The 278,050-nt window shown below is 50.1% G+C and overlaps 10 protein-coding genes and 2 long non-coding RNA genes across 36 annotated transcripts; 5 read left to right on the top strand and 7 right to left on the bottom strand.

The window, feature by feature from the left end:
* Positions 1-4,457: 4,457 nt before the first annotated feature.
* On the bottom strand, positions 4,458-12,630 carry LOC135447741 (uncharacterized). Its single transcript, XR_010440285.1, has 4 exons — positions 12,384-12,630; positions 12,111-12,195; positions 11,683-11,750; positions 4,458-5,866 (listed from the first exon to the last, which is right to left on the bottom strand). It is a non-coding gene; the product is annotated as an uncharacterized LOC135447741 (long non-coding RNA).
* A 30,657-nt stretch (positions 12,631-43,287) lies between these two features.
* On the bottom strand, positions 43,288-44,955 carry LOC135447949 (uncharacterized). The gene is made up of 3 exons (XR_010440352.1): positions 44,860-44,955; positions 44,155-44,243; positions 43,288-43,426 (listed from the first exon to the last, which is right to left on the bottom strand). It is a non-coding gene; the product is annotated as an uncharacterized LOC135447949 (long non-coding RNA).
* GDPD2 (glycerophosphodiester phosphodiesterase domain containing 2) lies at positions 43,415-62,710 on the top strand. 6 transcript variants are annotated; one of them, XM_064713217.1, is made up of 16 exons: positions 45,006-45,094; positions 53,874-54,022; positions 55,078-55,181; positions 55,254-55,347; positions 55,889-55,948; positions 56,288-56,386; positions 56,747-56,840; positions 57,247-57,392; positions 57,873-57,955; positions 58,465-58,615; positions 59,142-59,357; positions 60,181-60,332; positions 60,661-60,808; positions 61,025-61,107; positions 61,535-61,563; positions 61,867-62,710. In XM_064713217.1, the coding sequence occupies exons 2-16, from the start codon at positions 53,909-53,911 to the stop codon at positions 61,917-61,919; spliced, it is 1,626 nt and encodes a 541-aa protein (XP_064569287.1). In that variant the 5' UTR covers positions 45,006-45,094; positions 53,874-53,908; the 3' UTR covers positions 61,920-62,710. The 6 variants fall into 6 exon arrangements, with proteins under 6 accessions (XP_064569284.1, XP_064569287.1, XP_064569283.1 ...); XM_064713215.1 differs by lacking the exon at positions 45,006-45,094 and adding an exon at positions 51,250-51,451 and having other exon boundaries at positions 61,535-61,633; XM_064713216.1 differs by lacking the exon at positions 45,006-45,094 and adding an exon at positions 51,252-51,451.
* On the top strand, positions 62,352-139,385 carry DLG3 (discs large MAGUK scaffold protein 3). 11 transcript variants are annotated; one of them, XM_064713201.1, is made up of 24 exons: positions 62,352-63,186; positions 65,274-65,405; positions 72,842-72,990; positions 74,521-74,670; positions 101,983-102,036; positions 109,911-109,961; positions 113,335-113,459; positions 113,922-114,091; positions 114,570-114,706; positions 114,987-115,131; positions 115,385-115,544; positions 119,379-119,535; positions 119,867-119,969; positions 125,125-125,239; positions 129,253-129,429; positions 130,059-130,134; positions 132,462-132,507; positions 133,471-133,512; positions 134,136-134,186; positions 134,974-135,075; positions 135,242-135,414; positions 135,956-136,065; positions 136,615-136,706; positions 138,319-139,385. In XM_064713201.1, the coding sequence occupies exons 1-24, from the start codon at positions 62,352-62,354 to the stop codon at positions 138,423-138,425; spliced, it is 3,459 nt and encodes a 1,152-aa protein (XP_064569271.1). In that variant the 3' UTR covers positions 138,426-139,385. The 11 variants fall into 11 exon arrangements, with proteins under 11 accessions (XP_064569271.1, XP_064569270.1, XP_064569272.1 ...); XM_064713200.1 differs by lacking the exon at positions 132,462-132,507 and adding an exon at positions 130,721-130,820; XM_064713202.1 differs by lacking the exon at positions 133,471-133,512.
* Positions 139,386-145,155: 5,770 nt separating this feature from the next.
* TEX11 (testis expressed 11) lies at positions 145,156-172,287 on the bottom strand. 4 transcript variants are annotated; one of them, XM_064713194.1, is made up of 29 exons: positions 172,133-172,287; positions 171,855-172,042; positions 169,740-169,824; positions 168,480-168,559; positions 167,568-167,648; positions 167,366-167,485; positions 166,349-166,429; positions 164,079-164,164; positions 162,703-162,760; positions 161,886-161,981; positions 160,397-160,478; positions 158,663-158,741; positions 157,833-157,984; positions 157,048-157,133; positions 156,010-156,147; positions 155,620-155,722; positions 154,435-154,559; positions 153,595-153,680; positions 153,412-153,465; positions 152,916-152,956; positions 152,253-152,339; positions 151,104-151,174; positions 150,434-150,550; positions 149,552-149,624; positions 149,026-149,175; positions 147,922-148,030; positions 146,909-147,029; positions 146,391-146,555; positions 145,156-145,345 (listed from the first exon to the last, which is right to left on the bottom strand). In XM_064713194.1, the coding sequence occupies exons 1-29, from the start codon at positions 172,161-172,163 to the stop codon at positions 145,274-145,276; spliced, it is 2,817 nt and encodes a 938-aa protein (XP_064569264.1). In that variant the 5' UTR covers positions 172,164-172,287; the 3' UTR covers positions 145,156-145,273. The 4 variants fall into 4 exon arrangements, with proteins under 4 accessions (XP_064569264.1, XP_064569265.1, XP_064569268.1 ...); XM_064713195.1 differs by lacking the exon at positions 149,026-149,175; XM_064713198.1 differs by lacking the exons at positions 168,480-168,559; positions 169,740-169,824; positions 171,855-172,042; positions 172,133-172,287 and adding an exon at positions 167,957-168,010.
* Positions 172,288-172,329: 42 nt separating this feature from the next.
* LOC135447945 (nuclear cap-binding protein subunit 2) lies at positions 172,330-175,489 on the top strand. Its single transcript, XM_064713199.1, has 4 exons — positions 172,330-172,516; positions 172,657-172,838; positions 173,585-173,723; positions 174,357-175,489. Exons 1-4 carry the CDS (start codon positions 172,430-172,432, stop codon positions 174,453-174,455), a joined length of 507 nt encoding a protein of 168 aa, XP_064569269.1. The 5' UTR covers positions 172,330-172,429; the 3' UTR covers positions 174,456-175,489.
* Positions 175,490-177,135: 1,646 nt separating this feature from the next.
* Positions 177,136-191,987, bottom strand: SLC7A3 (solute carrier family 7 member 3). 4 transcript variants are annotated; one of them, XR_010440351.1, is made up of 14 exons: positions 190,533-190,909; positions 189,095-189,503; positions 188,776-188,934; positions 188,511-188,688; positions 188,307-188,419; positions 187,229-187,451; positions 186,911-187,050; positions 186,313-186,415; positions 185,816-186,027; positions 185,009-185,175; positions 184,635-184,743; positions 184,280-184,529; positions 177,752-177,975; positions 177,136-177,326 (listed from the first exon to the last, which is right to left on the bottom strand). XR_010440351.1 is itself a non-coding variant. In XM_064713192.1 (13 exons), exons 3-13 carry the CDS (start codon positions 189,462-189,464, stop codon positions 184,396-184,398), a joined length of 1,908 nt encoding a protein of 635 aa, XP_064569262.1. In that variant the 5' UTR covers positions 189,465-189,503; positions 190,533-190,749; positions 190,927-191,987; the 3' UTR covers positions 181,393-184,395. The 4 variants fall into 4 exon arrangements, 3 of the variants coding, with proteins under 3 accessions (XP_064569262.1, XP_064569263.1, XP_064569261.1); XM_064713192.1 differs by lacking the exons at positions 177,136-177,326; positions 177,752-177,975 and adding an exon at positions 190,927-191,987 and having other exon boundaries at positions 181,393-184,529; positions 190,533-190,749; XM_064713193.1 differs by lacking the exons at positions 177,136-177,326; positions 177,752-177,975; positions 190,533-190,909 and adding an exon at positions 190,927-191,987 and having other exon boundaries at positions 181,393-184,529.
* Positions 191,988-197,298: 5,311 nt separating this feature from the next.
* Positions 197,299-202,190, bottom strand: SNX12 (sorting nexin 12). The gene is made up of 4 exons (XM_064713190.1): positions 201,984-202,190; positions 200,484-200,579; positions 199,500-199,624; positions 197,299-199,042 (listed from the first exon to the last, which is right to left on the bottom strand). The coding sequence occupies exons 1-4, from the start codon at positions 202,146-202,148 to the stop codon at positions 198,940-198,942; spliced, it is 489 nt and encodes a 162-aa protein (XP_064569260.1). The 5' UTR covers positions 202,149-202,190; the 3' UTR covers positions 197,299-198,939.
* Positions 202,191-203,171: 981 nt separating this feature from the next.
* FOXO4 (forkhead box O4) lies at positions 203,172-220,517 on the top strand. Its single transcript, XM_064713188.1, has 3 exons — positions 203,172-203,628; positions 213,851-215,083; positions 219,262-220,517. Exons 1-2 carry the CDS (start codon positions 203,245-203,247, stop codon positions 215,063-215,065), a joined length of 1,599 nt encoding a protein of 532 aa, XP_064569258.1. The 5' UTR covers positions 203,172-203,244; the 3' UTR covers positions 215,066-215,083; positions 219,262-220,517.
* A 7,144-nt stretch (positions 220,518-227,661) lies between these two features.
* Positions 227,662-234,925, bottom strand: LOC135447937 (sestrin-3-like). Of its 2 annotated transcripts, none has more exons than XM_064713185.1 (9): positions 234,722-234,925; positions 231,864-232,067; positions 231,475-231,657; positions 231,123-231,359; positions 230,929-231,040; positions 230,595-230,731; positions 230,064-230,254; positions 229,612-229,756; positions 227,662-229,069 (listed from the first exon to the last, which is right to left on the bottom strand). In XM_064713185.1, the coding sequence occupies exons 1-9, from the start codon at positions 234,785-234,787 to the stop codon at positions 228,980-228,982; spliced, it is 1,365 nt and encodes a 454-aa protein (XP_064569255.1). In that variant the 5' UTR covers positions 234,788-234,925; the 3' UTR covers positions 227,662-228,979. The 2 variants fall into 2 exon arrangements, with proteins under 2 accessions (XP_064569255.1, XP_064569256.1); XM_064713186.1 differs by having other exon boundaries at positions 230,595-230,713.
* Positions 234,926-236,307: 1,382 nt separating this feature from the next.
* Positions 236,308-240,002, bottom strand: IL2RG (interleukin 2 receptor subunit gamma). Its single transcript, XM_064713187.1, has 8 exons — positions 239,849-240,002; positions 238,925-239,015; positions 238,502-238,689; positions 238,240-238,382; positions 237,973-238,135; positions 237,430-237,535; positions 237,277-237,361; positions 236,308-237,176 (listed from the first exon to the last, which is right to left on the bottom strand). The coding sequence occupies exons 1-8, from the start codon at positions 239,937-239,939 to the stop codon at positions 236,973-236,975; spliced, it is 1,071 nt and encodes a 356-aa protein (XP_064569257.1). The 5' UTR covers positions 239,940-240,002; the 3' UTR covers positions 236,308-236,972.
* A 1,511-nt stretch (positions 240,003-241,513) lies between these two features.
* MED12 (mediator complex subunit 12) lies at positions 241,514-276,391 on the top strand. 3 transcript variants are annotated; one of them, XM_064713183.1, is made up of 44 exons: positions 241,514-241,653; positions 241,992-242,096; positions 242,921-243,112; positions 244,764-244,923; positions 245,481-245,656; positions 245,935-246,045; positions 246,612-246,866; positions 248,758-248,904; positions 249,190-249,289; positions 251,222-251,358; positions 252,097-252,228; positions 252,620-252,746; positions 253,373-253,602; positions 253,997-254,077; positions 254,932-255,105; positions 255,335-255,479; positions 256,406-256,524; positions 256,648-256,791; positions 257,551-257,714; positions 257,851-257,982; positions 258,523-258,750; positions 258,951-259,095; positions 259,376-259,496; positions 260,176-260,277; positions 260,990-261,103; positions 261,365-261,528; positions 264,252-264,431; positions 264,595-264,666; positions 264,943-265,103; positions 265,195-265,356; positions 265,438-265,549; positions 265,769-265,858; positions 266,281-266,390; positions 266,879-267,014; positions 267,287-267,448; positions 267,991-268,368; positions 268,700-268,850; positions 269,040-269,245; positions 269,660-269,740; positions 269,943-270,160; positions 270,754-270,910; positions 273,553-273,726; positions 273,886-273,967; positions 275,961-276,391. In XM_064713183.1, the coding sequence occupies exons 1-44, from the start codon at positions 241,555-241,557 to the stop codon at positions 276,002-276,004; spliced, it is 6,480 nt and encodes a 2,159-aa protein (XP_064569253.1). In that variant the 5' UTR covers positions 241,514-241,554; the 3' UTR covers positions 276,005-276,391. The 3 variants fall into 3 exon arrangements, with proteins under 3 accessions (XP_064569253.1, XP_064569252.1, XP_064569254.1); XM_064713182.1 differs by having other exon boundaries at positions 273,550-273,726; XM_064713184.1 differs by lacking the exon at positions 273,553-273,726.
* Positions 276,392-278,050: the final 1,659 nt, after the last annotated feature.

The following is a 278,050-nucleotide window of genomic DNA, read 5'->3' as shown; positions in this document are numbered from 1 at the left end:
CAAATCTCCCTGAACTCAGTGCTGGGGAATTTGTGCAACACCTCCTGTGGTGCTGCTGTACACTGGCACAGGGGAGCAGAGGGAGGCAAACTCTGAATTAACGAGCACAGGCTGCTTTTCCTGGTCTCTGACACAGCTTTACCCCTGCATGCTCAGGCCACTGACCCCAGCATGAGACCTCTTGCCACTGGAGGCGCTGCAGAAAAAAGCATTAACCAGACCAATCAATCCACCCATACAGACTTTAAAACAGGAGAGGGGAAACTGTCAAGTGATTTCAAAGACTAGAGTGAGTTTTGATTTGGTTTTTGTCAACAATTCAGCTTGGAAACAGTTACCAAGGAAGGAAACGTTTGTGAGAACAAGGAACTGCATTTTCTGCATTTAGGGTTTTTCCTTTTAAAAAGCAAATCAGAGAAAATTTTCAGGACAGAGCCCCTCTTGTGCTTCCATCACCCCTTATAACCTTTCTCAAGGATTTTAAGTCAGATTGAGCCATTCCTTTATTGCACTGATTCTCCCACAAACCATGCCCTGACCAGCCTACATCTGCAAGGCCAAAACAGTGGGAAGGTGCTTTTTAGGGCAACATAAGTTTGCACAAAGCTGTTACCCTGTGACAAGCACAAAGCCAACAAAGTGCTGATTGGAAAGAACTACTGCAAAGTTATCCATTTTAAAGGCAATATTTTATGTAATAGTAAGATTAAAAATCAAGTCATATATCCAGCTCAAAGCTATGCCAAATGCAGAGAGATAAAGCATGCAGACAAATATCACTGGCTTCCAGACAAAGCTGGTAACTTTTTTCTGAGAGCAATTCTGATTATTTGAAAATGTTTCTGAATCAGAATTAAGCCTTAAGGATGCCTTATTTCCTGAAGGAGCAAAATAGTGAGTAATAATCTTCTGGAAACTGTAGGCGCTTTTTTAAATAAATAAAGCACTTTGCTCTCCCAGGAACAGGGACATCCTTCATCTCCCAGTTCTGCTGTGTTGTACATCCAGAACTCTGACTGCATTTCACTGCATCAGGATCTGCACCTTGACCACAGTGGTGTCAACAGTGACCCACAGCCCCAGCAGAAAATCTGAAGTAATTCTGCCAGGGTTTCATGGGAAGCTTGCGTAAGCAAAAGATTTTTTTCTGCTGAAGACCTTTAGAGATGAAAAAACCTTAAATAAAAATAATAATTTGGAAAAAAAAAAGCTTTAAAGCATTTTCTTGAGAAATATAAAGTTCTTGGATCTTCTGAAATACTGAAGCAGAACCAAAACTGTTCTAAAAGAAGCCACCAATCAAGCATATATCCCAATTTTTCCAAATACTAATCACTGAAATCTGTTTGCTACAGTCCTGACAAGGAATGTCAGAGCCTTTTTGCACAAAATGCTCTAAGGTTTGTCCAGAGACACTTTCATCTATCAGTGTCCATTTAGAAGAAGGAAGATTAGTCAATCAATCCCTTCTGTAATAGAATCTAACATTAAATGCTTCTTAATTTTAATGGGTTTCTCCCCTCACTTTCTTCCCCTTCTTGCCCAGAAAAAGAAGCACAGCCAGATATTTCTTTTTACTGTTACTAAGCCCATTTCTTCATCCCTGTGGTTTTCTTTTCCTCGTTCCCTTTCCACTTTGTTTCAAAGCTTGAATACCTCTCTATTTACCCTGTGTGTGCACAGTGCTCCTCAGCAGGGCTGTATTTGTGTCCTTTACCTTGTTATTGCAAGAGTGACACTTCTTGCTTGCACTCACCACAACAAAACTGCACTTTAATCAATAAGGTTGTTCCTTTTGCAGCCCTCGCACATTACCAAGACAGACCCCTGTGAACAGCAGAAAATATTCCTCATTTGTCCCTGAGTTGAGGTGTTCTCAGGGCTCAACTGCCTTATATTTAAAAGCTCTTTTCTCACATCTCAGCTTTCCCTCACTGTTAACTGAAGAAACTAATAGATAATCTTTCTCAGGTAAGAGACATTTGTTTGGATTTATGAAGATATAAATATCTGCATAGGACACTGCTACCCCCAGTACAAACATTTTGTATGGATTTTTGTCTTTTGCTGTAGCTCATTTCAAGTCCTTCCTTCTCTTCCTTTCTGATTCAATCCAAGATCCAGCTCTAGATTCCTTCCACCAAAACAGTAACTGCTGTTTCCAGATTGGAAAAAATTACAAGGAATAGCGTGATGAAGTCAAGGAAATAATTTTGGCTAAAATCTCTTCCACACTGAGGAATCATGTGCCTCTAACAGGAGAAAGTGAATGCAGGGATACTGCACAAGTAATTCATAGTTCAGAGCCCACCCTGCAACTTTATTTTGCAAAGGGGTCTCCAAACAAGATTTTCCAAGCACACAGAGTAGAAGTACAGCAAAGTTCCAAAAATTTTATAGCAGTCCTGTGGGCAAAACTAGTTCTGCTTGTCCTTTGTGTTGCCCATCAGGAAAGTTATCAAATGGTGGGAAAAGGCTTTAATGTTCATGTAATAGCTGAAGGCATCACACAAATCTAGTAAGTGTGACTGCAGAAGTGAGAACAAAGAGTGCTAGCACATTCTGCAGTCAGGTCACTCCACTACTCCAGATAATCACACTTCTTTCAGGTCCAGGTTTCTTACAACTGAAATACAGTCAGAGGTGTGATCTGCAGTGACAATTTACTGCCAGACACAAAAGCATCAAGAACGAAACAAAATAAAACAATGGGGAAAAAAAATCTCATTTTTCTTTTTCTTATTTTAGAGGTAGCCAGGATTATTATTGCTTTATCAATTTATTACTGCTTCTTCCTTTCTTATCACTGCTGCCAATGAATCACAAATTGCAATTTGTTTGCTCTAAGACACATATTCAGCAGAAGAGTTGTCAAACACTGGCACTGGCTGCCCAGAGAAATGGTTGAGTCACCATTCCTGGAGGGCTTTAAAAGAGATGTAGATGTGGCCCTCAGGCTCATGGTTTACTGGTGGGCTTGGCCCCTCCAGGTTAATGGTGGGACTTGATAAGCTGGGAGGTTTTTTCCTCATAAATGACTCTATATTCTTATATCCACAACTTTAAAAATGGACTGTCCTCAACTCCAGGTTACTAGGAAGGATTTGTGGCTGGATCTGCTCTCAAATATGACACAATGTAGGTCTCAAAGGACTGCATCAAAGGCAGGAACAGGGGAGCAGGAGTGGTATTCACATTCTCTGAACAGAGAGAGACAGAATTTCTCTCCCTGGATTTTTCCTGAGGAAGGCAGAGAGAGGCTCAGAGAAGAAAACAATTCTTATCTCTATTCACTGCTCCTGCTGTTTTGCACATGTGGAATGTGCTATGGAGATTGTTCACCCAAAGTGATTTAGTTATTGGACACCAGTGAAGGTTGCTTTGTTTCCTTGGCCAGCTGGGTCAGAGCTGTGTCCTGGCTGTCTCAGTCACTCATGGGTTTTTCTTCAGTATTCCTTAGTATGTAATTTACTATAGTATTAGTGTAATATAGAATAGCTTAATAAAGCAATTGTTCAGCCTTCTGAATCATGGAGTCAGAGCACATTATTCCCTGCTTGGGGGGCAGGCACAAAAGCAGTCCCTAGGGAAGGGATGAGAGCATCCCTACAAACAGCAGAGAGCTCTGCACAGCTGGCACAGGGGAGAGCTGCATTCTGCAGGGGCTGGGGACAAGTTTCCCATCACAGCCTCATCTCATGGCAGGAGCAGCACTCAGTTCCTCACTGCAGTGTACACAGAGCAGAACGTGGCTTGTCATCCTCCTGCAACCTCCAGGCTGGGAGATTTTAGGCTCTACAACTCTCCCACTCTTTGTTGTGCTGGCCAGTTCTCTGAAGCCCAGTCTGCAGCTCAGAAATCAGCTCCCCAAAAGAGTCCCCAGATTTTTCTCAGCTGCCCAAAAGAGTCCCCAGGTTTTTCTCAGAACTCTTACAGACAGAACTCTTTCCAATAGGCTCAGGTTATTGCAAGGTGCCAACATGATCTCAGGAATAAGGATGGGCTCCTGGCAGTGACAACTCCACAAGCTTCTATAGCCTACCACAGAGCTATCACAGCTCTCCAACACTCTTCACTTCCTCTGTATTTGCATATCTTGCATATATTTTCATATCCTTATTTCCATTTTTAAGGTAGGAGAAGCCTTTAAACCAATATTTGGGTTATAGTGATATAACAATAAAACAGGCAATAAAGCTCCTAGTATGTGTTTGGTAGTAAAAATACAGAGATCATTTTCATATGCAGGACAGCAATCTAAGAAAGGAATCCATAAAATAAAAGCAATTTTCTAAACATTAATCCCATATCACATTAAATTCAAAATTTAATGTAAAGTAACAAATGCTGTGTCTGAAGAGTAACATTTTTTCCATGGAAGCACTTGTTTCAGAGTTTAACATTTCGTAAAAGTAATACAACAAATTTAAAAGTCTTAATTAGCTAGTCATGAGATATTGAATTTAACACTATATTTTCCTTTCAGCTCTTTCTAGGCAAGGTCCTGGGTGAGATTTGCTCATACAGCAGAGCAGAACTGAATTATTGGATTACAAATTCTAAAGAGGAAATAGACTTTTAAGGGGAATCCTGAGGCTGGACAAGAAAAGCAGAGCAAATTGCTTTGGGAAGATAACCTGGAAGACTTCAAATGTGATCAGACTGGTTCAGCCTTGCATTCTGTAATTGGTAAACAAACCCACAGTTACTAAGGGGACTAAGAGAAGTCCCTGCAATGGGAATATAAATTATGGATCCACGTAGAAGAAAAACCCTTGGGAAAATTAAACTATGATCTCTCTTCCCTTGTAATTTCCCAAGCCTATAACATTCCTGACAGGCATTATCTAGTTTCTACTTTAGGAAAAAGTTGTGTTGACAGATTCTTTTTGATATCCTTTTTACAGAGATGGGATCAGTACAAGGCACAGTATTCAGGATGCAGGTACACCAAGACCACAGGGCTTTTATTTTCTCTCTCCTTATAAATCCTAGAATTCCTTTTGCCTCTTTTTGAGAGCTGCTGACACTTTCATATTTCTATTCATTATAAATCAATCATAAATAATATCAAACTTTATCATTAATAGCTAATTCATCCATGCTACCAACAGAACCAAACACTCTCTGTTTTAAAGCCAAATAGCAAAACAATGAGAAAAAGTATTTTTTCTTTATGTGCTTTTTCAACAATGCTTCAAGACTATTTAAATTTTCTGTGCAAACTTGAGAGGTGGGCACTGGAAGCTGCTCTCATCCCTTCTTATTAATTTGAAAGAGGAGAGATTTACTAATCCTAATTGTTGTCTGCTCCCAATTGCTTCAGTAAGAGGGAAAAGCTGAACAAACTCATGTGCTGGAATGAAGCCCTGTCCCTCTCAAGTTTAAATTCACAAGTTCTTGACACCAGCTCTCACACATATGCATAGCATCTATCATCTCCTCTCACATACTGGGAATCTGTATGGTGAATATTAATTTTACTACTTTTTCCTCTCTCCTTCTGTGAAAATAATGTACTTTGACCCCACAGCACTCAGGAACAGAAAACAGAAAATATAAATTAACCAGGAGTCTCAATTCCCAAAGTTTGAAGCACTCTGGCACCTTGTATTAACTGGAAGACTTTCAGGAGCCCAATTACTGGGGTGGCAGATTGCTGCAGATGATTCCTCTGCCTTAAACAGATTCTGTCTGCAAGAATTGATGAAACCCCACTTGATCTCACCTCTCCCTCCTCCCTCCAACATGTCAGGACCTCCCAAAATCTCCAGCTACATGAATATTGGTTCCTCTTCATTTGGTTTTATTTGGTCCATCTTCATCCCTGAGGCATCTCTGTCTGACAAAGGCATTTGCATGGCTGCTGAACAGAAAGGAAGAAATGTTTTAAATTCCAAATAGAGTCTGCTTTTGTAGCAATGAATAGCCATGACTTTCTTCTGCACCCCAAAATATGGCTTTGCCCTGCCACACCATCTGCTGACATGTTTCACATCTTCACCTGCCTTTAAGTTCACGCTTATCTCCTGACCACAACAAATCTGCAATCAGATTTCTTGATAGCAAATGGAAACTGAAGTTATTTGAGGCCACATCCATCTTCTGAGCCAGCAAGACAAGAGCCTGCCCCAAGCTAGAAGATGTTTTGTCCCTCTAACCCAAGCTCACCTGCCTGGTGACACCCAGTAAAAAAAATTAAAAATAAAATTAAATTTAAAAAATAAATAGATAAAAGTAGAAGTAAAAATTAAAATAAATAAAAATTAAAAAAATAAAAATAAACAGTATTTCCTGTGGCAGATCACCACGTTCACACAGTTTTCTGGCACAAGGAATTCCATGTGGGGATCTGGGGCCATGCTTTGTTGGACCATTCTCAGCAAAACCACAGAACACAAGCAAACATTCAGAGACTTATGAAAAACCATTGCTTTTCCAATAATTAACAGCACAAAACACTAAGAAGGACTGTTAAACACACTCTGGGAATTGGGTTTTTTTAAATAAAGATAATAAATAAATGGGAAAAAACAAGATTTGGAAGAACAATGCAAGCATGCATTAAAGACAGACATTAAGTTTCTGTTTCCAAGGACAAATCCATTGGTGCCAGCAAGCCACAGGTGACGTGTACCAGGCAGTGCTGGACATTTCCACTGCTGCCCAAAGTCCTGGAGCATCCCTGAGTGCCTGGGATGCACCAAAGCCGTGATGAGGAGAGCAGAACCAGAGCAGCTGGCAGGGCTGCATTCACAGGTGTTGGAAAAAGAAATGAAATTTAGCAAAATGTTTAATTACAGTTTAGTTATGAGTTGTGTGTGAATTGGTTTGTTAAAACAGTTTTGTAGCCGTTGATAGGATGTGTTGGGTTTTGTGTGTTTCTTAGCAGGTAGTCTTAGGAACTTAAATAAATATTTAAACCAGTGTAGGAAAGGAAGAATGCTAACCTGTCTGGTGGCAGCATACAATAAGATAAGCATAAGATTTACAATTTTGTTTGTGAACTAAGGAATGTATTACAAGGCTCTGTCGCTTGGCAAGGGGACTGTTTCTTGGAGACTTTGTTGTGAATTGCATGTATATAAAAGGAAAGCACCTGTACGTGAAATTGGGGCTCTGATTTGGGACGTGAGTCCACAGGCTCCCGGGCCCTAATAAAGCACTGCACAAAACTTATCCGAGTTTTGTGTCCTTTATCTATCGGGCAACACAGGGAGCTGTTTGGGATGCACAGGATCCCCAGGGCAGAGGGATTTCAGGGTACACTGCAGATGGAGCTGCTCCACCAGTCGTGCTCTAAAAGATCTTATCCAATTTGTTAAAACTAAGAGTGCTGGAACATACAAAAAAAACCCCGAGGCATATTGTAGCAATTGGCACAGAAGTTTCAAACACTTGATCAATTCTAGTCCTGACCTCCACACTCAGGAGTGAAAATAACATTCCCAGGTTTTGTTTTTTTTTTGTCCAGCGTCACTACAACAAAAATTAAAATATTAAACCATGTAAATATTATGAAGTGAATGTCTTCCTCTGATGACAAGAGGAAAAAACATCTTCAGGCAATGGTTACAAATGTGACATTGACCCAGCAATCATCTGTTAAATTAGAAAAATACTGCAATTGATTGAGAACACTTGGACTGCACTTACACAGAAAAAATCTCATAGGATAAAATATCTTCTCATCAGAAAGGACAGGCTTTTGGAAAGATGGTTTATTCTTAACAGAAACTTAGTGAATGATCAGGCTTTTGAGAAGATGATTTATTCTAAACAGAAACTTTGTGAATTTTTTCACTTCATCGATCAAATGTATCAGGAACAAAAATCCAGTTATTATTGATTTATTGGCAGGTCCTGGAGACCAGTAAATGTATTATTTTTGTATCTTCCAGACCAGGAAGATTCACAGCTTGAAAAATCAACTTTCTGTCACAGAGCAAGTAATAGATTAAAAATGAGAAGAGCAATATGTTTTTGTCATCAGAACTTGCTGCAATGCTATATTCAGGCATCTGAAGCATTTTTCAGCACTGCAGAGCATATTAAGAGATTAATTCATGTCACTGCACAGTGTATGACATTCCAGGGTAAGTAATTGGCAGTAGACACCAAGTTTCCTACTTTTTTTGCACAAAGTTAGCAAACTGAGCTTGTAGTAGGGACTACAGTGAGTCAGAAATGTTCTGGGTTTTGGAAGAAAATGTGAATCCAGTGAAATGGAAGTTTAAAGGGCCATTTGTTGTTGAAGGAAGGGGACCAGGACACCAGTTGGTTCATCACAGGCCCTTCGGGTCCGGTCTGGTCCCAGTCCCTCAGGTCCTTCTGGTCCAGTTTATTGAAAAAGTATCACACACTTATACAGCAAATAATAAGCTTATGAATATTCTGTAAGCCAAGCAATCTATTGGTTAAACTATACCCTGAACTCTTCCTCATTCCTTAGGGGTTACATCTCTCTTTTCTCATGCCTCTTTCACTGTTTGTTATCACACTACAGCTAGGCCTCAAGGACATGCTATCAACACAGGTGCAGGACTTGGAATTAGCCATGGTTTTGTACTTTTCCATTTTCTAGCAGCTAAATTCCCAAGAATTTGTTCCTCCCCAAATTTGGGGTCATGCCCCCTCCCCAGTGTGTTTCAGGCCAAAGGAGGCAGTGCAGGTGTTCCTCTGGCTCCAGGAGCTCCCTGCACTGGAGGAACAAGAATTCCTGGATCCCTGTGCGCTGCTGTCATGGTTTAACCCCATCCTGAAACTCAGCCCCACACTGCCACTCACTCAATCCCACACCAGAGAATGAGAAAAATGAGAAAACAAATCAGAAAACCAAACCTGCCATTCTACAGGGTCCATCATGCCATACCTGTAAATTTACCAGGAGCTGCATCAAAGCTCTGGGGCAAATTCAGTGGATGGAGAACTCACACTTCAGAGGGTTTTATCTCTGCTAAATACAGTGTACATTTGCCTGGAAGGGGATATATTTCTCCTTGATTTACCCATGTTAGTTAAATGTCACTGATATCATTGGCTGCCAGAAGTGGTAAATAAGTGTGATAAAAAACATGTACAGCCCAGTCAAATGTAGCCTCATTGCAATGAATCAAGGAAAATATTATGAAAAATGTTTGAAATCAAGCCAAGGATATCAACCCATTACATTTTAATAAATACTGTCATTTTACATATTGGCAACATTTTACCCATATTATAGCATTTTACTGATGATTTTTGTCACAACAGGTTTTCCTTCATGTAAAATTACACATTTCCCAGTGATTTGATCTCTGACATGTTTTGTATTTGAAAATTTCCATTTTTGTTTGGATAACAGAAGTAGAGCAAAATTAACCTGGGCAAAAACTTGGCAAAAGGCAGAAACTATTATTGTCAAGTCCAGGTAATCCACATCTGAAGGCTGCTAATCAAAATTGCACAAGCACAGCAAAAATATTGACTATTCTTCCTATTACCTTGCAAAAATAAACAGATTTGCAGCTTTGCTGAGACCTTTGCTCATTAATTCCCTGTGAGAGTTAAATTTGATAACTGAATGTTCTAGTCATACATTATTTTACCATGTTATAAAATTCTCAAGTGAGTTAATCTAATAATGAAAAAAGTCCTGACCAATAGAGGTTGAAAGGAAAAGCCATGTTTCACAATCCTGTAGAAAACCTAGTAAATAATTTTTTTTTTTAAATCTGCTTGTGAAAAGGTTGTAAGCTGAATATTTGTCCCGAAAAAGGGGAAAAAAGAAAAAGGGGAAAAAAGAAAAAGGGGAAAAAAGAAAAAGGGGAAAAAAGAAAAAGGGGAAAAAAGAAAAAGGGGAAAAAAGAAAAAGGGGAAAAAAGAAAAAGGGGAAAAAAGAAAAAGGGGAAAAAAGAAAAAGGGGAAAAAAGAAAAAAAAAAAAAAAGGGGAAAAAAGAAAAAGGGGAAAAAAGAAAAAGGGGAAAAAAGAAAAAGGGGAAAAAAGAAAAAGGGGAAAAAAGAAAAGGGGAAAAAATAAAAGAGGAAAAAAGAAAAGGGGAAAAAAGAAAAGGGGAAAAAAGAAAAGAGAAAAAAAGAAAAAGGGGAAAAAAGAAAAAGGGGAAAAAAGAAAAAGGGGAAAAAAGAAAAAGGGGAAAAAAGAAAAAGGGGAAAAAAGAAAAAGGGGAAAAAAGAAAAAGGGGAAAAAAGAAAAAGGGGAAAAAAGAAAAAGGGGAAAAAAGAAAAAGGGGAAAAAAGAAAAAGGGGAAAAAAGAAAAAGGGGAAAAAAGAAAAAGGGGAAAAAAGAAAAAGGGGAAAAAAGAAAAAGGGGAAAAAAGAAAAAGGGGAAAACATATCACAGAGATGTAGAAAATACTACAAGCTGCATACCATGGGCAAAAAATTGGAATCAGAAGACAAGAGAAACAACTGTGCCACTGACTTCTTTCTCATCTTAAAAGAAAAAACTTCTTCTGCAGAGTTAATGAATAGAGAATCAACTGACAATTGTTCTGCATAAGGCTCTACAACATGACCTTTCTGAAGCCATGCAGCTCCAAGACAATCTTTTAATTGAACAAAAAAAGAGTGTTCCTGATTAAGAAGAAAAAGTCAAGAGGTTGTTAAATTCTGTGTCCAAATGTGAAAAAAAAGTCAAAACATGATCAGAGCATCGTTTTGTGTCTTGTAACAGCACTGTCTGTTCAACAGACTTTTCTGATCAACTTTTTCTCCTTTAGAAAAGTCCATGCTCTTTTAATTGCATGGCATGTAAGATAAAAGAAAGTAATGATGTATGTGTTCTGAACAAGCTGAAAACCATGAGTCGAGGTTTCTCTGAGACAGAAATCAATTTTTTGTAAGTCAGGCCATCACACCTGGTTTGATCAGACAGGGTCTTCCTTTGATGGTAGGAAACAGCAGAGCCAGAATATTAATGTACACACAATCAGTCTCAATGATGAGGTTCCTGTTAAGCACAATCCTTGAACTTCTGTGAGTGGCACCTCACCAAATTCCCCACCAATTAAACAGAAATAGTCCATCCATTAAGGTGCCACAAATCTCTGGGGACAGGGAAGGCATCTTTGAGGATGTCCCATTAGACCATTGCCCTGTTTTTAGACACTTTCCCAAGCATCCTTTTTTGCCTGCCATCAAATAAACATGGGATATTGTGCTAGACCAACCTTCAGCTCAATTTTGTGTGGTCAATTCTTATATGATTAAATAAAACCTATTTTTTAACTCTTAATCCATACACTATTTAATTTACATGAAACCAAAAACCCTCCTCTTTGATGTGCATTAGAGACATTTGAAGATCCCTTCCAACCCAAACTATTCCATGGCTCTGTGACACTGCAGGTGCAGAGTGGAACCCACACAGAATATGGAACAGGCTGCAGTAATGTGCAAACTGGCCCATCCCCAGGCAGCTGGGAGCACAGGCAGCCAGTGCCACACAGGAGGGCTCTGCAGACAGCAGGAGGGGAACAGAGATGATCAGCACATTCCCATGGCTTGAGCATCTCCCAGGAGATGGTCTGTGCAAAGAGGAGCAGCATCCTGGAGCTCCTATTGAACACCACAGTGGCCAGAGCACTGAGTTATGCACTGTTTACTTCTTCTCACTTCCACTACTGGGTTCCCATCAGCATCCTCTAAGGCATAAAAATCACCAAAAACAAGTCTGAATCATACCTTGGTCAGCTTTGATTGGATTTATCAGTGAAACTGAGCCTTCACACCCACAGGGGATTCAGTTCACCCTGGGAATACAAAGCAGCACACAATTATATTTTCCTTGGAGGACACTAACTCCATAGTTATGCCCAAGAAGAAGAGCTATTGCACTGCACACAGGCTGAGCTGCAAGCTGTCCCTAGCTTGTGACAATGCCCCATGTGGTGTTCTCAAGCAGAGCCACGTGGAAAACAAGGGCAGGAATTTTTGTTCTGATGTTCTAGATTGAGCCCCACAAGATAAAGGAAGAACTTCGACTTCCATATATCAAGAGCCACCACTAAACCAACAGCATAGTGCAAGTATCTTAGAAACCAGACAACCTATAAAAAGTATATATAAACCCCATTTATATATAGATTTAAGAGCCCAGCTTTATCACCCACCTTTAAAGTGCTGGCTTCTCATCAAATCAGTAGCTGTTCTTCAGCAGAAGCAGATTGCATGAAACATGTTGTGATTTGCTATGCTCTGTAAATATAAACTAAAAAGGTATAAAAAATATGCTTATGAAAAATACATAGCAAAAAAAAAGAGGAAGAAAAGTATACATAAACAAAACAAGTGAGATATAAATGCAAATGATGCTGCAGAATTTAGGACATTATGTATAATAAATAGATTTAACCATTTATATGGGATACTGAGAAAAACCTTACGTTCTATTGTTGACAGATGAAGAGGATTTAACTAACAGCAGGGGAAGTGGAGGGCAAATTATCACCAGTTCAACAAGAAAAAATTCTTTTTAGTCAAAAGAGTTAAAACTTTGAAGAGTGTAAACTGTCCTGCTTCAAGTCTTCATTCAGCTTCTCACAGATGGAAGGAGGAAACCAAATCCTCTGGGGGAAGCTCTTCTTTTCTTGCTCCAGCAATGCTTCTCATGTCCTTCCTGCAAAAACTGGTCCTGACTGTTACCAGAGACAGAGCACACAGATAGGGGAACCTTGCTTTTATCTCATGTAACAACTCCTATATCAAAAAATAAAAAAAAAATATGAAATCCTGAGGCCTACAAAATCTTTGTATCCTCAAGTGTAGGAATCCAAATGCAACAGGAAGAATTAACAGAAGTCTTTTTTTATGGATTTCTGTGGACATTACCTGGGACCCCTGAGACCACAGCACAAATGAGAACTGTAAAATATATTCACAGTCTTGTCAAAACCTGAAGACTAATGACCTAATATGAAGTCGTTAAGTTGGTGATACAAAGATATCCATCAAAATTTTATTCAGAGCTGTGAACACTTCAAGTGACATCAGGGTAATTTGAGCTTGTAAGGCAGTAAAAGGAGGTGTTTCCTTCTGCTTTTCAAGTCCACTTGAACACTGCCATCCTCTACAGGCAAGTTATGGTGGTGGGGAGGAAATTCAATTCACAACTGAGAAAAACGTGTAAATCCACTGGAAAGTGAAGCAGAGAGAAAATTCTGAATTTCTTCAGGAGCCTTAGGCACAGGTGCTGCCCCTGGTGCCACTGCTCTGCTCTCAATGTCCCACAGCAGGTCCAAAGGATGGGGTAAAACTGGTGACTGGGGGAAAATGTGTCTCTAAAATTTCAGATGGCATTAAAAAAAATAAAACATACAAGAGTGGCCTAAAACAGGCTTTAGAGTTAGTGGATTAAACCATTCATTCTACAAAATTACTTTGCTGTCCTTTGGTTTGGGGCATTTTTGTTAAAGCCACTTTGTAGCAAAGATCAGTAATCTCAGTTCAGTTTTGACTTTCTGCCCTAAGGTAAAACCACCAACCAACAATTTACAGTTATAACAAAATTCCCCTTATTATGTTGCTTTAACATAGGATTTGAGCTCCAACCTTGTTTTTATAGCATGATTCATTAACTCTCATGAAGTTCCTGGGGAAAAATATATTTTCCATCCTTGAATTTTCCAGAACAGATTTAAAAAACTTGAACTTACCACCTCAGAACCAAAACCAGAATGATTACACTAAGATATACACAGAAACCTCCGCAGATATTCAGATTTCTCTGTACCTGCTCATCTGCCAATGCAGAGATCTACACGTCTGATCCAGACATCATTTTAACTCCGATTGCATTGTGGTGATTTCATGGTGTTATGCTGACACCTGACCTTAAATTACACCAGAGAAACACTCAAACTCAGATGCACTTAAAGAAAAAAAAAAAATCACAAGTCATTCATTTTAAGTCATTCAGGGTGTTTTTCTTCAAAAAATTGCACTGTAGCATGACTAAGATAGCTGACAGGTTTGGGTACATTCTGTAATGATTCCTGCTCTCTTACCCTCCACCATGGGATGTTTGTTACAAGAAGAGTTTGCCTTAGCAGAGCTTCATGTGAAGAAGCAAGGAGGAAAAAATCAGGTTCAAGTTAAACCAGTCCTTAACAATTAATTTTTAAAGACTAATGCCAGGATCATAATTTAAAAAAAAAAACCTTTCTGAGGTTGATTTAAAACTCTGAAACAGGAACAAAGAAGATCTGTTGCCAGATTTTAAGGGACTTTTTATGATCAAGAAAAATTTGGCAGTAGTGTGAGAAAAGATGAAACTGGCACAGAATTGCAGTGTGAGTATCTAAGAACCTCAGTTTGCAAGGGATCATCAGGCAAGGTTTCAGAAACAAAATCATCATATGTTGCTCATAATTCTTAAAAGGTAATGAAAAACCCAGAATATCTTGCATTTATGGCTTTTGAGAGGATCAGATATTCTCTACTGGTCAAAAACCTTTTCAAAATTTATTAGCAGAGGAGGCAAGATTTGGCTAAGTTACATGGGCTATCAATGTCCTTGGCTCATATTAATGCCAATTTTTAAATTCTATCTGTAGGGAAAAAGGCACAAGAATTAAACCTGGGGGCCAAACACTGAGACAGAGAAAAAATTAGAGGAAAATGTAATTTTGTCTGCAACACTGGGCCTCAAGCAGCAGTTCCAGAGTGTGAAGGCAACTCACAGAGGCTTTGAGATTGATTTTTAGCCCCATCAGGAGCAGAGTCAATAGCAAGGAATCCTCTCTCTGAACAGGGAACACAGGCAGGTTTTCAGAAACTGTTTTGGGCTCTTATGGAAACCAACAGAATATTTTCTTTTCAACCAAACTTCACACAGTGGGGACAGTTGGCAGTGCTCCCTTTTGTGAAACTGGATAAAGTTAAAAGCAGGATTTGCAGACACTGTTGTAGTTCTTCAACATTTAAGCTACTTCACATATAAAAGTCAGTGGAAGCTCTTGCTTTCCTGTGAAATATTGCTCCAGAGAACATGACTACATGTGCCAGTGGTTCCCTCCTGTTTCCAGGACTGAATAAACTATTAAAGTTTCAGTGCTGGCACAAAAGCTCTCTGAAAACATTTTTATCACTCAAAGTGTAGAACATCAATTCCCTTGAGGAGTCCAATTACAACTCACTAAGTAAAGCCAAAGCCCAGCAACAAGATGTTCACTTAAAATAGCAAAAATAAGTTTTGCTCAGTAAACAAAGTGCATTTGTGGACTGGTTCTGCTTTGTTTCCAAGTTACAGAAACAGGTTCGGCAGCAGCAGTTCTACCTCACAGTCAGTCACAGCACTCAGAAAGGCTTCTGACTCTCTGATGTGATTCAAGCAAGTTCAGTGACAACTGAAGCCTATGACAGGTCTTCTCCCAGATTAGGGTGAATGAATTTTGCAGCTGCTTTAATGGCTGGTTCTGCTTTCAGATTTTTCAATAGGCTCTCTCACAGATCCCAACACGCTCATTCTTACCCAGAGAAACAATGAGTTTTTATCTCAGCTGTAAAATAAACTGAGACCAAATCTACTCAATATTGTGTAAAAATGGATTAAGTGAGGTCAGAATTAAATGATTAACAGCTGCAAGACAGACAAAAAGCAAAAACAAAATAAATATTGTCTGTAAAAAAGAAAAACTTGATAATGAAAAAAGGAATTCTTTCCATTAAAAAAACTCAGCAGGAGATCAAAATGTATCATTTAGGCAGCTGTACTGTTCTGTAAAACAGATTCTCATGATGATAAGGAAAGCCTGACAATAATTCTCTATTTTAGACAAGAATAACAATTCTTTTGTTCCGGCTGCTCTTCAGCTGATGCCTTTTAAGTAGGGAACAGTAATTCCAGTTTTCAGGGAAGCCAAAAGAGATTTACCTGTATTTCATCTCCTAATCAAAGCTGGCCAGTTTGCAGTGCAATCTGTATTTGAATCTCATTTGCCTATGAGAAGATGCTTCACATGCATTCAGCTTCAGATACTGTGTATTACTCAAAACCAAACAAAGCAGAACTATATTCTGCTTCCTTGAAAGCAAATGCAATCTCTTGCTTTGATTTTGGAGATAAGAACATTGGTTCCTGAATGCAGACAGGAGGTATTAACAACAAAAAACTCACTTTGGCTGCCTAAGGCACAGGGAGACACCACACAGACTTTTAAAGCCATTGACTGCTCTGACAAACCTACAGAAAAGAGTTTCAGAAGTGAACAAAAAAACCCAACCCAAACCAGCCAAACATCAGTGCACCCACCTCTGCTGACTCCCATCGCAGAAGGAATGAACAAACATTTCTCTCCTGCACTTTGCCCAATATATGTAGGCAAATGTGATTTTCCTTGCACAAATTACAGCCTGCCACTTCTAGCAAATCTTCATCTCACCTGAACTCTCTGATGTAAAAGTGTAAGTGGTATCACTTACTTGCTTCTCAATCATCACAACATTTTTTAAGTAACCCATTCAGGATACTCACTACCATAACAAAGTATTTCCTTAAATATTTAACTTTCTTGCACATAATAGAAAAGAAAATCTGCTTGTTTACTCAACGTAGAGTATACAAAACACTTTAACAGTGTACAAACACTTTTGGATGATTATGCTTAAGGATTGTTTTGGGATAAACTAGACAAAAATGAGGCTGGAACACTGCTTGCTATAACTCCATGTTTGACCACACAGATCTTTTCCTCCATAACTATATAAATTCTTGCCCACCAAGAGGGATTACTCATTCAAACTCAGAAGCACCTACACTGGTTTTAGAAATATTTGAATTCAGCCCCAATTCTTTCTCTTGACTTCAAATTTTACTGACATAATTCAGCTGAAGATAAACAAGTAGTAAACATTATGTGGCAAAATACCATATATGTGCTATTCATTAAGCAAATATTTTTTAGTTTAGTGCTTTTGTCTACAGCACAGCAGATCAAATCTAAGCAGTTCTGGCAGTGATCTTCACTATTCCACAGAAGTTTGTCTATTACCACCAGCACCACAGTAATTTCAATTGCGAAAAAAGCCACGATAAGCAGGTGGCTAATCAGCAAATTTTATTAAATTATTTGGCCTTTGCTGTCTAGTCCTGGGTGGATAATCATGCTTATCAAAAAAGTTGCCAGTATGGCTGAGCATCCAGTTGGCAGGCTAGACCAATTAAGGAATAAATAGATGAAGACACAAGAGATATCTTAGATTGAATTCTGATTCCTGGCACATTTTATAGGAGATAACAGGAACACAAGGCACAAGAACCCACTCCTCAGAGGTTTTTACTCACACAGTAACTGTGCACTCACTTTGCTGCAGCAGCTTAAAACCTGGGGAAGAAAAAGAGTGGCCAGAGTCTCCCTTTCAGCAGAGCAGAGGCAGAGCCAGGAGCAGCTCTGCATCCTTCACTCACCTCCTGCTCAAACTCAAACTCCGGTTCAAACTCAGCTCTGCCTGCCTGGCTTTAAGTGTCAATCCCAACCAGCATTGAATGTGCCTTCCTTTTAACTAAGAAACAAAATACACAGGAAGAAAGAGGTGCTGGAAACAGAGCTGGACTTCAGTGTTGATATCTCTGCTGGGAACTTGGAAAATCACCTTGTGAGTAATGAATCAAGTGCAGTGCTGGCTGCTGTCAGCAAGAGGGGAAAGGATCATTTTGATATGATCACAAATATTCAACAAACAAATGGTTTTTTATTTTCTGCAGAGCACTCACTACACAGATCAACTTTTAGTCTGACTGCTCCAACCACTGTGCTTTTCCTCTTAGCAGAATTTATATCACAACACAAGCATTTTAGCAAGAAATTGTGCTACCTCCAAAAAGACAATGATTAAATATGCTAAAAAGCTTTCAGGAAGTATAGGTTGACTGAGTCATTCATTGCATTTACAACATTGTGCTACAAAGCAAACTTAAAATGAAAAATACAGTATGTCAAATAGAAGTAAACAATCTGTCATTTTATACATACTTAGGCAGAAGTTGAAATGCTTGCTCAAAATAAACTAACATCAAAAGTTCATTGCTTTCCAGTGAGTATTCCTTGTCTCATATTATGCTATTGCTTTGCAAAAGAATATTTTGAGAGGTATTTGGTTGTAGCATGAATTGCTTTTTGAATAACAGCTCCACATTATTTCAAGCAATTCTTGTGGCTTACACAAGCATGATTGAAAGGACTGGGTGCAAGATGAACACTGGGGTGCCTCTGTGCTGCTCTCTGAGAGTGCTCTGCCAGCTCAGTGAATCTGTCAATTTACAGATGATGCCTTAACACTTTAAGGAGGACTCTGTTTGCAGAAACAATCTCCTTTTTAGAAGGTATACTCGAATTACAAACATGTAGCCATGTAACACTCTTTGTGAGCCATTATCTCAGAAACTTAGACAATTCTGAAGGGAGATGTGTCAGAGTGTGACCAACATTTCTGTAATGGCATTTTTCATGACAGCATCATCTATTTGAAAGAGCAGAGCAGATGTTTTCCTGTTTGCCCCCTGCCAAGCACAGAACCTTCAACTCCTTTCCAAAGCCTTGGCAAGGCAGGAGTTACTCACAAAAGTAAGAGTCAGTAACCCACCAGCGGGTTATTCCTCACTTGCCCTGAGTTAATACACAGAGCAGAATACAGAAAAATGGGATAATGGGACATGGGAAACTTCCAGCAGCTTCTCACAGGAGCCACCCTGTAACCTCCCCACTACCAAAAACCTGGCCACAAAAACACAATACACAAATACATCAGCAGCTGAGGACAAGGAGCAGAGCTCTCAGTCTGGGCTGTTAATTTCCATCAGAGGACAAACCACACCACCATTATTTCCCCATTTCCATAGATTTTAGTTAACCACTTCTCTGAATCCCACTATCCCAGCACAAACCCCTGCTCTGCTGCTCAGGTTTCTGCCCAGCAGCTGGGTCTGCTCAGAATGTCAGATTTCCTGCTGAAGCTAAAAGGGAGCAGAGGAGAGACCTTGGCCCCACAGTCACTGCTGCCTGACCCTGGCCAGCACTGGGACAACAGAGGCTCAGCTCAGGATGAGAACACTTTGCACTGAGTCAGCCAAGAAGATACATATGATATTTTACTTTCATGTGTTTTGAAAAACTGAAGCCTTTCAAGACTTTTCCTACCTAAAAGTTGAATATTAACACAAGGCAGGACAAGGGGCAGCAGGGCACTGAAACACCTGCTTGTGAAAGGTGTTCATTGAAGTCACAACAATAGAAATTGTCAAAAAAAGCTTCTCTAAATATTTCTCCATACATTTTGCTAAGGCTTACAAGCAGGTACATGTTTAGATTTTTAAGAGTACTGGGCAGGTTTTTACTAAACCCAAAACACACATCTTGTTCACTGGCATCAGCTGTTCTGACCAAACTTGCCTTGCTCTTCAGTGGATTCATCTGTCCTACAGCCAGAGAATTGCTTTCCTAAAGAATGAGAATAAAATAAATCCAAATGTAACATCCTTCCTAACTCCAAAATTGGCCAAAATAATTATGCAAATTTGTAACTCTCACTGCCTTGAGTTACAACCATTGAGGTTTCTCTGGGAAATCTCCACATCTCAGATGTAACTAAGCCTTAGTTCTTAAAAGACCTGCAGCACCTTCCTTGGAGCACACAGTGAGTGACATCAGTTTGTGAGCTTTGTCACAAAGCCCCAGAGGCACAGGGACACTCAGCCTCTGCCTTGGATGCCTGGCTCAGCAGTTTTGCTCCCTATAACTGCAGGAACCCCTGCCTGGGGCCAGCAAAGGCACAGGGCAGCAGGACTGAGGGCAGCAGAGAGGGATGGATGTCTGGGGAATCACACATGTCCTGAGGCATAACCTGCACCAGGTCACCTCCAAAGCACACAAAGCTTGGATTTCACCTTCTCATGCAAAATGCAGAGTTCATCTGGGGGCAGAGCATTAACTTGAGGCAGCTTAAAAGGTACATCAGCATCACTAAAAGCAGCTTGCATTTAAAGTCTGTGATACTATTATTTTAAAGCAAATATTCTTCCAGGGTTTGCTTCAAAAAGGCTAAATGGAAAAATATCACAAGAAGTGATTATTATGCTAATAGTCATTCAAAATGCAACATGATTCTTTCCACACAAGGGAATTGGTTTGATTTCCCTTTCTAGCAGCAGAATTAATACATTGTTTTAAACATAGATATGCCTAATTTTAGAACATATGGACTCTGCCATGTGGTTGTTTATTTAGATGGGGTGCTTTAATTTGCTTGGCACTTTCTAATGTTTAGGGTGTCTTTCAGAGTAAGGAAGAGATGTCTGGACACATTGTGGGCTAAACCAGACTATAATTAGAAAGCAAAAGCTTTAGGGGATGCTTCTTTATTATATCCACAACACTCGAACACATTATCTAGCTCTGTGCTCTATAATAGACCACTCAGCATATACTAAGAGACAAACCAAGAATAAAAATAGCATCATCAACAGCCCTCCATATGTGTTTTCAGTGAGAAGAACCAGGAAAATGCAAAGAAGCTACAAAGAAACTGACTGCATATTTTTCATATATAAATCTGTCCTATCTGTTCAGAAAAAAACAGTTAACAGATCCCTTAGGAGCTACCAAGAGTTCATGAAAAAAATAAATATATGCCAAATATAGCATTTATAAAACTGTTTATTCACTTATATTGGTATCTAGACTATTTTACTCTAGGATTCCCCTAATAAAAGGTTTAGATTTAAGCATAATAGAGTAAAATCAGCCACAATCAAGGCCTGCAGAGTGCAGGTCATCTCTGTATACTCTGGGACTATGAATGCTGTGGAAGAATCCAGAACCACATTGGTCACCTGTTTAACTAGTATAGACACAGTCTAACTTAGAGAAAACAAGATTAAATCCCTGATGTTGCCAGACTAACAAGAAATTTGTTCAGATAACTTCTACACTATGGAATTTGTATCCAATTATAAGACATGAGTAGCAGAAGTCACATCTTCTGTGCAGAGAGGAGCTGGATGGAATTGTAATTGTAATTCAAAGTCCTTCCCAAAGAGGAAGGTAATAGTGTTAACAAAAATCAGCATATCAAAGTATGTTTGCATATCAAAAGATAACTCAGCCCCAGATAAACAATCTTCATTTGCATTCTTACAAATTCCCAGAATTAATCAAGGCACAATATAAAATTTCCCTAACTTAATTAGCATGAACAAAAGGGAAGTGAAAGTCCCTACATACTTCTTTGAAGACTCATTAGTGCTCACCAGCATCCTGATAACGTTCAAGTGCAATTAGAGAGGGGTACCAGAGCAGAATACATTTTAAAGAGCCCCAAAAGCAGAGCACTGAGATGCTGCCAGAAGGCACTGCAGAGAAACACAATGTGAGGTAACAGCCTAATGACAGGCATATTCTCTGCAGAACAGCTGCTTTTGTTTGATGCTTTTTGTCCCCTGTAAATTTATTCTACTTTTGTAACCACTTCGCTAAAATAAAATTTACCGCCCTGGTTTTTAAATAGTAAGCAAGGGGACCTCCTTCTTACTTTTTACTTCTTTGAAATTACTGATATAGAGAGGCAAGGACATCCTGTAGCAGCCTGAAACTTGAGACAAGGGTGGAAAGTTGAAGAGATCAAGTGCACGTCCCACTAAACCGAAGTGCTCAGTTTGAGAGCTGGGATTGCCCAGAGGGATCTCCAAGCCTTCACTGTGAGATATGTCATAACAGAAGTCAGAGCATAAAGAGCCTGTGACAGCTGTGAAAGCTGCACCATCAAAAACAGGACAAAAAGTTTAAACAGGGAAAATATTTATCAGTAAAATCTTTTCAGAAGTCCATGACTGAACAAGTCTGAAAGGCAAAAGAGCATCACTGATTCAGAGCCCTGTCCTCAGAAGATTCTCCTTTGCATCAAGGGTGCAGGAAGCACCAGTCATGTGCTCTGTTATTTATGGATGAACAGTTCTTCTTTGGACTTCATTCAAGCCCTTTAATTTACGGATAAGAAGTTTTCTATTCAATAAAGGATTTTGGATTTTTCATATTTGGGCTAGGATTATGCGATGTAGTCAATTTAAAACATTTGCAAACCGCTGAGAATATTGATAGTTTCAGCCTCCAATTCTTCAGTAAAAAATTCTGTATCTATCCCACCACTTCTCTCAGTGAAAAAGTAGAAATAACAATTGGTACTACAGTAACTGGTGAGTGACCTCCCTGTCTTTACCTTGACCCATGAGCTGCTCCATCCTCTTCCTCCCTGCCCTGTTGAGGAGGGCGGGGGAGAAAGGGCTGGGAGTGTCTGGCAGACCAGTTAAAGCTGATCCAGCACATGCCCAGAGCCCAGATCTCACAATTGCAGCAGGATGGCAGCTCTGATGCTGAACTACAAGCATGAGCCAGTCTTGGATTGAGAACTCTAAGGCCAATTTATTGCACTGTTACCACTGCCTGCCTCTTGCAGTTTTCACATATTTCTGAAGGCAAGAACTCATTTGCTACTGAAAAGGAAATAAGAAATAACATTTGTGTAAAGGATCCATTGAATCCTCAGTTATATACTCAGACAATTACTCTGCCCGTGAATAATGCATTCCTTGGTGCCATGGCTGGGAGCTAAGGTGTATTATAAAAGAATGGTGGATGTGATGCTGCATAGGAGTAGGCCTGAGGATAACATATATACAAAATATTTATGAAGCATATATGGTTTTAAGCAGATTAATTACTGTGAGTTTAGAATACAAACTGGGGTAACTTTCATCCAACAACCAGATATGTTATGTTCCTGCAATTTGGCTTCATGAACTCAAATAACAATAAAAATACAAAAAAATAAATGCAAACTCCAATTTAACTAGGACCTGACAGGAAAAGCTTCAGAGTAGTCTCAGTACTTCACAGTAATTGCCATGCAGAGGTACCAGAGATATCTACTGTAGCCTGAGGAATTGCTCCTGGTAATCATGCACACTGCAGCAGTGCCAAGGAACCTTACTGGGAACACCTTTGCACTTCATTGGACACAGGAGTGCACTTCTGCACTGAACCTCACCAGCACCCCTCTCCAGAGTGCTCTGATGCACACTGTAGCATGTCAGAGCATGGGAACTGAATCTCTTCCAGCTGCACGTGGCCTAGAAATTCCCTCCAGCTGCATCACAAACCCAGGCTGGAGCTAATCAGAAGTTGAAAAAAAATACAACCAAAAAACCCCACACAATCTGAAATGCACATAGCATGGGCATCAAGCCCTGAGCAGTTGTCATTCCACACTCTCTGTTCTGCAAACACAGTCTGGCCACGATGCCCAGTGCTCCCACGGGACTCTCCTGCCCAGTCCACACCCACTGGCTGCCACTCACGAGTCCACAGGGGCCCCCATCACCTTCCCACGTCTGTGCCAGGCATCTCCCTGCTGCAACGCCATGAATTTGCCCACTGATCCATGACACCACACACAGCCCACCCAGGGAAACCCACAGGGCCCTGGTGTGGGGTCCCAGCACGCTCACAGGTGCATTTCTGGACACAGCAAGCCCTGCAGGTGGGACTGCCCAGCTGGGACCTTGCTGCAGTCAGGAGAATTAAAGGAGTGACCCACTTCCCAAGGGAAAAGCTGCTCTGCAGTGGAGTGAGTGGCAAGCAGCTGGAGCAGAGGGCACCCCTGAGCAGCCAGCCTGGCAGAAGAAAAGGCAACAGAAATTTTAGCTTGTCAAGACAGAAAGAATCATATTCACAGTGTGAGAACAGAGCAAAAGGTTCACTACAAGACATTTAAGTCAGCAATTACTCAAAGTATCCTGTCTTGAGCCACAGGCCATGGGATGACCACTGTATCACAGAGAAGAGAGTGTTTTGTACCATATCAAATGTTGTACAAATGGTGCCAGCATTCAGCTGTAACTTGAAGCCACTAACTGGCTTTTCAGCAATAATGGCTCCAAGCTATTTATCTAGACTTGCTAACAAAAACAGTCAAGACAAAACCCTATGAGATAATTTAGTCTCTTTCTTTATCAAGTTTATCCATGCTGACAGCAACAAATCCTAATTACTTCAGCTAAGCCATTTTAATTGAAAGCACAAGCTAGCCTGCTGGATTAGTAAAAGAAAAAATAAATCATATGTCTGTGTGCTAGAGAAATTTTTTTGAGGACAGCTGAGTGGTTTTGTTGTGGATATCCAGTATTTTTCTGCAGTGCATTAATAGCCATTTGTTTACCATAAAAAGACACAACAAAAATAGCAAATGGGTTAGAAAGCCATGAACACAATAATGTAAAGAGAGAAACTGGCAACTCAGTCTTTCTGCCAGAGGATGTTAAAATGGCAAAGCAAACATAAAACCCATTAAGTATAATGGAACAGAAAAACTAGCAGTGCCAAACAAGAATTAAGAGCTCAAAGATGTGTGATCAATAGAAGGATTTAAAAGGAAGGAAATAAAAGCAAACCAATAAGATATCAATAGCCAATACGGTTAGAGAAAATAAAACTGGTGCATTTAAGGGAAATGAAGTATTTTAAAATATAGTGAAGAACAAACTTAAAGTAAGACAGATTATTGTCAAATAAATAAATGCAGTTGATAAAATCCTAAACAAGGATATAGACTAAGGAAAAATACAGAAGATAGTTGTGAATTCTTTTTTTAAGCAGACATGTGTGTCCTGCCTGTCACACACAATACAAAGATTACTGTCTGTGACAGAAGGAGGAACCCATTTAGACTCTGCATTTTCCAACTGGCACATCCAAAAGATTTGCATCCATGAATCTGCAAAGCACCACTCAGATAAACAGAGAAGGCTTCTAAATGGAATGTGAGTCAGCAGTGCCCTGGCAGCCGGGAGGGACATCCCTGTCCTGGGGTGCACAGGCACAGCCAAGGGGGGATTGTCCTGCTCTGCTCTCACCAGGGTGGCCTCACCTCGAGCGCTGGGGTGGTTTGGGGTGCCACAATGCAGAAAAGACATTAAGCCATCAGAGAGCATCCAAAGGAGACCACAAGGATGGGGAAGGGAGGCAGCTGAGGTCACTTGGTCTGTCCAGCCTGGAGAAGAGATTGAGCACAGACTCACTGCAGTTACAGCTTGCTGATGAGGAGGGCCAGAGCCTGATCCCCCTCTGTGCTGACCCATCACAGGTCCGAGGGAATGGCTGAAGTTGTGTCAGGGGAGGTTCAGTCCAGTTTATTAGGGACTGGTTCTTCCCCCAGAGGGTGCTGGGGCACTGGAACAGCTCCCAGGGCAGCGCTCACAGCAGCTCTGACAGAGCTCACGGAGCCTTTGGGCAGTGCTCTGGGGCACAGGGTGGGACTGTGGGGTGTCCTGGGCAGGGCCCGGAGCTGGCCTCGATGGTCTTTGAGAGTCCCTTCCAACCCAGCATATTCTGTGAAGTTCCAGTGTTTAATAAATCCAATAAACCACTGAATTTCACAAGGCTTGAAGGACTCCCTGGGTAGTTTTAAGATGTGAAACTGGCAAGGACACCCATGGAGTTACAGTCTGTATAACATATTAGGCTACAGAACAGTAACTGTGAATCGCATAACAAAAAAGAATTAGAAACTAAAATGTAATTAATGACAGTCAACATGGTTTCATAATCTTTCCACGCCTTTCTAAATCTTCTCAAACAAACCTGTAAAGCTGACAAGATCACTTATCTGCTAGATCAAGCTATCTCAACACATACTTGAATTTTTTCAAACCGTTAGATTTAATCCATATAATGTTGGCACCAGACACAGTCAGAGAGGTATCAAGAAGGATTACAGCGCTCTGGGAGCAGCAGTAAATGACTCTGGAGTGCAGGCAACCTTTTCATCACTCCTCCCAGTCAAAGGGAAGGGGTTTGAAAGGGCAGTCCAATCTGCCAAGTCAAAAAATGGTCACAGGACAGGAGCCAGGGCTTCAGCCTCTTCCTCACCCAGAGGATGGGTGGGCACTGGAACAGGCTTGACCAAGTTCCGCTGAATATTTTTATGAGCAATATAAAATCTTTGCTAATAAAGTTGGCAGCTAACACAAAGTTCAATACTGTAAAAATGAAGACAGGTAATAAAAGATACAGGACCACGTGAATTGCAAACAGACCAGTCAGAATCCATCTAAACCTGCTTTAACACAGCCAAGTTCCAGGTAGTGGTGGCAGGATTACAGCAGACAGACACAGTAACTTGCTCAGACTGACCTCAGGGCATGTCTGGAGCACCCTTCATAAAATGCAGAATAACTGTTAAAATCTGGGTAATGGCAGTAATTATATATATAACCCTTGTAAAACGTATCTGGAAAACCACATCCTTTCAGAAAATGAGTTGCACAGAGGGCAGAATAACACAGGAATGAATTCAAAGAACAGATATAAGAATAACCTGGAAAAGCCAACTTTACAATGAGGGCATAAAAGCTTAAGGCATATAAAAAAGATATGTGATTGCCCTATGGTAATTTCACAATGATGTAAATATGATGGTGGGGAATTTTTCCTTCTGATGCAAATAATAATAAAATCCAATGGCTTAACGTTTAAACTTGTAAAATTCAGCATGACCATTAAGATTTCATTTACCAATGTAGGTGAGCAGCGGCATACATAAATGGAAAATGCATTGAGGAAATTATATCAGTTCAGACCATTGAGGCAGTCTGTTTGCATTGATCTTTAGAGGTGTGAATAAATGAAGCGAACTGGTGTTTGAGCTGGACTCCTGAACACAGACTGTGAATGTAGGGGAGTACCCCAAGCAGCAGGAGACAGAATGGTCAGTAGATGAGTCCCTGCCGTGCTGCTTTATAAATTCCTCTCATTTTGTAAAATCCTGCACCTACTCATATCCAGAGCAGCATCATTAGGACTCACTATTACAGACAAGTAACTAATATTTGGTGAGTTTTACATTGCTGTAAAAAGGGTAATCACAGCTGAGAGGAACAAAGCACGTAACATCTGATCCAGCCAAATAAAAATCTTTGAGCAGCTCATTTAGATACAAATGAATTGCTGCAGAAATGCTGCCACCCAGCTGTAAAAATGCACTGGGAGAGACTCAGCTCCCAGAACAACTCAGCTAAGTGGAAAACTACTATAGTTCACTGAGTTTTTAGTTATTTGAGCCTTTTCTTTGCTAAGTTCAGTTAAAATCTATTTTACCACAAGAAGGTGACTATATGTATTTGTTTACAATATACAAGCTAGGTAAACTTACAGACTCTCTAAAAACTTCTGAGCACATGAAAAATTTACATCTGATGCATTTCCTATTTCTTTTTTGCACTAGAAGACTCTTTTAATCTAGCCATTATATTAAAAAATAATTATTAAATGCCAGTGTAATTTTGATGGTGGCAATGCACCTCACTTGAAAGAAATGGAAGGATCCTTTTAAAAGAAAGTTCAGGCCCAACTTTCAAATCTGTAATGATATTTAGCACACAGTAAAACCAATCTCATTAGCATTATTTTAAAAAGTTCTTTTGAGAAGGCAATTTCTAGATGAAATTAATAACTCACAGATGACTATGAATGCCTGAGCAGTGAATAGAGAGTCAGATGTTTTACTTCCATGTCTCTCCTACATAATGCAGAGAACAAATAACTAAGCCTCTAACACATTTGAATACTAACTCTGAATTACAGTATTCAAACCTGACATTTAAGACCAAGAAGATTTTTGGGGTTTGTGCTCTTGACTCATTTAAAATAAAGATCAGAAGTCAACAAATGAATAGTGAGACCTGAATTTTAATTTACTTCGCTCTGCTGAGTAAATCACAGAATCATAGAATGGTCTGGGTTGGAAGGGACCTGAAAAATCATCCAGTTCCACCTCCCCTGCCTTGGACAGGACACCTTCCACCAGACCAGGTTGCTCAAGCCTCACCCAACCTGGCCTCAACCTGATGGAAAAATGACAGGGGCACCAGTCCAGCCACAGCAAAATACTGAAATTCAGAAGATATTAAGACCATGACACAGAGATTGAAGGTGACCTTTGTACAGCTCTCCCACAAGAGCTTTACTGGAACTGCCAACATTACACTGTTCATTTTAGCAAATCTTGCCATGTAAATCCAATATACCTCCCCCTCTAAATTTATTAGGGAACAAGCACAAGGAAAGGAATTGTAGTGGTTAAGTGTTCTGATCATGTACAGCACAGAAGACAGCTGTATGAATACAAACTAACCAGATTTAACAGTGGCAGAGCTCCCCAGACAGGTAAGGGGGAATGGCCAAAGGACGAAAGAACTCCACCACATCCACACACATCTTCTACCAAGCAGTTTTGCAGAACAGTTGTGAACCACTGCAGAAGGTCTAAAACTCAGTAATCCAAGGGATCTCATCTAGTCTAGTGCTCCTGCAACACTTGAGCTTAATTTAATAAGGAATAACCTATTAGTGTACGAGTGCTTGCTCCTCTTCAGGCTCTTTAACAGGCTGCAGGCACCAAGGGGAAAGCACTGCAGATCACAGAGAATAAATGCAATTCCAGCAGTCATTCACACACTAACTCAAAGGGGTCAGGTTTCAGGCACAGTTCCCTCCATGTCATGCTCAATTCATGATATACTTATTTCACATGGTCACTGCAATTGTGTGCAACAAAGCTACGTTTCCTTCTGCTAGAAGGATTCCAATTGCAATGCTCATTAACTGGTAACCAATGAAGCAAGTTTTATCTCAAGTTTTGTCTCTTCCTAACAAATGGAGTGATTAGCAATAGGATAATAGACTAATGTCACTCAGGAACATAAAGGGCTGTTTGTAAATCCAAGCAGAGGTGATTACTCACAGTAGCAGAGGATTATTCAGGCTGTTAGTGCACCTACTCAATTGCTACCTTTTACAGGAGGCTTTAGGCACATGGCTGTATCCAGGCAGACTCACAGAATGGCTGAGGTACCTCTGGATCCTCTGCACAGAGCAGCGGCAGACAGAGTAGATGGATCACTTTGTTCAGGTGAATTTTGAATAGCTCCAAGAACGGTCATCCAACAGCCTCTTTGAGTCACCACCTCAAGTGTTCAATCACACTCAGAGGACAAAAAATCTTATGCTTAATATCCTATATTTCAATTTGTATTTGTTGCTTCTTGTTTCATTGCTTATTGCCTCACTGAACACCAGTGAGAAGAGTCTGCCTCCATCATCTTTATTTCTCCCACCACCAAGCATTCATTACACACACGGCTAAGAGCCTTCCAAGCCCCTCCTTTTGCTGGCAGAAGAGTCCCAGCTCTCTCAGTGTGTAAGATGCTTCAACCCTTCCCCTCCCTGGCTCTGCACTGCACTCACACCAGTGTGTCCCTTGTACTGGGGAGCCCAGCCCTGGGCACAATGCTCCAGATGCAAACTCACCAGGGCTGGGCAAACAGGAAGGGTCACCTGCCTTGCTGTGCTCTCAGTGCCCTTCCCAAAGCAGCCCAGGAGGCTGCTGCCCTTCTTTCCCACAACTGCTTGCTCACAGTCTGTTGTCATTATATTTCTATTGTCATTACATTGCAAGGGTTCCATATTGCTGGAGTTTTGTACCTTGATGTTTCTTGCAGTCAGCTCCTCCAGGCACTGACTCCAGTTCCCCTCAACCAACCAATCCACTCTTTTATAACATTCTTCTTATTGGCTACAGCTGTGGCCTGTTAAAATCAGGCCTGCTCCTAATTCTTACTAATTAATCCAGCTGCAACTCTTTAGGGGGTAAGATTACTTTCCACACCACCTTCATCTACCTATATTCCATCCCCCTACAACAGTCAGCTTGGTATCCACCAGGATGCTGCTTTTATCTGCAAAGCTGCTCTCCAGCTTTGGGGTTACTCCAAACGGGGTTACTCCCACCCAGGTGCAGGATTGTGCATTTTCCCCTGTTGAATTTCATGAGATTCCTGTCAGCCCATTTCTCAGCCTGTCCCAGTCCCTCTGAATGGCAGTGAAAGCCCCTGGTGCACCAGTCACTGCTCTCAGCTTTGCCTCCTTTGCAAACCTGCCCAGGGGTCACTGTGATGTTATCCAGGTGAGGAATGAAGAGCCCTCCTGGCCCCATCACTGACCCTGGGGGCACCACGAGTCACTGGCCTCCAGCTGCCCTTCCTGCTGTGCATCACCACTCTCCCAGACCAGATCAGACTGTGCTGTGAATCACCTTGCTTTTTGAAAGGCAGCACATTTTCAGCAAGGCAGATGACAAGCGAGTTTCACCTTTTTGTACTCTAACCTGACAAGTGGTGAGTCAAGGCAAAGCCATTATTTACAGTTGACATTTCCACTGCTTCCCACCATTTTAGAAGCAACCCGTAAGCATCACACACATCTCTAAGATCTTTGTATTGCATAAAAACTTGCATTATGTATTTCACCAAAACAGCAGGTATTTATGAGTGGTGACAGCTTCCATCCCATGAACATAATTGTCCACAACACAGCAATTCAGTGGGTATTAAAGACACAATGACACTCATACATAGCATTCAAAAGATGGACTCTTCCCCAAGAAACAGTGTGATTGTTCTGGACTCAACAGCACTCCAAAGAACAGGTGAAAATTTCACAGCAGCTTTTTATGGACAGGAAAGAGCACATCCAGAGGCAATGCAGCCTCTGCAGATGTGTCTGCGGGATTACACCATTTTGTCTTATACACTGTTTCCCCTGACTGAAAACCACAAGACTTCTCTTCAGGAAAAGACTTTTTTCTACTAGGTAAAACTGATTGGCAGAACTTACCCAGCTATTTAGGAGTTCAGAGCTAAGCAGTCTCTTTTGGAGTCTTAAATCATTAATAAAGCATCAGGGTTTGGAGTTTTCTTTTATGACAAGGATCACTTTGATAGAAAAATGGAATGAAGTAGGCTAAAAACTGAAAAGAAGCATTTTAGTTTCAAAAAAATATGCAACTTCTAAACCCAGGAAAGTCTGCCTATTTTTCTACTATTCTTACAGTTCAGGAGATAAGCCATAGCTCCATCACATTTCACACTTGTGGCTTTGGGCTGTCAGCAACTTGTATAATCAATTATGGAACTGTTGGAAGCTCTAGAACTTATGTTTGCACTACAGAATCCCATAATAGAAATATCTTGGATAATCTAAAACATGGATTTTAAACATAGGGTGCTGCTCAACCCCTTTGCCCACATAAAATTCAAGTTACTTAACAGAGTATTTCTTTATGCACCTATAACCTCGAATTTCCATGTATATGAAGAAGAAAAATGTAACCATATAAAAGAAGGTATTCCAAAATGCACAGATACTATTACAGAAATGCTTCAGAGATGAAACAAGAAACTTGTTGATTTTTTTTTTAACCAAAGCTGTGTTGCAATCTGATCTATTTTCTGAACTTGTTTTCATTAGTACTGATCCTATTTAGCCGGAGGAAATAAAGGTCAAGTGACATATGGTCCCACATGGCACAATCCAAATGAGCTAGAAGGAAAGACATCTTTTTCACTTCATTTGTTGATCCCATTTCCTTTGACACTAGCAATGATTTTAACCACCAGCAGCTATGTTGAAATAGCGCTCCCATGAAGACAGAGGGCCAGAGATCTGCAATTTATGCAAGCTTAGAGTCAAGGCAGAACTGCTGCTTTTAGCAGCCCTGTAGTACAGTATCTTAATCTGTTTAAGCAATAAAAACCCTCCAGTGCACTGATCAAAAACCACCACATTATGCTGCTATTGAAGCTGCTTTATTAAATCAGAAGATATCCAAAAGCAGTTGGAAAAAGCCCCATCCACTGCCCATGGGGTGAATCATTACTGGGAGCTATGACAGAGCACCACGGAACAGCAGGGCCTTCCACAGCTCACACCTGGCAGCCCAGAGCTTCAGGATCTATTTAACCAAATCAATCCAGCCCTTTGTTCTGCAGCTCAAAGCTTCTGAAACACCCTGTCTCACACTAACCCCATGAAAATATTCTTTTCACTCACATTTAAGCTATTTCCTTAGTCTGTCACAGCTTTCAGGCCAAAAAGCACACATCTTTCATTAACAGGTTTTTCAGATTTTCATTTACATTGGTGGCAACAGTCCAAAAGAATCCATCCATTTCTACCTACAGTTCTGTTCATAAATCCTGCAAATGTGGTGCATCATTTTTGTTCCTTGTTATTTCACAATTTTTTTTCCTAACAGATATTTGCACAACATCTGGAGAGTTACAACATTAGACTCCCACAGTCTGTGTGCCTGTTACAAGGTGATATTTAGACTGGAGTCTTCCCACTCTTCTCTGGTAGCAAAATTTTATTTATCAAGACATTAGCCCTATTCAGTCTGTGTTTGTTTGAACAGGTTTCATGATGGTGCTTTGGCTGTGAAATTTATAAGGTGCATGAATATATTTAATTTTTTTTAGCAATCTTGAAGATAAGACTGTAATCAGAGAACCTGCTTGTTTGCAGATCAAAACCATTTCACTAACAGAGTAGGACCTGCAACTAATGGCTGAGATGTACTTGAGCTATAAACCCCAGAAATGTCCCTACAAACATGCTCTTGATTGCTAGTTTTATAGAATTAAGTCATTGAATCAAAAATGCATCCATAAGTAAATTTAAAACATGACTAGTCTTTCATTAAAAAATAAATAACTCCTCTCCCAAAGTCAGCACAAGCAAGAGATGAAAGATGTTCTCTCTAAGACCATGCAGCACATTCTGTGTAGGCACATTCCTGGTGTCCTGCAGAAGTCACTGCTGGGACCATAGGAATGCTTTTTAACTTTTTACATTGATTACATCTCTTCCCACTGCAAAACCCCCACTTTTAAATTAGGAATCTAACCCAGCCAAGGTCTTTGCAGCTGTATTTTTATCACAGAGTCACCAGCAGCCACCTTAAGCACCATGTCCCAGTCAGCTTCTGCTGGGTAACTGAGGTGCTGTGCTGCATCCCACAGCCATCTCCCAGGGCTCCTGCACTCCTGCCAGCACACCTACAGACTAAACTGAACCTAAGCACAGCAAGTCACTTCAGGATGAAGCTGCCTCTCCACTTGAGACCATGGGATCAGGGCAAATGATTCTTGTCATCAGCAAGTAGAATCCTTTATAAGGTTTGCAAGCTCGTAGAGTAATGCTTCCCTTTCACTTTTAAATTACTTCCCACTTGACATCTTCAAGCACCTCTGTCCCTGCTTGATTTTTGTTGTATAAGGAAATTCAGAGATCTGGGCTAGGACTGAGAGCCTTTGTCTTCCAAAGAACAAGTCAGACAGCAGCAAATATGGCTAAAAGGTGACTCCTGTAGAAACAACCTGGAAATTCCTAATGAAGGATGTCCCCTGGAAGAGCTTATTTGCCTAAATGTCCCACACAGGTGGGTGGGTAGGGAGCACCCAAAAACCTCTCCTAAGGAAGTGCAGTTTCCTCATCCTGGCTGATGCAAGCTAAAATTTCCAATATTTCATCTCTCCCTGCAGAAAGCCATGTTCTTGGAGAGCACAGCCACACTGGTCAGAAGCCACTGAAGTTTTCACCCTCAACACACTGCCCTGAGAAAACATCAGCCACAGCCAGTCCAGAATCAGCCACTTCAATCCTGAGCTGTTGACACCTTGGCCTTGGTGCACATTGAGCTGATTTCTACGCAGCACCCATGAACACTCCAGGTCTTCCTTTCCTGCATGCACTAGGGCCAAAGCTTTATGGGATCATCTCAACACCCAGCCACTACATCTGGGGGACAGCCCCTCACTTAGAGGACATCTCCAGTATCAGATCCCACAAGCAATCAATCAAAGGCATCACAGTGGTGCCCAGGCTGCAATAAACACACCTGGCCAGGTCACTGCAATCCCCTTCCTTCACAGCCCCCATGGAGCTGGTGCTGGTCCTGGGGAGCATCCCAGGATCTGTGTCTCACACCAAGACTTTGGAAAGGGACACCACACAGCAAGACTTACTGTCCCCAAAGCAACTCCTCAGTTGGTTTCAGCTGTGCTTAAAGGGAAAGGAATTATGCTGGTTTATTGAGTAGTGTTATTCTGTGTTGGTATTTAAAAAAGATTACTGGCAATAGGACAGATATTAGCATCCCCCACAGTTGTTGTTGCCAGATGTGGCTGACAATCTTTTGCTGCCTGTTTTAATAGTAACTGAAGCATTTGCAAGGCACTTATATTATTTCACATTTTTCTCCCAGCCTCCACTGAAGAGTTTAATTCAGTTCCGATTCAAAGACCAAGAGAGAACATTTCAGCTTAAATATCTCCACCAGATACTGGCTGTCACAATAAAGAGCTGCAGAATTTCCCAGCCCTTGAGAATGAGCCCCCACCACTGCAGGCACCAAATCATACCCTCCTGTTCATGAATTGTCCAAACACCATCTCAGAGGCAGTTAACACTTGTGCCTCCTTGGCCTTTAGTAGAAGACTTTTACAGACTTTCTTGGGGCAATCTATTTTTAGGCTCATTTTTAACTGATTTAACTATTCCTGATTTATTTGTACCCACCTGTACTTGTGGAAATGCTGTCTTCCAATGTGACTTTTTCCTTTCTCTCTGGTACTTAACTCCTTGCTGTACCAAAGAAAGCAACTATACTCCTCACCTTTTTTGGTAAGTTTTACAGGCCAGGCTTTTCCAGTCATGAAATACCACTCATGAAACAGACAATTCATTCCCTTGGTCATCTTGCTCTGTACCTGTTAAAATTAAGGGTTCATTACCCCTGTGTACAGTGTAGAGGAAATACCTCACTTGAAGGACTGCAGCTGCAGCCACTTCACATTAAATAAAGAAACTTTGTTATTGATAAATGAACCCAGACCTCACTCTCCTGCTCAGGACATCACTCAGGGAATTTCCATAGGTGCAAGGAGCTGTTGAGCATCCTGTGCTCTCAGCTTTTGAAATGCTTCCCTCAGGCACATACCATTATTATTATTCACATGGCCAGCTCAAAGCACAGGCTCAATTTGAGGAATTCTTTGATTTGAGGAATAATCCATGTCGCCAGTTTTACAACAGGTTTCAATAAGAAAAAATCTGACTGTGAATAGCTCATTGTGAGGTCACATGGTTGCTACTATTAACTTAACAACTGAGCAGTTAAAAAATTAAAATTGACACCAGCCCTGTGCTTGAATAAAGAGCTGTCATGGTTTGACCAGGAAGGAGTGGGAATTCTGAGAAGCTGTGGTCAAACCAATGAAGGTTTTGGGTTTCATACTGACACCTGGTGTAGCCAGTGGGGTTTGGACACACCTCCGAGAATACACAGGGGTTAAAAGCAAGGCACTGCCCTGGCACTTCCTCTTTTGGACATCGTCGGGCGAAGAGGTCAGATCTCTTCCCCCCGCCCGGCCCGCTGCTGCTGGGCGGGGGGAGGGGCCGCCATGCCGTAGGCCTGGGGCCTGGACAGAGGTGGGGGTTGAGGGGGCTTCGGGGGGGGCTTCGAGGATGGAAGGGTGGGGGAGCCCCAAGACACATCGAGACATCGGGCAGCCAGCCCCCCCCCCGGAGAGCAGCCAGCGAGAAGGGGGAGGAAGACTGCCAGACTGCCCGGCCGGAGCGGCAGCGTGTGGGCAGCGTGCGTGGGAGTCGCTCCGGGACCGACAGCAGAGACTGAAAACTTTTAACCCTTTCTTGCATGATTGGGGCCTTACAAAATGCTAATCCTCCTCGAAGCTGAATAAGAAGGGAGATGAGAGATGAGATGACTTGGCCCGGAGATTGTGGAGATGATTGGATGGGGAGAGATGATTTGGAGTGGCCTTTTGGCTGGACTTTTTCTTGTAGCCATGGACTCAGTTGTTCCTGTGACACAGACTGCATTTAGGGGGAGGCAGTGCCTCAAAACCAGGAGGGTTCATTCGTGAGGACCCCCCGGCCCCAGGGGGTTGGAAAAATATGGGGGGAAAGCAGAGACTGTGCCTTTTTGGAGTGAGACAAGGCATCCTTGAAAGACCACCCTAAAAGCAGCTCTGATCCATGTCTCGGTGGTGAGAGCACTGGGCATGGAAGGAACATGTCACAAGCGGCAAAAGGACTTTTTTTTTTCCCCGGGCGGTGCCGAAGTGACAAGGAAGCATCCGGGATTTCAGTGTGTTTCCAGGAGAAGCCTATGGAACAAGAAGGACTCCTTTCCTCTTCATGAACTGCAGTTTGAGTATACTAACGTGTGGGGCCAAGGCTGGGCAGTTGTTTTGAGAGAATGTATTGGATTGGGAAAGTCAGGTGGTGGGGGAGGAGGAAAATGGTTTTTTTTGTAAGGTTTTCAATTCTTTTCTTTTTCTTTTCCTTATAGTCTCTCCCTATTTTCCTGTAGTTTAAGTAATAAAGTGGTCTTTATGTTTAAGTTAGAGCCTGTTTTGCTTATTCCTGGTCACATCTCACAGCAGACACCAGGGTGAGGCATTTTCATGGGGCACTGGCTCTGTGCCAGGCTCAAACCATGACAAGAGCCAAGAGTCTTGTCCTTCTCAGCTTCCCTAGGCAGGGAAAGAAGCAGACACAGCAAGGAGCTGCTACTTTTCATGAGACCAGATCCTCCAAGACAAAGTTCCTGCCAAGTTCACATCCAGATGGAGCTCTAAGCCCGAGGCAGAGAATTGCTTAATAGCCAATTGTTGGTAGTAACCTTGTGAGAGGCAGAGCTTGCTCAGCAGTGCCTGCAAGGCTTTCAGAAGGAGCGGCTCCAGCCTCCAGCACGGCTGTCCCCCAGTGTGACTGCCCAGCACGGCCTGGCACGGTGGATCCCAGGTGCCCTGAGGGTCAGAACCTGCCTGCTCACCCACTGGAGCCCAGCACTGGGACCAGCAGAGCACAGGCTAGCTGCTTACAGAAGATGCTGCACAGGCCACAGCTGCCCCTGCTCTGACCTCCTCATCCAGCCACTCTGCACTCCAGTTCTTCATTAAGTAGAATTTACACAAGTGGAAAGACCAGGATAAACAAGGGTAAGAATGTCTGCCTCCCCTGCACGGCCCAGGAAGTGCCATTTCCCTGCTGTGTCGTGTGAGCAGCTCCTGACTCAGCCTTTCCCTGAAGGACCTCTGGGTTTGTGGCATGAGAACACATCATGCTGCACGCCAGGCCATGCCACACTCCTCTGTTCCCAGCCTCAGACACTCACTTCAGAAACTCCATCCTTGCATGTGACAGTGAGGTGGGGAAGGTTTTCATTAGCAAGAATTTATTTAGAGGAAAAAAAAATTAATAGGACAGAATTTGTTTATCCTGAGAAGTATCTTGAACTGCCAGAAGATGCTTCCCAGTAACAACAAACTCTGAAGAGCAACATTCAAATACAAATAAAATGCACACTTGAAATCCCTCCTCATCCAGTGCAGCATCTCTTTCAGGGAAGGCACATTCCCTACCATTTCAGGCTTCTCAGTGCAGAGCTAAGATCAAAAATTATAATCCATCACTGTGTTCTCAGGCTAGCTACTCCAAGTTATAGATTTGCTCTAGGACTAAACCAAAAACCTGCACAACTTTCCAAACTTCCCTGGCAAGAAACTGTTAATTTTACATGCTACCCATCTTTGGAAGATTTAGTCTGAAATAAAAACAACAGCTGGCCTGATGCTGAAAACTGTCATACAGCTCAGTACCATGGGGACCACCCAGCCAGTGATAAAATATTTTATTATATCAGCTAGAGCTGAGAAATGTAAAAGGAGTTCTGTAAATTTAATCACTGGTTGTTGGAAGAGCTGAAGAAAACCTCTCCATTTGTCATCCATATGTTTCAAGAGGAAAAAAAAAAGGCTGGGTTATAAATGATGGGCTGCAAACACTGTAACGAGTTCTGTAAATTCAGCACCTTTCATGAAATTTCCATTTTAATTTCATGACTCAGAGCCACTCAGCATCTCAGGTGGGATTAGTCCAGTGCCTAATGCAATGACACTTCTAGCAAAAAGTAATACATTATGTTTTTACTCACTTTGGGATTTTTGAATTAGCACAGCATGGTGCAGCACAAACATACAATAAAGTACAAATAAGTAAATGCTCCCAAATCTCCTGCTAATACTAATAAAAAATATCAAAGCAGCACATAGTTATGTTGTTTTATTCAACAGTCCAATACCACAGTGTAAGAATGCAATTTATTCAGCGATTTACTCAAGAGACTCCTGAAAGAATAATACATTCAGAAACTCCCAAGATACACTCACCAGTGGTGTTTGAAGATTGTCTATTTATATTTTACAATGTCTTCACAGAAGAGAGGTTAAAATGCCTGGCTGTGTCTCCCCTGCCTTGCAAACAGGGAAAAACACATCAATACTGCTCTGAATCTGGCTCCCCACTGCAAGCCAGAGAGCAACTTGCCCTGATGAAAGCTAAGAAACAACACAGGAGCTGAGCTGAACAATTTCAACATAAAACATCTCGCACTTGGGGTAAATTGAACAGCAGTTTAGCAACTGTGCATAATGGCAGGTGTAATGTACAAGGTTAAGAGGCAAATCAAGTAAAAGACCAAAAATAAAGTAAAATAAAACAGTGGGGATCTCAGACAGGCCTGATATCTCTGACAAAACAGTTCCAACCCTGGTGCTTCATCACAAACCTGACAGCAAGTCCAAGGAGAGAAACAAGTAGGGCCTGCTCCTTTTACTTTTTATTACATTTCTGCTGCTGCCTCTTTATGAACTCCAGGATATTGCAGGTACTTTTGATCTTTACACTATCACATTAACACACAGTGGATTTCACCCCAATGCCCTGGGTTCATGGCTCAGCTCAGCTAGTTGCAAAGTAATTTATATCATTAATAATTCACATACATCCTTCTGTGAGCAGCAGGTAGAGCACATGCTCCAGGAATGGAGCTCATTGCAGGAAAACTCATACATGGGTGGTTTGCCTACTTTGTAGGCTCAAGGAATATACTGGGAACTTATGGACATGAGAGGTATTCTTAACCTCAACACTGTCATATTTATACAGAAAACAATGATACTTGTTGCATAACAGATGTATTTTCAGTATAAAAGCAGTGCTGGCAGTTATCTGCACTTTAGGGAACAATAAATGATCTTAAGGACCTCTGCTCACCCAAAGGCAAACAGCCAAGGTACAAAGCCCTGTTCCTGGGGATGTGCTGTTCCTACAGGAAGCAGGCAAGGGAAGAGACAGCTAAGGAGAGAAATGGAGCAAAACAGGAACACTCAGCCACCCTCAAGACAGCACACCTGCCAGCTTCCATTCCCAGCCCTGTGTCCTCACATTTCCCAGATTTTAGGGAAATTTTCCTGTGTGACCTTTCAGGTGCCACTCCTGGGGTCCCAGTGGCACCAGCCCAGACTGTCCGTGCTGGGACTGAAGCCCCTTGGCAGTGGCAGCTCCAGTGACCCAGTGGGGTCCCTGCACATCCCACACTCACACAGGATTCCCCACCGGCTCATGGCACAGTAACACAAATCCCGCTCGAGCTGGTGCTCCTAGGAAGGAAGCCTGAGCAGAGGAATCCCTTGGCTTTTATACTCTCACAGTTTTTGAGTGATCTGGGCTCCTCCTGCTGAAGCAGCAGCCCCTGCTGTGTCTGAGTACCCAGCAGCAGCACAGGTGCCTGTCCCAGCACATGCAGAAGAGGAGGCTGCACACTGCCCAGGGCTCAGCACGTGCAGAGCGCTGCAGCGCTCAGCTACACTGGCACTCTGCAACATTCAGCTGACACCTGGTTCTGCCTCATCTGGATTCTCATGCTCGCATCAATGCTGTGAGGGGAAAAAAATAATGACATCACCGGACAAGGAGAACAGAATCAAGAAGAGGCATGATAAAAGAGTGACCATGGGGAAGGAACACAGTACTGTGTGAGAAGCAGAGCCCAGTGATCAGACTAAGATACCAAAAGGTGCTGATCTCATTGCTTTCAGTGACTAAGAAATTCACACTGTTCTTAAGTGCATTTTCTCTGATCTTTAGGTGTTTAAGCAGATTCAAAGATCAGATGCTTGGTCATTTATTGGCACATAAATCCCAGATAATGCCTGCATCCTGAACAGTTACTTCTAGTGCTGAAGTGAATCACGACCATCTGCCCACTGCAGCAGGGCCCTTGGCTGCACCTGCCACTATCATTCTTCCCAAAAAGCCACCCCCTGGCCCTGCAGCTCCATATGGACACGCCACCAGCAGTAGCTTGTGCTCCCAGGCAGGTCCCTGTAGCCCCCAGAGACTGCCTGCACTCTTGTTTAATTACAGGTTGAGGCTTAGCTCACCTGAATTCTTTATCATAGAATGGTCTGGGTTATAGGAGACCTTAAAGATCATCTTGCTCCAACTCTCAGGAAGAACCACACACTGAATTGGCTTTAAGACACCAGACTCCAGAACAGAAAAATTGCCTGATCTTCAGGCAAAAATTGCCAGGTCTTCAACACAATATCTCCCTACCACAAAACCTATTTCCAGTTCAGAGATCCTTTCATTGAAACTCTTCAATCTTAAGGCACGGTGATTATTTTCAAGAATTATGAGAGTTAGATCCCCAGTGTGATGATGCTCCATGAATCAAAAGAGATTGCCTCTCTCAAAGCTGCACACAAATGCTCAGAGCACCCAGGAGCACACAATCAACTGGAGTCGGACTGCACAAGAATCCATCTAAGCCTGCAGCCAGTGCTGTCCTGGGCTCTGAGTTTGGCTCAGAGCTCCTTCTCTGCCTCCCCAGCCCATCTCATTCTTACCCTTTTCCCCAGGAGCCTTCTCTTTCCTGCATGAAGGCCACTCCAGCATTTTGGAGAACAGTTTCAGCCTTTTGTTTCTCCAGCAGCATCAGCTGAGGCACACAGATATCAGAGTTTAGCAGTGCCTCCCCCCAGGCCCAGCCTGCTGCTCCAGTGGCACAACACATCCACACACAGGGATGGCACAGGAAGGTAAAGGAACACTTTGAAACTTGTGTGAGAAAACTACCAAATACCTCTGCAATTACTCAGACATATTTCTTTCAAAAAAAGTTACACCAGCCTATCACAGATTGTGTGGGAAAAAATTAACTATATATAAGATCAATTTTTATTTTAAATACTGCATTTCTTAACAGATTAAAAACTGAGATGAGCAAATATACTGCTTAGTAAGATTTTAAATGGCTTCATCCTCATAATTTCCAGGCAAGTGCAATCAAGTAACAATACAAGCAATAATGCATGCTGCTCCTTGAAGTATAGGAGCTCTGGATAAGAAAAACTTCATTTCATCCTTAAGAGCAAATGCTTTCTCAAAGCCATCACTATGATCTGCCTTTTGATGCAGAATAAGTATCTCAGTCTGGTTTTTAAGACCCTGGCATCTTTCCAAGATTACTTATACTTCTTTCTAGTTACATATGTCTGAAATTTTGTACTCAGGCTTGTTTTGAGGGCTTCTATTCAAGTAGAGTGGTCTCAGGTTACAACTTTCTTCAAATAGGGGCTTGAGTCATTGATTTTATTGCTTAATGATGAATTGAAAAATTAAATAATCCAAGAAAAAAAGTTTTGTCAATACTTGAGATGCTGGCCCATCCCTCTGGTCATGACAGATTAGGCTGGAATCTACTATTTGTTCATGAATATCCTATTACTGTAAGAGAATGCATTATTTCCGTTCATTGTTGACTTTCATTGCAAGAAGTGTTATTCATTTTGCTAGAATCTATGAGAGTATCTCTTGTGCCATCTGGCAACCTCATTTGCATGTTTCACATTGATTATAGAAATACCATTAAGTATCTGTTTAAGTTTCCTCAACACAGTGCTTTATATTTATTATCAGAAACTGTTCTGATCACCAGCAGTAAATCCATATTCTTCCCAGCTAAACATCATTTCACATTCCATTTAATCTCAGATGAGTTCCTTCCTATACACTCAGAATACAATTTAGGAGGCAGATGTCAGGGATTTTTAGGGCCCTGGTTTTAAAGCACACACAGAGCTTCATTCACAAAAGTCAAAAACAACTACCTGACAGATGTGAGATGCCTGCTGCACAAGGGATGCACACAGGATCCACACCACACACTTCAAGAGGCAGCAAGGGAAGTTTATTGCATTCAGTGCCACCGCAGGTTGGCAAAAGCAGGAATGGCCTGTGCTCTTATACCAAAAAAATCCCACCTTTGTTCTCAACAACCCCACCTGCACTGCTCAAGGATTCCCCATGGTCTATAAAAGGGATAAGCAGGCACTTAACTAAAGGGAACAGCAAAGGACAGCCCTGGAACTCCATCAACATTGGGGTAGGAAATTAAAGAGCCAGAAAGAACCATCTGGGTTACCAGTCCCCTGCCATTTAGGGAGCTACTCCAAATGCTTCACTGTGAATACAGCCACATTCCTGAAGTGACAAAAATCACCTAATTTAGTATTTGCAGTCAGGCAAATACCTGCCACCTCTGCTTAAGCCACAACAGATTTAGAGTAAGTTTGGGGTTTCTGTGTTTGTGTTTCGGCATTTGGTGGGAGTGTTTGTTTTGTCATGTGTTTTACAGAAACAGAAAACACAACACTTATCCAGATTTCACACAACAGAAAAAAACCTTCAAAAAAAAGTAATTAGAATATTCACAGAAATATTAATGGTCACATAACCTAGCTCTGTTAACCAAGTGACTAACACCCAGGGAGGCTCATTCAGAATTTAACATAATATAAAACACCTACACCATGCACACAAAGTAGTGAAACACATTATTACTTAAGTAAATCCTTCTGAACTGCTGAATTTATGTTCATTAGCCAAGAGCCTGGATCTGAGAAGTTAAAACACCCTTGGCAAACACCCCTACACACCAGTGCCACACAGCTCCATGTGGTCACAAGTCCCCAACAACATCCATCTAAGCTTTGCAGTTTTATTCCTGATATCACCAATTAAACCTCCCAGCAAACCTTCAGTCACTGCTGCATCCCTGTTGGGGTCTGCTCGTTTCAGATTCATCCTGAATGCATTCCCTATGTTCTCCCTACCATTTTTTAATTTGTTTTGCCAACCAGCATGTTGCTTCCTTCCATGCCAGACTTCATATGTAAGGGCTGTCTCAAGTTCTTGCTCTACTTCTGTATAACCCTGCAGAAGCCACAAACAAAGCCTGACAGTGACAAAACAGCCCAAGTGCCAAGACAAGCCCTCCACGCTGAGCCAGGCATATTCTCAGCTCCTCACAGCCATCTGTCAGTAAGGGCACCTGACAAGGCAAGCAAGTGCAAGTACCTGAGGCAGCAATCACCCTCCTGCCATAGCTGCACATTTCCTACAGCTCCAATGCAATGAGGTACAAGCTGTGGTGGTACCTTCAGTGACAGCTGCAAGTTTATGAGGGGCACTTTTCATCTCAACAACCATTTCAGCCACTGAAGGTCCTCTCAGGGCTTGCTGTAGCACCTTCTTTCCCAGGTGTGCTGCTTCTGCTCACAGTGCTGGAGTTCAGGATTTCAGGCAACAAACCTTCCCATTTCAGCATCACCCTGCAGTGATCAAGAAGGGAGGTCACCCCCTGCATCAGCTTCACCAATTCCAAACCCATCACACCTTTGCAAGCCCAGTTCAGCCGAAGGGGAACAGAAATTCTGGGCACTCAAGCACCTTCTTCAGATAAGGTAAGCTCCAGAAACAGCCCTTAGATCTCTGTGTAAGCACCTAACCCAGAAAACGCTACAGGGATGCCTATAGGTGCTCAGAGAGTATTAATGCATGCATCCTGCAACACAGGAAACAACTACAAGTCTGGTTTTATTTCCCAATGCAAAATACATTATGTTCTGGACACAGGATCAAAAACTTCCTTGGGTTTTGGAGCAAAACCCAAAAACAACTTGGAAAAAAAGTATAAAAGGGTATTTTATCACAAGCTACATTGTGAGGGAAAGCAGTTGGCACATTTTTTAAGTGCACAAGCTGTAACTGCATGAATTTGAATTACAATGAAGCTGGGGAAAAAAAAGGACTAAAGAGCTATGCTGTTTTAAGTACACTACCTCTAAAGTTACTATTTAACTGGTCTTAATAACATCTGAATAGGCAGACATTTTTTTTGACTGACTCAAAAGCAAAACTTTTTTACTGACTCAAAAGCAAAACTATCTGGAAGCATGATATTATTATTATACCATTATTTCAAATCATTAATTAAAACTCTATAGGAACAAGCTGGTGGGATTCTAGCAAACCAGCTACCAAAAAAAAAAAAACAAACCAGCTTTCTTCTGTATTTTCTGGTGGCAACTCCTCATCAGAACAGCTCACACACAATGCCAAGCCTCTCCATGCTGTCAACCTTTACACCTGAAAAAGCACCAAGGATCTCTTGCAGTGCAGTTTTCAGAGGATACAAACCATAAAATGTTAAACTTGAAAATTGCTATCCACAAAACTGCACAAGCCCCTTCAGCAGACACCTTTGGCCCTCAAAATAAGTATTTTGACTATAAACACTGCATATTGGAAACCACAGGCAGCCAAAAGCTAAGCCCCAGAGATACTGATTACACAGTAGCTCTGAGAAAATATAAAGAAAAATAATACAAATGCAGACCACTAGCTAGAAATCCCCCGCAGAAACCCTTTGCACTAGTTAAAGGGTCAGAAGAAAATTCACAGGGTAGTAACTAAAAGAGAGCAATTACACAAACTCACAGTAGGCATCTATAACAGTTAAGTGGGAAAATACATGCAAGACAGTACTAAAGCCTCTCTTCTTTAAGAACTGTAATACTTTACCTATATTAAGCAAATCAGAAGAGCTTGTACCTAAAGATACTTACAGCTAGAAACAACCTTAAAGAGGTACAAGACAATAAATCATAAACAAAACCAGCAAGGAAATTATACTTAAAGTGGATAAATAACATTTAACTAAGTATTCTAGACCTAAAATATTAGCTTTATAAAGAAGAGCTACCTCTCTTTGAGCAACAGCACACATTAACTTCACTATGACACAGCTACACCACCAGCCACCTAAGGACATACAAACCCCACAACTCCACCACATTGCTGGCCACTCCCTAGCCAGGGCCCTTATATAAACCCACCCTTAGCACACTTCTGGAGGCTGCTCCTATAAATTTGGCAATGGCAAACAGCTGTTGCTTCCATACTGCAGAGAGTGTGAAACAAGGAGTTGCTTCTGCCTGGTAAGTGGAGCTGCTTTGGGCCTTTTCTTTATCAGAGGGCTTCTTTTTGTGCTTGTTTTTGGAGATTTTTTTCAGTTTTAGTTGTTTTTGTAGTTACTATAAAGCACCGAAGGTAGCTACATGTGTAAGGAATCGGCTTTTATGGAAGCATTTTATATAATTAATTGTTTTTCTAAAGGCTGCAGGACAGGCTCTAATAGCTCTGCAAAGCTGTCTAATAGCAACAGCTTATGGGTATTAGGAGGAAAAGCACAGTAGCACGGCAAGTACAGTGGGAGTATTAATGACTGCAGCACATTGTGACTCACAGAACTGCTGCTCACCCTCAAATGAGCTTGCTGAGAACAAGCAATGGTAAAATAAGTGTGCAAGAGGGCTTTGTGCTCTGTGTCTGGATTTTCAGGATGGAATTCCATGAGTGGTAAGGCTCCCAGGGGATCTGAAGGGACACTCCTTGGGCAAGGACTGACCTCAGCCAGGGTCTGTGCAATACTTTAATGCAAAGTAAATAACTAAGGTATTCTGCAGCTTGGGCTGTATCCTGACACGTCCTCCTTATAGCTGGAGAACTGAACTCCTTGTCAAGGACTTCAGCTTATTTTTGACACAAATGCTGCTGCAGGGTTTTATTCTGTCAGACAGCTGCTGGGACCCCACGAATGCTGTAACAAAGTTTGTGGCTTCACAGTAACATCAGTGAGTGGTAATGACTTCATGGGAGGCTTCTGAAGCCATAAGGAGAGAAAGGCAGCTCAAGCAACAAATCAATTTTGTGTTCCACAGCATGACCTAATGCAGTGATCTTGCAGCTGCTTTTACATGCTGAAAGGGGGGAAAATGCTGTTCCACAGTAACTATAACTCTGAGCAGAAATTAGATGTGTGGCAGGAGCAAACACTCCACAGTAAAGGCTGATCCCAGTGCAAAAATAATGGTATGTCTTAAAAGTAAGTAAGCAAGCATTAAAAACCCTAACTACAAATGTTTTTGTAGTAGAGCAACGACATTAAGTGGCACGTAAGCTGTTTTATTGACAGAGTAAATATTATATTTTTTTCCTGGAAAAAAACCCACAAATATTGATCAGAAAATAACATAGACCACTAGTCAAGTGCTTTTCCATGCAGAGCAGGTGAAACCAGATCTACAGAATATCAGTGCTGCCACATTCAGTAATTTATGCCTACAATTTAACTTCCAGTAAAGTTAATTATCTATATAAAGGAAATGGACTTACCAGAAAAAACACTTGTGCTATAATTAAATTAGTTCACTTCCTTTGTATAGATTACACAAAACACAAAGATATGCAGTTAAGATGCAAAATTGCATGTGAGTATAGCCTGTGAGCATACCTTCTGCTGCATCCTAAATTTAATACTTAAGATTTGCCAAGTTTGTTATTCTGTGACTTCAGTTAAGTATGCAATAAGGCAATTAGGAAATGACAAACGATAAACATCTTCAAATTCTAAACTAGTTTCAAGTTCCAAAAAAAAGCTGCATGTGAACCAAACCAAATATTTTGGTCCTTGAAATCATGAATGAAGCATGGCATGTGTTACAAGACATAACTATCAGAATCTGATAACTGATTTTTTTCTTTTAATTAAAGTGGGAGTTGCCTGTTTGAGTTATTTTTTTCTCTTTAGATGTGACATGGTGCTGCCTAAAAATTATTTCTGAATTATATTTAGTAGTGTAAAATTTATTGAATGTTTTAACTGTTGCTTATCCTGACAAGAAGGATGAGAGGCTGGACAGGACCCAGCCATGTGCACTCTCAGCCCAGAAAGCCAGGAGTGTCCTGGGCTGCCCAAACAGCAGCAGGACCAGCAGGTCAGGGGAGGGGATTCTGCCCCTCTGCTCCACTCTGGCCAGACCCCACCTGCAGGGCTGCCTCCAGCTCTGGGCTCCCCAGCACAGCAAGGACATGGAGCTGCTGGAGCGAGTCCAGAGGAGGCCACCAAGTTGATTAAAGGATGGAACACCTCTCCTAGGAGGAAAGGCTGAGAGAACTGGGATTGTTCAGCCTAGAGAAAAGAAGCCATCTGGGTGACTTTATTGTGGCTTTCCAGTGCCTGAAGGGAGCCCACAAGAAACATGGAGAGGGGCTTTTCACAAGATCCTGGAGTGCCTGGACCAGGGTGAATGGCTTCAGACTGAAGACAGCAGGTTTAGATTAGATGTCAGGAAGAATTTCTTCCCTGTGAGGGTGGCAAGGCACTGGCAGGTGGCCCAGAGAAGCTGTGGCTGCCCCATCTCTGGAAGAACTTGTCAGGTTAGGCAGGGCTCTGAGCAACCTGCTCTGGTTGAAGGTGTCCCTGCCCCTGGCAGGAGGGCTGGGACTGGATGGTCTTTAAGGTCACTTCCAACTCAGGCCATTCTATGATCTGCTGTGGTCTTGTGTTTACCTTAATAAATCTCCATAAACCCTTGAGAGGTGTTGGATTCCTACCAAAACAATGGGGCTAAACACAGCACTGGTGCAGTGCTCAAGCTGAGATCTGCTGTTACCCTGTGGCTTGAACTCTTAACACTCCTTAGCATTTGATCCTCAGGGCTCCTATCGCTCATCTCAATTACAACAGTTAGTGATTAGCACTCCTGAAAATCTGCTCCATGCTGTTTTCAAGCACACAGGAAATTAAACCTGTAAGGACCACCCATGAGAAGTTTGGGTCAAGTGATCTGCCTTGTATCATACAAACTCTGTGATAAGAGCTGAAATAAGTACAGTCATCCACAGAGGTTTTTTTCCTCAAGATGAAGAACACTCTCACAATCTGCATTCCTGAGCTCCTTAACTAAGCCCACTTCTGGAGGGGAAAAAAATCTGATTCAAAGCTTGCTCAGCACAGACTTTAATTCTTTATAAGCTTCTGGCCTTTCTGAAAAAAAATTGACACTACTAGCACGATCATACACCCTCCCCTTAAGCAGGCAGTTTGTGTGATTTGTTCTTTCCAACAATTTAATTTCTTAATGTGCCTATGCAGGGCAGTTTTAATATGCAGCAAAATCTATATTACTGCAGATTGACTTTAGATTAATGATGGAGATCATTGCTTTGGTCTATCAGTTTATGTAGGTCTGCTACTGGCTGAGGTGGAAGCACAGTCTGTGTCACTGGCTTTTTAAGTGTTAAAAGCAGAGAAATGGTGAAATGCTGAGGTTTTGTCGTCTATTACAAGCTGAAAGAGTGTGAAATAATGCTACACAAACCTGTGTTGCGTTCTCCTTTTATTCCTGGTCCTGAGTCCTATAGGAGATTATGTGAAGGGAACGCATTCCCTAAAACAGTCCATCTTAAAAGGAGTATTTATTGTAGGCTGTGTGCAGTATAGCGAAAAACAGAAGTAACTGAAATAATGGTTTACCTTTTATTCCTGAAAAAACTAGTTTGTGACAAGTTCAATGGACCAACAGGAACCTATTAAGTCTGTCACTGAAAATACCTGTTCTACCCACCAAGTTTAGAGTCTAGGGAGATGATAACTTCATCTACACTGTAATACACCAACATAACTTTCTCTGCTTTAGACCATTCCTCTCTGTTTTTATCAGTTTGCCATAATCTAAAAGAACACTCACAGATGAACTTTCTCAAGTGAAGGCAGGACACAAACTCTATTTACATCAATACAACACTTGATGTTGTACCTGAGCTCATCCAACTGTGTTGACAGGAACATAATTTTCTGTCTTTTTCCCAACTAATTCTGATGCCTCTGACTTTGTAGTGAGACAGGTAGAGCTAAACCAGCTTGATTATACACTCTGGTTGTTAGCTTTAACTGTTCATCTGCGACTTGGCTCCTGGAGATCAGTCTTAGCTGGCAGGGATGTTGATGATGCCTGTGTTTATGTTAGTCTGCTGGGTTTGGTGTCATGGCCCCGAGCTGAGCTCTGTCCTCTGAGTATCAAATCTGAGCTTGGCTCTGTGCTTTGGGTGGCATCCCTGGGCTCAACCCTGTCCTTATGGTCACACCCATAAGCTTGGCCTTGTCCTTTGGGTCACACCCATAAACTCAGTTCTGTCCATAGGATCACACCCCCGGTTCAGCCCTGTCCTTTGGGTGGCATCCCTGGGCTCAGCCTTGTCCTTTGGGTCACACCCATAAGCTTGGCCTTGTCCTTTGGGTCACACCCGTCACACCCCTGGGCACAGTTCTGTCCTGGGCTCAGCCCTGTCCTTTGGGTCACACCTGTGGGCTCAGCCCTGTCCTTTGGGTCACACCCATAAACTCAGTTCTATCCATAGGATCACACCCCCGGTTCAGCCCTGTCCTTTGCATGGTATCCCTGGGATCAGCCCTGTCCTTTGGGTCACACTCCTGGGCTCAGCCCTATCCTTTGGGTCACAGCCCTGTCCTTTGGGTCACAGCCCCGGCTCCGGTCTGCCCTTTTGCACAGGCCGATCCTCAGGCACTCCCGCAGCAGCAGCGCGGGCCGAGGTCGCCGTCTGGCGGCCAGGCAGCGGCAGTGCCCGCGCGGCTCCGGCAGTGGCCAGCATGGCTCCCGGCCCTCACAGGCAGCGCTGCGAGGCCGCTGCCCGGGCCCAGCAGGGCTGCGTCCCGTGGGGGATCAGGACACGGCTCCGCTCGGCCCCATCGCCGCTCCCGTCCCCTCAGCCCCATGCCCGGCGGGACGGGCCGCGCTGCCGCCCTCGTGTGGGCACCGGCGGCGCTGCAGGCGCGCCCGGCTCCCCCAGGGCTCCTTCGGCAGCCCTGGGTGGGAGCGGCTCGGCTCCCCCGAGAAACGCGCTCCCTCCTGACACGGTCACGCGGACGCCCCCGCCTGTCCCGCTGCTCTGTCTGCCCGTGGTGCCTCTTCCATAAACTTTGCTTCACTCCACTAAAATCCACAACTTTTTGATCTCCCGGAGCTCTGCATCAACCTCCCCTCCTCCAGTACTCCCTTGGTCTCGTTATTCACTCTTGGTTTTCCCCTAATGCTGCCTAAGGTGTTTCTTGGCTTGAGTGATCCTTGACCTCACTTCATTGCTCACTAATTCATGTCCTCAAAACCTGCAATCCAATCCCTGACAGTCAACCTTCTACCCCATAAAATGGGCTGTCTGCATCCCAGGGACTTTCCTGGGGCACAGGTCTGCTGGGACAGCTCATGCCCACAGCTTTGCTCTTCGTGTAGCAGTGTGGCTGATCTGTGTCAGAGTCAGCAGAACACATGGATGCAGGAGGTGAACCTCACTGCCAAACTGCTCACATCTGACAAAATCTGTGTGTGCAGGGCTGCTGGCTTGTCTGGGGGATATTCCTGGCCACTGCAATGCTTTCAGCTTAATCCTTTGGGTGCAGAGCAATGGGTGTTCCTACACAAGCCCTCCTGCGGTGCCCCAGACCCACCACTGATAAGGCCTTAATCAGCACATTCCATGGAGCTGCCCAAGGAGTTGTGCTGGAGCTGTTAACAGTAGTGTGGGACAGGATCAGCTGAGGGCTGAGCACTGAGGCTTCTGCCTAAATTGGCAGTTGCTATGTCACTGCAGAATGCCATCACCTCCCTGTAAATCAGCTTTCTCAGGTCCTCTGCAAGTGGCAGAAGATCAGAGGGGTCCCCTGAGATCACAGGCAGTGACGGATCAATTCAGTGACGCAGAGTGTGCCCATCGTGCGTCCTGGCTCACCAGGAGCAGAGAGCTGGAGCAGAGGGTGGGGGAGACACAGCTATGCTGTGCCACAGGGAGGGAGGGGGAAGATGGAAGGCATCAGCCCATCCATCTTCAGCTGGCATCAGGCCTGTCTGGAGCCTCTTTTCATCTGCTGCTTTAGCAAAGTTCAGATGCACTCATTCGGAAGCGTTTCTCTCGGCTCAAGGCAAGAAAAGCACTTTTACTTCTGTGCTTCTGCCTTCAAAGCATGCCCCGGTGTGTCCGCCGGGCCAGCCGCGGTGACCTGGGCTGTGTCTGTTCAGGCTTCCTCTGCCGGGAAGAGAAAAGTCCCCTTTTGTCCGAGGGGCTCCCGCAGCCCCTGTCTCAAAGGCGCGGCGATGCACGAAGCTCTGCCTCCATCTCCCGGGAGCTCTCCCTGGAGCCCGGCTCTGCCTGGACGTGGCCTGCCTGCAAACTCCTCCGCGCCGCGACGCGTGACGGCCCCGGGGCCCCTTCCCCCTCTGCTCGGGGCCCGCCCTGACCCCAGCCCGGCCCCCCGCTCCTCACGGCTCCGCTCGCAGTCTGCCCGCCTCTGCCGGCCTGTGCGGACCTGCCGGGCCGGGCACACCCTGCAGGGTGTGAGCGCAGCAGCGGAGCCGAGTGCTGGCACGCATGGGCCCGGCAGAGCCCAGCCCCGCGCTCACCTGGCCCGGCTGCGGCAGCGCGACATCCGCGGGGAGCAGGTACTTGGGGCTGCCCCGGCCCTGGGCGTGCTGCCCTGGGCTGGCAGGCGGCACGGGGAGGGGGTGATGGTCCCGGGAAGGTGAGGGGGAAGGAAGAGGGGTGCCCGTGTTGTTCCCACGCTCTGAAGAGCAGAAACGGGGAGCCCACGACTGGCTGCCCGGGTATGAGACTGAGAGTGGGGGATCTGGGCCAGGCTGTGCTGCTGTCGCTGTTTTGGGGTCACCCTGTGCCCCGTGCTGAGCCCGTGTTCTGTCCTCCGTCCTAGGAGGAAAGGGAGCCCAGGGTTAGGCACCAGCTCCCACTGATCTGCCCGATGGCACACAGCCTGGGCTGGCTCAGCTGGCTCCTCCAGGACAAGGGGATGTTGATCTGCGTATCGCCACCAGGTTGTCCTGTGCCAGCACAGAGGTGCTTGTGAGGCTACCAGCACTCAGTGCCGTGTCGGTGACTGTGGCAATGGGTTTGTCAGCCCTTCAGATTCCCTGTGCCTCGCACACAAGGGCTGTGTGTGCCACGGGGTTTGTTTGGTGGGAGTTGAAGGAAGGTCCTTCCAGCCATGATGGAGCCCCAGCTCCCACTGCTGCTCTCCCACTGGAGCCAGAGCAGAAGCTGAGCAGGGTCTGTTGTGTGCCTATCCCTGCTCTGTCTGGGATGTGTGCCCTGCCATAACCACTGATGCTGCTGCTGCTGCAGTTGCACTCTGAGCTGGAGAACAGGGTGGCATTCCCCCTCCAAACCCTCCCAACATCACCACTGGGGCAGATTTGTGACCAGTCCTGTGCCACTCTCTGCCAAGCTCCAATCTTGGCAGCAGCATTCCCTTGGAGCAGCTGAGCTGCAGCTGGTGCCCACAACCACTCCTCCTGTACTATGTACCCTGCGTGGGAGCCTGCCAGCAGCTGCTGACACCAGTGCCCTGCCCATGTGAGCAGTGACAGGGGACAGGGTGACTCCAAGGGAAGGCAGGCTGAGCCCACTGGTGGAAGTGGTGACTCTGCTTCTGGTGACAGCAGGAGTATGACCCACGGCATCCCTTGTGTTAAGGCTGACTCCCTCAGTGCCATCACTGAGCAGGTCACAGCTGCTGGTCTGGTGCCTGGAAGGTGGAGGAGGCAGCAGATGTGGGGCTCGGTTTTGCTGCTCATCATCCTCTGTGCCTTGGCTGGCTGGACCTGCTGATGGCAGCCCCCAGACTCCCCAGCCTGCAGAAGCTGCCTGGCCAGGGATGGGGTCCTGCTCTTGGGGTGCTGCCTGCCTGTGTGTGACCCTGTGCTCTGTGTGGGTGCTGGGGCAGGCTCTGCACCCTGGAGCCCCCCATGGGGTGGTATTTAGGAGCAAGGTGATGGGCAGGGCTGCTGCCCTGTTCCAGGGGCAGACCAGGCTGGGCATGGCAGAGCTCTGGTCTGGCTGGCTGGCCCAGGGGGGAGCTGGGCTAGCTCTGCTCCCTCTCTGCACAGCCCAGCCTGGAATGGGACACAGCTCTGAGAGGCACTCCAGCACTGGAGAGGATGTGGCTGGGAGGATGTGGTCAGCTGGCTCTCATGCCTGGCTCAGTGGTCACAATGAAATGAGAGCCAGGCTTAATGTGCAGGGTGATAGTGTTGCACAGTGAGCCTGGCCTGTTGGGGAGGTTGGGGTAAGGAGGAGCAGCTCCACAGCAGCACAAGCAATAGCAAAGATGGGATTTCTCTGGATGGATTGAGGAAGATCTTGTTTTGGGCTCCCTGCTTCTTCCAGCCAAGCACCAGGAATCTGGGGATCACAGCAAAGCATCCTGGCTCTGTTCCCTTGCCAGCCTTGGGAACTCAGTGGTGGCCCTGCCCTCAGCCTGGATCTCTGTGACTGTAGAAATGGGTTCCCCACAAGCACTTGGACCAAAGCCACCCAGTGCCTGCTCAGCTGCAGCTCCTCCAGCCACACTGGGGATTCCTTGGTGTGCAGGTTGAGCTCAGATGCTGCCAGGATGGTGCTGCAGCTACAAGGACCTGCACTTAGGGATCAGAACAGGAACTTCCCAGGCCATGGCATGTCACTGGACAGTCCTTGCAGGTGGGAAAGCCTGGGTGCAGTGGTGCTGTCACGCTGGCTGGCTAGGCTGCTTGCCCCTGGAGCCTGCACTGTGGTCCTGGCTCCCAGGCAGTGCTGAGCCCAAGCCCTGCTCCCTGCCAGCTCCAGGCTTGTTCCAGCTTGTTGAGTGAAGGGTCCCAGCACAGCCTGCTGAACAGGTTGGGCTGCACCTGAGCTGCTGCTTCCCCTGGCACCATGCCTTGTCTGGGGACACAACCAGCAGCCCCACTGTGTCCCAGCACTCTGGGCCACCTGCCAGGGTACCTGGACACAAAATGCCTCAGTGCTGCATCCCCACGGGGTGGGGACAGTGTGCTGGGAGCTCTGTGCCAACACACTGTGTATCCCCCACAGGACACCTGACCTTGGCTCTGGCACAGTCTGCTGCTATGGCAGACCCCCCTGGCTGCTGCTCCACCTGTGCCACGTGCCTGCTCTGCCCCTACAGCTGCCAGTGGATCACTGCCAAGAAGGAGAAGAGGAAGGGCTTGAGAACCACCAAGGTGATACCTGAGTGATGCTGAGATGGGGCTTGCCAGCCCCTTTGTGGGAGTCTCAGAGTGCTGGCTGGGGTGGGGAAGGGCTCTGGCTGGGGTGCTCAGCCCAGACACTGAGCTGCTGACCTCTTGCTGCTGCTCCTGCTTCCCAGGGCCCAGCCCCCGGAAAGCTGGGGTAGTACCTGGCACCCTCACTGTCCAGGAACTGCCCTGGCCTGGAGCAGGGAGGGTGAGCTGTGCTCCTGCTGGGTGACAAGAGGGGTAGAGCAGCCTTAGCAGTGGGGCTTGCACGTGCCTGGGGCAGAGCAGAGCCCTGGGGCTGGGCTGGCAAGCAGGTCCCGGGGCACCTGGCCAGGCACGTGGGAGACACAGCTCCTGGGCTGGGTGTGGCCCCACCGGGAGGGTGTCCCCAGCAATTTGTAACCTGGGAGTGGCGTGGCCCTGGGATCCTCTGAGGTCTCCGACTCCCATGGGTGTGGTTCTGCTGCGGCTTGCCCTGTCTTGCCTGGAATGTACAAATAAGTCCGGGTTGCTGGGTGTCCCTCTGGCACCTGTGGCACCCCTCACCTCCCGCACACACGTGGCACCTGTGGCTGTGGGCAGTGCAGCTGGACACAGCCTGCAGAGTCACTGCTACAAGCGCAGTTCTGAGGCCCCGCACTGCTCTCTGCCCAGCTCACAGGTCGTGCAGCTAGAAGGGAATGGAACATGGCTCCCCTCCCCTTCTTGTGTCCAAAGTCCCAGCCTGTTTCATGGAGTGCTGCATGGGAAAGGAGGCAGTCTTGTCACAGGGGCCATCGTCCCCACCCTGGCCAAGGCAGATTTTGTTTGTTGTAGGACATGCTGATCCATCTTTCTGTAGTGTGGGTGCAGCCAAAAGAGCCAGCCAGGGTAGCTCTGGTCCCTCTCCATGGCACAGCTCAGTGCCTGACCCCTGGGCCATTGCTGCTGTGACCCCCTGTGCTCCCTGCTGCTGGCTGGGTGATTCCCAGGTGTCTCAGCACAGCCTGGGGGCTAGGAGCCCTGAGGGTACATGTATAACTCTCATCTCTGGCTTTCAGTATGACTGCAGCTGGTTCCTTTTCCTCTTCTGCGTCTTCCTCTTCACCCTGGTGTGGCTCTACTTCGCTATCATCATCCTCAATGATTTCCACAACTTCAACGAGTGAGTAGGATCTACACAGAGCCTTGTTCCCCACGTCACCCCTGCCCCTCTGACCTTCCCCTTTGCTGGCAGATTCATCTTCAGGCAGAAGAAGCTGTGGCTAGACTGGTCCCTGGTGCTGCTCATAGCTACAGCTGTGCTGATCAGCTACTCATCTGTGCTGCTGGTGAGCCCTCCTGACCCTGCTGGGCTGGGGAATGGGGCTGTGCTGGGCACAGGCTGCACTGAAATGGGGGAATGGGGCTGTGCTGGGCACAGGCTGCCCTGAGCTGGGGGAATGGGGCTGTGCTGGCCACAGGCTGCCCTGAGCCAGGGGAATGGGGCTGTGCTGGCCACAGGCTGCACTGAGCCAGGGGAATGGGGCTGTGCTGGGCACAGGCTGCCCTGAGCCAGGGGAATGGGGCTGTGCTGAGCACAGGCTGCCCTGAGCCAGGGGAATGGGGCTGCCCTGAGCTAAAGAATGGGGCTGTGCTGAGCTGGGGGAATGGGGCTGTGCTGGGCACAGGCTGCCCTGAACCAGGGGAATGGGGCTGTGCTGGGCACAGCCCTGAGCTGGGAGGAGCTGCAGCATCTGGGGCCGGGTCAGTCTGAGCACGGGCAGAGCCCCTGCCTGTGCAGGGAGTCCGAGCTTCCTTGGCTGAGTCCTTGTGCCCTGTGAGGGCTGAGGTGTGGGCACAGCCCAGTCTGACAGCTCCTTGCCCTTGCAGGTCCTCGCTCTGTGCCTGCAGCTCTGTGGCCAGCCCTTGAAGCTACACTGGGTGCACAAGGTGAGGCACTGGAGGTGCAGGGAGATGGTGGCTGCCCTGGCTGCCTTTGCACCTTCAGAAGCTGGACCAGCCTGCTGGGGCTGTGCATGGCTGCTGTGACCACACGCAGTGGCTGTGTGTCCCTGCTGACGGGGCTGCAGCTGTCAGTTCCTCAGCCACATGTCTCTGGGATGGGAATATTCCCAGTGCTCAGAGCATGGAGCACAGAGCTCAGCTGCAACCCAGATGGGGAAATGGTGATCAGGCCTGGGAGGGGTTCATAAGGAAGGGATGAGGAGGATTCTACCTGGCCTGCAAGATGCTGTGTGCTGCCCTAACTGCCCTGTGCGTGTCCCACAGGTCCTGCTGATCCTGACTGCCCTGGTGGTGGCTGCAGCCTTCACAGGGCTGGGAATAAAATGGGCAGAGGAGTGGAAAAGTGCATGGATCTCCCTGCAGGTGAGTCACCTCCATAGCAGGAACTCCCCTGCTGTACCCAGAGCCTGACCTGTGGCCTTGAGCTCAAGGGTGCTGACTGAGGCCCCCAGAACAGCTGAGTGCACTGGGGGTGAATTCCCTGCCCTTGACTGCATTCCCTTCTGCCCCTGCAGTCTGGAGCAGCTGCCAGCAGACTGATGAATGGTGGCTGGGCAAGAGCAGGGAGTGTGTTCTGTACCCCAGGAGCCTGTCCCTCCCTCCCAGCACTGTGGGTCTTCCACCAGTACTGGCTGCAGGGGCAGATCCCTGGCATTGGGACATGTGTATTTTGGGGACAGGCACTGGTGCTGGCTGACACCCTGTGTTTTTTTGCCTCCCCAGGCAACAGGTCCCTTCCTGCACATCGGAGCTGTGGGGGGAATGACGCTCCTTGCCTGGCCCCTGGCCAGCTTCATCTACCGCACCCGCAGCACAGGTAACCCCTCTGAGCTCTCAATTGTCCCCTTGGCTGTGCCCTGGGTACTGCCAGCCAGCTGGGCAGCACTGGTGGCAGAGTGGTGCTCAGGGAGCAGTGCAGTAGTGGGAACAGGTCTCCAGGGTGGCAGTAATGCCTGCTCTTGGTGGTTTCTCATGAGCAGCCCTTGTTGCAGCTTCAGCCCTCCCTGCTTTGCAGCTGAAGGAGGGCTGCAGGTGGCAGAGTGCTGCAGAAGTGCTGAGTTGGGCAAGGGCCAGGAATAAATCCACAGTGTTCCTGAGGATGAGGGTGCAATGTTTGACCTAAGGCAATGACAGGTTAATGCCAGGTGAAGCAGCCTTGGCTTATTCCTAGTGACCTGCAAAATACTTCCTCTGTACCTCATAACTTCTGTCTGTGCCTGCAGGTCTCAGGGTGTTTGTGCTGCTTGTGTACTGTGCAGCAATGATTGCACTCTACCTGGCTCCCCTGGGAATCACCTCCCCTTGCATCATGGAGGAGAACCAGCTGCCCCCCAAGCCAGCCCTAGTTGGCCATCGAGGAGCACCCATGGTGAGTGACCAGCACCCTGGCAGAGGTCAGGGTGGATGGGCAGGCTGCTCCACTAGGAAAAGCCAGGCTGTCCCTAGCTGTGGGGCACAGATCCTGGTGGCCACAGCCTGGACAAGCTCTGGCCAGCCCAGAACAGTGGTATCCCCCCAGCAGCCAGGCTTGGAGTTTGGATGAACACGGGGTGAGGAGGGGATGCAGCCGCTGCAGGACAGAGCTGCTGCCTGAGCACTGCTGGAGCAGGAGCATGCAAGTCCCAGCAGAAAGTGTGGCTGTGTAGTGTGGGCTGGGGAGCAGGGATGAGGCAGGCTCTGCCTGTCTACCCCCAGTCCTTTTCCACCTCCACCATGCCCAGGTCACCCCAGGCTCATTGTGGCTGCCCTAGAGCCCAGCCAAGCTGCTGGGTGCATCCAGGCAGGATGAGTGCCTGCCCCTGGCCCATCCTGCCCATGCTCCCTGCACTAACACTGTTCCTTTTTCCAGCTGGCCCCTGAGAACACCCTCATGTCACTGCACAAGGCAGTGGACTGTGATGTGCAAGTCTTTGAGACAGACGTCATGGTGAGGTAAAGGGGCTCAGAGGGAGGAAGGGGGCTGTGTGTCCTGGGATGTCACCTCCCACAGGGGGCATTCTGGAAGACGCCTGGAGGACTGCTACAGCCTGCATTTGCAGGCAGCTCTGTTCAAAGGGCTCTGCCACTCCCACCTTCCCAGTATGGGACAGATCCAGCTTGGTGTCCCAATGATCTGGGAGAGGTACTGGGTTTCTGTCCTCCCCATGCAGATTGCCTTCTGGGGAGGGAGGCTCCATCAGGGGAGGGGTACTGCTTGGGAAACAGACCCTGGCTCCAGTTCATCTCATGCAATCCTGTAATTGGGACAGCTGTTTCAAAGAACAAGGAACTGCTGGGTTGGTGGCTTGGTCTCTAGGTGCAGACTTTTGTGTAAAGGGCCACAAGTAGAATAAGGGTGGGGGTTACTGTGGCAGGTGGCTGGGAGGGGGTAGAAATGCCAGGGCAGGGATAGGAGACAAACAGCTTACAACACATGGCTTTCCTCTGTGCTCCTTTGCCAGTGCTGACGGGGTCCCATTCCTCATGCACGACGAGGAGCTCACCAGGACCACCAACGTGCAGGCTGTGTTCCCTGAGAGGGCTGCCCTCAACAGCACTGCCTTCAACTGGACAGACCTCCAGCAGCTGAATGCTGGCAGCTGGTTTCTGGAGGTCAGGAATGTCCTTAGGGTGGCTGGTGAGGAATGGGTACATTCTTGGGTGAAGCATTACCCCTGCCCTGGGGCTCCAGAACCTTTCCTGGTCCTAGCAGGCACCTGGACAAGGTGCAGAAACATGCACAAATCCCTTGGGTGCAGTTATGCCCCAAGCTGGGGTTTGTTCTGACTCCTCAGCTGAGTCATGGAGGAGGCTGCTTTCAGAGGGGATGTCTCACATTTGCTCTGAGCTGCACAGCCTGCCTGGGCTTGAAGGCAGCTGTGGCCAGGCTCTTCCCAAAAGGTGACTAACTACTGCTGAGCAGCTTTGAATGCCCACAGGTGCTGGGGCTGCTTGAATTCTGTTGTTAGTGGGGAGAAGGGTACAGGTGCCCATGGATGGGGAGGTTCCCTGTGCCTGTCTGCACTGGAGAGCACATGGAGAGGCCAGTGTAGGAAACAGAGTCCCCCAGGCACCAGTTTGGGATGTGGAAGCCGGCAGGTGGTCTGCCTGTGGTGACTGCCCCCTCTCACCCTTGCAGCGGAAGCCATTCCCCACTGTGCAGAATCTTTCTCCTGATGATCGCCAGGAGGCAGCTGAACAGAGGATCCCGTCCCTGGAACAGGCTCTAGAGGCAGCCAAGCACAGCAACCTCTCCATCATGTTTGACCTTCGGCCTGAGAACCACAGTGACTACCAGAACTTTGTCAATGTCACCCTGGAAGTGATTTTACAGTCAGGCATCCCTCTGCAGCAGGTGAGCTGATCACCACCCCACCCGTGCCAGGCCCTGCCGCGGTGGGAGGGGCCCTGCCAGCCACACTGACCCTCCCTGACACCCCATACACCCCGTTTGTGATCCCTGCTGGGCAGCCCTGCCCACGTGTGGGAGAAGTTACCAATAATTAGGGTTTAATGCCTACAGCTTCAGACCCCTCCAAATACTTTGGTTTCCCAGCACTGGCCACCCTGGTGTGTAAACAATGACTCAGGCCAGGGAGGAGACCAACACTGCCAGCACGAAGAGGAGTACAATGCTAGGCTTTCACCTCCCCACACTCCACCACACCTCTCCCTGCAGCTCTGGGACTCCTGCTGCACCCTCCTGTGCTCCCTTTATGCTTCCTCCAACCGTTGCAGCACAGGATATGTGCTGCCCTCTGGGGACAAATCAGCACTCAAATCACGTTGCTTGGTCTTTTGGGAATGCAGATCAGGAGGGGACAGAGAAAAGACTTGTACTATAGTGGTGATCCGAGGTGCATTCTTGATGCAGAGCTGGGGAGAAATGGATTCACTTCTTGAGCCATTCAAAGACCCAGAAAGGACTTAACTGTTGCAGATTTCCTTGGCTGGAACTGCTTTCTCCCTTCAGTGGGACCTGTGCTTATTTCTTGGCTGGGGCAAGCTCTTAGGAGGCTGTCCTGGCTGAGATCCTCATGGCAGAGCTGAGGTGGAGATGGGGCAGGAAGCAGCTGTCTAAGCAGGCCATGTGAGCCTGGACCTGTGAGGAAATATTGGAAGAGAACAAACTCTCTGGAGCACCTCTCCTCTGCACGTGCTCTCTGGCTGTTTCCTAGGTCCTCTGGCTTCCAGATGGCTTCAGGGAAGATGTCAAACAGCAGGCCCCAGGTGTCCAGCACGTCTATGGCCGGAAGAGGGTCGAGAATGAGAAGGAGCCAGTGCTGCACGTCAATCTGCCCTACCAGGACATGACCTCTGAGGAGATCAGGTGAGAACGCTTTGTCCAAGTACCTGGGAGCTGTGGGGGTCTGGGGACTGTCCCAGGGGCCAACAGAGGTGAGGTGCTGAGTACTGGTGTGCTTCTGGGAAGAGCTGGGAGTGTGCCTTGTGAACAAGTGTCCCTCTCAGGCAGGGCTGGTGCAGAGGATGGAGCTGGCTGCAGTGCTCTGCCCTGCCAGCAAATCTGGATCTCCACACAGTTGCTCCATGTGGCTGCAAATGCTGGATCATATCCCAAATGTACAGCCCCCTCTGGCTGTGCAGAGTGTGGTGGCACCCTGCTGCCTGCTACTCTGACCACGGCTGTCCCCACACAGGCAGTACCGCCAGGACAACATCTCTGTCAACCTGTACGTGGTGAACCAGCCCTGGCTCTTCTCCGTGCTGTGGTGCTCAGGGGTGAGCTCTGTCACCACCAACGCCTGCCAGGTGCTAAAGGAGATGGAACACCCCATCTGGCTGCTGGTAAGCGACCCCTGAATCCTTCACCCTGCCCCACAGCCCTGTGTCCCAGACACTTGTGGGTCCTGTGCAGTTGCCTGGAGGGTGACTTTTGCTCACTGCTGTACTGGCATGGGAGCATGTGACCCTGTAGAAGGGACTGGTGGCACAGCAGGCAGGGCTGTGCCACAGCACACCACCCCTAGATGGTGTTCAATGGCTTGTCTCGTTGCCTTGCAGCCCAGCAGCACATACTTCATGATCTGGATCGTTGTGGACTGTGTTTCCTTACTTATCATCATCTGGGCCTTCGTCCTGATGAAGTAGGTTTGATCCCTTTCCCTCTCCCGAGGCAGCTTTGTTGGGGGAGGCTGTAGTGTGCCCTGGGTGGCTGGTGCAGACCCAAACCTGCTGCCACCCCTCTCTGGACTCAGATCCTGGGGTGGTGCTCTCCTGTCTGGCTAATTAAGACAGAAGCGTGTGGGGGCAACTTTCATCTCCATGCTGCAGCTAAAAGTGCCCTGGCCCTGCCTCAAGCTGCTGGATGCTTTAGTTCACACTTGTTAACCCACTGTGCACCCCAGGGCTCAGTGGGCTGAGGCTGGGGCTCCTGCTCCTGTCCTTTTCCTCAGTGCTGCAGGCACTGAGAGCAGCTCCCTCGGGGACTGCGGAGCCTCCAGCTGGCAGCTCGGGGGAGGGCACGGTGGGACCAGACTTGCATGCTAACATGGATCCTGTTCCATCTCCTAGGAAATGTTCCCGCAGGAGACGGCCAGCGGGTGAGTGCGCACGGAACGGGAGCTTCCCTCCCCTGGAGCCGAGCTCTGCCTCTGGGACTCTCCCTGACAGGCAGGCAGCTTTCCCCAGCCAAACGTGACGGAGTGGTTTGGGATGGCTGGGGGAGGGAAGGGAATCCCGGCCCAGGGAGTTCCTCCTGTCCTGCCCTTAACAAGCAGCACTGTGGGACAGCACTAGGGAATCCCACATTTCCCGAATATCCTCAAACCTGCTTTTCAGGCTGCTCCGCCTGTCGCTGCGGGATGGTGGCTGCCCAGAATAAATGCTTTTCTCTGTCTCCTCAGAGTCTGAGACGGATGTGCTGCTCACAAAGATCAACAGCCTGATGCAAGAGTGACGTCTGTGTCAGCTGTGGGGAAGGGCAGCCAGAGCCCTGCACGGCTCAGGCAGGAGCGCTCCTCAGGCCAGCTTCGAGGCTCCTTTCCTCCGAGCCTCCCTTCCACCGTGGCCTTCCTGGCTCCTTTCATGGTGCACAGCTGCCCTCAGCTGAAAAGACTTGGAACTGAGTTCTCATTGCCCACTGGCAGCGAGGAACTAAAGCTTTGCAGGGGTGGCCTAGGGGCAGAATATTTATCCAGCAGTGCTGGAGCTGAGACCTCTCCCTTATTGTTTGGACAGGAGCGGGGATTTGGGTGGCTGTTTGGTGCAGGGGAAGGGCTGTCTCTGCCTGTTGTCAGCACCTCTGCAGCCAGGGATGGGACACCTGGTTTAAGGGCTGTTCCCCTGGGGGCTGCCCTGTCCCATGGCTTGAGGAATTTCAGGAAGGAGGATGTGGAGTGGCTTTTCAAAAGACAAAGGGAAAGCCAAGCTCTTCACCCTCCCATCCTGGACACAAATCCCGTCCCTACTGCTGCTGGCTTCATCTTCACGGGACAGGGTCCTGGCACTCCGTGCAGCAGTTCATGCCTGTTGTTCGGGAAAGAGAAGGAGCAGGTCTGAGTGTTGTGGGTGTCAGGGGCTGGCAGGACCGCGCTCACGCTCCTGCTGCTGCTCCAAGGCAGCAGAGGGAGCGCTGGGACTCGGCATCGGTCCCGTTGCAGCAGGGCCTCGAACAGGGAGAGGGTACCGTGTCAGTTTCACTTGTTGCTGTCTATTTATGTCAATAAAGCAGAGGAGCGGCAGACAGAGCCCGAAGGGGTGCGGCGGGCACGCCTGCGTCCTCCCTTCCGCGCCTTCCCCTGCCGGCGGCGCTGCCGGCCCGGAGAAGGAGCCGGCGCAGCCCGGACGGTACCGGCCCGGGGCGGGTTCGCTCCGCGGCGCTCCGTGCCACGCACCGCCGGCGCGGGGAACCGGCCGGGCCCTCGGCAGCGGGCAGCGAGGGGAGGCCGGGCGGGGCGCGGCTCCCGGGGCGCAGGCCGAGCCTGGCCGCGGCCCGGCGGGCTCGGAGCGGCGGTGGGGGTGGCAGGGCGCTCCCGGAGGCGGTGCCCGGAGCTCGGAGCGCCGGTGGCGGGGCGCTCCCGGAGGCGGTGCCCGCGGTTGGGGGGCGGCTCCGGCCGGCCCGGGCGGGGCGGGGCAGGGCGGGGCGGGCGGCGGCTCGGCCGCTCGCGGGCTGGCACGGAGCGGAGCGGCCGTCGGCCACGGCGGAGCGATGATCCGCCGGGAAGGTAAGGAGCGCCCTGCCCGGCCCTGCCCGCCGCGCCGGGCACCGCGGCCCCGCGCTCAACAAGTGTCTGCCCCGCCGGGACCCGCGCTGGGACCGCGCCCGCTGCTCCGCGTCCTGCCGGGCACCTCCCGCCCTCGCTCCCCTCCACGGGCGGCCGTGCGAGCCTGGGGTTGACACCCCAGGACTGGGCGCTCTCGCTCCACGCCCTGCTCGGGCTGTGGACACGTTGTGCTGCCGTGGCTCAGAGTGGGTGGCCGTGGGATGCTCTGCTTGCAGATCCCTTGCGTGCTGCGGGGAGGAAGGAGAGCGGCCATGGGGGTTTGGGCTCTGCCAGAAGGGGCTTCCTGTACGTGGGACTTGCATGCGCCTTGAGGCACGTGGAGATGGGCTCTGGACACCAAGAAATGGGAGCTGTAGGAAGGGTCCTGTGGTCTCCCTGTCACGCTGGGTGCACAGCACTTGCCCAGATGGGGAGGCAGCAGTGCCCTGCTGTAGCTGGCTGTCACCCGGTACGGGTGGCCAGCAGTGCCCTGCTGCAGGTGGCTGTCACCCGCTATGGGTGGCTAGCAGTGTCCTGCTACAGCTGTCACCCTGCACGGGTTGCCAGCAGCACAGGGGTCAGCGCGGTGCCTGCCACTCTTGCTGCACAGCCTGGGCTGTGGTGGGAAGTTTACACCAGGTTCACAATCTTTGTATCCTGGTGTGGTGGCCCCAGCTCTCCATGAGCTTCTTTAGTTCTGCTGATAAGGTCAGGAATGACCAGGCAGTGACATCTCAGCCTTGCTTATGGTGTGCTGGGCAGTGTCTGAAGCCACTGTTTAATCTTGCAGAAAAGGAAGCTCTAAGTAATAGCACGGGGTTAGGATTGCCATAAAGCTCAGGGGAGTCCCTACTTTTCCTGGAGCAAGTCTGGAGCCCAGCTCTAAGTCAAAGCTGTTCACGCTTCCCCAGACTCCTTTCCCTGTTCTGCTCCCATGATGAGTCAGTGTGGGCTGGTGGCACAGGCACGAGGACCCCCTTTCCCTTTCAGTCGAGGAGAAGCTGGAAGGCTGGATGAGCTGGGACACCAGGTGGCACGTACCCGAGCAGACACAGGCCCCCTTGTCTGATGACCTGAATTCTCGAGAGCCCTGTGATGAGCAGGGTCATCCTTTCTGCATGAGTTCCTGGTTTAAAAGATGAGTTTCCAGCAGTGGCGGGACAGCTTCCCTGCCTTCCCACACAGACACTCTTTGTCTGCAGTCTGCCTGGGTGACAAAGGGAAACATCAACTGATGGGGCAGGGATGGTCTGAAGGTCCACAGGAGCTCACCACCTGCCTGAGACATGGGTCACATCTGAGGTCGAGGCTGCACTGGCAGCTCTGGCTGTCTGCCCAGAGAAGTGTGGAGGTGTCTAGGCAGGGAGATCACAGCTCCACTATTTTAGGTCCAGGCTTTTCTCATAGCTATGTCTAGCCCAGTCATTAACCAAAACGTTGCTTCATGGCAGCCTCCAGCTCCAGCTCCCTTCCTCACCAGCATCTCCTCTGACCCAAGGCATCGTGTTCCTGTCCCACTTGTCTCCTGCTGCCCCACGGCTGCTTGCTGCGTCTTGTGCTTCACCCTGTAGCAACCCAAGTTTTGCCACTCCTGTAGCTGAGCTGTTTGCACTACGTGAATGGGCCTACGCTCAGTTTTGCTGCAGCCATCTGGCCCTATGTGGGAGGCTGCAGCTCCTGCAGTAGTATTCATAGCCCTGTGCAACCAGAATGTGTCCAGCTCCTCAACAGCTTCTGTGCCTGGGAGGTGGCAGAGGTGTTCAGCCTGCCCAGTGCCACAGGGTTCAGAGTTAATCTGATTTTAGTCCCTGATTTTCAGGGTTGGTGGCAGAACTGCCTCTCCTCCTGTCCAGGTCTCTGCTGTGGGCCGTCAGTGGCTCTCAGCAGGGTTGGCTTTCCCAGGTGTGTGTAAGGAAGGCTGCTTTTGTGGCTGACTTTTTAAAATCCAGACTGGAAGGCAGCTTGAGGCATTATCCCAGGCTGCACTCGAGCCTTCCTATAGCATCCCAAAATGTTAATGCCTTGTTACTCCTGTGTCATCTCTGCAGACACTGAACGGGCAGTGGAAATTCTGACCAGATACCAAAGCACTCTGCGGTCCCCGGAGGAGCAGGAGTTAAAAGCCTCCATTGGAAAAGTTTCGCACATCTTCCAAAGTGAACTCTTCCAGGCTCTGCTGGGTAAGCCCCTGCCTTGCAGTCCCTTGCAGTCCTTGTGTTTAGTGGGGTTTCCTGGGAGCCTGATCCCATGCCAGTGCATTCTGTGGAAACACGTGGCATGCAGTGCTAGGGAGCTGGGCTGTCTTTCCCCTCCAGGGCTTAGGCAGGAGATAGCAGGGCTGCAATCACTGGGTGTTTGTAGAGAACAGCATTCCTCAGTCTACTGAGGACAAGGGGTAACACCTTCTCAATCAGGCCATGCCTGTTCTACCCAGCACCTGCTAAGGGATCCTGCCCTGTTGTAAGCGCTCTCTGTGCAGTGCAGCCCAGGTGTGTCCAGGAAGGAAAACTGGATTTTTCTCTCTTTAAGAGAGAACCTGCATGTACCCAAGCTCCATTGGGGCATTCTGTCCTTTCTTGTGCTTAGACCCACCAGCACTTGTGAGAAACACACTGTTCCAGCAGTTCCATTTCACACACGACTTAACAGCCAGGCTTATCTTGGGGCTGGACACCGGAAAATGGCATTTTGAGCACTGTATAAAGCCCTCCATGCGGATTGAGACAAATGCAGCTAAAGTTTTTCTGGACTAAGCAACTTCTCTGTGCAATACAGCTATCTTGCTATTCTCCTTAAGTTCTGGTCACTGTGAGTCTTGGGAAATGTATGCAGCCCTGGTGGTTTCTGTTCCTGGATCTCCTGGGAAAGAAGCTGAGTTTCCCTGGTGGGGTGGAAGAGAAAGCTCCCCAGAGGCTCTGCACTCTTAGAAGAAGGCCCAGGCCCCATGTGCTCTGTGGCTCACTCTCAGTGCATTTTGACCCAAGGCTGTCTCAGCCCTGGTGCTCCCCCTCGCTGTTCTCTTGGCAGCTCTCACCTTTTCTTCACACCTCTGTAGTCTGAGTTCCACTTCTGTGCCTGCAGAGATGAGTTGCCAGCAGCTCCTCTGTGCTTCAGGTTTTCCATTGAAAATGAAGTTGAATGCTGTGTCCTGAGTAATTTTATTCCATCCTTTTTTCTCAATTGCTGTTGGAGCATCACCTGGAGACTTCCAGTCAGTCCCAGCATGTCCTTTTAAAGGTCTTGTGCTGGAATGTCTGTGCCAGCAGCAGCACAGGCATGTGCCAAGGGTGCACTCCCCAGGACAGGTGGGCCCCATACTGATGGACCCAGTGTACATCTCGTTTCTTATCTCTCAACTTATACAACCTGCTCTCTAAATGATCCCCAGCCTGGAGGCAGGGATCCCCAGCAGGGCTGTGACCTTGACCAACCTGACATTAGCCCAACACCCCTGGCTGCTTTCATATGCTGGCCAGTCCTCCCTGGGGCTGTGTGAAGGCAGCAAAGCAGCTTTCCCAAGGCGCAGGGTGCTGCTGTTAGTGCAGGAGTGCTGTGGAGAGAGAGTGGCTGCAGAGAACACGAGCTGGCTGCAGCTGCAGGCTGGCAGGCGGATGCTGCAGCGTCCCTGCTCCCTGCTCTCAGCCGTTTGTCTTGGTGTCCTATCAGCCCTGGCACGAGGGAGTGTTGGGAGTGTCTCTTGTTTACTGGTGACCTTTTCAACTGGTTTAACAGGATATTAATTCCCCGTGCCAGAGCGAGCCTTTCTCTAGATGTGTTTACCTAAACTAGGAATTTGCATTAATTACTTCCGCCCCCCCCCCCTCAGCTCCCTCCCCCTGCTTCCCCTTGGAGTGTGGGTTTGAGAATGTCTCTGTCCCAGCATGGACATTGTGTCTGGCTGTGTGCTTGCTGTGGCCACTCACAGCTGGCTCACACTGGGTTGCCTCGTGTCCATGGTCTGAACCCACTGGAGCACAGTAACAGCACTGCAAGGATGATGGAACATTTCTATTTTCATTTTTATTTTCACCCCTCCTTTTCCCAGTGGGCCACTGTGTCTCTGTCTGAAGTCTGCTCCGAGTCACAGGGCTGGCTCGGTGTGGGAGGAGGATTTGCAGGAGAGACAGACACTGCTCAGTGCAGAGCTCCCATCTCACTGCCCCATGCCATGCCAGAAGCTTCTGGCTATGGAGAGGCTTTAGCTGCACAGCTCCCTCCTCTTGCAGCCTTTCAGCAGCACAGCCCTGCTGTTTTCAGCCCCTGGGGAAGATGAATGTGTGAGCATGGTCCATCCCTGTGCTCAGGCTGCCTGCTCCTGCAGGTAATGCTCTCCTGGAGCACACACTGACTGATTGGAGTTAGAACATCAACATGCATCAGGCCATAGTAGAGCTACCAGCAGTGCCAAACATCATGGAGTTTGCCAAGTTACTCCACGTGAAAAATGCCAGGTTTATGACTTTCTGTATGCTTTTTTTTTTTAAGAATAAGCTGGTTTGGGGTGTCCAGAAGTCCCAGTCTCTGTTGTGTCCTGGATGCATCAGTGTTGTGCCAGATTGGTCAGTCGCTGTGATCATACCCAGCACTGCTCTGCACATGCACCACGTTCTGCCAGACTCCTCTGATCACGGCCCAGCCCTTTAAATCCCTGTGGCCACCTCCCTGTCCCTGGCTCTGCCTGTGCCGGGGGCACACTGCCCGTGCCAGGACAGCTCCTGTCCCGGCGGTGCCACGGCTGGCTCGGCACGGCCCGCGCTGCGGGAGCTGCTCTGCTGGAATGTGCCAAACCCTGCTCAGCACAAAAGAAATTCCTTGGCTGTGCAGAGGGAAAACAGGCTGTGCTGGCTCCCTTCTGCTGGCCCCTCTCTCCGTGTCTGAGGCTGTGGAGCCAAGTGCGTGACTTGCAAGGAAACAGCCCAGCACAGGGGTGCTCCAGGAGCCTGGGCTGGGGCGATGGTGACCCCGCTTTCCCTTGGCTCCGTGGAGCCCCTCAGGGAGGTGCTTGGTCTCTTGTGTGGTGGGGAGGATGGGGCTTGCACACAAAAGCAGCTCCCTGACCTTTCCTTCCCAGAGGCTGAAAGGGGCTGTTGTGCCCTGTGCAGTGGGAGAAGCTGGACAGGCAGGGTTTGTGTGAGTCCAGCTGTCCCAGCTGCCAGCAGCTCCTCCCAAAAATCCTCTGGGACTCAGCTGCTCTCCTGTGCCTGAGCATTGGCCAGTGCAGATCTCTGTAGGTCCTGTCAGCTGCTTGGGCTCCCAATCCTCCCCTGCAGCTCTTTTCACCCCGCAAAAGTTTCCTCATGAGCATCCTGATGTGGTGAAGGCGGGAGGGGCAGGCAGTGCTTCCCTGGGTGCAAAACCCCAGCAAGACCTGCCTGCCAATAGCACAGCTGGGGATGGTGTAATGGCTTCACCGGGTGGCTGCAGGAGCCAGCGTGGAAAACTGGAGGAATCTGGAGGCTGCCCAGCCCTGAGGACTCCTCCTCTTGCAGATTGGCCCATAGCAAGGATGGAAACTTGCAGCTGGCTTGGAAAAGATCTGCTGTGGCAGCCATGGGTGTGAATGGCAATGGGTCTGCTGCAAGGCTGGGCTTTCTGCTTGGGGTAATCTGTGGTGCTGCAGCTGGTGACACTGCACACATTGGGGAAGAAATGGCATTTTCTAGAAGTGCATGTGCTGGCTGGCACAAGGGCAAGGCTTTAGTGCATAAATGCTGGTGCTGTAGAAATATTTAATGACATTTATTTGATGTGTTAACCCCAGGAAAAATTTGTTCCAAAAATTATAAACTCTGTAAATCTTGAGTTACATTTCCTTATTAGATCCAGAATGGATTTACATGTCATCAGACAGAAACTGGGCTGTGAGACAGAACATGCAGCTTCATCTTTTGCTACTACAACGTCCTCTTATGGAGGCTTTTCAGGTAGTGCTGCTCTTAAAGTGCACAGTGAGGCAGACTTATTTGTGATGCTCATAAGAAATGAGAGAAACCAGCATATATTTATATTATCTTAATGCTATGCATGTGTCCTAAAATGTACTTCTGTCCTTTGCTGCCTGAACCCTGTCCACCAATCCTGAAACTCCTCTAATCCCCGGTGCCAGCAACAATTCTCTCTTCTGGCAAGCGCCTAAACTGGGCTGAGGGTTTTGGAGGTGGAGAGTGGCTGCTTCAGGGGACAAGTTTCCTGCCCTTCAGGCTCCTTGCCAGCTGGGCTGCCCCAGGCTGTGTTCCTGCAGCAGATGGGTGACAAACAGGGGTGCCAGCAGCAGCACACCCCCACAATGGGGCTGTTCAAATCCTGTTTTCATTCTTGCAAAGTTTTGTGTGTTCCCAGTGTAATCCGTGCAGCCAGAAGCTGCTGCTATCCTGTTACGCAATTATTATTTTTATAACCAGAGGGAGAGATGTTTTAGCACGAAAACAAAGTCCAGTGTCTCTGGCTGTGAAGTGAGGGCTTGCTGCAGCCTCGTGTCTGGTTTGGGAGGGTTTCAGGGGCAGCCTGGGGGCTGTAGAAGGGGTGCCCCAGGTGTGGTGGGTACATCTGGGGACTCCCACTCCTCCCATCGTTGTCAGCTGTCTCCCAGGGCACAGGACAAAGCCTGGCAGCACAAAACAGCAGCTCCAAAGGTGGCACTGATGCCAGGCAGTGGCATGGGGCAGCCACAGAGCCTGGCTGGGCTGCCCTTGGGCACCCAGCTGCTCTGCCTGCAGCTGAGATTTATATCAGCTTTGCCCCTACAGCTGGGAGCTCACAGAACAGGCAGCCCCTGGGAGCTGCAAGATGGGGTTGAAGCTGCTCTTGTCCCACCTGTATCAGGGATGTGCTGCTGCAGTGCTTGGGCACATGGTTAAACACTGGGAGAGAGGATGGGGAGTTGTGCCTGGGTGTGCAGCCCTGCTCTGCTCTGCAGAGTGGTAGCTCCAGACAAAGTTTATTATAAAGCCCTCCTGTTGAGTCATGAGGTGAAGAAAGGACACCCTTCCTTTCTAAACTCATCCTCAGAGAGGAGCCTGGGCGCAGCTGGATCCAATTTAGCCCCAGACTTTGTCAATGATGTATGTCTAAAGGATTATACAGGTGTAATTGAACCTTTATACAACTTTGTCCCACAGGATTAAGGATGATAATCCTAATGTATTTAAATAAATATATCAAATTATTTGTTTAAATGTATTACTATAGTGATAAGGATTAGAGAAAAAAAAAGAACTTAATCAGAATTATTTACTAAACAACATTAATAGCTATAACTACTACTGTAGTGCACTGTTTTGAAGCAATATTAAAACAATTATATTTAAGCAAGCTAAACAACTACTAAGTAGAGATTGATGTCACTCACCCACACCAAAGACCAAGGGCAAATCTCTGACTCAGCCTCGAGGAGTGACCTCCAGGGGTGTCCCCACCCAAGGGAAGGATCTTCACACACCTCAGGGAGGTATGATGGAAGCTCTCACTGTGCAAAAGTGTGACTGGCCTTTTATAGCATAAAGTGATTGACTGTCAGTCATGTGCATTTTTTAGATTATTAGTCAGCAAAGTATGCTTTGTGCTAAAAAGGTGCGAGCAGCTCTTTCATTTCTTCTTCTCACCACTCCTGACTCTCACTTCCATATCAGAGGGCACATTCTGGCTGCTCCCTGCTCCATGTCCTGCCTGTCCTCGTGGTGGGGTCTGACAGTTTGGTCAAGCTGGTCTCAGTATTTTTCAGCACTAAGAACAGCAGACCCTTCTCACTTGATCTTATCCCTGCTCAGCAGACCCTCCACTCTCAGGCCTTCACTGATGAACCTGTGAGACAAATTTGCAGCTGTGTCCCTGCTTAGGGAGAGCATCCTGCTGCAGCCAGGGACCAGCCTCAGGCAGTGGCCAGCGTGTCCCTGCTTGCACTGCCAGTGCTCACCAGATTTCCTGTTGAAATCTCTGTGATGTGGGTGTTTAATACCTCGTGATGCCAGGCTGTGGCAAAGTTTCAGGTGAGAAATCACAGACTGGAGGGCAAGTGCAGGTGCTTCATCCCTGAGCTCCCAGGGAGTGCCATGGCAGTGGCCACATCCCCCTCAAGCTCAGAGCCACAGCTTGCCCCTGGAGTCACTCACAGAAGTGGGGCTCTCCAGCTTCCTCCACAGCAGATGCAGGTACAGAAAATAATCTCAGGTTCCTGCTGTGTCTTTTCCTGCTTCAAGTGCTCATTTATGCTGCCTTGACTTTTTGGCCCTGCAGGCTCTGCCAGGCTTCCTGTTTCCCAGGTGCTTGAAGGGATTTATGACTTTTTTTTATGGCTTTTGGAAGGCGTTTACCAAACTCTTTTGGCTGACCTCTTGGAGCTTTACCTTTAACCTGACAGCATTTACCATCCATTCTGGTTTTCTCATTTAGATGCAGCTTCAGCAGTTTAGATGAATGTCTTCTCATTTTCAATAGCCTCTTTTCCTCTGCAGTCAAGCCTTGCTTTCCTCCCTTTTGCCTTTACAGTATCCTCCAGCCAGACACTCCATGTCTGTTCTGATGTCCCAGTGGGTCTCTCTAAATAGGCTCAGAGCCTCCCACAAGTTTTTGTTACCCCTTTCAGTTTCTTCATAAAAACAGGTTCTCACTTTTGATGTAGTTTCCTTTTTGAAATTAAACACTTCTGCAGTGGATATGTTGACCACTGTGGAGGTGCTGGCTCTGGAGATAACTGGGAGCTGCCAGGGGCCAGCAGTGCCTGAGTGTGCAGCAGTGGGAGTTTCCTTAGGGAGGAGCAGAGCCCACTGCAGCCCTTCTGCTCCCTGGAATCCTCTGTGTGTGACCTGGAGAGGGTAAAATCCTCCTGGCTGGGCTAGGAGAGGGGCTGGGCTCCCATCTCTGGAGCTTTACCTGCTCTCAGGTCCCAGTCTCACCCCGTAAGTATCTCTGGAGCAGTGAGGGCTGGCTTACCCCATTTCATGCCTCTCTTTAGAGCTACTGTGGTTTACAGCAGCAGACTCAGGTCCTTGGAGCCCAGAATGAGAGTTGTGGGCTCATATCTGTTGTGGCAGTGTGCAGGTGGAAGAGGTAAGATACCAGGGAGGGAGCTGGGGCTAACAGAGCTGTACTCATCAGCTTTAGAGCTTGTACACTGAGTGCCCTGTGGCTTCTCTGCCTGTCCTCTGGGAAGGAGCCCCTCCACAGGCTGGGGGAGGGAATAGCCCATCAGAGTCAGGGCAGGCAGGGGCTGCCTGGTGCAGGCGGCGTGTCAGAGCAGCAGGGACAGGGACCATGCCTGGGGCTGGCACAGCCTGGAGGAGAGCAGGATGGGCTGGGTGTTGGATTGATGCTGCTGAGCAGGGTTTGCTCTTAGTCCCTGTGGACTGCTCCGTGGACATTCCTTATGCCTTCCAGAGCCATGGGCACTGCACAGTGAGCCAGGCACATCAGTACACCTCCTGCCTTGCACAGGGTGAGGGGTGAGCAACACAGCAAGCACAGGGGGCTAGCAGAGCCCTGTCCCAGGGTGCCAGCCTCTCCCAGAGGGCTCAGAGCCTGGGGGCAGAGTGGAGGTCATAGGTGCTGCACCCCACAGAGGCTGCTGTCAGGCATCAGGCTGCCCCCTGGTCCTGAGGCTGTTCCTCCTGCTGTTTTGCAGATATCCATGAATTCTACGATTTCACGCTGCGCTCTGCACCCGAGCAGTCTCCGAGCCTGGATTCACATCATGGCACAGCCAGGGAACAGCTTGGGGACAGCGAGCCCAGCTCCACAGTCACACCCAGAGAGCCCCAAACCCTGCCTGAGGTAAGAGCCACCCTCGAGGTGCTGCAGGGCCAGACCCTGCACACTCCTGTGCTGAGAGGGACTCAAGGGGCACAGGGGCTACTGGCCACCACCCCTGCCCAGCTCACATCCAGGCTGTTCCCACATTCTCTGTGATAGCTTGTCTCATTAATGAGGCAACCTCTCTGGTTCACAAGTGTTAATTGAATTACTCATAATGTGAACAGCTCCAGCTCTGGCTCCTGCTCGGCAGTTGCAGCTGGATTATTTGCTCCTGTCTGACACTGTCTCCCATGGAGGCGTTTCAGCTCTCTGATCCAGCCACTTTTGATAAGTGAAGTAGGTTGAGTCTTTCAAGTTTCCCTTTTCAGGATTTTTTCTCTAGCTTTCAGATAACTTGTGTCTCTCTTATTTGCATTCTCCTCAATTTTCAACAGCATTTTAAAAGATAGAGCACCAGGTGGAGAGGCAGGAATTGAGCAGTAGGGTCTCAGTTATCTCAAAGGCACCAAGGTAAATAAAATTGCCTCATGTCTTTGCAGGGCTTCTTTCCATCCCCCACTTACTGTCTCCATCCCCTACTCACTGATCCCCCTAATCTAGGGAAACACTTGTGCAGAAATGCAAAAATTCAGGGATTCCTCCTTTCAGTGAAATATCCTTATCAGATAAACACCATTTTCTGCCTCAGAGATTGAACTGGCTTCCCATCATATACCTGGGGTACTCCAAATTTAAGTGTCACACAGGGAAGATGGAGCTGAATGATATCATCTAAGGAAGAACACTTTAAAGAAGTTTGGGCATCAAGAACAAGGAGGACAAAACAGCCCACAATCACTGCAGGAGATATTTGAGTTCCTCTGACTCAGGAGCCACTTTAGTCCCATTATTTCTTGACCCCCTTCACATTGCCAGTCCCTCTAGTTAAAGTGAAACCTGCAACTCCAGTATGTGTTTAAGAACAAATTTTTAGTGCTGTTATGCCATAAGCAGTGGGATCCTACTTTGGTTTTTTTGGGTGTCCTGCAGCCTTGATCCACCCAACAGTGAACTCTGCTGTCAACAGCCACCAGTCTCTGTGGCCAGGCCAGTCTGTGAATCCCCAAGATTGAACAAGGGCATTGAAAAATCAATGTGGAAACAAGCAGGGAAGCAACTGTGGGCCTTGCACAGCTGGTGTGAGCAGTGCCCCTGCTCCTTCCACTGTGCTTTGTCTGTAAAGGGGGATGAAAAAAGCTTGCAGTCGCAGGGCTTCCTGGCACTGACACCATCCAATCCCTCCTTCTTTCCCTAAAAAAATGTGTTTGAGGTGTCTTGTGTTGCTGAAACGTGAAATGCAACCCAGCAATGGCACAGTCCCAGTGTCTGGGGCCAGCAAACCTCCACCGCTGCTTGCAGTGACCCAGCCAGGCAGGCTGACATGAGATGGGGATGCCCACCAAAGGCACCATGGGGAAAAGCTCCTTTTGGCCCTTCCAGCAGCAGAGCAGAGCCTGGAGGCAGCTGCTCTGCCCTACCCACGTGTTCCCCCACTTTGTCTCGTTTCAGGGCTGCTCCTGGGACCGTGAGCAGAGGCTCACTGCGGGGGACAGCGCTGCGGGGACAGCGCCACGGCTGGTCAGGGTGACAGCACGGCGGACAGAGGCACCAGCCAGTGTGTGCAGCCTGGTGCTCAGCTCTCACAGCACCCTGCCCCAGGTGAGCCTCCGTGCGCCCCACGCCGCCTCCCGCCCTGCCTGGCACTGAGGGCACAGCGCGAAGCCGCGCGCTCTCGGTCCCTCCCCTGGGGCTGCCAGGGTGTCCTCCTGGCTGTCCTGCTGATGCCCTCACCAGAAAATGGAGCAGTCACTTGTGCCAGGGGCTGGACAGCGCTGAAATCATCCCCTTGCCTTAGCCGTGGTGTGAGCCCTGAGGGCTGGGAGGGCAGGTGGATGTGGCGCAGGAATAACGAGGCTGCCGGAGCTGGAAATCCTCCCAGGCCCGTCCCTCTCGCCCCCGGCGCTGGCACGCTCCCACGTTGCAGATTTCCATATTTTCTTCTCCGAGCTCTTAAATGGCAGGTCCGTTCCTCAGCTTCCCGGGAGCTTTTCTCTGCTGTCTTATTTACTTGGAAACACCATTTGTTTGGATGTGCATCGTAAAGCTCAGCCTCCACCTGGTGCAAGAAAATCCTTTGGGCTACGCATTTGAGGGGAGTTTTAGGGATGAGTGAAGGGCAAAATGCACTTTTGGGAAGGATGAAGTGGCCAGGAAGAATGGAGCTCACCACAGATTTAAAATTATATGAAAATGTTGTTTTTCTTGGCAAAGTTTGAAATAATGCTTGTTTGCTAAGTCTAAGTATTCTTCCAAAGTATTTTAAATACAAAAATTGCACTGCCTCTCTTCTGTCCTTTTTTAAATGTTTCCCTTCTTTTTCTGGACTGCAATAAAATGGGTAACACCCCATTTTTTTCTCTTACTGTTTAATTTCTCCTTTTCTCTTGTTTCTCTCTGCATTTTCAATCATTCACCATATCTTTAGCAGTTTTTGAAGGGCGAGACAGTGGTTTTCTGGATATGACAAGAAGATGAGCTTGGCTGCTGATTTCCATTTGCCAGTGGGTGGGAAACACCACCACAGGGGAATCACAGGGCAAAACCCATGAGGGGGTGAGAGCCTAAGCAATTTGGAACAGATTCTGTTGTGATTTTAAGGGATTTTCCTAACTGTCCTAGGCCATGAAGTACAGCAGCTCTTGCATTCAGCCCCAAATGTCTGGCTGAGTTGCAATGTCTCCTTTAGCAGCAGACATGTAGTTTGGATTGTAAGGCTTCATGCAATGGGGAATCTGCTCTGTCCCTGGCCTGGCTGGCCTGATGATTATTTATCCTTCACATTAAAAATCTGTATTTTACTGTTAGCCTGTATTTCTCTTGGTTTAGCTCCCAGCAGCAAGGAAATTTTGCTGCCTTTGTTTGCTAGGATGAAGGACCTTGGCAATCAGAATGTTCCCAACATGTAGGTATTTATAGATGCATCTAAGTTCCCTCTTAACTTTCCCTTAGATAAACTAAACAGATTGGCTTCTTCACTCACTTGCTGTTGAGGCAGGTTGTTCCAGACCTGAAATAATTCCTGTCATTCTTTCCAGCCTCCTTCTTTCCTAGCCTGTGGCAGCATGGGGCCAGTCCTTGGTGCCAGGTGCTGGAGCTTTAGGGGTCACCCATGTGCAGGGGCTGCAGCTGCCAACCCTGAGCAGGGGGTCACTGCCCTGAGATGGAGGAACAGTGGGTGGGCAGACTGGGACTCTGGGAGCTCTGTGCTCTGGCAGGGCTCTCATCTGCAACCTCCTCCATCCCAGAGGATGGTCATTTCACAGCATGGCTGCAGGCAGAGCAGGGAGCTGGAGGTGAAAAGCTGAGTGGATGGTAGTGTTCAGTGCCAGGTATTGCCATGCCTGTAGTCCTGCCTGAAACTTGGCTTTCTGCAGAAACCCAGCAGCTTTCCTGCAAATTGGAGCCAAGCAGTGCTGGAGAGCTGCAGGCTCGAGCAGAGCTGCTCTGCAGCAGCCCCTGTGCTGGGATGCAGAGTTCTTCATCACAGTGGTGAGCCTTTCCCAGGATGTCACCTTCACTGCTGAATACAGGCCTGGCCCTGACAGAGGGAAGCATTTCCAGCAGTTCCCCAGGAGACTGGGGCAGGCTGTGCTGCTGGGCCACAGCACAGGCCCTGTTTCTCCTCCTTCACTCCTGCATGAAGGCTCTGAGGACACCTCAGCTCCTGCCAGCATCACATCCCGTATCGGTTCTCAACAGCAACAGCATGCAGGAGAGCACCAGGGCTGCACAACACCTACACAGCCAGCTCCTGCCCTGCTCCATGGGGACTTGCTGCTTTCCAGCCTTCAGTGTGTGCTTTTTATGCCACAGGCATTTCCAAAGCAGGTTTCACAAAAATACCTGAGCTGGCAACGTGCATTTGGAAGAGCCAGGGAAGCTTTTATAAGTTGATGATAGTTAATGTCAGGGCAGAGGGAGCACCAGCTGCCACCCTGGTGCCATCAGCCCAGGAATGAGAGCTCTAGTGGACTCCCTGCCACTGATGAAAGGCAACACAATGAAGTGACTTTTCCTACCTGAACTGAGTGCAGTTCCCTTACTGCATCCAGCAATGTAAATAAGTTTTCCGATGCCCTGGCTTTGTCCTCTCCCCTGCCCACAGCTCTCCACAGCAATGTTAACAGAGCAAAAGCTACCATGACCTGCTTCAGCCAGGAAGATGCATGTCAAATAGATTGCCTCTCCACACAAATGCTTCCAGGAACAGGAAATTTCTGCCTGCTGGCAAGGATATGGGTGTGCTCTGAAGAGCCCTGCAGCGTGCAAATGGCTGCTACAAAGGAAGACGTGCTGGTAAATACAGCAGCAACATGTGCTTCCTGTTGAGGCTTGGTGGGCTGAAACCATCTCTCCGTGGCAAAGTGGATGTTCAGCTCTCAACGGGGCAAGAGCAAAGGGACTTTGCCAGATAAAAAGCCCTGTTGAGGCTAATAGAGGCAAAACCCTGCCTGAGTTCTGGGGCTCGTGGGGTTTTATTTGCCGAATCCTTCATTCCAGCCTTTTCCCGAGCCCTGTGGTTGCCTCAGCAGGGCTGCTCAGGGCTCATGAGCTGCGGGAAGACTCAGGAGGACGCTCCTGTGGCCGGTGTCACTCCCTGCGCTCCCAGGCTGCCGAGGAGGCTGCTGCCCTCCGCAAACGCCGCTTTCATCCTCCGTGCAGGGAGCAGCCAGCTGTAAAGATAAAGGAAAGAGGAACAATGCCGCTGATGAGCAGAGCTCTGCGCCTGCCACCCTCTCCGCTCCCCAGCGCGGCTCCGCAGCCGCTGTGACTCCATCCCTGTCACCGCCAGTGCGGGGCCGCCCCTCCGCCTCCGCCTCCGAGCATCCCTCCCTCCCCCGAGCATCCCTCCCGCCCCCGAGCATCCCTCCCGCCCGCCCGAGCATCCCTCCCTCCCCCGAGCATCCCTCCCGCCCGCCCGAGCATCCCTCCCTCCCTCGAACATCCCTCCCGCCCGCCCGAGCATCCCTCCCGCCCGCCCGAGCATCCCTCCCGGCCCCGAGCATCCCTCCCGCCCGCCGAGGCGTTCCTCAGCTCAGAGCTCTGCCCTGCCTCGGCCTGACAGCTGACACGGAGCAACAGCAGGTCCTGATATGATGGAGAGTGCGAGGAGCTGCCTCAGAGGACAGGCATTCCATGCGTGCCCCGCAATCCCCGGTGAACAGGAGAGCTCGCTGGCAGGGGTCACTGCTGCCCCGGCTGTGTGCGGTGTGTGCAGTGCCTCTGAGCCTGACAGGGCCGGTCTGCGCTCCAGCCCGGCGGGGCTGAGGCCAGAGATGCCCCGGTCCCCTCCCTGTGTCCCACGGAGGGCACAGCTCCGGCAGGAACGCCCTGTCGGGGTGTGAGGAGCCCTCCCTGCTGCACAAGAAGATGCATCCGTGTGTGTCCATAACCCACGGCTCGAGTGCCACACAGATCCATGGAGCTCTCTGGGGCATTTGGCAGAGAAAGGCGAGCTGTGCCGCCAGCGTGGCGACCGGCTGGCTGCTTCTCCGTCCTTCTCTCAAGTGTTTTTTCCTCTTTCCCAGTGTGCCTTTGGCCCGACCCAAGGGCGTTCCCGTGCCTGCACCTTTGCCGGGCGGGAGCGCAGGGTCAGGATGGGATGGGCATGTGGCAGATGCTGGAGATGCCGGCTGTGAGCTCCCTGCTCCCTGCCTTGGCTGCATTCTCACCGCTCTCCATTTTCTCTGTGAGATGCAGGAGAGGGGAAGCACCGCGGAGCTGTTTGCTGTTGCGAGGAGCGTCGGGGAAATGAAGCAGATCTCTGGTGTGGGCGAACGTCTGACAGTGAATGCAGCCCCAGCGAGAAGCCCCTGCCAGGCTGCTCGGTTGCCTGTGCCCTGCTGTCCCCACCAGCCCATGTCCTCCCTGTGGGCTGACTGGGCAGGCAGCTGAGGCCATTGCTGCAGGCCAGACTTCACCAGGCCACTGCTTTATCTCAACCTGAGCCCATCAACATCAGTCCTGCAACCCCAAAATCCCAGGAAATGGCTAATGCTCAAGCCAAGGGATCACAGAACAAACCAGCTCCTGGAGGAACTCTCCCCTCCCCATTGCATCCCCATGCAAAAGGAAGAGCATATTCATTTTAGGAGAAGCAGAGAAGAAAGCAGCAACCCCCAGCCCAGAGGCTGCTGCCCAGTGTCACTTGAGCCACTTTGTGCCCAGAGGTTGCTTCAGGGCATTCAGATGCTCTCCAGCGATTTTGTGTTTTGACACTGCAGATGCAGGCTCAGAAGCCAAAGTGCTGAACTCCAGAGGGTGTGTGTCTGTAGTAACACCCACACATTGAACAGCAGGGACACCCAGCTGGGCAGCTGTGTCCCAGGGAGCTGCTGCTCAAAGAGGGGGTCAGCAAGGGTTGTGTCAGTAGGAGCTGTCACTTCAGTGGACATTTTGGGGTTGAATGGCCTCAGCTTTACTAGAGGCTCTTGCTATTCCTGCTGGAGAGATGGACATCCTTTGACTTCAGTTCTCCCAGCTCAACATCCATCTTCAGCAAAGGATGAAGAAGTCAGTAGAGCCACCAGGCTGTCAAACCAAAATCTCATGCATGGTCACCTATTCCTACTCTACTTGGGGACTTCTTGTCTAAAACCAGCAGCAAAAGGAAGATCCTTGCAGACACAAGGTGTTTCTGGCTGTGCAGCATAGGAAAATCTTGCTGGATGTGGTGTCTCCATTCACCCAAGTCATTGTCGCTGTTTTGAAGGTATTTGGATGGTGTGAGTGCATGCAGCTCTCCCCATGCAATGGCAGAAAGGGAGCAGTGAAGGGGAGGCTCTGGGGAGTGTCCAACAGAGAGCCATGCTCCAGAGCCATCCACACAGGCTTGGAGTCCATCCATCCATCCTGCCTCCAGATCAGAGCTTCAGCTTTGCCTCCATGTAGTGTCTGTGTCTGCCTGTCCCCAAGGGAGCACAGCTGCTGGAGAACTTGCACACTGCTGAGATTCACACTCAGGAGTTCCATGTGCAGCTCTGAAATCAAGAACCAAGGCCATTCACAGGCATCTCCAGCAGCATGGGGACTGATCAGGGGCCAGCCCCATCGGTGTCTTGGCCAGGAGCTGTGAGCTCCTGCACTGCCTCTGCTGGGTCTCTGCTCTGCTCATCAAGTTTCCCAAATGTGCTGATGCAGGGTCCACACAGCAGCACCAGGTTCTCCTTCCTTGCTCTGCCTCGTCAAGTGATTGACCATATTCCTGCTGCAACCAAAGCAAAGAGCTGGAGCCTGTCTCCTGCAGCACAGACCCACCAGGGGCTCAGGGAACGTGGAGCCAGAGCATGGGATGTGCCACCCTCTCCTCCACCCCTCCACATTGTCACCCAGCACCTCAGGAGGGTGAGGACAGATCCCCCAGGTGCATTTCTGCGAAACAAACGAGCTCTCCTCGCCATTTTTATAGAAACAAACCAAGCTTGAAGGCAGAGCCTGGCAGGCCAGCTGCTTTCTATCTGGAGTGCTGGAGCTGGGGGAACGTCACTGAATCTTAATGGCATCAGGCTGGACAGAGATCAGGATTCTGGTGGCAGAGGCAGTACTGGCACTGTTATAAATAAAGCAGCCCCGATAACTGCTCATGAAGGTTTATGGTCTTTAGGATTTGGAGGATCAGTATCAAGCTATGCTGAGAGATGTATTATCCTCAGCATTGGTAGGAGCTGGGGGAAGTGCAGGGGGAGGACAGTAAATGAGCGTGGGTTTGGAAATCATCCATCCCTCTTGTGAATCCAAGCGTGAGCCCTTGGAAAGGTGCTGTGTGCTGCCTCCTCTTGCCTTGCTCAGGGAGGGTTAAACCGTGCGTGGCTGCAGCAGTGGCTGCATTTCAAACCAGTCCCTGCCCTGTTGCAGGAAGCAAGGATTCACCCCAGGGCAGCACCTGCCCGAGCCCTGCAGGCACAAAGCACCTTGTAGGAGTCTTGCTGCCATTGCACCTAAAAATTATTCCAAGTATTGAGGCTGAGGCAAAGCCTCCTGCAGTCTGTGGCCTGAATTAGCTGTAGGGGCTGGCAGTGCTCAGGTACACCAGAGTCTGTGCCCAGAGCACTGGCATGGACACCATCCTGCCTGGCCAGCACTGCTTGCCCAGCCTCACCACCAGCTCCCCACCTGCACGTGTGCAGGAAACACGGCAGTGTCCTGCCAGGCTGCCCCCCTTGAAGGGGTATTTTTAGACCAGATCATTTCACAGCCTGGCCTAGAGCAGACTGAGGGAGGAGCAGTGGAGAGCAAGGAGGGGGAGACCTGGAGCTGGGTTTATTGCAATCCCACTGTTGCTCTGTTCATTCCCTCCCCTTGGCACACACTGCACAGCTGTTTCCCCTCTGTGCAGGGGTAGGTTTTGCACAGCTGAGTCTCGTGGGGTGTTTCTGCAGGAAGATTTCGTAAGCTTTAGTGCTGTGCTGCTGTGGGAGCGCTCCTGCCTTCCTGATCTGGCCTAGAACATGATGGGGTGCTGAAACACTCTCCCAGCCGCCTGCTCTCCCTCACACCATGGCCCTGGGGGGAGCTCAGCCCCGCCGTGTGCTCTGGCAGTGTGGGTGTAAGGACCATGCGGCCTGACCGTCCCTGTGCAAGCTGTGCACTCAGGGTGAGGGGAGCTGGCACATCACCCTCAGCACTGCCATCCTCCAGGGCTTGTGTTGCTGGCGTGTCGCTCGTGAGGAAGGCAGGGCTGAGCCTGCCCTCAGCAGCGGCTCCTCATCCCACTCTGAAGGTCACCTCGGGGCTCCCGAAGCGGCCGTGTGGGGACGGGCGGGTGGCGGCGCTGCGCCTTTAAGAGGGCCCCGTGAGCGGGCCGCGAGCCTGCGGCACGCGCGCTGATTGGCCGGCCGGGCGGCGCGCGCGGCGGGGGCGGGGACAGCCATTCACAAATTTGCCAGCGGCTCCTCCTCCCTTAAAGGGGCAACGCCGGGCCGGCCAGGCGCGCTCCTCCCGTGCACCGCGGGCACCCGTGGCTCCAGGGGACACCGGCACCGGTTTGTCACCCGCGGCTGGGCAGGTTTTCCCGGCGGGAAGTGTGTTCTGGGGCAGCACTGCCCGCATGAGGCAGCAGCATCCCTGTGAGTCACTGGCCGTGGGCGGTGGGAGGTGCGGAATGGGTTTTGCTCCATCTGGAAGGGGCAGATTGGATCAGGGCTGGCATGGGGAAAGGGGGAACGCGTGTTCCCCACGGAGTTCCCCTAATTGTTCCACAAGCAGGGTGGGAATAATCGAGGAAGGGACATCGCTGAGCCCTGGATGGGAAAGGTCCCTCTGGGCAGGTTTGTGATGCTGGTCTGGGCGGATCTGCTGAGCCCTTTCCTCCCTGTCCGAGCCAGGTGTTGACCCGCTCCAGGAGAGAGCCTGTTCCTGCAGGGATGGGCTGGTGAGGAGCCCTGAGAGTCAGCCCGTGGGGCTCTGTGGCCCCAAGGTCATTTCAGCTCAGGCAGAGGCAGCCAGGAGATCTGCACAGCCCGGGCAGGGTGTGTTTGGCTCCCACTAAGGCTGATGTATGTGACCAGACCCAGGGACAGCCTGGGACTGGTGAAGGATGCAGGGAAACAGGATTTCTGGTGATGTCACACTAGGCACAAGCCTATGTGGTACAGTACCCAAAAAATAGCAACCAATTCTCTAAAAGACAGTGATATTTCAAAACACTTTGCTGTGACCCTGGTGTGGAGTGCTGAAGTGGTGCCCTGGTCACAGTGTCCAACCTTCCCTCTGCTCTGTCATTTTCTGGAGGAAATGAGGCACACACAGGAGTGGGCACCACGGGCTGTGGGTAATTGACCCAGCGCTGTAATTGCCGTGCCCTTGCAGCAGGAAGGCTCCCCCTGCTGCGGAGGAAAATGCATCAAGGCAGCCACAGCCAGCCCGTGCCTCCAGTGCCCCAGCCCAGGGCAGCAGCATCCCTGCCAGGGATGGGGAGAGCAGCTGAGGGCATTGTGAGGCTGTCAGGAATCCCATACAGCCTGCTGCATCTGGCTGTTATTAAATAACGCCTCCAGGCTCTCCTTTACACGCAGGGAGCCTGAGCCCAGCTGGAAGGACCTACTCAGGTCTCCATCACTCCTCTCCCCTCCCCAGAACACCATGGAAGATGTTTAGTTGTCCATGATGTGAGTTGCAGAAACCAGCCAATGGTGCCTATTAAAGACTCCCGTGCCATTGCTGCCACAGGCAAGGATGCAGCAACTGGGGAATGTATCAGGGATCATTAATAGAATAAAAATGGTTTTGCCCTGGAGGAGAATAATTTGTTGGGCATCTGCCCTGAGAGTGCTGAGAGCTATTGGTCCCTTGGTATGGCTGGTGATTATTATCCCAGCTGCACCTTTCCCAGTGTGAATTGCTGCTGGTGGCAGGAAGGAGCAGCCATGGAGTGAGATGTTTCTTATGCTGCCCCTTCCCACCCAGCTGTGAGTGCACAAACCCTCCAGTGCTCACACGACCAGTGCAGCCAGCTCTGCAGATCATCTCTTCAAGTTCCAATTGAGAAGCCCCAGGCCCAGCAAATGGCAAATTCCTGCTGGGTGGGGTCTGTGTTAGTGCTGAGGAACTGTCAGACTGAGCCAAGTTCAGCTGGTCCCTCTCTTTGCTGCTCATCTCCTCCTAGCCTGCCCACACAGACACATTTCCCTGGGCTGCATGTGTTGGGTGTCTTTTTGCAGGTGATTGTGATGGAGAAAGGCACCTCCCCCATGCAAAACCGTCCTCCCCTTCCTCCTGAGCATCCCTAAAGCCTCCCTGTCTGCACCCAGGCTCAGAGCAAACCTCTGGCTTTGGTTCCCCTGGCAGGACCCAGCTCCTGTTTGGTGACAGTCAAGCCCTCACGTGGCTGCTGTTTCTGCAGGGAACTGGCTGCCTTCAGCCTGCTCCATCCTCCTATCCCTGCTCCTGGAAGGGCTGTAGGTACAGCCAACATCCCCCATGCTGGCAGGGCTGTAGGTACAACCAACATCCCCTGGTCCTGGAAGGGCTGTAGGTACAGCCAACATCCCCTGCTCTTGACAGGGCTGTAGGCACAGCCAACATCCCCATCCTGGCAGGGCTGTAGGTACAGCCAACATCCCCTGGTCCTGGCAGGGCTGTAGGCACAGCCAACATCCCCATCCTGGCAGGGCTGTAGGTACAACCAACATCCCCTGGTCCTGGAAGGGCTGTAGGCACAGCCAACATCCCCATCCTGGCAGGGCTGTAGGTACAGCAAACCCTCACACTTACCTTCCTCTTCCCGCAGGACTTGATGCGAGAGGAAGGCAGCGGCAGCAGGGGCTGAAATGCGGTGACACCAGACCAAACCTAGCTCTGTGCCATCTCTGTGCCATCTCTGTGCCTTGTAAATAGCGTCATCTCCGGGGATTTCTTGACACTCTGCTGAAATTAGCACCTGTAAAAAGAGCAGCTGCCAAAGCAGAATTTAAACAAGACGGGGAGAATACCGGGAGGAAGAGGGTAGAGAATGAGAGAGCTCTTGAATCACTTCCCACCATGCAGGCACCTGCCTGGAAATCAGCTCCCATCTCCTCTAGCCCTGCTCAAAGCTCACATTACTGCAGCAAGATGCCCACAGCTGCCTCAAGGGCTGGGCACTGTGCCTGCCCTGCCAGACACAGGCCTGGCCCCCAGTGCAGGTGCCCACTTTGCTTGTTCTCCCAGCAGAGCCACCCTCAGTCCCCAAAATGCCACCCCTCACTAAAACAGGCTGGAGAAATACAGAGTGTGGATGCCCCTGGCCAACCAGCCCTGGCCGCCTCTTGAGCTTGAGTGGGTATCCCAAGTCCTGTGCAGCATCAGGGAACGTTGCAAGCAGGCAGCAGCAACCATGGATTGCTTTTTTTCCTTTTAATTGGGGTTAGCAGGTGGCACATGCAGTTCATTACAAATGCACAGGAATGAAACAACTCTCCTGGCAGCTAAAATGACAGGGAAATGTGGGGTTTGGGATGGGGAGATGCAAGAAGGTCAGGAAGGACCATAAAGAGCTGTGGCAGCTGAGGCACAAAACCCCTCTGTTTGCAACTGGCAATGAGGCGCTGACAGATAAGAGAAGTGGGGGAAGTGGTGTGGGGTGGAGGCTGTAATTCTGGTCCTCCAGGGCTGGCACTGAGGGTGCTTCCCATGTGGGCATGGATGGCTGTGAAGGCTGCAGAGACTGAGCTTAGGGAGGACCTGACACCTTCCTTGTGGAGGATGCACCAAAAAAAAAGGAAAAAAAATGGGAGGGAAAAAAATCAAATTAAATGCTTCTCTTTATTGTTCACCCACTCCTTATTAAAGCATTTTTCTCTAACAGCTCTTGTCCTTTGCTTCTGCACTTCCCCCCTGAGTGAATGCCTGTGTCCTTGCCTGGCCCATCCTAGGACAGTGACAGGGGATGTGTCTGTGAGCAGCTGGGGTGACAAACTCTGCTTGTGCAGCTCCCTGGTGCTCTCCTCACACCCATCAGCCTCTTGCAGACTGGGGCTCCTGCCTGAGCTTGGCCCAAAGACGGCTCTGGGGAAGGCCATGGCAGTGGAGAGGCCTCACTGGTGGCCGCTGCAGGGTCCCTGGAACCTGACCATGCCGTGCCAGGTGGGAAGCACAGTGGGAAGGAGGTTTGCAGTGGGGTGGAGCAGTAATTAGCCATGCCCAGGTAGTGAGCACATCTCACTGATGAAGTTATCTCAGAGGTGCCAATGGCTGGAGAGCCAACAAGGCATTCATGTCTTTTTGTTCCCATGGGGGAGACACTGGCCACCTTTTTTACAAGGCTTTTTGTTCTACTTTGGTGCAGCAATTCTCTATCTCAGCTTCAGTCTGCCCCCAGTCCCTCCTGCCATTCCCATCTGATGGCACAAGGATGGCCCCAGTCCCTCCCTCCCTGCTGGCTCTATGGTGTGAGAATTAGGTGCAAGATGTGGAGATAATCCTAATTTCTTAAAACCTGAAGTGTAAAGTTCTCTCCTAAAGCCAGCAATGCATGTTTTCCTGCCATGCACTCAAACACAGTTTTTCATTGATTAGTTCAGAACAAGCTTGCTTTACATGCAGGCGTCCCACACTGCCCTGCCCTGCCCTGGTGAGCTCCTGGGCTCTGTACTGGAAACTCTGTCTGGTGGGCAGCCATTGGCTTCATCTTGGTGCCCCTCTTTGGTCAGTGCCACAGTGCCCCTGGGGCTGGTCAGTGTCCAGAGAGAGCCCAGGGGAGCAGCAGGGTGAGCCAGCAGCAGGGTGAGCCCCATCTGTGGAGCTGTTCCTGAGGGCCCAGCAGCACTGCTTGGGGAGGACAGGTGCTCTAAATTTGCTTGTCCAGGGACATTATGACTGTCCTGAGCCTGCAGCAGGGAAATCTCAGTGTCTGAGCTACTCCAGCATCCTGTGGCATTAAGCCACCTTGTGATTGAGGTGATGTGAGCAGCCTAGAGACAGTGACGTGCAGGCAGTGCTGGAGAGCACAGGTGCTGCACTGTGCAGTGGGGGCACCAATGCTGATTATGGGGTGTCTTCTGCCCCCTCCCCTTCACCCAGAAACAACCATTTCACCTGACTGCTTGGGAGCAAGCCCTGCAGGAGCACCTCTGTGTGCAGAGGTGAAGTGCAGAAGTAATTTTGTAGTGCAGTTTAAAGAGCTGAAGGAACAGGGAGCGGCCAGGGGCATTTATCTGACCAGCCATCATGCACTTCCTCCTCCCACAGCCCTGCTTCTGCCCAGGGCCATCTTACACCAGCTGCAGGAGGCCAGGAGGAGCCTTGCAGACCTTGGAACCTGAAATGAGGTGTTGCACCACCACATCTTTTGGCTCAGCTTGTGGCCCCCTCCTGCTTGTGTACACAGTGCACAGTTCATTGCTCTTCTACATATTTATGTATCATTCTACATATTTATGTACCATTTCTTTAAAATAGTTTTTCACCCACCCTAGTATTTTTTACAACCTTTAAGCATTAAGAGGCGTGGTTCAGGTTCTAAATGGTCAAATGTGGGGTTTTGTAATAGGTTTTCTCTCTCTCCCTATCAATTTATCTGGATGGCTCTTCTGAACTTCTTCCAGTCCTGCACTTCTTTGCAAGAGGTGAAGGACTCTGAGCTGTACTGGGAGCAGCATCCCTGCCCTGCTGCCGCAGCAGGCATTTCTGCTCTGCTTTTGCCATCCCCTGATGGCAGTAGGTGGAAGGCCCAGCAAAGGCCTTCTATAAGGGGTTTCTATACCCTCAATGCACCTGTGGCTCACGGGGCAGTGGCAGCGTCCCCAGGGTGCTGTTCTGGATGCAGCACATGTGGTAACATTTCCAAAAAAGCAAGGTGACAACTGATGCAGAGGTGCTGCTGCCAGCCTAGCGACCAGCTCAGATCTGGAAAAATTATTTCCTATTCCAGTGCGGCCCGCAGCTGGAGCAAAGTGAACCCCTTTTGGCGTCCATTACAAAGCTGGCAGGCCTGCCACAGCCGCGCGGGGCTGGAGGAACCCAGCGCTGCCCAGGGGCTGCCCGGTGCGCTCGGAGACGGCTGGGGGCAGCCGCAAGGTGATGCGTGAGGAGCGCAGCATCCTGCCATCCTGCTGCTTCCCATGCCGCCTGCGCGGGGGCGGCGCGGCCGGGGCTGCCCGGGAGCGGGGATGGGAGCGGGGCTGAGCGCGGGGATGAGCGTGGGGATGGGAGCAGGGAAGGGAGCATGGATGGGAGCGAGGATGGACGCGAGGATGGGAGCGGGGATGGGAGCGAGGATGGACGCGGGGCTGAGCGCGGGGATGGGGCTGAGCGTGGGGATGAGGCTGAGCTCAGGGATGGGGCTGAGCGTGGGGATGGGGCTGAGCGCGGAGCTGTGCGTGGGGTTGGGGCTGAGCGTGGGGATGGGGCTGAGCGGCGCCCCCGCCGCCGGGGCGGAGCGCGGAGGTTCCGCCAGCGCGGATTGGCCGCTGCGGGGGAGGGAGGGCGAGGGATGCTCCGCGCCGCCGCAGGTGCCGCGGTCCCGCACCGAGCCGAGCCGAGCCGAGCCGAGCCGGGCTGAGCCGGCCCGTGCAGCGGAGCGCCTCGGAGCTGCTGCCCCGCGCCGGGAGCGGCCCCGGCACTGAGTGGCGTTGCGGACGATGCCGCGGCGCGCCCCCGCGGAGATCACCGCGCTGTAACACCACCCCCCTCCCTTCCTCTTCCTCCTCCTCCCACGGGGCCGGGGGCGCCGAGCGGGCGAAGAGGCGGCAGGCGCGCCTTGCGCGGGGCGGGGGCCGCTGCCGCCCCCTGAGCATCCCTCCCTCCCTCCTCCCTGCCTCCCTCCGCCCCTCCGCGCCGCCTCCCTCCCTCCCTCCCTGCCGGCTCTATGGTGTGAGGGCAGCGATGCACAAGCACCACCACTGCTGCAAGTGCCCCGAGTGCTACGAGGTAACGCGGATGGCGGCCCTGCGGCGCATGGACCCCCCCTCGTACGGCGAGTGGCAGCACGAGCAGTACGGCTACGGCGGCTACGGCTCGCAGACCCTGCCCGCGCCCGGGGGGGCCGCGCCCGCCGCCCGCGGCAAGGCCAAGCTGGGGCCCCCCGCCCGCGACCCCGCCGCGCTGAAGCCGCCGCCGCCGGCGCCGGGCAAGAGCGCGGCCAAGGTGAACGGGAGCGGCCCGGGCTGGTGGCCCGAGTGCACGTGTTCGAGCCGCGACTGGTACGAGCAGGTACGGGCCAGCCCCGGGACGCGGCTCCCCGGTGCGGGACGCGGCGGGGCGGGCGGCGCTCGGGGTGACGCGGGGTTCCCGGCGGCTCCCGGCTCCTGCAGCATCACCCCGGGGGCGTGAGCAGCCGCCGGGGATGCCGGGGATGGGTACCGGCGGCGCGGCTCGGGTCGGGTTGGCGTTGCCGTTGTTCGGGCTGGATGCTGCGGTCCTGCCCGGCGTGGGAGCCCGGCACCGGAGCAGCTTTCCCGGGGCCGAACGGGGCCAAATGGATCTTGCTTGGCGCTAGGTGGTCGTCGGGCGTTGATGTATTTTGGACGCCCCAGCTGAGGTGCTCGCCGCTCGCGGTGCCTGAAGCCCTGGCAGCACCAAGGGCATCCCGTCGGGCTGTGTTTGGCAGGCATGGTGCGTGCTGCCCGCTGGGCAGCCTCGTGGGTTCGCGGTGTTGCTTGCCAGCGCTCCCAAACTGTCACCCACTCTCCATTGAGTTGTGGTTTCCTCGCTCTGCTGCTACGTCCCTGCTCCCCGAGATTATTACGTAACCCTGCTCTGGTCGCTGGCGTGCTGTGTGCATTCTGCCCCATTTCACTGCCTCCATTTCTTCCCACACATTCATTTTATTAGTGTTCTCCAGGACCCATTCTGGGGCTGTGTCTCTCTCCCCTAAATAGAGAGACCAGTCTTGTTTTGAACCCACAAGCCAGCTTAGAAAATGGTTGGATCTTTTTGCAAAGCATTAAAATGGAGGCTAGACCCTGCCTGAAAAACAATTTACCCTGCTTGAGAGAAAGGCATTTCACTTTGCTTCTTCTGCTTCTTTCATTCATTATCTTCAAACCTCACATGATTTCTTATTGATCCTTCTAATTATTATTTCAAGATGCTGTAGCAGGCAGACACACGGGAATCAATGGGAATTCTCTCCTCCTCTGCTCTCGGCAAACACAACCCTCTTCTTCCCTTCCTCTGTTTTTTCTTCATTACTGTCTGTCTGTAGCTCTGGTTGAAATAATTAGATTCATAGCTGATAGCTCAGATTATATTTACAGAAGGCACCAAAAGCTCCAGCCACCTTCCTATGAGCCTGGTCCTGCTTTCTCTCTCTTTGTATCAAAATCAGCCTCAGTTCTCTCTTGCCTGCTGATTCCTGGCAAGCATTCTTCCATCTTTCCTCCACTATCTCTTTCCTTCCCTCTATCCAAAGCAGCAAGCTGGGGGAGCAGAAAATCGAAGCATGTTTGCTCCCTCCTTTCTGCTCCTGCTTGCATGAAAGGTCCGGCCCAGTATTCCTGGTAAGACGATTGCAAGCAGCGTGAGAAGGAAGTGATGCCAGCTGCATTGCTGCCGTGGCAGCCTGGGCAGGGGAGCCTTTCATGTTTTTGCAATGGTGGAAGAGAAATCATTGTCTCTTTGTGGTGCTGCCATGGAGCTTGGGCTGCTCGGAAAGTCCGCGTTGGGAATCTCTGCTTTGCCTTTGCCTTTCTGATCATGTTTAAAAAACAAAAAAAGAAAGGAAAATCAAAAGCTCCTCACGGCATTGCAAGCAACAGAGGATGCCAGTGTTTGAGGCTGTGTGAGCATAGCAGGGTCTGCATGTAGAATATGACGTGTGTGGTGTGTGCAGTGCCTGTATCAGAGCAGGCAGCCGCTCCCCGGTGTGGAGCAAATGTATGCTGTGAGTAAAGCCTGCAGCAAACGCCTCAGCAACGCTCTCCTCCTCATCCTCCTCAGCCAAGGCGCCTGAGCCCCCAGGAATCCATGTTCCTCCCAGCCCAGGGGTGGGCAGAGGGACAAAAGGTGGTGACATGGAAACATCTAGGCATGGCTTGTGCCCAGGCAGGCAGGTCCACTTGGCTCTGGGAGGCCGGGAGGTGTTGGGCTCTGGGTGGATTTGGCTGGAGGCTGCAGATGCAAAGCAATCTCCTTCACAGGCTGCCTCCGTTTCCAGGAGAGCCTTGGCTGGAGGCAGGGCTGCCATTTTTCAGGGCTGCCCCTTTAAATGAGCTCACTGTCCCTGAAAGCACTTCCAGCAGCTGAGGTGGGAAGGGGTGCACAGGCCAGGAGGCTCTCCCGGGTGAGCAGGGATCTGTTACCCTCCTGGGGAGCTTCACCAGCTCTCATTTAAGCGTTTTTCCTCCCCTTCCTTCTTCGTGCAGGCAGAGAAGCGTGTGCTGGTGCTCTGACATCAGAAACGTGCTCCCAGTTGCCTATGGTGCTGTATGTTCTCTGACATCATGGCACACTCACACAGCCAGAGCAGCTCCACGACATGTGAGACGTGCCCACACGTGCTGCCCAACACACAGCACGGTCCCAGCGTCAACCTGCACCTCCTCCCACTTCCAGCCCCCGTCTGTTCTCTCCTCCTGCCTCTCCCCTTCTCTAGGACACATTTTAGCTTGCTCAGGCAATGCCAGTAACTGAGAATCCCTGATTGTCACCACAGGGAGGGAGGAAATCTCAGAGGTCTAGGTATCTCACATCATTTTTGCTTTGCTTTTCTTCTCCCCCCTGAGATGTCTCCCATTTCTTTTCCCTTATCTATCCCTGTTCCCCGCTCATTAGTTCCCAGTCCCTGTGCTTGATGTCATTGCCGTCCTCCATTGTTCCCGTCGCTATCCCTCCCACTGGCCCTGTGCCCTCCTTGTCCCCCTTTGCTGGCTGGTGGGGAGCTCAGTTCCCCCCTGCCAGGCTGGGGTGACAGGAGGACTCCTGGCTTTGGGGGAGGACCAGCAGTGTGATCCAGGGGAGCATCCCTGATGTGCAGCACTGCTCAAACCCTCCTCTGCCCTGCCCAGTGACCCCACAGCCTCTCAGGAGAGGGTGCTCAGCTGCCTGCCAATGCCCTGCTGAAAGAGCTGAGGGTCCAGAAGCAGCACCTTTCCCTCCCACAGGGAATGTCCAGCCCTGAGTCTCAGCTAACTATAAAGACTGGTGCCAGGCACAGTGACCAGAGCCCCATGAGGGTCTCAAGGGTGTCACCAGCATTTTCATGTGCATTTTGGGTGGCTGGGGCAGGGCCCAGGGCAGTGCAGCTCCCTGGCATGTGGTGACGAAGTGCCTTCTGTCCCCAGGGCTGCCCCAAGTTTGCTGGCCCTGCTTGGCCAGGAATGCAAAGTCTTTCTGCCCCCCTCCCTGTGGTCCCTTTCTCCTCTTGGGGTGGTCATTGCAATGAGACCTTGACCACCTGCAAATGCCCAGAGCACGGCAGGCTTGTGTGGCCTCCACCCCTGGCAGAAGTGTTCATGGGCAGGCAGGTGGAGAGTGGGACAGCTCTTCCCTGCCAACCCTCAGCAGTGAGCATTTCACTGACTTTCAGGCTGGTTTTCAATGCACAAACGTTGCTTGTTGAGTTCCTCCCATGCCCTGGGCAGTTACTGCAGTAGGTGAGCACAGGACAGCTCATCTTGGCCTTTGCTGAGCCTTCAGATGATGCTGGGCTTGGGGCTCCTGTCTCTTGGGGCAGGGGGAAGAAAGAGCCTTGGAGAAACCGTGGGGGTTCAGACCAGGATCCTGAGTGATGAGCAGGTATGGCTGGAAGGAAGGAGGGAGGGAGAGCACCAGGGGGGCAGGCAGGGAGCCAGATGCAGGTTGGTTTGTGGGAATGCAGGTTGGTTTGTGGGAATGCAGGTTGGTTTGTGGGAAATGGCTGAAGCCCCAGATGTTCCCTGGGGAGGTGCGAGGGAGGGTGAGAGGAACAGGGTGCCGGGGACAGGGAGGCAGTGGAGGTGGTGAGGTTGGCAGGGTGATGTTGCTATGGCTACTCCCGTGCTATTCATAGAAGAAATTAGCTAAATCTTTGCACTGAAACGTGGAGGAGGAGAGAGGAGGAAGGCGTTCTCCGTGTTTGGAGGGAAGGAGAGAAGCCAAAACAGGAAGGGGGTGAAGTTTTCCTTCTTTTCTCTGTGCTTGCACTGTGGAGGGGCATTTCAGGGGAGCACCACTGCCTGAGCTGCCCAGCCCTGGCAGGATGGGAAGGATGCAGGCAAAGAGGAGCTGTCCCATGGGAAAGTCCCCCCTGCAGAGCTTCCACACAGAGCCCCACGTGGCAGGATGAGTTCTGTACCGTGCCAGGAGCACAGGAGACATCCTTTTAATTAAAGACAGCCAATCTGTGAAAGGTATTTTTGGCAACCTAAATGTAGATGCAACTGTAGTGAAACTTGTCCTTTGCGTCTGGCTCCATGGCTGAGCACAGTGCTTGTCTGTTCCTGGCCCATCCACCTGCTCAGCCCCTGCTCTCTGGCCACTGGTGGGGCCCCTGTCCTCCCTCCACCTCCAGCATCTCTTCCAGCATGTCCCCCTGCCAGCCGGAGTCCCAGAGAGTCTTCCCTGTCCCTCACTCCCCATCACACTCCACTCCCTCGTGAGAGTTTGATTCCCCTTCCACAGACCTGTTTGTCACCTCCTCACTCACGATGTGTAAATCTGCGTGTCTGTTCCTAATATATCCCCCTCCATCTGATCTCACCTCTCAGCTTGCTTCTTGGGCATCTCCATCTGGTGCTCCTGCCGTCATCACCCAGCTGAGTTGCTATGAGCAGGTGCTGAGCTGCTCTGCTTCCCCCCAGCCCAGCCTCACACCCAGCCTCGCACCCACCCTCGCCCCTTGCCCCCTGGCAAGAAGCTGATTTTCCCCATGCTTTTGATGTTCCTTTCCTGCCCCTCAGATGAAATCAAGGCCTAGATAATGTTATTTTTTTACAGTCATACCCCTTTCCTGTGCCTCTCCTGGGAAAACCTTGGCACACAGATGCTGAGTGAGCTGGTTCTCCTCACCCGCCCCAGAGCATCCCGTGTCCTGCTGTCACCCATCCCCTGGAGTGAGGAGAATCAGATGTTCTCAGTGCTCCTTCACTGTTGAATTCATTTAGTAGTTAACAACTGAGGGCATTTTTCTCCTTAGCTTATTGTTTCACCTGTAAGGCTTTCCCCCTTTCTTTGGGCACGTGAGTCCCTTGGACAGGGGCTGCACCCTTGTGCTTGTTGGCTTTTCTGACTCATCCCTTTAATACAGTAAGGGATAATGCTGGAATTAGAGAAGTGAGTTGAAGGACTGAGCTTAGCTCCTCTCCAGCTGGATTACTGAGTGCTGCCTGCCAGCCAGCCCAGATGTGCAGGCTGCAGCCCCAGAGCTGTGCCTGGCTGCTGGCTTTGGGGTCCTGGGGCAGCACAGGGAGAGGGGCTGGAGCTGTGTCTGAACTGGCTGTGCTAGGGATGCAGCTGCTGCTCTAGAGGCAGGGTCTGAAGCCACAGAGGTGGGAGAGACCCCACCAATGCAGCCTGTGGAAGAAGAGCAAAGTACCTGCCAGAAATGGGAGGATGTGGCCCTGCCACCCTGCTGGAGGAGGAGGAGGAGGTGGAGAGTGCTTGGTGAGGCATGCAGGGCCAAGCACAGGCATGTTTCAGCAGGGATGTGTGCAGTGTGGAGGAAGTTGCTCCTGGAGAGGAACCGGGGGGCAGCAGGAAGCCCATCAGCCTCCACTGTGACAGCACTGCTGTCACTCCTGTAGGAGGGATGTCCATGCCCCCATGGCTGTGCTTTCCACCAGCTCTTCCAGCACCGCTGAACCTGCCTGAGCCCAGTCCTGACCAGTGCCAGGGATCTGCTGGCATCCTCAGGTGTGGGTCCCACGGGGGTTGGATGAGAGGGAAACCCATGGACAGCTGTACCAGAGGCCCAGCCGGGTACCCGGGTGCAGGGGAAGTGGGAGGAGGCAGCAGGAGCTGTCACTGTCACTGTTCCTGGAGAGCTGCCTTGTTCGGGTAAGCCCCTCGGCACGTCCTGTGCTATTATGGGAGGAGAGAAGCTTCCGTTCCTTCCCGAGCTGTGAATGCTCATTTAGAGAGGGGAAGTCATTAAGACTAATCAGGAGTAATCAGGGCCGTGCTGATGTGCGGGCCCGCTGTGCACAGCCCGGTGCAGGATGCTCTGCAAGGGGACCTGGGCTCTGGGTGCCAGGGGAGGGAGGTCCTGCCCTGCTCATGTGGGGATTGGGGGGCTCTGCCACCCCAAATCCTGTGTGCAGGCAGGAGGGACAGAGAGCCCGGGGCTCAGCCTGACAGCTATGATGCAGGGATGGGTGTAAGCCCTGCTGTGAGGTTGTGCCAGCACTGTGGGTGCAGTGGGCTGTGCTAATGCTCACAGCTGGTTTTAACACATGCAAAGATGGGATGATGTAGGGAGTCCTCAAGGGCCCTCGTTGCAAATCCAGCAATATGCTGTGAGCATGTATCAGGGACTTAGAGATGAAAACTTTTAATACAGTGTTTAACAAGTGCAGAATACCTGAATTTGGAATGAACTTTGCAGTTTAACCTGCAGAGCTCGCTCGATGGGGCTTGCGGAAGGGCTGTTCCAAGGGTGTAATTATTTTTGGGAACATGTAGTGCTTCAGAGCACCCCAGACCAGGCCCTAGATACCTTCTTGTCACCTTTGTATTAACTAGAATTTTTCTTGAATCTTGGTTGATGGATTTTGGTTTGCTTTTTTCCCCATAGAAACAGGTTTCTTAACACTTGTTAACTGGGTGTGCACTGGAGCTTACTGAAAAGAAGAAATTAGGATATATGGGTCCCAGGAACCAAAGAAATCTTTATTTTAACACTGTTCCTTATTCTCTCTTTTTCCCCTATACATATGTATTTGTCTGAGAGGAAGATAAAAGCATGTGACTCTTTCAGATAATAACAACTCTTCCTGTGCAAAAAGGAATCAAGTAAATTTTATTTGGTACTGCCAGGTCAAAGAGAAGCTACTGAAGTCCAGAAGCTCTGCAAATTGGGTCACTTATTTTAGTGGGCTGAGCCTGGAACAGGATGTCTAACTTTCAGGTTTGAACACCCTGGCCTTAATGGTTTCTAAATGGAAACTTATATTCGACAGAGCTTCTCTTTGGGAAGCTTTCTTCCTGTGCTGCTACCGAGTAAAGGCTTTTTCCAGTCCCTATTTAAGCTACTCTTAAAAAAAAAAAAAAAAAAAAAGGCACCAAAACAAAGATTAAACCTTCAGTAGCTGCTTGTGTTCACATTACACTTGGGGCACTTCAGTGGCTTTGCCAAAGCTCCTTGTGAGCAGGGACCTTTCAAGTCCCGTGTTCCGTGTTTCCGGCTGGCTGCAGCGCTTTGAGCCGGTGCCGAGGGGCAGCCGTGGGGCAGGGGCTGTGCTGCCCCAGAGCCTGCTCCTGCCCCCTGAACAGCCCAGCTCAGCCTGGAGAGAAGGGCTGCTCTTGCTTGCAGGCCACAGGCTGGCTGGGAGCCGAGCATGAGGAGGGAGGCAGCAGCTGGCACCTGGCTGGATGGGACTGGCACAGGGTGCGGGCACCTGCAAGCTCCAGAGTCAGCCCAGCATCCTTCCCTACATCACTGGTGCCACCTTTTGAGCTGTGCAGGAGGGCAGGGGCCAGGCTTAGCCTGTCACTCCCCTTCATGCAGGCACACTTGTTGGGTCGTGTCCTCCCCCTGCCCAAACCATGTCAGCCAACAGGTTGTTCTTGCAGGAGGTGAGGAAAAGTGCACAGAGAATTCCTTTATCCAGCCCAGTTAAAAGGAAGGGTAATTAATCTCTGGCAAGAACTTCTTCAGCCTCCAAAAGTTTCCAACCTCTGGGGTTTTTTTCTGCCTTTCCCTGTCCCATCCTGTGGGCACCCTGCAGGATCAGCTCTCCCTCAGAGTTCTGTTGATGCTTCCAAGCAACCTCTGCTCTGGCCACCATGTAAAGCCCAGGAAAGAAAAGAGAGATGAGCACAGGGATTTGTGAGGATGGGACCAGCCCTGGGACCAGCAGCTCTGCCCTTGAGAATAGAAGGGTTAGGTCAAAGCATGGATTTGGTCTTGAGATGTCAGAAAAGCCCTGCATCTCATGGGGCAGCTGGGAGCAGGCTTCAGTCTGGGGAGGGATATGCCCTGCATTGCTTCCTACAGGAGGACTGGGAGGTGACTTCCCTGGGCACAGCCAGGGGAAAACCAGGGGGGTCAGGAGCAACCTGGAGGGATGATGCCAGCACCTCTCTGCTCTACACACCTGCTCTCCAGAAATGGCAGAGCTAGACTCATCCCCTCCTTGTCTTAGGGAGCCTCAAGAGTGGGTTTCTGTGTGGCCTTGACCACAAGTTCAGGTTGCTGGGGAGGAGCTGTGTCCTCCCAGGTGCAGTGGGAGCCATGTGTTGGGCTCTGGCTTGGGGCAGGAAGGAGCCCAGCATTGGTAAAAGCAGCATCTGGGCACATGTGGGCAGCCAGGCTGGCACAAAGCAGATGAGAGTGTCAGTGCTCATCAGGGTGAGAGCTGAGCAGGGGCTCTGTGTGGGCTGTGCAGGCAGGACCTGAGCTCATTCCTGTGACATTGATTCAGCAGCTTGGTGCAAACCCACTCCCCACAGGATCCTGTTGTGTCTGGGCATCCTGCAGCTGACCCCACTGCCCACAGCACCCTCAGCATCCCCGAGCCTGTACCTGCTTGTTCACAGCCAAATTCAACAGGGCTGGGTCCTGCCACAGAGCAGCTGCTTCCAGAGCTGGAAATGCGCAGCTTTCTCCATGCTTTAACACCCTTTAAAAAAAAATCAAAGCAGATGGAGCTGGACTACAAGCAGCTCAGTGTCAGCCCTGATTAGATAATTCTGTTGGGCATTTCCCCACTTGTGACCTCTGCTCCTGAGAGCTTTTAAAGGCATGTAAAGATGGAATTTCACTTATCTTCAGAGCCATTTCCTTCTGAGCGCTGCTATTATACCTCAGATGATATGAAACAAAGGATATTAAAAGACAGATTGAATTTTCACTCTGATCCAGTCTGGGGAAACAAAGGAGTTAAATTAGTGCTTTGCTTCTCGTGCATCAGCCCTGTGTCTCAAGCAGCCACTGTGTCCTGCACATTCCTCCTTGCACCACACATGGGACACCCCACCCTCCTGCAGGAGCAGCTCTGTGTGTTTGCCCTCTTTGGAGGCTGCTGTTGTTCCTGTTGCTGGTGAAGATGGAAATGTGTTTATCTGTGATCACAATCCAGTGTCCTTGTCCTGGGACACCAGTAGCACATGTATTTTGTCTCCAGCAGGTACACATCTCCTGACCTCTGTGGGCTGGCCCCGTGCTGGTTCTGTGGAGGATGTGAAGCTGGAAAAGCTTTGGGATCTCAGTTCTGGAGACATCATCTTGGACTTTCAGTTCAGAGTCTCCCTGCCCAGCTCCTGTGTGCCAGCCCTGAGAGCAGTCCTGGGAAATGCCACAGGGCAGGACACAACCCTCAGCAGCAGGCTAGTGAGCCTCCTCCATTTGCGTGTAATTGCAGCTTTTCTTTTGCTTGGAAGTTTTGGAAAATCATCATGTTTTGCAGTTCCTACCTTTGTGCCAGCAGATGACAGCAGTAGAACTGAGGTGAGGGGTGATACCTGTAGATGTTTGGGGCTTTGGTGATCCCAGGTGACAGTGTTAGTGTCACTGGGCTGCCACTTTGGGCCCGAGTGGAGCCCAAATAGCAGCAGTCCCTCTCAGATCACTACCCAGAGGGGATACCTAAGGGTGCTTCTGAAGGGCACATCCTGTGCCTGAGATTTTTTCCAACACTGCTGCCTGCCTGGCTGCTCCCTGCACGTGCTGCAGTGGTGTTGCTGAGCCTGTAGAGGAGACATCCCTCCTGCCCTGCTCACAGACCCACAGCCCCTCCTGGCTTCAACCACAGAGGCAGCTGCCCCAGACAGGCACAAAGGTCTGCACAGGGAGCCAGTCCCTTCTCAGGGGCTGCCTGGGGCAGATTGCTGCTCCTCCACCAGCTCCTGGGCTGTGGCTGCCACCAGGACTGCTGTGCAGAGCTCAGTGAATGCAAGGCTCTGCTTCTCTCAGCCCTGTGAGACCAGAGAGCTCTTCAATCCTGACCTTCAAACTTCATCTCCCTTCACCACGGTTTCCTTTGACTCTTGTTGCTGCCCAGATTTTCTCAACAGCTGTCCTCTGCCTCGCTGGCTTTGTGCCCAGATCAATCTCTCTGCAGCTGTGCAGTGCCCTCCTCACTGCCCAAGGTCCTCCTTGAGTCCCTGCAGCCTCCATCCCCTGAGACCAGGGGCCTGATGGAGAGAGTTCAGGGCACCTCCAGCTCCGCTGCCATGGAGTGAGAACTGTAGCACTTGGACTATTTCTATTTCTATTTCTATTTCTATTTCTTTATATATTTATATTTATTTATATATTTCTATTTTTTTTATATATATATATTCTATTCTAAACCCCCCAAGCGCAAACAGGGCTTGGTAAATAATATTGTGATGAAGGGGTTTAGATGGAAGAGATCTGACAGCCCCCATTGAATGTGGTCTGAATGCACAGCCCTGTTCCCTCTCCTCCCTGTATTGCAAGCCCCTGCTCCTTAGGGCATAAATTACTTACCCTTCCCTATGGAATTGAAAGCATGGTTAATTCACCAGCATGTTCCTGCTGCCCAGCAAAAAATTATGGCTGTCTCTGTCCTCCTCTGGCTAGCAGAGCTGCTCAGTACCTCTGCCTGCCTGGTGGAGGGGAGCAAAAGCTTTTATTTTTCAGGTGCTCTGCTTATTTCTGAGTCTTAGGTCTTATCTGTCTCTTCAGTAGGACAGGCAAAGTGCAAATATTGAAATATTTGCAAGTGGGAGTCGGAATTAATGCCCAAACACCTTTGCTGTAGTAGCTGGAATAGCTGGCTGCAGGAAGCAAGTGGGGATTTCCTGGTCTGAGTTCCTCCTGCCCATGTGTGACTTTGTTTTAGAACAGCGACTCACACTGGGTATCTCCTGGGTCCCATCTGGAGCCTGAGTGGGAAATTGTGCTCCTAGCAGTATTCTGAGATGTAAAAATCACTAGTGTGGAATGGCTGCAAAGGATGCTCAGTGCACAGGGAGCAGGCTGAACAAAATATGTCCTCAGGGCTCACCAGTGTGTGAGAGAGGCAATGTGATGTGTGATTTTTGGGCTATTATTAATTCAACAAAGAGTGCAGTGGGGCTCAGTGGAAGACTCAGGCTGGACCTGCAAAAGCCTCTATAACATTATTATATAGAGCACTTCTCCCTGGGAGGGATCCAAAGCATCATTTGTGGATGTGAATTCTTTTTATAAATCATGGGGCACATGATGGGCCACATTCACTTAGGCTGCCTCTTTTGCATCCTTCCTGGAAACTCATCTAATAAGAGCTGGCATCTGGGTGTTCAAACCTTGATGTGTTACCGGTTGTTAATTGCTGGCAGTAGAAGTGCTTCTTTTCTGCCTTGAAATGTGGAATCCCTTCCTAGAATTGCACTGGGGACTAATAAAAGCCACTGCCAGGTTTAATAGATTCTATCTCTCAAATTATCTGGATTAAATACAAGGACTGTGTACTGCCAGAGAGGGGATATTCCCAGTTTAACATTGCTTCTGGGACTTGGAGATCCCAAGACATTGGACCTGAAAATTGTGATTCTCCTTTGTGTGGAGGACGGGTTTGGCAGGAGTGCTTGGAAGTGGTCATATTTGCCTGAGTTAGAGAATTAATTGCCATAAAAACTATGGTTTTGTAACCAATAGTTACAGCTGCAGGAAAGATCAGAAAGCATCTAAATAAATCAAATTAACTACCTCCTGCTCCATCCATATGAGAGCAGAACCTTCCAGGGCAGGATTTAAACCACAGGCTGGTTGGTCCTTAACTCTCTCCTCCACTGATTGAGGAGAGTGAATAGTCAGAAACAGGGTCAGCTAAAGCAGGGCTCGGTGGGGCTGCTGTGCTGGGGTATGGGGGAGGCTGGTGTGGCATACACAGGTGCTCTCAGTCAGGGATGGGCAAACCCAGACAGAAGCGATGAGGAGGCAGCTGGCTCCTGTAAAACATCACAGATCAGAGGCTGCGGGGCCGTGTGGTCCAACACGCTGTTAACGGGCAGGCAGTGGTGCTGGTGGTTGTTTCAGTAGCCCACCTTGCCTGGCTGGAGTTGGTGATGCCCAGGCAGGCTCACTCCCCCTCCCCGGTGGTTCCTGTCTCTCCGCTGCTCTTCTCCTCATGAGCCCGAGGATGATGAAGCGAGTTCCAGCCCCCGCTGCCCTTGCAGGCTTGCCCTGCTCCGCTGTGTGCGGCGGGGAATGCCAGCCCTGGATCTGCCTCTGGCTTTGCCGCTCCTCCCTCATTCCCAGCGCCCAGGAGGCTCCGGCAGCCCCCGCCTTCAGCTGCGGCGGCGCTGGACAGCTCCGGGGCGGGACCCTCAGCGGCCCGGCCCTGCCCCTCCTCCTCCTCCTCCGGCCCCCGTTCCGTCCCGTGCCTCCGGCCGGCCACCCTCGTCCCAGATCGCCGGCCGTCCCACCGCGGAGGAACCCCGGTTCCTCCGATCGTCCCGTCCCGTCCTGTCCCGTCCCGTCCCTTTCCTCCTCGTCCCGTCCCCTTCCAGTCCCGTCCCGTCTCACCCCGGTTCCTCCGACCGTCCCGTCCCGTCCCTCCCCTCCCCGTCCCGTCCCGTCCCTCCCAGTCCCGTCCATCTCTCCTCCGGCCTCCTCATGGTTCCGGCCATCCTGTCCTGTCCCTCCTTCGGCCGTCCCTAATCTCCAGCCATCCGGTCCCGTCCCGTCCCTCCCCTGGCCTCACCCGCCCCCGGCCTACGGCGCTGCACCTTCACTCATCCCTTTCTGGGCCCTCCCTCCCTCCCTCCGTGCCTGCCCCGCTGCCCTGGCTGTGCCTGCCCTGCCATGTGCAGCGAGCCGAGGCCGAGGCAGCCCAGGAGGAGGGACCCGGGGAGGGTCACAGGGAGCCCTCCAGGACAGGAGGTTGCATGTGCTGCTGTCAGGATGGGCCGAGGCTGCCGAGCACAGCAGTAATGAGGATAAGGAGAAATGCTGTCACCTCTCCCTGGGCATGGTGGCCCTGTGCTTAGGAGGAACTGCAGCTGTTGGAAGGTGTTTGGTGTGCTGGCAGTAAATTCCTGCCCCGGAAAGGCTTCTTTCCCTACTCCTCATATCTCCTAACCTCTCGCTAGTGTGAAATTCATGTAAATTTTGGGAGTCTGACGCAGGCCTGAGAGAATTTCCAGTGTTCCCTATGTCCCTCCCAGCAGCCAAGGCCATGGGGTGTTTGGGACACACCAGCTCTGAGGACAGGAGTGATGCCCAGAGCTGTGCTGTGGCCCTGCTGCAGTCCCAGGGCTCTGTTGGACAAACAGAGCCCTTCCTGAATCTCCCAGCGCTGCCTGGCCTGGAGGGTCCGTGCTGGCGTGGCCAGGGGAGAGGCAGTGCACCACCAGGGCTGGGTCCATGGCTCAGCTTGGTGACATCCCCCTTTTGTCTCCTCACAGGCCAACCCCGCTCCCATTATGGTGAACACTGACTCGCTGGAACAAGGGCTCTCTGTAAGTCTCCAGGTTTCCTTTTGCTTCCTTTGATCAAGTGCTGCATTTTCCCTGCTCAGCAATGCAGGAAAGACTTTCCCAGCTCAAGGAGGCCCTGGTAAGGCAGCAGAAGATCCTGATATACACGCCATGTCCCCACAGCTCATCCCACCCCAAACCTTGGGGCTGGGTGACACAGCACAGAGCCAAGGCCAGCAGCAGGTGATGCTGCGGCTCCAGCACAGGGAGGCACAAGGCAAAAGGACTCAGCAGAGGAGCTGGGGATCCCAGATGGTTGTGTCAGGGTTAATCATACAGCCATTTCCTCTGCCTCCCGTACAGGGGGGTTGAGAGGCTCTGCTGGAGCATCCTTTACCTTCCTGCACTGCCTCAGCCTGCTTAGGCAACCTCAGGAGGAGTACAGAGTTCTCCCTCACCAGTCCTCAGGGCAGCAGGGCCCACCAGGTGCTGCTCCTCTCCCACTGAAGGCTGCCAGCAGCTGAGCAGTGCTTGGTGAGTGTGTTTGCAGCATTTGGCACCGTGTAGTAGTGGTGTAGTATAAGATAATCCTCCTCAGTTTGTGGCAGACAGGGTTTGCCTCCTGCTCCATCCGTTCCCCAGAACATTTGTAACTCATTTCTGTGGGACAGATGAAGGGAGCAGGGTGGCCAGCATGGGTGTCTGGCCAGCAGCACTGGCTCTGTGCTTGTGGGGTGTTTCCCTTCTTTGCCCAAAGGAGCCCAGCTCACAGCTTTGCCAGGGCTGGGTGCTTTGCCTCGGGTTTACTTTTGATGAATCAAACTGCAGCTGCCTTCACAGCAGTGGAGCAGCACCAGGACTCAGAGCTGGGGTGGGTCCATGTCTGGAGTCAGGGTAGTGGGCACAGGTGAATTTGCCACAGCTGACTTCTGGGGGTTGAATTTCCCCTGTAGAAATCTGCAGATGTCATCCCACAGCCTGTGGTGGGGTCAGTGCCCATCAGAGCTGCACTGGGATGTTGAGAAGAGCCACAGAAAAGAAGGAGAGCCTGGCTGAGACCTTTCCAGCCCTGGCTGCATGGTTTAATTAAGCCTGAATTAAAGCCACCTGACTGGGGAGGAAGGCAGTGGTGCATCTCTCAGTGTGCTGGTCGAGTCCAGCAGCCTTGTATCAATGTGGCAGAGGGGAGCAGCTGTCCCCAAAGGTTACTTTCCCCAAACACATGGTAGGGCAGAGAGGAATTCCTGGGTGGAAAGTCTGCTTTCACATCCATTTTATACCCTCCCTGAGTACCAAATGTCACACCTCTGGAGGAGCATTGCCCACTCATCACTGCATCCTGTGCCACCCTCCATCCATGCCCATCCCTCCTCCCTGCCCCTGTGAGCCCAAGGGCAAGGAGAGGTGAGCCCAGGGGCCAAGGACAGGCTCTGTCACCCCAGGCAGGTTCCTGAGCCCTGCAGAGCCCAGGAAGCTCTGGGAGCCCTCATGTGGGGCAGCAGCCACTCCTTCCACTGCAGGGCACTCCTGCCCTCCTGGCTGCTTCCCTGGCTCCAGCTCATCAACCTCACATCCCTCCCTCTCCCTCCACTTCCATATCCCTGTCCACCCCTTCTCCCTGCACTTGGCTGGGTTTCAGGGGGTGCTCTGCACCCCAGACAGATGCCACCTTCATGCTGGGGGTGGCAGTCACTGATCCCATCCATCCAAACTCAGCAGAGCATCCTGGGAGCACCTGTCCTGCAGGGGTCCAAAGGGCCACCAGGTTTAGCTGTGCCCTGCTGGCTGTGATCTGGTGTGTGTCACCTCTGACTGCCCAGAGCAGGGGAGACAGCTCAGTTTGATTCCTCTCAGCATCCAGCCTGGAAACTCTTGCCTTCTACTCCATGTTATACAAGGAAACAGGCCTTGCTCCATCTTTTCCTTCTCTGGGGTGCTGGATTCCTCAGACTTCAGAGAAAACAACTGCCCAAAATCTCAGCAGTTTCCCAGGTCAGCAAAGGAGCCACACCAGGACCTTGCTGCAAACACCAAAATGCCCAATCTGGAAACATGAGGTTTTTTTACAAACCCAAAATCTGAAGCCCATTGGTACAGCATGTATTTGGAAGGGTTAAATTCACATCTTCCAGTCTTTAATTACTTAACTATTCATTGCTTTCCTTAATGATAAACAGATGGAAGTAGTCTAGTTCCTTCCTGTTCTAGTTCCATTGATTGCATTGGACTGGCTGTTGGGCTTGATTTGGCCCTGCCTGTTTATCAAGAAGTCTGTTCTGCATTTCAATGTCCCCATCCACCCACTCCCATCCCCAGGAGCACTCTAAGGTGGGGGCTGCAGCACTGGGAAGGCTGGGGCTCAGTCCGTGGCTTGAGCAGAGCCCAGCACCTCCAGGGTGTAAAAACCCAAATAACCCATTATAAAATGCCTGCAGTGTTAAAATCATCCCTTGATGATTTTAAGGAGAGTGCTGGAGGGCATCACCCATGCTCACAGTTTCACATCTTGGTGGATTTTTCCCATCATGTCCATAATGTGGAGATGGAGAATTGGAAACAGAGTTTCCATGGCAGACGAGGTCTCTGCATTTCAGAACTGCCTCTCTAAAGCTAAAACAACTTCTTGCTGCCAGGCAGTTTCAAAATGAACAAGGAAAGTCACTCCAAAGCCCTTGAGGAGTTGAAAGTTTCAGAGTGAGGTTTTCAGTTGAAGGTTTTCAGGTTTCCTTGGATCTTGGTTTGGTGCCTCATTGCCCAGCAGTGAGGTGCAATCACCTTCAGTTGCTTAAAAACCAGGTGTGAGGATGGCAGATGCTTTCCAGGCCTGATCTCAGCCAGTGGGTCCCTCACACCTTGGCCCAAGTGCTGGCTGGGCCCATCCCAGTGCCAGTTCCACAGGCAGTGTGGCTGTGCTGTCCTCACAGCTGTTGTAGGGCTGCAAACCCTTCACTCTGCCCAGCTCAGCAGGTCGGTCCTCTGGCAAAGGCTGACCCCAAACAGGGCATTTATCCCCTCTGTGCACGAGGCCAGCACCGTGGGCACTGCACACGAGGGGCTGAGGCCAGGGGATGCCTGGAGGGCAGTCAGGAGGTCTCAGTGCTGCAGCAGGACACATGGACACGGGCAGGTGAAGGGAGGCAGCTCCTGACCTATTTTCCCTGGGCCCCCTGCCATGTGCAGGCAGGCAGAGCTCTCCTGTGCCAGCGCTGGTGGTGCCAGTGCCAGCAGGGAGGTGCCCATTGCGCCCGCTGCCCTGGCACGGGGCTGCTCCCCTCTCCCCGTGCTGGGGCAGCTGTGGGGCATTGCCAGGTGCCCTCCACACCCAGGGCTGGCTGGCACAACCAGGGGCTGGCTCTGCAGTCTCCATCAGACCCTCTCCATTATCTCGATAAAGGGCTGCTGCACCAGCAGGTCCCAGTGCCCACATCCCAAGCACAGGATACGGGCAGGACCATGCTCCAAAAGGGACTGTGAACTCTGTTATCCTTCCTACAGGGGATTTACTCTTGCAGCCTGGCTGCCTATCTGGGTTGCATTTGAGGAACCTGATCTTTACCTTATGAATCAGGCCTTCTTTTTTATTTAAAAAACAAACCAACAAGCAAAACCACAAAAAACAGCCAACCACCCCCCAACCCAAAAACCCACCTCAAATCCTTACTCTGCAGCAAATTCCAAGGGGTGTTCCACGTGGGCTGTGGCGGTGTTGGCCGGCAGAGCCTGCAGACAGCTTGCAGTAGCTCTGGAAGATGTGTGCTCCTCTGTTTATCAGATGAGTGTTCGCTCTGCAGCCTTCTGTTGATGAGCTAAATGCCATCATCGGTAACTATTCCCCTCCTGCTCAAAGGAGGAGAGGGCCAGCAAAGGCGCCTCTTCCTGAGCCATCAGGTGGGCTTGTTGCACAGGAAGGGCCTGGAAAAAATACCCATACTCTTTTCCATGAGAAACCAGGTGATCCTTAGGATCAGGATATGCTGGGAACAGCTAATTGGCCCCTGACACTGCTGTGAGCTCTGCAGGTGTTACCCGAGGAGAGCAGGGTGTGGTGCATCTTCCCAGCCAGGCATCTTCTCTCTGGAGATGGCCCCAAACAGGATCTGGGGAGCAGCACAGGGCACTGGCAAAGGACAGGGCCATCAGTCTGTGGCAGAGCCAGGTCCTGGCAGCTCTGGTGGTATCATGGGGAGGTTTTTGCCGTCAGTGAGTGACTGGTATTTGATTTTCCGACGCTGGAACGTTCGCTTTGTTGGCTTGTTCCCTTGGTTACGTGGTATATATTAAGTTCTTCATTTGCCTTCCTTATACAATTAACTGGCATTCCATTAAGTGAATTTTGAAAACACAACCAGTGCCAAAACTTCACTGTCAGGCCTGGCTGACCCCAGCAGACACCGCACCAAGCAAGCACCTACGCCACTGGTTCTGTGGGAGCAGTGCAGAACAGTGCTCAGCATTGGCAGCCCGGGGATTTGGGGAGTGGGGCTGTCCCAGCTCAGCTGCCTGGCAGCACCGGGGTGTGTGACAGGTTTTGTGCAGGGCTCTCGGTGCAGCCCAAATGTGTGACAGGGTCTGTGCTGGGCTCTCGGTGCAGCCCCGGTGCCGCTGGCAGCCCCGCCCCGCGCTGGCTCTGCTCATGGCTCACAGATTGTCAGAGCTCTCTGCAGATCCCATCCTGCAGGGATGTGTACGCTGTTCCCTGCGCCCGTGGGTGTGCATATGGCTGCCTGTGTGGCAACTGTGCCGAGTGCCAAAGCACAGAGGACAATGTGTGTAGTAGCAAAGGGTGCCAGCAATCCGAGCTGCTGGAAAACCAGGGAGAGGCAAGGCTGCACCCCACGCACCGGGATAGCAACTGCAGAGAGGGCTGGGATGGGATGGGATGGGATGGGATGGGATGGGATGGGATGGGATGGGATGGGATGGGATGGGATGGGATGGGGTGGAATGGGATGGGATGGGATGGCATGAGGTCTGTGCTGAGGGAGGCTGTGCCCAGGGAGGCTCTGAGGGTGGCAGGAGCCAGCGAGCTGGCTGCACTTAGGGTTAGTCAATATGGGAAGATGAGAGGAGGAAAAGCAGCCCATGCGCAAGGGGGAACCTGTGGCAAGGGAAGCAATGCCCCTCTGCCCATAGGAGCACAGCACAAGGTGGCACACCATGTGTGCCTGACCCTCTGAGGCTGGCAGGGATCCTGCTGTGGGTTAACCCCGTCACTGTAGAACACAAAAGAGCACAAGAGCACGCTGCTGTTCTCAGGGTGAAGAAAAGGGTAGTTTATTTTCTGACTTCAACATTTATAGTTTTCCAAAAGTGACAGTGGATTGGAGGGTGACAGTGCCACCTCTCCAATGACACTGGACAAACCAACAGTTTATCAACTTTCTCTTCCTCCATAAAAGAATGCAGAACAATGAGTTATTTAAGTTATTTACAGAAAGTGTGTGAGAAAGTTTGCTACAAGAATGTCAACATCAGAAGGCTTAGAAAATCTTAAAAAATCAGGGCAACAAACCTCACCACTTCTGGTGCTTTTCTGCTGCAGGATCCTCCTGTAAGGGCTGGCCAAAGCCCTTCCCAATGTGCTGGGAGGATTGAGCATCCTACTATTGGAGTGTCTGATGTCCCAACCCTGAACTGTCCCCTGAAATCTTCCCATGGCTGAGAGGCAGCAGGCACAGGGCATATCCAAGGAGGGACAGCACACCCAGCCTGTGTTCCCTGGACCCTCATTCCCATCTCTTTTCCCAGCCTCATCCTTGAGGTGCAGTACAGGGTGTGGGATTGCTTTGGCATCCCAGGGCAGGGGATGAGGGTGTGTGTGTCACAGGGGGCACAGCCCTACCCCAGACCCTGTCCTGCAGCACTGCTCCTCTGCCTGGGCCCTGATTGTTGCCACCCAGAAAAACTCCTGTTTCCTCTTCCTACCCATCAATAGAGCCTCAGCCAGCCTCGCTGGGTTTTCTTCTGTGGTGTCAGATGATGCTTTAGCATAAAGGATGGCTGCTGTCCCCTCCATGGAATGCCCCAGCACTCTGGGGGTGTGGAGCATGGCAGGGCTGTGCAGATAGCAAGGAGCTGGGAAAGCAGGATGCAGCCAGCATGCTGGTGCCTCATGAGGGGAACTGTGTCCAAACAAAGGCATGTCAGCTCCAGTTTGGGGTACAGAGCATATGCAGAAAGTGGCTCCATATGATCTGTGAGCCATCAGTTAATGGTGGATGTAAAACCCACATGAGGAGCCCTGCATGTTGTCCATAGGCCACAGGCAGAGGCAGGACTGCACAGTGAGAGAGGGGTTTGTTTGCCTGCCGAGTGCAGGTTCCACTGCCTCTGCCTTGCCATACAGAACTGCCCATGTGCCATCCCTTGTTCTCCAGAATTACTCAAATTATGAGGTTGAGTTCAGTCCCCTCCAAAATAAATGTGAGTCAACAGTGTGCCCTGGTAGCCAAGAAGGCCAACCTGGGCCTGGGGTGCAGCAGGGACAGCATCACCTGATGGGCAAGGGAGGATTGTCAGGCTCTGCTCCCGCTGGGGCAGCCTCACCTCGAGCCCTGGGGCCACAATAAAAGGATTTACAGCTGTTAGAGAGCATGCAAAGGAGGCTGCAAAGGTAGAGATGGGTCTACAGGAGGCCATATGAGGAAAGGGTGAGGTGACTTGGCTCATTCAGCCTGAAGGAGACAGGACAGAGCTCCCCAGTCTGCAGCTTCCCCCTGAGGGGAATCAGAGGAGCAGACACTGATCTCTTCTCTGTGGTGACAAGGACAGAACCTGAGGGAAGGGCATACAGTTGTGTCAGGGCAGGTTTAGGTCGGACATTAGGACAAGGTTTTTCACACAGAGGGTGGTGGGACACTCAACAGGCTCCCCAGGGATTGTCAGAGCCCCAAGGCTGCCAGGGCTCCAGGAGCATTTGGACATCACTCTCAGGCACATGGCGGGATTGTTGGGGGGTCTGTGCAGGGCCAGCTGTTGGATTCCATGGCCCTCTGAGTTCCCTTCCAACTTAGTTTTCCTTGAAACTGTTGCTATTAAGTGTTGGATGTTTCAGTAGCCAATTGCATTGCAAATCTTGCTAAATTTTAGACCTTGGCAGCTCTTTCTGGCCTGATCCTGATGATATGGAGTGAAACCGTTACATTTTTCCCATGCACTGTTGATTATGTGGAGAATGGATTTTTTTTTGAGTCTACATTTACCATTTTACAGCCTACAATTGCATCCCTTTTTGTTTCTATTCATTATGCTTTCAAGAGCTCTGCTTTGATGCTTGGGGTATGGGAGATTTTTGAGCGTGGGGATCAGTGTGGTGTACAGCACTGAGACAGGCTACACCATTTTTGTACAGAAGGGCATCACAATGTTTGCACCTCTTACTGTGCCCCACTCTCTCACACCTTGTTTCCTTTGCACCCAGCTAATTTCGTAGAATAAATTATCCTGAATTTCCTGTTAATACAGTCATGCTACGAAAAGATTTAAAAAATATAAGCTGCTAAAGGTGTTTATTATGTTATTATGTACAGACATTTTTTTCCCTTTAAATGGACCGACCCCCTCTCTTGCCTTCCTCAAGCAGTGAATTCCTGAGGTTAATTATATGCTGCGTAACAAAGGTGTTATTTCTTTTTGTGCCTTCGGTTGTGTTCCTTTTCATGGCTGGAGAAATGAGCTGGGAGAATAAAGGCTTTGCACAGAAGTGCATTAAAGTCAGTGGGCTTTGGCTCATGCCCAGAGAGAAAAGCAGCACATGGTTTAATTCCAGGGCAGGCTCAGGCAGTTGCATTTAAGGCTTTTTCAGCGGTGATGGTGCAGCTTTTAGGTTGGATTCTTCATGTTCAGCTACCAGAGAGGAAAAACAAATTCCCCCAGGAGCAGCAGAGAGTCGTAACACGCTGTCTCCCTCTCTCCAGATGAATGGCAGTGATGGGATGTTCAAGTATGAAGAGATTGTCTTGGAAAGGGTAAGTACTGCTCACCCACCCACCAGCAGCCTCCTCCCCCTCGCCCACCCCCGGCCCTGCTGCCCCCCACACATCCCTGCACAGCCCATGGGAGAGCCTGGTCCCTGCTGCCCCCTCTCTTTCAGGGCTGTTACACCTGCTGTGCCAGCCTGGCTCCCACCAGGCTGGGCTTGCTGCTCCCCTCTCCCCCTGCACACCCCTCCAGAAGGGAGGGAGGGAGGAAGGCTTCTCCCTTGCCTCCCTCTTTCACACCCTCACCCCCACAAATTGATCAGTGCAGAGCATGGGGGAGCTCTTTGTCATTGCCTTTGTCAGAAAACAGAGGTGTGGGGAGCTCTGCTTGGGTGCACCCCACAACTGGGCACAGGGACCAAAGCCTCCCTGCCACCAGGCTCCCCGTCACTCTAGGGCACACAGCCTTGGGATGCTGTGCTCAAGAACAGGTTGTTTAGTAAAACAAGCCACAATGGAGGAAGCTCCTGCTCAAGCCTTTTCTTTGTTGGCAACACAGAGGTGATGGCATGTGCCGCACCAGCCACGGCTGGAATCAGCTCCCTCCATGTGTGGGGTTTATCCAGGGGCAAGCCAGCACCACACAGGGCACCAAGGGCTTTCTGTTGCCCAGGAAGCAGCAGGGGAGGAGGGACAGAGATGGAGTGATGGAGTGGGAAAAGCTGGCCCAGGGTTTACTCTGAGAGACAGGCACAGCCCTGCTGGCTGGGAGTGGCTGTGGTGGGAGGCTGCCCGCTTTCCCCACAGCACACCTTGCCTCTCCACAGCTCCCCTTCCCTCCCCACAGCTCCCTTTGCCTCCCCACGGCACACCTGGCCTCCCCACAGCACACCTTCCCTCTCCACAGCACACCTTGGCTCCCCACAGCTCCACATGAGCTCACCTGGCCTCCCCACAGCTCCCCTTCCCTCTCCACAGTCCCCCTTCCCTCCCCACAGCACACCTTCTCTCCCCACATCCCCCTTGCCTCCCCACAGCACACCTGGCCTCTCCACAGCCCATCTTCCCTCCCCACAGCACACCTTGCTCCCCACATCACCCCTTCCCTCCCCATAGCCCATCTTCCCTCTCCACAGCTCCCTTTCCCTCCCCACAGCTCCCCTTCCCTTCCCACAGCCCCCATCCCTCCCCACATCACCCCTGGCCTCCCCTCAGCCCCTGCCTCCCCCTGGTGCCGTGCCGGCGGCTCAGCTTCGCCGCGTGGCCGGCAGTGCAGGGGAAGAGGCAGCGCTCATTATTCTGTTCCTCTGTGCCTTTAGTCATCTCCCTCCTTCCCCTGGCTCTGCATCACAGAGGTGGGTGGACGGAAGGTTATCTGGGGCTGCCGCCTCACCCACCGCTTCCCCGGCGTGCCTGACGAAACCAGCCCAGAGGTTCCTTCCTTCCTTTTTGGGCTCAGTGCTTCTTGCTCCGGGCCCCAGTCACGGGCAGAAGCCTTGTCTGAGGGATTCAGAGTATCCTCTGTCCTCAGCACATGGTGGGAACAGGGAAAGAGCTGGCAGGACCACACAGAGAGGCAGCACTCATTGATGCCCTCATTTCAAAGCCCTGAGCAGCAATTCATTCTCCAACAGCAAGGAATCATGAGGGAATCTCACTGCTTGGCAGCCTGGGCCAACATGGACCACACCCAGGTCCTTCCCTTTCACCTGGTTCCTGTAGGATCCAACAATCCTGTCTTAATGCAGGAGAAGCACCCTGGTGCCTATGGGTGAGGCTGTCTCCTTGCTGGGGTGTTTGGCTTCCAGAATTGACCTCAGTGCACCCCAAAATCGTGGTCAGTCACTGTTATTAATCCTTGTCTTTGTTGTAAGGACAAACGTAAATGCAGCAGCATTTTGGGGGCAATAATAGCAGAAACACAATCTGCAGAGGGACATGGCTTTGTGTTTACCCACCACACATGTCCACAGCAGGAACTGCCCTGGCATCAGGGCATCAACGCTGATGTCAGCTAAGAAATCCCTTGAACTCCTTCTTGAGGTTTATCAGAATGAAAATTAACACCTCCCAGATCATTTCCAGGTTTTGTAGCTAACCAAGGACCTTCCATAGACAGGCACAACTAATGGCTGGAGATCATTTTGCAATCTCACCTGCCTTGCTGCAGCCAGGCCTGGTCTCTGTGACAGTAAAGAGCTTTTTTCAGCTAGGCACAGGGTAATCAGAACCCAGCATAGAGGAAAGAGAGCAGCCCAGACCCTTTACTGTTGAATGCCTCCGTGTCACATGCCAGCCAAATCCCAGCTGGCCAGGGAGCATCCGGGAGCACTGCACAGTGGCAGGCATTGGTGGCTCCTGGTGCTGTGTCACAAGTGTCACAAAGCCAGCTCTGCATCACTGATGCTGGGGCAAGATTGCTGGGGAGAAGGGCAAGTTCCAGCTAGCTGTTGGTGCTAAATTATCCTGGGGAGATGGAGTCCACAGGGACCCTGGAAGAGCAGAGCACCCCCTCATCCCCCACTGAGCACCAGGGCCATGGGCAGCCAGGAGAGCTTGGCCTGAGCCCACTCGTGTTCGAGAGAGGCAGGCACAACTGTCTGTGACTAAGTGTCAGCTCTTCCACATGAGGAAACAAGGCAAGGAGCCATCTGATTTTCAAGGCAGAGCAAAAAAGGCAGGAATTGTCCACTTGCATCAGGCATGGATCTGGAAGCAGCGCCTGTGAGTGTGTCACTAATGAGGATCCTGCAAGTGGGAGAGGTGGCACAGGGCCACAGCCACTCAATCCTGAGGTGCTGGGGGGATGGCCTGGAGATGAGCTGTGGTCCCTGCATTCCCCCAGGCAGAATTGGGCAGGACAAGCATGTCTGTGAGGAAAAGGAGACAGAACTGGAGAGCCCACTCCATCCTGATCGCCACCTCCACGCAAAGCTGTAGATTTTGTCATCAGCATTGCTGGTCCCCAGCTGGGCTTTGTGCCAGGGCTACATCCCAGGGTGCAGAGGGGCAGGAGTGGGATGCTGGTGACTGGCACAATCCCCGCTGCTCCGTGCAGGCTGCAGCATCGGTGTCTCCTCCTGGGGAGCAGCCAGCAAGGGGAGGTTTTCTCCGCCAAGGACCACCTCCTCTTCCCCCAGCTCCCCGCCTGCCTCGCGCTCTCCGTGGAGACGCGGTGCTGAGGGAGGTTCCCACTCTGCCTCCATCTGTTCAGTGCTCCACGCTGCTGCACTGAGGAACGCCAGCCTCTCCTCCAGCAGCATCCCTGAGCCCCCTGGGCCGGCCACCCCGCTGTGGGAGAGCTGCTGTCAGGGCTCCTCCTGCGCCCCAGGCAGTCCCAAAGCTGGGGGGAACCGCTTCAGGAGGGCTGGCAGCACGCAGGTGCCCATGGGGGCAGGACACTACGTTTGATTTCCCACAGGGGAACTCCGGCCTTGGATTCAGCATAGCGGGAGGCATCGACAACCCCCACGTTCCAGATGACCCGGGCATCTTCATCACCAAGATCATCCCCGGGGGAGCAGCAGCCATGGATGGCCGTCTAGGGTGAGTACAGGGCTGGGGGAGCAGCCAGGGGGTCACCCAGGATCTCTGCATGGACCCTCTAGGCCTAACCCCTTTTCCCAATGTGGTCTTTGGCCTCCATATGCCTCTTTCCCACATCCAGATCCCCTCTGGACAGGGTTGTCCACCATCGCTGGCCACCAGCCTCCTGTCTGTAGCCACCTGTCCTCCCCTCCCTATATCAGGCTCGTGCTCCCACCCATCCCTTTACAGCCCAGGGCAGGGACCCAGCCTTCCTTCTCATCTCCCATCTCCATCAGGGTTGCACTATAGGGACCAAGCCCTGCTTTGGGAGGGATCCCTTTCTCACCCCAGCAGGGCGTGATCTGCCAGCTTGAGCAGCTCTCATTTGGTGGCTGGAGGAGGGTGGCACAGGGTGACCAGAGGAGGGTGGCACGCGCTGGTGGTTCCCCAGGGATGCTCAGGGCCACGCTGTGCCCACAGGGTGAACGACTGCGTGCTGCGGGTGAACGACGTGGACGTGTCTGAGGTGGTGCACAGCAAAGCAGTGGAGGCCCTGAAGGAGGCCGGCCCCGTGGTGCGGCTCGTGGTGCGCCGCCGGCAGCCCCCGCCAGAGACCATCATGGAGGTCAACCTCATGAAGGGCCCCAAAGGTGAGCGCTGAGCTCTGCTCACTGCGCCAGGGTGCCCCCCTGCCCCACAGGACAGCATGGGGTGACTCTTGGTGTGAGATGTGCGGTGCAGGGCAGCCTCAGGGGGGTGTGGCATGCAGGGTGGCACCGCTGCAGTGCAGGGTGCTGAGGGGTGGCTGAGCAGCGTGGAATGCTGTGGGACAGGGGGTATGGACAGACCCACAGTGCTGGGGGACAGGGAGTATGGACAGATCCACAGTGCTGGGGGACATGGGGTATGGGACAGACCCACAGTGCTGGGGGACACGGGGTATGGGACAGACAGACCCACAGTGCTGTGGGACACGGGGTATGGGACAGACCCATGGTGGCCAGGCTGGGGTGACCCATTGCCTGCTGGGTTTGGGCAGGGTGTGAATGCCTGTGAGGCACAGTGGCTGTGGTCTCTGTCTATCTGTCTGTCTGTCTGTCCCTCACCTGCATTCTCACTCTCCCTCAGGCCTGGGGTTCAGCATTGCAGGGGGCATTGGGAACCAGCACATCCCTGGGGACAACAGCATCTACATCACCAAGATCATCGAGGGAGGCGCTGCCCAGAAGGACGGGCGCCTGCAGATCGGGGACCGGCTGCTTGCGGTAAGCCCCGTGCCCACAGCCAGCTGTGAGGAGAGGCTGAACAGCTCCCACTGCCATGCAGTGCTGGTCCTGAACCCCAGCACCCATCCTGTCAGCAGCTTCACCCCTCTTCCCTGGGGCTCCTGCTGGCATGTTGCTGTGGGAGGGCAGGCTCAGTAATGTCTGCAGGCAGGGGGGCCAAACCCAAGGTGATGGGACAATGCCTCTGGAGCTGCTGTGGCACCTCCCCTGCCCTGCTCCCTGCCCTCCTGCTCAGCCATGTCACCTTTCCTTCTGGCAGGTGAACAACACCAACCTGCAGGACGTGCGGCACGAGGAGGCCGTGGCTGCCCTGAAGAACACCTCTGACATGGTGTACCTGAAAGTGGCCAAGCCTGGCAACATCCACCTCAACGACATGTACGCGCCCCCCGACTACGCCAGCAGTACGTACGCCTGGCTGGGCACGGGGCTGGGGCACCTCAGCCTGCTGGGCTGGGGGCACACGGGGCTGGGGGCACAGGGGCTGGGGCACCTCAGTCTGCTGCGCTGGGGGCACACGGCACTGGGAGCACACAGGGCTGGGGGCACAGGGGCTGGGGCACCTCAGCCTGCAGGGCTGGGGAGCAGGGCTGGGCTGGTCTCGTGTCCTCACTGTCTATGCATTTCTGCTCCTGATGGCCTTCTCCTCCCCTGCAGCCTTCTCAGGCTTGGCTGACAACCACATAAGCCATAACTCCAGTCTGGGCTACCTGGGCAGCGTTGAGAGCAAGCCTGCCTATCCCCTCCCTGCCCAGGTGACTCCGTCCCGGTACTCGCCCATCCCTCGGCACATGATTGGAGATGATGACTTCACCAGGTGAGCACCAGGCAGCAGCATCCCCATCATGCTCCTTCTCAGTCCATCACTTTCTCTCTGTGGTGACTTGATGTCATCCCCACTGCCAGTGCAGAGCCTCAAAAGGCCATTTATTGCAATGCCTGAGGTCCCCATAATGAGCTCTGTGCTCACCCCCTGAGACCAGCCCTGCTGTGTCAATCTCTGCCTTGCTGCATTCACTCCCTCTCCATTCCCTCTCCTACTCTTTCACAAGCCTCACACAACTGCATTTCAGTTTCATTCTCTTGCTTATTTCACAATGGCTGCAATACAAGGTGTTCCCTGCCCTGATGGTGCCATCCAGCAGTGCCACAGGCTGCCAGGATGTCCCCAGGTGGAGCTGGGACAGGGATGGAGGGCCAGGGGGAGCTCAGCCTTGCAAATAAGCCATGCTCCCTGAGACTGGCAGCCCAAACCACCTGCACTCAGGTGTAATTCTGCCAGCCCCTGGCCTGACAGCCTCCTGTCCAGCCCTGGCACAGCCCCCTTTGCCCCAGTAGAATCCTTTAATCTGCATGAACAGGTTTGTTTCCTGAAGCCAGGAAATAAAGAAACATTGCTCTGAGCCTAAATGCAGTATAAAACTTCTCCAAAGCCTCGAGCTGAGGCTGGGAGAGAGAAACCTGGAAAGTCCTGCTCTACTAGGTGATTGTTACAGCTTCCCCTCTTCTTGTCACAGCCTTGGGGCCAGTGCTCTGAATGTGCTATCCCCAGGGCCAGGACTGTAGGGCTTAGGCTGATTAATAAGGACCAGCACTCGGCTTAGGCTTAGGGCTGGCTCTGCTGTTTGGAGCAAGGTTGCAGCTGGTTTTGGGAGTGTGCCTACAGTGGAGGATGCAGTGGCTTTGTCCAGGATTCTCCCATTCTGCAGCTGAGTGCTGGATGCTGGAGTGGGAGACCCTGACTGATCTGCTGTAGGTCTGCCATCCTCCTGGAGAGTGTCTGCACTCATCTTTGTCACAGGGCTTTCTCACCTCCTGATGCTCAGCCACAGCTGGGTGTCCCTGCACGCCATGACCTGTGCAGCACTGTCTCCCACCCTCCCCACCACTCCCACTGGGCTTGGCACCATCAGTGCCAGTTCTGGAGCCTGTTTCTGGCACTGCATTCTCAGCAGGTGTAGCAGCTTCTGTGCTGTCAGGGCACAGGGGGATGATGCCACAGGCAGGAGCAGTGCTGTCTGCCATTACAGTGCACCACAGAAGGGGCTGAGTCACAATATTTGGAAAACACACCAGAGACCCTGGTCCCAGCAGGGTGTCCTTCTTGCACCTGCCAGCATTCCCATTTGTGGGTTAGAGAGCAGAAAGAGCAGCCCAGCTTAGGCTTAGCCAGTGGCAGTGGCACAGTGAGGGCTCAGCAGGGGCTTGGCAATGACAGTGGCACAACAATGGCCCAGCAGTGGCTCACGGTGGCTTGGCAATGGCAGTGGTATGACCTGGGCTTTCCAGTGGCTCAGCAGTGGCTTTCCAGTGACAGTGGCACAGTTATGGCTTGGCAGTGGCCCAGTAGTGGCTTGACAATGGCCATGGCACAGCAGTGGCTCAGCAATGGTTCAGTCGTGGCTTGGCAGTGACAGTGGCACAGCAATGGCTTGGCAATGGTTCAGTAGTGGCTTGACAGTGGCCATGGCACAGCAATGGCTCAGCAGTGGTTCAGTGATGGCTTGACAATGGCCATGGCACAGCAATGTCTTGGCAATGGTTCAGTGGTGGCTTGACAGTGACAGTGGCACAGCAATGGCTCAGCAGTGGTTCAGTGGTGACTTGGCAGTGACCGTGGCATAGCAATGGCTCAGCAGTGGTTCAGTGGTGACTTGGCAGTGACAGGGGTGCAGCAATGGCTCAGCAGTGGCCCAGTAGAGGCTTGGCAGTGACAGTGATGGCTCAGCAGTGGCCCTGATGCAGCACGTGCTGGTGGCCACTAGAGGATGGTGCTGCCTTGTGGAAGGCCCCAGTGCAGGCAGGCTGGCACCACTGGGCCAGTGTGCCCAGACACAGCCCCCTGCCACCCAGCAGATCCACAGCCTGCAGTGGGCTCAGCACTTGGCTCGTGCTTCCCATGGCAGTGCTGAAAGCCTCCTGTGCATTGCTGAGCCCCCAGGGCAGTGCAGAAAGCCTCCTGTGCATTCCTGAGCCCACAGGGCAACTCCATGGCTGCGGGTCTGCTGGCACCAAGGTTGTGCACTGGCACCAGTGTGGGAATGCATCTCACTGGTGTGGGGAAAGGCAGCAGCTGTCCTGGAAAAGAAGCTGTCTCCCAGGAGGCTCCTGCCAGCCATTTTTCAGGAATAGCAGAGTGCAGTTTCCAGCCTCTCCCCCTCCCATGGCACAGGTGCTACTTAGATGTGGATGTGGCTCCAGTGACCCTCACATCCTGCAGCACCTAGGGCTGGGAACCAAAGAATCTGTTTTCCACCACAGCAACCCAGACCCAGCAGAGCCCCTCAGGATCCCCTCAGCAGCCCTGTGCCGAGGTCCCAGTGTTAACACTGACATTCAGCATGGGATCTGCCTGCAGGATCTGTGCCATCCCTCCTGTGAGGGGGATGGAAGCCAAGAGTGCACGTCAGGACTGAGACCTTGATGTACCTGGCTGGGGCTGCATTTCCTCCCCTCATTGTTGTAGGATCTCTTTGCCTTCCACCAAACTGTCTGGTCCTCACAGGTGCTGATGATGCTGAGTTGAGGTTGTGCTTCCTGCATGCTGCTTGGGCAGCAGCAAAACCCAAAGGGCAGAGCAAGTTCATCTCCTGGTTGGAGGCAGGGTTTGCAGACCCAGAAACCTGACCTATTTCTTCCCCTGAGAGAGCTCTAGCCCTGGGCACAGCTTTGCTGCAGAGGGACTGATGGCTGCAGCCCTCCCTGCCCCCTCACCACTGCCCCTAAGACAAGTGCTGGTAACATCTTGAGGACTTGGGGTTGAGCATCTTTTGACTGAGCATCTCCATGGTTTTGCTGATCTGCTGGTTCTGGTGTGTTCCAGCCCCCCACCCCAGTGCCCCAGGGTTCTCTCAGCACAAGTCTGCCAGCATTTTAGCGTGCCTCACTCAGTGCCATGCCTGGACTCCAGCATGGCTCCTAACACAGCCCAGAGATTTCCCCTGATAGCTGGCAGGTGAGTTGGTGGTCAGGCTGTTGAGCTCAATGTCAGGCCTTTGATCTGAAGTGCCTAGGATCCAGCCACAGTGGATGCACTGATGGTCTCCAGTATCATCTTGGCTGACAATCACTACCAGCCTGTGCTAATTGTCTGGCATCATTTATTCCTTATTTCAGTCCAGAGCTTGAGCTGGGAGCTGCCATTGTTCCCATCACATTGGTTTTTTCTCCCAGACAAAAACTGACACAGGAGTTTTGCGATGCCAGGCTGTCTTTCTGCTTTTGCCTGCCTATTGTTTGAGCTGTGACAGAATTAAGTCATCAAAAAATGAAGGACTTCTGTTGAGCTGTGCAGAGTCTGTGGCACTGGAGGGGTTCACGGGCTGCAGGCACACTTCCCATGCTATGGAGGGGCTTGATCCCACCCTCCTGGCTCATGGTGGTGGTCTGACGCCACCATGCAGTTCAGTGTTTCTGTGTGTCATTTCACGGTGGATGCTCTGTCTCTGTCCATGCTGTGTCTCATGTCACTCCACCTGCCACCTCTTCTGGTTTATCAGTCTCCACAGTGCTGAGGGCTGAGTCACACCAGGCTGCACTCGGGTGACTCCAGCCCCACCAATGTGCCACGAGGCCTGGGCACAGGAGAGCCTGTCACCAGCTCTGCTGCTCCTCACCCCAATCTCTCCCTGTCACTTGTGTGTCCTTCCAGGGAGCCCCGGAAAATCATCCTGCACAAAGGCTCCACCGGCCTGGGCTTCAACATCGTTGGGGGGGAAGATGGTGAGGGGATCTTTGTGTCCTTCATCCTGGCTGGAGGCCCGGCTGACCTCAGCGGGGAGCTGCGGAGGGGAGACCGGATCCTTTCGGTGAGTCGGTGGGGCACCCTCTGCCCCTCCATCCTCCCACAGCCCCGGCTGGGCACGGTTCTGGGGATTCATCCCGGGTGTCAGTGCGCTGGCGCGGCCCCGGGCTGCCTGCGGTGGGGGGGCTGGCCGGGGGCAGGTACCGGGGATGCCGGTGCTGGAAGTGCCGGTACCGGGCGTGGTGCGGGAGGTGCAGCGGCAGAGAGATGCGGCTCTGAGGGTACCGTGGGTACCGGTACAGGGCGGGGCAGCGGGGCCGAGGCGCAGGGCAGACCCCGTGGTTCGTCTCCCGTGGGTCTGGCTCAGCGGAGTCGCTCTGTCCCTGTCCCGGCAGGTGAACGGCGTGAACCTTCGCAACGCCACCCACGAGCAGGCGGCGGCGGCGCTGAAGCGGGCGGGGCAGACGGTGACCATCATCGCGCAGTACCGGCCCGAAGGTACCGCCACGGGAGATCGCGCTCGGCACGGGGAGCGGGACATGCAAATGAGGGGTGTGGCTATGCAGATGAGGCAGTTGTGTTATGCAGATGAGGAGGCGGGGCATGGCTGGCGCGCCGTCGGGAGGCCGGGGCGGGGGGCTGCGGGCGAGGCTCCGCCGGGGGCGTGTCCCGGGGGGCGGGGCGGGCTCCGATTGGCGGGCGCGGAGGGGGGCGGGGCCGCGGCGTCCCGCCGGCCGTGCCTGCGCGGCTTTGTGTGCGGGCCGGGGGTGCGGGGCCGCGGCCGCCCCGCCTCAGGTGAGCGCTGGCAGCCCCGCCGGGACCCACCGGCAGCGGGGCCGCGGGGGCTCCACGGGCCGGGGTCGCCTTCGGGGGAGGGGGAAGAGCTCCGCTTGCCGGAGGGCGTCGCCGCGAGGCCCGGCTCCATGGGGTCCCGCGGGCCTCGCGGGAGGGACCCTGTGGTCGGGAGAGCTCAGGGGTCCCGCAGGGCGATCACCGTGCGGGCGGGGCTGGGACCGTGGCATCGCTGCTGAGCTGGGGCTCGTCCCCCCTGCGAGCATCCCACCTGCGGCGCCGCCCCAGCCCTTCCTTATCGCTGGGTTCGGGTTCCCCGGCGGCGGCCGGGGCGGGCGGTGCCGCCGGGGGCAGCGGGGAGGGAGCGGGCAGTGCCCGCAAAGGGCTGCGCTGGGCGGCTGGAGCGTGGCCCGGGGGCTGCGAGGGCGAGCGCTGGGAGGGAGCGGGGCCGGGGCTGATCCCGGGGCCGCACCGTGCACGTGCCGGGATGCCGCCGTTCCCGTCCGCTGGAAAACGCCTCTCCCCTGGACCCCACCGGCTTTCTCCAGCAGCTTTCCCCACCAGCTGCTCTGTCCCCTCCAGGAGGCCGATGTCCCCCCAGGCCATGCCCTTCATCCCGTGCCTCCTGTGGCATCGCTGGGCGAGGTCCCGCTGTCCCGGTGTCCGCTGTTCCTCCATCCCATGGCAGAGGCCATTGGGGTGCGGAGTCATTGGTGCTGCTCAGGCTCTGCTGTGGGTGTGGGGTTTGTTTGTTTTGGCTTTTTTTTTTTTCTTTCTTTCTTTCTTTCCAGGAAGAGCTTAATGTTCTCGTATTTCTGGCTCCCTTTGCCACTTGAGATTTGGCAAAGACACCAACCGAGAGTGATTCTTAAATGTCAAACTGGACAAAATATTTTGAAGCCCCCTTAGACCGAGGTGGAAATGTCAGTGTGTTGTAGATGGTGACTTTCCACGTCCATGATGGTTCCTGGGGCAGCAGCACCCGGCACAGGGGCTGCAGCCATCCCAGGAGGCAGCAGTGTGGCTGTAAAGTGCAGGCTGTTGTGACTTGGAGGTTGCCCTCAGTGCTCCAGAGGTTTGAAAGGCTGGGAATCATGGAGAAACATCTCCCTGGTGGGTGTGAGCCCCCAGTGTGGGTGAGGCTGGACCCACTCAATGGGCTGTGTGCTCTCAAATGTTAGCTTTTTCTGTGTTTGTCATGTGAAAAGAGCAGGAGAGTTGGGTTGTAGGATGCCAAAGGAGGAGATGCTGGTGGAGAGGGGATTTGGGAAGTTCTGCCCCACTAGCAGAGGTGGAGGATGGCATTGTCTCTGTACCTGAGCGTGGGCAGGGCTTGCCTTGGGACTGGGTGAGCACAGTGTGCTCTGTGCCTGACCTCGCTGGGGCTCCAGGGGGCAGAGAGGCTGCTTGTGCAGTCTCAGGGGATGAGGGGCCCTCCCTGTTTTGTCCTGCCAGACACTAGGAGGGAAAAGAATCAAAGACCAAACCAAGAAAGGCAGGACAGCAGCTCCTCTTTCTAACCCTTCTTCTGAGCACAGCACCTTTGACCACTGCTGCCTGCTGTTGAGGAGGGGAAGTGATGGTTCCTTAGAGTTTTTGTGAGGTCTGTTTCCTCTGAGCACTTCTCCCCCTGACCTTTACCTGCTGCTATCACCAGCACTTGGATTTAGCAATTCCCCCTCCTCACACCCCATGCAAGAAAGCTTTGGATTCCTCACCTGAAAGTATAAAAAGTCACATTATGGCCTTTCTCTGAGTCAGTCTGTTCAAAGGGGAGTTCCAAGGCTGTGCAATGAGTTGTAAAAGCTTCTGAGCTTTCCCTTTGGCTGTGCTTCCTTCTGCTTTCCTAGGTCTGTGCAGAGGGAAGATGTCTGGGGTCAGGGTGCTAAAATGCTGGGCTGAAGCTGTCAGTAGTTTTTTGCAAGTGGCTGGGCTGAAACCTGTGACTGAGCATTTCTGGGCTCTGCTGATGGCCTGGCCTGGCAGAAGTGTTTGGATCCAGGGCTTTATGTGTACTCAGGAGTTGCTTTCCCCTGCCTGGCAGTGTCTTTCCTTTGTGCTGTCTCCTGGTGCTCAGCTGCAGAGCCAGGGCTTTGTTGGCTCTGCTGGGTGTGTTTGCAGGTGTGTCACACACGTGTGCTGCTGCTGGGATCCTGGGGCAGGCAGGTGATCCCTGCCTGTTGGTGGTGGTCTGTAGCACGTGCACACTCAGGGATTCCACTGAGGATGGACAGAATCAGGCCCAGCTCTAGGAACACCCACACCCTGGAAAGGGAAAGGCAGTAGGAGTGTTCAGGGGTGTTTTTATCGAGCTGCTGAGTGAGAAGAGCAAACATCCTGGCACACAGTGCCCTGGCACTCAGGGCAGGAGGTGCCAGCTCACCTGTTACATACCTTGCAGTGTTGATAAGCATGTCCTGAACGTGTTGAGCACTGTGGGGATCAGCCCTGGCTCACCTCCCTGCTGCACCCTGGGCAAGCTTCCTGGGAGGGTTTCAGCTGCTCAGGAGGTGCTCCAGAGCCAAGCTGGCCCTAAGTTGGGGAGCAAAGGCAGGAGCACTCCTTGCTGAGGGTGCTCTGCTGGTAATTGTCTCAGGCTGTTCCAATGTGCAGTTAAAGGGTGCCCATGGCACCTGGCAGTGCCCTGTGCTCAATTCTGGGGTATCCTTGTCTCCCCTGCTCTGGCAGGGAGGCTGTGGGTTTGCTTTGGCTGCTCTTCCCTCAGATGGAGCAAATTTGGGTCCTTGCAGACCCTTCCTAGGGCAGGACTGTGTTTGCTCTCTGGGGTTAAAGCCAGAGCAGCCCCTGTGTCCTTCAGTTTGCTGCAGCCAGCCTGGTTTGTGCTTCTTGTCATGTTAGTGACTCCCTCCCAACAGTGTGGCCACTCTAACAAAACTAGGAAAGGCCCTTTCCATGGAGTGCCCCAGCTGAAATGGGGGCATTTGAGAGCTTTGGGCTGCTTGCAGGGGGATGCACGTGCCATTTCTGGCAGGGCAGTGGCACCCACAGGTTGCCCTTCCAACACCCCCACCCTGATGCTGGGGTGAGAATTCTCCTTTTGCCCTGTGTTTCCTGCCCAGTTCCAGGCAGTGCATCCTCCACAGTTCTTGTGGAGTTGCAGGAGGAGTGAGTCTGCAGCAGGAGCAGTGTTCCCCTCAGTGTGGGGTGTGCAGGGAATCTGTGCCCCAGCAGACTTTGCCATGACCTGGCTGGGAACAAGGGCTGTAGTGGTGCTTTCTGAGGGGAAAACAGCCCTTCTGTACCAAAGAGGGCTTAAAAAGCAGCTGTACCCACTTGTGACAGATGCTCCTCTGGGATTCAAGAGTTTGTGGGTATTGCAGGGCAGAATGAGCTGTGTGGGTCAGGAGATGTGGAGTGGGATGGAGCTCCCTTCCCTCTGCTGAGAGCACAGTAAAACTCTGGTGCTGCTTGGGTGGCAGAATTCAGTTTTCTTGTGAAATAAGCATTGTCCATGCCTTGCTGGGTCTGTGTTTCCCTCTGCCAGCAGGAAGGCAGGTGAGGCAGTGGGTGCCCCTTGGTGTGGGGCAGCCAGGGGCTCTCATGGTCCCCACATTAACTGACCCTGCCTGGTGTTGCAGCAGCTCTGGGTTTTACATGGCAGGAGAGGGGCTTTGCATGGAGTTTCTGTGTGCCACTTGGCAGGTTTTGTGTGTATTGCCCTTTTTTTTTTCCCAATCCTTAAGTAAAAATGTATCTTTGGCAACTGGGTGTAGCAGGGGGATCCCCGGGCTGTAGAGTCAGGAACTGCCGAGCTGCAGCTGCACCATCCCACAACCCCAGCCCTGCTTTTGTCTGCACTGACAGTCCATGGGAGAGGGGCTGGCTCCCAAACAAAGCCCACAGAGCATTTTGAGCAGTGCTGCTGCTCCCCCATGTGAGGTGGCTCCACAAGCCCAGCACAGCTGTGGCTCTGCTCCTCAACAGCTGCCATGCCCCTCTCCCCAGAATTAAAACCCAAGCCACATTTAAACCACTGGGTTGTGGACAAGACTTTCTAGGCAGGTCTTAGAGCACAGATGAGCCTGGTCCTCTCTCACCTGTACCTGCCCAAGGGACAAAATGAAGGCTGTGAGGCAAGGTCTGGCAGTGTGGGCTGTGGCAGTGCCAGCAGCTTTCCTGGAGCCGCAGCTGCAGTTTCCCCATTCAGCCCTGGGTAGGGAGGCCTGGAGCCTCCACCCCTGCGTGTCAGCCCGACCTTTACACCCAGCTGGAGGCTGAAGGTCGGGCTGTGCAGCGCTGGGTGCCGGGCTGGCGGCTGCTCCTGCCCAGCCGCCTGGCAGGAAGGGGCTGGTGTCGTCTGGAGGCTTCCCCAGCTCTTCCTGCACGTCTCTGCTGCTGGGATGTAGAAGCAAAAGGTGAATTCCTCCTCCCTGCTCCTCTTCCAAGGGCAGGCACTTTGTGTTTTGCCTCCTTTTCCCCATTCCTGCTGAGGGGAAGGTTTTTGCTGCCAGCAGAGTGGTAACTGGGGGCTCTCCCAGTGGCTGTGGTTGTGTCTCCCTGCTCCAGCTGGTGGGCAGTGGTCTCCTGGAGGGGCTCTTGCTCTCTCTCTCCATGTTTTGAGCTGTTCTGTAGGTCAGCAGCTTGCCGAGTCCTGCCCAGCCATTCCCTCAAGGAGCAGTGGAGGTCACAGCAGCACTGCCTGAGCTGCTGTGTGGGAAGCTGTGGTGGGGTTGGGAGCAGCTGGAGCCCTGCCTGCTCCAGGTGCCCTGCCCGGACCCCTGCACGGCTCTGTAACCTCTCCAGCTCTGTGTGCAGTGCCAGGCAGGCCGGTGGGCACAGTGCCCCGTGGGGATGAGCCCGGGGCCAGCCGTGCCGGCACTGAGCAGCCCTGTCCCCGCAGAGTACAGCCGCTTCGAGTCCAAGATCCACGACCTGCGGGAGCAGATGATGAACAGCAGCATGAGCTCGGGCTCGGGCTCGCTCCGCACCAGCGAGAAGAGATCGCTCTACGTCCGGTAAGGCCCCGCCCGTTCCGGCAGCGACCGGCACGGCCCCGGGGGTGGGGAGGGCTGCAGGGGGGGCACAGCTCAGCCTGGGCTGTGCAGAGCCATGGGCACATCCCCATGGCTGCAGGGGCTGGTCACAGCTCAGCCTGGGCTGGTCACAGCTCAGCCTGGGCTCTGCAGAGCCACGGGGACATCCCCGCGGGTGGGCTGGGCTGCTGGGGGGGTCACAGCTCAGCCTGGGCTGTGCAGAGCCACAGGCACATCCACCAGCATGGGGTGTCCCAGCTCAGCCTGGGCTGTACAGTGCCATAGACACATCCCCACAGCTGCTGCAGGGATGTCACAGCTCAGCCTGGGCTCTGCAGAGCCTCAGAGCTCGGTGTGTCAGGGACCAGGGGGGTGAGTACCATGGATGCATCACAAAGCCCGGAGGGAGCACCAGACTTGTGCACTGGCTTGTCAAGGGTACTCGCATGCCTCTCCCAAGGTCTGCTCCAGCTTGGAAAGCAGTGGTCTCTGCAGAGCCTGGGTGGCTGCTGGCCAGCCCAACACACTGAGGAGAACAGGGAAATGGTGGGCATCCAGCCCTGCTTGTGCCCCAGGCAGCTCGTGGCAGCTTTCAGGGCACTGTCTCTGAACCAGCTAACAGGCTTCTCCTTGTCTCGTCCTGCCATTGCTGTGGCAGGATCTGGCTGGATGGGAGATGAGCTCTTAGGAGGATTATTGCTCTGAGCCCTCAGAGCACTTTTGGTCAGGAGCCAGGTGCAGGACAGGCAGGCAGGGGTTAAACAGCCATGCAGCTCAAACTGCTGCAAGTCCTGTGTGGACAGGACAATCCCTGCCTGCCTCCTGCCACCTCCTGCCTGCCACAGCGCCAGTGGGATGAGCGCTAATGAGTAATTTTAACTTGGTAATTAAAATAATCCTGTAAATCCTAACCCTGCGCAGCCTGCTGCAGGTGAGGCTGGCAGGAGCAAGGGATGCTGCCTCTCCTTCCCTGTGAGAAGGATGGCAAGGGCCAAGGCTGCATGAGCCTCAGCTGCATCTCCCACTGCATGGCTGCTCCGTGCAGAGGGACCTCAGGCAGGGTGGAGATGTTGCAAGCCTGGCATGGCAGGAGGGGAGAGCTGCAGCTCTGGGTTCCTGCAGTTCACACCTTCCCACAAGTCTCTGCAGGCATCTTGCTTGATTTAGCATCCCAGGGCTTCCTGGGGGTGTGCGACAAGCTGGGTGCAGTGTTGAATAAACATCATCTTGTTAGGCCTGCCCTCACTCCCCTGCTGTCCTGTGGGCACCCTCATGTGTGGAGGAGGATTTAGGCTGGGTCCAGCTTGAGTTGAGCCTGTTTTCTGCCTGGAAAGGTGCTCATGGATCAAAATATTCCTATGAAACAGAGCAGCTCCCTGTTGCCTCCATGATACTCATAGCATTTCTTAATTCTTGGTGCATCCCCCCATGGGGCTTTGGAGGCCTCCACAGCACTGTGCCCCTCACACACACCCAGGAGGAGCTGGGCTGTGCCTTGATGATCCCAGGGTGATCCCAGGGAAGAGCTTTTCCCGAGTGTGGCCCATCACTGCACTCTGCTTGACACACACCCTGCAGACGTGCTTGGAAGAGCTGCCGGGTGCCCAGGCTGCCCCAGCCCTTCTGGGCGGGGTAGTTTCAAGCACAGTTCACCCGAAACCAGCTGAGCTGCTGTGCTGTGGACAGGACATCAATTACAGGACTTGCTACCCAGCTGCTTGAGTCAGCCCTGTGTGGCTGCATTGCAGCCTGTGTGCTGTGGGAGGGCAGGAGCTGGGCACCCCAGTGCCTGCTGGAGCTGATTTGGGGGTGCTGGGGTGCAGCACAGGTAGGGGCAAGGCGGGTTCACATGCTGCCTGTCACCTCCCTGCACTGCTGAGGGCAAAGTCTGCAGCGCCGGGGCCATGCTGGGTGGGGATGGAGGTCAGGCAGGCTTTGTGCCTGGGCACCAGGAGGAAGCCATGGGAGTCCTTGGCACTGCTCCTCTGCCCTCCAGCCAAGCCATCTGCTCTCCTGGCTCTGAGAGCTGGGAGCTGGCCTGGGACAGAGCGGAGCTGCCGTCTGCCCCTGCGCCCCGAGGGGCACTGAGCCACGGGGGTGCTGCATGCCAGCACAGCCAGGGGCTGCTGTCCTGGAGCACTGTGCCCTGGGGTGCCAGGGCCTCCTGTGCTGGCTCTGCCGTGCCCTGACCCTGCACAGACCTTGCTGTGCCTGTCCTGGGGGCTGGTGGCTGCTGCCGGAGGAGCACGGGCCCTGTGCACTCTGCAGGGCAGGGTACACAGAGTGGGCAGGGAGGAGCACGGGCCCTGTTCAGGGCAGGCTGCATGGAGTGGGCAGGAGGAGCATGGGCCCTGTTCAGGGCAGGCTGCATGGAGTGGGCAGGGAGGAGCACGGGCCCTGTTCAGGGCAGGCTGCACAGAGTGGGCAGGGAGGAGAGCACGGGCCCTGTTCAGGGCAGGCTGCACAGAGTGGGCAGGGAGCAGAGCATGGGCCCTGATCAGGGCAGGCTGCACGCAGTGGGCAGGGCTCCTCACAGCCTGCCTGCCTTTGGGAACCGGCCTGACCAGTTCCCCCAGGCCTTGGCCAGCAGCACTGACCTCACAGCGGCCTGCCAGCCACATGCAGCCTTATCTTCTGGCCTGGAGCTGCCTGCAAGGCTCGATTACCTCCAGCCAAAGCACCCTTTGGGGCTCTGCTGCCTGCTCCAGCCAGGCTGCCTTGCAGAGGGAACAGGCACAGGAGCTGCGCCAGCCCTGAGCAGGCTGGGCAAGGAGAGCAGATCTGGTGGCTGAATGTATCTGGATGCATAGGGCACATTGGGTCTTGTCCCTCCCCATGGGGCAGCCCTTCTTCTTCCCATTCAAGACTCAGGCCCAAGTGCCCTGGAAGGTTTCATAGCCCAGGACTCACCTGGCAGAAATGCTCTCCAAGCTCTGCTGCTCCCCAGGGACATGCCACATCGTCCCACAGCCCTTCCATTTTCGGTGTGCTTTTGGAGTCCCCACAGTGGAAGGGGGTAATGAGCAGAACAGAGGAGATCTCTCCTGCTTGCAGAAGGTTTATTAGGGCCAGGATTAAACCAGCAGCAACCCAGTGTTTGCAGTGCTGGACTCATGCTGGGCTGGGGGCCAGTGGGGCCAGTGTCCCAGGAGCAAATACAGAGGTTTTGCTGCCAGTACTTTTAGTGACTTGTTCCTTTCTTTGTCTTTTTACAAGTTAATGCATCAAAGCAGACACAGTTTGTGTGATCTGACATTAGTAGAACAAGTTGCAGGTGAAGCCTCTGAGAGCAGCTTATGGGTACAGGCTGCAGTGCTGTGTGTGATGTTGGTGTGCAGGAAAAGCATTTGTGCTCCTCTAGTAGAAAACCAAAGTCTTTTCTATAGCTGGTTAGTTTAATTTTGAAGATAATTTTAAACTCAATAAACTGTTCTCAGGGGAGGTGTTTAGGGCTATGAAAAGGATCAGTTGTGGAAGTAGATATATATATACTCTGAGATGCATTCGTCACTCACAGGCTCTGTACATAAATGAAGGCTGTGCTCAAAGCTGTGGTGGCCTGGTGGTCTCTGCCAGTGCAACCACCCACCAGCAGTGGGGTCTGATGTTCCCTATCCCATTCCCAGGCCCCACAGCCATGGAGGGATGGTGGGGAGCAGCCCTTCCTTGGGCTGCTGCTGTGGGCCTGGCCTGCTCACCAACCACAGGCACTTTCAGTGTGGCTCATGTGCACCTGCAGCCGAGGTCAGCAGGGAGTTCTCAGTCCAGTCTCTCTCTCAGTCACTCTTGTTCCTGCCTTGCACTCCTCAGGGCTTGTGCTGAGCCTGCCAGCCCAGGGGTGTGCAGGTGGCTGCCACCACTGCTCACCTTGGCAGGGCTTGGGTTGAACTTTATCAGGTGTGACGGTGGCAGTGCCCCAGGAGGGTGGCACTGCTGCTGCCCTCGCTGCCTGGCTGTGCTCAGAGAAGACCTTGCTGCTCTCTGCCCCTCCCCAGAGCCCTGTTTGACTATGACCGGACCAGGGACAGCTGCTTGCCCAGCCAGGGGCTCAGCTTCTCCTACGGGGACATCCTGCACGTCATCAACGCCTCGGATGACGAGTGGTGGCAGGCCAGGCTGGTGACAGCCCACGGCGAGAGCGAGCAGATCGGGGTCATCCCCAGCAAGAAGAGGTGAGTGTCCAACACCAGGAGCTGGCACACACATCTAGTGACACCAGGATTTCCCTGAGCTCTGCAGCCCCAGGGCCCTGCTCAGGAGGGATCTCCCTGTGGTCCCAGTGCACCTGCCCTGTGCAGCCTGCAGGGCAGCTGGGTTGCAAGCTGGGGCTGTGTGCAGATTGCCCTACACAGGTTCTCCAAAGCTGGGGAGACTCCAGGTGAGGAGGGGAGTGGTCAGCCCCCTCTGTGGTGCCTGTGGGGATGGAGAGTTGGTGTTAGCCAGTCTGGGTATCTGTGTGAGAGCAAGGGCTGCTCCTTGTGTCCTCTGTCAGTGTGCCCAGCTCTGTAGCCAGATCCCACTGTGAGGTGGGGAGTCACAGAGAGCAGAGGAGCTGGCTGCTGCTGCCTTCAGGTCTGCAAAGCCAGCCTTGAGTCTGTCCCTATCGAGAAGGCTGGCTTGGCTCCTCTCCTGCTGCTGCCCAGACCCTGGGCAGGCAGCTCCACATCTGCCCCTTCCTTGGAAGCAGCTTCCATTTGCCAACGGGGCCACCACCCAAGGGTGCCTTTGGCTGCCTGAGGAGCCACGTGGGCAGCGTGGAGGGCGCATGGACGGGACTAGCAGCTCTTTCTCTCCTGATCAGGGTGGAAAAGAAGGAGAGAGCACGGTTGAAAACAGTGAAGTTCCACGCCAGGACTGGCATGATTGAGTCCAACAGGGTAAGTGCTGATCTGGGGCTCAGTGGGGCACCTGGAACTGGTACCTAGTGAGGGCAGGATGAGTCCCAGCAGCAAAAGCTCCTCATTGGGCAGCTCAAACCAATCCCAAGGCAAAGAGCTGTGTGACTGGACCTGCCCCAGGCCCACATCTGCTTGGCACAAACCCTCTGTGAATATGCAGTGATTGAGCAGAGGAGTCCAGGATGGTGTGAAAGCACTGGGAAGGAGCCATGATTGGAGTGATGGGGTGGCAGAGCTCATGGCTTGGAGCTGCCTGAAGGTAGCTGGTGAAGGTAGCTGCCCTCACACCTCAGGAGCAGTGCCTAACAGGCCAACAAGAGAGGAAGAGCAGCCTGGCTACCCCTGCAGAGCTACTGACTGCCCCATCAGCTTCCCAGCATCCTTACCACATGTTTTTCTCCATGCTTAATTTTTTTCCTGCATTACAGTTCTCACGTAATCTCCATGATTTCATTTGAGGGTGACCACCCTGCCACAGCTCCTCATTGTGTCTCCATTTTAATTTTCCCCACATGTGTTAAACACCATTGTTTTTTCTGTCCTCCTCCCATCTCCTGTTCTTCAGTCGATCAAAACGAAACGTAAAAAGAGTTTCCGCCTCTCTCGAAAGTTCCCATTTTACAAGAGCAAAGAGAACCTGGCCCAGGAGAGCAGCGGACAGGAACGTAAGTAGCAGCTGGCCAGAGAGGGAAAACCTGCACCCCTGAGCTTCCCTGCCCTGAGGGAAGAGATTCAGCACCGTTCCCTAGCCAGGGGTCCTGGCACCTGCCTGTACTCAGGTTGTGCTCCACAGTCGTGCCAGCAGCTAGGGAGAAACTCGAGCTGGAAATGAAAGCAACAGCTGCAGTCTGGCACTCTCTTCCTTTCTCTCATGTTCAATGTCTTCATCTTTTCATCCAACTTTACACCCACCCAGCTCCCTGCTCTGCCTCCCCCTGCTCTCCCCCCTTTGCTGCAGGCTCTGCTCCCTCCCTCTGCCTGCTTCCCTCCCAGTGAGGGGCTGGCTGCCTCCTGCAGAGCTTCTCCTGTCCCTGCCAGGGCTCAGGCCTGGGGAAATCCCAGCTCCATCTTCCCTAGAAGTGACTCACAGCTTCACATTCCCACTGGAGAGCCCTTCCAGTGTGTTCACAGGGAAGCCATGACCCTGCTGCCCACCCATGGCTGAGGCACATCTCTGGTAGTTGGCTGCAGATGTTGAGGCTCCACAGCTCTCACCACCCTGGGGCTCCCACTAAAGGCAAGGTGTTTATCTTGCTGCCCCAAATGCTGATGTGGGCAGCACTGGAGCTGCTCCCCAAACCCAGCCCCTCCTCTGAGTGCTGGGCTGCATCCACTCCTCGGGCAGGCACCCAGCTGGCAGTGCCCACACCTCTAGGAAGGGGCAGTGGGCAAGGCAGAGCTGTGTCTGTGCCCCAGTGCCAGCCCAGCAAGCACATCCTCTCCCCTCTGGGGCTGTCCTGGTGTCACACAGAGCAGGAGCAGCTGCTGGGCTGCTCCAAGGGCTGCCTGCATCCCTGTGCTGCCCATGCCAGGCTGGTGCCAGCTGATTTTAGCAGACAGCCCAAGCCTCTGGCTGTGCTGAGGTTGTCTCTGTGTCTGCCTGTCTGTGGTAGTGCCTGCACATGGCTGGGCTCCAGAGAGATCAGTGCTGAACCTGGGGCTGCCTTTGGCTGCCCTGCAGTGAGGTGACACAGCGTGGGGATGGGGCAGGCCCCTCTCTCCCTGCCTGTGTCACAGGCACACAGCCAGCTCCCTCCCTGTGCTCTGCCCTGTCCATCCCAGCTGGCACTGGGGGGCCTCTGCCTCACATTTCCACAGCCTGTGCAAGCATTGGGGTGTGGGGCAGCTGACACACACAGCTGGGGAAAAGTGTCCTCCTGCCATGTATTGCAGGACTGTGTGCTGTGCTGGGGAGGCACAGAGCCACTGTGCCCTGCCAGGGCACCCCATGAGGAGAAACACTTCAGCCCCTGTGCCAGCAGCTCAGGGCTGCAACTGCTTGCTGCCAATGATGCTGCTGTGGCTGCCCTGCCCTCCCCAGGCCCAGGGTGGCTCCTGGGGGCTCTGTGGCAGAGAGGGTGAGCTTGGGGGGCGGAGGGGGTCCAGCCAGACAAGGCAAGGTGTTGGCAGCGGGCTGATGGTGTCAGCTCTGAAGATATTTAACCTCACTTGCAGTTGCAGCTCTGGGCCGTTCTGCACTCCTGTCACTAATGCTGGTCTGGCTCTGTCTCCCCCGTCCCTCTGACTCCCCTTTCCTGCGCTGTCTTCTCTCCCCCTCTCCCCCTTCTTGCTGTCTGTGAAATCAGGACTTCCCTGGGTTAAGTGACGATTATTATGGAGCAAAGAACCTGAGTAAGTTGAATTCCGATGCACATTGTTCCCTGTGTGTGGCTGGCGGTGCCTGGGGCGTGCCTGGGGCAGCTGTGCTTCCCTGGCTGCAGGGCAGGAGGAGCCCGGGGGCTGCGGGGCTTGAGGTGCCTCTGCTGCACGTGGGACGGGGTGGGGGAGCTTGTGTGGGGGTGGTGGCCGTGCCCTGAGTGCCTGCTGCACCTCCTCATCCTCTTCCTCCTGCTCCTGTCTGGGTTGGTCGGTGCTTCAGCACTCGGAGCCACTTCCAGTGTGGGTGGGACGTGGCCATGGTGGGCCTGCTCTGAACGGGGAGGGTGACAACATTTTGAGGTGTTCCCACCTTTCTCTGGGTTACCACATGTGCAGAACTGCAGAATAAGGAGAGGAGCCCCATGGGATGTGGGTTCTCTGCCAAGCCCCACACCCCCAGGCAGTGCAGAGCCTGACTGGGGCAGGCAGCGGCCAGCAAGGCTCTGTGGGGTGGTCGCAGCACTAGGATCAGCCTGAGCAAGCAAAGCCCCAAACTCTGTCCCATTCTGTCACTGTCTTGTCTCTGTGTGTCCCAGCCCCATCCCCAGAGGCAGTGGATCCCCTGTGCCCATCCCTGTGCCAGCACAGCCGTGCCCTCCCTGCCCGCTGTGTGCATGCTGCACTGCTCCCCTGCCAGCACCCCCTGTGCACTCCCCCTTCCCTCGGCCTGGGATGCCCTCACCTGTGCCAGGCAGGCCCTCCTGGCCTCTCTGTCCCCTCCTGGAGCATCCCCTGCATGTCCCCGGGCTCCCAGCCCAGGGTGAACGATGCCGCCCTTGCCCACGAGGCACAGACTCGTCCCACTGGGGGCTGGGCTGCAGGTTTTGGGGAGCCACTGCTGTCCTGCCCTTGGTCACTAGTGCTGGGTGACAGCTGGCTGCCCCCGTGCCTCCTGCCCAGGCTCCTTCTGAAGGGATCTCTCTGGTTGCTTTGCAGAGGGCGTGACATCAAACACCAGTGACAGCGAGAGCAGTTCCAGTAAGTGTGTGTGCACCTGCTCTCCCGCCCCTGTCCGTGTGTCTGTGTGTCCGTGTGTCGGTGTGCATGTCTGGGCACATCCATCCTGTCTGTCTGGAGGCTGTTCCTTCCTGCTGGAGACCCTGAGATGCTGCGGCCAGCTCGGGGCAGGGACAGCAGGGGCTGGCAGCAGCAGTGAGCCTGCCTGCTTCTCTGCTCTCTCCTGGCTGCTCCAGGGCAGGGTGGCGGCTCCCAGTCCATGGTGATGCCCCATCCTCAACAGCCAGAGGCCAGGCCTGTACAAGAGTATGGGATCCAGCTGCAACAGATGCTCCTTCTGTCCCCAGAAAGCCCTCTAAATACCTGCAGGGAGGACACAACGTCCCAATGGGCTGGAGCCTGCAGCAGTGGGGGAGGGAAGGAAGAGGCTTGACCCAGAGCTGGGACATGAATAATTAAAGTGGCTCAAGGGCACATAGCTGCATGCCCAGCATGCTTCACATCCGTGGGTGGAGTGAAGGGGACAGCCTGGAGTGTCCCCAGAGCTGGGGGAGGCTGGAGGGGCAGGAGGCAGCTCCTCACAGCTGCAGAGGGGCTGGAGAGCTGCTGCAATGCTCACCTCTGTCGCCCTGGCTCTGTTGCAGAAGGACAAGAGGACACCATCCTGTCGTACGAGCCAGTGACGCGGCAAGAAAGTAAGTCCTGAGCTGAGCTGCCCTGTGCCCACTGCAGTGGGGCCACCTGTGTGCCCAGCACAGCCAGGGGGTCCTGTGGGCCCTCCCCTCCTGCCACAGCAGCAGGGCACTGGGTGGATGCAAGAGGAGTCCCGTGTGGTGCATGCAGCAGGGGTGCCAGGTGTACACGGCTTTCCTGGCCTCACTGTCCATTTTTAATCAGAAAAGATTTGTGTGTGGTCTGCAAGACCAAGGGAAAGATCCCTTCAAAAACTGAGCTGGGCTTTAGTCCTCAGCTGAGGACAAGATTATCCCTTCCTGCCTCAGACCCAGTCCCTACTGCAGAGCAGAGCACCCCCTCCCTGGCCACAGCCTGCAGCCTTTAACCCTGCTTGATGCCCAAACCCTGCAGACCCTTTTGCAGACTGAATAGTCCCAGCCTCGGTGGTCTGTCCTTGCCAGGAGCTGGATCTGACCCTTAGGCTCCCATAACTCCCCCAGCTCTGTGCATCCTCGCCCAGCTGTCCTGGTTCTGGCTCCTGCCCAAGCAAGGGAGCAGCTTTGCTGATCCACAACCCTGGAGACCTGCAGAACCTTCCCTGGGGCCACACAGATGGTTTGGGTCAGATGGGAAGGACATGTTCACTGTGCCCAGGAGGAGATAAACTCTCACAGAGGAGGCACCTTTGGGTGCCCATGTGAGCAGGAGCACCCACTGCCAGCAGGGAGAGGGCAGGTCCATGCCAGAAGTGGCACTGGGGTCAGCTCTGCAGCACAGGGGGGGCTCAGGTGTGGCTCTTGTTTGCAGTTCACTATGCCAGGCCAGTGATCATCCTGGGCCCGACCAAGGACAGAATTAACGACGACCTCATCTCGGAATTCCCTCACAAGTTTGGTTCCTGCGTGCCCCGTAAGTCCCAGCTCGGGGCCACAGCTGGAGGGAGGGGACAGGGCTGGCTCTGCTCCTTGCAGGGTCCTGCCCGTGGCATGGGGAGGGGGCAGGAGCACGGGGTGGGTTTGTCCCTCCTGGTTTGTGGGGTCACTCTGGGCTCACTCTTGGTTCCCGCTCTCTGCAGACACCACCAGGCCTCGGCGTGACAACGAGGTGGACGGCCAGGACTATCACTTTGTGGTGTCCAGGGAGCAGATGGAGAAAGACATCCAGGACAACAAGTTCATAGAGGCTGGGCAGTTCAATGACAATCTCTATGGCACCAGCATCCAGTCCGTGCGGGCGGTGGCAGAGCGGGTGAGTGCCAGGTGCCATTCCTGGCACTGGGATGCATCCAGCAGCTCCCCTCCTTCCCCCCTGGTGTTAATCGAGGGCTGTAACCACATTAAGCAAGCACAGCAGATCCTCTCCTCCCTCCAGAGTCCTGCCAAGCCATGTGGCTGCTTTTCTCAGCTGTTACTCTGCCTCAGTATGGTACCTCTGTCATCCAAACTCCACCCAAAAGCCTGGCACTGCTGGCCCAGCCTTGTGCTCAGGACTCACAGGATGGAGATACCTGGGTGCCCTGAAAGCAGCAGCGTTCCTCTGGAGGAGTCCTGGAGCTACCCAGGGCTTGTAAATAGTTTCACAAGCCCAGACAAAGGCTCAGTCCCTTTGAATTGTTGCTGTCCTGCCCTGAGCAAGCAGGAATGTGAGGCCATTGGGAGCTGGCTTGTGCCTCAGGAGTGGGGTTCATTTCTGTGGCTCCTCCCTTTCCAAGCACATCTGTATGAGCAAGCTGTTTCCCACACAGAGCAGAGTGTGTGGGTAGGTCTGATCCTGCCTGTCTCCTTTCTAGGGGAAGCACTGCATCCTGGATGTGTCTGGCAATGCTATCAAGAGGTTGCGACAAGCACAACTTTATCCCATTGCCATTTTCATCAAACCTAAATCCATTGAAGCCCTCATGTAAGTGCAGCACCGTGTTCTGTGCCTGTCCTGCTGCTCCTGGCCCTGGGTAGAGCAGGCTGGAAAGAATGGGAGAGCTGAGCTTGCAACTCTTCTGAGCAGCAGCAGCAGCAGCATAGAGTATTATCTGTGAGGAGAGTCAACAGCTTGAGAGTGACCCTGAGATCAGAAGGAATTCTGCTGGCACCAAGGGGCCTGGGAAAACCCTTCTCAAGTCAGAAAGGGTCAAATTGCTTATTTCTCTGTTTTATGGAGATGAGAAACCCTAGGCAGGCAGCAGCAGTCTCACAAGTTTAAGGGATTGTCTGGGTTTGAATTCCCTTCTGTGCTGTGGTGCAGGGCTGGGGTAGGTGGCAGTGGGAGGAACTGTGGAGGTTGAGATGAAGGGCCAAGGCAGCCTGGGGTCTGTGGGGAAGGGAGCTGGGTCCTGCACAGCTTCCATTCCTCTGAGCAGAGGATTCCCAGGCACCCTGGCTCTGTGGGCTATTTTTGCTTCTGTTCATTGCTGAGAAAAAGAGCTGAAAATTTCTTATTTTTTGTGTGTGGCAGGGAGATGAACCGGAGACAGACATATGAACAGGCCAACAAGGTCTTTGACAAAGCCATGAAACTTGAGCAAGAGTTTGGAGAATATTTTACAGGTGAGTGTCCTGAGCAGGCTTGTATCTGATTTACTTCATTTTTCCATCCAGCAGCTGTGACCTCTCTACCAGCACTGTCCTACTGCAGGGTCATGGGAAAACGTCCAGCTTCACAAAGCAAGACAGAAATGGCACTTTGCCAGGAGGGCTCTGCAAGGGGACTGCTCCAAGATCAGTGGATAGGAGTAAACCAGTCAGAGAGGAGGAGACAAGTTGTCAGGCAGGATTTTCTGAGTTTGTGAAAGCTTATCACCAACTTCAACAATAATAAAAATCTCAAAATCCCCGAGCAGGGGAAGCACAGGGTTTCAGAGTGCTACAAGTCTACAGGAAGTAAACTCCCTGCATGGGAGAAAAGGGGAGCATTTTCAAAAAGAGAAGAGAAGTTTCTAAAGGGGAAAGATTAAAAATTAGTGACCTAAATGGTGGAGACAGTCCTGAGTTATTACAAAACATCTACCAAAAAAGACTGGAAGTTTGGCTTGCTTCCTAAGTAGTCTTTGCTCAAGAACCAGTCAGGGGTTGCTGACACTTTGTGCCTGCTGAGATGAACTGCTCATGACACAGGCATCCTTGTGCATTAGGGAACTAATGCTTCTAACATGATTAATTCTGGAAAACCACAGGCAGGTGAAGAGGCAGAGGAACTGGTCTTCCATCCTTTTTCCAGTGCAATAGCTGTTTCTTCTGAAGTTGAGGAATGAAAATGTTGCCAAACTGTGCATTACCTGCCTAACAGCTACTGGGAAAAACCCCAAGCAGGATGTTTTCCAAAAACTGATTTCATGGGCACATAATGGAGTACAAACACGGTGAGCTTTCCCCAGACCTCCTGTCCTGGGCTCCAGAGCTGCTGGCTGCTTTTCCAGGAAAACAGGCCCTCAACATGCCACTGTGCACTTGGAGGGCGAGTTTGATGTTGACCTGTGAAAAAGGAATGCTGTTGGCTGAAATGTGTTGAAAGAACTGGGTAATGGGCAGAGAGATGGTCACTGCCACAGGTTCTGTGCCAGCAACTTGGTATGAGGGAGCAGAGATGCTGGAGGATGGTCCTGGCTGGGTTACAGAGGCAGGAAAGCTTTGGCCCTTCTTGAGCATCTTGCTGTGGTGTAGCAGCCCAGGGCAGTGCAGGATGGGGTAGGGGCTGCTGCTGGGAGCCTTTCCTAGCCTGAGAGCTCTGTGTTCCCACCCTGCAGCACAGGAGGCAAACAGGAGGAGCCCTCAGCAGCCAGCCAGAGGGAAAACCAGAGGGAAGGGACAAAGCTGGCACCTCGGGGGGGATCCTGGTGCACCCCATGAGCTGCCCCAGCCCTGCCTTCCCTGCTGTGGTCAGTGCAGCCCCGGTGCCTGACACAGCGTGCAAAGCTGATTAGCAGCCTGGTGTGGAGGGCCCTGCACACAGCCAGGAGCTCTGCCAGCTGGGATCAGCACTGGCTAATCCCCACCGAGGTGCTGCTTTAACCCTCTGTGTCACGGCGCCCAGGGCAGCTCCCCTGACAGCGCCTGGCTCAGTCCCTGCAGGCTGTGCCCTCTGGGGCTCCAGGAGGGCTCTCCTTGACTCAGGGCAGTGCTGCCTGGGGCTCAGGGTCTTGCTTGTTCTCTCCTCTTCCAGCCATCGTACAAGGAGACTCTCTTGAAGAAATTTACAGCAAAATCAAACAGATCATTGAGGACCAGTCCGGGCACTACATCTGGGTCCCGTCCCCAGAGAAACTCTGAAGATGTCTCCCTCCTGCTTCCCTGTGAGCAGAAGATCTCTGAAGTCCCACCCATCCGAGCCCTCTGCCCCGAGGGGGAGGGATATGAAAACTATTCCTGCTCCCTTTTTTAGATCGTCGCAAAATTGAGTTTTCTAGTCCTGTTTCTTTTGTTGGGATGAACTCATATCATTCATCACGTGACTGTTCCCACCATTCCTGCATGGACCTTCCCACTGCTCCAGTAGAGACAGACGAAAACCCATTCAAGGTTGTTTTTTTATTATTATTATTATATTATTATTATTATATTATTATTATTATTAACTAAACGAAGAATCAAGATGGGAGGAGGCAGCTAAGGACTAATGTAAGAAGACAAGTGAAACAATGGACTCTGAACACATGAGCTGGTATCAGAGCTCCAGGGGCATTTTTCCAAGTGTGACCGTCTAGCAGCTCTGAACAGTGCGACAGATGGGGCAGCAGAAAGCATTTTATTTATCTGTATATGTAATTTATATATAATATAGAGGAGAGATATTATATATATATTATATATATATATGTATGTGGACTAGGAAATCTGAGGGACCTCTCTGGAAAGGTGTTGTATTATTGCAAGGTTCTCTCAGTTCCTCTGTCCCGAGCACTCGGCGCAGGGAGTCCACTTGGGCAGGAAGAGCTCAAACGGTACCAGGTGCTTTGGAAACTTCTCCCATGCAGGCCAGTTCCCTGCAGCCCCCCTGGGTCTGAGACAGGCCAGAGACTGGTACAGCCTGTGCAGGAGGGACCAGAGCAAGGAGCAGCAGCTGGCCTGCGAGAGGCTGGGAGACAGAGACTGAGCAGGAGGCTGCGGAGCAAGAGAATGGATGATGCTACATATTAAATTGCACATTGTTTTACACATCACCTTATGTGTTTGCATGAGAGGTTTCCTTTTGGTTCTATTTTTTTAAGCTGATTTTAAACCAAAACCATATTGTGTTGTTGTGTTGGCTTTTTTAATTATTATTATAATTATTATTATAATTATTATTCCATTTTTCTCTTGTCAATGATGAACTGAATGGGTATAAAATCCAGTTTTTTAACTTATTTTTTAAGCTGGCTCTATTGTAAATAGAATCTAGATCTGTGGTGTTTAGTTAAGAAATACTTTACTGGCCACATGGAACAAATGTACTCACTGTCCTGTGTTGCTGTGAAAAACCTGGGATGTTGGACTGGCCCTGTACCTGTGGGTGCAGGTGGAATGACCCATTCTGGCTGTGGCAGCACACTGGCATTCCCTTCTGCATTAGCCACTGGCAGGAAAAGCCCCCAGCTGTGCCTTGGATGGACACTCCCATTTTGCAGCTCAGTGACAGATTAAACCCTTCTGTGTCCCCTGCTCCGTGCCAGTTCCTGGCCCTGCTGTGTGCCCATGCCAGGGCTGGCTGTCCCGGGAGGGGCCCTCCCTGCAGCAGAGGTGACTGCACGGCCACCGTGCCTGGCTCTGACATTCTGTGGGAATCTGTGGCTGGAGCTGCATTCTGCTGCCTCCCCCAGCCACCCCAGAACCCTGGAGTGCTGCCCCAGCTGGCAGCTGAGGGCAGGGGCTGCAGAGCTGCCCCATGCCCTGGGCACTGGCATTTTTCAGGAGAGGCACAGAGACACTTGGCCCTAAGCTGAGACATGTCTGTCTTTGAGGACACTTTGTGCTTGAGTGGGGCTCCAGGCCCTTGTGTGGAGCTGGGGACACTCTCGTGGCCTTTGAGCAGTGTGTGCTGGGTTCTCAGAGTCCAGGTCCCAGCGCTCCCACCCTACCCAGAGCTGTGGATGCTGTTCCTCACACAGCACAGTGCCACCCACAGCACAGGAGGTCGCTGTCCAAGCACGCCCAGGTAAGTCTCCTCCTGCCCCTGCTTGGCAGGGATGGGCTGTGGTCCCTGTCCCCGAGGTGATGGCTCTGTGTGTGTCAGTCAGTGCCGCTGTCCCTGTGCTGCCTGGGGAGGAGCCTCTCTGCCCGCCCTGCATCCCGAGGAGCCCTGCAGGGACCCAGCAGCTTCTGGGGCCAGGAGGGCTCTGCAGCAGCCCCAGCTGTGAGCACAGTGGAGGGCAGGAGGGTTCTGCTGTCGCTGGGACCGACCCTAAAGGAGCACACAGAACTTTGGCAATGGGTTCCTGCCGGGCATCCAGCCCCTGCCCCGCTGGTCCTGCTCCAGCTGCTATAAATGTCGGTCCCTGAAGAAGTGGAGTAAGTGAAACAAAAGTCCTTAAGGTGCTAGTCACACATTCCTATCTTTTGTCTTTTTTTTTTCTTTTCTTTTTTCTGGTTTTTCCTAATAGCCTGTCTCCCTCTCTCAAGTCACGTGGAGAAAAGATGATGTACTCCATGGCATAGCTGACAGTACTGAATCAATCATGACAACAGTAGTTGGTTAACAGTGTTTCTTCCAAGGAGACATATATTTTTAATAAACAGAGAGTTGCAAAGAACTCTTGTCTTTGAGACCTTCTTGTAGAGTCCTTCATTGTGTACCAGATCTGGGTTTTTTTGGTGCTGGTGTTAGTAACTCTTGATATGGTCTCTTTATGGCAAACTGGAGTATTGACACTGATTTAGGGGGAAAAAAACAGCCTTTTTTAGTATAAAAGGTGATGCCTGAGAACTTGCCTAGTGGAAAAAGGAAACCTAAAAAAAAAAGAAAATAGAAAATAAAAAGAAAGGAAGTGAGCTTATTTAGAGCTGCAACTCAGCCACTGAAAAGTGCTTTTGGTTGGGTTGTTTTAAGCCAGGTTAAGTCTGGCCTGATGACACAACACCATAATGTATTCTGGATCATGGCTTGAATTCTGGGGAAGTTGCCTTACAAATAATAGGGTCCATGGGCTGCTATATAATTGTTCTTGTATTGGATATAAAGACAGCAAAGTAAATACATAGTCCAGCTAAAGTAGAACTTTTTAGTTTTAACATGCTGCTTAAATATCAGAGGGAAGAAAAGTTGTAAGGACAACTGGTATAATTTTTAGTACCTTCAAATGCAAAGAAGTGTTCACTGAAAGACAAATGTGGTTAGAGGGGTGTCACAGTCCTTTCGTGCCTGAATCTGCTTTGTCATTTAGCTGAGCTGAAGGGGTTTGGTTTTTAAATACTCAATTTCTTTTTTACTTTCAAACTGCACAGAAGAGAAGCAAATTATGATTTCAGGAGAACAAGGATATTGTACCCACTGAGCATGGGCATACAGTTTGCTGACTGTTGAGTTTGTGAAGCCCACTGGACCAATTCAAAACCATTTAGAAACTCCTTTAACTGATCAGATCAGCAGCCTGGTGGTGGTGGTTGCCCACAAAACACCGGAAGATTCAGCAGTTGCTAAGAATGATGCTAGAATTACCACTGTCAAAAATCAAACTGCTTGCATGCTGACAGATGTGGAGCCAGGGATGAAGCAGCACAGAAATATTGTCTGTTGCTGCTCTGCCCAGCCCGCGTGGGGCTGCAGCCACCCCTCCCATGGCCTGTCCTGAGCTCCTGTGTCACCTCATCTGCTGTGACAGCAAAACATCCAGGCTCCAGGGGGAGAGGAACACGGGGTTATCTTCTCCAATAAACCCTGGCACTGCTGTGAGGCAGAACAACCTCTGGAAGAGAAACACCATGTGAAGAGAAAGAGGGTGGCTTGGAGAAGGAATTGGCTCTATTAAAGCTGTAACCACCCATTTTCCTGGCTAAGGATAAGTTGCAAAGTCCTGGCCCAGAAAATAGCAGAGCATTGTCCTGAAAATGCTCCTGTGCAGTTGTGAAATGTAGGAGCTGGTTCTTTTCTCTCCTAAGATGTCCTGCTAAAGCTGCCTGCAACAGGCATGAAACTAATCTGCCCTAAGACACTTCTAGAAAATTAGACTGTAAGCTGCTTGTGCTCTAGAGAAACATGTCTGTGCTTCTGTCTGCAGCTCTGGGTAATTAGCTGTCTTAGCTAAGCAGGAGAGCACAGGTTGTGCTGTGAGGCTACTGGAAGAGGGGCTTTAAAGGAATGTAATTAGAATTTTCTCCAAATTATTTTCCCCATTGATGGAGCTGTCTCAGATATGCCTGTTGTTGCTAATGATGCTTGGCAGCACAATCTTCAAGAACTGCTGTTCTCTGCTTTCCTCAGGCTGTCACAGCAGGATTCATGGCACTGAAGCATCTGCTGTGAAGCAGGTAAAGTTATCTTGTCAAAGGTGTCTCTTTCTTTCAAGAATCCTTGGGTACCTTGACCTTCAGTGTTTATTTATATCCCTTGCCTCCAAATGAGGGTCATTTGTTTACCCTTAGGGTTTTTAACCCTAAGGGAAAAACATTACACATAGTTAGAGTCAATCAGTGCAGCATGTCTGAGTGGTACCAGCACGTGGGAGCACCTCTGGGACCTGCAGGACCTGCTTGGGGCCACACCTGACTCAGCACAGGGTGACTCTGGAATTTCCTCCCCTGGTTACAGGGCACTGCTTGACAAAATCTCCTGCCCAATCCTCTAACGAGCTTCAGCCCTCTTCCAATTACCTTCATTTCTGATTACTGTGGTACAGTAGTGGTACAGATTACTGTGACCACTGCTAAGTGTGAGTGGCCAGGCCAGCCCCTCTCCCCGTCCTGCCTCTCCCAGCTGCTCAGAGCAGCCCCGGCAGTGGGAGCAGAGCTCTCTCCCCAGTGCCTGCTGGGAGGTGCCCCCTCGGTGCAGGGCTGTGGAGAAGCCCTGCTCCTGCTGCAGGTGCTCTGGGTGGTGCAAGGGGCTCCAGGGCTCGGCAGCTGAGCTGGGATCCTCTCTGCCCTGCCCCATCCCCAGATCTTCTCAGCAAGGATGTTTTTGCCCGGGCAGGCTCCCTGCCCCATCAATCCCAGGTGCTGGCTTGGATTCACCCAATTCCCACTGCAATTCCCTCGTGCCCCTGCACTGCTGCTCCTCCACAAACGGTTAAGAAGTCAAATTAGGGGCAAAAAAGGGCAGAAAATACTGGCTAGGGAAAAGTCTGTGACCTGCTGCCCTGAGGAGCCATCTGTGTTCTCAGAAGCTGGGAGGGCTCTGCAGCACAGAACCAGTGTCCAGCACACCCTGGAGCTCCCACAGTGATGTGTAAATAGGAAAGTACAGCTGCAATGCCACCCTCTGGAGCCATCTGTGCACATCCAGGGATGAGCACACAGCTCTGAGCTGAAAGAGAACAGGGATCAATGAAAAGAATGGGGGAAGAATGAACAGCTCTGTTATTTTTTTACAGGTCAGCTGTTGCTGGTTTAGAAAACATTTATAAATCACAGTCACCCTCGATGGAGTGCTGAACTGTAAAGCACATTTAGCCTGGACCAGCCTGCATCTGGACCAAGAAACACCTGCAAAGGTGTGATTGCACACAGACAACCTACTGGGAACAGCCACTGGAAATGGCTAATTACAGTCTGATTCAACTAGGAGAGGAATTCTTGTCCTACTTAAACCCTTTGGTAAATACTAAGCCTGGAATAAAATGTACTGTGTAAAAATGTGCAGGAAGAGATGAGTGCTATCAGCAGAGGCTGAAACTTATCTGATCCAGGCTCTTCAGGGCTGTGTGTAGCATAAAAGAAATCAGAGTATCTGCAAGGAAAAAATTCAAACCATTCTGGCTGTAGGCAAACCCACATTTAGTGTTTGCTGCCTTCTATGGCTGTATGTAATTACCTCCTTGCACTTGCTGGGCAAACATGACCTTTCTGAGCAGGTACAGTGTGACACCTTTACCTGTTTATGTGTGTGCAAGTCAGAACTGAGCAGTAATTAAAGCCAGCCCAACAGGCTCCAAGGAGATTCTGCAGGCAGGATGGGAACCTTTGAGTTTTTGGCATCATTTAGAGTCCCCCAGTGCTGTGATGCAGCATGGATCTCCAAACCTGTGACTCCAGAAGAATTTTCTGTTTCATCTGAGACCTGGATTTTTACAGATTTAAAGGTATTTCTTGGTTAAACAGGCAGTACATTGTGCATTAGAGATCTGAAAGCAATGTCTCAGAGACCCAAACTAGGTCTGGTGAACTGATTTAAGCTCACCATGAAATGGAGAATTGAGACTAAACAGATCCATGCTCCTCTAAAGGAGCTCCGTGTGTGACCCTTCAGGTGCCCCTCCTGGGGTCCCAGTGGCGCCACCCCAGACTGGGACCAGAGTCCCTTGGCTGTGGCAGCTCCAGTGACCCAGTGGGTCCTTGCTGGGCTCCCTGCACACCCCACACTCACACAGAGGACTCCCCACTGGCTCAGCCCCAGCTTTCCACAGCCACATCCCAGATGTGCTCAGACTTGTGAGCACCTGCCTGGCCCAGGGCTCAGGAGCCCTCCCAGGGACAGCTGCAGCTTCTGCCCTGAGCTCAGCACTGCTGCTTCTTCTGTTCCAAGGGACTGTGAAACCAGCAAACAGCTCTGAATTCTTGTCCCCACTGAAATGGACTGGAAACTAAACAATCTGATAAATATTTATGCAGCAAGGCAGCTATGACAACCAGAGGAGATGGAATACTTTTTAAAGACTTTCATTGTGCTCACTGCCATTTGCTACTAAAACCAGATATTTAAACCAACCTGTTACACAACAGCAGAGGCATCTCATGTAAAACTTAAATATTTATTTCTAACAGCTAAATACCTCCAGAGAATGAAAATTATTCCCTAGAGGAAAACAATTACATTTATTGAATAAACACTTCCTAAAAAGTACATAACTTCTCTGCCAACAAGAAGGAGATGCTGGTTTCATTCCCACTGCTCCCATGGCCCTGTGCCTTCACAGAGCTAACAGCCTCTCATTCAGCACAACGCTTCCAAGAGAGACTGCTTTCCTTTTTTTTTGTACTTGTAGCTGTCATTATTCTTCATTTGGAATAAATCCTTTTGCTCTGTCCAGCTTGTCCAGAACCTCACTATAAAGGCCAACCATCTGGAGAATACGAGCACACACTTGTCAACAAGGATGGATAAAAATGTATCATTTAACTAAGCGTAGAATTTAACTAAATGTATCATTTAACACAGAACAGAACTAAGGGAATAGGTGGGAGGCTACCACCAGTTTCTAAACCAAAAATTTCAAACTGATGTAAAGATTTTTGGCACAGGTTTAAATAAAATGATTTAGAAAAAAAAAAAGATCAGTGCAACCTAACAAAAGTGGTTTTATTTACAGTCATAAAGCATAGTTTATATGTGAGCCTTATATCAGCACATAAACCTATTCACCAAATCACAGATGTTGGGAGCTGATGTTGAGGATGGGGAAGGTTCTTATTGTCAGCTCTCATTGCTTTAACTGATGCATTTAAAATGGTGTAAGTTACAGCCAAGCCCTTGATTGCTCAGCTTGTACACAAGAGAATGAATGGTGACACCAGCCAGGCTGCACAGGGTTGCAAACTAGACAGGAGCAGCAGCCAAAAGCTGTAGGAAGAAGCTTATTTGTGACAGAGTAAGAAAAGTGTCATTGCAAAGTGTCACCTACACTTTGTAGGTGCTAGGCTGGAAAGTTCTCCCTCATAGGAAGTGGCTAAGCTGCACCTGAGGAGATGAGCTTTAGTGATTCTCTTCACACCATCTTAAACCCTATTTGCAAAACATGAGATTACACTAGAAACCAAACCTGAAAGTATGTAAGAGCTAAACTGGTACAGCACCTTGGCTTTAGTTAAAGCAGGCAGAGGTACAAGGTTCTCCCATGGCCACAAACAGTCAGAATTTATTTCCAGTCACCCATTTCCATCATCCTTCCAGTAAAAGAATGCTACACTATTCTCTCTATTGTCTAGCAAAACTTTTCTGGCCTCACTTTGAAAAAATCTTTTAGCACCAGCTCCCCCAAAATATTTAGATACCATGATTCTCCTGAAACTCTAAAGATCATCAGCAGTGGTTTCTTCACCCAGATCCACATCTCAAACTCAGGCCAGCCAGCCAATCCCATACCCTCAAATCCCCCTGTGCACACTCACATGGCCTTCATAGGTCTTCTTCAGAGAGCCCAAGTGATTGAGGAACCTCATTCCCAATCCACACCACTGCTCAGCTTCCTTGTATTTACCAACAGTGTACTGAAATATTCCTGTGTTCCAAGCTCTTGTCATCAACCAAAGGATCTCCATCTCTGGGTAAGCATCCTGAGGTGGCAAACAAGCAGCAGCACCTCATCAGAAAATAGAATCTTCACTTCAAACTGACAAGTCAAGAGTGTGTTAGAGTTTAATTTTAGAGTAAGAAAACAGTTGGGCTCTTTCATCCTAAGCAAAGAGAGAAAAAGCTCTTACAAAATCCAAGGAAATTTGTAATGCAGTCCTAAATATCCAAGAGACTTTTCTACACCTTCAGTGCATCTTTTACTGAAGAAGCCTTACCAGCTCCACATATAACACTGTGTAATGTTCATTTTACTAATTATTCTCAGTCTAATGAGAATTTTTTCCAAACATGCTCAGGATCATGTCCCAGTCTCTTGGTTTCCTGTTCAACTTACTGTGCTGCTGATTACACTCAGAGCATCTTCAAAGTAGTCCCACACCTCCTGCAGCACACAGGTATCCAAGTCTGTCAATCCACTTGGCAAAGAGATGTTAATCAAACTGTGTAAGCATTTGCTGAGGATTGAAAGAGAGCAAAAGAGGAAATATTAAACACCATGTGCACAAACAGTTTTTAGTATGAGGAGCACACTGAGTTATGTCTCAATTATGATTGTCAGACATATCAGCCTTGGTGCTTAACACACTCATATTCTTGCAGCAGAATATGCATTTTTGCACTATCAGATCTTATTCATACAAACTCTGAAGAAACAGAGTCAAGAGCAATTAGTACTTAATTCTTTTCATTGCTGGTCTCTACAGTAACACAGAAGGAAAATCACAGTATTACCTAGGGTGCTACACATGACAGCAAGAACAAAGTACCTTTTCTAACTCCCCCAACAAGAGCTACGTAGGCAGCATCCTCAGAAAGTCAGTAACAAATACTGAAAACAGCTCTGCCTTTCTCAGTGTGAAATGAGAAAGACAATATCAACAGTTGCCTTTGCCAAGTGCTCACTTCAAGGAACTTGGAAAGGATAACACATAAATATGCTAAATAAATCACATATGTACTATGTGGCATCACTACCTTACAACTCATAGCTTTCTTCTCAACCCTTAATTTCTCTTCTTTGTCTTTGAAATACCCAGCAGAGTAACTTGGAAATGAACACCTTCCTCACAAGAAACAACCAGAGACCTCTTCTGGATCCAATTTTCATTTTCCTTCCTCAATAGATGAATTTATTGGAAACAGGACTGTGCCAGAAAACATGCCAAGTAAAGAAACTGCAGGTAAAACATCTGTTAGGCAGTCATCCTTCAGAGTTACATTGGCTGGGCAGCAAGAAGTGGAACCTTGCATATAAAGTAAAATCCACTTCTTTTCAAACTGCAGGCTTTATTCCCAGTCAGCATTTCCAGCCACAGGCTCATGGCAAAGCTATGTGATAACACTAACCTAAATTTCACAGCATCAATGACAGCCTCCTTTCTGTGAAGGTTTAGTGCACTCTTGAGAGCTTTCTTACACAGTACAGGATACCGAGCTGGAGGTTCCATTGCTAATGCTTCAAAGTAAAAGAAAATAGAGAAGAAGAAAAGATAAATTACTGAAGTCAACTTCAATCTCTTAGGTCACTAAAATAAACTGCAGCATGTTGCCAGATCCCTTGTGAAAAACCAACTGAAAAGAGATCTGCTTAATGGGCAGGTCACCAGCTGGTGCTTCTCTCCCTCTTTCTTACTCAGCATATCATCAATGAGAACAAGGCAGAAGCACAGAAAGCTTCATAATTCTCTGCTGTTTACCTCCAATGCAGTAATAAAAAAAAAATCTGGTGAGGGGCACTGTCTAAAGAGTTTTGTTTGTCTCCTTGAACACAAAAATCCAGATGGAAACCTTATGCAGGAGCAGGATTTGAGAATGGTGTCTCCAGGCACTGGAGTGTTCTCCCTCAGGGCAAGGAGAACAGAAGGTGTTTATGCAATCCTACAGGACACCTCCAAAGACTTGCCATGGTAGTTCTAAATGCTCCTTATCTTTCTTGGATCCTGCTCCAGATTCTCAAGCACATTTTTGTTACTAGGACTTTGAGATGAAAATATGGCACAGCGTAGAGAAGTGCTATTTACAAACTAACTATAAAAACTTTAGGAGTTGAAACTCAACATTATCTTAGTGGCTTAAATATACTTAAAGTATCTATCCAAAGTCCACAGCTCGAAACTTCTGCACTGGGGCATGAATCAGTGAGGGTCATTCTCAGGCCTTTGCCAGTTTGGAGCATGTAAAAGTTCATCTGAAAAACCCTTTCCAGGCTCACAAGCTATATGAGTGTCTCAGGGTCTAGAAATGGAAAGCTATCACAACTTTCTGGTTCATCATCCATGTTATCTGTCATTTCAAACCACAGCTCTCCTAACCTTGCTGAGATCATAAGCATCTTTGCTTCAGGACAAAATATATATGGTTAGACCCATTCTCTGTATGTTGTACAATACATGATAATCCTGGCCACCTCAAAAGAACAGGAAAGAGAAATGAAAGCTTCTTTGTCCTTACATGCAATGATTTCAAGTGTCTTGATCTCTATTTGGGGTTGCTCCCAAACTGACTCCATAAGATTGTGAAGTGTTGGATCATTCAGTTTGGATCTTGCTTCAAATTCATAAAGCAGCAACAAGGTGTCTGTTGGGTCTTTAGCAAAATCTCCTACAAGAGAGACAGGACTGCCTGTATGTAATGATGAATTTTCTCTAGGCCACAGGGCCATTTTTGCTATAAGGTAATTCTTGCTTCCAACAGGCAGGAAAACCATCAAGGCACTCAGACTTAACAGAAGAGCAAATTTGAGTGGAATTTGCCTTTCAAGGAATATCTGATGGAATTTTTCTACCAATATCCCACCAGAAAAAGTGAACCATGCATCTGGGTAGGCTAACAGTCACTTAACACCTCAGCTGTTATCCTACTGTCATCTATCTACTCCAATAACCTCCATCTGAGACAGCAACTCCACATGCTCTGTATTTTCCATTAACATTGTGACCAAGAGTTCCATGTGCTGAACACACACTTTGTGGCTTACCTGTTAATTTCAGCACCTTCCATACCTCCTTGCATGTCTGAAGATGTTGAAGGGCCTGACTAAAATGCTCCGTCTATTTTACAAAATCAAATAAGTTATTTTTGTCATGGTTTTAAAAGTAAAAGGAACAATTATGTTAGAACCAGCTATAAAATAAATTAAAAATTAGCCTAGTTAGTAAATTGCCTATACCAGTTACTGGGGTTTTGGTGGTATTTTTCCCTCTTTTTCAAAGACCTCCATATCTCTGACAAAGCCACTTCACATTGGCCCAGAAAGAACCATCCATGCTCCTGTGGGACATGACTGTTTTATCTCTCAAGAATAAAATAGTGCTATTGAGACTGACAAACCACTAAATGCCACAACAGAATTGCTGTGCATTGCCCACCACAGAATTTTCTACAATCATTCTATAGCAGGCTTCTGTACTTCCTTCACAACCTCTGTGTTTTCTTTAATCTTCTTATCACAGTAAGCACAATGCCCTCTTCCTCCCACCCACAAAAAGATGTACACATAAAAAAAAAGGAGTTTTATCACAACTACAGTGGTAACTACTTTAGCAACAGCAGTAACTGTCTTTCTGACTAACCCAAATTTAGCAGCAGACTCCTTACAAGATATATCTTGTAGATTGAAATTCCTCTTGGAAGTAACTGCCATGACCCTTTATTGATACAAACCAATCCAAAGACACTGAACTAATTTACAATTCAACACTTACAGTTGTCTGGAAAGGTGCATCAATTCTGACTATGAAATATTCCCTTGCTTACATTCTCAATACCCTGTTCTGAGTGAAAAAACTAGGACTTCAAAATCAGAAGGAGAAAATGCTAAACTGGTGCACTCAGAAATAGTTGAGAGGCTTTGCCCTACCTGTTCTGAAGGTGTTACTTGTTGTCTCCCCATCTCCAGATCAACTGCAGCTGCCATTAGCAGGCATGTCTTCTGAGCAATCAGAACAGCTTTGTCAGAGGGACAAAACTGGGACAGCTGACACCAAAAATAGGAAAAGGTAATGAGAATTTTACCCATATAAAGCAATTTGTTTGTGAACAGATGATTGCTGACCCTCCTCTATGACACTTGCAGGAATCAGCCATGAGTAGTAAATATTCATATTGTAATTTTACTGGTATAATTATTCAACAGAATTATTTAAATATAAAGTGTAATGCAGAGTTGGAGTCCCCTCTCTACAAGCACATAGGAAACTGACAGTGTTGGCAGAAGTCCTGCATAAAGATTAGGACCTAAGTACTTAACATGTTTGTATTAATGATACAGTTTACAAACATCAGAATCCATTTATTTTAGAAACTTCTCATTGAAATCTTATTACATTCTTAAGAAACAGAATGTGAAGTATGACAATAATGCACACATTTTATATCACAAGTCAATCTCCTTGTGACAAAAATGCTCCATTTTCAGAGCACACAAGCATGTCTCCATGGAGACACCCAAACCATGGATGTGACTTCTAGAAGAACTAGACAGATGAAAATATTCCTCAATTAGAAACACTATTAGCAAAAGTAAATACCTTGTAAGACAGTACAAAAAAATCCCTCATCTTTTCAGGGCTGTCCTTGAACTGTACAGCTAAGTTCCAAGCTAACAAAGACACAAAAATAGAGACTAGAATAAGAATCTGCACTGCTACATGTGTACCCATCTAATCTCTAGCAATAAGCAGTTCAGGTCCTACAATTCTATTTCTGAACCAATATGTCATCAACAGCTTATTTAACAACATCAAGAAGTACTGTTACTAGTGATTTGTTAAAATAGCTAATTCAAGCTTTCACATTTTGCCTTGATAATTTCACCACAACCAAGAACCCATTCTAGCACACACCCTGCCAACAAAAGCATGAACTGGGAAAAGCATTTTCTTATATTAGCTAACAAAGCCAGCATATGAGGGGAAGTGTTGTACAGTATTCCCAAGACAAATAAAAAAGCAAAAGGAGAAAAACCCACAATGTTTTGAACCATTCCTCATTTTACCCCAGCAAGGTCAAGTACATGGCAATTAATCACACAATTCTGAGTAATAAATGGATGAGCATCTAAAGGCAATCAAATTATTCATGTATGAGAGCTTGACCCAATTAAATGTTTAGATTCTCCAGCAACTTTCACATTAATTTATTCAATAGGACACATTTTTGCAGTCTCTGAATTGTTTATCCTGAGAGTGAGAGTGCTGCCTTTGAAGGTCCTGATTCCATTCATGCTCATGTCACTGCATCACCTCTGCTGCTTCTCCCCCTCCCTTGCTGCTCTTTGCTGGAGCACACTCACACTGAGCATGTGTGCAAGAGCAGCTCTCTTCTGACACTCATTAAAACTGTTTGCTCTCCTGTATGCTCTGACAGAAGCAAGAAGCTGAAAAATTGGCCCAACTTGTTACCCTATGCTTATATTTTTATTTATAGACAGCAAATGCACTAATCCTTTACCAAAACAGTGTAACAAAGACTACAAATGAGGATCCAGAGACAACATCATGCATAAAGCTTAGGGCAGCCCATGGGAGCTGCACTTCCCACTAGAAATCACTTTATCTGTGATAATATTTACTGTTTGGATTTCACAGTCTGTAGTTCAAGGCAAACTCCAGGGCTGCAGATTTAAATGACCAAATAAAGACAGGAGATTCAGTTTAGATTCTGAGAGAGCAACCTACCAACTTTTCTGAACCAGTGAGCTTCAAGGATCCTCATGTCCCCTGTGAATTTCTCTTCTGTGAAAGACTCAGCAAGTTTCTTGTGAGCTGCAGAAAACATAATTCAATACAAAAGTACCACTTTTGGAGCAGAATAAAAACATTTCCAAGTCTCATCCTTGCACTACAAAACAGAGGTTTCCAAAACACCTGTGTAATTCCTGATGAAGATTTATTCTCACAACTTAAATCTAATATTCTTCAGAAAGCCCTATTAAAAACAGCAGAAGATGCCTCAAACAGCATTTTAGAGAAGATGCCAACAAGGACTGCTCTTCTAAGTTTACTGACACTGAAGTCTAATGCAGAGAAGTTTTACTTAATTTCACAAACGTAATTACAAGTTTGAGGCCTTCTAGGAACCTTTTATTGATTTAATTCTGCCCTTAAATCTCTTGTACTTGCAGCAGTACTGCAAGTTTTTGATAGCAAAACCTGGGGCACTGAGATCCAACTTCACAATACTATTGAATCTCCAGCTCTAGTTTTCATTGATTTCACTGGGAAATTCAGAGCCTGGACTGAAATAAGGAGTCTAAATATTTCATTGTATGGATCTAATCATATCATAAAATGTTCACATATGGAAGAACTCCAGAAAATGCAAATAAAACAAAAACATACCCAAGTTCAAGTAAGTCAGTATGGAGTTGATATCTTCATCTCTAAAATGGAGAAAAAATTCAGTTTTAGAAAATTGATTAATTTTTTTCAACAGAAAAAAAAAAAAACAGAACACATTATTTATGTTGAAATATATTTTCCAAGTTATAGATAGATCCACTCTTCTCACTCCAAATTTTGGAAAGATATCCCACTAGTGTCAAAGTTACAGAGATTGCTTAGCTCACAACCTCCATTAAAAATGCCTGACAGGCATATGCATTAATAAACAAAGAAGGCAAAGAGCAAATATTGAAAGAAAAGTTTAGACAAGTTGAAAATATATTCCTATGTGATGCCATTAGGTCAAGCTAGAAAGTCATCTGGGTGGACTTTTACTAGCATAAAAAATAATCTCTTGATAACTCTGCAAGAAAAAAAAATGCCCAGAAAGAAAACATTTCACAATCTGAACAACATATCCACCATAAGAAAATGTTTTTTCAAGGACACCCACCTTTTCTCTGAATTTTCTGCCATGATTTTTGATAACATCAGACGGACCAAACATCTGAATATGAGAAAAACAAGCAATGGAGAAACAAGATTTTTTTTCAATGGTGTACTTTGCCCTAATTTTCCTGAAAGGATCCCACTTTTCTTCCTTATGCTTCCCCTTGTATGTATATTGAATTCTTACTTTAAGGATGTAAATAATTGTCGGCAGTCTTGTAAATGTTCAGACAAATACTCCAAAGCTTTGATAGCCACAATTTGTTGGTCATTCTGAAAAGAATTAAAACATGTTTTGTATATACTGCACTACCTCAGCTACCACAAAAGATACCCAAACCAAAACAACAACAAAACCCAAACAAAAACAAACCCCAAAGCAAGGACATTTTCCAAGTCTGTGCAGCCCAGCAGCAGGAAAACGAACAAAGGACTGCACAGAATTGCCTGAGAGCGCAGAGAAAGCTCGAAGGAGAGATCATATGATTCCCTGCACAAAGAGCCTGTGGCAAGAGCACGACTAGTACAGGTTGCTGAGGCTTTCATGCCTCACAGGGCTGGGAACAAAGCCCTGATAGCCTGGAATGCAATCAGCACTTCAGACACTGCTCAGGCCACCAACCAAGAGGCAAACAGGAGGGACAAAGGACTTTCATCATGGATTTATGTGTATTCTTACACAGCTTCCCCCTCTCACATCAAAGATCAAATCCCAGAGGCAGAAGAAGATGAAACATTTTGCTAAGGAGAATTTTACAGAAATACACGATGTTATGTCCAGATGCCAACATTTGTAACTCAGAATTCTTTATTCTTCTGTCAAAATTTTAAAAGATACCACTTCCTTCTACATGAAAATAATTTCTACTTTGCATTACACAACACATTTGAGTGAGACATTTGTTGTGGAAGCATGAAGAACTAAGAAATCCATGAAATACAGAGAAATATTAAATCTAGGCCAGGTTAAAGAGGTTAGGCTGTCCTACTTATATCAATAAAGCAAAGACAACATTATCTGCTCTACCTCTAAAGCAATTTGGGCAGCTAAACTCAAGAGGTTGCTGCCTGTATTTTTATCCACTCTCAGCTTGTCTTCATGTTCTGGTGGCTTTTCTGCTAGTTTCCCCATTTCAATAACTGCTTCCATAGCTGAAAGAGACAGAGGGAAAAACCAACATTTTTATAGAAGCTATTGGAAGGTGCAAAGTTCTGTTTTAATGATTTATGAAAGGCTATAATTTTTATTTTTTTAATGAAAAGCCAAGACAAGAAAACCTGAGCATACCAGCACTTCTCCTCAAATACACATTTCCTCCTAGGGAGGTGCCAAGAAGCTTTCAAGTTACTAATCTAAGGAAACAAAGATGCCATACAAATGATACTCATCTCACATCTTAATTTTGTTCTGCTAAGTAACTGTTTGTTACCAAAGACAAGACTTTCTCTAATACATTGTCTGGGCATCATTCCAAGCTCCCACACTTGGCTTGTGCTAAGGGTGCCACTGCTTTTATGTTCACACTGTGCTGTGTTTCCCACTCTATATTATGTGAGCAAATTATGCTGTCAATAAAATTTGTATAGAGAATAATTAAATGGCAGAGAACTCATTGGAAAATAAGCTCTGCACATTACTCTGTATTCTAAGTAACTATAGACTGTATTTCTCCATTTTCATTACTTGAGCTAAGATCCTCATTAAAATATGAAACAGCAGAACTCATTATAAAGGAGAAAGAGGCTACAGAGATACAACATTCTGTAAGTCATCTCAGTAATTCATGTATTTCTTGGTAACTTCAGGCTCCATCTGTCCAGAGAAGTTAAGAGCAGCAGTAATGGTTCCCTTAAGTTCCATATTGTATATGCATACTAAAAAGTATAGAATGATTCTCACCCTGGGATGCTCCTAGAGCTTCTGCCCATGGGAGGATTCTCTTCCCTAGACAGAGGCTCCATCCAAACAAAATCAAATATAGCAAAGGGCTCTGCCTCTTACATATTGTGTGCTAAAAAAAAAAAACCAAACTAAATCCCACTTTTACAGCTTAAATCTACAGCCTGACATTTTCAATGATTTTAGGGACCCTTCTTCTAGCTACCCTCTGTGGTGTCTTTCTCAAGATGAACAGTCCAAAGCTATTTATATATATTTTTAATATACTTGACATTTCTCCTCATAGTGGATCCTTTAACTTTCAGGTTGTACCTTTATCAGTATCGTTCTCCAACACTGCAATCTTATAGACACTGAATTTAGTAAAGATGCTGTTTGGATCACACCTTTCTGCTTGTTTAACTGCCTCTTTAGCCTATTCACAGAAGAGATTAAAGGAAATCAGTACAACATCACCTTGAAATTAGTATATAATTTGCAATAGAAAAGAAATAAAAAGATACACAAAACATTACTGGTTACATTGCTGATATCTAGAGAATAACTCAAGATGTCTGATAGGGCCAGATCTGCCCTTGAAACAAAAGTGATGAGGCCAGAAGACAGCACCAAAGGCTGAGCAGAAATGAAAAAGCCAATTCCTCAAAAATAAGAGCAATGCAAATAAAGACATAAGTATGTCTACATATGTATTAAATATACCTTGTCAACTTGTTTCAGGTGAAGATAGCAAGAAGCCATGTTCCTCTGCAGCTTAGCCAAGTTCTGGTCTATCTGCCCAGGTGTATAGAAGCTGACAGAATAATTGTACCAGTGAAGGGCTTCAGAATAGCTTTTCTCCTAGAAAATATAAAAATAAAATAAAACCCAAACAAACATGGCCATATTTGGGTGATGAAACTGCCTATGTCCTCCCAATTTTTCTTTAAAAAAGGTCACAGCAATGAAAGATTTAGTCAAGTATATTCTAGTGCAACCTCCAGGTTGTTCCAGATGCAGAATCCAGCACTTTCCTTTGTTAGATTTCATACAGCTGGTGAGTGCCCAGCCCTCTAATTTGTCTAGACACTGTGAGAGACAGAATGCAAAGCTTTACTGAAATCCAAAGAGATGACATCAACTGGCTTCAGCTGATAACAAGGTGGATGACCTTGTCCTAAAAGGAAATCAAGTTTGACAAGCAGGACTTCCCCCTCATGGACTGGTGCTGGCTGTGACCAATGACTGTGTTGTCCTTCAGGTGTTTTTCAATAACTCCCAGAATAATCTCCATAATTTTACCAGGCACTGAAGTGAGACTGACAGGCCTGTAGTTTCCAGGGTTGTCCTTCTTGTCCTTCTTGAAAATTGGGATGATTTTTGCCAGCTTGCAGCAAACTGGGACCTCTCCAGATTCCCAAGACCATTCAAAAATCATTGAGAAGTCTCACAATAACACAGCCAGTTCTTTGACTACTCTTGGATGGATCCCTTCAGGCCCCAGAGCCACATAAGAGCCAGCTGGAGCAGGAACTCTTGCATTAACTGTTCCCATGCACAAACCTTAAGATGAGGCTACCTGAAACTTGATTTTGTAATTGAAAACAGCACCCAGATGGATGAAAATAAAACTAGTGCCAGCTGGAACAAGGCTCTTAGTAACAGTTTGCACTCTAACCAAAAATAGGCATATCAAAGAGGTCAGAAAAAGAATTTCATTTTCACTGATATAAATAAGAACACTACTATTTGGTCCCAAACCTCATAATGTTTGGCAGCTCTGTCCCACAAGATGATGTGCAGCTGATTCAAGGCTTCAGGCAACAGCTGTTTGCCAGTATAATGACCTGAAAAGATACTGCAAATCATCACTTTACAAGAACTTTACAAGAACAAGCACACTGAGAGGCATCTAAGAATTATTCTACAGCCTGCAACAAAAAACAGGGACACAGCAATAGTTTAGGAGCCAGTGTTTCATATCCTGTTTATTTAAAAAAAACCCCAAACCAACAAATCAACCAAGCAAAACCCAAAATACCCAGTGGGTAAGAGAAAAATATTTTCATGCTTGAACAATGTAAATGTGGCTCTTGGTCCCAGCTAGATGCAACATCTGATCTGCAGTCAAAAATTACTACAGTGCTACAGGTGCAACAGACCTGAAAAATAAACTGTTATGCAGCTGCTCTAACAAGGATATGTAACCTGGCTTAGATTGACAAACAAAAATAAATTGGGCTGGATGGACAAAGCATTAACATTACACAGAACTCCTGGTTAATGTTTCTAATCCCACATCAATCAGTCACACACAGTCTACACTAAAAAGGAGGAATTGCTCCAGCAAATGAATTTAACCCCAAACTTGATCGTGACTGTTGTTCAATATGGAAGTTGAGAGTTGCCAAGTAAAAGAAACATAATGGAAAACAGACACAGAGAAAGAAAAACAAGAATAAGCAAAAAAAGTGAAAATTAGAATGCAAGACTTTAGCCAACTACATCCAGCTTTCAGTAAACAGCAGTAAAAGATGGATACAGACCTATAATAACTTCTTCAATCTTTTGCTTAGCGAGCAGCTCCCTCTTATTCTGCAGCAGGAACTCGATGTGGAGCAGGGTAATTTTTCCAAGGTGAGGTGAAGATTCAAATCGTTCAGGAACAGATTTCAGAAAATCAAAACCAACTGATTCCCTATTCACAGAGATGCATTTTTAAGAGGCTGCACCAGAAGAGCTGTTAATTTTCTATTCTGGAGATTAACATATTCACACCATCCAGCATGTTTGTCATTCAATCACACCAACAGAATGAATCAAGGTATGAATTTGTTACAGTTCATCTATTCAGTGGCAGCTTCCTCTTACCACAGGCTTCTTCCACTGTATTCATAAGAGTTTATTCTTCACATTTGCATCAAGATACAAGCATATACATACATAATCATGATGGAGCACTCAACAGGGTAAAAATTCGTGCCTCAATTTATTTTGCAGTAACTTGTTATCCTTCTACTGTTTTTCTCAAGAATGGTTCTAGGGCTCCAAAGTCATTCTGATGGTTGGTTATAAAAAAAAGTCAGTCTGATGATTCCAGACATATAATAAAACTACATAATGAGTCTTAATCATTTCAAAGTAAGTCTACAGCACTGCAAATTGCCCCTACACTTATTTCACACTGTGTTCTGTTGCTACCATAATCACTGTCTCCTTGCTACAGAAGACAGGCTCCCTCTCAAAACCTTTCACCTTACCCCCATGAGCTTTTATTTGAAATAAAGCATCATTGTATAATAGATGTTCTTTGCTTATAAACAAAGACCCAAACCTCCAAACATTGTGTTTACCCCACTTAGAGATGCTTTCATACCTTCCATGCTCCAGCAGCAGTTTGGCAGTATTCAAACAGAAGTCTAAGGACATCTCAAAGTGTGTGAATTCTGCAAGAGCTAGACAGAACACAAAGCACTTGAGATTATGTAATCAACTTAGACACTTAATTGCTCAATTTACCACTTATCTCTTCCACCTGCTTTGAAAGACAGAAACAAAACTGAAAAAAAAAAAACCAGCAACTCTATAACAGATGTACCACAAATGGAAGAATAATAGCTATTGTGTTTTGACTTTCCTTTCACTGTACAGTTAATGCAGTACTACAGAAAGGTGACAGGCTGATAGCCCTGGAATTCCAGCCCTCTGTCTCTCTAAACAGGAACAGCATAAACTTTAATAGAATTTTTTTTTTTTTTTGCCTCAAGCTCCATTTTATCAAAATGTCTCATCCTTATCCAGCAGGAACATCCTAACACTGAGGTTAGTGCTCAGGCTGGGTGTGGTATCATATGGCACTGGGAGCTACTTCAGCATAATGCCCTGAGCATCAGCTGTTGGACTGAGTGCTGCTGATAAGCAGGTATCAGTTTTACACCACTCAGATAAAGTTTTAAAACTGTTACTCTGTGCTGAATGGTTAAGAACAAAACAGATACATTTGTAGCTTGGATGGGATCAGAGAAGGAATACACAAGGACATGACTGGAACAGTTGTTAAAAGAAGCATTTGAAGGCAGCTGATGCAAGTGTGCAACACAAGATTTTAGTGAAATGCCTAAAATTTAGCAGGAATCTTCACTCAAAAGACAGAGCACACACTTTTCTGCCAGCCATACAAGAAAAGGGACACCCACTCATTAATAAATGTGCTTGAAGAACTGACTGGAGGTTTAGTGTTACTAAACAATAGCCAAGTGTGTTTTGAGAGGCAACTCTATGGTTTCACAATTCAAACTGAAGAACACAAGTCAGCTCCTGTATGTTTATTTGAAATTGTAAGATCTAAATGACTGGCTACTTGAAATCTGGCTGAAAGCCCCAAGGAGGAATGTGGAGTTACCATTTCTGCTAGTCTGACAGCATCCAAACCCCTGCTCTCTGCAAGAAATTCCCAATCACATCCTACATTTCTCAGATTATCCATTACACATCTGATGCTTTCCAACCCTACTCTCTTCCTTAAGATTTCATTATTTATGAAAATTAATTTATCTGACATTAATTATCCTTTCTATATTAAAGTCTCCCCAAAAACTTTCTTATCCTCTCATTCCATAGCAGAATAAATTCTGCTCCAGTGACAAATGTGAGGAATAAGGAGAAAAGAGTTTATTTTATTTAAATTAACTCTTGTAATACAGGTTTATAACAACACACTGATGAGCACATAATATCTGTTGATTAAAATCTGCAAAATCCCACCCAGAGAACAGCAATGCTTCACCAGCCTTTCTTCTGACTGTGAAAGTCAATGCACCTTCACCCTATGTCTAAATAAACTGTAGCTTTACATTGCTACATTTTCACTCTCTTCCTTCTAACAGCCTTCAAAGTGTTCTCCCTCCCCTATTTGCAGCAAGGCTATTTAAATTAGCAGCTGGATACCTCCTCTGTGAACACTGAGTGCTATGTCTCATACTTCAAAACCAAAAGGACATTTAGCTAATACAGATTCTGCCAAAACCATAAAATTGTTTTTCTGTGTATGACACATGCAGTCTCCTTGGATATGAAACCTTAATATGAAACCTAGGGAGAGCTGTGATACCTGAGTTAATATCTTCATCTGATGCTCCACTTTTAAGAAGAATTTTAACTTTCAAAAAAAACCCTGCTGGGTGCAAATTCTCCTGCACAATGAAAAACAATACATTACTTGGACAGCTCTTTGCAAAGCACAGATCCTGTGAGAGTACAGCACATTCATAATACAAACAAATATTAAGGAATCACAAACTCCCCACTGAAATCTTCACTTCCATTATTATGACTGAAGCAACTTGTGCCATAATTTCTTCCTAAATGCAATGTGCATCTTTATTATTTATTCTTACATCACCAAAAGACCACAAGGATAACGAAAGCAAAAGATTTAAAATTCTCAGTTTGCTGTGGCCCATTTTAGATATTTTTAAATAGAAGCTGAATATTACTGAATGATAGAAAAATTTCCAGTTTTTCTATGTGTGAATTGGCTGGATAAATCTAGAATTAATATTAGTAGATTCAAAGTAGTTTATAAAAAGAAGAAATTCAGGAGTCAACAACAGTGGGAGCAATTGGAAATAATAAAGATTGTATACTAAAGCCCTCACTAAAACAGTGCATGTTTCAGGTTCTAAAATAAACATTTTCTTCTGGTTTTCCATACCCTCACACAATATCAAATGTACATTATCAAAACTTATGATAAAAACACTTTCTGCCTCCAAAAGCTTTGCAAAAGTAAACAATAGGAAAAAAGGCTTAGATACTGTAGGAGCATATTATTTGCATAACTAAAATACACTGCCTTTTATCCTGATCTCATGAGCATATGCACTATGATCTGCCTGTAAATTCAGGCAGCATGCAGAAATTGGAAGCTTCCATTTAAAGCAAAATTTCACACTTAAAACTTGTGTTATACAAAACAGAAAATGATTTTTTAAATGATCAATGAAAGACAAATAGGAATTTTTCAGATTTCATTTACTCCTCACTAACCTGAATAGATAGAAGCACAAAATTAATTCAAGTCTTTATGGGAAACAGAATTTGTAAAGGATCAAGAGACCTCACTGTAATGGCTGCTTAGAGATGTATGACCTTCCTTCAGGGTAGCTGGTGTTTATACACCTCATTTTTCAGATCTGCTTGCACATCTCTGCCTGGGTGTTGCTCTGGGGATCCCCCAGACAATGAGGTAACGGAAATCATTTTACTCTCTGTGCTTTAGCTGTGGGTTTGTGGCTGTCCCAGCTGCCTGCCTGTATCAACTCACACATCTGAGAAATTTCAGTCACACCATCATCAAAGGACCTTACTACTAACACACAGGAGGGCAGTTCTACTTCTACATGCAAAAAAGTATTTCTCAAAAAAAAAAAAAAGCTGGGAACACCAAAATATCCATAAGAGCATGGAAACATAAAGCAAACACACCTCAATCTGTTGTCAAGGATAACACACCAGGGATTAACGTGGTCTATATCATCATGTCAACAAATGCTTGAGTTTCATCTATTGCCATCTTTAAATGCAGCAAAAATTAATACCTGATTTGCCAAGTTTATGGCTTTCAATGCCTTGTCCAGGTACAGGCTGCAATCCCACTCAAAATAGGTCGTGGCTAACAGCCTCAGCACTTTAGCCTGGGAACAAAAAAATAACCACATACAAACATACACAAACACAAATCACTTAAACTCTAAGGCCACGAAAAATAAAAGCTCTTTGAGGCAAAAAAAACCCTGCCTGGTATCAGACATATAAAGTGATTTCTCACATCTGAAATACATCCAGTCTTGAAGCAACTAGAATTCAGAGAAAAACCAAAGGGCTGCAAGGAAAATCAGATAACTGGAAAAAAAAGAATGAAAGAAGAAATTGAAATAACAGAAGGTACATGCTCCACAGAGGAAAACAAACAAATAAAAAAGCAGGACAAAGACCTACATGATGATGGACTTCAAATACATAAACTATTTACATAAAGAGGAAGAAATTAAAATCTTCATATCTACAGTCAGAAGTAAAAGAATAAACTGACTTTGAATGAGACAGAGAAACATCTATCACAAATGACACAGCTCAGCTGATGGTGTACTGAAAGAAGAGGCATAGAAGAAGAGATGCCCTTTCAGGATCTGCTTCAGCCTCTTTCTACACTTGGATTTCTGTGAAATAGCAGAATCAAATGTGATTTAAGGGTGCTCATCAGGGACTGATGCTCGTAACAACTGAACTTTAAACTCTGCCAAACTTCACAGCAGACTACTAAAAAGGAGACCAAGACATCACTGGGCAGGTTTGCACTGGAGTCAGTTTAACAAAAGGCTCCTATTTGTAAATAGAAATTTCTCTATTTCCTACCTGCATTTCTTTGCCAACAGAATGTTTCATGTCCATCTTCCCAATGTCATAACTCTGGCTATCAGTGATAAATGGAAGTTAGAATTAAACAGGATGACAGAGATAAATTTATTCAGTCTTCTGATATGTTCAAAATTCCTACCCTTTCCCACTTCCTAAGCAGTTAAAAATCACATAAATCACACAAACTAATCTCAATAGACACTTTTACCAGAGAATAGAAAATTCTGGGTTCCTTCTACCCTTACATTAAAAATTGTACTGAATCACTTTCTTCAACTTGTTGCAGCACATTCTGTACCACCTTCTATTCAAACATTTTGGTGGGTTTTATCAATTTTAACCACAGAGGTTTTGAAGAAGCAAGTGTTTCCATTCTCACCTGGAACACAATATGGCAATACACAAAATCTATTCATGACTGGTCTCCAGACCACAGCACACCAACAGCAAAGACAGAACCTGTAACTCATGATCCCCATTCTGCTTCTAAAAGTTAAATGGCAGAACAAAGAACCAGCCAGGAGAAAACACAGTGATAAAGCCACAAAACCAGATTTGATTACAAATGCTGTGAATAAAGAGCTGTTAGAAAGAAAAACAGTACCTGGACTCTTGTTTTCTAATCTAATATATTCTCAGACTAGGGAAATTTTAACCCACTAGATGGAGCCACACTCTTTCTCCAGATTATTTGCACTGTGCAAAGCTTTATTTCCTCCTCAAATTTTGTCATCAGGACTCGGCATTTAATTTTCCTCAGGAATAAAATATAAAATAATCTCCAAAGCACCAGATGTAACTAATTCTGAGCATTTCTACAAATCCTCTTTGACAACAGATACAACCATGATGATTTAGAATTTGATCTGTTGCCCTCCATTTTCTTCTATTTTAAAGAACAAGAAGACATTAACACAAATTTTCTGCAGTGAGGCTGTTACCATGGCATGAGGATGCTCTTCCTCACAGCCTACATTTCCTCACCCTTAGTAATACCACAGCAGTTGTTTGGATCCTACCCAAACCATCTCAACCCATTCCTTTTTCACCTTGATGTTTGTGCCTTTCATCAGTCAAGGACTCTTCAGAAAACGAATCCCTTTGGAGGAAGGGCTAGGGAGAGGATTGGAAAGAACCACTGCAAGATGACTTTCATTCTAATGGCAGGAAAACCCATGTGGGAAAACAGATTTTAGGCAATAATATCCAACCATTACAAAATATCTGCTCAGATCATTTGGTTCAGCTAAAATCTTGTATTCTCACATTTTTAATGGGCCTCTACTTTCCCTTGCACCCCCCTCTCCTTCACACAGGTTTTTACATCTCAGAAGAAAGGGTTTGGGTTTGTTTATTTGGTTTTTGCACATTACCTGAGCCAGAAGGAGCTCTGTTCATATCTCTTCCGTTCATAGGTTTCCACTCCAAAATTGTAACAGAGGATTGACAGGTAACAGGTCTGGAATAAAAGACTCCTGCTTCTAGAATGTTCTTGTCAAACACCATTACATCTATGGCACTCCAGTCTCAGGTTCTTTAAAATGCATTTTACTTTCAAGCTATTTCCACTGCTATCACTTCTGGCCTTTTGCAAGGGGATGCTGATGATGACTAAATGGAATTCATTGGATGGGAAAGTGAAGTATCATTAACCAGACCAGGACACAAAAAACAGCAGGATTTTTGAAACACATGAGGAACACAGAGTTCCTCAATAAATCATATTGAAAGCACTGGAACTGGGTAAATTAAACAATAAAAAATTAAATTTGAGAGGAAAAACTGTAATACCATAACCCCCTTTTTTTTAAAATAACAAAAAAGTTCTACATAATTAAGTGAAGAAGACTACCTGTTTCATGGTAGGCTTCTTCCCAGCATTTCTCTTTGGGGTTAAAAAAGGATTACAAGATTTAAAAGAAAACTGCTTTTGAATGCTTGGTTATTCAGAGCTTTATCAGTCAGCCCTGACAACATCTGTTCATAACAACTTGTCATTTCTTTGAAATTATTTGCAGCTGTCATATGTCATCCAAAGAAGAGACAAAAACTCATTTTATATGCCAGCAGGCTGCCAATATTTACATCCATTTTGCCTCTGCAGTATCTTTTTTCCCCAAATATAAATGATGCTTTTTGCAAGGGACTGCAGATTTCAAATTCTCAGACAAAAATGAGAAGGGTAGGACAACATCTTGCTTCAATTTTTTTTTTTTTTTTGCAATCCAGAGGGAAAAGCACAGAGTAGGTATATGCATAAAGACAAAAGAGCTCACTCTCAGATGTGAAACCTTATTTTTCACAGGTTCATTTGTGAATGTTGTCTTTCCAGGAGAGAAAGTTTCCTGTTCTGAGCATTGGTTCATAGACTATCAAGGATCACAATCCTCTCCAGCTGGTCTCTGGTACCACACAACACAATAATCTCCCTGTGTTACTCTCCAGGTTCTCTCTGGTGCAATGGGAGCCTGCAAGAGTTTAGGACTGAGAGCTACCCAGCAGCCCAAAAGATTTGGATTCACTCAGCAATCACTAGCTCTTTCCATTTGCCTCATTTTTTAAATACTTTTTAAATCAGAAGTGAGTTGTATCACTCTCTCATGATCAGAAACCTTTACCTTGTCTGCATCAGTGCTCCTGCTTTGTGAAGAGCTTTCATCACAAGAAGTTTAATATTATTTAATGAAGGAGTTCAAGCAGAAAGAATGAAATTAATTTAGAATTAAATGAGAAGCAGGAGAGCAAAGATCTCAGTGAACATTTTCAACAGTAAGAAGTTCTACTCTTATAATTCAAATCAAAGTTAGACCCCTGCAACTTAGTACTCAGATGCACTTGAAAATAGCCTGCAGACGACACAAAGCAATGTAAAATCAGCTGGAGTTTAATTGGTTAAAAACAAATAAATTCCAACAATAGATCCCATATTTTTCTTCAAGAATTTGCATCTGCCCCTTTAAATTTTATTATCTATACCAGAGGGACAGGAAGAAAATGTTTTTTAAATATTGGAAAACAGGTAAGCAAATGAAAATAAATGTCAGGAAGTTTATTCTCATATAAAAATAACAGACTTTTATCTTTGCAAACAAAGAACTAATCTGCACAGGATAGTTTGTTTTCTCTGTGAGACAAAAGCTACAAAAACCATTCATAGCTCTACAGTTTCATGAAGATGAGTACTGATAGTAGTGATAGACTTGCATATCAATAACTTTGTAACTCAGCTCTTCTCTTGTCCCATCTGTCCCCAGACAAATGTTCACATGGGTACAAGATGCAATATACAAAATCAAGATGTAAAATGCAGCTGGTTCTGTAGAGAGTAGGTGGTATATTCAATTTAGAAATCTTTTTGCCTCGCTTGCTGATTTGTCTTCTCATTGTTTAGGAAAAGAGTTTATTATTCTATTTCAAATTCTAATCTAAGAGAAGCAATAAAAAAATGCACTCTGAAAAAACTCTGCTGTTTCCACACAAAATTTTTAGCAACAAAATCTGAAAGAGGCAACCAATCGCAGAAGAGATCTTCAGTTCAGAGTACTTTTCAAAATTTTCTGTGGCATATGTCATGCTTTAACATACAGAGAGGAAAGCAGGTTCTCAAAGTTTGGAATGATAAAGCAGGGAAGATTTCACTTACTTCTTTTGGCAATTTCATCAGCATATCTTTGCAGCGCTGCACGCACATCACTGCTTTCTGAAAGTCCCCCTGAGCAACAGCCTGAGAAAGCAGCAGAGCATGCCAACAACCTGTTAGTGTGCAACTGCTCTTTAAAATTCACTAAAAACCTCATTCTTTAAAATAGGACTTGGGCTTTTCACATGCAGTAAAGCTAGGTTTGGGATTAGCTATCTGTCCTTGCAGTGCTACAATAATTCTGTCTATTTTTCCATATTGCCAGATGATCAAGAGATGCAGAAAATCACTGCAGTGCTTCGGTAGTGTGCGAAGGCCAGAGACATGGGACAAGATCATTCACACATTAAGATGATACAAGAGCTCAGCAAAATTTATATCACCTCTCCTTTTGTCTCCATGATCAAATTAAAATATGGGCCATTGCTTTGTCCTGTTTAGGGTAGCTCCTGAGAATTTTGGAGATAGCACTTCCCTTTAGACACTCAGGTCAGTGGTGTGACCAACAAATGCAGGAAACTACATTCACTGTATTTGCACTCCTGTGTCTGTAATGCTCTGTAGGATTGGTAGAGTTCTCAGGCACTTCAGAAGGAAAAACAATTCCTCTCAAAACTTAAAATTTCTAAATTGCATCATCTTTTAAATTACAGTTACTTGCCTTGTTCTCCAGTCAAGCACAGGACACTGTTGGAACTGACCCATGTATGAATCATAGAGGCAGCTGTTTATTTTATAAACAGCCATGATAGCCAAATTATAAAGCAACAAATCTGAACTAGAAGAGATAAACACCATTGCAAGAATGACTGTGATAAATGAGGGAAATTAAAAATCATTAAATGATTGCAACACTGAATGCAAACATGAGATCTGCTATCTTATATCTAAGTGAAGGAAACCTATCCCTCAGCAAGTCCTCAATGCCAAGCACTCAGGTATCTAATAACTGGGTCAGAGTTTCCCTCTATACCTCTACAAGGTATAGAGTGACTTATAAGGGAAACTGAGAACACATACTGATTCAGCTTGGTAAGAGAGTACTTTGAAAAGGCTCTTCTCCACATCAGCTCTGTGCACATGAATATCTGCTTCACCCTCGCTCCCCTTCCGTAACTTGGCATACAGCTTCTCTATACTCTGCAAAACAAAGTGCAGGCATCACCCATGGAACTTACAGACAGGGGTGTATGTAAGAAATCAAAAGTGGCAAAGAACTTACATTCATGGCATTCTCTAGAAATCCATCTGCAAGACCAGCTTTTCCAATATCTATCCATCCTTTCCCAGTTTTCATAGACATCTGAAGGAGGTAGTAAGTCTTTTGTGAAAACGCAATCACTTTCAAGAAAGGCAATGTAAGAGCTCATCTTCTTGTAGCACAGATCTAACACAGGACAAGGGTATTTCAGCTCTGTAATTTCTGACCAGCAACTCTCACTGCTGAATGAACACTTAGATACAGCATAAGACTTATGGTGGCCCACTAGACAATATTATGAGATACTGAAAAATTGTTATCTTATTGTTATCATCATATTTCTAGAGTCCCATACTGTTGTTATTATATTCCTAAAGTCCATACCTTCCAGCTGGTTTTCTACCATGTACCTCTTCTCTGTAGCACAGTTCCTCATGACTTCACAGAGACTCCTCCAGGCCCTCAGCCCACCCCTTTTTTCCCAGTTATCTTTACAAGCCACAGCTGCTGCCCAACTCAGGACTTTGCAGCTGTGGCTCATTTAGAATAGCTGGGACCCACTTATCCAATACATGGGACTCTCACTACACTGAAATAAATGCATGTCCTGCTCATATTTTACCCTGTGAGAAGATGGGATGCTAACCACACTGCCCAGACACTCCTAGCTCCAATGGCTCAGCAAGGTATCCCTGTAAGATACAGGTCCCACTTCAGCATGTACTTTGTGTTCTTAAAAGGGAAAAAATGGGATCATCAATCTTATCTTTAAGTGATGAGAAGAGAGAGTCAGCAATGCTCCTGCCAAAGCACCAGTTACCCTTCCAGAACCAGACATATACTTCACTCTCTTTCCAAAGCAAATGTAATAAGATTTGAAGACTTCCCTGGGGGATCAACTGTATTTCATTACACAGCCACAATGAGCCTTACCAGAATCTGCCTTCGGATGGTTCCCTCCGGAGGATCGCTGCCCTCACAAAGGCAAATCAGTCTGCAGGCAACAAACCGCACTGCAAGGAAACAGAGCAGGCATTCAAGTTCCCTTCTCTCTACTTCTTCATTTGTTTTTTTCAGAAAGTCAAGCCCTGCCATATCTGAAAGACTATCTGGCATTTTAAATCACAAGAAAGAAAAGCGTGAAAGCTTCAGGAGTTAAAGCAATCTGAATTTTAGCCAAGATATTTAAAATTGCTTTTCAGACAGTAAGAAAAAAAATATATATTCTCATTAAAATATCTATTAAACAATTTAGAGAGAGTTTAAGTTAAATACATGGTATTCAAAGATTTAATTACATTGCAGGTGCTTACAGTAACATTTCTTGAAAGCCTCAAAGTAGCCTTCAGCAAAATAAGGAAATGAAGTTTAATAATCTTTACAGTTTCAAAGTAAAAAGCAAAAATTTCAGACCTTCCTTAGACATCAGGGATGGAAAAGACACTACTTAATGTATTTAAAACAGCCTCTCCCTGGCCCTTCAGCTGTGATCTGAGAACATCATGTTCTACTTTATGTCAACTTACCCTTTTCCCCTTACCTGGTGTAATTCATATGATGCAGATTATACATAATTTTGACTATAATCCCTCAGGACAAGAATGTAGGCCTGACTCTGCAATCCCACAGAACCACAGAAAGAACACACTGAGGGAAAGCACCAAAAGCTCATTTCTGCTTTCCCCCAGCCCTGCTTCTGGCCCAAGAGAACCCAGGAGCTGTGCACCTGGCTAAAGCAGGTCAGTGAAAAGAGGATTTAGAATGTTTCTGTATGTAAACATGGATGAGATAGCTCCATGAAAAAAACAACCTTGCTTGATATAAATTAAGTGACCAACAGTCTAAGATTTACATCTGTGTTATTTCAATACATTTTTAGATTTGAACCACAGCATCAGAAATGCAAATTACAGCTTCCTTTGGTCACATCACCTCTTTGCTGGTGCTCTGGCATGGAAAGGGGAGTGACAAGAATGCCTGCACTGATTCTGTGCCACAAGATAACAATTACATCAGGATGCTTTTTCCTGAACTGTTTATACAAGCCCACCAGTACACTCTTCTCTTTCTAGCCCGGGTCTGCAAAGACTCAAACAAATCTCCAGCTCTGTTTATGTGCCTGCCAGCAGGGAGTGCTTGGTCTCCATGCTGCAGCACACAGAACGCCCTCAGGGAGGCACAGAACATACGTACATTTGGCTCTTTGCTCATCGCTGATAACAGCACCCGTGTGTTTGGTCACTGTCCAGTTCCACAAGCTGACTGCACTCTCTTCAACCTGGAGAGGAGAATTCCACTCAGTTTAATCGTGTCCTGGATGTGGATCCCATTGGAATTTACTACTGGAAAAAGAAGCACCTTTCAAGTGTTTCACAGGAATGGCCTCTCCACATGTTTATCCAGCTCCCTTTCACACCAAAGGTGTGAGTTTTCCATAAAACTGTCACAGGATCCCACAGGGACCTGTTGGACAGTGACCTGAAAACAGGCATGCTGAATGGATGGAGCATTTCTTCACCTAAAATCTGAAGGGGTTGGAACAGAACTCTAAGAATCTGATCACATTTGAGAACTATCTGTAGTAAGGCTTCACCTTTTTTGCATGTCCAAAAGAACACTAAGTAGCTTAATTACTTTAAATACCTACACTGGGAAACTTCAGATATTAGCAAACAAAGAACAAAGGTTACTGACTATATAGTCTTGTTAAAAAGACACAGCACTACATAAAGGCAATAAGCTGCTTTAGCAACCCACCCTGAGGGGCTGATTTTCCATCACTTTATTCCACTTTTCAAGACAGATCTTGCCTATGAATACATATTTGTCTGTATAGGAGAGAGTTCATAGCCCCTCTTATTGAAGTGGTCAGATTACAAATTTATGATTTCTCCTTTCTTCAAAAATAATTTAGCCCAACTGATTCAGGAAGAACTGAAGGGCACCATTTTTATGCTCTTGTATTTCTTTACACACTGTACTATTGACACTTTCTGTTACAACACTCGCTAACTTATCTCGCTCCTTGTTGCTAATTTAGGACTTCCAAAATCAGTGTTCCTTAGCTGATAATTGCTACTTCTTAAATGTCTCTTGAAAATATCGTTTTAGAGGAAGAAGTTGGACAATATCTCAGCTGCTCTTTTTCCTTATTTCAGATTCATGTATTACCAGATTTCTCTTTGAAAAAGGATTTTTAAAGTAAATGTTTACTTCCTGCTAAGTACTCCTCTAGGAGAAATAAACCAAATATTATAAACAACCACTTGATAAACTTTTACCATGACTGAAAATGAGTACCTCAAATATAATTTTGTGTACTGGGATATTGTTTACCAGGCACTTAAAATTACATGCTTGCTTGTTTTCTTCCTTGGGTTATCTGTTGTCACTATGGGAATCCACAGACAGGGTGAGAAGGACCTCTCCTCTGATCCAGTACCAAACTCTTAATGCATCAGTGCTCTGTGCTTGCATTTTTACTTAAAATTACAACCAGATACTACTAGTGGTTTGAAATAAAAAATACCTTAATATCATCAGTAACCAGTAATTTTCCCATTATTATCATAGAATGGTTTGGGTTGGAAGTGACCTTAAATATGACCCCGTTCCAAGCCCCTGCCATGGGCAGGGACACTTTTCACCAGACCAGGTTGCTCCAAGCCCTGTCCAACCCGACCTTGGACACTTCCAGGGATGGAGAAGCCACAGCTTCTCTGGATAACCTGTGGAAGGGCCTCACCACCCTCTCAGTATCTTACTAATAGCTAATCTAAGTCAACCTTCTTTCAACATAAAGTCTTTTCCCTCTTCCTGTCACTTCAAGCCCTTGCCCAAAGTCCTTCTGCAGCTCTCTTGGAACCCCTTTAGGCACTGAAGGTGCTGTAAGGTCTCCCCAGAGCCTTCTCTTCTGAACTCCGTCTGTCTTTCCCATCTGGATGTTCTCCAGCCCTTCAATCACCTTCACGGCTCCCTCCAGCAGGTCCACATCCTTCTGAAGTTGGTAGCCCCAGACCTGGACACAGAATCCAGGTGGGTCTCATGGAGAACACATTGAGAACACATACTGGTTTCAGCTTGGTCAATGCAGAGCCAATGACACACACACTTTTACATCCAACATCATTTCACATTGACTTTTAAAAATAACATTTCCCACTTTATTTCGGACTTTCACGCTATTGGGGCAAATGAAGAAGAAGTGAACTGTTTTCTTTAGATTTCAGTAGTGCTACACTTTTAGCTTCCTCGCCAAAGGTGGGAAGCAGCAGCAGCAGCTGGTGTTTACGGAGCTGCAGCACCAACCTGGGCCAGGGCTGTGGGGTGGGAAGCACATGCACCCCCCGTTTCGTCAGACGGGTTGGGAGCGGGGGGCTCTCCCTCCGCCACCTTCCCGTCCTCTTCAGAGATGCTCTCCGCCGCCCGAAACAGCTCCTCCGTGAGGGCGGCGATGCGGGACGGCGCCTCTTCCTTCAGCAGCTCCCGTACCAGCGCTGAAAGACAGGAAGACAGCGGGGCGTGACACTCAGCCCAACATCAGCAGCCAGTGACGGCACTTTTCGGGAAGGGAGAGCCCACGGCACCTTCCACGGCCGCCACCCGCGGCCCGGCCATGGCCCCTCAGGAGAGCTCCGTGAGGGGCGCCGAGCCACGGAAGCAGCGCTCCCGCACTGCGCCTGCGCACCCCGACCCAGCGCGGCCGGCAAACCCCCGCGCCGCCGACTGCCCGTCTGGCTGTTTCGCCCCGCCCTCCGCCCTGAGTGACAGCCGGTGTGACCAATCACGCAGAGCGGCGGAGCGGCGTCTGTCGCGCGCCGCTCGCCGCGTCCGGTGCGCGGCGGTTGTGGAAGGATCCGGGCGGCGGGGCCCGGGCGGGCGCGATGTCGGGGCTGCTGCACACCACGCTCAGCGGGCTCAACAGCGACTCGTACTGCGAGATCAGCCAGTACCGCGACCAGCACTTCCGGGTGCGCCCGGCGCGGCGGGTGGCGGGGAGGGCTGAGGCCGGGACAAGGCCGTGCGAGGAACCGGGCAGCGGGAGGGCACGGGGCGGCGGGAGCGGCACGGCGAGCGCGCTGAGCTCGCGGCGTGCCCTCTGTGCCCGCAGGGTAGCAGGCAGCTGCAGGAGAAATCGCTGAAGATTTCCTCCACGCTGTATGTCGGCAATCTGTCCTTCTACACCACCGAGGAGCAGATCCAGGAGCTCTTCTCCAAGTGCGGGGATGTCAAGAGGATTGTCATGGGGCTGGACAAGATCAAGAAAACCCCCTGTGGCTTCTGCTTTGTAGAGTATCCTTTCTGGTTCTTCCTGCCAGTACGGGTGTGGTTGGCACCTGTAGTTCCTCGGCACAGCAAGTGTGTCTGTGCTGCTGCTGGAAAGGTGATAGCCAGGTGCTTCCTACCAGGCACATCCCGTCCATCCTTGCACCTTCCTTACCTCACCCTGAGACTGACTGTGTAGTGGTGCCGTATGTGACAAGTGCCACCAGAGCTGTAGTTTCTGGAGGTGGAAGAGAGCCCCTTTAATTCATTAATTTCTTTAATGCTTTTAGGGCCACAATGAGAACTGTTAGTCATCAGCCTGACATCTTCCATGTCCAGAGCACGTGTTTGCTTTCTCCTCTCAACTGCACACCTGAAGGAAGTAGCAGGATAAGCCATGGGGGCATTTTCAAGCAGAGGGTACACGCTTATACAGGTTGTGCCAGGAGCTGTCTGTGCAAAGCTCTCCTTTTGTTCTATTTCAGTCAAGTTTTACATAGCACAAAAAGGCTGGTTTCTTGCCCTTAGCAAGGCTTTAATGTCTTTGTTCCATTGTCTTGTCTGTGCAGGTACTCACATTAAAGTACAGAATCCTTGCTGAGCTGGTCTTAGCTTGGATTTACATGAGTGCAGTTTTTGATCCCGTAGAGAAGAGCAGAAAAGGCTGGAAGGCAGTGGGGAGAGTTCAGCTTCTCAAATACAATACTTCCCTCATTTTTTTTCTCCTGTGCCCAACAAAAAGCAGCCTGAGTTGTCCTTACAGAGTGCCTCAGGTACTACACGAGAGCAGACGCTGAGCACGCCATGAGGTTTATCAACGGCACGCGGCTGGATGACCGCATCATCCGCACGGACTGGGACGCAGGCTTCAAGGAGGGGAGGCAGTATGGGAGAGGAAAGACTGGAGGACAGGTAAAGGCAATGCCAGTTCATCCCTGAATTCGATCCTGTAAGACTCCATGTACTTCCTTGCTGGTTTTGTCTCAGGGAGAACAATGTGCAGACTGTAAAGACCCGATAATGAAGGTTACTCACTCCCAGGTTGTTTTGGTAATTGACACCTGGTGATAAAGGCTGGCAATAGAACTTAAGGCCACTTTTGTTTAGGACTCCAAACCTCCTGCAATGCAAGCAGAATGTTCCCTAATCCAAGGTAGTACCCTTGAAATGATCCAGAAGCAGTGTGGCTGCCAGGCCAATCTCATAACACAGCAGTTTCTCCAAGGGCAAAGATGAGGTTTAGATGAGATAAAGTGTTCTGAAGGTCAAGCCTGGCAGTTCAGAAGGGCATACTGAAAAGCTGAACAAAAAAATATTTTGGAGTCTTTGCTTCTTACCTGAAAAAAATCTCCACAATCAAATATATCCTTTTTGGTCATTTTCACCACCATTACCACCTTTTTGGTGGATTAGTTGAAGAGATCTCAGACGAGTTGAAGTGCTTCTAATGTGAATTTCAGTTCCCCACCAGCTGAACAAGGAGGGGAGGATGATTCTGGGGGCTGGCAGTGCTGGCTGTTAATGTGTGTTGTTGCTGTGCCCCAGGTGCGAGATGAATACCGGACAGACTACGATGTGGGAAGAGGTGGCTTTGGCAAGATCATCCAGATGCAGAAGGCAAATCACCAGCCTGCAATCTATTAATTGCCTCGTGGCTCCTAGCTCGTAGAGGGCTCTGTCCTTCCAGAGCTAGCCCTGTTCTCACATTTGGGATGGGGTATGGAGTGATCCAAGTTCCAGCAAAAGGTGACTCTCCTTAGACTGTGGATATACATGTGTTCATTCTCCCTTCTTCCTGAGCTAGAGAGGATGTTCTGTGCTGGTACAGGGCAGCAAGGGGAAAAAATGGACAGCTCTGTAGGATTTTGGGCAAGAAGAAATGCAGCATGTCACACACACCTCATGCTATGACATACCCTTCATGTTGCACTTAAGCAGGTCACTTCCTCCAAGCTGCAACTGCAGCTGTGGTTGCTTTCAAATGGAACTTTTTTTAAAAGCTTATCACCATTGGAGCCCTCCAGGTGCCTGGGCACCTAGTGAGGATGCACAAGAGATTCAGGTTTCTCATTTACAACCTCACCTGCTCAATAAACAATATCACTGAATGAGAGAAGTGGACAAGGTGTTACCATCCACTTGGAGGGCCTGTCTGCACATCTAGCCCTTGGGTTGGTCAGGGCCTGCAGAGCATTTCTCTTTGTGATGCCCCCAGTGCTGCCTGGCTTTTCAGATCCTCACTGTTCGGTGTGATTTTAAAAGTTTCTGTTAATTTTTTTAAATAAACAGTTGTATTTGGTCTGACTGAGAAGAAGGTAATTTCACCCCTAGCGGCCCTTGTGGAGCTGTGTTTTGTGTTGGTAGCTAGGAAGCTGTTGATAAAACACCAATGTTTTGGCTATTCTTGAACAATGTTCCCACAGCGTCAAGGCTGCCTCTAACATTCCCACCTCACCAGCAGGCTGGGGTGGGAGCAAGATCTTGGGATATTCCAGACCCTATGGCATCTGCTCAGCAGCAATAGCTAAGAGAAGGGACATGGGGGGAATTCTTTATTAAAACATCTGTCTTCTGCAGCAGCTGCTCTGTGCACTGAAGCTGTGCTTCCCAGGAAGTGGCTGGACATCTCCTGCTGGTCAAAAGCAGACAATAAATATTTAGTTTTCCTTTGTTCCCACGTGCAGCCTTGCTTTTGCTTTATTAAACTGCTTTTATCTTGGCCCACAAGTTCCATTCCCATCTTCCTTTCTCCCTGCCTTCCTCCCACTGAGGAGGGGAGTGAGAGAGCAGCTTGGTGGGTACCTGGTGGGTACCTGGTGTTCAGGCAGGGTCAGCCCTCCACGGTTTGGTGCCCAGAGTGGGGCCTGAGGCAATGCCTGTTCTGTGCTAAGTGTGCTTTAGCCATAGTAGTTACTAAGTAGGCAGCTCCTGTTGGGCCACAGTGTTTGTTGGCTGCATTTCTTATCTCTTTACTTTGCTGGGCTTTGGGAACATGCTAGTACAAACCATGGCTCTGTGCTTTGCCCTGGCACTGATGGCCTTGCTCTGCTGGGGGAGCTGCCTTGTGGAGAGGATCCATTTCCCACTCCCACCTGGTGTGGGTGGCTTTATTGTTCCTGCTCAGCCTTATGTGAAATATTAAATGCTACTAATTAACATGGTTGGCATATCATGGGGTCTGTGTAATCTGGTGTCATCCTGGTGTAAGAGAAGACAATTTTTGGGTGAGTCAATACTGAAATGTGCCCTGAGGCAGCTGGTCCGTGGGTGGCAGAGTGTGTGGAAGGATTTGGGCAAATGCCTGGGCTAGTTATCACCTCCCATAGCCTGGGACTACACCTGAACAGGCAAGTACCCCTGGCAAACTGACGTGCCAACTGACAGAAGGTGCCTAGCCCAGTGAAAACCAGCAGCTTCTGGCACTGTGCTGGGGCTTGGCATGTGCCTGCAAAGCCCAGTTCAGGGCTGTCAGAGGGCTGTGGTTAACTCAGGGACCCAGCCACCTCTGAGAGTAACCTGATTGAGACTGGGGACAAACTCCATCTGAGGTGAGAGTAGAGATAGGGGCCCAAACAAGAACTGCAGTTGCCCCAGTTGTGGGAAAAACCCAGTGGACATGGAAGTCAATCTGTCTGTATCACCAGTTACTAGGGGAGGAGGGAGAAGAAGGGTTCCATCAAGAAGTTGGTCCTTGAGAAAAGAAAATGCAGGAAGGAGTGAGGGAATTCAGACAGGAAGCAGAAACCACTCAGTCTGCCCTCATAAGAACTTTGAGACATGTGGAAAGATCACAGCCAGGTGGAGTCCTTACTGGCTGCTCTGATGCTGGCAGTACAGGGCCCAAAGTCAGCAGGAAGGTAGGGAAGCCCAACAGCTGTTCAGCTCTTGGGAACACAATCAGGGATGTCACCACGTGCCTATGGATGTAATCAAGATACCAGCTATGTCTCCACCAGCTAGCAGGGAGAAGACACCAGGTTTCCTAGGCTTTGGGGAAATGCATGTTCCAGGTTAATGTTAGCTTGTGAGCCCTCTCCATGGAGTAACCTGGACAAATCACAGAGTCACAGAGTGGGTTGGAAGGGACCTTAAAGACCAGCTAGTTCCAACACCTTGCCATGGGTAGGGACACCCCAAGGGGGAAAGTGACACAAGTGGCTTGGTGGGTACCTGGCGTCCAGCCACTCCAAGATTGAACCCTGCAGCAGTTGCACTTTGTGTGTCAGAGCCACTTTATGACACAAACTGGGTGGGGGACACATCTGTTGGTGTTGTAAAGCTGCTGTCACTTGCAAACACAGACATGGACACTAGGAGGGTGCACGAGTCTCACCATGGTTCTCTGCCCTTCTGTCTTGCTGGCTTTTCCTCTCCTGCTGTGCAGTGGCTCAGGGCTGATGTCGAAAACAAGTTGCTTCTGCTCTCAGTCAGACCAGTCCTTATGTTTCATATCAGCAGCTTGAGAAAATTCAGGAGTTTTCCCTGTCCTGTCACCTGTCCCACAATTGGAGTAGCCTGTAAAATATAACAAATGCTCAGTGATCACTTCAGAGGAGGGAACCAAGAACTCCCCTGCATTTCTTCCCATTTTAAGATGAGTATGGCCAGCACTCCCTAGCATGTTCTTATGTCCTAACAAGATGAGATCTAAACCCTTTTTGATCTGTCCCCAAGAACCTCTCAGGCAGGGCAGGTAATTCCATTGAACAAGTTAAATTCTGTCTGTAAATTTGGTTTGTATTATGTAAACAATAGCAGCTGCTCCCTGCCCAGTAATGTGTCATGATTTTTCATGCATTATCTTGTCCAGGATGATAGAAACTGTTGCACACCTATGTGCAGACCAGGCAGTTAAATTAATTTAACACTCACATTACCCCAAAGTCTTGATAACTGAGCTGGGAGGGGTGTTATATTTAGTTTGTCAAAATGTCTCCTACCTGTTTGCTTTGCAAGTCAGGTTACTGTGCCTGTACAGCTGCCACAGGTCTTGAAGGAACTGCATGTTTATTCTTCAGCAGGTTTTAAAAATGTCAGCATTGACCAGCCCATGGTGCAGGCTGCCCTGAGATGCAGTGAAATGGAACAGGACACATTGGCATAAAAATGGAAAAATAAGAGCAGTCATCTGTCCAGCCTTGCAAAGCACCATCAGTGTGAGGTCCTGTGTGGAGAATATGAATTAGAGATGGAGTAAGTGCTTGGGTGAACACAGCAGGAAAATGGGAAAGCTTAAGGAGGACAGGGGGATGTAACAGCCTTAAAACTCTATGATTAGCAAAGAAATCTCTTGTGTATGAGGTTGGGAACCAAGCACACCTGTGCAGCCTTTGGTGATCCTGATGGTGGCACAGAAGGGGTAGTTCATCAGGAAGTGACCACACTGAGGGAAAACTTCCCATCTGCACCATAAATGTGCCACTTGCACTGCCCGTGCTGCCTCTGCCATCTCCTCCCTGCACCACTCACTCACTCAGGCTCACTTCCCCCTCAGTGGGGTGTGGGTGCCATGGGGGTACAGCTGTCTCAGGAGAGGGACTCCTCTGAAGCTGCAGGGTGACATCCTGCAGGGTGCAGGTGCCATCACAGCATGCTGGCAGCTCCAGGACAGGCTGTGAGAGGAGTCACCCTTTGCCTAATTGCAGTGAGGCCTGGGGGAGAAGAGCAGGAACCAGGGCAGCAGCTGCAGCACTGGGAATAAAGGAGAATAAGGGAAGAGAAGCCATGTGACAGCAGCCATCATGGCAGGCCTGCAAAGGCAAAGAGAGGCGAGCACTAAGCCTGTGTGTTTATAGGGAGCTGCCACCTGGCACAGCTCAGGGCAAGAGGATTATTGGATGCACACAGGCTCCTCACAGCTACTGGGTCATGTGTGCTTAAGCTCACCACAGGGAACAGAAGGATTGGGCTCTGCCTGTAGCCAGGTGAGAAAGGAGTGATAAAATCTCACCCATCACCTGCTTTGATTTCCTGGAGCCCTTCTGGACTGTGAGGGAGCAAAACCCACTGCTGCTGCAAGAACTGTCAGGAGCCGACACCAGTTTGCTCTTACACCAGTGACCCCATCTGCCCGGGGTCAATTCCCAGATTCCAGGACTCAGGCCCTGCTGCTGGATTCATCTCACTCAGCAGCCACTGCAGCTCTGCCCCACCAGCAGGGAAGGGGATCTGACAGTGCTCAGATTTACAGGGAAGAGGGTGGCACATTAACTCCTCAGATTGAAGCATTTGGTGTCACAGAGCAGAGCAGAGTTGCCAGCCTATTTTAATTCCCAAGCGGATCAAAATTTAATCTGCTGCTACGTCTCTGCCTGCCAGGGCCTGTTCTGGCCAGGGAGCAGTGCAGGGACAGGCTCTGCAGCTGCAGCTCTGCCTCCAGAGGCTCAGCAGCACAGCCCCCCATCTCCATCCTGCCCCCAGCCTGCATGGCCACTCTCATGGCCCCTTGGTACCCCCCTGGAGGTGGCAGGCATCTGGTGTCCAGAGAGCTGCTCTGAAGGGTCCACCAGGAAAGCCCCATGTCCCCCAAAACCAGCTGGATATGAAGTTATCCAGGTAAGATATGAAGTTATGAATGCCATGGGGTGTGGTGGAGCCAGATGGGGAGGGAGGCTGGCAGTACCCACCCTCTGCACCCCCAACAGCCCAAGCCAGCAGCACTGCATTCCTGGCATGACCCCAGAGCACACTGTCACCAGCCAGTGGCCACAGGGGCCTCCCCAGCCACCTGCCTGCTCAGCATGGCTTGGGCCAGACACAATGGGACTCAACAGCCATCCTGCTCCCCTTTCATTCCAGGGGGAATGGCAATGAGGAAATGACCCAGCTGCCAGGGCAAACCACATGCAGCTGTGCTGGGGCTGGTTCCTCCTTCCTTCCCCAGAAGGGCGGGTCATCACCCAACAGCAAAGGCAGGCTGTTTTTTGCTGATTCTCTCAAACCACAAAAGGGCCCCTCCAAGACTGGTACAGGAGGGGAAAGCCACCCTCCAGCCCCTGACAGGCTTCCCCAGGAACATGCTTTCCTCCCAGGCTCTGGGATGGAGCTGGGCTGCTGTCTGAGCAGGCTGCTGGGGTAGTGGCTACAGCAGTGACACAGATGGTTTCTGCAGACACACACTGAGGCTCTGAGTGTTGTTCTGGCTGTTGTTGCTCACCAGCTGCTGTGCTGAGATGTGCAGTAACCCCAGCACGAGCTGGGAAAGGCAGAGGTGCTGCCCAGCAGAGGATGTGGTGCTGTCACTGGCAGCCCTGCTAGCCTGCACAGAGAGGGAGGCAGGGACCCCCAGAGTGGGTGCAGACCTGGGGACAGCCCCTACAGGCTGGTGGCCAAGGACAGGTGCCTGGCCCAGAGCCTGGGGGGGAACAGGGCTGCTGTAGCCATGGCTCAGTGGCACTGACTCCCCAAAGCTGCCAGACAGCTGCTTGCCCTGCTGGGCTGCCATGGTGGGAGCTGTCCAGAGCTTCCAGAATCCTGCTCCATGCCCTGAACTCTGCCAGTCCCAGGGATGCCCAGGCTGGGATGGCAGAGCTCAGTGGGATGGCCTGTAAGGCAGGGATGTGCCCATGGGCACAAACAGACCCACAAATGGACATGGGCATGGATGTGCAGACGTGTGGGGGGACACAGACAAGCAAAGGCACAGGGGGTGACAGCTGCAGCTGTATCACAGGCCCATTGTCCTATAGCCTTGGGTAACAGCACCCAAAACTGGGTGCATGAGCACAGGGCAGGCTCAGGGCTCAGCAGGGACCCTGTGCTGCCTCTGGCCAGAAGATGCCCACGAGGTGGGGTGCTGAAGCCAGCATGGCACAGTGAGGCACCAGCCTGGCTAGGAGGGCTGGCAGCACCCACAGAGTCACCTGTGCCTGAGGCTCTGGCAGGGACAGCAGCCTGGGACTCTGGGGCAGTGGTTGCCTGTGCTGGGGCCAGAGCAGGAGCCACAGCCACTTTTACTGCAGGGACAGCCCTGGGGGAGGGCTCCCAGCTCCAGCACAGGGGCCAAGCAGAGCTGATGGTGCAGGTCCCTCACCACTGACCGTGCAGTGACCCTGCACCACTGCCAATGAACAGCCAGAGATGCCAAAACCAAGCACAGTCCATCTGCCTTAAATTAGGTTTGTTTTGGATACTTATGTCAGATCTGATTTAGACCAGAACAAAATCTGGAAAATCATCTTCTCTCATGGATGCAGCCCAGTTTCTGGTCAGGCTTCCTCTGCAGGCCATTGCTGGCACCTCCAGGAGGTATTATTTCCAAGGCCTTTACTGTATCCACTGCTCTGAAACTTGATGGCACAATCCCTCCCTGCACAGGGCCTGAAAGGCAGGACCATGGCAGGCTGCTGTCCTGCCCCCCAGGTACCAGCAGCAGTGTCTGGAGCTGGTTTGAAGCACTGCTTCACAGCTCCTGGCTCACAGCGGGCAGCTCCAGCTGGGGGGGTTTGGGCAGGGATGTCACCCAGCACTGTTCTGCACTGGCACCAGCCTGGCACCTAGCCCAGTGGCAGGTAGGGTCCTGCCAAGAGGCCCATGACCCCAGGCCATTAACAGCAAGACTAACAGGAAAAAGCACTTACAAACATTTAATTTAATAGATTTAAAAATTCACCCTAAAATTCTAAAAGGCAGATGAGGTTGGACACAAGAACAACTACACTGAGGACATCTCACTGACACTTGAGCAAGATATTGACATGGAACAGCATGGTGAGGGCAGTTTGCTAGCAGTGAGTACCAGAGTACTGTGAGTACCAGAACAAGTTGCAGTAAGCCTTCCTGCAGAGCTCCAGCCAGGGCTGCCAGGTTCAGGTCTGGCACCTGGAAGGCAGGGAGGAGCTGGTGACACAGCCACGTGGCAGATGGAATGAGTACAGCTGCACCATCACGTGGGGCCTCCTGTGCACAGAGAAAGCAATGTTCATGGCCAGGGGGCTGTGCTGGTGCCACTGCCCCTCTGTGGGACTGGAGGAGGGCAGAGACCAGCCCTGGGCCACCAGCACTCCCATCCAGCCAGGTGACTTCCCTGTGAGGGAAGAGGCAGCACATGACCAAGCTCTGCAGTCCTGAATCTGTTTTGCCAGTAGGTAGGGTCAGAGACACAGACACCAAATTAAGGAATATATATAACCCATAATTTCCAAACTGTTCTAAGTCCTCAGTTTCCTCTAATTGTACCCCCAGTTACGTGTCCACAGAGTTCCCAGTCATTGTCCTGCACAGTACACTCTGTGACTATAATCACTCAAGCTTCACAATATCCAAATAGAGCTCGAGAGCATTTCATGCTTTGGTACCACATGGATTGTCGAGTATCAGTGGAGGTAGTTGGTAAGATAATTGTTTCATGATCATCCAAACCTTAACATACAATGCAATTATCACAACAAAAAGCAAAAGGATTAGAATCAATAAAACAACACCAGGGTGAAGCACTCAGTTGAAAATTCAGGTAGCTGTAGGCATCCATCTGAAAATAATGTCCCACTATCCATGTCTCCATCACATGATGGATTTCTGCCATACCATGATGGACAGCCATCAAAGCCTTTTATCCATTGTCCTGGGTTTATTTCAGCAAGCCTCAGGTCTGTGTGTTGGAACAGAACCTTTACCACCTCATACCAATGGGAGTAGGCTGCAAGTCTTGAATCAGACTACAGTTAGGTTCCAAAAAATTGACAGGATATAACAGGAAGTAAAAAACTAAATATTTTCATTTAAAAAATATAAAAAAATAAATAACTAAAAGCATATCATTGCAATAAAGTTACAGGTACAAATACTGGAGTGACTACTTGTATCTTCAGTCAGTAACGTTATCTACAAATACAAAATCACAAGAGGTTCTCTTGCATCTCATTGTACACAATCTCACAAAGTGTACCACTGACTTTTTCAGATCCTGGCCAATAATTTGCTGTAGGATGTTTAGTATTCCATCCAAAGCAGCCAAAGCTAACAAATTAGTATTGTGAACGTTATTCCAAAATGCATCCTGCACAAAAAATCCAAAGTCAATCTAAAAAGTTCTTAGAGTCCCCTGAGTCTAGGGTTATCCCTGATGCTCCCTGGTCATGCAAGCACACCATCCAAGAGAAAAGAGGTTCCCCTTTTTTTACTAAACTGCTCAAATATTTAATTTACTTCCTGCTGAGTATAATCCTCTATGAGTATCCCTCCTGATCATTAGCATCTAATTCTACCATTTGTCTCCATGCTGGTCTCACATGTACAAATTCATCTCAGGAACCAACCTCATCAGAATCCACAGCAGCCCAAATATCTCTGTTCCATTCATCAGGATCCCACTGCACACCTGCCTCTGCAATCACTACATGCATTTTCTTGTGCTTCACTTGCCCCCTCCTTTCCTTATACTGAGCTACTCTAACTGCAGCCTTCTGAGCAAGTCTGGTAAATCCATCTTATCAGCAAGCAGCTTAATTTGGCATTTTAGCATTACAATTTGATTCTGCAACTCACATCTGTTGGTTCATGCTAGAGCATTTCAACAACTGTTCCTTTTGTTGGTGTTTTGTTTGTTTGATATACTGTTAATAAAATCCATCCTTGCCTTTCCAAATCCACAAGTTCTTTTCTTTTTTCAGTATGGGATTTTTGGATGCACTTCAATACATCCAGCAGTTCAGCTTCTTTTAACTGACTTCTCCATTTCTCACATGGTCCTCCAACCTTAGCCCACCTGAGGACCAGTGAACTACATGGAAGTACTTCCCATCTGGGAATTTCATACAGGACTGGTTACTTTAATTTAGATTTTAAAAGCAACAGTTTGTTCTGACCCTGCTGACTACACTGATTTTGTTTTCCTGGTGAGTAGGGTCAGAGACACAGACACCAACTTAAGGAACAGTGGCATTTACTATGATGGAAAACTGCAAAGAATCACAAAAGGGGAAGCTAAGCAAGGCACCTAACCAAGAGCAAAGAGTTGCAAAGGGACAAGCTGAGCAATGCTAATCATTGCTAGGAAAGAATGCCTACAGTGACTATGGAAGATCCATCACACATCACCCAGGCCCAAGAGCCATCAGTTCTGGGGGCAGCTGTCACAGCCCAGGGCTGGAGAACCACGCCAGGAGCTGGGAGCTCCTGCAGGGCCTCCTCCTCTGGGGGCCACGGGGCTCCCCCGCTTTGCTGGGACAGTGGCCCAGGTTTTACACTGCTAAACAAACCAGCTGACCTCATTTCTAATTCCATTTTCCTGTCAGCTTTCTCCCCAAGCCTGGCCAGGGCTCAAGGAGGATCTAGGGGAGGATCTTTGATCCTGTACTCCCTAATTAGGCCAGATGTAGCCTTATGCTGTTTCTAGATACAGAAAGGTGAACATGTTTTGCCAATAAGTAAGCACATATAACGATACTTTGTTAATGAGTGGAAACATCAAACATTCAGTTGGGACATTCATCCTAGGTCAGCTTTGACTCAGGACCTTTTGTTCAGACCTTAGTACTTCACTCTGGGACTCAGTCTCTGCAGGAGAGGGGATGGATGTACTCTCTGGATCACGATCTTGTCCCAAAGAGGCGAAGAGGTCCATGAAGCACTGGTCTCCAGGCCCTCAGACCGCAGCAGCCCCAGGGCTGAGGTCCTGTTCAGGATGGTGCAGAGGTTTTTCTGCTGTGGCACAAGCTGTTTCTGCATTTTTCCCTTCCACGCTGTTCCAAATCCCATAGGCGAAGTAAATCACGAAACCTGCAGGACAGTTTGCATAATGAAATGTGCAATGGTGGCTTGGCAGCACTAACAGACCCCCAGGACAGACCTTGGGCACTGCACTGCCCAGCACAGGACACCTACCCACAACCATGCAGACGGCAAACCGCGCCCAGGTGTCCTTCTTCAGCTGGACCATCAGCAGGATGTTAATGAAGGTGCTGAGGATTGGCACCAGTGGCAGCAAAGGTACCTGCAAGGGACAAGAAGTGCTGTGTCAGCTGTGCCTTGAGGGACCAGGCTGGGCTGGAGGATGCTACTGGCCAGTGGAAGGACCCCCTCCCCACCACAGCCCACAGCATCCAGGCACTTCTACACTGAGGATTACACCTCAGAGAGACACGTTTCAGGGCTTTCCTGGTGACTGCCCAGCAGCAAGCCCTGGCAGAACCTGCAATGCCCAGATCCTGATGGAGTCCAAGGGGTGAAGACACCAAGATGCAGGGGGCTGCACTCACTTTGAAGTTTAATCGTGCATTGTTCTGCGGCTGCCTCCAAATGATGATGGTGAAAATGAGCAGAGCCATGAGGAGCAGCACCAGAAGCACAACAGAGCCCACATTGGCATCCTTCAGCGCATCCATATTGAGGGTCAGGACCACGCAGATGACTGTGATCAGTGCAGCTGCAAGAGAGGGGGTTGTCAGGGGACTGTGTGGCACATGGCCTCCCTGGGGCCCTGAGCCTCACCCACAGCTCTGCTGAGGCACCCACTCCTCTTGGTCAGGTCCAGCACTCACTGCCTCTAACACCAACCCCAAAGCCTTGGGAAAGCGCTTTGCTGGAGGCACTTCCCAGACCAGCAAGCTGCAGGGAGCCTGGGCTTGGCTGGGCTTGGACCCAGCTCTGACGCTCACCCAGACCTGGCTGAGCCACCCCTCTCTGGCTGTACAATGGAGCCATTGACAGACGGACCAAACCCCGCTGGCTGAGCCCCAGCACTCTCAAGGGGCTGGGAACTGCCCTTGCTGGTGGCCAGCATGGGTCAGGCTCATCACAAGGATCTCACATGACCACCTGCACATCCCTGGCTCAGCACCCGTGTCCTCCAACAATGCCTGTGCACCCCAAACCACGGCTGTACCCTGCATTTGGCACCCTGCTTAGGGCTCAGCACCTGCTGGCACTGCCAACAGCAACTGGCAACCCAGCTCCTCTCCTCTGCCTGTCATGCTCTCCATCCCTTCCCAGCTCTACAGAGACAGGCCAAAATACTCCAGCCCCTGGCAGACAGGAACACCAGCTGCCAGTTCCCACTAACTCACCAATGACTGCGACACAGACATAGACAATGCGCCCCGAGAGCACAGTTGGGGTGTCCCCAGGTGGGTTGAAGAGTGTCGCCAGGGACACGGTCTCTTTGTGCTGGGCACTGGCAGCAGTGATGGCTGGGTTCATGATCACTCTCTCCTCCTCATTCCCATTCAGCTCCAGCATTTCCACGGCCTTTGGGGAGTTCGGTTGTCTGGGCTGGTACCTGAGCAGGTAAGACAAGCTTGCAGCAGGGCCCAAGCAACTTCCTAGCCCAAGGGAACCATGGGCAGCACCTTCACATCCCTGCTGCTCCAGCAGTGGCCCCGCGACAGCCACTCCAAGGATATGCCCAGAGTCACACACAGGCTCTGGTCAGCAGCCTCCATCTTGGGGGCTTGACGCTTCCCCAGGATGCATCATGCCCCTGGAAAACAGCTGTGACTACAAGCCCCCAGGACGATGCGAGGAACATCCACCCTGGGCACCGCCAAACAGAGGAATCACGCACCGGAGGATGAGCACGCACACCGCCACCAGGGAGTAGGCCAGCAGCGTGCCGATCGACATGAGGTCCACCAGGTCCTTCAGGTCCAGAAAGAGGGCAAACACCGCTGCAATGAGGACAGGCAGCATGAGCACAGCTCCAGACCACTGTCACAGACATATTTTCTGAAAAATCCTTTTGTTAGGATTTTGCACCTGAGAAGCTGAGAGGCCTCAGAAACGAAATGTAAGCAATAACTATCTGATGGCTGCGGAATGTGGTCTGGAGATGGTTTACCAACAGGGCATCTTTGATTGATCTCGTGTGAATTGTTTTTACTTGATGACCAATGACAGCCAGCTGTGTCGAGGCTGTGAGCAGTCACACAATTTTATTATTCATTCCTTTCCTTGCTAGCCTTCTGATGTCTCTTTTCTCTCTATTCTTTTAGTATAGTTTTAGTATATTATTTTCTTTTAATATAATATATATAATAAAATAATAAATCAGCCTTCGGAAACATGGAGTCAAGATTGTCATCTCCTCCCTCATCCTGGGGACCCACAAACACTCCCACAGACCATGGCAGGGCTGGGTGTGAGGACGTGGCCAGGAGCCTTACCTGCGAAGAACCCCGAGACAAAGGTGGCGATCAGAGGGGTCTTTCTGCCACTGTGGATCCGGGAGAGGAACTTGAAGAGCAGCCCATCCTCTGCCATGGCATGGATCACTCGGGGCATGGGAAACATGGAGCCCAGCAAGCTGTCGTGGAGAGAGATTAGGCGAGCTGCCCACATCTACCACCCAGAAGGAGAAGGGACCAGCTCTGTGCCAGGAGCAGGACAGCAACTGGACAGAGCAAATCCCCAGCCCAGCCAGGTGAATGCTGTCGGTCCCTGTGCTGTGCCCCAAGCAGTGCCAGGAATAGAGCCAGTCCTACCTGGTGGAGAGGGCACAGAGCGAGCCAACGGCGACAGCGTAGCGGGCGGGCTCCCAACCAACCGCCTTGAAAGCCTCAGGCAGAGGGCTGCTCTTGTTCAGGAGGAAGTAGGGCACCATGAGAGTCAGGGACGCAGAGACCCCGAAATAAGCCACAAAGCAGATGAGGAGGGACACAATGATGCCAATGGGAATCGAGCGCTGTGGGTTCCTGGCTTCCTCCCCTGTCCAGACACAAGAGGCCACATGTGCCCCACTCCACTGCACAGCATGGGACAAGTACCCCCAGGGGATCAGCCAGTAGGGACTTTCCATGGCAGCACAGGACTGGGGAGCAGCAAGCAGGGGCTGTCAGAGAGGAGGGTCCCTGGCCATGCTGCTGCTGCACGGGCAGAAGGAATGGAGCTGCCTGGCAGCCAGGACTTGCAGCCAGCCCTTGGCCATGCCAGCCCTTCCCCCCCACCATCAGCTCCCTCTCCCTACAGAGCCTGTTGAACAGAGATCCCCCTTGAATGTGTGCTCGGCTTTGCAAACGTGTGCTGCACCAGGCTCCCAGAAAGGGGCTCGGCAGCAGGAAAGGAGGAGACTGCTGGGCAGCCCCTGGAGGCAGGGTGGCACAGGCACGGTCAGGCAGAACAGCCTGTACCAGCCACCCACTAAGTAGATTTCTGGGGTAATGAGAGGAAATTAGAGAGGTGCCTGTGCTACAAGAAGCAGCAGTTTTGCATGAACCTTTGAAAAAAGGCTGCCTGAGGCTGGGAAATAACTAGGAGACACCAGCAATTCCCAGCACTGCTCGGCTCAGCAGTCAAAAGGCTCCCTGCTGCTCTGGGAGATGGCTGTGCAGGCGGGGTGCAGCCCTGCTCCCAACCCTGTGGTGTAATGAGCCACTTTTCCTGGGGCAGGGCAGACTCTTTTGTCTGGCCCAGCTGAAAACACACACTCCACAGCAAAACCTCCCAGGAGCAGTGAGACCAGCTGTTTTCCCACACCGTGTGGGAGCATCCTCCCCATCAGCTCCCAACCAGCTGCTGGCTGTGCAGGGGAAATGCCCACGCCACCCTCACCCAAGGCAGTACCTGTGGTGGCAATGCAGTCAAAGCCCACGAAGGCATAGAAACAGGTGGCAGCGCCGGTCAGCATCCCTTCCAGTCCAAAGGGGAAAAACCCACCAGAGCCAAAAGCATTTTTCCTGGAAGAAATGCAGGAGAGCAGCTGCTGTGAGGTGCAAGGACAGCAAGGCCTGTGCCTGCCCTATGCCAGATCCCAGTTGCCCTACTTACTTGTCATCCGGTGTGTCTGGCAGTGACAAATTGCCATGGCTCTCCTCTGAAAGCTGCCAGTTCTTGATGTCTCCCTTGATGAAGCCAGCAATGATGACAAAGCCCAGCACCAACAGGTTCACTGCCGTGAAGATTTTGTTCACGAGGGCAGATTCGCTGACACCAAAAGACAGCAGTACTGTGGGACAGAAGAGGTGAGTGAGGACCCATCAGGCTCCTGTGCCATCACCCATGGTACCATGGAGCCACTCTCCTGCTCACCCACCAGTAAGCAGCAAAATCAGGATCAAAGCAAAGAAGTCCGGATGCTTAGCCAGCACTCCTGGCATGTGCATTGGGATGTTGGTGACAAAGAAGGTGGAGATGTGGTTGCCGATGATGTTGTCAAATGTTGCACTCCAGGCTCGAGCCACACTGGCCGTACCTGGTTGATGGCAAATCTGTGCATTAGTCTGAGCCCAGGGCAGACTGGCACCAGCCACCAGCCTCCCTGCTGATCCCACCCCACACCCTGCCCCCAGAAGCCCCCCATGGTGCCAGCAGAGCACTGGAAGGAGCCCCACACAGGCTGCCTGGCCTCGTACCTATCACATAGGAGAGAATGAGGTTCCACCCGGCTATAAAAGCCCAGATCTCGCCAACAGTAACGTAGCTGTAGAGATACGCAGAGCCGGCCTTGGGGACACGGGCCCCAAACTCTGCATAGCAGAGTCCAGCCAGTACCGATGAGAAAGCAGCCACCAGGAAGGAGAGGACGATGGAGGGACCAGCCATCTCCTTGGCCACCTCCCCGGCCAGCACATACACACCAGCCCCTAGTGTGCTGCCCACCCCCAGGGATACGAGGTCCAGTGTGGAGAGGCAGCGAGCAAAATGGGTGTCATCGGAGCTCAGGTCCACCATGCGCCGGCGGATCAGCTTCTTGCCAAAAACGGTCATTTTTTCCCTCAACATCTTGTCTTCTCCTCAGTGAAGCTCAGCTGGTGAAAAGCCCTGCAAGAAAAGGGGAATGTGAAGCTCAGTGTCCTTCAGGCAGCAGGACTGGCACTGCAAGGGGCAGGGTAGGCAATGATGCCCACAGGAGCCTTGCCTACCCTCCACCCAGCTCACTCATTGTCACCACAACCCTGCCACACTGGTTGGCCAGAGATCGTGGTGGGGCACCCTCCAAGGCATTGCATCAGAGATGAACCCAGTCTGTCCATGCTGGGAAACGCTCATTGCTCAAGACCTGCGTGGTCTCAACCATAGGGCTCATAGGCACGTCCCAAAGCCTGGGCTTGGCAGTCTGGAGATCCTTCAGACCAAACTTGACTGATGGTACATTTCTCCAGTCTGGAAGGTGGGCAGCAATGATGTGGAGACAATTCCTCCAGCACAGGATTTAGCAGGCTGGGATGGAGCCATTCCTTTGTTGCTTTTGGCATCTGCAACATATTCTCTTCAGGGATGCATAAGCAGACAGACACACAGTATGGGTTCCTGGTGCAAGTCCCTTGCCTGCTAGCAGTGCCTGCTAAGTAGTCTGCAAGCTCTACAGGCTGTAATCACCCCGAATGTGTGTCATCCCCGCTCCTCCTGCTCACAGCAGCCACCTATTCCCAAAAAGCTCAGAAGACGAGCAACCCGTGAAGCAGGCATCCAGCACAGAGGAGCCACAAGGTAAGTGGTTCCCAATGCCCACGGCCACAGCTGGCACCTCAGCCCACACCGAACCACCCAGCCACCAGTGCATTCTCCCCGCTGGCTTCTCCTTTCATGGACAAAGTGAGCACACTCCATCCGCGTGCCCAGCATGCCACATTACTGTATCAGCCTAAGCACACAAGGATAACTTTGTGACCGTTTCCATAGAGGATTATCAGGATCACAACAGCAGCCACCAACTCGGGGCTGTTCCCCTATAACCAGCAAATAATCCTGCTTCTTGGTAAACCTCCTCCCGAGCTAGCACGCGTCACATTCAGCCTTTATCCCAAGTGCAACAAGTCCCCCAGCACCAGGACCCTCCTCAAACACTACCTGGGCAAGTCTAGCTGCCTTCCCCAGCGCTGCTCAATTGTTCCAAGTACCTCCAGCAGCCGGACTCGAGATCCGCATGGGTGAGGCGGCAGCAGGAGCCTCCCGCTGCATTCCGGCGCCTACCGTAGCCCGGCACCGACTATCGCATCCCGCCTAACTTGGCGAAGGTGTGGGGAGCTGTTAGCTCGGGACCACCGCCTCAGCCCCGCGGGGGCATCTGCGTCCCCAGAAATGCCAGTCAGGCTCTGCGCTGCCTGGAACCCGCGGAACGGCAGAAGTGGAGCGCGGCAGGAGCGGAAGGAGCCGGCCGCGTGTGCGCTGGGCAGATGATGCAAGAACGGCACCGGTTGCGCCAAGCCTTTACCGCCACGCTCACCTGCGGCGCCACACTTACCTGCGGCTCGGCTCGGCCCGAACCGTGGATCCCCTTTAGGTGAACTCTGTTCCGTTTCGCGCCGAAAGAGGAGAGGGGGATGAGTTCCGCCCTGGTAGTGGTATGAAAGGGAGGGCGGGACGCAGGGCAGCCCCATCCTCCCCCGCGCTCGTTTCCGAAAGGCAGGGCTCGACTGGCGGGAATACGGCTGCTGCGGGCAAGAGAGCAGGGCCCTTAGGCATCTTGCTCCCTGGGGAAATGCCACGGAGGGAGCTGCTGAGGGTGCCCCGAGCCCAGGGGCACCCTCAGCCCATGGCCCATGTGCCATGACAACGGAGCCTGGCCCGGCCAGACCGGAGCGAGGCGAGGCGGCGAGGCCAGCCCGCTGCGGGGGCTGCGAGCGGAGCTCCGCCCGCGCCTTGTGCGGGGCCTCTCCCCGACCTCCGGCTGCTCCGCTACAGCCCCTCAGTTCTGGGAGCAACAGGCACTAAGGGATGGGAAACGCCAGTCCTGGGAGCACTGCTGGGCAGCCAGGAGCGAGGCAGGGGCCAGCACCTGTCCCGCACTCAGGCTGGGAGCCGCCCGTCACCGGGCCGCGCCTGATGCGATCCGGGGCTGGCCTGCCGTGAGCTCCCGTTCAGAGCGGCAGCTCAGGGAGGTAAACCAGCCCCTCGCCGGCATCATCGGCAATGCCCTGCTTCGGTATTGCCGCTAGCGAGGCAAAAAGCTTGTCAGTCTCTTGCAGAGCGGAAGGGAACAGGGCAGGGCAGGCGGGAGCGCCAGGCGGTGCCTCCCCCGCATCCTCCGCGGGGGCAAACGGCTGAGTATGCGGAGATGGAAACATCAGCTCATGCTTCTGACTGGAACTGACGCACTGTGAAGTGCTCTGCCCCCGCTTCGCAGAATCGAGGGCGCGCAGTTCAGACCTCTGACCCCATGACGAAGTAAATGGGGGTCAGAGGTGCTCAAGACACTTCCCACTCATTCCAGGACTGACAGCTGTAGGCAAGGACCCACCAGGGCAGCACGATCGCCGAGAATGGTCTCAGACAGGATAGGCAGCACCCCGGGCGCAGCAGGACTCCAAGCAGCGTCACCCTGTCTCAGACAAGCAGGCACTGAGAACCCAGAGTAGCAAGGGGGCAGATTACATTTCCCTATTTCCAGAAACCTTCTTGCAACATCAAGCAGTGGGAGGCACTTTCCAGGAAGGAGCATCATCAGGACACCAGAACATGTCTCCAGTTCCCAAACCTCACGTGCAGCTCCACATATGTCTTCCCAGTGTCCCATCCTCACCTCCCAGTCTTACTGCTCCCCATTCCCATCATCCAGGGCCCTGATCCAGCAGCACAGGCCAAGGGCTGGGAGCAGGCAGAGACACGGAACAAGCCAAGTGCATGTCTCAACAGGAGCAGCAGGAAGGCAAACAGTGGCAAAGCACACATAGTCAGCATCAAAGAAGGGTAGGAGATGGCTCCAGCCCATAAAGGGAGCCAGCAGCCCTGCAGAAACAGATCCACATCAGTCCTTGGATGCCCCCACCACCTTCCACAAATGAAACATTAGAGTATTTTAGATTGGAAGGGACCCATAAGGACCATTGAGTCCAGCTTCACCCACAAGTTCCTCTCTGTTTACAAATAGCAGGGCATTTTTTTGAGTCAACTCCCTTAACTTCTTGGTGCAGGTACTATCTTCACCATGCACATAGATGGAACACACAGCTTGTTAGGGCTCTCTGCTGCAGATTGTGCCAGCACTGGAGCTGCCCCAGCAACCAAGTGCCAAGCAGGGGTGGGAGATAGCCAGCACAGCTTTCCTGTGCAGCCACCCCTGCACACATCCCAGGGCAGTGCCCGGGGAAGAGGTGTGGGCTATCTGTGAATGTGCATTCCAAGGCAGCCAGGAACACCAGCCAGAAATAATAGGAGCAGGAACAGGCCAGCCTTCCCAGCCCAACGTCAGGGCACTGCCAGCACCAGAGTCTCCAGTGCCTCACCCAGACACAAGGCAGTGCAGAAGGTGCCTGCATCAACCCAGCACAGAGAGAAGGCAGCAGAGCAGGGCCAGCATGCAGGAACAGTGAGGGACTGGACTGAGTCCCAAGTGCTGCTTCCCACCACGTGCCCCTAGTCACTGATAATAAAGCAATAATAAATAGCCAAAGCCTGCAGAGTCTCATGTGCCATCAGCCAGCATTGGCTTTTCCCACATCCAATGTGAAGGTGGCCTAAGAAACCTGCCCATACAGCTGCCTACTACCACCACGCATCCAAGCATCCCACCTGGAAGCATCAGTTATGTCCAGAATGCTTCCCCAGAGCCACACTGTACCTCCATCCACCAGCCCCAAGCTCCTCTTTGTAACAGGCCTCAAATCTCTGGCTGAGCAAAACCAGCCACAGCCAAGCACAGACCTGCCCTGTTAGCCCAGGGCACTGCCTCTACCCAAGCAGACAGCAAGCACCACTGCAAAAGACACCTTTATTTTACATACAAGGAGTTAAAAAATTAATTAATTCAAGAGCTCTATATGTATCACTGGCCCAGGGGCTCACACAGCTGGACACTGTTGTCTGTCCCCATGTCCCAGCTGTCAGTCTCTCCCCAGGTCACCACTGTCCAACACTGCTGCATCTTTCAGATTCCTGGGAAGCAACATCAAAGCAGTAATGCTCCTGGCACTCAGCACCTGACCCCTGGGAGAGGCCATGAGCTGTATCCCTCCCACCTCACAGCCCTCAAGGGACCACTGGAGCATCCCTGCAGCCTGCCCAGAAGCGAGGGCTCACCACAGTGAGGGAACATACCTGCTGCTCTGAGCTGAGCCTGCAAGGAGGAGATTGTCTGCTCATAGGCTTCACACTGAGCAGTCTTGTCAGCTGCAGACAGGAGGCAAGAAGGTGTGTGCTCAGCCCATCCTAAATACCTCACTCCCGGACTCTCTAGGGCAGCCCTGAGATCCTGCTCTACCCCCTAAACATGAATCCAGCCCCACTCCCACAGAGCTGCAGGCCCTGGGCTCTGGGTACAGGCACAGGGGATGTCACCTGGACTACAGGTGTCCTGCAGCCCTCAGAACAGCCAGCTCCACATACCAAGCTCGCCCTTCACTCGTTCCAGCTCTTTCTTCACACGCTCCAGTTCCTGGGACAGCTGATCACCTGCAGACTGGCAAGAGCAGGGTGTAAGTGTGATGCACGGAGTTGGACTCCCCCACAACAGATCCATAGCACAGCCCATCCTCTGGAAGAGCACTGCAGCCCATCCAAGCCCCCTGGGGACCACTGCCAGGGCACATCCATCACAGGAGCAGTGCCTGGCAAAGGAGCTGCTGTAGGGAGCATCTGCCAGCACCCAGGGGAAACAAGAATGCCTTTGGCTGGCTGCAGCCACAGAGTGAAGAGCCCTAAAACTGCTGGAAATGCACAAACTTATTTTGCAGGTAGGAGATTTCTTAACTTGGAGATTCATCTTGCAGGCTCTGCACACCCCATCCTGGGGCCATGTCCTACATGTCAGGACATATAAAAGTGACAACACAAGCCACATGAAGTTTGCATGTTTCAAAAGGCCCTTAGAAAATCTAGCTGGACAGAAGGCTGCAGTCCCCTGAGCAGAGAGAGCTGGTAAAGCCAGGCAAAAAATGCCCATGTGCTTGTGTAAACCCCAGAGAAAGGCTGAAACAGCTCAAATGCCAGCCAGAAATTGGCAGGTCCAGGTCTCATCATCTCCTACCTCTGGCATAGCTGCCCCAAGCCAGAGACTGAACAGTGCTCCATAGTGACAGGACACAGCTGGCTCTTACCTGCACAGCAGGAACTGCATCTTCACCCCCTGAAGTCAGGCCAGAGGCCAGCTCACTGGACAAAGAGGACTCCACATACTCCCATGTCTGGTCATTTCTACCTGTGAAGAGAGGTGTCAGCATTAGAAACCTGCCATCCTCAGCCACTCCTCAACCTGGCCACAGAGCTGCTCCAGATCAGGAAAAGACAGAACCTGTCCAAGAGAGCCAGAAGTCTCCCAGCACTTCCAGCCCAACAGCTGCTGCTGGCTTGGCCTGTATGGGCGCTGCTGGGACAAAGTGCTCCTGTATGTCCTGGTTCCCAGCAGCTCTGAGCTGCTGCTGGGAGTCTTCTCCACAGAGAGGGCAGCAGCTGCCCGGGCAGGGTGGGACAGGGCTGTCGCAGAGAGTGGGGAGAGCCTCCTGGCCTCCCTTCCCTCGGCACGGCTCAGCACTGCGGGCTGCCCGGCTGCAGTTCCTGGGCAGGCAGCACCCCCTGCCTGTAGCACGGGCTGGAGCACCCTCAGCCAGGGCCTCACTTGGTCAGACAGGGCCCAGCTGGGGAGCAGCACTGCCCAACAAGCAGCTGCCCATGTTTCTCCACACTCCCCCCAACACGAGGCAAGAATCTACACCCCCATACTGCTCACCTGCTCCCAAGACAATGCTTGCTGCAACCAGCTTTTCTTTGCTCTCATCATTTTCCTTCAGCTCTCGGGTCCTATTGCACACCAGCTCTCCTGTAGTTGATTCTGAAGAGAGACCTAGGGAAGGAAAATAAAGAGCATCAACCCCTGCTAAGAGACTGACCACGGCCACTCCCTCTCCTATGAACGAGCCTCAAGCACCAGATTTGTTCAGATTCTTTGCTGGATGCCTCTCCAGCAAAAGAGGGAAAGGACTTCACCCAGCCTTGCTTGCTCTGCACTTTACCTCCCCTCCTGTGAGTCCAAGCACATGCAGTACCCCCCAGTCCACTCCCCAGCAGGAGCTTTGACCCTGCAGCGAGGACCTGGATGGTCTTTCCCACGGCAGCAGTGCCCCTCTCCCACGACTCTGCAGCCTCTGAGGTTTCTGCCAAGACTCACCTTTATTGAGGCCAAAACGCTTGAACGAAATCACTTTTTCCGGAGGCCGCAGTGAGGAGCGGTAAGCCACAGTAGGAATTCCTGTAGAAAGCTTTGAGGAGGGCTGTTTACAACTCCCCACTTTGGCAGCAGCTGCAGTGAACAGTAAACACAGAGGCCGCTATTCCCAAGCAGCTCCACTGCACCTTCTTCAGACAGGCCGGGGCTGACCCAGGCTGCCTGCCCTAGGAGCACAGGCACCTGTGACCCCACAACACCACGGGGTGAAGGCTTCAAACTCAACAGGCTGCCAGCCCACACTGGCAGGAGGCCAGGCAGTGTTAACACACCCCTCGGGGCACCAGACTATTTCCTAGACTCCTACCTGTGCCGCTCCCATGGACTCCCCATGCCCTGTCCCCCTCTTGGGCTGCAGCCCAAGCCCTTCCCCTTCTCCCTTCTAGGTGCAGCACCGTAACCTACGTGCTTCCCTGCTTCGCGCGAGGCAACTGGCAGGTGCAGAATTATTTTTCACCGCTCTGGCCCGGGGGGCGAGTTTGGGAAGGCTGGAAGGCGGTGCCTGCCGCGAAGCCCCGCTGGCACGTGGAAGCCTGGACCTGGCAGGCGACGTCAGCTTCAGCCTAGTCCCTGGGGGACAGAGGGGGTTCTGCAGGGCCGGGCGGGCGGCGCCGAGCCGGGGCTCCCCGCCGTGCCCCCGCTTACCTGGGGGCCGCAGGAGCCGCGTTTCCCAGGCACCGCGCCCCGTGCCGGCCGCGGGGAGCCGCAGCCCCAGCGAGGCCCGTGCGCGGGGCAGAGCGAGCCTGGAGCGGCCGCGGCCCGGGGAGCGGGCAGGGGTGCCGGGGCCGCCGCCGGAGGGCAGCTCGGGGCCGCGCCGCGCCCGCCGGGACACAGCGGGCGTGCGAGCGGGGCGGGCGCCGGGGCCACCGCCACCGCCGGCCGCGGGCTGCGGGAGGGACCCGGGCTCCGCTGGGGCCGGGGCAGGGGTAGCAACGGCCTTGCAGTCGCCCGCGCTCGAGTCGGGGAGCTGTCCGTGGCTCAGTGAGGGCAGCGGCGTGGAGGTGGCGGGCCCGGGGGTCTTGGGCTGCAGTCCGCTGAGCTCCGCTGGGCCCGGGGAGGACTCCGCGGCCGCCCCGCGGCGCAGGAGGGCGACGATGGCGCGACACTCCTCCTCGAAGAAGCTGAGGTACAGCGGGGTGGCCGGCGTGCGCAGCGCCGGGACGTGCTGCAGCAGGTCAGGGCAGTCCGGCGAGCCGGGGCCGGGCTGCGACTCCGGCAGCCACATCGCGCCTCGGAACCGCCGGGGAGAACTGGGGAGCCCCGCCCGCCTCCGCCCTGTGCCGGCCCCGCCCGCTCTGTTCCGCCGTTCTCCCGCCCCACCCATGTCCATCTTCCCCCGGCCGTTCCCCCGCCCCGCCGGAGCCCGCTCTGTCCCGGCAGCTCTCCCGCCCCGTCGCCGGAGCCCGCTCTGTCCCGACGGTTCCCCCGTCCCGGCAGCCCCCAGGACCAGGCAGACAATTGGCTTCACAGTGGTTTAATGCGAACGGCACCGGGACGTTACACTGGACAGGGTGCAGACAGCTGGATGGATGGCAGCCCCGCGCAGGGCAGGGGAAGGAGCCGCCCCGAGCGCGACTGGCGGCAGCAGGAGGCGGGGACCGATCCCCTCCGAGGCCACGGCCGCCTCCACCGGCACCGGGCTCCGCGCTGCCCCACGGCCCTTTCCGGACCGAGCCAGCCCCCGGAGCAGCTCCCCCGCGCTTTCAGCGACTTCTCCCTAAGAGCCACCTCTCGCCCAGCAGTACCAGTTCCTCACCAGAAAACAGAGGGGACGTTGGGAAGGCCTCGGGGAACGTGCCTGGCAGGAACAGGAGGGCATCCACTCTGGGCCTGTGCTCCAAGAAAGGCTCAACTGTGCCACAACAAAGTCACCAAGGCCCAACCTCACTCATCACAGCTGTGGTAACTGGGGGAACCTCCAAAGGACACTTGTGCTGCAGCAAGTCACAGCCTCATTGTCCCCTCAAGCTCTGAACACTTCCCTGACCAGTCAAATGTTCTCACTTCCACACAAGTGACTGCCTAGCTCACTGCAGAACAGGGGAGAACGCACAAAGAGCCACTGCTACTTCTCCTGCTTTGTAAGCAATGTCTAACCTAGGACTGACTCCCATTTTCTGCTGTCCTTTTCTGGAAAGGTGGCCTCACTCCAGGCCCCACTGCTGGGCTCCTCCAGTGGCAGCCATCACAACTGCATCCTACAACTGCTCCCACCAGCCTTCTCTTGCTCCTCCTCAGCCAGCCAGTCTGCTCCTCCCAGCAGCTGGGGCCCAGGATAAGGTCACTAGGCTCAGCCGAGCAGGGTGCTGCAGGCAACACCAGCCCAGCAGCCCATGCTACAGCAGGCTGTGGTGTTTCTTAAACTCTGGGCCAATGCATCACAGCACACGTGGCTACAGCCCAGACTATCCCATCTTCCACATGCCAAATGGCCCACAAAGAGCATCATGAGAGCACATGGGATGGAAACCCCTCGAGCTGCCAGCAGCACCTTAGAAAGGAGGGGACACAAATACACCAAATAGGTCTGTAATTCAGGAGGCTGATAGCGGGGTTTGAGTAGGTGTTGGGTCTCAGCACTTCCAGACAGTGAAGAATGGGGGTTTCATGCAGGGTGAATGGGGTGGATGACAGACTGACACACCCAGGCACCTACTCACTGGTTTGGATAAACCTTACTAAAACTCTAATACCTGATATAATCACTGACCAACATGACAACTGCTATTCTTCAAAGTCTCCTGCAGAGATGCTTGGGGCTGCACAGACAAGGGAGTGAAGGTCATCTCTTATCTTCCTGTACAGGGAGAGAGGCAGCTCCTACACCAGAACGTCATTAGCAAGTTCCTGCTCCACACCTATCCACATCTGCCCCTAGACGTGGGACAATACACTCACTTGCATAAATCTTCACATCTTTAGGCCACGACCACAGCCCAGTAGAACAAACTGCTGCCAGTTACAAAAGAGGAAAATACTGAACAAACTGGGAGGTTCAAGAGAGGAAAAGCTGGTTCAGAGAAGACAGATTTAGTGTAAAAATAAATGTCATTTTTGCAGGAGGGAGGGTGGAATGGAGGAAGACAGTGCCAGGTGCTCCTACTGGCGCACTTTCCCTGGGACGTAATTCCTATCAATAGTCTCCTCTTGCAGGAACATATGTAAGCAGCGCTCGTTCTGTGCCAGTGGGTGTCCAGCAATTCTGGAAGAAAATCAGATGTGGAGGTTAGCACAGCTGCCTCCAAGACCCCCACACCTCTGACGTGTCAGGAGGGAGTCAGGCAGCCAGCTCAGCACACCTGCACCGCGCTCAGCCCAAGGTCACACATGGCTCTGCAACAGGACCTGTAAGAGGTGCTTGAGCACAGGCTGTTCCCTTCCAGGCCGTGCCCTGAACCAACAGTACCATGCTGGTGGGTCCCTGCAGCACAGCTGTTCTGCTAATACTCACTATGCTCTCAGGAGAGAGCACAAAGCACAGCCCCCACTCAGGGCAGGACTTGCTCCAGTTCCAGTTTCATTCCATGGCTGCAGGTGCCACCCTCCAGCACTGGCACCTGCCAGAAGCAGGTCAAGACTCGAGACTCTCTCACAGTCAACTCATGGCTCAGCAAGAGCTAAAAAGGCAGCACACAGCAAAGCCAGGACATGAAACTTACTTGTTAATAAACTGTTCTAGGCCCTGTCTCCGCTCCTCGATGAAGGACTCCTCAAAGATGCCTTCATCTCCTCGGAAGGGAAGCTGTCGTTTCAAAGCTTTTCCAGGCAGCGGTGGCACTACAATCTGAAAGCACAGAATCACCCCATGAGCACAGCAGCCACCAGACATCCTTTGCTGCTTGATGCTCATCTCCAGTGCCATCACATGGACAGAGCAGAAGGTGCCCACTGTCAGAGACTGGCCAAGTTTCATGTCTCAAAACATTTTGGGATGCTCGGCAAATGCCTGTGTGCATGTTTGGTGGGAGTGGCACATCAGGGCTTGTGAAGGGCTCCACTCCTCAGCCCAGAGCGAACATCCCAGGCCGGGCAGAGCAGTTCATCAATCACACTGAGGGTGGTGCTAACCCAGCCCCTGAGTGGCCAGAAGCTCCACCTTGGGAGGCGGCCACAAAAGCCCTGGGGTTTAAAACCTCCCATGAGGGACTTGCCTGGCCCCTGCATTCTCCTGGAGTTTTCATCTCACCCATGCTGGAACCCTAGAAGTTGGTAGCTATGTGTGTTTTTCTGTACCTTTTCTGTCTTTCTCTCTCTTTTCCTTCTAATCATCTTTTCATGTAACTGTTCTGGGTAACATAGCAACTTAAGGTTTTAAAGGTTTCCAAGTTAAGCAGGATAACATTATGCTAAGGTAATAATAATTTAATGCTAACTAATGTTATAATAAGTGTATTTACTCCTTTGCCAAAATTCCTTATTTTTGCCAGTAAACTTTTGTGCATTTGTGACCTCTTGAGAATACCTGGTTGGGATTTCTCCTTACACCAAACTAGAGAAAAGGAATCTCAGTTTAACCCCTAGATTTAAGTATCTGGGGTGTAACATCCACCACCACAGCCCCACTTCTGGGAATCTCAAGATTTTTGCTGCAGCTGTTCCCACATCCTGGCTTAAGGAATAGGGAGGACTGAGCCAGGCCTCACCTTACTGTCTCGTTCCAGCTCATTCTTCAGCCACTCAAAGTCGCTGTATCGTCTCCTCACACACGACTCCTTCAATTTGAAGATGGGGAGGTTTGTCTGTAATGAAACAAAGCAGTTTATTTGCAGGTTGCTCTGGAAGCCACACATGTAACTGAAACCTGAAGCTGCAGTGAGAAAATCAAATCTCCTGAGGATGCATGATGGGAACACTCAACTTCCTTATTCAGGACAGCACAAACACCAAAATCCTTCAGATTCAAGCAAGCCAGTCTACTTAGTGCCAGCCATCCCCTCTCCCTTGAGTGACTATTTCTGGAACATGCCCCCTTCCCAGGGGCACGCACTGGAATCATTGCTGACAATATGATTGCCAGGAGAGTAATCTTTTTTTCACCCAAGTTTACTTCATTTTAAAGTGATCCACAAGAGAGTTCTGCAGGCAGCCTGCAGAGCAAAAGAACATCTGACTTGACACTGGCATCTCCACGGAAGAACTAACTGAGGAAATCTTGTCCCAGCAACTGCTCAAGGCTAGACCTTATCTACAGTCTTCTCCCAAAAGACAGCACCCACCCAAACAGGCTTTTCATGCCCATCTTGTGTCACTGGACAACGGTGCAGCAATTCCTCACCTTTCTCCCCTGCCACTGGAGTCCAACAAATGACACCTGCATTAACTTTACCCCATCAACACAGTCTGAATCATTCCAGGAACTGAGGTAACAAAACCTTCATATGGACAGCACTCAGATATTACTGCAAGACAATTAACTGTGTTCTTATGAGTCTGTGAAATAAACCCAGCTGCTTTCAGAGCATCTCTGCTGGTTTCAGTGGGACTAAGAGGTTCCCATTGCCACCTGCAGGCTGATGGGAGCCAAGCACCAGAGCAGAAAAAAGCAAACACCAATTCTTCTGAAAGGCAGAGGAGACTGAGCAGTTAAACCATGCTATAAGCAAAAGTTAAACCAGAACCACAACACATGCTAAAGGGACTTTGTTTTAGGGGAAGCTCAGTTTTACTTCTCCCATCTATCAGCCGCAGATCTGTGAAGGGGTCCCCAGTTCAGCTCGTTTAAGGCCCAATGAAGAGAACCCTGCTATGCACACTCCTAGGCCACGGGCTCTCGGTAGAGCAGCCCCAGGTTACTGCCACCCAGCTCTCCTCCCCGACTGAGATAAGCAGCTCCGGGCAGCCGGGCCCTGCTCAGCAGCCACCCAGCGGGGCTCCGGAGCTGCTGAGGCAGCAGCTCGCTGTCCGTGCGCGCAGCAGCCCCCGCTGGATGCCGGGCGAGCCCATCAGCTCTGACCTTGAGCCCCGCAGGCTCGCCCCAGCCCGGGGCTTCGCCTCCTCCGCCCCCCGCTGCTCCACAGCGGCACCGCTCCGGCCCTACCCGGCCGCCGTCCCTCGGCCCCGCGTCCCGAGCGCTGCCGCCCCTCCCCGGGCCGCACACCCGCGCACCGGGCAGCCCAGCCCCGCAGGCCCGACCGGGGCCGCACCCGCATGCGGAGCTCGTAGCTGGTGTATCTGGCGCGGCCCATGCCCACGGTCTGCGGGTTGAAGATGTCGATCTCGAGGAAGTTGCTGGGCGGCCCGTACGCGTCCGTGAGGTCCTGCGGCTTCGCGTTCAGGCGCCGGGTGTCCGCCACCGCCGCCTCCGACATGGTGGTGGTGCCGCCGCCCCGCCCGGTCCGCCCCGCCCGCTACCGCAGCCCGCCCCGCCCGCGCATAGCCGGACGGAGCCCGCCCGCCGCCTACATAAACCCGCAGCTATCCAGGGTTCGGGGCCCCTCAGCCACCACCCCACCCGCAGATCGCAGCACGGCGCCCGCATAGTTCCTGCATAACGCGGTAGTTATCCAGGGTTCGGGGCCGCTCAGCCACGGCCGTGACAGCGCCACCGTGCGGCTGCCCCCTGCATAAACGCAGCGGGTATTCAGCCCGCGGGGCTGGCTGGGCTGGCCCCGGAACCTGCATGGCAGGCTTGCTCCCGGTGTTACTCCGCATCCCCTGAGCTGTTCCGGCCGGGTCCCCGCGGGATAAGGCAGAGCCCGAAGCTGAGGCGGCCGCGCTGAGCGCTCGGCTGGAAACCGGGGAGCGGGGCTAAGAAACGTACACAGGGACTGCGCCATACAGCGTCTGGAGTGTTGCCAGCCCCGGACGCTGTACAGTGTGGGGAGCGCGAGGCCCTGGAACATGGTTGCCGCGATTCTGACGGGCAGATCGGGACGCAGACCCATAACGCCTTACGCCAGGGAGTGTCCCGGAAATAGGCTCCCATCCGTGACGGGATGGCGGAGGCAGCAGCACTCTCAGGCTTACCCGGAGTGTCGCGGCACACTCTGAGGCGGGCGGAGGAGCTGCGGCCGCGTCGCGGCTGCTGCCATCACGCCACTATCACCTCTCTGCTATCGTGGGGGGACTAGGCCCGCATTGGGCCTGGCAGGTTATGTAAGCGTTGCCCGCCGCGATGCCCTCTGGGAGCTGTAGTCACATCAACGCACCGCCTGCCACGCTCATCCGTAGTGGGACACGCCCCGCCCTCCGTCGCAGGGGGCGCTGGGTACTGTAGTCCACCGTCCGTGCATGACTGCCTGTTAACGCCCTGACAGGACTACCGCTCCCGGCGTGCCCCGCGCGCGCAGGCGCGGCGAGCGGCGCTGCTCCCTGGTAAACAGAGCGGCGCGGCGGCGGCAGCGGGCCCGGGGTGCACAAAGGGGTGGCGGGCCCGGCACTCCCGGCGGGGCTGAGGCGGCGCCCATGGCGGAGCCGGCTGGGGCCGCGGCGTCGCCGGACATCGACCCTGACTTTGAGCCGCAGAGCCGCCCGCGCTCCTGCACCTGGCCGTTGCCGCGGCCCGAGGCAGAGACGGGTGGCGCGGCCGGCGCGGCGGAGGAGGGCGCGGGCGGCGCGGCGGCGGGGCCCGGCCGGGCCGAGGGGGCGCGGGCGGGCGGCGCGGCGGCGCGGAAGGGCGGCTCCCGGCGCAATGCCTGGGGCAGCCAGTCCTACGCCGAGCTCATCAGCCAGGCTATTGAGAGCGCCCCCGAGAAGCGGCTCACGCTGGCGCAGATCTACGAGTGGATGGTGCGCTCCGTCCCCTACTTCAAGGACAAGGGTGACAGCAACAGCTCCGCCGGCTGGAAGGTACGTAACGGGGGGACCGGCCTCGTGTGCCGGGGCCGGGCGAGGAGCGGCTGCGGAGGCGCCTCCCCGGTGCCCCGGCCCGCCCCGCCGCCCGCTCCGTGCTCACCTGTTGCTGCTGCTGGGCTGCACTCGGGGCGGCGGTGCCCGCACTGCGGAGCCTGGGCTAAAAGCTCTGCTGAAAGCTCCGGGGCCTCAGACCCAGCCCAAGCATCGGCTCTGTGCAGCCGGAGCAGCTGCTGGGCTGGTTGTGGCATGACCCTGCGAGGCTGCCCCTTGCGCTCTTTGCGTTTAGAAGCTTTTCCAGCAGAGAAGGGACGCATTTAACCGGCTGTGTCCGAGTTTCTGTGCAGGGTAAAGCCTCGGCTGGAGGGTTTTTAATCGCAAGGCCGCAGTTCTCTGTCACGTGGTTGTTAAAGCTCAGTATAAATAACTGTGTCATAGCAGGCGTGCTTGGCTTTCAAGGAGGGCTCTTGAAAAAGCGTCCTGTTTCCAGGAACATGATGGGGGCCTTTGCTGGAGTTTGGAGAAGGGAAAGCAATATTTTGCTCTAAAGGCTCAGCAGTGTCTTCTCTCATTCTGGAAATAGGTGTGTGCAGGGCTCTGTTAAAAGAGCTCCAGACTGTTTCAGTTCTCTGCCTATAGCGACCTTGTGCTCCCTTATCTTTAGTCTAAAGAGTTCCAGCAAAGAGAAAGGGAAATGTGAGAGCTGGCTTGCAAAATAGCCCCTCAGCCTGTCCTGATGTATCGGAGCGGATGCCATGGAGACTGGACTCTGAAGAGTGTGATCTGTTGCTCTCTCACCACAGACTGGAATTACACTCTTGTTTGCAGTATTTATTAGCAGCTCATCCATGCTGCAGTTCTTCAGGAGGTTCAGCCAGCACGGTTTGGGGCTTTGGGCTTCCGTGACTCCAGCCACGTGTTCCAGTTGTCTGACTGAGCAGTAGGTGAGGACAGAGAGTTAATTTCAGACAGTAAATAAATAAATAAACGTCAGTTTCTGGTAGGTTGGCTTTCAGCTGGCTCAGCTGTCTGAAGTGGCACACCACGTGGTGGTGTGAGTGCAAACATTTGCTCCAGAGGGTAGAAACATGGTGAGAGGGATGCAGCTGTCACAGCTTGGGCCGGCACACGTCAATACAAAACGTTTCACCTTTCCATTTATCACTCATTGACAGTTCCTAGAGAGTGTATCTAGTTTAACTAATATGGATTGTCCTCTGTTACTCGTATGTATAGGTTGGATTCTGCACACTGAGTTCTGATTTGGGACAGTGCTTGGGTTTTGGTGTTTTTAGTGGAAGATAGTTTTTGTTTCCTCAGGCTAGGGCTGCTCTCCTGGTTCTGCTGCTCCTGCATACAGTTGGCTTAATATAACAGAACTGGTGCATTTTCTTGTCAGAAATATGTCCGAGTATCTGTTGGGCAGTAGTGCCTGTGATTAAAGCTCATTGTGATTTCTGAAATGCTCCCCAGGTACTGTGGTGAAGGTAGAATATAGTGGGGATGTCCTGCTGGACTGGATGCTGGAATAAGTACACTTCTGGCTTAATCCACTATGGCTGTTCTTTTGTTATATCCATTCATGTATAATGGGACCATCAGCCATTGGTGTTACTCTCTGTTTTAATAATGTGTCACTTTTGGGGCATGTACAGATAGATTTAAATCCAGAATTTCACTTTGAGAATTTATGCATACACAAGAGTGAGATTTCTGGTCAGATGCTGTCGTAGCTTTTCTGTGATTGACTTTTTAGTGTGGTTTTTCAGCCTGGGAACAGAATAATTCTGGCTTTAGAAGGAGAAGAAAAATAAACTTTTTGCCAAGAAAGATGAGGGCAGGCAGAACAACAACAACTGTGGTGGGAATCAGCCTGTCTTATGATCAGGGCAGTTTAAAGCTCTTGATTTAACCAGCAAACAGAAAATCATGATAGAAATACAATACATTTTCTTTCCTTCTCACTCACAAAATCCTGTTGGCAGAGCTTGGCAGGATGTGTGACCATGGAACTTACTTTTAGTATTTCTTTCTGTTAACTCACAGTTATGTGGGTTTGCAAGAGGTTTGTTTGTTTTACTGACCTTAGTCTGTTTGCATTCAGATCCCTTAAGTGAAGGGAGGTCAGACATTTACAGTTTTACAGATGGGGACTCAGTCAAGTCAGTTCAATTTGGGTTTTGTAGACTTGGAGCAAAATTAATTCGTGCATATTTAAGACAAACTGGATAAACAAAAGGTGTGTCTTCACTTGAGGAATGGACCTGCCTGGGGTTTTTTTTGTTGTTGTTTTATTCTTGTTATTTTTAGAGCTGTGAAGCTCTGTTTGCATGTTTTGGGTGTTTTTAATCTGTAAAGTAAAGGAAAAACTTCTTGAGTTATCTTACTGGTCTCTCAATTTTGAGATGAATGATTTTACATAAAGGAAATAAATGTGAAGCTGCTGTTAAAGGCAGCTGCAGCATTTTGGTGCCTGTAAAGATGGTGGTACAGCTCTAAAGTTCTGGCATTTCTGTCTCATTTGGACAGAGCCAAACTGATAATACATTTTATTTTTATATAGTGCAGTTTAACAGAGAATTTAGATTAAGTAATTAAAAACAATATGTCTTTAAAAACTCTTAATCTACTTTAGTTAATATAAACTCCATAAACTCATTGTTGTTTCATAATTAATTTAGCCTGTCCTGCTCCACTACACAATTGGGGGAAGTGCAGCTGTTGCAGCTGCCAGGGTGTGACCTCCATGAATTCCGGAAGAATCTGTGTTTTCGAGGAAGATGGAGTTGGCTGTTCCTGAAGTGCTTCAAGCACCTTGTAAAGGACACATTTGCAGTGTGTGCAGCCTGTCCTTTCCCTGCAGGACTTCTGCTGAAGTTAAGAATTAACCAGCCTGCAAGGCACAAGTGTCCTTGTAGGGGGTGTTTGGGGCTTCTTCATAATCCTTCCCTGGATGCTCTGCAGGGTACTCTGGGTATCCATGAGTAAGAGGGTCATTCCTTTTGGTTTTGAGATTACTTGCAAGGGGAAGGTGTTGAGGGTTTGGGGTAAAGTGCAAAAACCCTGCAGAGAAGCAGTTTGCACTGGTTGTTACATCCATGTGTACAAGCAAATTTGGCACAGTGAGGAACAAGAAGGACTCATCTTTCTTAGTGAGACAAATTGTCTATTCTCCCCAGGCTCTTGTCTTTTCCTTTGTAGGAACAGAATAAACTTTAAAGCCATCCTCTTCACCCTCCAAAAGTATGTCACTGAAACAAAAATCAGATGTCACCTATGTATCTATGTATGCAACACAAAGAACAAATTATTCTGCGCTGTTACACTAATTATGGGGAGCTGATGTCACACCTCTGCATCCTGGTGCTCCCTATTTATTTCAAATGCGTGCATGGATATACACAACATATGTACCCTCATACACATATATGTGTATAGTATGTGTGTGTTTATATATATATGCAACAGCTCAAGGAGCTGTATTACGAATTAAAAATTACCAAGTGTTCTGTTTATCTAAAACAGAAGTCTCGCTCTTAATCTTTGTTAAAGTGGGCAGCATTTCCTGAAAAGCCTTCCATTCCAGCCTTGTGGTTGATACTACATGTTGATATTACATGTTGACCAGCTGGATCAGGAGACCTGGCTGAGGGCTCAGTCACAGTCAGTCACTCCAGTGGCTTTCAGTGCTGGCCCTGACAGTCCCAGCCCGTCCCAGAGCTATGGCTCTCTGATCTCCTGGCAGAGCATGTGCAGAGCTCCCTCAGGTTGGAGCAGCTGCTCATCCTGTGGCCCTCTGAAGCTCCCCCATGAAAGAGAATAGACCAGCAGACAAAAGGAGGCCTGTACATCTTCTGGACTATTTTTGCTGTGCTGCAGCTGGTAGATTCTGCCAGGCTATCTTTATGCCTTGCAAATAAATTCCAGTTCAGTAGACACAAAATCATGTGAACACTAGTTTTGGCAAAGTTGAGAAGTTTATCGGTGTGCTGACTATCAGTCAGACAACCTTTCTGTTCTTTTCTGAACTCAGATCTGCAAATAAGCAATGATAAGTTCCTAAAATAGGCACTTTTGCTGTTTCTTTATAGCTGCTGGTGTGTCCCTGTATCCTTTAAGATTATTTCATTTTGCTCAGATTTGTCAAAACCTTAGGTTCTTAACTTGAACCACTAAGGGGCCAAATCATTATCAGGAGAATCTACTTTAATTTCACTAAGAAACCCTTTACCTGGACAGGAACATCTGGTGGCAGTGCTGGGCTTACTTTGACTTTTGGTAATGGTAATTGCACGATAATAGGATTACAGAATGGGTTGGGTTGGAGGAGACCTTGAAGATCATCTCATTCTATGGGATGCCTTCTAACAGACCAGGTTTGCTTCAAGCCACATCCAGCCTGGCCCTGGACACTTCCAGGGATGGGGCAACCTGTGCCAGGGCCTCACCATCCTCACTGGGAAGAATTGCTTAATATCCAGTCTAAACCTGCTCTCAAGTTTGAAGCCATTCACCCTTGTCCTATCACTCCTTGTAAACAGTTCCTCTCCTGATTCCTTGTAGCGCCCCTTTATTTACTGAAAGGCTGCAGTGGTTTCAGAAGACGTTCAGAATATTTCTCTGTGTTTCCTCACTGTGCCAAAACTGAATGGATGCCATAAACCAAAAGGATACATAAAACTTCAACTCAGCATCGTGGCTCTGAGCAAGGTGTAATCCTGCCCAACCTTCATCCTGGTGCAGGTTTGTGCATAGGTGAGGCACAAGGTGGAGTCTGGGGGTGTCTGTGCTGCACAGAGCCACTGACCTCAGTCTGAGAAGAAAGGCTTTCTGTGGCTGTGCTGAGAAAGCCTGTAGTGTTTATTCCTGAGTGCCTGAAAGGACACAATTCCCATTAAATCTTCTGACACTAAAAATGAAGAAATATTCTAAACTGAATTGGAATATTGATGTCATTGCTGTCATCACTGATACGTCATTTAAGTCCACTTGCTCTTGAATGGTTTTGTAGGTGCTGCTCTCTGTTAGTTTTGGTTTATTTTGGTTTCTTGGAAGTTGCTGCCTTGCAAAGGGGAGGGAGGGTCTGGCTGTTTGAATCCTGTGTAGCTGAGGGTGGCTGGAAGCTGCTGGACTTTTGCCATTACCTCATGGGCTGTTGGTGATGTGCTTAGTGCTGGCTGCAGTGCGATGTTCCCTGACCCAGCTGCTGGCAACCCAACTGGCTTTCCTTAAAGCAGGGGGAAATGAAAAACAACCTAAATGAGGCTTGTTCAGATGCCATACTGAGGAGTCCATGATGGAAGCCTAGTGAATACAAGTGGATGTTGTCCATTATCTTTCTCTTAACAGGGTATTTTACCTTTTAATCCCAGTAGTCCTTAAATGGTCTGGTGTGGGTGAGGTGAGAGGAAGGCAGCTGGGCATGGCAAGGTGTTGTGGGTGGGAGAATGGCTGAGTGCTGGGTGTGGAAAATGAGGCTGGTGGCAGTGCACAGAAGTAGGACAGTAGGGCACATGTGGGGTCACCAGGTGTCCTGTATTCCAGGTGGAAGAAAACTGATGAGTACTCAGCTGTAAAGAGGGCCAGCCATCACAGTGTAGCAACATACACTTAACCCTGCTTAAAGTGACACTAATAGGCCCTTCTTGTTGTAATGCACTAAAGAAGCATGAAATATGAGATTTTTTTTTTAATTTGAGGCCTTGTTGACTGTGGTTGTTCCCCTCAAGAGTTGGGAAAAGTTCATTTTTTTGGTGAAAATTCATCTACTTCATACAATGCCAGTTAAATTACTTGAAGATTTTGCTGCTACTCTTCCCTGCTCCTTGCCAGTTTTTTTCTGGAAAGCTGCTGTGCTGAATGATTATTCCTTGCAGCACAGCTCAGTTTTCCAGGCAGTTCTCAGAGGAGGCTGCTCCTGGGCTGCTGGTATTACTTGTTCCAACAAGTTTCTTCTGCTCTATCTAATCCTAAACAGCTTTTGTTGTGTATGCCTGCCTGTCTTGTAAATCGCCTCAATCTTTGCTTTTTAGAGAGCTGTGATCTTCTTCTTCTGGCCTCCCACTGAAAGATTACAGAAAGGAAAATGTTCTTCCTAAGATAGAGATCCCTGTCTGCTGAGCTTGACGTCTGTGCTCGTGTGTGCCTTCTGGAAGGGGATTGCTGGGGAAGTGTTTCAGCTCCCTGGCTCTGGAGCACTTGTTTACTTGCTGGTGCAAATCTCTACAAGGAACTTTTTCCTGAAGCCTTTGGAGCCAAGTGGCTGAGACAGGCACTGGCAAATACAGCAGGCAGAGTGTTCTCCCCTTGCAGCCTCCCAAGAATGCCATGGCAAATGATAATTCAGCACAATTATAGGCCTGGCACTGGAACGTGGCCCTGCACTGGGATGAGACCAAGTTCTTTGTATGCCTCCAAGGCAGTGAGAGTGTATTACAGGCAGCTGCAGTGATTGCATGTATTTTCCTTCTTTTTTTTTTTCCCCTTCTGTCACTCATCCTTTAGAGAGACTTTTTGTTAAGAAATCTGATCCTCTGTGGTTTGTAGTTTAAACTACATGATGTTTCCTGGGAGAATGGCCAGGAAAGGAAGGAAGCCACTGTGTCTCCTGGAAGGGTAGCTGCTCTGTCTTGTCTTTCTGAGCTTAGCTTGTGCTTGGCCCTGAGTGCTCTGCTAGCCCAGGCTGTGCACCACTGCTGCAGGGATCAGCTCTGCTGGGGAGAGCACAAGAGCCTCCTTCTGCTACTGTAAACTTCAGTTTTATGGTAGGGAACCTCAACTGTACCTACAAAGCTGTACAGTCCCCTGGAAAGGTTGCAGTCTTCTGTAATCACTTCAGCTGAGCATTTTCCATGATATCTGTGGCAGTTGCCCATGAGGCTGACTGGGCAGGGCAGTGGCTTGGTTGTGCTGCCAGCTCCTGTGGTAATTCCCTGATGTGAGACCAAAGCAGTGTTTGGTGCTGGGCAGGATCCCAATGCAGCAGCACTGATGTTGCTGCAGGGGCAAGCCTGTTTTGATGGTGACAAGTGTTGCTGTCCTTTAACTGTGGCCAGGAGATTTTATCAAAGAAGAAGGCTTAATGTTCTGGTAACTAAGATTTAGGGAGTAGTTTGCATAAGCTCCTAGCCACACTTCTGTGGCTAGTCCATATATCCTAGTTTGAAGACACAGTGGTTATGACCCAGGCAATGGTCCACCCTTCAATGTACAAGTTTGTCTCTAGCCAAACTTGATTTTTTTGCATACTATCTGGCCTTGATTTCAGACTGGTTTTGTCTGAATGTGGTTTGCAGGAATCATCTTTGATCTATGATGGATTTAGAGACACAGACTGGCATTTTTTTAATGGCAATGCTTATTGTGCAGTCATAAGTACCACTGGAAGATACCTAAATAAATAACAATATCCTCCCCTAAGTAGGGGCTGAAGATGTTCCTAAGGATTTGAAGGATTCCTGCCTGCACCTCTTCCTTCAGGTCATGCTTCTCTATGATCAAAGAGTTGCAGAGTCAAGACCTGGTGTGTTTTGCAGATGCTTAAACCAACTGGGAGCCTCCCACGCTGCTGAAATTGAGCATCTAAAAAGTTAATGTCATCTGTGTGTTTCTGGTGTGGGTTGCTTAACGTCGAGAAAGGAAATATGTCAGGGTTGCCCGGGTGACTGAACTCTGTCATTTCCTCTTCTGTCAGGTCTGACTTGCAGGTCTGTGATTATTTTAGCATCATTGATCTGTCCCTGGCTCTCTCAGTGAGATTGGAGGGTGCCCTCCATGTGTTGGGAGTATTGAATCACTAGCAGGTGCATTCAGGCTGCTGGGTGTGTGGGTCCAGGTGGAGTTTGGGACACTCCGGGCTCCAGCCAGCAGCCTTGCAGCCAAGCTGGGTCCTGCAGGTGAGTTGGGGCTCTGTGCTGCAGTGCTGAGCTGCCTCCCACAGTGTGCAGGAGAGCTGCCAAGTGATAACTTAGGCACTGCACTTTAGATAGCAGCTAACCCTGTTGAAAGAAATGTTCTGGTTTTTTCCCTCTGCCTCCAACTACACGTTCTGTTCTCTTCAGTTTTCGGTGCTTGACCCCCACGGTGAGGTAGTTCAAGGAACAGAGATAAAAGAGGCAGGAAAAGTGGTTTCCAAGGAAGGATAAGGCCGCTTTTCAGTTTGGTTTGCTCTCTGAACTGCTTATAGCGTCACAGATGCTTGTGTTACGGAAGGATGAGAGCTTGAAGATGAGGAAGGAAGGAGTGCTACAGCAATTATCTGTTTCTACAGCTTTGCCATTATGTCAGTTCAGCAGTAACATGTAAAATCACTTTGGGACTGTTTTATAAAAGGTACCAGGCTTCATTGTGCTCATGTGAATTCTATTCTTATTCCAAGATGTCTCATTTCAAGCTGCTTTTCAGCCAAAAATTAGCTGCACAAATTGTCTCTTATGATACTCAAGATGCCATCATGAGTTCCCAGGCTACTTTCAGGAGAATAAATGAAGAATTAGTGACAACTTAGTGGTTCTTATTGCTGCAGCAGTGTGCATTCAAAGTTTTGCACATTTACCTGGGAAAAGGGATGGGATTCTTTGGAAATGAAGGCAGCAGCCTTGCAGGAAACAGTGCACAGTCTGAATTACTTGTTTCAACACTTCAAGGAAAGGAAAGCTTTGTTCAGAGACGATGCCAGGCAGGACTGTTGTACAGCTTATTACTGTGAACAGCTCAAGTAATAAAACTGTGTAAGGGCATTGACTGACACATGTTCCATCAGGCTCTGGCTCTGCAGTCACTCTCCAATTAAGAACATGTGTATTCTTTGATACCAGTTGCAGCAAGCAGCCAGTCTTCTCCAAATCCTCAACAGCCAAAGGTTAAAATGAAAGCTAAGCCAGGATGATTCTCAGATCTCCTTCAATCTCCATAAAATCTTTCCACTTTGCCTGTATTGTTAATATATCTGCGTCTCCTTTTTTCTAGGACAGTACTTTTAGTGAGGTGGCCAAAATTAGCATGGGGAGGACTTTTCCGAGAGGAAAAGGGTGGGGACAGGGAAAGCAGCAGACAGGAAAGAACTGTGTTGAGAGTTGGTGGAAAAAGATGATAAATGCACAGTTAATTTGGTCAGAATTAAAGAGAGTATGCATGAAAACTGAAGGTTGTTATATAACTTAGTTAATATGAAAAAGATGTTGTGCTTGGACCCCTGTTGTGTTTCCAATGCTGCACCTTTTAATCATTTGTAATTTGGCCATCTGAAGAAATTAAGTGCAGATATCAAATAAATTCATAGGCCTCAAGGGGAGTTTATGGAGGATCTGTTCAAACAATGAAATTGTTGCTTCCTGATTCTAAAATTCTGGGGAGTTTATCAGCTGCAGGATGAAAATTGAGTTTGATGATGGTGTACAGACATGTTAGCTTGCAGTTTTCAGCAAAGCTAAAGCAAAAGGAGGGAGCTGGGAGAGGCAGGGAATGTGTGTCTTACCCAGCAGAAAGATGGAAGAGGCTAAAACTGGCATGTACTGTGTGGGAGTGCAGTATCCACTGAACATCTTACCCTGTCAGGAACATGCACCAAGGAAAGCACACAGCCTCCTTGCAGAGGGAGCCTGCCAGTCTCCAGGATTCTAGGACTCTTGTTCCTTGAAGTTTCTCTCCCATTTCTCCAGTTTTGGGGTGTTGTTAATGGATTCACTGAATAGAAGTGTTTTGTCATTTCTCTTCACCCAGTCTGTTTTATTTACTGTTATGCTTTGCTTGACTCTGACTGAAAACTGGCCATATAAACATTAAAAAAATTAGCCAGGCTTATGCTGGGTAAAGGGGTTGACAAAAGGGTGGGAACAGCAATAGTTTTAATTCAGGTAGACTCACGTTGAAATTGCAGGTTGTATTTTAGAACTTGTTTTCTTGCTCTGTGACATGCCTAATTTTTTGCAGATTCTGTATGGTCTTTAAAGTTCCTTTGTGTTAGTATTTTGCTAGCTGAAAGCTGCTAGTTGTCATGGTAGCTTCACCCTTGATATTGCAGTGAAACATGGCACTGCTTGCTAGTGCTGCAAAGCATGTTCAGACAGAAATAGCAGGTTTTTATGGATAGCTTTTTGTTATAACTTTCTTCTCTGCATACTGTCTGAATGTGTTTAAGCTTGTGAGGTTTCTAAGTGGGAGGTGTGTCAATTGTCAGGTCCTCACATTTTGTGGATTTTATTTCTTTTTTTTTTTTCAGAACTCTATTCGACATAACCTGTCCCTGCACAGCAAGTTTATTAAAGTCCATAATGAAGCCACAGGGAAGAGCTCTTGGTGGATGCTCAATCCTGAGGGTGGCAAAAGTGGAAAAGCACCAAGGAGAAGAGCTGCCTCCATGGACAACAGCAGCAAACTTGCAAAAGTCAGAGGTAAAGCATCCAGGAAGAAGCCTCCTCTCCAGTCTGCTCCAGAATCCTCTGCTGACAGTCCTGGCTCTCAGTTTCCTAAGTGGCCTGGGAGCCCGTCCTCGAGAAGCACCGAGGACTCTGATGTGTGGAACACCTTCCGGCCTCGAACCAGTTCCAATGCAAGCACCATCAGTGCCAGGCTTTCTCCCATCCTGACAGAGCAGGATGACCTCCACGATGAAGAGCTGCTTCCTTCTCTCGTGTACTCCAGTGCATCCAGCAATGTTCCACCAACTGTGACCGAGGAGCTCGAGCTCATCGATGGCTTAAATTTGATGTCTCCCAGCTCATCTGTGCTGTCCACCCAGCAATCTGCCTCCAGTGGTCAGATCCAGAGAGATTCCAGCTTTTCCTTGCAGAGCCCAAATGCAGCTGGTCAGACTTTTGGCAACTCCCTGTTTAACCCCGTTGATATTTCACTGCAAAGTTCTGTCAGCCATTTCTCTGCCCCTCAGACCTTGGAAGCTCTTCTGACACCCAGCTCTCCGCCTCCAAGGGATGTTATGATGACTCAGGTGGATCCAGTTCTCCCACAGACTGGTAACAGGATGAGCAGCCGAACTCTTCTGCTTCTGGGTGGACAAGCTGCCCAGAGTAAGATGAGCTCAGGCAATCCACGAGGAAAGCCTGCAGAGCAGCAGGCAGAACCAGTCGGTGCCAGTGTTTTGCCATCAACGCTTCCCATAGTGACATCTCCTCAAAACACTGCCAGCATCACCAATTTGAAGGCTCCAGTTTCTGCAACAGCTGCCCAGTCAGTCCAGCTGGGCAGTCCAGGGCTCCTTTCATCTGCCAGCCCTGCTCCCTTGGGATTGAACCAGGACAGGCTCCCCACTGACCTGGACATTGACATGTACATGGAGAACCTTGAATGTGATATGGATTACATAATCAACAGTGAACTCATGGATGGAGGACTGGACTTTAATTTTGAACCTATTCTGCCTACTCCCAGCTATCCCAGCACCTCACAGGCCTCCAACCATACCTGGGTACCAAGTTAACTTCAGGAGCACAAAAAGGTAGGTGTAGTTGTGTAAAATGCTACCAGCAACCCTGTCTGGGACGGTTCCTTTGCCCAGCTCTGCAGCAGTTAAAGGAACCTCTTTGAAAGCATAGTAAAAAGGGAACATGAGCCTTTTGGAAGGCTCATGTTCCCTTTTAGGAGGAGAAAAAGCTGTTTAAAGGTAGGTGAATTTAGCTTACTTACCAGGTAGTCAGCTCCTTTATGAAATAAAACAGCAACCTGAATGAAGCTCCTGTTGTCTCCTGTCACCCAAGATGACTCCATCACAGGACATCAGGCAGTGCCTACAGCTCTACAGTTGACATGAGAGCATGTGCTGATTCCATAAATAAAGACATCCACCAGTACATACAGAATGGTTGAACTGAGCCAAGCACACACTGTGTTTTCTACCCAGGTTATTATTATCCCTGCAGAATTCTCTAGGATGTGTAGTACAAAGCATGCCCATGTCAGGGCTGTCTGTTTTGGTCTGTGTGTAGCAGGTCACAGTCACTCTTATCACACCTCCTGCCCTGCCCTTACCTGGGGTAGTGTCTGGAAAGTCAGGTAAGTTGGCTCACCAGCATTAACTACTCAATTGCTTCCCATTATTAGAATAGGAAACAGGAGTCTGCAGTGTGCATGGAGGTGGAAGGAAGAAGGATGTGTTAGTGCTGTCCCATGTACTGCAAAGCTGCCTCTTCAGCAATTTGTCATATTTGCACAAATTGTCAGTTTTGCAAATAGTGTATATGACAGCAAGACTTTAAAATATCTTCTTTTTTGAGGCAGTGACACCCTGACTTGAAACACTTAAAGCAGAGGCAGTAGAAGAATTAGGGAACTGGAGCTGAAGGCCTGCTTCACACTGGGAACTCAGTTAGCTGATGGAAAGTGGACAGGCTGGAGCATAGACTGGATATTGGTTGGGAAAGTGGAAGCCTTGCCAAGAATATTTCCTTTTTATGAGGCAGATGTGGTATTTGTTAGTGTTGCAAATTCAGCTGCTAATACTGTCCAGCTGAGCAGGCAGAAGTGAGGGCAAACTGCAGATACTGTGTCATTCTGGGAAGCCCTTGAGCTTCAAAATCATGAGAACAGAAATTATCATCTTCTTGGCCTTAATACTCTTTCCTAGGCACCTGAGTCACTTGGAGGTGGTTTGGACCAGGTGACCTCTGTCAGTGCAGCCATTCTCTGCAACTGCCTTGGGTCCAGACAGACTGAAATGCTGTCCTTGGAGCTGGTGTTACTTAAACTGTGTGAACATATTGATGCATGACTATATATTGAGGTTTTAAATCCCCCTTATTCCAAGTCACATCCCACTGCTTAGGATGTCATTTCTTGGTAGTGTTCTTCTGTTTGTACCTAACAGATCTCTTTATTGTAGGGAGAGGAGGATCAGTCAAGCTTTTATGTATTCTTACGGGACTTTTTATAGTGATGTGTGTAACTGCATTTGCTGAATTACTGAGTGTCTTAATTTAAAGATCTTATCTTCAGGTGAAATACAGAAACTCAGTTTCGATTTCAAATTTTGGTTTCAAAATTGGGTTGACAAACTATGGTATCCTTCTGTGTTAGGACAGTTTGCAAGTTAGTGGCAGAGGCCATGGCTTTTTGAGCAGTGTTTCCATTGGATATTGTTCTGAGCTTTTGTGTTGGTTTTGTTTGTTTGTTAAGGTTTGCTTTTGTGTTTTTATGCCATGCTAGTGCAGGCCATTATATTTGTGGACTTTTCAGGGATGAAATATTTTTCACAGAAGTGTTTTCAAAACATATGCAGGCTGTCCTGGGTCAGGTAGACAAGGCCTCTCTTTAAAGCATACCAGGTATAGATTATTTTTTAAGAGTGTAAAGCAGAGAAGCTGAGGAATTATTTATCCAAGGGTAGAGTCTAGTACTGTTGAAAATGTGGATATAATGAAGTGCTTAAGAGGGAGAACAGGAGCTCTTAAAGCATGGTTATGTTCTTGCCCCATTTTATATTCTATGTGAATTGCTTAATCAAAACAGAGGAGCTAGTGATGTTAAAACCCTTGGATTTTCTTTGTTCCACACATGATATTTTCTGGGAAATGTTTTGGACATGAAGGAGTGAGATCTGGAGCAAGTTCTGAACCCCCATTGTGTTTGGGCAGAAAGCGTAGCTCCCACGTGCTCTGGTCACAGCCCTGCTGCCCCAGGAGGAGAGGCCACACCCTGCCAGTGTGCTTTGCTTCGAGCCTTTTATTCTGTCCTTAGATTTTGTTTGCCTTTTGCAAAGCTTTTCTGTTTTGCCTGTATCCTGGAGTCCATGGAGTGGGATGAGGGGGAGCTTTTTCCCCAAAGGAGAGCAAGTATTGTGCAAAAAGGCTGCCCAGACAGAGAGGTGAATCAGGTTTCTAGCAAAGGGAGAGCAGGGCACATGTGGAGAGAAAGAGGAATGTTCCTGGGAAAAAAGGCAGAATGTTTTCTCAACGAGTTCAAAACCAAGTGAGCTGCAGACATCAGTGTCTGTGAGGAGGCCAAGACTGTCAGCTGTCCCTTACTGCAGTGAGTTCCTAGGATCCCTGTTTGGAAGTCACTGTTCAGGGAAAGCTATGTATTGCTCTGGTGTGGCAGGCATTTTTCCTTTCATATCCTTTCTATTATGGTGCTTTTCTCTGTGTTAAATTCACATTGGCAAAAGCTATTCTTAAGTGATCACTAACAAAAAGCTGTTCTGAGTAGTTCCTGTGGGCCTAACTCGTGGCCTTCTGGGTCATTTATGGGTATAATGCTGAGCAAAACGTGTTTATCAGTTAATCACAGTGATCACATTCTAACTTGAGCAGCCAGAATGAAAGGGAACTGGGGAAATATTTCTCTTTGTAGACCAGAGGATATCTTTAGGAAAGAGTACTTAGTCTTATCTGCAGCACTTAGGAAGATAGGAGCTAGTTGGTGTTACCCTTGGTGCTCAAAGCTCCCATGATTTTATCCTCTTCTTGCACATTAAATGCCAAAGAGCTTGTCCACAGCTTCACCAGGAGTCTGTTTGAACCCTGCCTGTGTTTCTTTGCATGGACATTAGAGATCAAACATTGAAACTTGGTCTCTACCCAGCACTGATGCAGCACCCACAAACTGAGCTATTAGCCACAGAGGAAGACAGTCAGCAGAGAAATAGAACTGCCTTTTTTGTGAAGTGCTATAGCTTTTGTCTCATTGGTGAGTGTAGAATCCATTTAGTCTTGTGGTGTATGTTAGTTAATTATTTTTACTTACTCAGTTAGACTCCCTGTGGCTTCAGAGTCTGGAGAACTCTTTCTTATCCCTTGCCCAGTTTGGTCCGGATTCATGCTTTTCTTGCTCTGTCAAATTCCCTTTGCTCCAAACATTGGATTTTTGTTTGACAGAACATAAATAAATAAAACCCTCATAAACTTTCAATTTCCCAAAGCAGCCCATTGCTCTGGCTTCTGTTTTAATTTACTGTCTTTTCTTGTTCGGGGCTGATTCCCTTTTGTAGTTTTTGGGGTTTCTTTTCCTTTTCACAGGTTTATTTCATGCTCCCTGTTACTGAATGCAGCTGCTGGGATGCCCTACATTTATCTTGCTGTTTTGCCTTTCAAAGTGGATCATATACCTACAGTGGTGGTTTTATGTCAGTGTCCTAAGTCAGCTTAGACTTATTCCAAGGCTTGTTTCAATGAGTTGTGACAGCTTTATTGAGGTGAGGCAGAAGATCTGAGAAGAGATCTTCAGATTTTGGGGGGACTGAGATATCTAAAAATGTTTAATTATTTGGAAGTAGAGACAGGATTTCTCTAAGTGGGTGAGCATAAACAGTTTGTGTGTGGTCTTTACAGTCTTTTCCCTACCAATTGATATTTGTGGTTGTTTAAGGTGAAGAGTAATTTTCCACTTTCCTGCAATGCCTCTAGTGTTAGCCAAGTCCTTCTTTAAACTTCCTTATCTTGCAGAGCCTTGTTGGTGCTGTCAGCTTACAGGAGGAATACTTACTGCTGACCTTTCTGTCTCAGTCATACTCTGAAGCTTGGAGCTGAGCAATTGCATCCTCCACTTGACTCTGTTGATCTCTGTTTCTTGTGGTCTGTTTGTTCTGTAGAGGCAGATTGGTAGTAATTAACTCCTTATCTATGCATCCAGGATTCTCACTGAAGAGGAGCTCTAACCAGTCACTCTTATTTTTCTTCTTCCTAGTGTCCTTCAGGTTTTGAACATTGGGTTCTGACTTCACTTCCCACCCCAGCAGAGAAGAGAATGGAGCACGTTGGATTCAGTTTCCCTGCACACCATGCCTTGGGCAGAAAGGGCTGCCCATCTGGGAAGAAGGGGCAACCTGCATCTGGCTGCAACAGGAAGAGTTCAAAAATAATAATCCTGTTATGTGCCATGGCTCTTCCTACAAACCTGACCCTGCCTTGGACCACCTGGAGAAACCCATGTCCAAAGAGGAGCCCTGGTAAAAACCTGGGCCAGAAGCCTCTGTGCCAGGCAATAGTGTTTTCCTGTGTGATGAGTTGGGTTTGCTGGAGGAATCTCTCACTGGCTGTTCCTCTCTCTGCTCCAGCAGAAAGTCTCCCAGTGCCTCAGACTGGTGGAGGGCTGGCTCTGCTCTCGCTTGGCTTGCCTCATGGGGCAAAGTAGTTGGACTTTGTGATTAAGCCACCAGATGTGCACTTGGTATCCCACAGAGGAATTGGTGGGAGCTTGTTGGTAGAAGGCCTGTGGGAGAAGGGTGTGCTGTTTCAGGGGGTGCTTTCAGTGTGCCCATCACTGGAGCATCCATCATTGTTCTGCAGGGAAGGGTGGTTCTCGTGGTGTAGAAGGCTTCCAGCTGTCCCCCTGGGTGGAACAGGAGGACACTGAGTTTTTCACTGTGCCAACTGAGCCCCATTGAATCAGAAGCATGTTTTGAGAAGTCCCTATGCTGTTCTCAGCACTTTCCTGATACACCAGGCTGCTGTAAAATAAGCACAGGTGCTAGTAGCTGCTTTCTGGGACATAAAAAACATTGTTTTGGGTTTGTTTTTGATCTGTCTTGCTACAGCAGCAAAATGGAAAGCCTGGGTGTGGCCTTAACAGAGCCCTGGTTGCTTTTCAGAAGGGCATTTTCTATAGATAAAATATTTTTTTACTAATCTGGGAACTTTCTACAGTGAACATGAAGCCAATGTAATGTGTGTCCCTATTATGCATCTCTCTGTCTGAGAAGGCAACAGTGACAGACTCTTTTTCAGAGCTGTATTAGGAACAAACACATCTGATGTTTGATGATGTATATGATTGAGGGGAAGAAATTGGCAGTTCCCCGTGGTTTCAAACCACTGTGGGGAAGAGTTGTACATTATTGTAATCTATATGTAAAAGTAGGTGCAAATTACATAGAAGCTTTTCTAAACCTTTTTGAATATATATTATATATTTTAATTGAAAAACGAGATTATTGGATAAAAAAAAAAAAAAACAAAACAAATTTGCTGCATCTGTCCCCTTCATACCTGATAACACTACAGTATGGGAGGGGGCAGCCTAAGGCATTTTGGGCCAAGAAGCTGAAAATGTTGGAAGAGTGGGAAGGACACAGCAGTGTGACTGGAGAATGGCTGCTCTCCCCAGAAGAGGCAGAGGGAAGGTGCCTGGCAGGGCTTCCAGCCACAGCTGCTCAGGCTGGGCATTCCTGCCAAGCCAAGGGCACAATGGAGGGAATGCTAATCATTAACAGTGCTGTTCTCAGCTAATCCCTGAGTAGCTGCCTGCAGCTGATCCACAGGACACATTCCCTGGCCTGCTGAGGAGATGGTGTGGACTGGATTGTGCCAGATCTGCTGACACTCTGCATGGCCCTTACCGAGGGCATGGTCAGTTGGGTTTGGTAGCTCACTTTGCTTTCTGAGGGGTTTTGTTTTCTTGCTGAAGCTTCTGCTACTGCTGGGGAACTTGAAGCCTGTAGGCTCACCCTCAGGGGTCCACCTGAGATCCTGCTCTGTATTCTTGCAGAACAGAAATTAGGGGTTAAGTGATAAATTCAGAGCATTAATGGCATGTTCCTAACACTGTTTTGGTGTTTGCAGTGGCAGGATCTGTGGGAGACATGATGCTTTCATGGTGCTCTAGTAGACTTGATCTGGCAGAAAGATTCTCCAGTCCTTTTTGAAGATGGCTTCAGTTCAGAAAGTTTGTATTATGCAGTGCAATGAGCCACAAGGTTTCACCAGCTTGTCTGCTCTGTTTTCATTTTAATCTGAGTGGAGATTGGAGATGGAGTGATTGCCTGGTTACCTCCAACAAGGAGTCTTCAAAAGTCTTATCTACAGCATGCTATGCCATCAAAGCCTTGAATAGTTTGATAACCTTTGTTTTGAAGGCTGCCTTCATGGCAGACCTCCCAGTGATGTTTCAAATTTGCCCACAATCTACATGTCTGGCCACACCTCGTTGTAACAAATAAACAAAAAGGCAGTTCCTAAGCTGGAATCCCAGAGTTTGTGCACTTGAGGCATGGATGAACATTCTCACTGGAGTTAGTTCATTACACAAGTGGATAGATGCCCTTTCACAACACTTGATGGCACGTGCCACACGTGAGAATCAGCCACTCCGAGCTCAGTGAGCAGACTGGAGAGATTTATGTTGTTTGGCACAGAATATGCTGCCTTGTTAGCTTGGGTCCTGGAGGAAACTTGATCCATGATGTACAGAGCAGGTTGAATGGCTGCCCAGGATTCACAGCCATGTATCAAAGGACAAGGCACCAGTAAGTGTGGTCGTGTTTAATGTGAGTCTTGGCTCGTTTCCCATGAAAATGGAACCCAAAGCAATAGAAAAGAGAGTATTAATAACCAGTGCTTCAGACCACCTGTGAGCTGTTTCTGGCTGGGTTGGTCTGTGGGAAAGAGGTGCTGTCTTCAGGCTGTTACAGAGTGTCCCTTAACTGTGACAGCCCTGGGAGCTGGCCTGATCCCTGTCTGCAGAGAGCCTGGCCCTGAGCTCCCAGGTACCACCCCAGGGATTGTGGCATAACCTCAGCTGAGCTGATCCTGCTGCAGGAGGTGTAACCCAGGATTCATCATGGTTACTGCTCTGGTGTGAGTTCAGACAAGACCCTTTGAGTAAGGAATACAGCACATACCTATTTTTCTCCCATATTCCCCTGGCCATACTGATGGAGATAACACTGGAGATAGGGGCACCTGTGGCTGGAGTCCTGCTGTACCAGGGTCCTGGCAGTGACATTTCTGCCTTGCAGCAGTCTGTGCAGGTGCTTTGTGTCTCCTCAACACAGCAGGAGCTGTCAGTGGTTGAAGAAGCTTGAGAGTGCCCCAGTGCTGAGAATGGTGTTCAGAAGACTCGTGGAGTGCTCAATAAACCATGAATGTAATGCTGCAGGCTCAAGCAAGCAATTTAACTTCTTTTTTGTATGTTTAGCAGGATAGCTTGTATTGTGGGCACAGAGGGCAGGGATGCAGAGAATTTGGGAGTTCTACAGACACTTCATTTTCATGAACCTTGAGCTGTTTTAGCCTGAGATGCTTCCTCATAGGACACAGGAGACTCTGAAGTTCCTAAACTGCTGCTTGCAGACAGGCTGTACCTGGCAGGGGGTTGCTCAATACTTGTCCAGTTTTTTGTATTCTTGCCCAAAGCATTTGCTGCTTGCTGCTGCTGGAGCCCAGCTCATGTCTTGGTGGCTCTCCATGCTGCATTAGCACCACGGGCCCCATACTTTGGGTTGGTTTTTGCTCTAATGAAGGATTGGGGATTTTGAGAGCAGCTGTGAGTGGGGTGAGAAGGGAAGGGGCCAGTGACATGGGGAGTGGTGCTCCTGGGTAAGTGCCTGAGGGGAGTGGGCAGGGGACTCTTGGCACAAAGCATTCCTTTATGCTGTGTTCCTTGTCCTCCCTGAGCTCAGGCAACAAATTTCTCCATCTTCAGAGGATCAAATGCCATCTTACACAACATTGAAGCCACCATGCAGCTCAGGGCCACTAAGGATTCAGGTAACCAAACCCATAGAGCTTAGTAGGAGGCAGACTTGTTGCTTTTATTTACACTTGGGTTTAGCAAATTGCTTGAACTTTCTTTATAATTTAAGCATATTTTACTTCCAAGCATGTACTTCCAGCTTCATGTGAGAGCTTGGAAAATTGGAAGCTTCTGGGAGCTCTTAATTTTCCTTGCTGGTGTGTCTAAAATCATGTCATCCCTATCCTGTGCTGCTTTAAAAACAGCAGTCAGATCATCCTGATGAGAGGAATGAAGCATTCCAGAGCCTGGGTGTATTCATAAACAAGAGTCATAATAGAAGCAAGTAGCACTAATCAGCTTTTCCAAAAGAAATGCCTAGAAAGCTTTTATGTAGATAAGAATTTGTTAATTTTCTTACTTAGCTGCTTATTTATAGCCACGTTCAAATGCTTCAGGGCTGGCCTTGCTCCAGGATTGAGTAACCTGTGTCTGGTGCCATGGGTAGGAGTGCCTTGGGAGTGGTGTCCTGGACTGTCACCAAAATGTGAAAGTTTGGATCCATTATTAAAAAAAAAAAAAAAAAAAAAAAAACACAAACCCAAAGCAAATCAATCAACTTTGGGACATGAGCATGAACAGGGAATAGCTTAGGGCTTGCCTCAGTTGCATGTGTAATGAAAAACATGTTCTAATTAATGTGGGGAAAAGCAAGCAAGAGGTGATTTCTGAAGCCTGAAAGATGTGTCTGTGTGAAGGCTTGGAGCATGAGCTAACCCATCACCACACTCACCTGACCTTCAGGAAAGGGATCCCCTCTCTTCACTAGCCTGTGTGTCTTTGCCTGCACCTGATGTGTCTGTAGCTGATGGAGAGCAGTATCTGATGGAACCAAACTCACTCCTGATGCTGTGGTGTACAGCAGGGAGAAGAGGCAGCAGAAGCTGAAGGTGCAAGAGCTGACAGTGTTGCATTTATGGTTCTTTGGCTGAGGCAGTGTTATGGTGTGTGGCAGAAGGGGATGTTCTGGGACACAGAACCAGAGCCCTGGTTGCTTTTCAGAAGGGCAGTGGTGTGGGACTGGTGCTGTGGGGTTCCCCGGGGTGTCCTGAGAGGTTTGGCTCAGTAGAAGATAAGTTACTTGTCCTGAAATCAGCCACCTTAAACAGCACTGGGGTGGTTCTGTGAAATGGTGCTTCCAGCACAGTGGAGTCTTCACCTGGTGCAATCCCAGGAAAGGTTTCTGCATTGCTAGCACAGATGTCTGCTGCACACAGGGCACCACTACCTGACACACTTTCCACCACATCCCCTGTGCACTCTTCCACCCGTTTCTCACAATAATTTTTTTTAAATAAACCTCTGCTTTTGTTTGCTCTCTGTAGCAGTGTAACTTCTGAACCATTACAGGCTTTGTTACCATCTGTGCTAGCAACACTGTAGAATGTGCTAGACTAGGGGGGAATGTTTGAAAAATAAAAACCTGTAATCCTCTGCTCCGTGTCTCATCCAGTTTGTTCTGTTCTCATGGCAAGGCCCAGCTATTTCTCCTTGCCCTTCTCTTCTTTCCTCTGCCATCCTCACCTGCTGGGGTCCCCCTCAGTGGAACACCCCTTAGCTGACCAGAGGCAGAAGGGTTGCAGTGTGACACCCAGAGAGTCTCTGCTGTGCCCTGCAGTGTGTGGAGCCCCTTGTTACAACTTGCTGGCAGTGCATGGGGATCCATGGGGTGCCAAGCCCTAAAACTGACCCTGGGGAGTTGTAAATCCTGCAGGACTAGTCTAGAGTTGTTTCAGTCCCTTCGTTTCTTGCCTTTCTAGACCTCAGTGCTAAAGGTGACTGTTTTGTATAACTGCATTCAGATATCTTTGTGTGTCAGCAGCAGTGGTGGCAGGTAAGGAGATGAGAGAGAAACGAGGGAAGGAGTGTAGACTAGGGATTCCACTGGCCAGGTTAGACACACAGATGGAAAGTTGGGGATGTTCTAACGCTGCTGAGGGTAAAGACTCATTTGTGAAATTGCACAATATGTGTACCGCCAGAAAACTTTAATTCAAAGCCTTGGATACCCAGTATATTATTTTTGAAATCTATTCTTCACTACAGTTAATGCAAATAAGTAACTCTAAGGGGCTCTTAAGATGCTGCTTCAAGATTTAACCCAGTTTACAAAGATGGGGAATTAGGAGGAGATGCTTAGGGAAACTCTGCCCCTCATCTGTTCCTTGGATACCTAGGGCTTCTTGCAGGCACATAATGATGGGTACTCTTGGAGACACAAAATGCCCAAGATTTTGCAGTTTGGATCAAAGTGAAAGTGTTCAAAACTTGCCTCACAACAGGGGCCATGCATTTGCCCAGTAGCCATTAACACTTCTTTTACCTCTTTGAGCATTGGCCTGTGCCATTTAAGCATTGCCAAGGAGAACAAAATGGGACCTGAATGCCTTGTCTCAGGGTTGCTTTTGATGAGTGTGACACTGTCTTTAGTAGCCACCAAGAGTCCTGCTGTGTTCTGTGGTTTCAGTGCATTGTGTTTGCACCTTTCTTGCAGTCTTGGACACCTCATAGCTCTCCCAGCTTGTCCCCATTAGTGTTTTGGCCTGTGGGTAGTTGTCTGCAGAACAGCAGTACATGAAGCCAGTGCAAAAACAGCTTTTCTGCTCAGCTGGGTTTCTGGCCACAGTCCTGCTTTGCCTCCAGCCCCTGCTGGTTGATGAATACCTGTGTGCCACCAGGGATGGGCCCGCGTGTGGAGGCACAGTGGGAAAGGCTCTGCCCTCTGCATGTGTCCTTTGTGGTGGTGTGTGAGCAAGGAGGGCTGGAGCACAGGGAGATGGTGGGTGCACACTGCCTTCTCCTGAGCTGTTATTTCCCCTTCAGAGCTGTGTAAGAGCAGCAGCCAGAGGCCTGACTCTGACTGGGTGGGTTGTAGGAGCTGTGGCAGTGCCATTGCTGCAGTGGCACTTGGTGTTGTCCATGGGCTAGGACACCATTCCTCCCACCATGCAGTTTGGGAATGGCTTGGCTGTAACAAAAGCAGTCCTGGCTGCACCTGCCAGCCTTCATTCTGCTACAGGCTTTGCAAGAAACTCAGTTACTGCTTTGGGCATGTGCCTGCATCCCCCCCTGGGTAATCCCCAGTACAGTCAGTGTCCTAGCTCCCATGTGCAGGATCTCCTGGAACCTTCCTGCAGAGGAACTGGCTGACTCGACAGCTGCCCTTGCTTCAGGCTCCCACTTACAACAGGTGGCTTCATTCCCCTTTTCTGGCTGCTCTCTGGAGCCTGCAGTCTACTCTGGCAGTTCTTCCAGCCACAGAGCAATAGGGAGGAAAATCCTGGCCCAAGCACATGAAGGATGCAGGGGCCACCAGGACAGGGACCCAAGCACTGAAATTGCCAGACTTGTGGCATGCTGTGTGTGACTGCCTGCAGCCTCTCCTGGCCTTGCCAGCAGCTCTGCTTGTTTCTGGTCAGGCTTGAGAAAGCATGGAGCCTTTCATCTTACTGGTGTGGCTGGTATTTGTGTGTGAGCAGGAGTGTGTGGCAGCTCAAGGCCAGCCCTTAGTGCAGGTGTAGAGATGAGGTAAAATGGAGCCAGCATCGCATCACCTGGGGTAGGCAGCCCCTCACCCCAGCCACAGCCATGCTGTCTCTGCCTTGTCCCTTTCCTGGCCAGCACGGGGTGGTGGTGGGAGCATGTTGGGAGCCAGCCCAGGCTGCCCAGCACTGCAGGTGCTCTGCCAGCTTCACCAGCAGTGAGCCCTGTGGGGAACTGGCTGCTGTGGCTCATCCCAGCCCTGCAGGGGATGGAGCTGCTGTTGCAGGGACAGCAGGGAGTCTGGCAAGCTGGCTGGCACTGTGATTAACCAGTGCTACCCCTGGCAGCCAGCAGCACACCCAGCTGCCTGGTCCCTGCCCAGCCCTCCCTGGGGGCTGAGTGATAGCACAGCAGGCAGGCCCAGCACTGTCTAGCCAAGCCTGGTGGCAGCTGTCCCAGCACCAGTCATGCTTGCACTGGTGTCACTGTTCCAGCACCAGTACTGACTCAGCTGGTACTACCCAGCACCAGTTGTCCTGGCCTTTTACTGCCCAAGCACCAGCTTGGCCCAGTACAAGCTGGCCTGGCCCCAGTGGAGGGAAAGCATCAGCAGCATGGATCAGGAAAAGTTGTTCCTGGTTCCTGGCCTTGCTCACTGAGTGTCTGCTTGGGAGTGTGAGCAAAATGCTTTTTCTTCAGCTGCAGAAGCAGCACCCCCACCTTGGCCATGTGCGACCAGATACCAGCCAGCTCCTTCCTTTGGCACACTCCATTCCTCCTTGCTGGAGTGCCACAGCCCCTTGAAAAACTTCCCTCTTTTCCTCTCAAACACACAATGCTGCAGCAGTTCCTTATCTGAGCACAGCAAGAGGACAGAGCTGGGCTGAACAGGATAGGTGTAGCCTCAGTGACCAGCTGCTGGCCATGGACCAGAGCTGTCAGTGCATGACCCCAGCCTGGCTGAGAATGTTGGGTTTCCTGACACTTGGGCCATCTCAGTGCTGTGCTCAGCCAGACAGTGCTGTCCTGCCTTCACAGCAACCATGCAAGTCTGGATCCCCTTCCCAAAATCTAGCAGAAATAAAGCACACATCCATGTCAAACATAATATATTTATAGCAAAAATAGGCTTTTTCTGTAGCTTCCATACACAAGGTTTTCTCCCCGTATATTTACGCAGTAAACAGGTCGACTGAAGCAGCGTGCACTGGCTGACTCGACAGCTGCCCTTGCTTCAGGCTCCCACTTACAACGGGTGGCTTCATTCCCCTTGGTGGCTGCTCTCTGGAGCCTGCACTGGTGCCCTTGCACCTCTCCAGCCAGGGGTTGTGGCACAGGCAGGGAGCAGCCCAGGGAGATGGGAGGAATGGTGGTGTAGCCCCCCAGGCAGAGGGCAAGGCTGGTGGACAGGCTGCCTCTGTTCAAATGGGGCAGTCCCAGGAGTGTCCCCAACCCACATTCAAGGAGAAGCTTCTTGTAGCTTACCTGTGCTGACCACAGGCTCCTCCACCATGCTGTTAAGCAAGTGACTGGGCACAGGACCTCAGCCCTCTCATGGTGGTAAGAAGATACAAAACACATTAACTCAAACAAATTAACAAGCCTCCCTTGTTTCTCCTGCCTCTCTGCTGATGGGAAGCAGAGGAGGGGCTTAGGACTGCCAAAGGCCCCAGCAGAAACCTCCAGTGCCTGAACACTGTCAAAGAACCTTCTCATCCCGCTGTCAGAGAAAGCAAAGCACGAGGATGCTCTGCCAGCAAGAGCTTCACAGTTTGGAGTTTGCTGGGTCATCTCTTGTCCATCCCAGAAGGGTTTGGCACATAAACCTAAAGGACATAACACACAGGCAGCAAGTGCATCCCCTTGCTGAGCTGGGGAAGGGCCCTTGCTAGGAGCCAGCACTCTTGCTGCCTAACCCTGCAACTCAGAACATTGCAACACACCCACATGCTGCCCCCACTGTTCCCAAGTGAGAGACACCACCCCGCTGAGGACAGGTGCCCAAGTGTGGCTTTGCAAGCAGAGCAGCCACTGCAGCACAGGGAAGGAAGCCAGTGGTCCCCTCTGCCCTCCCTGTGCCACCGAGGCTCCCACAGCACCCAGGCAAGGAGCATCCCTCTAATCTGGCCCCAGTCCCCTCCCACTTCCCTCTCCCCCATGTTTTTGGCAGTCCTCCTTGGACATGTTCAAGTCTCCAGCATCTCAGCAGCACGGACTTGCCTCACAGTTTGGTAATTGCACGTAACAGGGCCACTCAGTGACCCCCACAAGGCGGGGGGGAACCAACAAAAAGGAACAACAGAGTCAAGTGAACTAAATCAAGGAATCCCTCGCCGTCGGTCCCAGCGTGAGGGTCCCACACGAGTCCAGAGACAGAGGAGGCTGCCGGGCCCTGCGGCAGCTCCAGCATTTAGGAGATCATGTACTGGGTGATGGCCTGCAAGGCGTACAGCAGCTCTGCCTGCATCCGGGCTTCCAGGATCAGCAGGTTCACGTGGACCTGCAGCAACACAGAGAGGCTCAGGCAGCTGAAGTGTGCTGTGCTCAGCAGTGCAAGCAGCTGCCCACCTGGGCAATGAGTCTTTTGTCATCAAAATGCCACCAATTTTTCCAGCTCAGGCAGGTTCCCTTTTCCCCTCCTCCCAGTCCTGTAGGCTGGAGCTGCTTCCCAGAGCTGTGTGCCAAGGAGTCCCCTGCATGCTTGGCACCAGCATTCCAGGCTGGCAGCAGCACAGTCCCCGACACCCACAGCAGCTGCTCCTGTGAGTTACAGCTTGAAAGAGGGCTCGCCAGGAAGCACTCAGCACTGGGGTAATGACCTTGGAGATGTCTGGGCTGCTGGTGCCCCTGGCCTCATTACAGTGGGCAGCCCCATGCCACACTAAGCCCAACTCCTTACAAACAGCCAGTTTCTATTATGCCCCCCGCCTCAGACTGGTTTGGTGGCTCAAAAACCTCCCATACGCCTCACAAGCACCCCAGCTTGCAGCCCCTGCCCACTCCCAGCCCCAAGCAGTCAGAGCCAGGGGCCAGCTATCCCACCTTTTCACTGTGCTTGAACTGCTTCCAGAACCTGTCAAACATCTCTGAGTTTGTCTTCTCTGGGTAGCAGGTTACAGTTTTAATGTAAACTTTGAGTATTCGCTCCAGGAGCTGATTCACTTCTGCATAGTCATAATCATCGTACCTGTGGGGAACACAGGGGGAGTCACAGCCAGCACCTTGCCTGTGGCCTGCCTGGAGCATGGCACAGCCACAGGTCAGGGAGCCACATGCCAACATCCACCAGGCACCAAAACCCTGCCCCAAAGCCCCCTGCCCTGGCCAGAGCAGTTCAGTATCTGTTCCCTGCCTGTCTCAACATGCAGGCAGGGGATTCACCTCTGTCCCTTCTCCTCCATGCTCATGTGGATGACAGACTGAGTGCCCTACCCTCCCCTCCCGCCTGAGTCAGCTCAGTTTTCTCCCCTGGACCATAAGGTTGGTTTCCCTACCTAATGCCAAACATGCAGTGGATGTAGTTCCAGATTCCCCGCTTGAAAACAGAGGGTTCACAGCCCTGCCGCTTGGCCATGGCACTGCTCTGCAGACCATCCACCATCCGAAACTTCTCATCCAGGAGATGCCCAATGTCAGAGTACAGCCGGTTGACCAGTGAGAAGCCATGGTCTTCCCAGGAATAATCCTGTTGAGCACAGCAAGAGGATTTTGCAATTGCAAAAAGGAGCTTGGAGCATGTTCCCAAGAAGAAGGCCTGGAGACCTTGGGAAGCAGAAGAATTCAGTGAATATGCTCTGGAGGTAGCTCTGCCCAAACCACATACATCCCTTATCAAGCAGCTTTTGAATGATTTTTACCCTTGACTCCAGGAGGGCCATGTGAAAAAAATCATCAGCTCTTGGGGACAGAAGTCACCTCCCAACCCAACCCTGGGGCAGGGCCAGTCTGCATGGGCAACTCTGCCACTATTTATGGGAGGGGAGGGGAGCCCAAGGTGCTGCCCACTCAGAGAGCAGGAGTCTTACCTGGACTCTGAATACCTGCGTCTGATCCTCATCACGCCGGGCAAAGTCTTGGTATCCAAAGTCAGGGTCCTGCATGTAGCACGCAAGGTTGGTGGCACCGGTGACTTCCCCATCAGTATCTGCAAGAGGGGAGAGCCCTGCAGCTGGGTCAGAGCAGTGCTCAGCTGCCCTGTCCCCAACCACATCAACCAGTCCTTGCTCTGCCCCACATGCATCCCTTGAGCCCCTCTGAACCACACATCATGGAAAATGTAAGGCATAGAGGAGCAACAAACACACAGGGATGCCACATGAACTCCCACCCTGCATACCCACCCTGCTCCCTGCCCCTCACCTTCCTCTCGGTCCTGCTGCAGCAGCCTCATCTCATCCCTGCCCTCAGTCTCCACATGGATCCGCTGCATGCGTTCCCGGAGGGAATCCAGCTCCATGCAGGAGTCCAGGGACTGCACAGACACAGGCCTGGGGGTGAGGGCAGCACTTCCAGGGGTATCCCCCCATCCCCTGCACAGCCACCCTGGGGCTCACCCGCTTGCGGTTGATGCGCAGCAGCTCCTGGCCGTAGCTGTTGCTGGCAGTGGCCTCACAGAAGCACTGGTTCCCAAGTGACAGTGGCTTCAGCACGCCCCGGCCCCCCAGCCCCTCGTCCTGCTCGCAGCCACAGCCGAAGACAAAGCTGGCAAGTGCATGGCAGTGTGCCAGGAGGACGACGGCGTGCACCAGCTCTGCCAGTGACCAGCTCCACTCGCTGATCTTCAGCAGCTTCTGCAGAACATGGACACACCAGCAATGTGACACATGGGCAGGGTGCTGGCAGCCCCTGGGGACGCTGCTATTCCCACTGCCATCCTGGTCCCTGGCTGAGAGCCCTTCCCAGTACCTCAATGTGCTCCTTGGTGATGAGCCACGGCCGGTGTGCCAGGATCTTGTTGATCTCGTTGAGGTTGCGGAGTTTGGGGGGGATGAATTCGAGGCCGCGCAGCCACTGGGGGTCCCCCCCTGCCCGCAGGAACTGCAGCACGTGCAGGTTCACCAGGTACCGGCACTGGTGCCGGGCTGCTGCCTGCAAGAGCAGCACATCAGCATCACTGCCCCAGCAGGACAGGCTCCCACACCCACCTCTCACTCAGCCTCCAGGACATTGTGATTTTGGCCCCTGATGAGAAGCCCACGGCACAGGCTGTGTCTGCTGGAGGTTACGGAGAGCCCCACAGGGCTGAGCAGAGCCCAGAGCCCCCATCCCCTCTGGCACGTCCCAGCAGGGCTCACCATGATGGCAATGTAGTGCCGGCAGTCGAAGGGCAGGGGCCCGTCCATGTGCATCAGGTAGTGCTGTGTCTTGAGGAAGCTGTCCAGGTACTGGGGGTGGTATCCCATCTGCTGGGTCACCGCCTCCAGCCTCCCTCGGCTTGCCAGCACCTTCACAAAGAGGAACTGGGGGCACTCAGGGTCACTGCTGGACATCTTCACTACCTGCAGGAAACATGCTCTGCTTAGCTCTTCGCAGAGCAGCCCCTGCTGCAGCAGCACACCCCAGCTAAGCACAGGCTCTGCAAGAGGCAGAGATCCCTCTCCCAGCTTGGTGCTGCCAGAGGGACACTCACACAGAGCACTGCTCATTGACACAGGAGGACAGGTAGCAAGACACCCAGATTGGCCTCTGTCTGGGAGAAGGCTCTGCGTGGTGAGCTGAACCAAAGGGCAAACCAGGAATGATCCTTGTAGTGGTGCAAGGCCGGATCAGGAGAAACACAACACAAAATACACTTCAGAACAGAGCAGCCCATCTGCCAGCATGGAGCCCTCCTATCCAGTACCAAGATGTGAGAGAGCTGTGGAAACAGCAGAGGGGCTCTCAGGCTCCTGCCCCAGCAAGCCAAGAGGCAAACCATGGCCTGGTACCTTCCATGTGATCAGGAGCACCCAGAAGAGCTCCCCACATGTTGCCCAAGCAGACAGCATGGGAGGGCATCCTGCAGCACAGAGGACAGCTCTGTGCCCACCAGAGAAAACACAGATGGGCAGCTTGGCAAGACACAGACACCCCCAGCAATGCTCGCACCAGCCTGGCACCAGGGTCCAGCACAGCTCCAGCCCCTCCTGAGAGAGTGGTGGGAACAGAGGGCAGGGATGTTGGAAAGATGCCTAGGCAGCTGCTGTGCTCCAAGGACCGTGTTGCCACAAATCCCACCTGACAGCACCTGCAGCCTGCCCACCCCTAGTTACAAGTACAGCAGGTGCTACTCTTGTCACACAGGAAGGCACAGTGGGAGCCCAGCAGCACCCCTGGATGCAAAGGATGCATCTCTGCTCCCAGGCTTGAACTGAAATCTCTTCTGGGAAACTCTGGCCCTGCTGACACCACTGTCTTGTTCCTTTCACCTGGCTCTCCAGTGCAGTCACCCAAAGGCTGGCTGGTGACTGGAGCATGGCAAAAATGGAGAAAACCAGGAGCACTTCTGCAAACCACCAAAGCTCCAGGGTGCATGGCAGAGCAGCCAGGGGTGAGGGGCAGACAGCAGGGATGAGCTGTGTGGCTGCACAGAACAGTTGCACCCACACAGGCAGTGCAGGAAGCAGCTCAGGCTATTTTCCACCATCCTGCACTTCTGGTGAAAACACCATCGCTCAAGTAACAAGAGGTTTACTTGACATTTAGAGTGTCCTCTTCACTTCCTCTGGTAAAAGGGGTCCACAAAACCCCAAAACTCCTATTAAAATGGAAAGATGAAAAGCACCAGCTTCTCTGATCGACAGAAGATGAAAGCCAGAAGTGACCTGCAGAAGCCCCCTACAGAAGCCCCCTACAGAATCCCTCTGCCTGGGGAAATGAGATGCTGTGAGGACACCCAAGGGGCTACAGCCCTGGTATTGTCCTGGAGGGCTGAGGTGGAGGAGCCAAGGGCCCTTCCACTCCCCCATACTGGGAAAGGTGGTCCCAGGAAGGAGCTGTGCAACCATGGCTCAGCCTTTGGTGCTGCCAGCTCTCCTCACTCCGCTTGTCCAGGTGATGATGGAGCAAGCAACCAGGCAGATGTGTCTTAGAAGGAGATGATGAAGGAAAGGCGGGATGAAGGTGCAGAACAGCCACCTCCTCGGCTCTCAGCCCCTGGCCAGGCTAAACTGCCCACTCCCAAAGGCACCAGCTCAGCCCAGGGTGTCTCCTACCAGCACCGCCTGTCCTCAGTTCTGCCTCCCCAACCTCTCGCTTGGCCCTAGTGGCACCTTCCTCATCCTCCTCGGCCACAGCCCTCCTCCTCCCGGAGTGCATCCACTCGCACTCCCGGGCTGTGGGAGCATCGCCTCCCTCCCAGGGGAACCTCCGTGTGTCCGGGCCCCCCGAACTCTTAGCAGGCACCTCAGATGCGTACCCGCCGTACCCACCACCGACCTCGTCCCCTCCCCGCCCGGCGGACCCCGGGGGAACGGTGCCCGAGGCTCCCGGCCGGCAGCCGTGAGCACATAAAGCAGGCAGGAGGTTGAGGAGCCCGGACAGCGCCGGGATGTGCGGGAGAGGGGCCGGTAGACCCCGCCGTGCTCCCCGCACGGCCGGGGCTCATCCTTCCGCCCGGTGAGACCGCGGCTCCGCCGGTACCGGTGGCTCCTCCGGTAACGTTCTCTGGATACGGTGCCGCGGCAGCACCTCTGGCCCAGCCCTTGTGCCTGGGTATTCGAGAGGACAGGGGAAGTCCGAGTGCCTGCAGCAGGGACCCCTCCGGCGGTGCCGGCGGCCGGTACCCGGGGCCGGTACCCGGGGCCCCATTGTGCGGGCGGCGGCGGCGGCAGCGCCCCCGGTGAGCGGCGCGGGCAGTGCAGGCGGAGAGAGAAAAACAAGTTTGATTGGCAGTGATGGAGCCACGGCGCCTCCCGCATCCCGCACAAAGGGGACGGGGACGCCACCGCCGCACCGGGACCGGCACCAGCACCGGCACCGGGAGTAGGACCAGGACCAAGACCGAGCCGCCGGTCGCGGCATCCCGAGAGCACAGCCTCGCCCGTCCCGCGCACGGCCAGCGGGCATGCCCCGGCCTGCTGGTGCCCTAGCCGTGCCGGCCCGGTGGCGGCCAGCAGGGCTGAGCCCGGTGCTCCTGTACGGGCTCCGGTGGTGGCGGCGGGGCGGGTCCTACCTGCCCCGGCAGCCGCTGGCATCGGCTTCCTCGGGGGTGCTCCACGCTCTGGGGACACACGATCATGGTGAGCCCGTGCCGTGCCGTGCCGTGCCGAGCGCAGTCCCGGTGCCCGCTGCCCGGTGCCCGCTGCCCGGTGCCGGTGCCCCCGCCCGGTGCGGCCGCCGGCAGCGCAGAGCCGGCACCGCGGCAGGCAGGGGGGCGGGCCCGCCTGCGCCAATCGCCGCCGCCAGGGGGCGGCCGCCGCCGCACCACGTGGGCAGGGCTGGAAAGTTACCGGGGCCGGGCGCAGGCCCCGCCCACAGCGGGGTGGGCGGGGCTCGGGGTGTCCCCGCCGCTGGGGGGCGCTGCCGCCTCGCCGGGGCACCGCGGGACGGGCGGGGAACCAGGCCGGGACTCCAGGCCGGGACTCCATCCCGGGCCCGGCCGTGACAGAGCCCGGCTGTGCCAGGGCCCGGCTGTCCAAGGGTCTGGCTGTGCCAGGGTCCGGCTGTCTGGGGGCTCAGGTGTGCCAGGATCTGGCTGTGCCAGGGTCTGGCTGCATCACGGCCTGGCTGTGTCAGGGCCCAGCTGCACCAGGGTCCAGCTGTCCGAGGGCCCAGCTATGCCCGGGTCCAGCTGTCTGAGGGTCCGGCTGTCCACAGGCCTGGCTGTACCGGGGCCCTGCTGTGTCAGGGCCCAGCTGTGCCATGGTCCAGCTGTGCTAAGGTCTGGCTGTACCAGGGACTGGCTGTGCCAGGGCCCGGCTGTGCCAGGGCCCAACTGTGCCATGGTCTGGCTGTGCCAGGGCCTGGCTGTCCAAGGGCCCAGCTAAGGGTCCCACTCTTCTCTCAAGCAAGCAGTGATAGGATGGGAGTGTGTGCTCTTACGTGCCTCTGCCAGGGAAGGCTGAGGTTGGACATCAGGAGGAATTTCTTCCCAGAAAGAGTGATCAGACATTGGATTACACTGCTCAGGTAGGTGGGGGAGTCTCTGTGTCTGGAGGTGGCACTTAGTGCCATGGTATGGTTGCCATGGTAGAGTTCATACAGAGGTTGGACTCAATGATCTCCAACGTCTTCTCCAACATAATTGATTCTGGGATTCTGTAAGAGCAGCTGCAGGGGACTGCAGTCAGTGTTGGCCAGAAAGGTCTGCTCATCTGCAGGGACAGCGGCAGTGGCTGAGGGCTGCAGGTGGCCCCAGAAGTGGTTGGAGAGCCCAAAGCAGAGCCCATTGCCCAGTGAGGTCACAGCACATCCCCGAGTGTGCAGGGAGCCCTGTGAGGCAGCCAGGAGGGGACCCATCCATGTGCTCGATGTTGGCTGATGAACACGCTGCCACAGTGAGCCTGGGACAGCAGGACTGGCCCCTGCCTCACTGTGTGTGAGAGGTCAGAGGTGCTCAGAGCTGGGGCTCCAGTGGTGCTTTCCCCAGACCCTGCAGGACGAGCCTGGGCAATCCCCTGGTGGGCAGAGCTTTAGTGTCACCATTACTGGGGACACAGGGGAAGGAGCAGCGAGGCCTGGGGAACTGCCAGGATGACACAGGGGCTGGCCGGCTGAGCCAGCACAGGCAGGACACAGGAACAACCACAAAACCACGGATGAAAGGCAAAGAGGAATTTTATTTTCATTACCTCACCAACTGCAGGACCCCCCCAGGCAGCACCCAGGCACATAAGCAGGGATGCAGGCACTGTGGATCTTGGGCCACCCTAGAGGATCTCTGAACCTGCTGTTTTTGACTGTTTATCAAGGATTTGTGCAGTTGTGGTTTACCACTGTGATCTGATCTTTCCCACAGCAGGCCAGGAATCTCAAGCATGTTAAATAAGGTGCCACTAAGTCTATCACAGGCCTGTGTTATCTAAACACAAGTTCTACTTACTGAATACACAAAGCTAAACAACATGAGTATGGTATATGTGTTTTCCCTACATCAGCTGCAAGGCACTTGAGCATGTTTACAATCTTTCTTGTCTATCTTTCCTTATTTTTCCACACTTGGCCCCCCTGGGACTCCTCATCCTGTGTGTCCCCATCACTTGGCTAGTGGCCCCTGCCTGCTTAGCTGCAGCTGCCCTCACCAGGACACATCCCTGGGTGTGCTTGTGGGCACCTGGGAGCAGGGAGGGCACTTGGCAGGAAGCAAGACTGGGGGTGCAGGGCATTTGGCAGAGAAATGGCAGGAGCAGGGAGCAGGCCTGAGGAGCAGTAAGGTTTGGCAGCAAAGCTGTGGAGAATGGGGCACACAGGGGTGCAGGAGCATGTCACAGCCTCCCAAAGCTGTTCTGGTAGGGGCTGTGCTCGCTGGGGGCGGCTGGGGGCCCAGGCATTGGAGGTGGTGCATGGTTGCTGCTGTCCCAGAGGGGCTCGTGGCTGTCCTTGGGTGGCAGCTCAGTCACATAGCAGATGTTCTCGCTGTAGTTGGGCTTGAAGCTCTCCACAACATCTTTGGGGACTCCAGTCCATTCCTCCAGGGAGCAGAGCAGGGTGAGAGAGCTGCCACCCAGCCCAGCCCCAACCCCACACAGCCAGGGTGAGCCCAGGGCAGGGCTGCCTGTGCCACCTTACCTGGAAATTGCCGTTGTGGGTGATGAACAGCTCATCAAAATTCTTGCTGGGGTTGGGAATTCGGGGCATCAGGATGACCCAGACCCTGTGCAGGAGAGGTGTGTTAGAGGGAGGAGCCCCAGTGCTGCTGCCCAGGCAGCTCCCCACGCTCACCTCTCCATGCGCACCAGCAGGATGACAAGCACCAGCAGCAGCAGGCAGGAAGCAATGGGGACCAGGATCGTGCGGATCCCAATCCAGTACAGATCCTCCACCGTGCCTGGAAGGAGAGGGGTGACACTGATCCCCAGACAGCAAGCACACCGCCATGGCAGCCAGGTGGGACTGCAGGTGGCCCTGCGTGGGTGGCCATGGCATTGCTCATGGCAGGGCTCAGCTGGGAACAGAGCATGGAGAAGGGGCCTGTCCCCAAGCAATGCCATCCTGTCACCATAACTAGCTGGTGACCCTGTCCTGGCCCAGCCATTCCCTCCAGTGCTAAGAATCCCCTGGCAAAATTCAGCAGGTCCCACTGGTGGGGTATGTTTTGCTTCCAGAAGTACAAAGGATGCTGCTGCCAGCACCCCACATGCCCAGATGGGTCTTGTCCCTAGAGCTGCTGCCTCAGGCCATTCTCTACTTGCTTGGCCATCTCTCACCTGCTGAGCCCTGCCATGCTCCAGTCCATCCTATCCCACTGCAGCCCTCAGAACTTACCCTTGCTGGTGGAGTTGCTGCCCCAGGTGACAGGAATGCTCCACTCGCTCCAGAGCTGGGTTGTGCCACAGAAACTGTTGATCTTGCTGCGCACATAGAAGGTGTAGGACTTCTCATAGTCCACGCTGGGTAAGGAGAAGACACCTCCATTCACCGAGAGCTCCTGCAGAGACATGAGCCCTGAGCTGCTGGCTGGGACCACCTTGGAGGCTGGTGCTCAGCTCAGCCCAGGCACAGCCACAAGGGTGCCATGCCCAGGGCTCTCACCGTCCAGCTGGTGTCCTTGTTGCTCTTGTACTTGACAGTGTGCTTCAGGCACCCGTTCCTGGGGTAGGGGGAGGCCCAGGTGAGCTGCAGCTGGTTGTTGCTCATGTTGTGGAGGGTCAGGTTGACAGGCGCCTCTGGTTTCACTGCGAGGGACAGGTGATGCCCGGTGAGGGCTGGCCCCATGGCCAGGGCCCTGCTGCCAGCTGGGAGCCCCCAGGGGAGCTCTGAGAACCCACAGGGGGGTCCCCCCACCACTCTGTACCCAGGTCCTGCAGCTGCATGTGCTTTCTGGAGATCTCCAGGGTCTTGCCTCCAACGCTGGCATTGATGAGAACATGGAAAGGCTGGAACTGGATGAGCTCGTTCTTCTTGAAGTAGCAGCCGACCCTGACACCCTGGTGCTGCAGGTACTGCTTGCACTCCACTGCCTTGTCAGACGTGTTCTTGTACCTGTGCCACACTGGGTTACCAGGACTCCCCAAGGCCTCACATGCCCCAGCCCTCACCAGGACCCCCTCCCCAGCACATCCCACCCTGCTTGCTCTGGAGACAGAGCCTGCCCCACCCTGGGCTTGGGGAGCAGGAGAGGCCTGATGGACCAGCAATGCTGGCAGCAGCCTCCCTGCACAGGGACCCACTGCTGGACACTCTGCTGTAGGACTGGCCATGGGGCAGGGGCACCTACCAGTAGAAGAGGGAGTAGTTGACTGTGGGCATCTCTTTGTTCCCCCACGTGCAGTTCATGTACTCCTCGTTGAAGAGGACACACTCCACTCCTGCAAGCAACAGACACTGCTGGGCATGACAGTGGTGGGTGGCTGTGCCAGGGCCCAGGGGTGCACCAGAGAGACATGGCACATGCCAGATCCCCACGGATCCCTATGAATGTCCCTCTGTGTGAACCAAACAAGCTCATCAGCCAGCACTGCAGGGGCAGGAGAAAGCCAGGGTCAAGCTTTCCTGGGTTGTAATGTAACACAATGGAGCAAACAGGCTGCTTCTACACCTGGAGATGGAGGGCACCTTCCCACCAGCCCAGGAGGTCCAGGGATACAGAGGGGCTTTTTCCGCAGAAAGCTGTTGTTTTACTGACAGCCAGGCAAGGAGTGCATTTTTTCTCTGAAAACAGTGGCTGGGATGAGAGTGCCAGGTGGGGTGGAAAGAAACGCCTCTGTGTCCTGTCCCCTTCCTGTGCACAGCACTACTGACGGACCAGGAAGGAAAGGGCAGCTTGTGCAGATCCACTGACCATCCTGGCCAGCATCCACACGTGGCACGGGCCAATAGGATCTGCCAGTAGAGTGATGGGGCAGGAGCAGTCCCAGGGGGCTGGTGGGGTCAGAAATGCTCCAGCACTGCAGTGGGCACAAGGACACCCCAACACAGCTCCCTGGTACAGCCTGACCCTCCTGGCAGCCCCACCGCAAGGGGCCATACAGGTGCTGCAGGTCCTGGGACACATCAGGGGTCGCAGGGTCCCTGGTGTGTGCCACAACAGCACGCCAGCCCACACAGCCCCACATCCTGTCCTCGCCCGCCATCACTGGGAGCTCCAGTCCCCAGCCCCAACCACAAAAGCGGCCCGTGGCCTTCCCTTGTGCCCCTTTACCTGGCTGGCTGTTGGCAGCAGCAGCGTAGGGACCCAGCCCACAGAGGAGGAGAAGGAGGAGAGGCACGAGGAAGGCGCCAGGAGCCGCCATGGGGGCTGCTGAGCGGGGACGCGTGCGAGCAGCCTCGGCCAGGGCTGCCGGCTTCCGCAGCACTCTGCTTCCTGCCCACGGCACCGCCTGCACCCAGCGCCCTGCGTGCCCCTAGGGCTGCCTTGTGGGGCACTGCTCACGCCAGAGGGGCCCCACGGCTCATCCCAGTGGGATCCCACAGCTCAAGCCACTGCAACCCCGTAGCACATCCCAGTGGGACCCCATGGCTCATCCCAGTGGAACTCCACGGCTCATCCCAGTGGAACTCCACGGCTCATCCTGTTAAAAATACGTTAGAAACTGTTGTAAAATAGTTGATAGATTGTTAAGCATGTACTGTTAGTTTGGTTATTATATTGTAAAAGGGGTTAAAAGGGGAGTTATAAGGTGTACCATAACACACCTTAGGAAAGTGCACCACCCCCAAGTGAAATGAACCAGCCTGGACAGAGCTGTAAAGGCCAATCGAGTGCCTTAAACCTTCGTGCAAATGAAGGATCCAAAAAGAAACCAATCCAAAGGGACAAAAAACAGGATAAAACGGGGCTTCTGACCCACTGAGTATGTGCCGTTTTCCACCTGGTACATCGCTACATCGCTGCTGAGGAGCCCCAGCGCCGGCGCTGCAGCATCCTCGGCGGGAACGCTCCTGCTCGGCCCAGGCCCCCTTGCTTTAGGCCTTTCTTTTATTATAATAAATGCTGAAATTACTTTAGCCCCGGGAGCCTGCTCTCGCTTTTAACAATCGCACTGGGACCCCACAGCACATTCCACCGGCTCATCCCACCGGGACAGTGTCACCCTCCCTGCTCAGTTCCCACACCTCACACCTCCTGGACCCCTATTTCATCCTGCCGTGTTCCGGTGGCTCACGCTGTAGGGCTCACCGCCTCTGGGCTGTCCCAGGAGCATGGCTGGGATGGGGAGCCCAGTGCCCAGCCCGCCCGGATCCCTGGCAGCATCACGGGGAGGCACCGAGGCAGTCGGAGGGGTTGGCTGCAGGAGGGAGTCAGAGCGGGGCTTGGTATGAGTGACAGTACGGCCGGTGTCCGCGGGGGCTGCCGGTGGTGCGGTGATGGCCGCACCGGGGGTGTTGGTGGCCGGGGCCTGGGGGTGCCCTGGTACGGGGGCAGGGGGTGGTGTCACGTGATTCTCTCCGGACAAGGCACCGGCGCGGCGCCTCCGCCGGGGGGCGCGCGCGCGCCGCTCGGGCTGCCCCGTCCCTCTTCGACACTTTCCGTCTTCGCTCGGAGCGGGCTCGGGCCACCCCATCACTGCTCGGGACTCTCCTGCGGCGCTCAGCGCTTTTTTTGTCCTCCCTCGTCCCCGCTTCGGGGACGCTCGGCTCTCTCCGTTCACTCTCGGATCTCTCCGGCTGAGCTCGGTACTCTTCGTCTGTCCTCGGTCCAGTCACAGCAGTACTCGGGTCTCTCCGTCAATTTTCGTCAGTCTTCGGCAACACTCGGGCCTCTTCGCCAACGCTCGGGATTTTCCGTGCTCCTTCGGCCCGGCTTCGGCGGCGCCCACCTGCCCCGGCGCAGCGCGCAGCGCGCAGGCGCGGGCGGCCCCGGCGGCCCTTGTTGTGGCCCGGCCGCCCCCGCCCGGCCGGCCCGCCATGGCGGCCTTCGGCGTCCTCAGCTACGAGCACCGCCCGCTCAAGCGCCCGCGCCTCGGCCCGCCTGACGTGTACCCGCAGGACCCCAAGCAGAAGGAGGTGCGGGGGCCGGGCGGCCGTGTTGGGGGGACCCGGGGTGCAGGACCGCTGTGCCGGGGCCGGACCTGAGGGAGCGCCGGGTTAGCGGCGCGGGGCCGGGAGCTGGGCGAGGGGGCGCCGTCCCACCGGGACCCCGGGGTGGGAGGCGCCGGCCGGGCCGGGGGAGCCCCGGTGCCGTGTCCCGGCACTGCCCAGGGCGGTGCCTGGTAGCGAGGGCTGGCGGAGGTCGGGGGAGCAGCCGGGCCTCGCCTGGTTCAGCCCCCGCCGTGGGGACAGAGGCTGCGGCGGTGGGCGCGGAGGGGCCGGGCCGGGCCGTGCTGACCGTCCTTCCCCCGCAGGATGAGCTGACTGCGCTGAATGTCAAGCAAGGCTTCAATAACCAACCGGCGGTCTCTGGGGACGAGCACGGCAGTGCCAAAAATGTCAATTTCAACCCGGCGAAGGTGAGAGACGTCCCGACGGTCGAGGGCGGGTTTGGCAGGGCAGGCGGCTGGATCCTGCACAGTCCTGGGTCTCGTTCCTTCCGTGTGTCGAGAACTAGGAGATCTTCCCCTTTTGTGTGGGTGTTCTTAAGACTTGACCCTCCGTTTCTGTAGAATCCAAGTTCTGCATTCTTTTAGAAGTGTGTCCCACCTCTGAGAGAGCAGGTTCTTGTCTGGCTCAGTCCATCTTAGGGGCAGGTCTGTGTCTGCAGTATTGGTTAAGCCAGCATCTAGGACTCCTTAAATTCTGCTGTTAAAGCACAAGGCTGTGATAGTAGGAGAGAAAAACTCCTTATTGGCTTGGTTAAATTAAATTGGCATAGTAAAAGGAAAGTACAATTTCGTGAAACATCTGGAAGTTTAAAAATGGGAGTTATATAATAGGCTTCAACTCCATTTTCCAGTCTCTGAAGTCAAGATGTTGACTTCCTGGCAAAACAACTAGTAATGACCTGAGTTGGAAGGCAATCAATAAGCACAGGATATTTGTTTTCTTTGGCTGACTTTTGTCTGAAGAGATTTCTGTCTGGTTTGACAGGTATTTTTTAAAGGGTTATGTCCATCTCAACTTGAGTCCCTGCTTGATTATTGTATGAGTTGTCTAGACTCATTAATCTCTGCAAGTATAACAAAGGAGTTATTGGCAGTTACTTTGTGTTTCAAAAGTTGATACTGGTGAGACTTCTGGTAGTAGTGATAAATGAGTGATAAATTTTAAGCACACTGATCAGGTCTTTGACCTCTGAAATGTAATGAATCCTTTGTTTTCTTTCCTTCTCCTCCAGATCAGCTCCAATTTTAGCAGTATTATTGCAGAAAAGCTGCGGTGCAACACCCTGCCTGACACGGGCAGACGGAAACCCCAGGTCAATCAGAAGGATAATTTTTGGCTCGTGACAGCACGTTCCCAGAGTGCCATAAACAACTGGTTCACAGATCTGGCTGGAACTAAGCCCCTCACTCACCTTGCTAAGAAGGTATGTTACAGGAGAGGCAGCCTGGCAGGGCAGAGTTTAATCTGTGCTTGTTTCTCAAGGTTTTCTGAAGGCTTTTACTGTTTGCACAAGTCTATACAGCTTGTGAAGCTTTCAGCTTGCAGAGTGGATGTGGGATTTGTAGTGCCATGACTGTAGTCATCCACACTTTGAGATCTGGTCTCTAGGCTGTTATTTTGAGGTGTGTTCAGCTTTGTCTTTTGGCTTGTAGGACACAACTGATTTATTTTAAGGTTCAGTTGTTTTTCAGAAGAGCTGTCACTGTTGCCTTTGGTCTGTTGTTTAGATTAGGACATTTCTGTTGTGGAGGGTTTCTCAAGTTCTCAAAAGTCTTAGTGAGAATTACTGAAAATAATCACCTAGACTTCTGTTGCAGTGAGGTGTTTCTGCTTTTCAGCAGAGGGGAGTACCTGTGCTATCACTTGGTCTTGGCCAGGCTACAGTATTTCTATGCCCTGGAGTTTAGGAGTAGATATTCCCCTTATAGCTGTGAATTCTGTAGAGTATGAAAAAAGGTCTTACTCTGGCATTTTATCAGGCCTGATAGCAAGGGAGCTAGCTCTCTCTCCGGGGTAGCCTACAAAAAAGTGCTTGTGAGTCTGGTATGCACTGTGGAAAAGTCATAACTCCCAGTTGCAAAATGGTCTGAGTCATTCCTGGGGGGAAAATAAAGTAATCAGATTTTCCCAGTATCTGACTCTTTATAAACTTAGTCCTTCTTTGTGTTTTGACTGTCAGTTTCCTGAGGTCATGGTAAAAGCTTGAACCTTTCAAGGTTTTCCCCTGTTTTCCTACTATGATTTCCATCCATTTTTGTGAACTTGGATGTGAAAGAGTGACTGTCAGTAGCCAGGTAGTCTGACTTTGAGGCATCAGAGAGTAATTGGGAAGGATGTAGGAAACATAGCATAAATGAACATCAGTAATTCAGGGACTTGAATACACCTGCCAGATGGACCTGTTTCTTGTGAATTTTTTTCATTCCTCTGTGAAAACACACATACTTTCACTCTCCAGAGTATTGTGTGGAAATGAGCCCCACAGCTGTACTCTTCCCTGTGATGTGTTACTGTCTCCTGGTTTATAGTCCTGCAGCCTGATTATTTCACTGGTGTCCTCCTGTATTGTATCTTGAATTTTGAATCTTGGATTAATGAATTCCTTCCTGCTATGTACTCAGCTCCCTCAGTTTCTCTCAGTCTTCTGTTGAGTACTCATGATATTGTGAGACATCTGTAACCACTTGTTTTTTTATACAAAGTGAAGAGTCCTTCCTTCCCTCTGCATGGCAGATACTCTGTTACTGACTCAGTCTGTATCTTTCATAGCTCTTCATGTGCTCTCTGGAGGATAACCTCCAAGATGTTTGCACGATTCAGGGCATGGATTTACAGTGGTGTAATTCTGTCTTCTTTCAATTTGTTTTGTTTCTGTTTGTACTGAAATGCAGCTCTGGTACTGTTGCTTTCTGACCACAAGTGAATTTTGACAGCAGGCTTTTTTGAGGTAGAGGTACTGTGTTGCTCTGTTGCCTTTTTACCTTTTTCATACTTGCAGCAGGTATAGCTGCTTTAGCTGCTTCAGTTCTTATTCCAAGTGCTTTGTTCAGTTTTCCTTCTCCATTTCATTACAGGTGCCCATCTTTAGCAAGAAGGAAGAGGTTTTTGGTTATTTGGCCAAATACACTGTTCCAGTAATGAGAGCAGCGTGGCTCATCAAAATGACCTGTGCCTATTACGCTGCCATCACGGAAACGAAGGTGAAAAAGCGTCATGTCATTGATCCCTTCATTGGTAAGCACTCTGTGGGCAGCACTGCCTTTGGCCAGCACAGCTGTTTCCTTCTAAGCCTGCTCTTGCTTAGTAAGAGGTAGCCTGGAAATCCAAATAAACTTGTTTCCTGCTGATAAGTCCTTGGGTTCTGATGTGAGTAACTGAGTAACAGGGCCACCTATGAAAGTACACTGAAAAATAAGTCTTAGCAGCCATGGAAGCCTTACTTTTCTTTCTCCCTCTTAAGTTCTACTGAGCTCCTCTGCTGCCTTACCAGTTTTTTTTCTTCCATACAATGATTGTAGAGTTGTAATTTAGTGATGACTGATTAGCTACTTCCCAAGTGAGTATGTACCTTTCCCAGAAAATTTTGGTATGTTACTCCCTGTTTGTGTTCCCAATTTCATTAAACATTACTGGATCCAACATCTTTGCATCCTGTCCTGCTCCAGATTGCTGTGGTCTAGAAGAGTTCCCCTGACTGTGTTCTGGTTTTTTTGGCTTTCCACCTATGCAACATCCTGATTCTTTCCTGCTCCTCTTTGCCACAGTGCTCACTGCTAACCTCTTTTCTCCAGAATGGACACAGATCATCACCAAGTACCTGTCAGAGCAGCTGCAGAAAATTGCAGAGTTCTACAGACAGCTCCCAGGGCAAGGCTGTGGTTCACCATCAGGACCAATGCCCCAAGAGGTGGAACAGGCTTTGAAGCAGTGGGACTACAATGAGAAACTGGCTATGTTCATGTTCCAGGTGAGGGATGGTGGGAACTGCTGGGTTGGTGTGAGCAGAGGAGGGCAGGGGGAATGGATGCCACATGATTTATTTCTGCAAGATGCTCTCTTTCCTAGTGAATAGACCACTAGGACCGGATGCAGTTTTGAGCTCAGTAATAGGACAGGGGTAGCACAGAACTGTGAAAACTTCCAGAGTTACTTCCACTGTCGGAGTGCACACTGCTGCTGCTCAGCCTTACCTTAGTGGAGGTTACTTCAGCTTTCACCATTTGCTCTGCTTTTATCTGTGTGCAGGATGGCATGTTGGACCGGCACGAGTTCCTGACGTGGGTCCTGGAGTGCTTTGAGAAGATACGGTCAGGAGAGGATGAATTTCTAAAAATGCTCCTTCCTTTGCTGCTGCGGGTGAGAAATACACTCTCAGCTTGCTTTAGGAGGGTGCTCAATTCTGCTTTGGCCATCCCCTTCCTATTGCCTAAGGTGATAATGAGCTGTTTTGCACCAAGAACACCAGGGAGTGTCCCTGTGAGCATCCTTCTCAGCTCATGCAAGGATGTCTTTTTAGTGCTGCTCTTTTCCAGTTTTTATTCTCCTTTATCCTTTTTCCCTGCACTGGACTTGGTAATCCCTGCCCATGCCACAGCTGTGATAGTTCCACTGGCTGTGTACCAGTACATGGAAACTGCTTTTTTCTTTCTTTCTCTTGTAACAGATTCTGGAAAAATGTTTGAATCTCTGGGAAGGCTGGGTGTGGGTACATTTTTACACATTAAGTCATTGCCAGAGAACATTTCAAGGCTTTTTCTGATGCTTATTAGCCAGTGGGTGATCCGTGATGCTAAGGAGCTCTCTGTAAAAAGGAACTGCCTCTTCAAGGCAGTGTCACACAGTCTAGTACATTGGGAAGGTCGGGGTTTTTTCTTGTGTTCCTTGTGACCAGGATGTTTGCCCTTCCTTCATGTTCCCTGCAGTACTCTGGAGAGTTTGTGCAGTCTGCGTACCTGTCCAGACGTCTGGCCTACTTCTGCACCCGCAGGCTTGCCATGCAGCTGGATGGTGCTGGTGGGCACCCACCACACATCCTGTCTGCCCAGACAGGGAATGCTCTTCCTTCAACTCCCACCCCTCAGCCAGCTGCAGGGAATCCTCCTCCCAGCCCTTTCAGCGACTTACTGCTGTGCCCCCAGCACCGGCCGGTGGTGTATGGGCTCAGCTGCATCCTGCAGGTACGTTTCAGTGGTGGGGATCCTGGGGTCAGCAGGGACAGTTTGTGTGCCACCACAGAAAAGTCATTGCAGTCTGAGTCAGCAGCTTTGTAAGTACAGAAATATCAAACCATGATTATCTCTGCTGATGTGTTACAGAGCTTTTGTCAGACAGTGCTGTAGCAATGTCCTTGACTGACTTGCATAAGAAAAATGGTTTGGAATAGGGCCATTTGCTCTACTCACAGGTGCCCCACATGGCTGGGAAAGCTTTACAAAAGAAGGGATGAGAAAGAAAGAAAGGGCTATTTCCCATGTGTGTATCAATAACAGGTTTTCATCCAGGAGAGGAAATTATGCTAGAAATGAAAGTGCTTTGTAATTTTGTCAACTCTTAAAAACAAACATCCCCCTCATCAGAAAAACGTTCCCACAGAACAAAAAACCAAAAAAACCAGCCCACAACCAAACAGCACACACAAGAAACAGCCCCTCCCACTTTATGGAAGAATGTGGTGATTTAGGAGGGGTAGCAGGCTGTGAAAAGGAACTACTCTAAACTCATAATCTTTGTAGGTGGGATTGATTAAACATTACTTTGCAATAAAAGGGCAAAGTTGCCAAAGCCTTACTGATAGATGTTCAAAGAACTGGTGCTGTTGTGACACTGTGGGATTCAGTTCTCAATGTCCTTGTGTCAGAAAGAGGCAATTTCTGTTCAGTGTGTGCAGTCATTCATGATTGTGTTTTTCTCCTTCAAGAGGAGAGTGGCTAGGTGAGGTGGGTCCATGCAGGAGTGGAGATTGTTTCTTCCGGGGAGAAAAGACTTGTTAAAGCAGAGAAGGTTCCAGAGAGTGCAGAATGGAGCAGGGGTTGGAGAGGAAGAGAGCACAAAGCTTGGGAATCTGCTGCTCAAGAGAGGAACTTGAGAGGAAGGAGCCCTGGCAGGATCAAGAAGCAGCCAGCCAGCTCTTAGAGAAAAAGAGGAAAAGAAAAGTTCTGTAGTACAGTTGGCTAGAAGTAAGGACCTTTCTAGAAGCAAGGGCTAGAGAGCAATGCAGGTTATAAATAAACATTTTGCATTCTTATTAAGTCTTGTTTGCTTTCTGGTCAAGACGTTTAGAGGGTTGTGGGTTTTTTTCCTATTTTCTATGTGATAAAACATGTCTCTAATATAAAAATCCTGTATTTGGAGAGTTGCTTTAGGGAAAATAGATGAGCATATGTACCTCAAAGGTTTGTCTGATTTGGGAGTTCAGGCACAACCTGCTTAAAAAGTTGATGTTGGTAAATAATAGTCTGATCTTTAGTATGTCTCAGTGGAAACAGGTGCATTTCTAAGAATTTCCATAATTCTAAGAATGTGCATAATAAACCTTTGCCGAAATGTTCTCAAGATAAGCAGATTCTTTGGCTTGAGAGTCTAAAACAGCTTTGTGAGCCAGAAAATGTAGGGGAATATCATAGGAGTTGTTCAGTGAAGTTTTGTCTCTGTTTATTTGAGTGTACAAGCTCATAAAAGAATGAGAATGCATATACCATGGTATTATTACTATAATAATCAGACTTGTGATTATCAAACAAAATGGTTTCATTAATTTAGGTCTGTTACCTAATGTTTCTTCTCAGACTTTACACTTGATGACAGTTTTAAGTCACCAATGTAAATGCCCCTTCTGGACCATGAGGGTTGGATTGTGCATTGGGGGTGTGAGTTTGTAGGATCCAAAGGGTTTTTCAGAGCTTAAAATTAAACCAAACAAAACCAACCCACCCAGATAGTAAATATGCTGTATAGAGGATAATGAGTGCCTTGGTAATAGGATTAAGTAGTGGTTAGTTCTGTAGAAATGTAACTTAATTGTTTTGACCTTAATTTGCTCAGTGATATTGACTTTTCTGTCTGTTGCAGAGTATAATTCTGTGTTGCCCCAGTGCCCTTGTGTGGCATTATTCCTTGACTGATAGCAGGATAAAGACTGGCTCTCCATTGGACCACCTGCCTATAGCCCCATCCAACTTGCCCATGCCAGGGGGGAATTCAGCCTTCACACAGCAGGTGAGCTTCAGAAAAGGGAGCTCTTGTGGTTTGGATAACAGCTGCATCTTAGCTCTTTCAGAATTTCCTTTTCATGTTGTGTGATAAGCAGATCTGGAGGTGCTGTCTCAATCCCTAGGAATTAAGTGCTCTCATTCTGCTGTAAGCCAGATAGTGATGTCCTTGGAAGATGAGCAGAATCTAACCTTAAGTGGAATTGCTGTCAGTCCCTTTGTTTTCTAATAATTTTGTTCACATGACTTCTAAGGCATCTTTTGTGTGTTTACCCAAGTCCATTGTTTCTAGGTTCGGGCGAAGCTGCGCGAGATTGAGCAGCAGATAAAGGAGCGTGGCCAGGCTGTGGAGGTTCGCTGGTCATTTGACAAGTGCCAGGAAACCACAGCAGGTAACTTGGTGTAGGTTAAAGTTTGTTTCCCCCTGATCCATGTGCTATTCTGACAAAACTCCTGTCTGGCTATTCTTCTTGGTTTTTTTCCTATTTACTATTGCTTGTATTTACTGTCAGCAGTAAGACATGGCTCTTCTTCTTTCTAGAGCAAAATCTTATAAGGGTACATTTCTCCAGGTATAGGGGGAGTTTCTGTTATTAGGAGCTGGAAATATTTACCAGGGAATAAATACATCTTGTCAGTGTGCCATGCTCTGATCTGCCCAAAATCTGCTGTTGGCCACAGTGAGAGTCAGGACATTAAGCTGGATGGACCCCTGCCTGACTGGTACAGCTTTCCTTGGGTAGTGAGCCCAAGCAATGAGCTCACAGAAACTTCTTATAGAATTGTAGAATGGTCTGGGTTGGAAGGGACCTTAAAAATCAAGTGGTCTCAATTCTCCTGCCATGGGCAGGGACATCTTCCCTTAGATCTGGTTGCTCAGGACCAATCCAGCCTGGCCTTGAACACCTCCAGGAATGGAGCATCCACAACTCTTTGGGCAACCTGTGCCACAGCCTCACAGGGAAGAATTTCTTCTTAACATCTAGTCTGAGTCTATCCTCTTTCAGTGTAAAATCATTCCCCTTTATCCTGCCCTTGTGAAAAGTTTCTCTCAAGATTTCTTGTAAGTCCACCTTAGTGTGATAGGTGACAGTCAGGTCACCCTAGAGCCTTTTCTTGAGGCTGAGCAATCCCAGTTCTCTCAGCCTTTCCTCCTAGGAGAGGTGTTCCATCCTTTAATCAACTTGGTGGCCTCCTCTGGACTCGCTCCAGCAGCTCCATGTCCTTGCTGTGCTGGGGAGCCCAGAGCTGGAGGCAGCACTGCAGGTGGGGTCTGGCCAGAGTGGAGCAGAGGGGCAGAATCCCCTCCCCTGACCTGCTGGTCCTGCTGCTGTTTGGGCAGCCCAGGACACTCCTGGCTTTCTGGGCTGAGAGTGCACATGGCTGGGTCCTGTCCAGCCTCTCATCCCCCTGCATCCCTGAGTCCTCCTCTGCAGGGCTGCTCTCCATCTGTCCATCCCCATCCTGGATCAGTACTGGGGTTGCTCTGCCCCAGGTACAGCCTTTGTACTTGGCCTTGTTGAACCCCACGGGATTCCCAGGTGCCACTGCTGAAGCTTGTCCAGGTCCCTGTGGATGTCACCCATCCTTCAGGACTATCAACCAAACCACTCAGCTTGTGTCATCTACACACTTGCTGTGGGTGCACTTGATCTGTGTCTGTGTCACCACTCATCACTGATGTCCATTGGGACTCTGAGCCTTTGGTCACTATGATCTGGATGTGACTGTCCCACCAGTTTCTCATACACTGAACAGTCCAGCATGCTGCTGCTGTGTAGGTCCTCCCATTGTCAGAATAAAACAGTATTTTGGTGGCAGCACCAGCCATGGAGCCATGTATTAACAGACTGGACCCATCTGTTTCTTCCAATGTCATTGCCTGTGAGTGGAAGGATAGAAGAGAAAATAATCTCTGCTCCAGAATCCCTTTCTAACGGTCTGTCCCAAGGTCCTGAAGTCCCTTTTGATTGTTTTTGGACTACACTTGTGACTTAATCTTCTTCTGTGGGGGAGACCAGTAAAGTCTGAGGGCTGACCAGGCTAGGAAGTTTCATGATTTCATGTCCTTAACCTGGGCGCCAGGAATGCATCAGGCTTCCCTTAGAGAAGGGTCCATCTGGCATTTGGATAAAGGGTCCAAGTCCTCTCTTCCACTTAAAAGAGAATCACCTATAACTACAACCCATCTTCCTTGTGGAACTGGTCTTGGTATGAGGTGTAGGCCTTTCTGACCTTAGCTGACCTTGGCAACACATCTGCTGTTGCTCTAGTCTGTTGTACCAGGTGCCAAATACACATTTTTCTTCTCTGTTCTCTTCTAGGTTTCACAATTGGCCGTGTCTTGCATACCTTAGAAGTTCTGGACAGCCACAGCTTTGAAAGATCTGACTTCAGCAACTCTTTGGATTCCTTGTATAACAGGATATTTGGGCTGGGCCCAACCAAAGACAGTCATGAGGTGCTCTGGGACTTGGCTGCTGGGCCCTGGTCTTGGATGTGGCTGTGTTCTTGTTTATAACCACTGTTATTGTCCTGTGTCTGCAGAGAGCTGACTAGGTAGTGGCCTTTGGCCAAGAGACATGATCTCCATTGAAAAGGATTGCATGCAGCTCTGTTAGGGAGGTACTAAAATGAGAAGGGGGGGGGGTCTGTGCTCTAGAAAGTCCAACAAATAGATGTAAGCTTGAGAGAATTCACTGATGAAGGTCAGTCTGCATACCAGATTGGTGCTAAGGACTTGTTATGTCAGTACTGGCCTGGTCACATTTTAGGCTGGCTGCTGATTCCTGGGAGCTCCCAGTTCAGGTTCCTCTGAGCCTGGGAGCTGATGTATTTATGATGTGTAGGACCATGCTGCATCCACTACTGCAGTGATTCCTGAAGAGGGCAGGGCTGGCTGTTCATATACTTTGTATGAGGGTGTTGAGAAGTTGTGTTTTACTCAGTGCTGTGATTAGAGAGATGATTTTCTGACAAATCTCCAGAATCAGTCTGGAGATTTGTCAGGGGCTGTGGACCTCACATTGCAGAATGCAGTCAAAAGAGGAGGGCTCTAGCTTGACATGTGTCCTTCCTGTTAGGAGGAGGGGAATGTAGCAGTGTTCAGTCCCTGTTGTGTGGGGAGCAGACCCACTGTTATATCTGCTCCCCTCTGCTGCTTGGCTCAGGTTCTCACTGCAGTGCTTCCACCCCCCAGATCTCCCCAGATGATGATGCAGTGGTGGCCTTGCTGTGTGAGTGGGCTGTCAGCTACAAACGCTCGGGGCGCCACAGGGCCATGGTCGTGGCCAAGCTCCTGGAGAAGCGTCAAGCAGAGATCGAGGCTGAGGTAGGTCCTTATTCCTGGAAGGCTGGAAGCAGTAAAGGAGAGCTGAAATTACCTAATTCCTGTTACACTGACAGGCAAAGGCTGATCTGCACAGTGCTTCTTGTCACTGGTGCTGCTAATTATGGCATTTGCTCCATCTGACCAATGTAGGTCATAAATGAGCCTGTGGGATGGTGCATATCCCATTTCTGGGATAGATTTGAGGACAGCTGATTGCAGTGCAAAAGCACTGACATACTTGGAGACTGTGCAGTAGCTTACAGAAACCTGTGTGGTGACTTGCTTATAAGAGCAAGATAGAAATATTCTCTTCAAGGCTTCTTCTTTGAGATATGTGGATGGGAAGTTTCTCCTCTGTGTCAGCAGTTGGTACTTTTTTCTGTTTCTACAGAGATGTGGGGACTCTGAAGTCGTGGATGAGAAGGGCTCCATCTCCTCGGGCTCTCTGTCAGCAGCCAGTGCTCCTGTCTTTCAGGATGTCCTTATGCAGTTCCTTGACACTCAAGCTCCTATGCTAAGTATGTAATAAGAAATTGTGGTCTCACAGTTTATAGCTTTCCCTCTCTTAAAAACTTTGAATTTGTGTGCAGTTCTCTTGTGTGTAGGTATGGGGTGTCTCTAAATTCTCTATCTGGCTTCCTTACAATTCAGAGCTTATCTTGGTGAGGGAGGAAAAGCAACTTGCAAGGCCAGATGACAAAAAGATGGTACAGAGGCATTTCTGTTAACAGAGCATTGGCCAAGGATAAATGAGTTTAATCAGGAATTACTTCAGGCTGAGAACTAAAGGGAGATTTTGAACTGGTGACAAAGCTCTGGCTCTGATGGGAAGTGCTGCAAACAGGTTAAGTGGGATAGGATAACAGGTCTGAATGATGAAGGCAACTGTTGGTACACCCAGGAATAGCACTTAAGTCCAGTGGCTCTGGGCTATGACATTGGAGAGCTTTTGGCTTACTTAATTGCTAATTTTTGAAACTGGACTTTCTGCTTTTAGTCCCTGCTGTAATCTCAGAACTGTGTATCAGTCACTGTGTTGACATCTCAGGAAATGCTTTCCCTTGCCCTCGGTTAGATGGCTGATGTTGCTTACAGTGGTGCAGAATTACTCTGATAGTCCTGACTGTCTGTGTTGTCCTTTCAGCTGATCCTGGGAAGGAAAACGAGAAGGTGGAGTTCTTTAATCTGGTGCTGCTGTTCTGTGAGCTGATCCGACATGATGTCTTCTCCCACAACATCTACATGTGCACGCTCATCTCCCGGGGTGATCTCGCCATGGACTCTCATGGGCCTCGCCCTCCCTCACCCTTTGATGACCCTGCTGAGGAACATGACAGGAAAGAGACAGAGGGGAGCAGTGGCATCAAGCTGGAGGTGAGAGCATGAGCACCAGGGCCATCCTGTACATCTGTGTTGTGCTTGCCTGTTTTTACCAGCTTTGCAGCCTCTTTGCTGTTGCCTGCTGGAGAGTGTGCCACTGACTCCTGCTCTTCCTTCCCTCAACTTATTTCCTTAGCATTTCAATTAAAAATTATGTTCTAAGTGTCTGGAAAGGACCTGCATATTGTAGAAGGGTAGATAGGAGAATCTTGCATGGCTTGATACAGAGCAGCATATTATGAGGTGTATCAGGCTCCAGCTTGCCAGGCACCATGGGTGTGGTGGCATACTGCTGTCACTGTCCAACATGAACATCAATGTAGTCAACAAATATTCTCTTGTTCCCTGATGCATCACTGAGATGTAAAACTGCTCTGTCTGTTCCCAGGACACAGGTCTTTCAGAGCCCATGGACATTGACCACAACCCCAGCATGCTCTTTGATGACATGGAAAAGACAGACTTTTCGGTACGTTCAGCATTTCCTGTTACTCAGTAAGTAAAGTCAGCGTGTGGTAGTGAGCCCAGGAGCAGCATGTGCCTTGCTTTGTGTGTCTGCTGGAAGTGGCTGGGTTGTAAGGCAGTTCACATTGCAAAAGGCCCATATCACCTATTTATGTGGGTTGGTGTTCATCAGGGCAGAGTGAGTCCCAGTTGTTCCTGGAGCCTCTTATGCTCTGGCTACTGCCAGCCCAGTGTTTGGGCAGGGTAGGAAGTGGGCTGCTTGAAAGTGGATGGGAAATAAATGGCCATGATGGCATCAGATCAGGAGTGTGACCAGTTGCAGAGGTTTTCTTGATCCTGAAAGAAGGCACTACTCTGCTTTCATCCTACTGTGTGACCTTCATTACTACTTCAGGGTTACAGTTCTTCATATCTGTGGGCATGGTTCATGGTAGCAGAACACTTTGAAGCACTTAGCAGTAAAATTAACTTGTGGTGCTTGAAAAATTCCTGAGTACCTACAGTCATCTCTGACCTTTCAAGGTACATGTCAGCCAGGTGTGATGTAAAGTTACATGCTTTCCCAGAATCTCACTTCTGTGGAAGGGGCTGTTCCAAAACTCTAAGCTACGAATTTATTACTCCTATTGTGTTATTTCCTGTTGTGTTTAACCTAATATACAACATGGACCAGAAGCAAAAATAGGAGTAGTCTCTTGGCACATTACCTTGGTTTTTGCTTTAAGAACTGGCTGGTTTTCCAGCCCTTCCTTTTCCTACTCCTTTTTAGGCCTGAGCAGAAGTACATTCCTTCAGCAATCTTTACTGTTGCATGACCATGTTTCCTAACTACATGTTCTTGCTCTTATGTCTCCCCAGATGTTTTCTCCACCAATGCATTGTGAATCTAAAGCCAGCCCTTCCCCTGAAAAGCCAGATCCTGAAAAGGAAGGAAAGACTCTGCTGAAGGATAAGTCTGTGGAAGGAATGCTAGCATCCCTGTATGACCAGCCTCGGCACATCCAGTATGCAACACACTTCCCTATTCCTCAGGTACAGCACCTGCTCCCAACTGCTGCCCTGCTCTTGCCCTTGTCATGAGGCTGCTGTCTCTCCCTGCTGTGCCTGGCTAAGGAGCAATCCTGCTTTTCTGGATGGCTCCTTGCTTACTCCCAGAGAAACTTCTGAGATGAAGGTTTTCTTTTTCTTTCAGAGATGTGAAACAAGATTAAAGCATTCAGCCATGTAGTTGCTAATGCAGTTGTCTCTTTTGGTTCCCCAGGAGGAGTCATGCAGTCATGAGTGTAACCAAAGGCTGGTGGTTCTTTTTGGGGTTGGAAAACAACGGGACGACGCTCGCCATACCATCAAGAAAATAACCAAAGACATTCTGAAAGTCTTAAACAGAAAGAGCACTGCAGAGACAGGTTAGTAGAGCTGGAGACACTCCTTTTTGAAGTAAGAGCATCTTTCCAGTTGGCTGATTCCCTTGTCTGGAGTCTCACAGTGAAAGGATTTTACTCAATCTACAGTGTCTGGTAAGAGGTACTAGTGAATGAGTCTGGAATGGTGCTCTGTTTTCAAACATGCTAACCAGCAAGTAAGACAATTGGTTTCCTGCTGGTAATATGTTTAATTAACTTGTCTTCAGAAGAGAATTGAGTCATACAGTGTTCAGAGTGAGACCCTGGCCAAAACTTTGGCTTTCCATATTTTATTTTATTTATTCTTTCATTCGGATCCTTGCAGAAGAAGGAGAAAATACTTTGCCAATGCATATTTGGCAAAGACTTCAGTAAATGTATCATTCTGTTACACTTTAGGCATGTGCTAAATGTGTAGGATAGAAAATTTGGATAGCTGGGTCAAAATCAACAGAAAGCATCTGATGTTCAATAGCTGAGAAACTGGCTACAGTTTTTCTTTCTTAGTCTGATGCCTTAAAGGCAACTTAAAATGTGGTGAAAATATGATGCTTTAAAATGTGGAGTGCTCTGACAAAGAAACTTTTGTGGCTGAGCATCTCCAGTCCAGAATGCCTGTTCTCATCAGAGAATGGGTGTATTTCCAAATCAAGGCAGAAGGATACTCCAAGGAGTACTTCCATTTGGGATAAACTTGGTGTATGCCCTACTGCCATTCTTAGGTTAGGGATTCCTTAACTTCTTTTTTTTTTTTTTTAATTAAAGATAGTCCTTAATCAACCTAAGGTCTAGGACTCAGGCCTTCTGCCTATGCTTCATGACAGGGACTGAACTTGCTGGGGAACTGTCAGAAGCTTATGGCTGATGTTTTAATTTTCTGGTGAGGAAAGCAGCCTAATACTGTTTTCTGATGTTATTAACTTTGGTAGGTGGGGAGGAAGGCCAGAAGAGGAAAAAGAGCAAGCCAGAAGCATTCCCAACAGCTGAAGATATCTTTGCAAAGTTCCAGCACCTTTCTCACTTTGATCAGCACCAAGTCACATCTCAGGTATGAAAATTTGAATACTGCTGTCCTTCTTGGGCCCTGACTGAATCTCTTTGTATTACTGAGAGCAGCTTCCTGGAAGGAGATGAGCCTGCCGAGGGACTCAGTGTTGTCTTGTATTTGCAGGTATCTCGTAACGTCTTGGAACAGATCACCAGCTTTGCTTTGGGAATGTCCTACCACCTGCCTCTGGTGCAGCATGTGCAGTTCATATTTGACTTGATGGAGTATTCACTCAATATCAGTGGTCTGATCGACTTTGCCATCCAGGTAAGGGCAGTGTGCTCAGGTGCTCCCTGGGGAGGGGTTTGCCCACCTGAGAGGCAGCAGATCTGTGCTGTGATAGTTGGCCTGCTCTGGTCATCCCTGGGGACCCTCTGACCTGTGTCATGGAGGTGGTCAGATTATATGGCCATTGTGATGCTTCTGGGCTGCAGCTGTCAGGAAAAGGTTGTCTGTGGCAGATAGTCTTGCATGTTCTGTTCTGAGGATTATTCTTCCAAAGGCTTTGGGCTTGTTTCCAAAGGACTTGCATCTCTGTCCCTGGTTGCAGCAGGGCCTTGTTCTGAGTGAGAAGGGGATTGTCAGTCCCTGGCACCTTGCCTGCCTTGCTCCCCTGGAAAGATCCTTGGCACATGGCAGCTCAAGCTGCCTTCTGGATCCTGCTAAAATCCTGTTGCTGTTTCTGCAGCCTGTACCAGGTGTCTCTTGAAGCCTAGCTGATGGAATTGTGGCTGTTAGCCTGGAAAAGATCAGAGTGAAACTTAATGCAGAATAGAACTACCAAACAAGCTGCTTAAAACTGCCTGTGGCCATATCACAATTACCCTCTGATACCCAAGCCCTGACAGCCCCTTGTACTGCCTGAGACATTTTGCCAGCTGTTCTGGGGCGCATCCCTAAGCAGAAAGTGCCTGGCAGTGCCTTTCCTGGCAGATCCTATAGGCTGTGGGTTTGGTGTGCCTCCTCCCTTTCTGACCATACCTTACCCCTGTGGCTGTTGAAGGGTTTTTCTGTCATTGGGTGCAGTTGCTGAATGAACTGAGCGTGGTGGAGGCAGAACTGCTGTTGAAATCCTCCGACCTTGTTGGCAGCTATACCACCAGCTTGTGCCTGTGCATCGTGGCTGTGCTGCGGCACTACCACTCCTGCCTTATCCTGAACCAGGACCAGATGGCTCAGGTCTTCGAAGGGTAAGGGCCTCTCCCCTCTCTGTGTAAGGAAGTACATGTGCTGGGGGTTCATAAGGGCCTGGACATCTATGTCCTTCCTAAAAAGCAGCTATTTGGTGCCCGAGGGTTCAGCTCACTGTGTTTTGTCTCTCTGCAGTCTCTGTGGGGTGGTGAAACACGGCATGAACCGCTCGGACGGCTCCTCAGCAGAGCGCTGTATCCTGGCCTATCTCTACGACCTCTATACCTCCTGCAGTCACCTCAAAAGTAAATTTGGGGAGCTCTTTAGGTGAGTCTGATGCAGCTGAGGTGCAGTGGGTACTGCCCACTATAGCACCTTGACTTAAACTTTGCTTTTGATCTTGTTTGATGGGATTGCTCCTGAGAAATTCCTTGTTTGGAAAGGAATGGAGAACATTAAGAGCATCATTAGGTCCCTATCTATGTCATGGGACAACTGTCCCTTGCGGTTTGGGGCAGCAAACTCTAAAAAGTGTGTAGTGGATTTAGACCCAAAGGAGGGTGAGTGGATAAATTCACCAGAGGTTTCAAATGATTTATGAGAAACTGAGTGTCCTCCATACAGAGGAGGAATACTGATAGAAATTTTGTAAAGTTCTAGTTGATGTGGAAAATAAACTGAATGTTCACCATGTCTTAGAATGCAAGCACGGAATGAATAGAAAATAAAAAATATATTGATCTTTATTGGTACACAGTGATCTTGAGTTTCAACATGTTCTTTCCCAAAGAGGGTTTGCCTTTGCTCACCAGAATTCAGTGGCCACGTAGCTTTTTGTGTTCCTAATTGGTTTTCTTTCCTTTTTAGTGACTTCTGCTCCAAGGTGAAGAACACAATCTATTGCAATGTTGAGCCATCTGACTCCAACATGCTATGGGAACCAGAGTTCATGATTGACACTATTGAGAATCCATCTGCACATAACTTTACATACACTAACCTGGGCAAGAGCCTCAATGAGAACCCAGCCAATCGCTACAGTTTTGTCTGTAATGCACTGATGCACGTGTGTGTGGGACACCACGATCCTGACAGGTGAGAGGCAGAGCTTTCATGGTTCTACTGAGAAAATAAATTCTTTACGTGGGGATAAGGAAACCAGTGGCCATATCTTGGCTCTCTTGGGATGTGAAGAAGAAGGAGCCAAGGCTGGGGTCCCTTAGAAAATCACTGATCTGATGGCATGCATGAGTAGCAAAGCTGACCCTCTGCTTTTTTCATTATTTATTTAACAGGGTGAACGACATTGCTATCCTGTGTGCTGAGCTAACTGGCTACTGCAAGTCTCTAAGTGCCGAGTGGCTGGGTGTGCTCAAAGCTTTGTGCTGTTCCTCCAATAATGGGACCTGTGGCTTCAATGATCTCCTCTGCAATGTTGATGCAAGTGCAAACATTCAAAAGGGGAAAAGGAATTGAAGCAGGAGTGGAGGGATCCCTTGGGAGAAGGCAAAAGTGAACAAGGGATGGAGGCTTTGTCTTCTGAGGGCAGGGAAAAGGCTTTGAATACCAGGGGCTGCTGTTGGTGTTTGTTGCAGCCTGGGCAGACCATGGACGTTGACCAGGGGTTATGGGCCCTTCTGCCACTCAGCTCCTAGGAATTGCTGACAGAGGGAATGAGGTAGAGGCTGTTAGGATCACTGGCTGATCTCCTCTCTTTCAGGTCAGTGACTTGTCTTTCCATGATTCCTTGGCCACCTTTGTTGCCATTCTCATTGCCCGGCAGTGCCTGCTGCTGGAGGACCTGATTCGCTGTGCTGCTATCCCCTCACTCCTCAATGCTGGTAAGTGCATCCCTGCACAAACCTGTCTGACTCTCAGTCCTGGCCCAAAGGCCTGTGCTTAATGCATACTTGGTGAGCTCTGTAGTTGTGAAACATTCCTCTAATACTTCTTCTATACTTAATAACTGAATGTGGTGCTTTAGAGAAATTTGGGGCTTTTGATTTCTATCAAAAACTGGTTGTGCTAAGGTTTTTCACTGCCCTGCTCTCTCGAGTTTGTGTACAAGCTGAAGTAAACATGGGGAGCTGTTATCAGCCTCACTGTGTGACCATTGTACTCAGCTCTGGACTCCAGCAGTATGCCTCCCCCTGATAATAATGTTCTGCTTAGCATTTTGGCTAGAGCAGCCAGCTGGGTTTACAGCACCTGTGCCACTGCCTTATTCTGCCACCAGCCTTCCTATCTCTGCTCTGGGGATTGCAGCATCCAGACTCCTGACAGGGTGAAGTTGGAAACATGGAGCAAGCAGAAAGCAGTGCATGTCACTGGGGATAATACTGAAGGATTTGCTTGCTTGCATGTTAATTGCTGCACATGCTCCATATTTGTAAATACAATTAGGCCTGCTGCAGCTTCTCAGCTGTCTGCTCCAGGGCAGTGCACTGTGAATAGCTTTTGGATTGAGAGTCAGCTGTCCTGGTGCTTAAGAAATCTCAGTTGTCTCTTTTCTTTACATAGCCTGCAGTGAACAGGACTCAGAACCAGGAGCACGTCTGACCTGCCGGATTTTACTCCATCTGTTTAAGACTCCACAGCTGAACCCATGCCAGCAAGATGGCAGTAAGTGAATGAACTTAAAGCCTTTCTTTATTGTGGAAGTACTAAGGCTCTTGCACTCCAAGAAGAGAGATATGAGACCTTATGGTTAGAGATCATAACCTGCTTGCTTTGAATAAAGCAGGCAAAGCCTGATGCACTTTCTTCATAGGACAAAGAACAGTGTCCTTCCATTTATGTCACTCCCTGGTAGCCAGGCATTGGGGAGAAGGTTCTTGGAGGCAGGAAACCAGCCAGTAGAGGTGGCCTTGCTGTCACTAAGCCATTAGAGTAATGATCACTTCTTCTTTTGTGTCTTGAGCTTTGTATAGCCTCTTAGCTTGGTGCCAGAAGCTGCTGTTTTACAGCACTTCTTTTTTGTGTGATGATGGAAACATTCCAGGAAGCTCTGTTCTTGGCTTCTCACCAGTATCCTGATAGCTCAGATTTCTAAATCCAGCTTGTATTTTAGGTCTAGGGTACTGTTAGAGCTTGGAGTTCATGACACAGGCTCTGCACCCCATTTGGATTTCATGGTTCAGTTGTCACAATGTGATTGGCACTATGCTTCTTGAAACTTAATTAAATGGGCCCCATGTTGCAGTTAGGAGAGGAACTGGCCTCAGGATTCTCTGAGCTGGATTTTATGGTACTTGCTGGCACATAATTCAGGCAGCTCTGAGCCCATGCCTTTCTCTGTGCTGAGTATTGCCTTTCCCCTTTGTCCTCTTTGCAGACAAACCCACTGTGGGAATCCGCTCTTCCTGTGACCGTCACTTGCTGGCAGCTTCCCAGAATCGTATTGTGGATGGAGCAGTCTTTGCAGTGCTGAAGGCTGTCTTTGTTCTGGGTGTGTACCTGTGTGAGCCTGAGCCTATAACCATGTTTTTCAGGGGAGTGGGAGAAAGGCACTGTTCATGTTGGCTGTGCAGAAGGCCAGAAGAGATCTGTTCTGGTGAATGGGACATGTCTGTAGCTGTAAACATGCTTTGAGTCTGTTGGCTGCAGAAAGGTCACTGATCGCAGGGAGAATTTACAGAATCTCAGGATGTTTTTTTGAGTTAGGCTTTGTGGTTAGAGTTGTTGTGTAACACTTGTACTTTCCTTTTAGGAGATGCAGAACTGAAAGGCTCTGGCTTTTCCCACCCGGGAGGGGTTGATGATCTCATGGATGATGAGCTGGGCACCAGGAAGGCTGGTGGTCGGGTAGTCACTGTAGAAACAGCCAGCTTGGATATTTATGCCAAGTATGTACTGAGGAGTATATGTCAACAGGTGAGTCTGTCCTATCTCTAGGTGTGTCCTTATCCCTTCTGCTTACAGATATATCTCCCATGCCTTTCTTCAGGCTGGGTTTGGCACGTATTTCTTTGAAAGATCAGTGAAGAACCTGCAGTGTTTCCATCATGTGACAGTACTGAGGATTGCTCACTGTTAGCAAAGCACAGAGACAAGCAGTGCTCAGGAATTAGGTGTTGCAGTGTGCAGGGACTGCATCCCCTTTGCTTTGGCCACAGCACAGGGCTCCTGTCCAAGGAGGGGAGTGCTGGAGTGGTAAGCTGAGATGTGTGCTGAAGGCAAAGAAGATCACCACGAGAAAGACAGACAGATGGTTTATTAAAATGATAAATGGTGTCTTTCAGGATGCAGCCTGGGTGTTGCTTGCAGCTAGGCTGTTAATGTATCCCTGGGCTTTGCATTGCCCTATTTAGTTAATTAAAACAACGACAACAAAAGCCTTTTGCTTAGCCTAATATGACAGCACCAGTATTTCTATTCCTTTGTGAAAAATTGACACTTGAGGAGCTGAAACCTGGCTAATAATGTTGCAGAGTAGAGTGGCCATGCTGTATGAAAATGGATGTTGAAAGGTATCCTTAGCCTCAGTTATAAGTTTATTCTCTCAGCAGGGAAGATGTGGTGTTACAATCTGAAACCTGTATTTTATATTACTAATGTGTACACCCACCATTAGTGCTGTGTGTTGTCCTCAAGCTATTGTTTATTAATTGGCTGACTGCATAGCAATTTTACCACCTTACCAAAAAGGAATTGGAACCACCTATTTTTAAATATAAATTCAGCCTTCTTGATGTCACTGAAACCTGACTGTAGCATTTGCAGAAGTAGATATTCCCTTGCTGATCAAAGTCTGTATAGGAAGGACTCAAAGCAAGTAGAGGTGTTTGTGCACAGCAGGGAGCAGCAGTGTCAGGTATCACTGCTCGTACCAGTTGTTGGCAGCACTGGTTATGTGGAAGTGAACATTCCAGCAGACACCCATGAGTTACCACCAGTTTGTGCCAGAGCTTCTGCAGGCTTCCTGCAGCTGTAAAGGGCTGGTAAAATGCTGTGTTTAATATTAGCACCTCTTCTGTGAGCAGTGAACTTGCACTATCAATGCCTTAAATTGTAGGTTGTGATTTCTCTGTCTCAGGTTCAGGTGTATATTTTATAATAGACTTCATTGTGAGAGGATTAGGAAAAGGAGCAGATTATAATTAATTTAAAGGTTTTTTATAGACTCCTAGAACTGTTTGGGTTGGAATGGACCTTAAAGATCATAAGCAAGGCCACTTTCACTATTCCAAGTTGCTCAGGGCCCTGTCAAACTTATCCTAAACACTCCCGGGGATGGGGCATCCACAGGTTCTCTGGGCAACCTGTTCAGTGCCCACCTCTCAAACCTGTCCAGATATCTCTCTGGATGTCCCCTTCCCTCCAGCATGTCTTTCATTCATCTTTATACCAATAAAGTGGATTGAAAATGAAGTCTGAGTTCTTGTAAGAAGCTGAGCAAATGATAAAAAGAGTCTTCCCAAGGAAATTTGTATTACCTAGGCAAGAAAGAGAAGATTATTATTAAGACATTGTGATGTAGCAACACTGAAGGGGGAAATGTAATAGGCAGTGGAGAGGTCACCACATGTCATGTGCAAACTTCATCTGGAATGAAGATAATGATCTAGGCTGTTGTTTCACAAGGATTTCAAACCAGAGTTTTGACCTTTTCAGTCTTTGTGCTTCAGTGCTTAGTTTGATACCCACTGCTGAAGGGTCTTTCCAGCTTTCTAGGCATAGCATCAGCACCTGTGCATAATGAACTGGATCCTCATCTTTTCTTTTGTTGTCACTTCTCAGTGGAACAATGCTCTGATCAGGCTTCCTCTGCAGATGCAGAAGTGCTTATATAGCAGTCCTCTGTTGATTTTATTCAATGAATGTGCCTAATTTTAAGTATGAAAAATTTCTGCACTAACAAATGCTGCAGGTTAACTGTAAATTGAGTGAAGTACCTACCTCATGTTTGGAAACTGCTGCCCTTATTATTACCATACATTTAGGGAGCATCAACTGAAATCAAGAGACTGACAATAATAGTTTTCTGTCTACCTTCTCATAATATGTGACTTTGAGGGGCTTGCATCCAGTCAGTCATTTTCCTTTGCAGAGCCTGAGAAGTAAAGTTATTGGTTTTTACTAAGTTTGGCAGTGTGTTTTCTATTACTATTTGAGAATTAAGGTGTGAGCTTTTCCCCAATATGTGTTCTGGTTTAGTGCTAGCTGCAACCCTGAGTAACCTAACTTAGGACAGCTCCAGAGCTTTGTTGTGCTGGAAATAGACCAAACAATTTTAAGTGATCCCTTCTGATCTTCTGAGCCCAAGTGGCAGTGTTAAGGGAGCCAGGACATGGTAGTGACTGTATACTGTTAAATCACTCCAATATTTTCTCAAAAGAAAGAGCAACTACTGTATTTCATTACTGCTGACTTGTCAAAGTTTGTTTCCTCTGTTCTGATTACTGTGCTGTGCCTGACGCCTGCTGAATCAGGATAGTACAGTTCATGAAGAGAAATGATTATCAGGCATAACTGCATAGTAATAAGGCTTTTATGATTTTGATGTGTTCCATGCATCTCTCTGAGACTGAAAGCAGGGGCGTTGGTTTGGAATCAGACATCAGTTTGACTGTGCTGACTCTGCCTTCGTCTTGCAGGAGTGGGTAGGAGAACGGTGTCTGAAGTCCCTCTGTGAAGACAGCAATGACTTGCAGGATCCTGTCCTGAGCAGCACCCAGGCCCAGAGGCTGATGCAGCTGATTTGTTACCCACACCGGCTCCTGGACAATGAGGAGGGAGAAAATCCTCAGCGGCAGAGGATTAAACGCATCTTACAGGTGCAGCTGCTGGCTCAATCTGTGTCCTACTAATTGCCTCATGTAATTGCAGCCCTCTGAGGGGTCTGACACTCATTATGGTGGCACCTTGAGGGTGTGGGTTGGTGTAGTCTGAACTGAGATAAGGCATTATGTGAAGTGTGTATGTGTGTGTGTGTTACAGAATTTGGACCAGTGGACCATGAGGCAATCCTCGCTGGAGCTGCAGCTTATGATTAAACAGACAGCAAGCAATGTGAGTTTCTGCTCAGAGGGGTCATACAGGGGAGGATGAAGTGACTGCTTGTGAGTTGGTGGGGAGGTGGCCTGGCAGAAGTGGGGATAGGGAGAAAGTAAACAGTGAGGGAGTCAGGATGTGAAAGACAAGCATGAGAAGGAAGCAATGAGTCTGAGACCCCAGGAGCAGCAGCCATGGGGAAGTTGGCAAGCTGAGTTTGTACTGAGTTGAAATATGGAAACCATAAGTGCTCTCAGAGAAGGACTTGCCTATCTTTTTCTTCCCTACCTCCAGGAGATGAACTCCTTGTTAGAAAACATAGCTAAGGCCACCATTGAGGTATTCCAGCAGTCAGCAGAGACCAGCTCTGCTAGCTGTACTGGTAATGGAGTCAACAATATCAGTAGCTCAACAAGTGCTACACCTGCCAGCAACAAATCCAAGCCCATCCTCAGGTAGGTGTAGAGCCAGCATGCAGCTCTCTTGTAGACAGGTCTGAATGTTAAATTGCATTGCAAACAGCTTTCCTCTCCTGTTTTGTCACAGCTCCCTGGAGAGATCAGGAGTGTGGCTGGTAGCCCCTCTGATTGCCAAGCTTCCAACATCAGTGCAGGGCCACGTGCTGAAAGCTGCTGGAGAAGAGCTGGAGAAAGGACAACATTTAGGGTCATCATCCCGCAAAGAGCGGGACCGCCAGAAGCAGAAGAGGTGAGTCCAGGGGAAAGGCAGGCAGTGCTTGCCCTGCTGATCCCAGCCTGGCAGTATAGCTCCTTCTCTGTTCTCTCACAGTATGTCCCTCCTGAGCCAGCAGCCTTTTCTGTCACTGGTGCTGACATGCTTGAAAGGTCAGGATGAGCAGCGGGAAGGCCTCCTCACCTCTCTGTACAGTCAGGTCCAGCAGGTAGGGGTCTTGTTTCTCCCCTCACTTTCCTCAGGAGCTTGCCCCTCCAGCAGACAGGCTCTGGAGCATGGCCTCAGGATGCTGCTTGTCTTACCCTGTTTGATATAGGGAGCTTGAGCTGACCATTTCTGAGTCACCAGACAGTGAATGGTACAAGCTGCTCTCTCTAAGCTTCAGCATACAGCTGGTGAGGTCTGTCCTCTCTTCTGTATTTCTTAGATTGTTACAAATTGGCGAGAAGATCAGTACCAAGATGACTGCAAAGCCAAGCAGCTGATGCATGAGGCCTTGAAACTGCGGCTGAATTTGGTGAGCAGTTGCAGAAAAAGAGCTTAACCATCTGGGGTGAAGAGTTGTCTGCCTTTTCCTTTGGAACAAGCACACACTGGAGGGTCTATATATGTCCTGAGGCAAGGAAGTAGGAGAGACACTTGTGCTGCTTCTGGGTCTTGGGCCCTGAGTAGGACAGGGTGCATGAATAAATTCCCTTGCTCTGTTTCATCAGGATGAAATCCAGAGACTTGGTCTCTTTTGTAGATGTGCCTTTTCCTTTGAATGCCTTTGCAGCCCACAGCACTGCTACTTGCATCTGAGGTTTGGCTGCTGACAGCAGTCTCCCTCAGCTCTCAGTAGGAATTAAGCTCCTTTAAACCCTGGTTTAAGCTCCTTTCTCACTTCAAAATCTCAGTGTTTCTTGGTGTCCTTGTGACTGAACTTTCTTTCTCTGCCAGGTGGGAGGAATGTTTGACACAGTCCAACGCAGCACACAGCAGACAACTGAATGGGCCGTGCTTCTCCTGGACATCATCAGCAGTGGCACTGTGGACATGCAGTCAAACAAGTAACTCACAGTCTGACTTCTGGTCTATACATTTCCCAGGGAGGGCAGTTAGCATGGCCCTGTTTCTCATGTGAGCTGGCTGTTTCTCTAGATGATCTGTCAGAAGTGACAGCTGAAAGAGACTTCAGAGTAGTAGCAGGCTACAACTTAGGTCCTGATAGCTGAGTGCACTCTGCCATATTCAGAACAAACTTGGCTTTCCAGATGCAGAGAGATGCACAGGGGACAGCTGAGTCTGCTTTTTAGAGGTGCTGAATGGGTACAGAGGAGTCCAGTCTTAATCTGTGTACTGCACCTAATTCAAGTGGGAGTAAAACTCAAGTGTGGTGTATGAGGAAAAGGAAGATTAGTGTGGGAGGTTATTCTGCAGACTGACACTTCAGAATGTGGGGGAGGTCTTGACAATTTAATAGTGTTTGGTGTTGCAATGATGGCAGAAGCTTTTTATCAGTTTTTCAGGCAACTGACCTTTCTGCTCTGACCTACAGTGAGCTCTTCACCACCGTGCTGGACATGCTGAGTGTTCTCATCAATGGCACCCTGGCTGCTGATATGTCCAGCATCTCTCAGGGCAGCATGGAGGAGAACAAGCGGGCATACATGAATCTGGTCAAGAAACTCAGGGTGAGGGACACCAGGCCCTGTATGGGGACCAGAGCATGCTGTGTTGTGGCTGTTCAGCTGTGCAGATTTACCTGTGTCTCATGAACACTGCCTGTCCTGTTTCTGCTGTTTACATGAAGTAATGAGGGTGACCCCTTTGACTCTGTAGGCCTGAGGGGTGCAAAGGTGAAAAGTAATGCAGGAATGGAGACCAAAACCAGAAGAGGCATAGGTGGGCTTTGGGTGGTTTTTCCTGAAAAATTCTTCAAGTCCTCTTTGTTCCACTTGTGCAGAAGGAGCTGGGGGACCGTCAGTCTGACAGCCTGGAGAAGGTGAGACAGCTACTGCCACTTCCCAAGCAGACCCGAGATGTCATCACCTGTGAACCTCAGGGATCCCTCATTGACACTAAGGGCAATAAAATAGCTGGCTTTGATTCCATCTTCAAGAAGGAGGTGAGTGAAGCATTTTTGTCTGTATCACAGCTCCTGAGTGCAGGTGTCACCTTGTCCTCTGATGCCTTAAGTCTGCACAGCTTGGGAGGCATCTGTATGCAGTGCCTCATTCCCTGACGAGCCTGAAGTGGCTGGCTGCACGCAGACAAGCTGGCACATAACCATGTCCAAAAAGGGCAAAGCTGGGGTGTTAATGCTTGGTGATAGCGTGCTGCTGTGACCTGAGATGTTAACTAAATTTGGGGGTTGTATTTATGGTTATATGAAGTGTAAAGAGAAACACATAATCCCTGTCACGTAAGTTAATGGCAGAGCCAGCGTGCAGGAGGCTGGCAGAGATGGAATGAAGGAGACTAGACAGTTGTTGATGAAGGCTTTTAGAAATGACTGCTTTGCCACCTGGAGAAGCAGGGACCATTAGCAAGGGCTCAGACTGTTTACTGAGAGATCTGGATTACAGCCTGAAGAAAGAACAGAGTTACCCATACCCTCATAGGAGCAACAACAGGGACTTGAAGGTTCTTATTTCTTTTGCTTTAAAGGGTTTGCAAGTCTCTACAAAGCAGAAGATTTCTCCTTGGGATCTTTTTGAGGGTTTGAAGCACTCGGCCCCTCTCTCCTGGGGATGGTTTGGGACAGTGCGGGTGGATCGCAAGGTGTCCAGGTTTGAGGAGCAGCAGAGGCTCCTCCTGTATCACACACACCTGAAACCCAAACCCCGCAGTTACTACCTGGAGCCTTTGCCACTGCCCCCCGAAGAGGAAGAGCCTCCTACACCTGTGGCTTTAGAGCCAGAGAAGAAAAGTGCAGAACCAGCCAAGGCTGATAAAACAAGCTCCAATCCTGCTGCCTCCACTGAGGAACGCAAGAAAAAGCAGAGCAAAACCAAGAAACGCAACCAATCTGCCAGCAAAACTGAGGTAATGGAGTGTCCAGCAGCTCTGGATGTCCCATGTCCACCACTCCTAGTCACAGAACACTCCCTAGAGGCTTCCTGAGGAGCCTGAGAGTGGTGTTATGGTGAAGATGTGATGTGTTTCCTCTCAGCTGGGAGTACTGGAGCTTTATCCTGCTCTCTGTAGCTTGGGGCAAGGCAAATACTTTCTTAATCCCTGATGGGAGGAAAGTAGTCTGCCCAGCTCAGATAACATCCTTGGCTTCCTCCTGTGGACTTTTCAACCTTTTAATAGTCTTCCTCCATGCATGAATTCCCAGTGCACATTGATCCTTCTTACTGCTTTGTCTTTGCAGGACTTTGTGTTGGGCCCTAGCCGAGGGGTTTCATATGGAGTTGGCATGCCTACTGATCTCTTGCATCACCAGTCAGGAAGCACCATGTCAAGGCTGGCATATGGGCAATCACCAGTGGGTCTCTATGCCCAGAATCAGCCTCTTCCAGCAGGTCGGTGCACCAGAGACCCAAACATACTTCACCCCTTTGGGAACCTTTTTTTGTAAGCTGGTCCTGTGCAGGTCCCTGCACTTTCTCCTTTTGCCTGGCATGTGTAGGTACAGTGCTGAGCAGTCATTCTGGAGCTGTGAGGTGCAGCAGTAGCTGTGACTGCTCTGCCTGTTTCTCTTCCTCGTGCAGGTGGCCCTCGCCTGGACACATCCTACAGACCAGTACGCGTGCCACTGGGAAAGCTGGTTCAGAGTCGCCCTCCCTACAGTGGTGTGCTGCCTCCAGGGATGGGCAGCATGATGGGCATTGACCCCTCCTACAAGCCAGCAGTGTACAGGCAGCAGCCTCCAGTGTCCCAAGGACAGATCCTGAGGCAGCAGCTGCAAGCAAAGTTGGTAAGTCAGAGCTGTGCTCTTGCTGTTGCTGACTCCACAGTACAGCATGGCCAGGCTGTTTGGTGCTGTCCCTTTTAGCCAGAACTGCCCAACTCTGTGTCTGCTCTAGAAATATGTTGTTTCTTGTGCCTGCTTTGTGGGCCTGTTTCACTAACATTTGGAGGAGGTTGTCACAGGGTGGCCTCTGGGGAATGAGAGGGGCATGTTCTGCCTGGGGGTGGCAGGTTTTTTGGTGGCCTATTTGTCCCAGGTCAGGGTGAAACAGAAGTCATCAGCATGTGCCGGCTGTGCAGCAATCTCATAGGTTAAGCAGTGAAACCTCCTGTCTGCTTTAGTGGGAGCTGCTGAGAAGAGAGCAGCAGTGTTCCTGCCCTTTGCAGATGTTGGAAAAAGCACTTCTCTCTTGCCTTCCAGCAGGGCCAGGGCATTATGGGCCAGCAGCCTGTGCGCCAAATGGCTCCAACCCCGTCTTATGGAGCACTGCAGCCCTCCCAGGTAAGTGGCAGTGACTGCAGGTAGGGCTGGAATCTGGCTCCAGCACAGGGCAGCAGCTTTGTTCTTGCTGCTAAGGCCTGAAAGCTCTTGGCTCTTTTCCCTAATGAGTTTCCCTGTGACAGTATTTACAGGAAGCTGATCTCCTGTGTTCTGTATTCCTTTTCACCCCGTGACTAAAAAAGGCCTTTTTGTTTCCTTCCAGGGTTACACTCCTTATGTCTCCCACATAGGCCTTCAGCAGCACCCCTCCCAGTCAGGCACAATGGTACCTCCTACCTATTCTGGTCAGCCCTATCAGAATTCCCACCCCAGCTCTAATCCTGCTCTAGTGGATCCTGTTAGACAGATGCAGCAGAGACCAAGTGGCTACGTGCACCAGCAGGCCCCTGGCTATGGACACACCTTGGGCAACACACAGAGGTACCTCCTGCCCTATGGGGTGTTAATTATCTCTGTTTTGTTAAATGGTTCCCTGCTCTGCTTGCACAACTCTAACAGCAAACTGTGAAAACCCTGTTCTCTGTGCTGTACTTTGCTTCCTCAGAGAAACATCTTTATCTAGCTTTCTGTCCAGGGAAGAAACAGAGAGATGGGATGAAATTTGGAAATGCTGGTTGTAGGCAGGAGACTGTGTTACTAGCCAGAGAAAGATGGCATAGAAAAGTATGACAAAAAGTTACCTGGGAAAGTCATAGTTTTGGTTTTAAATCTAACCAGCATATCACCAAAGGGCTAAATCTGAGATTTCCATTGTTCCTGAGCAGACATAAATGCAGCAGGAAAGCCATGCAGAACAGTGGGATGATGACTGTTACTTAGGGCTTCTAGAAAAACAGGTTGTACTAAGCCCTTGAGAGGCCCTTGTGTCCCTCACCTTTCTGCAGAGACAGACAAAGCATGGATTGCAGGGGGCTCTTTGGGCTGTCTGTTGATGTCAGAAGTTGTGTTTGGATTAAAGAAAGCTGGCTGCCTATGAATCCTTTACTCCATGAGCTTGTCCTTTCCTCCTGCAGGTTTCCTCATCAGTCAATACAGCAGACCCCCATGATGAGTGGGATGAACCATTTGGGTCCACAGGGAGTCCCCTCAGGAATTCGACCCAGCCAGATCCTTCCTGACCAACAACAGCAGCAGTACCTGAGGCAGCAGCAGCAACAACAGATGCTGAGGGTGAGTGGTTGCTGACAGGAGGAAGGCTGCTGGAGCTGGAGGAGGTTTGCCCAGCGCTGCTTACCTCTGCCCTTCTGTGTCAGGAAGGATGTCACTCTGTTGGAGGCTGGCTGTGGTAATTTGCTAGGCAGTTCTCCCTTCCTTAGAGCTGGCCACTCTTGATGGGGATTCCTGCTGCACTGCCTTGTGCCAGCCACCCAGCATGAGCTGAAAGTCTGTTGAGTCCTCTGGCCTGTGTCCCACCTCTTCCTGCTCCAGCTGAGCCAGTAGATTGTGCAGAAAGTTAGCTGTTGTACAAGTGTGGCAGGAGCTGGAAACAAAGTGAAAAGCCCCCTGTCCATGAAAGAGCAGGAAAGTTGTTCAAGATCATCTTTAGGGGCATATCTGCATTTCTCAAGATCAAAATAAGCATTGGTTAGTTTCCATTGGCAAAAAATCTGGCATGAATCAGTTCATGTACTCCATTTCTTACAGCAGATGGTGAAAAACTGATCCAAAGCCAACTGTTAGACCCAGCTCTCTAGGTTCAAAGAAGATCACAAAGCATGAGTCAACAGACATGAGTATTCCATGGATTTGCATTATGATCTTAGGAACATTAAATTCTTACATGAAATAAAGATACATTTCTAGGAATGATAGAATTATAGAAATTATAGTCAGAGAAACACAGAGAGTTTAATTGGTGAATCCAATGCCTTATGACAAGGCCTAGCAGACCTGTGGAATATGGGGAGACTTTACATGGCACAGAGTGCTGAGTCTTTTTGTTCAGAGAGTGGCCTGAGTGAGAGTGGTTCCTGCAGAGAGCTGCAGTCAGCAGGATCTGAGAATTGCTGCCTTGCACTGGACAGAGAACTGCCTCTGGCATGGTCAGCAGCTTTTAGTCCTTTTGATAAGTAGCACCCCCTGACTATTCACTTTGAGTTTCTTTTAGCATTCTCCATCACTCATATTTAGAAGAACATGCCTCAGACAAATTGCTAACACTTCTCCTAGCTCAGTAACTTCATGTATACCTTCAGCTTTTAGCTGACTTTGCTTGGTTGCTTAAAAAACCCACAAAAGTGGAGTGCCCAAGCTATGCCATGACTGGGACTCCTGCTTTGTTACCTGAGGTGTGCCTGGTGCTGGAGCTGACTTCCATCATGCAGTGGCCTGTGGAAAGGATGGGTGGCCTTTTGATTTGTCCTATGTGGGTTGGTAGACAGCTGCTGCAAGAAGGTAGGACATGAAATTGGTATCCTGGCCCATTTAGTCAGTCATCTGCTTTCTTGTGTATCCAGGTTGCAGCATCCATGTCAGGAACCTGTGACCAAACTGATATAAGTGGGAATGCTGTTCTAGAAACTCACTCCCTTTGAATTTGAATCCTTGATCCATTGAATTCTTGATCCAATGTGTTCATGACTGGTTCTTGTATGAATTATTATTGTCCACTGTGTCCTGTTTACTGGCTGTTCTTTCTCACTGTTATTTGCCCAATGTACATTCCTAGGGAGCACTTGCAGCTTCCAAAGGTCAGGGTTTTCTAGCCTTCTCTCATAAGACACTGTTCCTTCTCCTGATTGTGTTTTTGTTTGTTCTCTGAATCTGCTCAAGGTTTGAACCTTGTCCTTTTGAGCCAGTGACTGGAGCTGTACCTACCATCATCACGTTGGGTTTCTTATGATGGCATTAATATTTTTTTATTTCTGCTAGGAATATTTTTTTTTTTATCTAGAGAGTTAAAAATTGCTTTGACAGATGGGAGAATTGTCTGGAAATTAGGAGAAATGAAAAACCTTGAGATTTCTGGGTATGTTCTGACTCCAACACACTGAATATTCTTCTCAGCATAACTAATTCTGTAAACATTTGGTTTTGAGCACTGAATCCAGTTTTATCCACATCCTTTTATTGAAGTGTAACACCAGCTGTCATGAGTGGCAGGGAAGGACAGCAAGATAGATTGAAGAGTTGGGGGACATGACTGAGAAGGAAAATCTGAAATAGCTGGATGTGTTGCATTAGAGAGACAAAGACGACAGGAGAGATATGTCTCCATATTTTTTATCTTAAAAATAAAGGAAAAAAAACCCTTATCTCTTTTTATCTCTAGGCTGTAGGACCAGAAATGGCCTTAAAACACAACATGTGAAATTCAGGGTAGAGATTAGGGAAAACTCCAGTAGTAGGAGCTGACCTGGAGTGGATTGTGTAAGGAGATTATAGGAGCTCTGTTGCTACCTCTGAAGAGAATCTGAGAATGAGTCAGGCAAATACTCATTATTCATTATTGCTGATCTTAACCAGGAGGCAAAAGATGAAGCAGCCAGCCTTTTGAGTCCTTAGTTTTTTATTATTGCACCTGGTTTGCTCCTAGAAATGACCAGTGGACTTGGAGTTCTCTTCCGGTCATCTGTCAATACTGTAATCTATTGTAATCTGAAACTTTGTTGCTGTCCCTTTATTTCTTGCCATTTCTCAGGCTGGGGTGGAGTCCTGGTGAAATTCGAGTAATTTAGGTACCTGTAAGGAAAATGGTGCATGAGATGTTTCACTCCATGGAACACATGGAACATTTCCTCCTTAAGCCCTCGCTGTGCCCCGGTGCCGTGTGTGTTGCCCTGACAGTCCCTTCTCTTTTGTCTTCACAGCAGCAGCAGCAACAGCAGCAGCAACAACAACAGCAGCAGCAGCAGCAGCAGCAGCAGCCCCAGGCAGCGCAGCCCCAGCCCCAGCAGCAGCCCCAGGTGTCCACAGTGCCTCAGCCCCAGGCGCAGGGCCAGCCCCCGGGGCTGGGGATGCAGGCTCTGCCCCCCCAGCAGCCCATTGTGAGTGTTCCCTGAGGCACAGGGACGGGACAGTCCACACACATCCAGCACTGCTCCACCTGCACCCCCCTTCTCCCTCCCTGAGCTTGCCAGGGCCTGTGTGAGTGCTGAGCCTGCCAGCCGGGGGCTGTGCCTATAACTGTGTTTCTCTCTTTGCAGTTCCAGCGCCAGGGCCTTCAGCAGACACAGCAGCAGCAGCAAACAGCTGCTCTGGTTCGACAGCTTCAGCAGCAGCTTTCCAGTAAGCCTGAGTGTTCTTGATCCTGTTGCTAGTCTCCTCCCTGCTGTTTTCTATTGCAGGTACTCTGGTGTAGAGAAGCGAGGCTGAGCCAGACTGTCTGTCTGAGGACATAAATTATGCTGGCAGGGAGGTGGCATAAGGACTTAGAGCTACCAGCCCAAAGGGGCACAGCAGCAGGGAGGGCAGTGCTTGCCAGGTTGTGAACAACCTTCCAGACCTTCCTCCTGCTGCCTGCAGAGGGACAAGGGAGCTGAGCCTTTGTAGGGATTGCCACGCAGCTTTCCTGAAGGGATCCAGTGTGCAGCTTTAAAATCATCTGAGGGTATTTTCTCTGCTGCAGGTGACCTCTGAGGGGCATAGGGAGGCTGTAATCCTGGAGCAGTCTCTTGGTGGATGACCCAGAGACCCTGTGGTCGTGTTGTGAGCCAGACAAGACTTCTTGGAGGCAGGAGGAGTGCTCTAGCAAGTGTAGCTTCACACTTGCTGTGTTTGTGGTGGTCACAGCAGGGTAGTGGCATAGATGTTTTTCAGTCTGGCACTGTATTCCTATAATCTATATTCTGAATTACTGGCTGGAGGATCACAATACAGAATTCAGGTTCTATGCTGTTCCCTTCTGAATTGCTTTCTGTCATTGTCTTCTGTCACCTTACTGGCTTTTCTGCTGTAAAAATGGCAGAAATGCTATGAAAATGCTCAGAAATGGACAGCACAGTTGATAGTTTTTTTGTTTTATTTTGCACTGAGAGTGAGACTGTGCCAGATCTGGTAATGTGTGGAGTGGGGGACTTGGAAACTGTGCTTATACTTGTTCCCTGATGGAAAATTCTTAGTCCTTGTGGCCAAAAACCTCCCCAAACCAGGTTTTAATGTGCTGAGCTTCCCACTAGCCTGATTCACAAATGATAAGTCTGTGCCAAAGGATCTCAGCTGGGACATTCAAATATAGAAAGACCTTGTATAATAATCTGAATACAGCAAAAGAGCCATACTTTTGTAGCCTTTCTGTACAGCAAATGGAGCTGTTGTATCTGCACTAGATGGGTGGGTCCCATGCAGCCTTGTGTCAGCATTCAGCTTCCATGCTGCCTCCTTGGCTTTGCATCACCTCCCCCTGGAAGCCTCTGGAGTTCTCATCTGTAGTGTCAGAGATGGAGTGGAAAGCAGGAGGGTAAACCAAGACCAGCCTGCACAGGAAGGGGACAAGGGTGTTCTGGACCCAGGATATGCCTTAGGAGGCTCCAGGGTATCCCTGAATGTCCAGAAGAGTTGAGAAGGCAGCAGGCCAACCAGGTTACACTCAGCTCCTTTTACTTTAGTGACTTAGGGCCACACATGCTGATGTTTATGTTCAGGAGAAAGAACAACATAATTTTATGTATCAGACAATACTCAATACTGTGAGCACTTTAAATCACAGAACAGCAGTCCCAGCAGTTTGGAAGTTCTTTACCATGTATCTTTACCATGTTTCCTGCCTTTGTGCCATCTGGAAATCCTTTGGGCCTGCATGGAGATACTGACAGGAAGCCAGGGATATTTTCCCTGAAACTTTTGGTTTCTGGGAGTGCTTTAGGATGAGTGACACTAGCTAGCTCAGCAGCAGAAATTGTCTAATTTTATAGAGCTGACTTTCTTTCAAAATCAGAAATAATGAATCCATAAACTCATCTTCCCAGCTGCTTGCCACCTTTCAGGGCTTTGTTATGGTCTTCCATGAGGGATGGAGAGATTTTCCCTGGAAACTTCAGTATCAGGACTAGAATATATCTCTCTCTTCCTGAAAGAATGTGGGATCCTGGCTGTGCTGCTGCTCAAAGGCTCAGGCAGATCTGCAGCACAGGGAGTACCACACTGGTTAGATTTTATACTGGTTATATTTTCCTTCTCATGGCCTGTGACACTCCTCACACTGCCCTGGTGATGTGGGGAGGGGAATCTCTTTTCTGAACTAGACCTTGTGACTGTTTTAACTCTGTCTTGACCTCAACAGATACACAGACACAGCAGAACAACAACCCATTTGGACGCTACTGACCTGTGGCACTTGAGCCTGATCAGGAGGGAGACATCACTGTGGATGGATACAGCCTCTTCAGCCTGGCCCACTCCCTGGGGCAGCCCCCACCCTTGTCCTTGTGTCCCCCAGTGCTGCTGCTGTCTGTCCCACAGGGAGATGCCAGGAGGAGCATTTTATTGTACAGAGAAAGTGTTTTTACTATCCAATTTCTACAAATGTTTATGGAGATCCCTTGTGGCTGATAGTCTCCCTTCCCACTTTGGTTTCAGTTTTTACTCAGTTTTTAGTATTTTTGTTAAAATAATGATTAAGACATTGTAAAATTTTGTACTTTATTTATACCAGATGAACTCCATACTGCAGACATTCTCGGATGAATACAGAGAGCTTACTTTGCAAACTGAGTGTGTATTCAGAGCCTGCCTTTCCTCCTCAGCACTCCTCCCAGTACAGCCCAGCAGCACCCTCCACACATGGGCTTCATCTCTTCCTCAATAGAACTAATGTCTGCATTTTTAGCTTTTGTGAAGGCTAAACAATTTCGTTTGGGAAGGAAAGCTCTTCCCTGTTTATTTCATAAGCTGGTGTTCACACACTTGCAAAGGTTTGTGCAAGCTTTGTAGGATTTTTATGTTGATTAAGGGCTTTGCTGGTAGTCCTGTTGCATGTTCCACCAGGACACTGGTATAAAATGAAGAGGGACTTCTATTGCAGGGTAATTCTGAGCTCTAACCAGCCCAGCTTCCCCCACTACAGCATTTACAGAGATGCTCAAGCTCCTTACCTCTGCAGTCTAGGAGGAGCTGCAGACTGAGTGCACTCACAGTGCTGCTTCTTGCTTCTCACCACAGCAAGGTTTGGCTGATAAGCACCAAGGCTCCTTTGTTAGCTCCTTCCTCACAGCCAGGGTGCTTTCTCTGCATGGGAAATGTGCATTCTGAACTTGTGCCCTGCTTAGTGCAGCCTGCTGGCATGAGCTCTGATCTTGGTGCTTGCTACTCCTGCTGTCTGTTTTAGCTGGAAGCCACCAGCACCTCTCTTCTCTCTAGATTCTTCCTCGGCAGCTGGACCTGTGATCCCTGTGGTAGCTTTGCTTGACCAGCCTCATCCTTCTGTCCCCTCTGTGTGGGATAGGATGAGGCCACAAGGACTCAACAAGGAGCTGCACCTGATCTTCATCTGAGGGCAAATAGTTCTGGAGGATGGGCCACTGCATGAAGGCCAGCTCAGGGCCCTATGAGAGCTGGCAGTGCCCCTTGTCCTTGTTGATGGGCTGGTGTCTGCTGTCCCAAGAACTTTCCCTATCCTCAGTGGGAGCACAGGTGAAGCTGCTCTCTGCTGTCTGGGGCTTGCTTAGCACTACACCCTCTGCCCTGCTTGTCCCCAAACACCTGCACCTATCCCAGTTTCTTGCCGTGTGGCTGCAGGACCATTGGAAGGTGTTGCTGCCCAGGCCTGATGGAGGGAACTGTTGTTCATGAGGACGGGGGCTTTCTGCCTCTGTGCATCCCTGCTTGTCCCCTTCCATGCCATCAGCCTGAGCCGGCTGTTGCATTCCCCCTGCCCCCAGGCTGCCCTGGCCAGGGGTTCTGCTTGCCGGCAGCCCGTGCTGGGTGCCCCCGAGCTGGAAGCTGTGTCAGGCCGCCCCTGCCCAGCGGGAGCCGTGGCTGCGGCAGGAGCGCTCTGTTCCCCTCACGCTGCCGGGACACGGAGGAGCCGCTGCCCGGGGACACGGGGCACTGTCCCTGCCCACAACGTGCCCCAATTCCTGGTGTGCACGGTCATGGCCGACAGCCCCCTCCTCTGCCGGCCCTGGGCGGCAGCTGAGCCTGCGCCAAGCGGCATCTTGGATGCTCCTTCTGCATCGCTGCCGCGCCGGAGGTGGGAGGGGGCGGCTCTGCAGCAGCCGGAGCGGGCCGGGAGCAGCACGGCCTGGGGGCCCCACGGGGGTGCGGGGGGTGGGCGGCCTTGCACGGCACCTGCGGTGACACGGCAGTGCTGCGGTGCCAGAACACCGAGGCCGGTGCTGACCTGCTGTGAGCTCTGATGGGGGGATCTGGGGA

Source organism: Zonotrichia leucophrys, chromosome 4A, assembly GCF_028769735.1.
Source record: "Zonotrichia leucophrys gambelii isolate GWCS_2022_RI chromosome 4A, RI_Zleu_2.0, whole genome shotgun sequence".
NCBI lineage: Eukaryota > Metazoa > Chordata > Aves > Passeriformes > Passerellidae > Zonotrichia > Zonotrichia leucophrys.
The sequence above is the reverse complement of the archived record's forward strand: the minus strand, read 5'-3'. Positions and strand labels throughout refer to the sequence as shown.

Excerpts from the sequence above, each read along its gene's own strand:
- GDPD2 (XM_064713214.1), top strand. The coding sequence starts at position 53,909 with ATGGCAGACCCCCCTGGCTGCTGCTCCACCTGTGCCACGTGCCTGCTC. Across the intron at positions 55,949-56,287 it reads AGCTACACTGGGTGCACAAG|GTCCTGCTGATCCTGACTGC; the intron begins GTGAGGCACTGG and ends CGTGTCCCACAG. Across the intron at positions 59,358-60,180 it reads CAGGCATCCCTCTGCAGCAG|GTCCTCTGGCTTCCAGATGG; the intron begins GTGAGCTGATCA and ends GCTGTTTCCTAG.
- DLG3 (XM_064713200.1), top strand. The coding sequence starts at position 62,352 with ATGTGGAGTGGCTTTTCAAAAGACAAAGGGAAAGCCAAGCTCTTCACC. Across the intron at positions 115,132-115,384 it reads GCCCCCCGACTACGCCAGCA|CCTTCTCAGGCTTGGCTGAC; the intron begins GTACGTACGCCT and ends CCTCCCCTGCAG. Across the intron at positions 133,513-134,135 it reads TGACAGCGAGAGCAGTTCCA|AAGGACAAGAGGACACCATC; the intron begins GTAAGTGTGTGT and ends GCTCTGTTGCAG.
- TEX11 (XM_064713194.1), bottom strand. The coding sequence starts at position 172,163 with ATGGCCGGGCCGCGGGTGGCGGCCGTGGAAG. Across the intron at positions 172,043-172,132 it reads GCGGGTGGCGGCCGTGGAAG|CGCTGGTACGGGAGCTGCTG; the intron begins GTGCCGTGGGCT and ends CCTGTCTTTCAG. Across the intron at positions 152,340-152,915 it reads ACTGACTTACTTGAACTTGG|CTCACAAGAAACTTGCTGAG; the intron begins GTATGTTTTTGT and ends TGTTTTCTGCAG.
- LOC135447945 (XM_064713199.1), top strand. The coding sequence starts at position 172,430 with ATGTCGGGGCTGCTGCACACCACGCTCAGCGGGCTCAACAGCGACTCG. Across the intron at positions 172,839-173,584 it reads TGTGGCTTCTGCTTTGTAGA|GTACTACACGAGAGCAGACG; the intron begins GTATCCTTTCTG and ends AGAGTGCCTCAG. Across the intron at positions 173,724-174,356 it reads GAGGAAAGACTGGAGGACAG|GTGCGAGATGAATACCGGAC; the intron begins GTAAAGGCAATG and ends GCTGTGCCCCAG.
- SLC7A3 (XM_064713192.1), bottom strand. The coding sequence starts at position 189,464 with ATGTTGAGGGAAAAAATGACCGTTTTTGGCAAGAAGCTGATCCGCCGG. Across the intron at positions 188,689-188,775 it reads CCTGATTTTGCTGCTTACTG|TACTGCTGTCTTTTGGTGTC; the intron begins GTGGGTGAGCAG and ends TCTGTCCCACAG. Across the intron at positions 184,530-184,634 it reads TGCCGTCTGCATGGTTGTGG|GTTTCGTGATTTACTTCGCC; the intron begins GTAGGTGTCCTG and ends ACTGTCCTGCAG.
- SNX12 (XM_064713190.1), bottom strand. The coding sequence starts at position 202,148 with ATGTCGGAGGCGGCGGTGGCGGACACCCGGCGCCTGAACGCGAAGCCG. Across the intron at positions 200,580-201,983 it reads GCTACGAGCTCCGCATGCGG|ACAAACCTCCCCATCTTCAA; the intron begins GTGCGGCCCCGG and ends GTTTCATTACAG. Across the intron at positions 199,625-200,483 it reads AGCTGGAACGAGACAGTAAG|ATTGTAGTGCCACCGCTGCC; the intron begins GTGAGGCCTGGC and ends CTGTGCTTTCAG.
- FOXO4 (XM_064713188.1), top strand. The coding sequence starts at position 203,245 with ATGGCGGAGCCGGCTGGGGCCGCGGCGTCGCCGGACATCGACCCTGAC. Across the intron at positions 203,629-213,850 it reads ACAGCTCCGCCGGCTGGAAG|AACTCTATTCGACATAACCT; the intron begins GTACGTAACGGG and ends TTTTTTTTTCAG.
- LOC135447937 (XM_064713185.1), bottom strand. The coding sequence starts at position 234,787 with ATGATCGTGTGTCCCCAGAGCGTGGAGCACCCCCGAGGAAGCCGATGC. Across the intron at positions 231,360-231,474 it reads TCACCAAGGAGCACATTGAG|AAGCTGCTGAAGATCAGCGA; the intron begins GTACTGGGAAGG and ends CATGTTCTGCAG. Across the intron at positions 229,757-230,063 it reads CACTGCATGTTTGGCATTAG|GTACGATGATTATGACTATG; the intron begins GTAGGGAAACCA and ends TGTTCCCCACAG.
- IL2RG (XM_064713187.1), bottom strand. The coding sequence starts at position 239,939 with ATGGCGGCTCCTGGCGCCTTCCTCGTGCCTCTCCTCCTTCTCCTCCTC. Across the intron at positions 239,016-239,848 it reads TGCTGCCAACAGCCAGCCAG|GAGTGGAGTGTGTCCTCTTC; the intron begins GTAAAGGGGCAC and ends TGTTGCTTGCAG. Across the intron at positions 237,177-237,276 it reads CCCACAACGGCAATTTCCAG|GAATGGACTGGAGTCCCCAA; the intron begins GTAAGGTGGCAC and ends TGCTCCCTGGAG.
- MED12 (XM_064713182.1), top strand. The coding sequence starts at position 241,555 with ATGGCGGCCTTCGGCGTCCTCAGCTACGAGCACCGCCCGCTCAAGCGC. Across the intron at positions 244,924-245,480 it reads TGTCATTGATCCCTTCATTG|AATGGACACAGATCATCACC; the intron begins GTAAGCACTCTG and ends TCTTTTCTCCAG. Across the intron at positions 265,104-265,194 it reads AAATCCAAGCCCATCCTCAG|CTCCCTGGAGAGATCAGGAG; the intron begins GTAGGTGTAGAG and ends GTTTTGTCACAG.